Raw genomic sequence first — 288,358 nt, 5'->3', positions numbered from 1 at the left:
TATCCATTTACCTCTTGGCCTTGAACATTCAGTGCAGTGTTGGGTTTGAAACAAGTGCATGAGTGAATAGCACATGGCATTTAGGACAAGGCTCTGACATGACATTTCTGTTCTAAACCCTTAAAGTAGTGAAGGCTTCAAAGTTTAAGTCATACTAGTTAAGTGAGCATACATGGAGGCTCCTATCTATAACTTCTATATCCTAATAGTTTTTTCTTTATAATGGAAGCAAGTGATGGGGAAAAAAAACAGTCAACAAATATTAACTGAAAGTCTCCTGCATGTTCAGCCATGTACATGGTACTGAAGATTAATAATTTTCTTTTTGAGAGGACACATGTGGTTATGGTTTGGGCATAAAATGACCCTCAGGGATTTGTGTGTTGAAAACTGTACCCTAGCCTGTGGTACTATTGAGATATCACCTCATCAGTGGTTTGAAATAAAGCTATTACATGAGTCCTGGTTGGAGGAAGTTTGTCACTGAGCTCTTGCTTTTAAAGGATCTAGCTTGTTGCTAGTCCCTCCCCATCTGTTTTCACTCGTGGCTGCCCCAGGGTGAGCAGTTTTGCTTTTCTATGTCACTCCACCCTGATATTGTGTCATTGCACTAGACTTCAGACGATCAAGCTAAATAATTTTGGACAGAAATCTCTGAAAATGTGGCAAAAAATACCTTTCTTCCCTTAGGCTGTTTTCTCATGGAATTGAAAGCTAACACAGTAACTCTCGTTAAAGACATGAAATTGGTCACTTTGTTTTCATGGGTACCATCATTAGAAACTCTAAGAAGAAAAGAAAAGGATGAGATGAGCCAGTGGAATAGGACACCTCAACATAAAGGGTATGAAATTCTCAAGAGAAAGACAGACAGAGCAAAGGGAAAAGCTTGAGGAAAACAGTGTGTTCTAGGGATATGTTCCTGCTGCTTCTTGAACAGAATTGTAGGACATCAGGTACAGCTATGCAGGATTTTACTTCTCTGTAACACACAAGAGATTATACTAACTGTTAGTGTTAAGGTTGTAGGCTGAGATGTGTTCTCATAATCCCATGACTCAGAGACTAAAGCAGGAGATAGAGAATTAGGAGAAAAGTTGGGCTACACAAGTTGAACCTGACCAAGCAGAACTAAGATTATCAATTACTTACCAGTATGACTTGGCAAATATCCAGTTCACAGTCCTCCTTCCTACCCAATCACAGGCTTACTTAACATGTATAAAAGCAGTGACTATGCCTGGGGGATGTTTATAGAAAGTAGACAGGAAAAGTTCAAGTGTGTACAGTATAAATTGACACCTGCAGAGGATCTGCCTTGTTTTTCCCTTTCACTTGATTAACCTTGTGAGGCTTTACTTATTCTTGGTCACTAGAAAAAGGTTACAAAAGTTCAACATTAAATCTGTATTGTGTTAGTTATTTTAAAGTCTCTAATAGCTGGCATTTTTTATGGGACTATGTCAACAACAGTAGTTCAGCACTAAACATGCTCTACAGTGAACTCTGTCCATTGTTTCAGCAGAGCCCCCACAGTTACCAACACAAATTTCAGTCTTTGACTAAACTAGGCAATTACTATACCCTATTGCACATTAAGTACCTCACATCTAAGCACATTACCCTCATCAAAATGATCAGTTGTTTTCTCTTCTGTAAGACCTTGTTCAGTCTTCATGAGGTCTCTCCCCAACCCTACCAGAACTTTGTTTCTTCCCTATTTCCAGCAAAGAGAAGGTGCTCTTTGCTCCATCTACTGTGATAATGAAGATCATTCTGGACAATCAGACTGTTGGCATTCCAGATAATGTTGCCATTGCTCTGTGGGGCACACAGTTTTTGTGAAGAGCCAAAGAGTAAAAATGCCACAGATCTTCAGTCACATCAATGTAGAGAGTGTCCTTGGATGTAAAAACAAAAGGTTCCTCATTGACAAACCCTGGGGAAACAGAAAGAAAATGCCTACTTTATAAAATATCAGTAGTCATGTTCAGAACACTAATAGTGGTGCCACACTGGGCTTTCTTGGGTCTGTGTATGCTCGTTTACCCATCAATATGGTTATTCAGGAGAAGGGCTCTTTGGTTAAACTCTAAAATTCCTTTGATGAAAATTACATCCTTAGATTTCCTATGAGGACTGGTGTTATTTGTCTGTTGAATTAATTCTTGGAAGAAAACGTTATTGAACTTGGATCAAAATTCAGCAACTTTGATTTAACCAAGCTACAGTATTTAAAAAGCAAGGATACTCAGGAGGCAGAAGCAGGTGGATTTCTGTGAGTTTGAGGCCAGTCTGGTCTACAGAACAAGTGCCTGGATGGGGTCCAAACCAATATAGAGAAACTCTGTCTTGAGAACCACCCCCCCAAAAAAAAAAGGATATTGGGAAGACTTTGGATGGTTCTATGTGTCTGAAAAAAGTATTTATTCAACATGCTGATGAGTAAGATCTCAGTTTCACAGCTCCAGAAGTAAGATCCTGGATTATAAGTTCACTTTATGATGCCTTGGGGACAAATGAAATGCTTCTATTGTAAAATAATTATGCAAGTTCTTCAAAGTCATTCCATACTCTTGGATGCCTCTTACATGAGTAAAACTTACTTTGTTCACCCTCATTGTGCCAATATTTAAAATATACAACATATTTTTGTTATGTAGGTAAGTTTCTCTTACAGGGTACACCCATATCCTTTGTAGTTTTAGCCATTTTACATTTCAATTTTCTGCCTAGTCTTTACATTCTTAAGTACTTTTTTCATAGTCAGTGCTGCGTGAATTCATGCTGCTGGGCTGCTGAAAGACAGCAGCAACAGAAGTGTTGTATCATCACTAAGAAATTTTAGGATGCCTGTGTTAATATGGAGTGGCCATTGTTTCATAGCAGATTAGTTGCTTCCAATCGTGAAGAAGTTAAAATACTCTCAGAATGTAGAGCTATACTTGAATAACAATGAAGTTCTTCTTTTAATTCAGAGCCAAGTCCAAGGATTGAGTGTTCCCTATTGCTTAGCTGACCTTATTTATTTAGTGATAATCATTTATTAAGACTGTGTAGAACATTGAATTGGATGGATACATTTCCATCCTACAGTATATATTGTGGAATTAGTTATAAGCAGGGTAACGATAAAGTAGAGGGAAAGTGGCTTATCAGAAAAACATAGGTCAATTCAATTTTTGTAGTGGAGGGCATTAAATTATAATGCATATATAAACATAACTCATACAACTGAGAGACTACATATATATTTATCAATATAGAGATATATAAATGTCACTAATATGTATTATATGAACAAAGCAAGCTTCAGATAAATGAGTGATATGCCACTATCTATAAGTTAAAAGAGAATATAGAGGCTCCAGTATATGCGCAGATGATGTGGTGGGAAGTTTATGGTTAGGTTGGCTGTGTTTGGGGGATGAAAGCAAAAAAAAGTAAGATGGAAACTTCACAGAACTCACTTTCTAGGCACTCTTTCTTCTAAACTCTGAAAAGAGGGACTGTAGTAACTTCATGACTATTTTCAAAAATAGAGGAACTAAGAGAACTAAGTTTATATTTGCTTGATTTAGCCAATGGAAGTTTTTATTTATTTGTTCTGAAAGCAATAATAGGCCTATCAAGGCTTTTTAAGCCTAACTGCTAAAACATCTTGAAAGTTCTTCTTATTGATATTGTTGATGCAAATTTGTCAATTCTAGCCTATAGAAGTGTGACTAGAAGCTCCCATGAAATAGAAAATGGAATAAAATACAATTCTCTATGGAAAGGCAGGAGAGTAAAATGTATAAAGCTGATCAAATTGTTCATGAGATATTTGGTCCATGTAAACTTTGAACATTGTTGAAGAAAACTGAACATTGGGAAATTACCTAGAGGTCATCAATAACCCTTTCTGCACCTGCCCTGATGTACCCATCTCAAAGAAGAATTGTCTTTCCATATGACTATCATGCTTAAAGAACTTATTCTTATATTCTTACCTGATAAATTGCACAAGAAACTAAAACAGGAAATAAGATTCTGGGACACAATACAGGCTGATTGAGGTTTATTTGGGGGAGAATTCACTTACATAAGAAACAGATGACCACCACGGTTTCTGCTCTAAGGATGGCCTCTGATCTTTTCTCATCTCCGACAAAGTAAGAGAGAGCATGTAGGTGGGGACCCAAAACTAGACTCCACTGGCCATGCCCACACCTGTTCCCACACACCCAATGGGCGTGGTCAGTATAACAGCTGTGGGCAGCGTGGATATCTCACTAAAAGAAAGCTCTCCATGGTTCCTAGTATCAGTCTCATTTATGAAGGCTCCACACTCATATAGTAAAGCGTACAGAGGCCAACCAACCATGAATGTGTGCACTTACACCAAAGTTAGGATGGAAACACTTCAGTAGAGCACAACCACATAGTCCACAATTACAGAATTAAATTTTAATCAAAATGCCCCCCTCCTTTTTTTAGACATGGTCTTCACTACTGTTTTCTCATCCTTGGATAATAAAGTTGTTCACTATAGAAGACCTACCTTATTAAAGCTCAGCATATTCCCAGTTTGGAAATGAATGATATACACAAAAACATATTCTAAAGCAGCATTAATTGTCTATTATGAATACATACTTTATAAATGTTTGAAAGATAGCATATGTATTTTTTAATTATATAAAGAAATAAAATATTTATAAGAATTTAGCCATTGCATTTTTATGCAATAAGTACATCAGAATAAATTCATTTATTTCAAGTTCATCAAAATAAATTCAAAGTCAAATTAGTATAAAATGCATCTGTGAAGACTGACAGTGATATATTTGCATAGGAAATTAATTAGCCTATCTCATTCTCTCCCTGGTAGTTTAAACAAAAAAATGGATTACAGGCTTACTGGTAACCTTCTATTCTCAGAAAAGGATGACATTTGGGACTTTTACTATAAAAAGTGAAAGAATGGATGTCAATTAACTGACTTGGGGATAGTGATGGGACAGCAGCATCTTCGGAGGAAAAGCTTAAGATACAACTTAAGATACAATTTTAACACTCAGATGCAGAGAGTTCTTACAAATCAAATCAATACAAAAACATCAGCATTTTGAAAGAAATATGAACTGTAGTTCATATTAATTTTAATTTTAAACTAACCATGCAAACCCCAAGCTCTCAACTAAAGGGAAATAAGAGTTTGCTCTGGATCCAAATATGAGTGACTATGCCTTAGGAATGTGGCTTTGGGCTACTTAAAACACAGTGTTCCACTGTAATAACCAATTTACATTTTTTTTTAAAGTACAGAACAAAAGGAAGTCACAAAGCAAGGCATTTTCAAATACAGTGGTGGAAACAACATCAGGTAGGCAGGTTATAGGTGAGCAGAGACATCTCTGCTGGAGGTTACTGTCTAATGACATTCTGAGTCTTTGAATTCCTGGACTCTATTGGTCTGTTAGGTTAGTTCATCCCATAATGTTTCAGATGGGAATCACAAGGATGTCAATTTAGATGCAGAAGTGAACAATGGATGGCTATTAAGAAGGCATTTTGAGTTGTGTTTTTCTAAAATGGTCTCTGTTACAAAGATAAGTTTTCTTCATGAGGGGTAAGGACTACATTTATCAGTGAGTATAATGACAAATATGTATAATGTAGTTAGGGATTATGCTTGTTTAGTAAAAAGTAGTTATACTTCTCTAATATCTGTGATGTCAGTATCACTAACCAATTGGCTAGGTTTCCAATACCATGTATGATTTTTCCTCTTATTGGGCAGGTAATAAACAGTGACAATTACTATGGGAAACAAAAGCAGGGAAGATGGATAGGAAATACTGATGTTAGATATGTACCAACAGAATATAATCTTCTATTTAGATCCCCAATGGAGACCTTTCCAAAGGTAAAAAATAACACAACAATAAATTAAACCTTTGGAAATGAGACAGCAGAAATGTCATGGAGAAAGCCAGCTAGAAGCATCAGCAAGTGCAAATATTTTTATATGAACCTCTGACCGGCCTATGAACAAGACATCCAGTGTGGCTTTAACAGTATATTTTGAGGTAGAGGAATAGAGAATGACATCAGAAAAGCTAAATGGTGAAGCAATTACAAGTCACATAGTCTTTGCAAATAAGAAAAAAAAAAAAAAAAAAAAGAACATGAACTCAGAAATGTGAGTAAGAATTGGATTGTTTAGAATGAGAAAGGGTTCTTCTATATAAAAACTTCTACATAAAGTATAGAATGAATAAGGTCAAGTATAAAATAAAGCTATCACCTGAGAGATTAAGATAGAGACATCAGTTGGTAGTAGCTTGGGAAGAGGATGTGAGGATGTATTGGAAGGTAGATCTAAGATGTCCTTACCCTCAGACATGGAAAGTGAGAGGAAATAATGTCAGACTGACTACCTATCAACATCTACTCAAGATAAACTCTTGTTCCTGCCCTGTTTGTTTTCCAGTAAAGAACCTGTCCAAGCACCAGCGAGACGTAAGAGAAGCAGTATTTCCTTCAATGCTGTCTGCACTGCTCTTTAGAACATGCTCTTTGCATGTGTAAGCACAGGCTCTAATTTGAATTCACACAAACCCAAATGAAACATTGCTTTCATAGAAGTCATTTCAATTATGAAGTATCGTCTTTATCTGATTATGTAACTTCAGATATCTTTCCCATGGAACTGTGCCTTATAACGTAGGTAGTCTAGATAGACTTGACACATCCCACTGAAATCACTCTGTAGTGTATCACTCCTATCAGTAAATACCATTTACTCCACTGGGAATTTCAGTGAGGTGTTTCCACGGGGATCTAACTGTGTTACCTCTTCCCAGAATGATTGAAGGACTATATTTTATCCTTGTTGATAATCCTTAGCTTCCAAGACAATCAAATGTGACTTTCAAAAGTCTCCCCTAAGACAGAGAATGATAAAGTAGTCGTTAACCACGATGAGGCATTAGTCATGTGGACAGTTCCTGCTCAGGGAAAGGACAGAAGCTCAGTTTGCGCAATCACATTTGAAGCAAAGATTATGTATTGGGGTAGAGACATCAGTTCAGTAATTGCTGTGGGACACAAGAATTCAAGGAGTTATCTGGAACCTTGCTATAAATTTGGGAATCATTAGCATATAAATAGTATTTAAAATCATGAGATAGGAAGTGATCATCAGGAGATTGAAAAGAGATTGAAAAAAGTGAAACTTAAAATAGCAACTCCAGAATAAATAAATGGAAGAGGTAAAGTATTAATCATGTGAATATTAAATATATTTGGGATTTAACTGGAAATTGTATACATCATCCTTGAAGTAATGAATAAAAGTATTTTAATAGTATTTCCTATACATAATAAAACATTCAAAAGAATCAAATGGTAGAATATAGTTGATCTTGTGAACAAAAACATAGGAATCTAGTAAAATAGATTCAAAATTCACTTAATTTTATAAATACCAAAAGCACAATTTTTTGCATATATATTTTGTTTTAATTGGGAGAATTATCCAAATGTTAGTAAAGAAGTATCCATATATGGCAAGCTTTCAGGGATTAAATATATTGTACATCAGAAATTAGTAAAGAAGAATAAAATATGAGAATAAGTCAACTTTTGTTGAAAGTTTTAAAATATTTCAACATTTTTAAAAGCATGAATGAAGTTTCATAATTAAATATATGCAATCATGGTTTACTTTAAACTAAGGACATCTGCAAAACTAACAAGTATTTTATGAGCAACTTTTAGACATTTAAACCCACAAATTTGCAAGCAATCATTGTAAAAGAAAAAAAAATGTTTAGAGGCCAATAAAGACAGCTTTGCGGTTTATAAAATTATTTTAACCTATAATTATTTATCGGGTGTTTTCTGATTATCTTTTTAAATTTTCTTTTTTAAATTTAAATTTGAAACAAGCTTGTTTTACATGTCAATCCCAGCTCCCTCATCCTCCCCTCTTCCCCTGAACCCCACCATCCCCATCCCAGCTCCTTTCTGCTCCCCAGGGAGAGTGAGGCCTTCTATGGGGAAATCTCCAAAGTCTGTCATATCATTAGGAGCAGAGGCTAGACCCTCCCCCATTTGTCTAGGCTGAGAGAGTATCTCTCTATGTGGAATGGGCTCCTAAAGTCCATTTCTATATTAGGGATAAATACTGATCTACTACCAGAGACCCCATAGACTGCCCATTCAGGGGTTCTGTGTTGATCCTGTGGTGGTTTCCCTTGTTCAGGTTAGCTGTTTCTATGGGTTTCTTCAGCCCGTTCTTGATCCCTTTGGTCATCATTCCTCCCTCTCTACAACTGGATTCCAAGAGTTCTGCTCAGTGTTTAGCTGTGAGTTTCTGCTTCTGCTTACATCGGCTACTAGATGAAGGCTCTAGGATGACATTTAAGGTAGCCATCAATCTCATTATTGGAGAAGGGCATATAAGGTAATATCTCCACTATTGCAAAGATTGTTAGTTGGGGTCATCATTGTAGATCTCTGGACTTTTCCCTAGTGCCAGATTTATCTTTAAACCTATAATGGCCCCCTCTATGATAATATCTGCTTTCTTGCTCTCCTCTATTCTTCCCCTGACTCAATCTTCCTGCTCCCTCATGCCTTTCTCTTCCCCTTCTCCCCTCCTCTTCTCCCCTTCTCTTTCTTCTAACTCTCTCTCCTCTTGATAAAATGTTATTTTAATTTTCCTTTTTTATCTTACAAAGTTTCACTAGATAACCCAGATTTTCTCAGACTCATGGTGATCCTCATGCTTCATTCTTCTGCATATGGGGATTGTAGGCATGGATTACTATGTCCAGCTATGTGGTGTTTACTTTTGGTCATTCCTTATAAAGAAATAGATTGTCCTCACCCATCCATCTTAAAAATCTCTTTAAATGTTCCCTTGTCCCCAATCAAAATAATTCCACTTGAAGCCAAGTAGCAGCTGAGAAATAAAGGTCACTACCACTTACCATAATTAACAGAACTAGCTGCAAACAAGTACATTTGGAATTGAGATTTAATAACAAGCAAGTTGAAAATCTCATACCGTTTAATCCTGTATTATAATTAAACAATGTAAAACATATAAAGGAATAGCAATGTTGCTTGATTCTAAAATCAACATTGCTTCTCCTTCATGTGTCTTGGTGATTTAGCCATATATCCATACTAAACCACCGAAGTGCTCTAAACTACAGTTTTTAAAACTATAGTGTGTGACTAATAATTAGATCTACTTAAGGTTACAAAGAAATGAGTAGCATCAACTTAGCATAACTGTAAAGTACTATTGTGTTTCCTATACTAATTATCTCACTATTAGAATCATCATGATGACTTACTTATTTTACTATAAACCAACAAATGTTTAGTATAAAATATGAATATTAGTGTTTTGATAATTAGAAAACTGATTTGACTGTTTTACTAGAATCATTTATTTATTCATTTTTATGAGTATCAGCTTTGTTTGATACTACTTGCTTTCATCAAAATAATACTGACAGAAAAAATTTATAATGTCTTCCCCAGGAACTCACATATAATACAGGCTGCAATGCTCTGGGAAACATAACACTTTTTTATGTCAAGGAAGCAAATAGATTTCAGCTAGATACTTCTAGAAATGAAGTATGCTCTGACTTCAAATGTTATTATTGAGGCCAATCAAGCGTTCTTGAAAAACCAAATACTTGAAATGGGAGGTATTTGCTTCAAATTGTTATCATATTTATGTTGGAGATTACAAAAGAATTCTAACAACAATCCATTTCATAGCGTTAGTTAACAGCTCTGCTGATTAAACTTTGAGTCATAAGTCATAAACTTAGAGTGAAACATAAATCAGAATGCAGGGAGTGCCTCTGCCAACTGATTGCACCTCAAGGTTGAAGAGACTCTACTTATTGTTTGGTTTTTACACTGAGAATAAAGCTACCTCCAATGCTGTTTAGCAGTATGGAATATTTAGGTTAGCTGTGCTTTGACCTCATATTTACCCCAATTCCCTTAGTTTCCTAAGGAAATTCAATGCATCGTAAAGCACTTCTAACATGCATACTAAAATGTCTTAACTTTTGGATTCTCCTTCATGATCATTCTTAACTAGTAAATCTCTCCAGTTTTATTGGACCATCAAAATACTTTATTATAAAATAACATTTATGGTATGTGATTAAGTATTATCCCAATAAAACAATAGTTTCAAAAAAAAATATACATCCACACTAAGTCTGAAGATTTTCAAGATCCGCTATCTAAACATTCTGATGATATTATCTCAAAGCAAAGATGGGAAAATGGATTTTGTTCTTACCATCACTTCAGTTCATATGTGTCCATTTACAAAATTTTAAGTTTCCTACTAGTTCCTTTCTAGATCTTTTACTTCCTTACCAGCGATAAATTGTTTACAGCTAGGGATTCTATCATGTGTGCTAAAAGATTATACAATGATTTGCAGTTTACTCAGAGGGACTTTTTCTTTAATCAGGCAATTGTTCCTTCTTGTCTGATGGAAGAGCTTCTATTTGATTGCTCTGCCTAACATCTTTCCATGCCATGCTTGACACTTCTACCAGAGAGAGGCCTCTAAAGCATATATTGGGACTCTGGCTTTGTTTTTGATGAAAAAATTTTGGTGGATCTAAATCACATTTTGATATAGGCAACCCTATCCACCCTCCTGACTGCCAACTCTGCCCCATTGTGGTCCAGCACCTTTGCCACATCAAATGCCTAAATCAGTGTCTGACACAGAGTAGAAATTATTTAAAGTTAGCACTGTTATCTTGTTATTGCTGTTACAGTCAGGTTTTGTGATACTCCCATTCCTGTGTATGTACCCCTATAAACAAACATGTGGTATTGCAGCCATGATAATGTTATCCTACCCATTGAGTGAACCTTTCCTTGAGTGTCTGGTCACTGAGATTCATGATTATTCTTCATTCAATTCTGTATCTGTGTCTGATTATCCTTGATGATATATAAATATATAATATATACATATCACTATTCTTAAATATATACACTATATAAATGTACATAAAGGCAAGTATTTGATTTCTTTATTTAAATGCTGCAATTGCAACAGAAAGATCTGCCATTCATTGGGTGCTTGCTACATATTTGAATAATGGCTCTGTTGACATGGAAGTAAGGTTGCAAACTCTCTTCTATTAAAACAGCAAGGCACTTCTCATTTCTTTCTTTGGCATGACATTATTGGTGTGATTTCTTAGGCAGCTAGAAAGAAACCCAATGCTCGTGTCTCCCTTTCTCTAGATGGTTAACACAATAGCAGCAGCAAATCCCACTTAGTCCTCCACAGAGCAAGATTTCCTATTATCTGGTAGAGATATTGCTGGCTTGTAGAAATTACAAGAAAACCTTCTCAAAGTAAAGTAGCTTTTCATTAGGAAATAGTTAAATAATATAGCAAGTAACTACAGTGAATGGATTTATCTTACCAACTAATCCTAGTCAGTTTGTAAACTGCCTATGTAACTAAGAGCTAGTTTTCTGAAAATTTATATGCACTTTTTAGTTCCTATTTTTATAAGTAAGCCTCTTACCCTTTCATTGATTTCCAATTCACTGAGAAGAGCAGTGGTCCAGAAATAAGCCATGAATTACATTATCTAATTTAATTAAGGTAAACTTGGAGTTTCTGTAAAGATTCAACAGCCAGCAGACAACTAAAAGTGAAACTTTAAACTATCTTTGTAGTGGCGTAAGTTTCTGCCACCTCCTGAGATTGCACGAGCTTTTGTTCCAGAACAGAGGTTAGGAATAATTCCAAACACAATTCTGGATTTCATGAGCAAAACTGATGTTTCTGTCGATCAATGTATTGCTCAGCCCTTCACAATTCTAAACTAAACATCCTGTCTTGGATAAGCAGAGCCAGTCCTCTGCTTGAGTGGCCCTCAAGTCAAGAAAAACAGCCCTTGTATTATAACAATAGAAGCATACTTGATTTCAATATCTGAATTCTTCTCTCCATGGGTAGGCAGAGGATACTGTGTGCTTGCAGTACTAGACCTTTGATCATAAGCCTTTGAGGGAAAAGATAAGATCCAGGTGTAAAGAAAAAGGTTAAGATTAAGAAGATTTGAAAAATCAGACATTAAGGAAGGAAGGCAGTGGTGGCACAGGCCTTTAATCCCAGCACTCAGGAAGCAGAATCAGGCAGATGTCTGTGAGTTCAAAGCCAGCCGGTCAACAAAACCAGTGCAAGGACAGGCTCCACAGCTACACAGAGAAATTCTGTCTTTAAAAAAAAATCCAGACATTGACAAGGTTTCTTCAAGTACATCAGGACAGACCTTGAATAGCCTAACAGATAGGGCAGGAAAAGCTTATGAACAAATTGCAAAGGACTACTAGGCTGTGTTCTGATTTTCATCTGAATAAAGCAGACACCCATCTTTCAAAGAGACAACGAAAACTGACTAAAGAGTTCCCGAGGTGATGTCCTCAGTGGGAGCATGCTGAAATTTACTAGGTATGTTCCCATCTTTTGCTTTCTTTGTTTTCTATTTTCTGTCTTTCTTTCTTTCTCCCTTCCTTCCTCCCTTCTTTTCTTGCTCACTTGATTGCCTGATTTCTGTCCTTTTCTTTCTTTTTCTATTCCTTAAAAAATTTCCCTTTTATTGAAAATAGATTCTTTTCACATACAGATTTCCTTTCCAATACTCCTCCCTGTTCAACCCCATTAGATACACTCTCTTTCTGTCTCTCTTTTGAAAAAGAACAGGCTTTTAAGGGTTAACAACAAAACATAACAAAATAAAATATAATATAAAACAAAAGCCATTACATAAATTTGTACAAAGTAAACCAATGGCAGGAAAAGAGCCCAAGAGAAGGCAGAGGACACACTCAGGATTCCCATAGAAATACTAAACTGAAAACTATGATATATATGCAGAGGACCTAATGCAGACACATTTGGGCCCTAAGCTTGTGGCTTCACTCTCTTTGAGGTCATGAGGTTTACTCAGTTGATTTAGAGGGACTTGTTCTGGTGAGCTTCTTCCCCTCTGACTCTCACACTGCTTGTGCCTCTTATTTCGTGAGGGCCCCTGAGTTTTGTTTAATTGAGAAATCCTATTTAGAGCTGAGCAATATGTTCAAAAATCTCATTCTCTCCTTGTCTTGTTTAACTGTGAGTCTCTGTCTTTGCTCCCATGTGCTTCAAGAGGAAGCCTCTATAATTATGGCTGAATAAGGCACTGATCTAGGAGTTGTTTGACTTGCTCACAGTTTAGTTTAACATCTCAAAAAGTTACTCTTTAAGTTCACTTTACATTGATTCTTCTAAGACTCCAAATTAGTCCTGTAAAGGTCTAATAAGTATATCTTTCATTACTGTAAACATTTTGCTGTAAACAATAAAATGAATAAAATTTACATTAAGCTTAAAGAAATAATTTTGCATTCATTGATTTTTGAATAAGCAAGTAAGAATCAACTAAATTGGCTAACTATGATACTAATAATATTAAAATTGTGAGTTTTATTCCCATATATGGAAGTCATATTTGAAAGAAAACTCTTCAAAGGCCATATTGTGGATTCCCAATGAAATTCTTAGGAAATAAGATGCCTATCAGTTGTGAAGAATGTAAGGAAAACCAAGTTTCACTTTTAGCTAAGAGACACATTTATACTTTAAAAAAATTAAAATATGTGGCTCATCAGTTGACTGATAACAACATCATCTCCTATGAAAAGGCTCATCATCATTTAAATAGGCACTTAAGAGAGCATGGAGCTGGCTCACTTTTTAGCTCCACACCACTGGAAATCACTTAAAATCCCTGGGATCAAGAGCTGCCAGATACAAAGTATAATTGAAAAATGGCCTCCTGCTAGAACAATTATTAAGAGTTATTCTCTAATTACTGTAAATGTTCTATCAAACTGAATAATACAACTTGAAAAATATTTATATCTATATAAGCTATGTATAAACAGATAAATAATGAAATTTAATGTAGCCTTACCCTTTCCCTTTCTAATCTGAAAAAAAAATCTGTATTATACTTATATGTCATATTTTTCTACTTATTAATGAGTTGTTAGTACATTAAAATTAAAACTTTAAAAAGTATAACTTCATTTTAGAATTATTAAAAATACTGTTTTTCCATTTGGTTTTTCAAACTTTAAACAAGTTATGTAGATTTTTAAACAATACACAGTGTCATTGTGAACAATTTGAAAAATGTTTAAGAGAACACATTAAATGAATATATGAAATATTCATTATCCCTACCATTAAAGGAAACCTGATCATTTTACTTCCTTTTTGTTTTTTTAATAGAAGCCAATTTGTTAAAATAAACTAGAATGAACATAACATAGAAAGAGATTATAGTCTACATGTTCCCCTTCTATACTTGTTTTGTAATAGTTGTTATGTTATACAGAGTATCACTTTAATGACTGTGTAATGTTTTGACTTGTTTCCACTATTAGAAGTAATGCTGCTGTGGATGTTTGGTCACAAATCTGCTCACATTTTTATCTGTTCTTTAATTAGGATGGGAGTGTTAGTTTAAAAGTTTTAAATAAAGCCTTTTTATCACAGAGTGCCAAATTTCTTCTCCTTTTTTGTGAAAACTTCCACTCTCATCACACAGTCCTTAATTCTCATTTGAAATCTTCAGTACCACAAGTTAATTCATTGCCTAGAACTTGTTTTATGCAAACATGCAGATTTCTATAAAATGCAGCTTTTTCCATATTTTATTTCCATAAGACAAAAGTCAGGCAGCATTACTTTCAAAGATTCATTTCAGTAATTACAGAGTAATATAATCTAGTAAATTAATAAATACAGATATATACAAATTAAAGTGCTTATTTTGTGTCATTCAAAATGTAAAATTATTTAAATGCTGCCTAAACTATATTAAAACTTAAATAGGTATGGCAATAAACACACCACTTTTCACATATGACATATCCTCATTGAAAGGTTTTGACATGAATGGACAATCAGCCTAATACAAGTGTTTTGTTAATTCTTGACTTTGGTTCCATGGAATAGTAGTAGTACATATTCTATTTTGTTGGAAATAAAAGAATAGATATTAGAACGTTTTGTTTTGTTTTGTTGTTTTCTAAGCAGGAATCTTTCCTTCTCAGGATTCCTAGAGATCCTTCTGTTTCTCAGTGCTGTATTTGTCTGTGATCTGCTTCACACCTCTCTGTCCTCTTAGTAGCAAAACTGTTCTAAGGGTTGTCTACATCTTGTCTACAATACCTACCTCTCAACACCTTGTCTATACTCCCTGCCATCACTCTTTGTCTTTTATATCATTGCTTTCTTCCTACTATTACACTGACTCAGAGTTTCTGGTAGCCTCTGACCTTTGGGAACATGTGTCATTTATTAGTTTTGATTAGTTTTCATCTTACTTGACCTAACATCTACTGTCTTCCACACACTGATCACATGATCATCACTGAAGCCATTCTTCATTTGCTTCCCACGCATGTGCTCCCTGCTCTTTCTTCTGTGTCTCCAACCAAATCTTCTCCAGTATTTTATCACTAACTAACCCCCATAGTCATGCTACTATATCTCATGACTAAAGCTTGAACTCTACAGTTACATTGTCTTTCTAGCTAATTTCTTTTTTATTATCTTAAAATACTAACTATACAATGGCAACCTCCAAGTTATTATTTCCACCTCCAAACTCATAATCCAGTCACATCCTTCATAATTACTCCCTGTAATATCCAATGGGGCTCTGTGTATCTCCCCAGATACACATTGATGGCATTGATACACATTTATCACATTGATGGCAAATTTATCTTTCTAATGATTCAAACTAAAGCTCTCGGAAACTTCCCTTTCTCTTCACTTCTTTATAATGAATCAAGTCCTATTGGTTAAATCTTAAAAGATATCATGGAACCCAGCCACTTCTCAGTACTGTTTGTAGTGTCTACTCCCAGCACTCCATACTGTCATTCCACTTCAAGCCACCACCATCTCTTACCTGGGTTCTTTCTGTAGCTTACAATATGCCTTCTGTGCCTTTCCCTTTGACTCCAGCCTTTCTTTCATATAACAACCAAAGCAAATTGAGTAGCAGCATAGTTCTATGTTATCAGCTTCCTAGCTGAACAATCTCACACTATCATTAGTCAAGCCCATGACACTTTCTTGATTAACCCTCTGTTTACTTCTCTGTATCGATCTCCATGTGATAACATTTTGCTGTAACATGAAAAATAATCTGATCTTTGGGTCATTGACCTTAACTTGAACTGTCTTCCCTCGGGTATTTGTAGAATTTCTCCCTCAGTCTATGTAAGATTTTGCTCAAATGTTTCCTAACTTGCTATGACTAACAGGCACTAACTAAAGCAGGTCCTTCTGTTTCTTACCAAAGTTTCTTTTTTTTTACTACACCTGTGTTCCTTGTCACTGTGATGATAAAATTTCCAAAGACAGCAATGAAGGGAGAAGGGTTTATTTTAGCTCAAGGGTTGTGAGTAACTTGAATGAGATTTCCCACATAAGAATTCAGGCATTTGAATACTTGCTTCCTGATGGGAGGCTGTTTGGGAAAGCTGAAGAGGTTTAACCTTGGTGGAGGAAGTGTATGGGGAGGGGGCAGGTGCAGGTTTGAGCTTTGAGACTCATGTTGAGTTCCCTTTCTCTGTTGCCTGCTTTGATTTGAGATGTGAACTCTTAACCTAAGCTTCAGTCACCATATCTTACTTGCCTGTTGCTTCACTTATCCACTGTTACAATGATGGACTCATATCCCACCAAAACACCAGATCCATAAACTCCAAAGAAAGCCTTTCTTCCATGAGTCACTTTGGCCATGACATTTTATCGCAGCAACAGAAAAGTTACTAATACACGGTTCTAAATGCAGTCCACCTTAGTGAAGAAGTGATGGTACCTACCAGGATCTTGAAGCATCCAGTCACATTACTCCCGCCATTAGAAGGGAGCAATGAATGCATGTTGCAACTCAGAACCCTTTCTGGGCTAATATAGTAAACAGGATACCAGCCAGGAATAACCTCACCCACAATAGGTGTGTCTTTCCATCTCAAATAATGCCAGCAAGATAACCCTCCACGAGTATGTCCAAAGCCCCATCTGCATAGGTTTTGTCAAATTGGCAATAGTAATTATCAGACTTCTTTTCTACACCCCAAAAACAATATAATGTAATTTCATGAAAGCAAATTCCTTACATAATAGTTCCCAGCTCTAGATTTGAATACCTAATGGAGAGTAAACAACTCCTTTACAAATGTTGTATACACATGGTACTATAATTATTGCTCAAATAAAGCCTTTGAAACAGATTGATTCATGTTCCATGAGTTTGGTATTTGTTCTAGCAAGGCCATGAAATAGCTATTAAAAATGTAAGAGTTAAGCACAATATCTTGTCTCAGCCAGCTATTACTCTTGACTGTGTTTCACTCTGGCAGCCATCTGTCTTTATTAAATGTTTGTCTGGCCTTTATTACGCTTTCTGCCTTTCACACGCTTTATGGAAAACTTGCTCCAATTATTAACTATTATTGCAATTGAACATATTAAAGAAGGGTTAAATCAGATTTGGCCACAAGATTTTAAACTCTCTTCTTTTGTCTATTTTGGAAAATAATTCTGCATGCAGGCTGTAATTCTGCATGTTGAGTGTAGGCATGAGTGACAAGAGCACTAATCCTAATTAACTATTATAGAATGAATTACATGTAGACAAGAAAGGAAATTCTTTCAGCCATCTCAAGCATTGGATGGCTTTAATCAAGAGAAGTTTTGAAATCAATTTAATTAATCTCGTTTAGTTTTAAGTGCTGTTTCATTTTCTAGAAAAACACAGACACCACAGCTCACAGAGCCCATGAGCAGAGCCAGCTCTGAAATTTGATCTTATGATCTTGAATATCACTGCATTAACAAGCCCAACTCAATAAGAAGTTTTAAATATTGTTCTTCATTGTATTACTGTAGATATTCAACATAAATCTGAGAGTTGGGTTGGGAAGGTCTGGAAGAAAAAGCAGAGAACACCCAAACAGAAGTCAAGATCATGTCTGGAAATTGTCTGTGTTCAAAAAAGATCACATTTGTAGCAGTCTTGTTTCATAAGTTACTCCAGAGTAACTAAGGTGTTCAACAATCTGGTATGAAAAGGGGCCTGTGGGGGTCATGGAATGACTCTGTGGTGACAACATTATTAAAGTTAATGAAGGGAGTCCTCACCCTTTCAGAGGAGTGGAGGGGAAGGTTGGGGAGAGGAAGATAAAGGCAAGGAGGGGAAACTATAATTGGTATGTAAAATTAATAATAATAAAAACACATTAAAAAGCTTGTCAAAAAGGTATACCTTCTTTTTGAAACTATAAAACTATAAATTTTAGAATAGTATGATCTTTAATTCAAATCACAAAAGTATTATATTTCAATATAAAAACATAAAATCATGAGTTTTAAGAAGCAAGTTATCATTATTATGACTATTTAAACTGAATGATTATTTACATTTTGCACTTCATACTTATCCTCTATGCCTATTTTTATATGCTTATGAAAATATAGTGTCAGCAAAACTCTATTAATTAGTTAATTAATTAATATGACAGTGAATGCTCATTCTTTACAGAAAGCTTTTTAAATCAGATAACTAATTTTGTGTTAGGAATCATTGTGTCTGTATTGATAAAGAATATTGGTGTACAACCTATTCTGCGATCTCTCCCTGGTCAAACCTCAATGGCACAGTGCTGGGTATTTTGCAGTCACTGAAATCAGACCTCAGTATTAGCACATTCATTGATCATTGTTTAGACCCCCTTACAGCTTCAATAGTTTCTTGGGTGCTTTTTCTTACATCTTGTGCTTATATTCATTTTCCTTCTTCCTGGAGCACTCCCTTGCAAATTTCTCACAGCGTGTTCTTTTGCTGTTGGTCTCCTTTATTTTCATTTTTCTTGGAAATGTCTCTCCTTTCCTGGTCGTGTAGATATGTGTATGATGAAAAATTGAAAATTAACATTTTCTTCTTGCTATTTTTAAGTTGATACACCACCATCTTCTAAATTCTACTTTTCTCTCATTTCTTGGTTATTCACATTTTTATGACTGATACTATTATCTATTTTTGTCTGAGACTTTGTTGCCATGCTTTTAGTTGTGTGTTTTATTTTCTATACATTATGTTCAAGGTTTCCAGCTCTAAGAGAACATGACTTTTATCACTATTTTTTATCCCTCATCTTGGAGGAATCTTTCTTTTTTCCTTTCTCTTACCTTCTGAGGGAAATGTCCAGAGAGCTGCAAAGAAGACCCCAACTAAGAATCTAAGCAATAGTGGATAGTCTACCTCAAATGCCCTTCCCTGCTAATGAGATTAATGACTATCTTTGCCATCCTAGAGACTTCATCCAGTAGCTGATGTAAGCAGAAGCAGACACCCACAGCTAAACACTGAGTTGAACTCCTCGAATTCAGTTGCCAAGAGGGAGGAGTTATGAGCAAAAGGGTCAAGAACAGGCTGGAGAAACCCACAAAAACAGCTGACCTGAACAAGGGAGAGCTCATGGACTCCAGTCTGATAGCTGGGAAACCAGCATAGGACCGACCCAGATTCCTTGAATGTGGTGTTAGATGGAAGTACTGGGCCATCTATGGGGCCTCTGGTAGTGGATCAGTATTTCTCACTAGTATAATGGACTTTGGGAGCCCATCCCAAATAGAGGGATACTCTTTGAGCCTAGACACATGAGGGAGGTCCTAGGCTCTGCCCCAAATGATGTGACAGACTTTGAGGACCCCCCCCATGGAAGGCCTCACCCTCCCTGGGGAGCAGAAAAGGATGGGCTGAAGTTTGATGGGGGTGATAGGGAAGGATGGGTGGGAGAGGGAACTGGGATTGATATGTAAAATAAGATTGTTTCTAATTTAAAGAAAAAGGAATAATAGATCATAATGTTTCATGTTTCATATAAAGGTAAAACAGCAGACATGAGCACTTTCCACAAAGTAGACAAAGCAACTGGAACCAAGAGTTAATGTTTACATTTTGCTCCTGTAATATTTGAAAATTCTTCTTGTGTTTGGGTTAATTTGAATAAAATATACACATTTAAAAAAGAGAAGTAGGTTAGACATCCACATTTTGTCCTCCACACCACATATCTTAATTTCGTCTTCATATTCTGCTTTTTCTCTTTTCTGAGTACCAATAATTGCTATAGATTCGTCTTTAGTTCAATTACTGCTTTAAAAATTAGGTTGTGTTTGTGGGAAAGACACAAAGGAAAAATCAACAAAACTTTGTGTAATTTGTTTTTCCATGTCCCACCATGAGGATAATGAACTAAACCTCTGAAACTGTAAAACATCCCAATTAAAAGTATTTTTTATAAGAGTTGCTACAGCCATAGAGTCATTTTAAAACAATAGAAATCCTAAGACAGAAATACAGGTGTGAGTGAGGATTTTAATGAACAACAACAACCAAGAAATGGTAACTATTAAAACATTATATACAACAATTTAGAAATAACAAATAGCAACCAGAAGGTTATACATTTCATGTTATACAAATGACTCAAACAATCTAGATAGGAACGGACACAGCTATGAACCGGTGGAAGAATCTTTAGTTTTTCTTTAAAGTAGCCAAAGAACACAACCACACAGAGAAAATATAGTATGCATCTCATGGTGAAGGATGTTAGGTTGCCACTAAATTGGATAATTCTAGGTAAGTTTGTAAAGAATTGGTAGGGGTTACTGTGCCTACAATTATAGTAATCAAGTGTGGACTGGTAAATAGAATGGAGAAGGAAATGACTACTTATTAACTATTTGTGATATCATGCCTAATGATAGGCTTTAGATGTGGAGATGCTGAATATCAAGGAAAATCAAGTTCTGTCCCCTGACAGAAATAGTGCAGTGCTTTGATTCCTTACTGTCAAGAAAGCACATTTTACACTGGAAGCAGCAGCATAGTCTCCAAAATTTGTTGAATTGGAAAAGAAGGCAAACAAGCAATAAAAAGTAGATAGAAAATGCAGTGATGTTAGCAGAGGTATTTGAGGTCATGCCTGGAGTTTGCTACAGCACTCCTAATAAGAATAAAAGATTGGCATTAATTGTGTCTGCATGGTAATTAGGGTCTAGTGTTTCTCTTTCAAATAAAAAGCAAGCTCCAGATTCTGCCTGTATTATTTCTGTTAAACAACTCGTACTATACTGTACATGATAATAAGAGCCATTACTAGTCAAATGGTATTTTACATGTAATTAGTGGTATGCAAGGTCAAAAGGTCTGCTTTCAAAATTGGCTTACTCTTAAAAAAATATATTCAGTACAATAAGATATTAAAGTCATATTAGAAATCCAATCTCCTAAATGTTAGTTGAACCAAAGAAAAAACAAAGGAAATTGTAAATGGGGATGAATAGGAAATAGGCAGTGGGGAAGAGAAGGAAGTATGGCAGTAATAATTTAAATTCTTTTATGTATATTTTGATTGGCTATATTTATTATGCATATGTTATGTTATAAAAGGACCATCTCACAAAGGATTTATTTTCCCAACAACCTTCTACCTTTTGTCTTCTCCAACGTAGTGATATATTATTTATGATTTATTAAAGCTTGACTGAGGATTCAGAAAAGCAAAGTCAGTCACTAGCCTTAGAAGCCAGGCACACACCTTTAATCCCAGAAGCCAGAAACTAGGAGGTGGTGGTACACACCTTTAATCCTAGGACTTGGTATTAAAAGATAGACAGATCTCTGTGAGTCCAAGGCCACACAGGTCTACACAAGAGTGAATCAGTCTTTAATCCCAACGTGAGGGAAGCATATAAGGCAGAAGCCAGGTCTCAGAGAGGCATTCTTTCTCCAGCCACACTGAGTAGAGGCAGCAGTTTGAGACATGAAGAGCTTGTAAATGGATCCGCCCTTTCAGCCAGAGCTAGAGGTGAGAGCTACTGGCCCATTGCTTTGCTTTACTGATATTCAGCTTGAAGTTTGAATCCCAATATCAGTCTCTGGGTCTTTTATTTATTCGTGTTACATGTTAATATCCTTTCACATGTGCTTACATGTCATATGTACAAATGTGACTTCAAGTATTTATACTGACACTTGTCATTGTCATTGAAATGGCATGGTTTTGTTTTGTTTTTCAAGACAGGGTTTCTAAGTAGCTTTGGAAGCTATACTGGAACTCTCTCTGTAGATCAGGTTGACCTTGAACTCACAGAGATTCGCCTGCCTATCTCTCAAGAATGCTGTGACTAAAGGTGTGTGTCACCACCGCCTAGCTTACATATCTTTTTATAATGTAGGTAGTTAAAAAAAAAATTGTCCTTAAGTAGTAAATGTATAGTCCCACTTATCACAACTTCACCCTGGATGGTTCTTGATGTGTCTTACTGCTGTCCCCTTGTCTTTCTCCTTATGGCATGGAATCTTAATTAAAGCAACTCTTGTGTTAGAGATTCAAATATATTTTTATTTTGAAAGGAGACAGAAGAGAATGAAAAAAAAATTTGCAAAAGAAATAGAAAAGATATCTGGTCCATTTTACACAGGATATATGCTTCAAACAATTCCAGGTGATAAAATCATCTATAGGTCAGATAAATATGGGTCTTTCTACTTTGTGGCTGCACTTATGGAGAAGGGAAGAATCTCTTGTCACATGAAGGCACAACTAGTAGTAATTGACCCAGGAAAATTAGAAAAAAATTGCAAATTTTATTTTCTTCTCACTTCAAAATCCTGAAAACTGTATTTCAGAGAGTAGATAATAGATCTGCCTATTTCTTGGCCGACTTGAGTTTCTAATAGTGTCTTTGATTGTCAGTGGCCTCGATGTCCCAGAATCCTGACCCAGGTGATTCTGATGCCTGGGATGCTGATTAAGATGGCAACCAAGAATGTTGCACATGCAGTGTACTTCAGAAAGGATAAATGGATGGCTGTTCTATGAATGATCAATAGAGAAAGATTTAAAACCTAAACAGAGGATAGTTAAGTACACTTCCTTCAATTCCTACTTCCCGAGTTCTCTAATGGAACAATTATCTTCCTAAAGCTGAGGCTTACTCCTGTTCTCTCTTACAAAGTCTCTGTTCCACAAATTCTATCAACTCTGTCTTAGAACTTTTCTGACTTTTTCTCTCCAGTCATCTGTATTGTGACCTGAGTTAATAAGAAATATCTTTGCTCACAAAAATAATATTTATCGATCTTCCTCGAAAAATTTGGGTGTTGCTCTGAAGTTACCTATAGACCTCTGCAGGTTATCACTGTGAATTTTTCTCTGATCACTTTATTTATTTGGATAAAACAAGGTATATACTGTACTTTATACAAAAAATAAAAAATCTAAAGGAAAGATTTAAAAGTTATTCTATAAAAAGTTTCAATTCATTGGATCTACCCTGAAAACCTCCTTCTTGCAGACTATCTTTTATAGTACTAGAAATATATGAAAAAGCAATTTCAATGACCAACGTGGCAAGATAGCCTTTAATCACCAGCTGTCTATTAGGAAGTAAGGGGCATTAATATTTGGATCTAAATCATGCCTTTTACTAAAAACTTACATAACTACAAGGGGCTAGTAGCTTAAAACAAAACCTGCTACTGTCACTTACCTAGACTAACATAATGTCTAACTGTATTCTAGAACATATCCTTATACCCACAGATAAGTATAGCTTTCATTCCTCCTCAAAAAAGTGTATCTTTACTGCAAGCTGAGACCATCACCACAAACCACAACTGGTCCTGATACAGAGATTAATGCATCAGGTGGGCCTCAGCTCCAACAGATACATCTACAAAACAACTTTTGTATCTAAGGTTCAAGGTACATGGAAATGGAGTGAGGCAAAAATATTTTAAAAGCCAGAAGACTAGAGTGTCTGCTGTGAGACGATGGAGTAACTACTGCCATAATACCTTAATCCTTAATAACATAGCTACCTAAACAAAGATAATATCAATATATACACTACTGTGGAAAGGAGGAAGTCTTACAGGGTTTCAACTCTAGATAAAGAACTACAAGCAACTAATGCCTGCTAAGATAGAGAAAAAAACCTATCTCAGGGATGGGCCCTGTAATTAGTTATCCTATACAAAGTGGTCAACCCTGAAATAATATACACACAGCCATACTTAATGGACTCAGCTGGTTTATTTATATATTTACACACACACACACACACACACACACACACACACACACACACACACACACACCAAAAAGTGGCCATTACTTTGAGAGAAAGATGTAAGTGGAGTTTCTGTCCCTCCTGGTCCCACAGCTGCTTAGCCCCAAATAAACACACAGAGACTTACATTAAATATAAACTGTTTGGCCAATGGCTTAGTCTTCTTATTGGCTAGCTCTCTCTTAATTATTAACTCATTTCCCTTAAACTATATATTGACACGAGGCTATGGAATACCTGTAATGTGGCATATTACTACTTCGGCAGCATAGACAAATGCAATACATCTTTGCCCAGTTAAAATAATATTCCACAATAGACAACTTTGGTTAACCCTGGTGTAAACCTTAGTAGTACAGATGACTTAAATTGAAAAATCACAGGAACTGATGGGTCTGACATAAATGGAACACAAAATTTAGTAGGAACTTCTTTGAGATACTTAAGTTTCTTTGTGTGTATTTTGACCACACACACACACACACACACACACACACACACACACACACACACACACACACGAGAGAGAGAGAGAGAGAGAGAGAGAGAGAGAAAGAGACCCCAAAGCCCTGCTTCCAGAGTGCTAACTAGCCAAACAGCTTGTGTTAGACTAAAACGTATAAAGGAAATGATAAACCACTAAAAAGATTTGAATCCTAGAGAGATGGATTGTTAGCATTTATCCCTCCTCCCTAGTTCTAGAAACTGAACAATAATCTACTCCTTCACTGAGGCCACAGCATAACTTTAAAAGTATAGTTAATATGTTGAGTATGTTTGTACTTCAACATCTATGTAAAACATACTCCCTGAGTCACTAATTATTGTTCTGTCACTTGCTTCAAAATGCAAAGGAAACACATCTGATTATACTTGCTTTGCAATAATCAATGCACCAATGTTATAAATGAAAACAATTAGTATACTGTTTGTGAATTGATAAGAATGCTGGGTGAAAAATTACTGATGTATGAACGCATCTAAAGGAAAGCAAGAAAAGTAGGCTAAGGTTTCTGAACTATTGTGTGAACTGTGGCAGCTACACCATTGTTTCCCTAATGGCAGGAGCATGAATCAAAGCCTCAAGATGTGTTCTGGTGATCCATGGTCATTTACTTTTCCATGTAAATGTTTAAACTAGAGCAGATGTATTGTTATCAAACAAATTGACAATACAATTCAGTACAAAACAGACAAATAAGACCTCCAAGGACAAAAGCATTTAAAAACACAAACATTTATCACTTCCTAGAGAGTTAAAATATACATATCTGTATAAAAAGGTTAGACAAAAAAATTAATCATGAACAAACTCAGAACAATGTATTATTTCACAAGGCATGGTTGCCTCTTGCTAATAAAATGATAAATATTTTGATTCTTATACTGATATGATATATGGCTCTAATATGTTCTGGAGAAGGCAGAATACTGCTGATTATTCTTTGACATTACAATCTAAGCTGTAGGTCACACTTGGAATAGAATTACTGTAAAATTACTTATACAGCTACACCTGTTGCCCTTTCCATGTCACTCTGCTTATAATTAACAAAATCTATAGCTTTCACTCAAGTTATATAGCCTTCTTTTGAGATTTCTAGAAGATAAATGAAGTAAATATTTGGTTTATACAAAACATTAATGAGAACAGGTCATAAACATGTATGATTTTAATTTGAATTAAATTTAATTGAACCAGCTTCCTTGAACGTCGGTAATCATTTTCAGTTTTCTAAGCCTAAGGTAATAAATCTATAATAAATTTCTTTTTCTCCAACAATTAAAAAGCATTGCTGTTCTCTACAGGAGAAAGAGCATGTTGTATATGATTCTGATTGTATTTATTAAGAATACATTCCATTAACCAAATTAGCCTGAAGTGATTAATACATGATCACTTCCCAGTCTTGTGCTTGAGAAGTAATCATCTTTTCTGTTCACAACGGAACTCTGCTGTCCCATGACTCCACCTCTGAGTGACTCAGTCACCTGAGAATGGTGTCCGTAGAGAGAGTTCTGCCTGGGACTGAAGGTACCCAGGTTTTCTTAATTCATCCAACCCATGAACCCCCTACAGAAGAATCACATCTTCTGTTTGTACTTGAAACAAGTAGCAGCCTTGTCCTTTGGGAGCTTGTTGGAGACACAAAGATCCCAGGCCCTAATGCAGAGCTACTCAATCAAAACTTTTATTCTCCTGAGGTTAGAAGATGATCCATAGGCCAGTAAATTTGTGACAAATTTTCCTCTGCACGGCTGCTTGTAAACTCTGTCTGGTAATCCTCGTGCTTGTTGATTTTCCTTGTAAATATTAAAAACCATGTATCATGCTTCCTCAATCCAGGGTTACTTTCTGTTATCCTAAGAAATGTCAGCAGGTATGGAATGGCCTTGTCTGTTTGTTTGGGTTTTTTTTCCTGCTGTTTTTGTTGACCTTGTGTCATTGGCTCTATCAGGTATGTAAAAATGTTTTGCCTCTCATGGGCTTTTTAAAATGTACCATTGAGTCTAATGTTATATATTATCTCACTCCCTGAAATTAAAATCTAGAGAATTAAATTATTTTCTCTATTAAGTCTTGACAAAGAGGAACTAGGGATACTGAGAATGTTAAGATGACCTCATTCAAACTAGACTACCAACCAAACTGCAATATTGACGTCAATATTACCTCTAATTACTCTACAGCCTTGGCACACAGAATCATCAAAGTAATCCAAAATAAAAGCGGGGTTTGTATTATGAAATTCTGAAATAGCTTTGAAACAATTATTTTTTCCTAGCCAACTGCTGGTGTTTTTGTTTGTTTGTTTAGGTCTTTTAAGACAGAGTTTCTCTGTATTACTTTGGAGCCTGTCCTGGAACTAGCTCTTGTAGACCAGGCTGGCCTTGAACAGATATCCACCTGCCTCTACCTCCCAAGTGCTGGGCATAAAGGTGTGCACCACCAACACCCGGCCATTGCTGGTGTTTTCAAACTAGAAGTCCTACCTTTCTATACTGCATGTACTCTCTATATGCATGGCACTGTTCCTGGGCTTATGGTGTGAACAGGCTCTGTGTTTTGCCTTCTTGCTGTTGCATGCTTCCCCACATGGCAAAAAACTATTTATTTCCTTTCTGGTTTTGCTCTGATTATAAGATCAAGAAGATAAAAAGACAAGTTTAGCTTTTCTGACTCACTGTGATTAACGATGCTGCTTTTTGCCCAGCACATGTTTCTTTCATTTCTATTCTCCACAACACCAAAAACTAATTCATTTTGTAGCAGCTCACATATAAATGAAATCAGCTGAAAATTTAAAATCCTTTTAGATAAAACTGAAGCTGAAATATTTTGGCAAGAGGCTTTTTCCCTGTTCCACGTTATTCTTACTGATATTTAAAGATGTCTCACCAAGCTATTTGCTACCCACACAGCCAGGAAGAGGATGAAGTCTTGAAGCTGTTGAAGCCTTTCTAGAGTAGCCTTGATAGTTCATTTCTCACTTAGAAAAATCTGAAACTTCAGAAATTCACTTCATTTCTCTGCTTCATTCTTATCTATCCTGGCAGGAATTCCTGGCATTGTCATGCTAATTCCCGTAGCCCATTGACTGGAGACCAAATTAGATCTTTATATAAAGTGATTGTCAGCCCCCATGCTTGACTCTCTGTTCAGCACAGATTTCCAACTGTTGTTGCATAGGCTGCAATTGTTTTGCTTATTATTTCTCATTGATATTTTTTTCATTTTTCAATGTCATTAACCTCTTTAATAAGAATCATTCCTATAAAAAGATAAAGCCCAATAGAAAGCACAGAATGAGAGTCTCAGTCATTCACACACTCGGGAGTCCCATAAGAATACTAGCCAAATAGCTGTAATATATAAACAGAGGACCTGGTACAGACCCATATAGGCCCCGTACTTACTGCTTCAGTCTCTGTGAGCTCATATGTGCCTTGCTTAGTTGATTCAGAGGGCCATGATGTTCTGGTGTCCTGCATCTGCTCTGATTCCCACAATCTCTTTCTACCTCCTGTTCCAGAAGATTCCCTAAACTCTGAGGGGAAGGATTTGATAGAGACATACCTTCCATTTAGACTCTTTCTCCACATAGGTTCTGGCTGTTGGTCTCTGAATTTGTTCCCATCTGCTTCTGGAGGAAGCTTCTCTGATGACGACTGGGTAAGCCACTGAGTATAGCAGTGAATATGAGTATAACAATATACCATAGGAACCAATTCATTCAATTTTTAGATCACTCATGTTTGTTTTTTTACTGTAAGTCTCTGGGCTATATTGTTAATGGTTCTTGGTTACCCAAGCAGTGTCACTTATGGGTTCCTACTCATGGATTGGGCCTTAAATCAAATCAGATATTGGTTGGCCACTCAAAGTTCTGTTCCACCATTGCCCCACCATATTTTTAACATTGTAGATAAAAGGTTTTGTGGGTAGGTTGGTGTCCACATTTCTCTTTTGGTAGCCTGCAGAGTACCTTCCTATACCAAAGAGACTAGAATGTAGTGGTGAAGGCCACCCTCAGGAAGGCACCAGACTGAATGTTTCATGTTCAATAGATTGTTTGGGGATTTCCATTTGCCCCCCTTAACCAATAACTCAATTGAATCAACCCAGTTCCTCCACTGGAAGTCTTCCGTGGCTAATGGAGATGACAAATTAAGACTCCATATCCCCATTACTAAGAGGCTTTTTTAAGATCACCTTCATAGATTCCATGAAGTTTCCACTAAACTAGGTTTCCATATGTCCCCCCCCAAAAAAAATACCTCCTAATTTCAGCAATCTCTCCCAGAACTTTCTACCTTAACCCCATCCCCCACCTGATCCTTTTTACTCCAGACCCCACCCTTCCCCATTTCACCACAAAATCTATTTACCTCCCCTTCCCAGGAAGATCCACATCTCACCTAGCCCCCACTTCTTTGCCTAACCTTTCTGTGTCCAAAGATTGAAGTGTGGTTGCCATTTTCTTAACTGTAGTTCATCTTGTATCAAGCTACTTCACTGAAAATATTTATCTGCTGTCAGAGTTCCCTGGTAGAATTTTAAAGGATCACTTATGTATATTATCATATAAATTGCAAATAATGATACTTTGAATTCTTTCTTTCCAATTTGTATCCCCTTAATCTCCTTCAGTTGTGTTATTGTTCTAGCTAAAACTTCAAGTAAAATATTCAATAGATATGGAGAGCAGATAACCTTGTCTGTAGTGAATTGCTTTGAGTTTCTTTCCATTTAATTTGATGTTGACTATAGACTTTCTGTAAATTGTCTTTATTATATTTATCTATATCTATAGAACTATCATATCTATATCTATAGAATTATCATGAAGGGTATTTGATTTTGTCAAAGGACTTTCCTGCACCTAGTGAAGTCATCCTTTTTTCTTTCAGTTTGTTTATATGGTGAATTACATTTATTGATTTTCATGTATTGAACCATCCCTGCCACAGGGTTCTCAACTTTCCTATGGTTGTGATCCTTTGATACAGTTCTTCATGATAACTCCCATTACATGCTACATCATACCTGTAATTTAGACACTGTTATAAATCATAATGTAAACATTTTTGGAGATAGAGGTTTGTTAAAGGGATCATGATACACAAATTGAGAACAAGTCTGAGTTGAGACCTACTTGACTATGGTGGATGATCTTTTACATGGATTCTTGAATTTAATTTGAAGGTATCTTAATGAGATTTTTTTTCCTCTGTGGTCATAAAGAGAATGGCCTGTAATCCTCTATTTGTTGAGTTTTTATGTGGTTTGCATAGAAGGGTAATTCTGACCTCATAAAATGAATTGAGCAATGTTCCTTCTGTTAATATTTTGTGGAATATCTTGAGAAGTATTGGTGTTAAATTTTCTTTCAAAATCAAGTAGAATTATGTGCTAAAACCATCTAGCTCTGGACTATTTTTTTCCCTTTGGTTGAAAGACTTTTAATGACAGCTTCTATTTCACCAGAGTTATAGTTTTATTTAATTTGTTTATGCAATCAAGATTTAACTGATTTAACTTTGGCAAGTGGGACCTAGAAAGAAAATTACCCATTTCTTTAAGGTTTTCCAATTTGGTAGTGTACAAGTTTTTAGAGCATATCATATGATTCTGTGGATTTCTTTGGTAGTTGTTGTTATTGCGTCCCCTCCTCTTCCCCCCCCCCCCGTTTTCATTTCTTATTTAGTTAATTTGGATAGTCTCTGTCTGTCTTTTAGTTAGCTTGGATAAGGGCTTGTCTATCTTGTTGATTTTCTCAGAGAAGCATACCTGGTTTTTCTGGCAGCTCTGTTTGGTTTTAAATATTTCACTTGTTATCTTCAGTGAATTATAGAACAATGGTTCTTTCTGCTTCATGGAAAAAGAAAGCACCTACCTTTTGGTAACTTGTAGTAACTTTGTGTTTACATAAAGTTTTCCCAGTTGTGTTTACTCTTATAAGATGTTTCAAGTCTTAAAAAGGCTTGGGAAGTCGATGGGGGCCCTGGTAACAGAACAGCAGTGTGCAAATGGATATAAGGAGCCCACTGCCCATAGAGAGAGGTACTATCTCAGCCTAGATACACACACACACACACACACACACGGGAGGGGTAAGGCCCTGCCCCAAATTATGTGACAGACTTTGGTGATCCCTGATAGAAGGCCTCATCCTTTCTTTGGAGCAGAAGAAGGATGGGATGGGGGATTGGGGGGACATGGGAGAATGGGAGGGGTAGGGAATTGGGACTGATATGTAAAATAAGATTGTTTCTAATTTAAGTAAATAAAATAACCTTTTTAATAAAGGGCTTAGGAAGTGATTGTGAAATGAGGTATTTCACAAACCATATAATTGTTCAGTTGAGTACTAGGTTGAGGTTAAGCTGTGATGGGATTTAGAGTGTGTTCAAGGCAAGCTTGCATCATTCTCTCTATAAATGTACCCTCTCTGGAAGAGAAATCCAGGTAGACTTGCAGCCTGTTTACACACAAAGTATTTCTATTTATGTGTAAAATATAATAAGGTATAAACTGAGAAGAATGTTTTTACAAAGAAGAGTGTCTGAAATGGCATTCACTGATCTTGAATAAAACATCCATTATTCTAGTGGAAGGGAACCTAGTAGGTAAAATGGAATTCTGTTCCCCCCATATGTTTTCTGAAATGTACAGGTCACATAGGATGAACAGAATCTTCTCAGTATTATAATATTATGTATATCTGCTTGTTATACATTATATAACTTCCATATATATATGTACTGTCTCATATTTTAATGCTTCCAACAGCATTCTAGAGTAGAACATGTATGTATAAGCTTAGTGATCTTCATGTGAAAAATAGCTGTAATCTCATATATTGTTTTCTAATTAAACATAAATAATTAATTGGAGTATAATGATCAATTTATAAATTTGTAGATACATGTATATATCAGAATGGCAGAGCAAGGGAGGGAGGCAGAGAGACTTTTCTTTTGAGACAGGGATTCTTGCCTAGGCTGACCTTGAAGTAGCCAATATGAGCCATGTGCCCTTGATCCTCCTGGCCCACTTCAACCTTGGGATTACATATGTGTATTTTATTGCTTACTGCCAATTGTGAGCACAGTTCTCATACAAATTAGCAAAGAAACAGTCGCTGAGATGTGGTTCCAGTCTCCAGACTTTACAGGATAAAGGAATGACTAGTATTCAGTGAATTCTTCAAAAAAGGCGATACTGATTTTTAATATATCATGAGCTATATGTAATAACCACATATGTAATATGTGGTTAAGTAGTTCTTGAAAATAAAATGACATCTGTATGTGGTAGTACATGTTTATAATCCCAGAAGTAAATAGACTGAAAGAGGAGGATCAAAAGTTCAAAGCCAGTGTGGTCTATGTCAAAAGACACCACCTCTAAAATATATAAACAAATAAAAGTCAACCGAAAAGAAATTCATTTTGAGCAAATACTACATAGACATTTCCAGGGAAGAGCAATCAGATTATCAATTATTTCTTTTTATTTCCTTGAAGAATTAATCTTGTGATTTATGGAATAACATTTTTTTTTATTCTGTGTATGACATGGTTATACACCATGTTTGAATATGCTCAGTATGATGGATTAGAGTTGATGCATACTAACAGAGAAAAAAATATCATATAACTTTAAGGGAACTGGCCAAGTTATGTTACTTCTGTGTGCTAGTAGTAGAACAGTGATCTTCACATAAATTTAATATGAAGTTTCTATAACTGAACAATTGTTACAATAACCTTAAACAACAGTATATAAGCCATTGTACCTTTTATCTTTCATAAGATAAAAGATAAAAATTGTGGAAACAAAATTATTGGGGCAAGTATTGGAATGGGAGTCAAGTGATTGACACTATCTTCACGCACCCCATAACCTTGAATATGGTGCTTTCTTTATTCATTGCTGAGGGCATATATCTGTTATATTTAGTTGCAAACAATGGTAAACAGGTGTTGGCAGGTTTATTTTTCCCACACAATGAGAAGTCTAGAAATATGAAGCCCCAGGCTAGGACAGTGGCTCAACACTCTAGCTAGCACCCTCTAGCATTTTGCTAATAGTCTGACAGTTTGCTCTCCAACCATCATGGCCTCTTCAAGACAAAGAAAAACTTCATGCATCTTCTCAGGAAGGTAGATGTTTCCCCTCTAGAGAACTTATCTGTCAGTCTACTTACTGTTTGTTGGCCAGAATTAGATCAAATGACTCACCCAATAAAAAGGGAGAGCACAAAGTGAAGTGCTATGATTATCTTGAACAAACCTGTACTGGTCCAATGTAGTCAAAAGAAAGCAAAATGTGCTTTTGAAATGATTACCTGAGAGAATCTATTGTAAGGAGAATGGAGATTTTGGGATGGGGAGGGTCCTCAGAGTCAAGATAAAGGGCAGAGTCTGCCAACTGTTTCTGACATCACTTGCACTCAGTTTGCTGAGGAGAAATTGTGAGGGCACCCAGATTAACCATACTGCAGTTTTTCAGGCAAAAGGGCAACTATCATTCCAGACTGGTTGTTACAGTGTCACTTCTGTAAAATCCATTTGCTTCAGCAACTTGATTAATACAGTAAATGGAAATAAGTTAGGACCAGCCAAAGAAAAGCATGTCTAGAGTAAAGTCAAGGAAGGGCTCCAATACAATTATGGTTTCCTCCTCGAGTTCTGGGTGCCATTGCTCCTTTATGTATGGAACAGTTTTGAACATCACTAACCAGGGTTGATGGCCTTAGCCTTAATGCCCAGACCTTTTAGGGACTTAGTCACATTCTGCTTATTTGCTTGTTTTTTGGGTTTTTTTTGGGGGGGTGTTTGTTTATTTTTTGTTTTTGTTTTTTGTTTGTTTGTTTGTTTTTTGTTTTGTCTGGATTGATTGACTTTTTGGTACCTCCCTAGGTCAAAGCTGATGAGGTCTGTTTCTAAGCCTTAATAGTATATTACATAGGCTATCATGACTGAAGTTCCAAGGCAAAAAAAAAGGACATTACAGAGGTTTATATATGACATTCAACCCCCCCCCCGTCATTAGCTCTTTTTTTTTTTTTTTTTTTTTTTTTTTTTTTGCAGTAAAGCTAATTATTTACTGCACAAAGCAGACTGCAAAGACTTGATGCAATGCTCCTATAATACAGCCAGATACCACCCTGCTCCAATTCACATTGTGCAGTGTCTGCTTAATGTTGAAGAATCCCCCTTTTCATGTCTTTCTAGTACCTCTATTATGGTGATTTGAACTTTGTGTCCCCATAACTTACCTATGTCTTCCAATCAAGCCACAAGCTTGGAAGATTAGGAAAGCACCTTAATCTTGAAGAAAAAGAAAAATAATATTATCTCACATTTCAGCACTGAGTTAAACTCCTCAAGGTCAAGCTGCAACCTCATCCTTCACTGACTTTTCTCCACTGTGTCATCAGCAATTCAACACTGCACCCTGGGCTGTGTTACTCAGTTCCCATGAGCTGGGCACACAGGCTGCTTGCTGGGACTACTCTATCACTGGCTCAGGAGGCTGAGCTGTCTGTCACCTGTGCTAGGTCAGTTCCAACCAGCAATGCACATCTATTCTCTTAGCACCACACAGTTGCTCAGTAGTAATGCAGAACCGCAGCCACTGCTCTTGGAACCCTCTACCTTAGGGAACACATTTTATTTTACCTGTATTTTGGTCAGCCTTTGTGAAATCTCTTAGTGTGAGTGGAGAGACAAGTTACATTATTTTATTGGTACGCCTACAGAAATTTTACAGATAATGAGACTGAGACTAAACTGTTGTCGTTTGGTAAAATTTAAAGAGGCACTTGTCATGCCAGGCCAGAATGCTTGTCTTCTTTCTAGGTCTCCTACCAAAAGAACTGGATCCAGCAAATCTTGATGGTGAAATTTGCTCTTTGCAGAAACTCGTGGACAATGTCAAAGTGACAATTTACATTGACCATTGATCAGTCATCCCCTTCTGTAACTCTCGAGCTCTAACCTTCCCCTAGCTCGATGACCTGGTCATTTATCAATCTAGTCCCTAAAATGTTAAACTCTTGGACCTTTTCTAGTTCCATTCCATAAACTCACCAGTTTGTCTTTATTCCTGAGACAATCATTGAATTTCAGATTGCTTGAAGAATGTGTCCTCATTTTACCAAGGGCAATCTAGCTATCTAGCTATGAAAATAAATAAACAAACAAACAAGCATAATGAGAAGAGAGAGCTGGTATGGATTTTAGTTTGCTCTCTTCAGAAGGAAAGAGACAAACAAAAAGCCAAACACCCACAAACCAAGTTGCTCAGATGATTTATGCCCAGTCCCACCTCCAGCCAGTATCCATTTTCCATCAACTCTAATCATATTTAAAGACTTCCTTCCAGAGGCATTGACTTGTACAGTCCAACGACTAAGCTCTGGTTATGGGATATAAGGAAAAAGTTACCTATTTGGGGGGATGTCTTAAAAGTGGTAGCTACATACTGCCCATTGGGTGGGGTGCAGAAACATTGTTCCATAATGATAACAATAGAAACAGCATCAAGATAGAAAGAAGGTGTGCTCTAGTGTCTGAAATTGGGATGTCAATCTAGTCCTGGATTACCTATCCAGAGGTATGTGGGGAACATGTTTTTGTGTATGTATGAAAAATTTTGGATTAAATCTAAATGGAGATTGTACTTACTTGGATTTCCATGAAGCCAGCCATACTGCCCATTTAAATACCTAAAAGTAGAATCAATCTAAAAGAAATGAATTTAAGCAATCTCTGTTTTAAAGTTTTTGATCATTATTTTAATAGTTCCTGTACATGAATATATTCAATTTGCTTCAAATTCTTGCCTCTTTTTCTGTACTGTTCATCATCTACTGTTCATCCCATTCTTGCTAACATTTAATTTTATGTTAATATCTACTATTGTTTTCCCAATATTCCTTGCTTCTCCAAATACTTCCATGTGTGGCTTACCAGTGGGGACATTCTTAAGTGGATTTCATCTGGTGATTTAATCATGTGGGACTATCATAGAATGTATTTGTGTAAACTAAGATTACACTAAGATGACTGTAATGTCACTGGCTGATAAGCAACCACTGTATGTGTGCTTATAGGTTGTCAAAGCATTGATTTGGGACAAAGTTCCAACCAGTTCTCAGAATCTTTTCTAATGTCTAGGTCATTATCAAGAGCACACAAACCACTCAGCAAGTCCTCAGAGATTTGTATCAAATGAATTATTGAGGTTTTATCTTAATATAAGTTATGTTAAATAGCTTAAAGTAATACAGAGACTGAGAATGGAAAAGAGAGATCAGGTGAGAGACAGACAGACAAGAGAATGTCTGTGATTCACAAAAATATAAAATAAACATCTCCCTGTTTTTCTAAAGAAAGCAAAGTTTAGATGTTTCATCACCTGTGTTCCAACCATCCAAGGATACTTACCTTGGAAAAGAGAGACAAATAAATTCAACCTTCAGAATCCATACAGACTGGCTATCTCCTGTCTTAATTTTTATCTTTAAAATTATATGTATTAGTATTTTTCATAGAATGTATTTTGATTATATTGTTTCCTCTCCCTGATTTCTTCCCATATCCTCATATCAGCCCTACCCACCCAAAGGCATGATCTTTTGTCTCTCAGGAAAGAACATTAAACAAACAAACAAGCAAACAAATTAAAAAACAAAGATGAAAATTAAAGCAGACAAACTAAGAAAAACAATAAGTCCTTCAATACCAAAACAAAACAATCCCACAAATACCAGAGAGTCCTTTTGTGTTGGTCAACTACTCCTGGACATGGGACCTGCCTTAGGGGAGGGGGAACCTATTACTATCATGCTGCTCAAGGACATAACACTAAAATGACTTCTAATGATATACTCCTATACTCAGAGATCAGTGCCTTAGTCATTGTCATTGCAAAAGCTTCCTGAAGTAGGTAGTAATTAACAAAGAATTCTACAACTGGACAATGTGCAGAGAGTGAAAAATTTTGGAGCACTCATGCCCAAACGGGATGTCTTTACCTAACCCCTCCCCTCAGGGCTTAGGGATCTATGAAGAGGAGGAGGCAGAAAGATTTTAATGGCCAAAAGTATTGGAAGACTCCAGGGAAACAATGTGTTCTAGGCACTACAACAGGTTTGGTGCACATGAGAACTCACAGAGACTATGACAGCACACGCAAGACCTGCATGGGATCAGAACAGGTAAAATCCCAGCATTGAAGAGGGGAAATGGACATAAAGTCCTATCCCTAGCCAAGAAGCTATTCATCACTGATACCCTCTAGGGAAAATTTGTTTTATTTGGTGGAGTATTGCTGCTATGATTTTAACACATGCTCTTTATTTTTTGTGAATTTTATACATGCATTCAATGAAATACAACCATGTCTGTCCTCCAACTCCCCTTTTATTCTCCCACATACCCACCAACTCCCAACCTAATGTCTTTTTTAAAATTCTTAGATTTTATTTTGTATTTCATGTTTTGATTATCCCCTGGTCTCTTAAAGTCATAGACACTACTCTTTTCTTCTTTGGGTAGGATGTCTTAGATGGTGTCCCTGACCCTTAGTAATGGATCATTGAAAAGTATTAATGTGATGATAGTCCCATCATATTAGCACAAAAAAAAAAAAAAAAGAAAAAAAAAAAACCAAAACATCACATTCCCTTAATGCATCCACTCTTTGCCATGTCCTCCCTGAGAACAGAGGAAGGAGTGGCTTAGCTACTCACAGTCAGCCTGCTTCCTTTCCTAGAGTGAGCCACTGCAAGGTGTGAGCCAGCTTTGCTACCTGCTGAGGTGTCTTCAACTCATCAAGTGTTGTCCATTTGCTTCCATGGGTGTCACAGCAACAGAACTGGGGGTCATGCACTAGCGCTTTAGATAATCAGAGATCCTGAGTCCCTATAACATAAAAACTACAGAAAGTTTCACTTTTTCCAATATAATCTTAGAATCAATATTATTGCCATTGGAATTACTTAATTTCATTTTCTCTTTTAGTGTTTGTATTAGCTCAAACAGAAGTGCTTCCAAGGGAACAGCAAACCTTGAAAATGTTCTTTATTCCTGATATACCAAATCTGTCCCTCAATTTGATATTCTCCACAGTGTCCATTTTTTTTTTACAGGTGTTGGTTTTCAGTTCCCAGTTTTTATTGCTAGTCTTTGATGATCTCTAATCATATTTCCTTTCATTTTCTACTGTATTGTGAAACTTTTTATTTTATTACCAACTCAAAAGGAATCATAACAGGTTGTTTTACGTTTGGAAGTAAATACCCTTCCCATGTCTTTACAGTACTATTTACTGAGTGAGTGGGAGGAAACAGATGGAATATGCAAGTCCATCTCAGATAGTGAAGTAATTTTTGTATACTGTGTTCTTCCTAAAAAATTAATTGTATTTAGTATCCTTCGTATGAAAATTTGCAAAGCAAGCAGTGACATTTGATCCACACTCATATAAGGTGCAGCAACTTCTTGAAACTAATTTTTCTCTTAGGAGGATCCTATAACAGCATAAGAAAAAAAGGAACAAACTCCATGTATCATTTCCCACTGTTTAGAAATATCCCAAGCCAGGTACCAGAAGTGAAAGAGGTTGACATCATATGACAGTATGCACATCAATTTATTTTTGTGAACTCATGCTGCTTTTCACTTTCCTGCATATCTTGGTTGTCTGAACATCTGGTGTCACATCAGGAATCTCAGGCTCAAGTGATTAACACCTTACAGGAGGTTTGATGACAGCTTTTTAAAGGTTTGTCTGAGATAAACAGATAAACATAGAGAGCTGCGACAGAGTGGTGGCCTCTGGGGAGGGGGGTGAGGAGTGGTTGAGGCAATGCACACCCAAATGGGCTTTGTTTTAGAATACAGTAGGTTTGAGCATGTGGGCCGAGCCACTTCATTTTCTGGACATTCTCATTGATATTACATAACAGTGACACCAACTGCACACACTCAGAAACCAAAATTTCCTCTGTCCAGTGGTCTGTTGTCTCAAAGAGCCGACAAATGGCTACGGGATCTTTTGTCCTGAAAAGAGAATCCAGTAGGAGGCTGGGCAAGCAGTTGTATGGGTGCTCAGACAGGCATGTCTACGTCCTGTCCTCCATATCTTAGTGGCAAATCACATCTAATTATAAGGGAACCTGGGAAACATGAACTACCTGTGTGCACAAGGGAAATAAGTGAGCATGGGACAAGCCTCAGCCTTGTGTGAAGATAGTTAGAATAGTCTGTATAAAGAAAACATTGAGATGCACGAGGAAAGACATAACTCACTGGTGGACATGTCACTGTTGGGAAAGTGGTTGAGAAATGGCTTATCTGACACTGACAGTGATGTATGTGCCCACAGGCATTTGAGGACTCCTGAGTCAAACAGCAAGTTCTAAAGCAAGATGGTTGCCTAGAAGAGAGTACCTTGTGTAGTAAGGACATTGCCCTGCCTGGACATCAAGAGGGGATAGAAAGGAGTCATGAGGCTCTCCAAGAGGCACTCTCTAGGACGTTTAAGTCATCTCCTTTCTGAGAAACTGAGAGTCATCCAAGTGAGCTTCATATTTTTATTTACTTATTTTTTTTTTTTTTTTTTACTTCAGCCACCCAGAGGGGAATCACATCAGCAATTACCACAGAAGACCATATGGCACAGCATTAGCATGTCAGATTAGGGGTGACCTGGAGGGGCCTAAAACAGATACCTGGGAAGTGATGCTATGCGAGCAGGACAGGGGCCTAGGGAACTACTTGAAGAACTTTTAGAGAAAGGTTCTAAACCCTACAGCTGTGGCTCTACATTTTTACTTTACTATTTTATTGAAAATGACCTTTCTGTCCAGCATGGAATATTCTGTCTTGCTCTAGGTTTTAAGAATATACTAGTAGATTGCTCTGTCCTCTTTGAGCCTTGTCTTCACTGCGGGTTACAGGGAAGAATCTGCAGCTGCTAGAAATTTTCTTGCAGTAGGAAATACCCAGGACTGGGAAAAGGGGAAGTGATTTATCCTCACCCCTAACTAGCTGCATCGGCCTGAGTGGCTTTCTCATCTTCAGCTCTACATTGTGTCAGCCATGCAATGCCCTCACTCAGTTCATACTGATGTGCATGAGAATGGTTTCCTGTTCAGCTCTGATATTTCTAGATTCCAGAATATGTAACAATTACAGTGTTTTGACCAGCATATTCTTAGATAAAAAATTGAAGACTTTTATATCTGGCAATGTGCAGCCTTCTGCCTTCTGTAATGAAGTGATTTCTTTGTTTTTTGTTTTTGTTTTTGTTTTTTTTTTTTGTTTTTTTTTTTTTTTTTTTGTTTTATTTGGTTTTTGTTTTTTTTTTTTTTTTTTGTTTTTTGTTTTGGTTTTTTTGTTTTTTTTTTTTGTTTTTTTTGTTTTTGTTTTTTTTTTTTTTTTTTTTGCTTTGCTCTGTTTTAAGACAGGGTCTTGCTATGTTGTAGCCTGATTAACACAAAACATACATACATACATGCATATAAGTGTGTGTGTATGTATGTGTGTGTGTGTGAGAGAGAGAGAGAGAGAGAGAGAGAGATCAGGCTGACCTTGATCCACCTACCCCTACCTCCTGAATCTTAGGATTGAAGGCATGACCTGCTACCACTCCCAGTTTATATCAAGATTTATGAAAATGCACAAAATATTTACAGTAAAAAAATAAAATATATTTTTAAACTTGTACAAAGTACTTCATAGTAGTAACACATAGCAGGAAAATAAAAACCAAAATTTATAGCACAAATGTTAATATGTGTTTATTGATTTTGAAAATAATGTTGTTCTATAGCAAATACAACTTGTGTATACTATTATTAGTATTAATGTCTATGTAGAATAATCTTTCCTCTCTGGGGACAATACTATAAAGTTAACATGCCAATGGAGTAGAAACACCTCAGAGACAAAGTTACATTTTAGCAGAGACTGGAATGTGTTTCAAGGTCCCCTTATTCTGATGTAGCTCTGACCTTCTCCAAGGATACAATGACTATTTACTGAAACATAACCCCCCCTTGAGCATAACAGTGGGAATGACTACAAATACGGAAGTGGTATTATCTATTTCCAAGCAATGCTTTACAGTTATTTTAATTCTACAGCATATCACATTTTGTTGCTTTGTGCAACTTATTTTTGGTCCCTGAACTTTATCGTTGCTCATGTTTATTTCTTAATGTCTTACTCCTTAATAATAGACCTCATCAAGGATTCTGTATTTGAACGTGTTGTTGAACATCCTCAGGAAGTTACTATTTTATTCTTGATTATATGACAGCATCAAATATTAATTATATCATCATTACTAAGATACTTAATTCCTATGCAGAAAAGAGTATTTAGTGACCTTAGTTTCCCATAATAATGTCATATTATTCAAAAGCTTTCAAGGATAACCGAATCCCAAATAACCCTTAAGTTTTACCATAAAAGTTGTTCATATCAGAAATCCAAGTGAAGCCAATATCTTGAGTGAGATGGATAGTTTTAAACATTAGTGAGTAATAACAATGTCTATCTGATGTTACTGAATTGGCCATGACATAATGAAAATTAGGATAATAAAATATCAGAAATAGCACTAAACTAAAAGACCATACAGTAAGAGAGTTGTTTCGTGGGGGGGGGGGGGTTCTTGTGTCTTGTTTACTTGTTTTTTGTTTTTTTTTTTTTCACAAGAAGAAATCTAACAAGAAGACTTGGTGACTACTCAAGCACAGCCTTTCAGTAGCATCCTTCAGTGTGTAAGCTCCTTGACTGTTGCTCAACTTCTTTCTGTTTTACACATCTCCAAGACATCACATAGAATCTCATGGCTGAATTCATACCCAGCTTCAGCCAATGGTGTACACTCAACAAAACCAAGCATATCCTCTAGGCTTTTCAGACAATTTGTAAATGATACAACTAGAGCCCACAAGGGTTTATGACTTTTGTAGACATTAATTGTTCTGATTCCATACAATGATTGTTCACTTTTATGAATATAAGGCTCTTAGTCTTCAAGGCATTTTTTTCCTAGACACTTAGGCTGATGCAATATTCTGAAATTTAGAAAACAAATTTTGCAATCACTTTTCTTCATGATTGAAAAGAAGGTATAAGGAAAGATAAAAAAAAAGGCATAATTGTGTGGTACATTTCATCAACAACTGTACACATAGAATGGCAAAAACCATGCATTTCAAGTACTACAAGATAGATTATGATGTGGATTTGCCTTGAGAGAATTCAAATGTATCAGGAGAGTGACAGCATGGCCTACTTCAATTTAATCTCTTGTCCCTAGCCTAGATTCCAACTCTGTTTGTCCACCTACAAACTGTATGATTTTGAGCGAGTAGTTTCTCTAGACTTCATAAGAGCATCACTTATGTGAGGTTAAGATATATTTAGGCATATCTATTATCCTTAACATATAACACTTTAGAAATATATTTTATGGATAGTTCATTCCTCACTTTACAATAAGTTAAATAATTTGATTATTGAATTTTATGTAAAATGAAGAATTATTGGAAGGAAAATGACATCACCAAGTAGAGAACCATCACAGTTAGTGCTAGCTCACACAGAGAGCATTCATGAAGCACTCTGGTTGGACTAGTGTTTTTACATGGCCAGTTAACAAGTCAGTATCACTTAGGATTGTTTTAAAACCAGCATACCTTTCAGCCTATTGCATCCTAATTTTGTCCTTTTATCATCCTTTTTATTACAGGGATAGTAAGAAGAAAATATGAATGCATAATGAAAATAAATAATAACATAACAGTTTTGACCACACACACTATTCTCATTGCTAACCCATAAAACTCAGCAATTACCCTGCAAACTTTGTGCTTCTTTGTCTGACAATTACATTAATCTTTGACTTTATGTTATTTGTGTATTATTTTACTTGGTTGCTTGCCAAGTTAGTGAAAATCATCTTTTGAGTGAGTTCCAAGTCACTTATTCTACTGTAATTCTGTGTAATCCTTTATGTTCTTTCATAGCATTTGTTTGTGTGTCTTTATATCTAGTCACCATAGGAAGCTTGTATGTCTATTATGCAAATATTATTTAATCATGTGTGTGATCTGGGCAATAAAATCTAGTGTGAGAAGCATTATCCTCTACTATCTGTGTTTTCCAAAATCAAAGTGATGGCACAGAACTAAGATGATGTAGCAAGTAATGCAGAATTCCTAATCACATGGATAGACTTGTACTTAAGCTTAGTAATATGGACTGTAGTTATCCCTGTTTGTTTGTTCCCCATGTTGAATGATAATCTGTGGGAACCCATCTTTGGGGGACTTCAGTTGGATCCAGCCAACTTGCCTGGTTCACACCTGAGAGGGGGAGTGTGAATTGAAAAACCAACAGGTAAAGATACTAAGGAAAAGATAGAGACATAGAATAAAGTCAGGAGGAAAATCCAGTGAATACTGAACACCCCAAGTTTATTCTTCAACATTATTATATATTCCAACCAAAAGGGGGAAAATGGCAAAAGACTTCTTTACCATGATACAAGGAGCAAACACACTTACTTCCTTAATTTTCCAAACATTCAGTGGAGTAAATCTCTTGTTATCTAATCTCAAAGGTAGGAGTAACCACACATTAAACTACTTATCTTGTTATTTAGATAAGACATCCACACCTAAGACCAAACATCCTACAGTAGCTACATCTTAGACACTTGAGTCTTATGCCTTTAACCTTGGAAGAGTAACAATAGTTTTGAACTCTCTGACCTCTACTCCTTTAGATAAATCTAGGGGACATTTTGAGGATGGAGAAGTATGGTACCAGACCCTTATTAAGCACACTGCATGCTAATTCTATGAGTGGCTACAGGCTTTAGGAACACAACACATATTACCATTACAAAAGTTCATCACAGCCTTAAAAATGTTCTTGTCTCTCTATGTTCAGAAAGCTATCTCCCCACAGCTGGCATTATGAGTCACTATCTGAGATAGAACTACAATGACCAGGTGGGTGAAGTGGATCAGTAGGGAAACAGACTTGCTGTCAAACCTAATGACATGAGTCTGCCTCTGGAGGTGACACATGAGTACACACACAAGCTCTCTCTCTCTCATACACACACACACACACACACACACACACACACACACACACACACATGCACACACACACACACACCACAAATAAATAAATCAAATGTGATATTATTTTAATGTAAAAAACAACTGTCAAGTCTGAGGTCATCCACTATGCTATGGTTTTAGAATGAAGTGGGTTTCTATCTTTTATGGGTATTTTCCTTTTCCCAGCATGTAGCTCTACTTCTTGTTGATGAATTACCACATCTGGAACTATTTCAGCTTTTTGCTTACATTTTGCTTTTATACACTGTTATAAAAGCTGCATTCCAGGAAGAAACATAGGCTTTTATTCAGACATAAAAATAGGCTAATGGCAATGACAAGGATAGGCTGTGACAGGGCAAGAAAAGCAATTGGTATTGCCAAGTATATATTAGGAGTTACAGTCTTCATTAGAAAAGAACTCAAGCATGTCATTTTGTGAAATAGCATATGATAGAAGATACAATGTACTGCTCCAATGGAGTCCATTTACCATATGGTATGTTAATACAGCCAGTTTCCTTGGGAAACGCAGGAATGCACTAAGGATGAAAGAGGAGTCCTTCAAAAATTATTGAGACAATCATCTCATTCTGAATAGATTTTGGTTATAACAACATGACAATGACTCAACAAGGATAATGAGATAGCAGACTCTTGAGTGCATGTTGCACTACCCACTAGCCATGCCACCAGTCAAATAGTAACTATTTCCACCACATAGAATCATAAAGGATTATTCTATGACTTTCAGGAACAACGTGGAAGGCGCAAAAGCTAAATGCTTGTGAAATACTGTTTATTAAACAATTATAAATAAATAAAGCTTCCATTTTAATTTGTAATCAGAGAGATGAATATTGGAAAGAAAAATCTCTATAGAAAATTCAGCAACTCTATCTGGAATACATTGAATATAATAATTTGGGCATAATAGGGCATCCACCCACCTAGTGTTTAGATAAAAAGAATAGCAATTTATTCATGATCCCGCAGCAGTAGAAATGAGGAGGGAGTAGAGGAAGATAACCACTCTTTTAAGAACTGAACAACACACTAAATGCTTTACTGTAGAGAAGGTCTACTTATCTGCCTGTCTGTGGCATATAGTAATGAGGAAGCAATGATTATCAAGCACATAAGCTTGAGTATTTACTTTAAGGACACCATGAAGAAATTAGAGTAACATCGGTGTCTCTAGCAATTCCCATTTTATAATGTCACTTTAATTTCAATATTCACATGGTTTATTTCTATCAAGTTATTTGAATTCAGGATTGTACCACTTTCTTACAGACTACAGCTGAGACACTGGAGGGATATTTACCAAGCATTGCAAAACCAATAGTGAGAAAAAGTTTATCTTTCATCTTTCCTACTCAATGAAACCCTTAGTTGAGAAACTTTTTAACCAATAACTTTGTGGAGCAACAAACATTACGGCCATTCTACTTAGTGCAGAGTACCACGAGTACCACTGAGAAATGCCTGTCCCCTTATGGAAAGCCTGCTGTCTTCTTGTGGTGGTGTACGCAGGTAGGATTTGCTGAAGGAGGCAGACGCAGGAGGATCACCAGTTTCCTACAATAATCTATTGCTTCCATTTGATGATCATAATGACACTAGAAAGTAGGCAATGTGATGTATGTCATGCAGGTAGAATTGAAGTGGGGGAGATGATTGGAGAGAGAAAAAATGGTGCCCCTGAGTCCAGTTAGGGATTAGTTCATGAACTCTGTAATTCTGGAATATGTGAAAAAATATTGTAGGTCACTCTACATTTTACAGTACAATGATTTACCTAGTACCAGAATAACTTTTCTAGGCAAGTATTCTGCAGTAGCCAACAACCATTTTTTAAAAAAGACATTATGTTTATAGCTTCAAAGTAATTTGTAAAGACTATTTGGGCTTGGTCCACATAACCATTGTCACTTTCTCTTAATCTCCTTATTTTATATGTGTTTATGAGCTGCAAACATGATAGTGGGTACCCTTTGTTGCTAGGAATGTCACCTGTCCAAAAAAAAAAATTTAAGGATTGTTTTATATTGTTTTGTTGTTGTTGTTGTTTTGTTATGATTTTACTTTCCTAAATAAAGCCATATCACTGTAATTCAATATAATAAAATATATGACCATAGTTTATATGCTACTCTATCTCACTATGATTTTTTTTGTTATATATTATTTAATACCTAGAATGTTTGACTCCAAAATGTTCAGTAGAGAAGAGAATTAAAGTGTCTTAAATTTCAAAACAAGCCATTACTTGGTAGGATACAGAGAAGCCCTTGTTCCTTCTGATCTTAAAAGTGAGGAATCTAAGGGCTTTGTACTGACCTCCAGCTCTACCTATTTTCAAGGTGACCATAGGCTGCACATCACACACACACACCCTCCAGTGTTTGTTCTTACTTACTAGCTGAACTGAAGGCATACTGGGGCTTCTTTAACTCACCGAAAATGAATAAACATTATGTATTTTCTGTTCCACATAAACAATTCACATTGTTCACATTGCCTTGACACTGAGAAGACTTTTCACTGAAATTTCATCCTGGGAAGGAAGACTCAATTTTTTTTTTCTGGCCTAATGTTTCCAGGAGATTATCATTGATTGGAATCCATTGCCAGTTACAAAATTGCACCTACCTTCCAACTGCTTTCCCTGCTTTCAAAAAACATGAGAGGAAAAAGCCCACCATAAATTTTATCACATTTTTCAGTGCACATTTTTTCCTTCTTCTTGACTGGAGGACTTCCTAAGTCATTCATAAATCTAAGTGCAGTTAAAGGTCATAATTGCTAGCTCTGGTTAAAGTGATAGTCTCTGGTTTATTTTACAAAATGTCCTATATCTGAAATTCCATGGATCTGACCTGTACTCCTGTAAAAAAGACAAGTCTTGGGTTATCAGAAAAATGTCCTTTAAAACTCTTTTTTTAAAATACATGTTTAGGCTAAAATAACATTGTAGGGGAGATATGAGAAGAAAAATAATATTTGCCAGGTGGGCAGAATTGTGGAAGCAATTTTAAAACTAAGATTCTACATGTGATGTAATCTCCTTAACTGGATAAGATGGGGTATTCGGAATATCATTTCCAAAACCATGCCAGTGGATCTGCTCTCTTGGGGTGGGAGGAAAAGTAAATTTAAATAAAACAAAATCTGTTTTCTCTTTCTCACATAATCTTCAGCACTTTTTGAATACTGGAATCATGAGTCACTTAGTCACCTTCACTAAGTGGAGATTCTTGTAGCTCTTGTAATTTCTGAATAAAACAATCTATGGGAAATATCTGCGTTTTTAGCATCTCTTTGGTGATTCATGGGTTCACATGCTTCAGGATGTGCTTCTGAAGAAGCTGCCTTTTAAAAAGGGTGTTGACCTTTCCCTTGCAAAGTTTGAAAGTACATCTTATATTTTTAGACAGAAGAAACTGTGCCTCCATTACATTGATATTATAACAGCGTCTTTGGTTATAAAAATGCCAGTGTCTTTTGATTAGAAAACTGTATTTTAAAAAATAAGGAACATAATTAATCTGCAAAACTATGGATAGTAACCCGTGATTATCTTTCAAACTGTACTCAGTTAAATGTAATCCTTTGTTTACATAGTCCAAGGCCATCTCAAGGATATGATAAGCTCTCTGAACCATTTTAACAAAGGCATAACTCTTCAAGTTTTGAATTTTAAGTAATCTGAAATGATAGTGACAGTGATAAATTGAGTTTTAAAAAATATCTGTCAATATTGTGATGTTCTGCTTGAGGCTTTATTATGATTTTATCTTCTTTTTCAATTAATACATTCACTGTTTGAAGCAGGTTTATATTTTTGTCACAGCTGAAAGTTCAGTGATTTCTCCTGGATGTTCAACTCCTATAGGCACATCCTCTCTCATTATCAGTAACTTCACCAGAGTGGTGACTCAATAAATCACATTGTCCTATGGTCCTTAGTTTGCTCTTAAATTTAGTACTGGAGTTTTGCATCTATAGGTATGAATAAATATAAAATGACAATCCATCACTAAAATACATTGCAGTTTAATGTTCCCATCTTTAAAATATTCTGAGCTATATCTCTTTGTGTTGACACCCCCAAACTAAATGCTTATCTTTGATCCTTTAAATGCAGCCATAAAGTATTATATAGTCTAAAATATTTTCAGATTGATTTTACTTAGTGATATTCATTTAAATTTCTTATAAATATATCATGGCTTGGATCTCATTTACCTTAGCATTGAATAATAATTTATTACCTAGATTTTCACCTTCTGAGACTTTCTTGGTTGCCTTAAAGTTCTAATAATTGTGAGTAATTCTATTATAAACATTCATGTTTTGTGTGAACATAACATTTCTATTTCCTATATGAACATGATAGTGTTAGAAGATCAAAAGGAAGATTCCTGTGGCATTCCTGATCAGATAGGAAAACATTGAGTCTCTCACCATTCAGTATCAGGGCAAGAGTCTGGTTCTTATAGTCACACCCTAGTGTCTTAGGGTTTCCATCGCTGTGAAGAAACACCATGGTTATGGCAATTCTTGTGAAGGAAAACATTTAATTTGGTGGCTTATAGTTTCAGAGGTTAAGTCCATTATCATCATGGCAGGACATGACAGCATGCAGTAGACACATTGCTGGAGAGAGTTCTAAGAGTAGAGAAGGAGTTGTATCTTATTCCCACAGGAAACAGGAAGTGGTATGAGACATTGGATATGGCTTGAGAATATGAGACCTCAAAGCCTGTATCCACAGTGACAAACCTCCTCCAACAAAGCCACACCTCCTAATAGTACCACTCTCTTTAGGCTTATGGGAGCCAATTACATTCTGTTTGCATGCTTGCTTATTTGTTTTTATGGGTAGATATTAAATCTTATTATGTGTTATTGTTGTTGTTGGGTTTTCTCCCTGTGTGTATTTTAGGAGTGTGTAGTTGTTGGTTTTCTGTTTGTTTGTCTTTTTTTATTCTGACAATTTCCTACATTGCACTAATTGATTTGAGAGTTTTAAATAGGCTTACATCCCTAGGATAAATCCCTTTTGGTTTCATTACTATTAATTTAGTGTATCATTGGCAAGCATGAGAAACAATGGTCTGTGGAGTTATTTTCTTAGCTAGTCTTCATACAAAGTGATACTAACCCTCAAAATAATCATTGTTGTCTCTGATTCCTTATGGAGAAAGAGATTGTAAATGTTGAAATATTTTTTCTTAAATACTTGATAGACCTTCTTAATGAGCTCAGCTAGCTATGGTGTTCTCCGATTTTCAAGAGTATTAATTATTGATCTGATTCTTTAAATAGGTAAATGTGAGTTTTGACCAATTGTGTCTTTTAAGGAATTGGTTCATTGCATAAAGATTAGAATGTTTATGGAATAGATCTTCATAGTATTAGAATTTTTTAATAAATCTGTGACAAGTTGTTTAGGCACATGGGTTTGTATGTTATTTGTTCTGAGACATTGTATTGGATAAATAAAATGCCTTATAATTTCAATGCAATAGAAGTTATATTAAGAAAAGAGGTATTTTGAATATGTTCATCATTATATTTAGAACTGTGCTCCTTAGAAGACATAAAAATGAGTACAAAAATGTATATACTAGTATTCAAACCATAAAGATTTTAATCTCTCTTGTGAAAACAAAAACAACTTATGTTATATTATATAGTGAGCAGATTAAATGTGTCTGTGAGCTTCCTAGAAATGCTCAATTTGTATTATCTTATCAGAGTCTTAAGAATATCCTGCAGTTAAAAAGAATCTTGGTTTCATTGTTGAACAAATTTAGTTTCTTAGGCATAAAATTTTGTCACTTTTCATCTCTCACAGCAACTTTCTTTTAAAACTGTTTTACAACTGTGAAGTTGCATAATTCAAATCCCAGTAAAGGAAAACATTGTATCTTCTGTGCATTTCCCCCAAACATCATAGGTAAAAGAAATCTACCATGTGGATGAATGGGACTTCTGTATGGGCAATGAACAATTTAGTAAGACTTCAATAGCAAACATAAAGTTCCTTGTATCAACTTGTCTCAAATCTGCCCTTAATGAATGTTACTACATTCATGGTAAAAGGCCATTCTGTGTAGGTTATTATGTCATTGAAGACTCTCCTGTAAGTCACATACAAGCCTCTCTAGTCATGTAACTTGACACATGACAGGACACAAACTTTCTAAAAGGCCATTTTATTTCTATTAAATATCACAATGACAGCCAGATGTTTTCAAGGTCTGCAGAAAGCAAGAGGAACACTATGTGTAGTCTGAATTTCTAATTCAAAGGCAATGGGAGAAGGCAGGCCTGGTATTTAACTATAGAGAACAAGACGAGTCTCTTCTGGAACTTACCAAGAGCCCCTCAGAGCCATGCTACAGAGCTCAATCTGGAAGCATCTCTTCAGATGCCTGAATTATATATCAAGGAATGAACTAAATTTCAAACTATACATGATTTTTTTTAAACCTGAAGTCTTCAAAGACCAGTAGTAACTACATGTCCAAATCAACCAGAATAACTGTAATTCTTGTTCTTGTGCTGAATTTTTAAAAAATGCATATTAACTATTCGTTGCCAGAATTGTTTAGCCATAACATATAACTCCAGAGAATTGATAGCAATTAACCCACTGCCCTTAGTGATTTAGACACTTGAAATTATATGATAGTGTAAAATAGGGAGGAAAATAGAGAAAGAAGTATATAGAATCAGAGTAGAAAGCACACAACAAAAATATTTCATAATTCCATTGTAGTAAAACCATTAACAACAGAGAAAAAGTGTCTTTTATATTAAGGTAATTTAAAAACATGATGGAAGAGATATCATGACCATTACCTACTTCAGCTTTGAGGAATCAATAATGGGCATAGGTATAGTTATTACAAATAGAAGTAAAGGAAAGGAACAATAATTGAAATGAGGGTCATTCCACTCGCATTACTAATAACTATAGTATGTAATATACAAATACTTATAAAAAGCTAAATAAGTAGCTTTGCTATGACTATTCTAATATTTAACTATCAGACATAAACCCTTGCTTTCTAAGTGATTGAAATTTTCAGCTATATGAGAAGAATCACTCAGAATTTTCTTTTTCAGGTGTGGGGAATTGGAGGAAGCAGATGCTGCCCTTTTCTTAGTTTATTAAACATGCACTGTTCAGTTTTTAACCTTGCCACAGTCTATCTATAATCATATAAAATGGAATGACTGTCTTTTCAACCATATTTCTCCCACCAAACAACACTTGGAACTCCTGAATATTCAAGTGAAGGACATGAATATGTTTTTACATCTAGTGGAAATCAGCCTAGTAAGGTCACTATCTATACTTTACATTGTTTATTCCTCCAGGTTTAGACCTGGTGTTGTTGGGTTAGCAGGCTTGGTGTTTTTTTTTTTTTTTTTTTGTTTTTGTTTTTGTTTTTGTTTTTTTTGACAAATACAGTTAATTATTTCATTCTAAGGTCACTTTGTAGTTGTCAAAATACCTCATAATGATTTTTCATGGGACCCTGTGGCTCAGGCAAAGATCCTGGAACTGAAGTAACAGGAAAAGAAAAATGTCAGTTGCTCAGTTAATAAGAGAAGCTAAATTAAATTCTACTGTTTCCTCACTGCAATTCAAAGAGACAATGATGAATTGAGGTATCTCAAAGTTTCCTCTCATATTATCCCAAGCCCCTGTCCCCAGGGTGTCTTCCTTTCTTGTCTTGCAAGCTATGTAGGAAAGTGATCTATGAGTCAGATGGATACTCACTAAGGGAAAGCAGGTATGAAATATGGTGGGGAGATTCTTCTCATCTGCACAGAGACACAGTCGTCCCGGATGTAATTTCAACAGAAAATTAAAAGTCCCTTCAACTAAGAAAATGCAATACACATATTTACTGAATTATTATTTGAGTATTACTTAAGTGTGGCAGGAAACTACTTTCTGTTTCTACAAATTAATGGAAACATGAAAATGTATAAACTTTTAAAAAATTCTTTAAAAGATTACTGAATTTTGTTTGACACTAGAGATGACAGGCATGTGATTAATTGCCACTCATAATTGCAGTTTCATTCCAGTGGTTATTGCTTGTCAGTATCAATTAATAGCTCAACAAAAACCTCATTCATTCCAGAATATTAAAGAATGATGGCTTATGGGAATTGTGCTAAACTAGCACTTTCAATTAGATTTTGAGTTTTAAAGGGTACTGAATAATAGTTTATGAGTTTATAATAGTAAGTACCAATAAGTTATTGTTAAATTGTAATTACTATAATTATGCATGTTTATCTAGAGAATTGTAATTGGTATTGTCTTCATGTTTAAAAATAATCTATTGTACTTAATTGTTCACATAATATATTAGTTCTGAAGTTCATTATAACAGGGATTAGGTACAAAATAACATAGAGTAATCAATCAGAAGAGTACAGAATGTAACTATTGGCTTATGGCACTGGGCACTATGGGAATTTTATAAGTAGACAACCTGGGGAAATTTGGTTCAATTTCAAACACAATCCCCTTTGCCTACTCTGAAATCCATGTTCTTTTTCTATTGTATAAATAATTCACTGTATGAATTTGTAAAAGCAGCACTATATAAAACAAAATGGAATATGATACAACTTCCTAGGTGAGGAGTTTGAAATTTAAATTTTAATATGATTCCAGAGTAATTGCATTTGTTTCCAGAATAACTTTTTGCTTATATAATTTACTTTCTGTCAATCCAAAAGATATAAAGGTATGTATTTTTCAAGTTAAATTCCATAAAACCTAAGCTTTGCAATTATTAATAGTTCATAAAGAGAGCAATCTGCAAGGTCATTTTAGCATTTAAATAATGCCTTCAAAAAAACTAGTCAAGAGTCCATTAATCCAAAATTTAAAATTCAAAGAGAAATCTGATTAAAATTATTAATCCTAAATGATCAGAATAAATTGAAGCCTACTAAATCACAGCCCAATTCAGACTTATTAGTGTTGTGGCAGCAGCATTTAACTTATAAGAAGAAAAATACGAACACTTTGATAAAATTAAATGAGGGTTGAAAGAAGTTCTGATTACTTGGAAAACTTGAAGGTCATCCAGTAGATTATGAGGTAGTTGAATAACAGATTTGGAAAAGGAAGATAAATCCAGTAAGTCACAAGCTACAACTTTCCTTTATATGGTTTGTTTCTCTCATCTACTACTTAAATTTTCTCATAATTTAGCACACTGGGTTCAAATTTTACCATGTCTTACTTTATATTATTTTTCTTCACAAATGAATTAAGAACATTTATCAGTGTGAGAGAAGTGTTAGATGGTATGAGATGAAAACATAGAAACAGTAGAATGTTAGCTTTCTTTCTATTAATTAATTAATTAAATTTTCCCAATCCAATCATTGTTTCTCCTTCCTCCATCCCTAACTCCTCCTTTCCCAGTCCCTCCCTCCCTGCTTCCTCTCTGTTGCCCCATCCACTTCCTCTCCCTTCTCTTCAGAAAAGGGTAGGCTCCCCCCATGTGTATCATCCTGCCATGACATATAAAGTTGCAGCAAGACTAGGCAACTCCTTTACTAATAAGGCTGGAAGAATTAACCCAGCAGGAGGATAGGATCCCAAGAGGAGAAACAGAGTCAGACACAGCCCCTCCCCATCACACCCCACCTCATCCCACACCCTTTCTTGGCTAGGAGTCCCACAAGAAGACAAAGCCACACAACTGCAACACATGAGTATAGGGCCCATGTCAGTCCCATGCAAATTCTCAGAGAGCCCCATCCGCCCAGGTCAGTTGACTCTGTGCTTTTCCCTGGTGTCTACCCTTCTCCACATTCTGACTCCCATAATCCTTCCTCCTCCTATTCCATAGATTTCCCCATGGTTAGCCTAATGTGTGGCTGTAAACCTCTGCATGTTTCCATCAGTTGCTGGGTGAAGCATTTCTGATGACAGTTGGGCAAGGCAATGATGTTTGAGTATAGAAGAATATCATTACAAATCATTTTCATTAGAAAGCATTTCATTGATTCATTAATTTTTTTTCCAGTCATGGTTGGTTCTATTTTAGGTCTCTGACCTACCTAGCCTCTTATCCTAGATGAATTTCTTCCATAAATGATGTTTGAGATTCCATTAATTCTTGTAACTTACTTAATGCTTCATGTATGAAATATGCAAACAAGTATGTGAACCCCAGTATGACTAAATCAAAACTTACTATTGATTTCATGATCATTATATAAGAGATTAGACTGTCAAAATCTTGCTTCACTGTCTTGGTAGAAGCATGGACATAGACTTTCACTGACCACAGATGCATGAGTGCTGTTGGTTTCTGTCCATCAATCCAGCCTCTCAGTTGACTTCATGACCATCATGGCATTTTTACATTGCTCTGTGATACCTAAACATAAGACAAAAATGTCTTCTACATCTTCATCAAAGTCATTCATAATAATGTTTATCAGTACATGACTGAGTGCAGAGCTAGTGGCATCCCAGCGGGGTCTCCTGGCCAGAAAGAAGCTTATCCAGTAATCTCACACTCTATATAAAGTGGCTCAACCAAATTATCACACAGCTCACACATCTCTATCTTGTATGTGAGCATATCTTGGCTGATATTGTATAATGGCTTTCTGAAATCCTTACAAACTCACAGGGTCTGGCTCCAAACAACCACCTACTTAGGCTTTAAAATATGCAATCTGAAGGCTTACTCAGTTATCTCATCCACTAGGAAATACCTATCTCTAGAGGGTGAACCAGTAGGAAACACAATATTACTATCATTCTTACATCTGGAATCCTAGAGATTTTCCTTTTTTTAAATTTTATAAACTGTGTTATTTAAACAAAGAAACATTTGCAAATAAATCAAAACATTACACACCAAAACTAAGCAGAGCCAAACCTATACAACCTACTGAACTTGGAAACACATACATACAGATATAATAGTCATTGGAAATAGAAGATGTGAAGCTTCACCTTAAATTTTACACTTTTAAGTATCCACTATATTTCAGTAAAATAGTAAGTTATTTATAAAACACAATTTACAGTTTTAACATAAGATGTACTCTAAACCAGAGATATCTCTTGGCTTTGAATGTTTTTTCTATCATGGATTATTATCTCTAAATAATCCTGTATCACTAATACATTCTATAAATAAAAGTCTGTACATCCCACAAAAGAAGTTAGGGCTAACATTTAATAGGTTCTGTTAGGGTCTAGGAATCTAGCTTTATGTCAGGTGACTTTGAACATTGCCAACGAGGGTTTTTAATGAAATATTGTCAGTAAAATGATTGTCTTTCCAAAACCACTCATTATAGGTTTTGAAACAAACATACCTTTTTCCATCTTATTTTAAGAACTAATTTAAGAATTTTAAGAATTAATATGTCTAAAATTTACCCTGTAAACAATTTCTTGATCACATAAATATTGTATATGGAGAAATAAGCCTCTACAATTAAAACAGTACATTTTGAAACTTTAATTAGAGTGCTCTGATTGACTAAACTAGATAATTGCTGATCTCAATTATAAACTGAAAAGACACAAACTAAGAAGAAATTTGGGGAAGGCAGGTTTAGTAGACTTATTGGAATATCATTACCTCCCCCGCCCCCCACCCCCGGTTCTTTGAGTGATTTTTTTTTTAATAAAATTCAGGAAAGAGGCACTAGCAGGAAGTTTCATATCCAATCAACGGCTTGAAAAAGACATTCCTCTACTAGCTATCAGCAGTATGAGTGATTGGAGACTTGGAGACGGCACTGCTATTGAGGAACAGAGCCTATTTGCACTTGTTCATCTGTCCTGGCTCAATTTCCCTTCTCTCTGTCTAAGGTTGTGTGATCATCTCAGCAGCAATGCCACTTGCTCTAAGACTGTCTGTACAGTATGCATTAGGAGTGAAGGGTAAAGGAAATGATGCCGCCATCACTACAGTCACACTCTTGGTGCTCTGTCACCTTTCATGATGTATCTATCATTACACTTATTACACGGCTTGAGGAAGAAGTGTTAGGGAGAACAGATGCATCCTGACATTGAGTTCTACCACCTCCCATTCTTCTTTGTTTTCAATAATATTGGTCTTAACAAACTCTAGATCCATCACATGCCAATATCTCCTGTCATTCTCTTGTCCCCATACACTGGGCATTCTTTTTTAAGATATGTGGTGCTTGGTTGTATAAACAGCTTTGTGAAAATGATTTCATGGTGTAACTTAATATGAAATATTAATAACCTTAAGAAGTAACAATGAAACTTCTATATCTGCATTAGGTTACGTGGTATTTCTGATATGTCCTGTACCTTATCCATAGAACCAAAATATTTAAGAGATGAATTATATGAAGGGAAAAACTATTAAATTACAAGCACCCAGCTTGACCTCTAATGTTTATAATTATGCTGAAGATTATCTTCTTTGTATCTAAAGAAATCTATTTGTTGAACAAAGATGATAACAGATTACTAATGACATAAACATTAGCTAAAACCAAACACCCTTATATTTATTTTGGCAATGACCATGTGGAAATAGTGATAGAACAATATGTCTAAATATGGAGGAGCTGATGCCTAGAGGCCTCTGGATCCTGAATCGGAAGTACATGTTGTTTCAACAATAGGGGCTTGCCTTCAACATCTGGATGAAGCTAAATACAATAGCAATTGTTTAAGTTATTTTAGGAGTCTTTTGGACAATCCAGACCAACAACTCAAAAAGAAAAAAATGGCTTCTCATGCTTGGTGTTAAGATACCTTTTTTAGATGGTCTTTGAATTTAGAAACAGTGTTGTCAGTACAGATGGGAAATTTTTATTTAAGATATATATTTGTATTTGTATACCAACCTAACTTATAGGTATTTTAAATATATAGTTAATAATTTGATTCCTTATGATATTATCAGATAAATTTACTTTATGTGTGTGTTAACCCGCTTTCTGTATTTATCTCCCTCTCTTCCTAACTTTTTATGATTAAAACATGTCATGCTGTTGATGGTAGTTTCTGTCCTGCCTGGTAACACAGCTATTTAATCCCAAATAAACACACGGAGGCTTATATTAATTATAAACTGTTTAGCCAAAGGCTCTGGCTTCTTATTGGCAAGCTCTCTTTTAATTATTAACCCATTTCTATTAGTCTATGTATCGCCACATGGTCTTGGTTTACAGGGGAATGCCCAGGCATCCTACCTTCCTGGTAGCTACGTGGAGTCTCTCTCATGACTCACTCTCTTCTTTCTGTTCCTCTCCCCAGAATTGTTCTAGTCTGGTAGCCCCACCTATTCTTCATGCTTGGCTGTGTACTGCCTGGTCATTGGCCAAAACAGCTTTTATTCATCAACCAATAAAAGAATCATGTATTCACAGCATTCCGAAGGACATCCCCCATCACTATGCAAACTTCCAGAAGAAAACAAGAAACTACACAACTATGGCTCCTGTGAACAACAAAACCCAGCATGGCATGTAACCCTAAATAGTGCACTAGTCAGACACATACATTTTGGTGGTAACCAATAGCTTTATAATTGGAATTAAGACTCACTCCACAACAAAGTATCCATACCTTGTTGTAAAAACCTAGTCTACTACCAAGGGTTAGTGAAGTCATAAATCTTGGAAAACTTACAAATGCTATGTTACTAAACCAGTATAATCCTTAGCTACATTCTAAATATTTGTTCTTTTACCCAAAAAGAAGTGTAATTCTCATTGATCATTAAAGAACCTTTAATTTACAACAGATGAAGACCATCACAGGAAATGACAGCCAATCAAGTTGCAGTTGTTGTATATCATTCCCCCAACTGATATATCTACATTATGATTCCTAAGGTTAGAGGGTCTTACAGAAAAGGGTACAGAAAGATTGTAAGAGCTAAAGGAACAGGGAGTTTACTGTGGTTCTATCTCCTAGAAATGACAGAATCTATACCCATGACTCACAAACATAGTTCTCTAGACATAAAGTAAGTGAGGAGGACTTCAATAGATACGCTAATGTTCACAGGAGAAAGCCCAGGAGGCTACAACCCTACACAAAGAATTTCAGGCAACTAAGGAATGCTAAGAGTATGATAATAGTCTTCCTTGTGGAGAAACACACCAATTAGTTGTTCAGTACCAAGCAGTCAGCCCTGAAAACATTAAGTATGTAACATTATGCAGACTAAGCAGGTTGTACTTATTTAGGAGTGTGTGTGTGTGCAAATCTCACACAATAACCTGTGCATACTGGTTTCTTCTTATAATCCCAACCAGTGATGAGAGGAAGAGGCAGATAGAGTCCTCAGGCTCATTGGCTTCTTAACCTCACTTAATCTGAGAGTGCCAGATCCCATTTAGGGACCTTCTCTCAGAAAAAAAAAGGCAGACAACTCCTGAGGAATCACACCTACAGTTAACTAGTTAATCCCTGACCTCTAAATACATGTGTGTAGATGTGAACCTATGCCCTGCACACACACACACACACACACACACACCACAAAGAATATGCTTTCAGAAGATATAAATTAATCAATACATATGCAATGATTGATCATTTAAGCCACCCTGCATGTTTACTTATATATGCACACCTCTTCCTGATTTACATCCCTCCGTAAAGCTCAATCATGTTTATGTTTTCTCTCTAGCATATTGGTAGTGTGTGTGTGTGTGTGTGTGTGTGTGTGTGTGTGTGAGAGAGAGAGAGAGAGAGAGAGAGAGAGAGAGGGTGTGTGTGTGTGTGTGTGTGTGTGTGTGCACAGAATGTGACTTTGGGGGATTACAAACATTCAAATTAATTTCCCACAGGTCAGGCAATGTTTTCGAAGAGATATCAAGTAGTGTGCTAAGGTTACTTCATTTAAGAACATTCTTAATTAGTGAAATTAACTGAGCTTCCCCATAGTAATTTATTGAAAAATGTTAAGAGAAGTCAAGCAAGATGTTTCTTGGTGAACACACAGAAACTTTGCCCCTCTAACCCTATTATACACTTAACTAGTCAAATTGTCCTTCAAAAATTATTATATTAAAACCCTGAATAAATGAAATGATGAAAATTGTTCTTCTTTGGATGGTTCTATTTAGATAGGCATTACTCTCTTCTATAAATGATGAGTAGTGGGCATGACTATTTTTTCCATTATTAATGTTTAGCTTTAAAATAAACATGAACATCACCACTGTATGCTTCTAAAAATCACACAGTGATTTTTAGACCACTCAGTTTCACCTTTGCTAAATCCTCTGCATCTAGAACAATCCCAAGATATTTCATTGAAATAGAAAAATTATTTCAAAGTCACAGCTGTTAAAACTGAATCAAAACTTCTAACACTTCCCAAGTATAACCCAAAATGCAATGGTGCTAGTGGACTGTCTGTCTTGAGGCTGTAGATCCCTCAGATCCATATATCAGACATTAGCACAGTTTACCTAGTAAAAAGTTGAACCTTAAATTGCCCCAAAGACCATGATTAAAACAGCAAAAACAAAGGGAACAAATAGAAGAAACAAACAAAAACACATCAGGTCAAGATTTTTCCCATTGGCATCGTTACGTTCTAACCAAATTTCTTGGAGATTTTTCTCTCTGTGTGTGCATGTATGTACTCTTGTGTTTGCACAGATAGGTGTACACGTGTGTGGAATTTTCTTTTATTGCTCTTCAGCTTATGGTTTTTGTGAGTGTCTCTCACTAGACTTGGAACTCCCTTATTCAGCTAGAGTAGCTAGTAAGTGCATGCCAGGCACCTTCAGGTTCTGTGTTCCCAGCTCTGATATTACAGGTGTGCACTCACTGTGTACAGTAATGCTGTTTACCTGGGCTCTAGGCATTTAACTGATTCCTTTACCTACTGAGAATCCATGTAGACACACACCTTGATGCTTTTTCACAGGAAAATAAATCCACCTTTGGAAATCAAATACCAGCCTCTGATATAAATTATTTTCTCCAGAGAGCAAAGTGACCGAAAACAGATACTGTAATAGTGGTTCTCTTAAAAATTCTTGCCGTTGCCTAATGGATGTGAAGAAATAAGAACAGGCTGGCTGGGGCGGGGGGGTGCAAGTGTACTCTTGAGCCTTGGCATTATCATTTCTCTTATTTAAACATATTCCAGGGGAAACTCAGATGTTGAAAGTTACTTGTGCCCCATATGGGATGTTAACTACTGAGTGTGGCAGGGACATTCAGAGGGCAAATATTCTGCTTTTTCCTTGCAAAATTCTGGCATTCAATTCAGAGATGGATGTGTATAATAGAAAACCTAATAATATAGTAGGAAGCATTTCCTTTCAACCACAAAAAGAGGATGTTACAAAGAGAACAGATGGTGTTGCACTTGCAGTAACAGGCTGAAACACTGGAGAGTCTTTGACAGATCTTGCCCACAGATAAAATGGCAGTGGAGTGGCTCAAATCTGTTTTTATGTTGCTCAGTTGCTCACTGACTAACTCTGCCTACTCATAGGTATTCAGAGACTAAACTCGGTTTCCCTTTCTCTGCCAATGCTACATGTCCTATACTGAATTTGTTTAACCATACCACCTCAAATTTGGCTTCTGCATAGCTTCACAATACTTTTTACAAGAAGTTTGATAAAGAGGACATATTATCCCCAACAATTATTATGTTCTTGGTCAGTTTTTTTTTTTTCTAACAACCAGAGCAGCAGGAGAAGGAAATGCTTCTCAGTCCAAATTGGAGTGTGTGTATGAGCCATAAACGAAGCTGGGTTTCCCTCCCTCAGAAACCGTTAACTGTAATAACTTTTCAGGTAGAAAATGAGGTTGTTGTCCCTTTCCATCTCCTTGCTGCAGTGCTGATTGGTGTGAACTTGTGCAGGCGTGCCAACAGCCACAATCGCTGTGAGCTCATGAGTGCATCAGTGTTGTCATGTCAAGGAGGCCCTATTTCACTTTTGTTCTCTTAGTCCTCTGGACATTAGAATTTTTACACTTTCCTTGAACTTCAGTTTGTGAGAGTGTGATACAGATATCCTATTTGTGGCTCAGCCCTCTACTGACGCTTAATTTCTATATTTTGAACAGTTGTGAGTTTATACATTGACCAACATACACTGCTTAAAGAAACTTCTCTGATGAGGTCTGAGAACTGCACTAATCAATAGGCAGTTTGATACCATGTTCATTTGGTGGAATAATCATAGCAGGTTCACTCCTAGGGCCTGTGAGCTCCCAGACAATGGATTTCTGGCCTGATTTTCAGTACCAGATGTGTGTTTCCTCCTGAGGAGCAGGCCTTAAGTACAACCAGAAAGTAGTTGGTTACCCCATAGAATTCATACCACTGTTGCACGCATGGGTATGTCTTTCATGGTTGATCAATATTGTAGTTTTTAGGGTTCACGGCTGGGTTAAACTCTTAGTGACTTATTTTCCCCAAGAATCCTATGTTAACACCCAACAATACTACAAAACTAAACAGCAAAAACACAGAAAATCAAGTTGGTGATATCAAGAAAGCTATAACCTTGCTGGCTACCTTTTATGTAAAACCTGTGGATTCTTGGATGAATAGAAACACCCATTTCAATTCTATATTGAAATAAGTCTGATTAAACTCATTCTCATTAAGTTCTGTTGGCCTTTGGGAAACATATGCTTATAAAATATTATGTTTCCATAATAACATTTTCAAGCATCTTATGCCTCTCCCAATCCTTTCCCCTTCCTTCCTACTCCTCTCCCCACTTAAAACTTGCTCTCCATTATTCACTGCTTCACATTCCTGGAAATCACCTGTCTTTGGTACAACTGAAATAACTTATTTTCTCTTCTATATTGTCTGTTGCTTTAAAGCATTTCATCAAAAATGCATCTGTACACAGCTAAATCTCAAGTAATTCTTATGAATGGGGCATTGTCTGATTCAAGCCAAGGCAAACATCCTGTGGTTTTCATTTGATTATATCGACTAGTGAACAATGGCAGGGAACTGCATTGCACACCCAACACAATCTCCATTAAACCAGGACATTAATTTCTAGAACACAGAGACTTTTGAAAAGACAAAGAATGGCAATGTGGGTTGTAAATCCCTTAAAGAACTAAAACATTCTAACCATTTCCGTAGAGTTTTCCTATTTGTGCATTCGTCATTTGGAATTTACATGTACCTGAATATTGGAATGTTCAAAAGTTCTTTATTAGGTCTGCATACTGTTTGTGTTTTGCTAATAGCAGTCTGATTAGATGGGCACTTTCCTATATACATGTGTATCTCACTGACAGCCATAATACTCATTGCCTGACACAGCAGCCTGCAGAGTGACAGTATTGGAATAGAGGATTGCTTTCTGATGGACTGATTTACAATAAAATCAATACCAAGCCCATGGATTTTGGTCTATCTCCCAGATTACAGAACCTGACTATCTCGTTAATGATTAAAATGCCAGCTGTTAATGTCTTAGAGTCAGTTGACCAGTTTCATTAGCGTAGAATCTGGCCAGATTCCTTGTCTTATACCCAGAACAAGAATTTCATTCCCTCCAAACTTACCCTCAAGTTAAAATAAATAAATAAATAAATAAATAAATAAATAAATAAATAAATAATGGTGAAAAGGGAGTATTGTTTCCTGACATGGATTTCCAGATGCATCATGCTGTTCTCTTAGGTCTAGTAATAGGCTTCATGCAACAGGCTTTGTGGTTAGTGCCACAGTGGCATAAGTAATTCATTCACATTATGTTTAGGTGAGCCAAGAAAGCAGTGTCCTTACTCTAACACCATGCTGAAAGCTCTGATTTGCTTCTACACGACAGGTAGAACAGAATGAAGATGGACGACAATAATTTTGTCTCTCAAGAATAAGAGTTCATTTGGATCAACTGTTTGGCTTTGTGTTTTTTGTTTGTTCATTTCCTTATTTTTTATATTTCCTAAGATACCATTTGGGTTCTGGCTCAGAACACATGGTTCACTCTTAAGCATACAAAAGATTTTAAGAGATAGATGTATGACAAGAAATGGAGATAAAACAAATAAACATGCATTTTTTCAGAATCAAATTAAGCTAACTGCAGATGTCTTAACACAGTCATGGTTCTATGAAAACAGAAGCAGAGTTCAAGTCCATATTCAGAACTGACAAAGAATTCGCTTTATTAACTGAACAAGTAATTTGACCAGGCACTTTCACCAAGGTGGCTTTCCAAATGCCCTTGAGGGAAGATGCTCATTATTTTAGCTTCCACTAGTGTTCAGAGATATTTTTTTCTAATTAAATACAAGTATAATAGTTACATACACTGTGTAATGGCTAGCATTCATTTGTACACTTTGAAAAACTGTCTGACCAGGTCTACCTTCTACAAATAAACACATGTGATCCAAAAGAGATTTCTAAGTTTTCACCCATGTATACACTAAAAATTCAAAAACTTCTAATAGTCATTTATTGTACAGTAACTAAACTTTAGAATCATACTCAGAAGATTTTTATATAAATATTAAAGAATATATAGTAATAAAAATACAAGATCATATTACAAATATGGTGTTATGTAAGCTAAGAAGTTATAATGAGTGCCAAAGAATACATATAGTGTTTGTCTGTTTTTGTGGATCTCAGAAAACATGATTTTATAGTGGTCACACTAGGATATAAGTTCAGGGCCAGTGTGCTATTCCTTGGAATGGCTTGTGTTCAGATACAGACATTCTCACTTGGTAAATACCAATAAAGCTATGTACTTTTCTTCTGTGCTGTTATTATATTTCAACTCTTTAAAGATTACTCTTGTGAGAGCTTTCCAATTTCTATGAGACACTTTGCTTTGAACAAAATCCTTTAATCCTTTCTTATTCCAGTAAGCCATGAGGAACAAAACTCAGAAGGTCTTTTGAGGGCATTCAGTACAAAACAAAAAAAGTTCAGTAATCACAAATGTCCTCAACTACCCATTTAGACTTGATCAAAACAAAGAACTAGGTAATAGCAGTAACATGATAATCAAGACATCACACAGTAATCATGCCAGGATATTAGTAAGTATTTTCAAGATGAGTAAGGAGCATGGAGTCCTTTGCATGTTATTCTATTGCATATTTAGTATTTAGCACAGCATATCATTATATAATTTAATTATATAATTTAATGACTAAAATTTAAAACAGTGACAACAATAAAGCTGTGTCACAAATGGACTCATCTTCCCATAAGAACTCATAGAAAGACTACTACACCAACTTTTGATGAGAAATTTGGTTTTGCATTGCCTAAATTATAGATAAGGATCTTGTACTCTTATCTTCTCTTTTTTGTAATGTACATTTGGAGAAGTCCCTATGTGTGCATGAATGTGTGTACATACGTGTGTATGTGCATGTGCAGACACTGTGTGTGTGTGTGTGTGTGTGTGTGTGTGTGTGTGTGTGTGTGTGTGTGTGTATTTATGTGCTTGTGACAGCAAGGACAAAAATTGATGTGTCGTTTTCCAGATGTTTCCCATCTTGTTTTTTAAAAAGGGTTCTGATAGCTGAAGCTCACAACTCATTATGGCTGCCTGGCCAGCAAAATGCAATGATCCTCCTATCTCCATCTCCCCAGAGCAGAGATTATGAACAATGGTCATCTTTTTAGCCTGGAATCTTGGATTTAAGTGTTAATGTTTGCTATGCAAGCACTTTGCCATCTCCTAGGTCTCCCACCTTCTTTCAAGGAAATTGAATGGGTAGTTGTATCCCACAGGGACTTATTTTCAACCTTCTTTTCCTAAGATACCTTAATTACTACTGTTGTCTCCGAACTCCAATTGTTCTATTATTTGTCACTTAAGTGATCTTCATTATCTTGTGTGTGTACTGCTATACTAGTTATGTTTCTATAAAACAAGCTATTATTCTCTAAAATGGCTTACTGCATGAATTGAAACCTTGCCATGTCCAGGAAATATTCACCATACTTAAATTTCAATCTGAGGGAATCTCCTCCCTCCATTTGTTGAAAAATAGATTCTTTTCTCAAACAATATATCCTGATTATAGTTTCCTCTTTCAATACTCCCTATATTTCTCCCCACCTCCTTTCCCATACAGATCCACTCCCTTTGTGTCTCTTATTAGAAGAGAAGCAGTTTCTAAAACATAAAAACAAAACATAGCATAATAAACAAAATAGGAGAAAACAAAACAGTCATATCTAAGATGGACAAGGCAAATGAACAGAAGGCAAATGACTCCAATATAAGGCACAAGAATCCAATTGTTCTCACATTCAGGAGTCCCATGAAAAAAAATACTAAGCTGGAAAACATATATATACACAGAGGACCTGATGCAGACCCATGCAGGCCCTGTGCTTGCAGCTTCAGTGTCTGTGTGTTCATGTGAACTTTTCTCAGTGGATTTTCTGGGCCTCGCTCCCCTGGTGTCCCTCATCTCCTCTGGCTCTTGGACTCTTTCTTCCTCTTTTTCCATGGGTTCTGAGTTCTGAAGGAACAGATTTGGGGATTTAACAGGGACATCACATTTAGGGCTGAGTGTTCCTAGGTATGTCTCTATGTAATGCCTAGCTGTGGATCTCTATTTATTTCCATCCCTTACATCAAGAAACTTCTCTGATGATGGCTGAATAAAGCACTGATCTATCAGTACAGTAGAATATCCTTAGGAATAATTTTATCACTACTTTGTGTTTTTGTTAATTTGTTGTTTCCAGTAGTATTTGGTTTTACCCTAGATCTCTGGGATATCTAGTATCTGGTACAAGATACTGGTGACCCAAGCAGTTTGGGGTATGGGTTCTGTCTCCTGGAGTGGGTATTAAGTCAAATCAAACACTGGTTGGCTGTTCCCATAAGCTTCGTGCCACTGAAGTCAGGACATCATAGTAGAACAAGGGGTCTGTGTCTGGGTTATTGTTTACATTTCTCTTTTGATAGCCTACAAAGTATCTTCCCATACAAATACACTAAAAAATAGGGGCAAAGGTTCTGTGTGGGCACCAGCTGACCATGTTCAAAGAGTTGTGGGAGTTGTCTTCAGCAATGAGGCCTTGCTGTAATTTTGTGGAGAACAACATATCATCTTAGCAACAGCCTTGGTTGTTTCTAATGGACCCCTTTAGCCAACAACTCTGTTGGATATAACTGAGTCCCAAAATTATAAAGTTTGTCTTGTGACAAGCAATGTCCAGTTAGCATTTTGTGTTTGCCATTATTTGGAGACTTATTTAGGATCACCTACATATATTTTAAGGATGTTTCCACTGCACTAGGTTTCCCCTCAAATGCCCTTTAATCTGACTGGCTTCTGCCTCATTACCTCTTTCAACCTATCTCCTCTCCCCCATCCACCTAATTCTGTTGCTGACCCCCCCCAGTCCATTCATAAATTCCATTCTATGTATTTAGCAACCTCATTTAATTATCAAACCATTATTTATCAACACCTTTTAAAACATGGTATTTTCTTTTCAGATGTCACAAATTATCTTATTTATTTAATATTTTTCTTATTTTACATATCGATCCCAATTTCCCCTCCCTCCCATCCTCACAGCCCCCCAACAGAGCCCCCATTCCATCTACAGTCCACTCCCCAGGGAGGTTGAGTCTCTCCATGAGGGATCACCAAAATGTGCCAAGTTATTTGGGATGGGGCCTAGGCCCTCCCCTGTGTCTCTAAGCTAATGGAGTATCCCTGCATGGGAAATGGGCTCCCCAAGTTCTATTGTCAGAGGTCCCATAGACTGCCCAGGACTCCTAACAAAGACCCACAATCAGGGGGTCTGGGTCAGGCCTATGCTGGTTTTTCCAGCTACCAGACTGGGGTCCATCAGCTCCCCCTTGTTCAGGTCAGCTGTGTGTGTGTGGATTTCTCCAGCCTGTTCTTGATCCCTTTGCTCATCACTTCTTCCTCTCTGCAACTGGATTCCAGGAATTTGGCTTAGTGTTTAGCTGTGGGTTTCTTCTGTTAGCTACTTCTTCTGTTAGCTACTGAATGAAGGCTCTAGTATGGCAAACACTACCTCATTAATGTTATAAAACACATACAAACTTACTATTATCCTTATTTTAGGAATAACTTGTACACAAAAAAAAATGAGGAAATCACATATGTGCAGCTCTAGACATGAATTCTTTTTTGTGTTGCTTTTTTTGAATGGTATGTGTGTGTGTGTGTGTGTGTGTGTGTGTGTGTGTGTGTGTGTGTGTGTGTGTGTGGTGTGTAGGTTTCGGTGGAGGCAATATGTGGTTATTGATGCCTTGAAGTTAGAGTTACACGCAGTTGTGAACTGTGTAGATTGGGTGCTAGGAACCAAATCTGGGCTATTTACAAGAGTAGTAACAACCAAGCTGTCTCTCTAGCCCTGATAGATTTTTAGTCCTAGCAGAGCAAATCATGCAAGATGCCTCAAGAATCCTGGATTTTTTCTTACTTTCACAATGATAGCTTTGTTTGAGTTTGTCCAGTTTTCTTTACGTGAGAAATTCCAGGATATAATATCTCTTTTGAGTGAACTCTGAGTTTGAATTTCTTCATGAAACCATTTGTATTACATTACCAAAATTTCTGTTTTTACATCTAATGTTCACTGTTTATCATTTTTATTTGCAGTGTCTCTGTTTTAGTATTCTATTATACCAATAGAGAAAGTATATACCTACAAATCTACAAATCGTGTGGTATAACTGAAGAAGGAGTTTTAATGCATCATGTTACTATCTTAGGTAGAAACAGAATTCCAGTTTCTAGAGTCCAGAAATTGCTGCCGTATCATATCAGAGAGATTCTTTAGACTAAATCTAGGAGCACTGTGATTTATTACTCAGTTAGCACTTAAAGGAAGTAATCAGAATTTATTTACTGACCCTACTGAAGTCATTGTACTTACCAAAATCTTCTTTATTCTTCTTAGCTATAATATTCTTAATCCATTCATGAAGCACATTGTGATTCAAAAGCACCCATCAGAGTACAATGTCCAACCACAGCTTTTGATCAAGATATGTGCACACTAATAGATTTTATTTAAATCACTTGTGATGTCAGGCACCCATAATTACTGATGACAATCAGTTGTCCTCATCTCTATTTCCTAAGCAAATTAAATTTTTAATTAGTTCAAGCAGAAGAAAAAATGGATGTCATAGATTGCACCTGTGTTTACATAATAGATAAATTGTGTCTATAAAATAAAAACTTGCTCAAATTGATGCACGTTTTCAGACCTTTTGTATGTAATGTTAATTTATGTTAAATCAATTTTATGAAATTTTGAATAATAAATACCATGACAGTATATGACAAGAATTTCTCACTTTCTTAGCAAAATGACTATCATTTTTCTTCCTTATATTTTAATATTTAATTCTGATTTTACTTAATAGTGAGATATCACTATTAAGTTTCTTTCTATAACTTCATACTATTCATATTTTCATTGATTTGTAATGTTTCTTTAGAATTGTAATAGTATTTCTCTTTATATATGTATATAACCATTTAATAGATACTTTGTGGATTTTATTCTATTTTCTATCTTGTTTTTGTGTTTTGACATATAGACCCTGAGTAACTAAGGAATCAGTGCCGCTTATATTTCCTTGAATAGTCTTAGTCTTCAATGCTTTACCTAGGAGATCCCTCCATGTTACAAGTTTTAATAAAATATGCATGCTACTTCTGTTATATGATTTTGCTTTAACTTTAAAAACATAACTTGGTGAAATCTAATTTTGTTAGTAGATATGATATAGGAACCAAAAACATTTTGTTTGGCAATAATTTCCCATTGATTCTAGTAATTGTTAATTTAGCTTCAATTTGCCTAGATAAAGTTAATATCCTAATTCATCATATTTTTAATATAACCAGGTCTCCTTTTGAAATTTTATTTTTTTTTACAACAATCTGCCTTCCTATACTGACAATAGTACTACTTTATGTTTTTGTTAGGCTTCAATAAAATTACATTTTAGTTTTATAAAAAATGTTACTGTAACATGTTTAATGATTTAACTACATGTTTAATGTTATAACTACAGTAAAATGGCAGCAGAATTTTTAGAAAAACACATAAAGAATTTTAATTGTTCTAATTTCATTAATATTGATTGCTATAATGCCCTGGGTGATCAGAAGCCTACCAATTGAACTTGGGTCCATTCCAAATAATTCTACAGTGCTTTCAGGTTAACATTTTTATATTAACCTTATCATTTACCACATCACTCTTCCCTGTCTTTTCTCAGACTCTGCTAACTAATTTGTTTACTTATAAACTTTTTAGTACTATATTTTCATCTGCAAAACACTTTCCATCATATTCTGATATGACATGAAAGTATGCACAAAAGCTTTCAACAGATTGTCCATGGGCTCGTGACCATAAAGATTAAGAGCCACAGTTCTAGACAACTTAAATTATTTCATTTATGGCCAAAACTAAATATAATTTTACAAATTACAAATCTACTTACAAACCCCACATTTCAGATGGCTTTGACATTGAGAAAATTTATCCATAATTAAACGTTAATGTCTAAATATTTGATGCAAAAATAAAGACCCAACCGGAATATCTATACAATATTTCCTATTTTCTGAATATTAGTAATAAGAAACTCCATTTGAGAGATGTCTCAGATGTTAAGAGCACTGACTGCTCTTCCATAGTACCTGGGTTCAATTCCCAGCACCTACAGGGTGGCTCACAACAGTCTGTAACTCCTGTCCCAAGCTCTGTAGTACCAAACATGCACATTGTATGTACACAGACAGACATGCAAACAAAATACCCATACGCATGCATTAAAAAAATCTAAAAATAAAAGTTACACAACAGAAGTTATTACAACTAGAGTACAGTGGTGAGACAGGAAGGGAGAGGATCTGGAGAGAAGGAGATGTGGGTGGAACCGGGAGGGGTAGACGGAGGAGGATATATTGTATGAGAAAAGAATCAATTTTCAATCAATGGGGGAAAAATGAAAAACATTCTTTTTTAAAAAATTCCATGTGAAAACAATGAAAATATAAAATAATAAATGATGTCTGGCTTATATCTCATACCATAATGGGAATTACAAAAATTCATTCATTTATTTGTTCATTTATCCATCCATTAATTCATAATTTTCACAAATTTTATTCAACACCCTAATTGTCAGACAGTATGATTAGCCCTAGATGTGTCAGTGAGAAAAACAAACAAAAATTGTTTCCCCTTAGTGTCTACATTCTTTAAGAGGGAAATAAACAATTTAAAAGCTTAAAATGAGACAAGTTAAATATTATAAAGTGTAGTGGGGAATAGGGATATTGATAAGGTACATATGTAAGAAGGTGGGTATTTGAGGTGGGTTAGCAGAACAGACATTTCATTGTGACCATAGTATGTAATTAAGTCTTGCTTTTGTGAAGCCCTATGTCAGGAGCATGCCACCAAGGAGGTAATATAGCTGAAGATAAGTGATGTAAGGAGAGAAAAAGTGGGTAGTTCAGTTACACAGACAATGTGGGAATCTCAGGGTTCCTTGTACACCTTTTCTCTCTTATAGACACTTTGCAAGCTATGTAGGGAGAGGACTACCTTTATCTAGCCCATGTTCTTTTTGGCTCATTGTAGATGCTGCATTGGGAGTAAGGAGAGAAGACAAGAATGTAGCAGCCAGGATAGAGGCTGCTTCAGTGAGACAAAAGAGAGAAGACAGTGTTCCTACAGAGTGATAGAGAGTAAAAGGCATAGCAAGAACTGATCAGATTCTAAAATTTGTTGTGGATAGGTCGAACAATGGGTAAGCTATAGTTTTTCAGCAAAAGAGATGAACTACTAATAGAAAAAGTAGTGACAAGATTTTGGCCTGAGCTAGAAATGTCCTCATAAGGTAATTCTAAAGGAGGTACAGGTTGGAAGGGGAAGGAACATTAATGCCAAATGTAGATGACAATGCAGTTGAGTACTTGTGATTAGTATTCGGTCTGAGATGAAGAAACCAATTCAGAGTCTTTTTTTATCCTTGGACCAGTTTAATCCATAAGGTCAATGTCATTACTGACTCCCTGCCTTTGCAGTTAGTGAGTTCAAAATTCATTCAGTACGTGGTCCCTGATGAAAAAGAAACTTCCTTACCCATTGCCTTTCATCTGACAAGCATTCCAGAAGATGCTCCCCGGAATAGCAGGGAAGGGCAGCATATGGCAGCATATACCTGTCTGCTTCCTTTCTATTGTACTTTGGGAATGAGGAAATGCCACTAAGTATGTAATGGAAAACTCAAGGGGTTTAATAGACCTGGTGATTTTCTGCAATCACAGCTCTCAATTGCTTAATCTTTCAATCTCTTTCCATTCCATGAGTTCTATGGGATGGTGACCAAACCCAGAGACATTGCACAGTGCTAACTTGGAAGTGTAGAATCCTTTCTATGAATTTCTGCCTCAAATAGAAAAGCCCTTTATTCCAAGTCCTCTAGCCATCTCTTTAATCATCTCTATCTTGGCATTTACTTCTACCCAATTTCTAACTCCATGTAGGTTACAGCTACAGCAGTGACCTTGAGTGGAGAGGTTTAGCTAGTTTCTACCTAGAAAACGCTGTAGCGTGAATAATATGAACCCAGAGACAGATATCAGGGTTCATGCTGAAGTTCAGAAAATCAAAGCAGCCAAGCTACCAGAGATCTCTTACCTCCACCAAGGCTGGGTAGATCCTGTCCTAAAATGTGCCTGAAGATTAATTACCCACTCTGAGATCCTGCTCCTGTCTGATATACCTCTCTAGAGCTGGCATTAAAAGCGTGTGCCACCACCACTGGATGACTAGTGTGGTTGCTGGGATTAAAGGTGTGAACCACCACTGCCTGTCCTCTATGGCTGTGGCTACTTTTGCATTCTGATCTCCACTCAAGGTTTATTAGATCATAAACAATGTATTACCACAGAAGGCTTTTGCAGCACATGGTACAGGAAAAGAGATGATAATTTCCTTACCGGATGTAACAGATGTGGCAAAGTAGGAAATATACAAAACAACAGAAACAAAAGAAGGTGGTCAATGTTGAACCTAGTAAGAAAAATAAAAGTAATCACAATGGCATACCATTCTCCAATCAGACTCACAAATGTGTGAGTAAGGGTAGAAATAGGGAGTAACAGACAGAGATCTTGAGGAAACATATGAAATTCTATGAAAATGCTCAAAAATATAGATTATTAGCATAGGTTTTGTATAAGCAATGTGGAAACTAAACATATCCATAACATCCAACCCATAATTAAGTCTTAAGATGACAAAATACTAGGCAGAATAATATTTATACAAGGATATTGATGTTATTGTAGTTAAAAAAAGAGCAAACCTAAATAGAAAATATGTATAAACAAAAGAAAGGAGCTGATTTTCATTGGAAATATGCAAGCATGGAAACCCTAGCAATGCCAGCATCTTCAATGAGGACTCTATGGCAGGGACAAGTGGAAAGCTTAAATTATTCAGATTAGAAAAATAATTTGCTACATCAGCCCCACCATAATACTTGTGTGATTTAAAATATAAGTTTTTGTATGCTGATACAATACAAATTAAAGTTGTTTTTCTGTTTATATTGCAAAGCCCCAAGCAAGGGAGAGATTTAAATGATTGTTTTTTTCTTCTTTAGTGCCAGCATATACATATGATTATCCTCATTCACTCCAGCAAGATTTGGGCTTTTCAATTCTTCCAACTTTCTTCTTACCTTAAATACTGCTGTTTTCTAAGAGGAAAGAAGCAGTCCTGTGAGCCTTCTTGGAAGATATAATTGTGCGTGACTCCCTCGTCTCCTCCTTCAGCTGCTAATGGTTAATTAGTTTGTGCACTTGCAGTTTGGTCTCCTGAGGAGAGAAATTAAATGTCTTCCTTTTAGCCTAGAAGAACATGGACATATTTCTAATGTTTTTATTTTGCTAAGACTGCAATGCAATGCCTTGAGCATCAGATGAGAGGGTGGCTATGAGAACAACTTAAATTCAGAGACAAATATGACATTTTTTTTGAGCATGCCAATTATAAGAGGAAGTACCTTAGTTGTCAGGTGTCTTATTGAACATACCTGCTGGTCCTACTACTGATTTGAATACACACTTGTCTATTTGATTAAAAGGAATAACAGTTATATTTTAGAGAATATTAGTTTTGGAATCATTTCTAAGTTCTAAACATGATTCTGTAACATGCTAATCATTCCCAGATACACAGAGGCCTAGGCTCTCCCACAAATGATGTGTCAGACTTTGATGATCATCCATGGAAGGCCTTACCCTCCATAGGGAGTGGATGAGGGAAGGCCTTACCCTCCATGGGGACTTAGTGGGGGACATAGAACAATGGGAAGGAGGGGGGAACTGGGATGGATTGATATGTAAAATAAGTTTGTTTCTAAATTAAATAAATAAATAAATTCTTGTTTTTCACATTAACAGTAAAGGTGGCATTTGTAGCAGTTGAAGGCTATTTGAATTACAATATGCTACTCTTAAGGTGGCGTGTAACCTAGTAAATACTAAATCACTTATACATTTTTCTTGTTGAGATCCACATAGTTTCTCTGCCTTTAGTTATAAAATAAACAAAAATATTTTGTTATACTTTGACTCACTTAAATACTAAAATTAATGTTAGTATGGCCACAGTAGAGTCCATAAGCAGTTGAATAATTGGGAAGGAACCTAAACCACATGTTTTTTTACATGATTATCATGGAGAAGGCTTCAGTGTAATTATTTGTTAAATAAGAAGTGCATAAGTTGTGTGACCTAATAGCATGATTAACAATATCTTTTAAGTTACAAAAGTTAGGCAAATATAAAACTGATTACTGTCTGAGGTCCCTTAGCTTGCCCAGGCCTTCTAGCTGACCCCCATGTTCAGGGGGTCTGAGTCAGTCCCATGCTGGATTTCCAGCTATCAGTCTGGGGGGGGGGCATTAGCTCTTCCTTATTCAGGTCAGCTGTCTCTATGTGTTTCTGTAGCCTGGTTTTGTCCTCCCTCTCTGCATCTGGATTCCTGTTCAGCTCAGTGTTTAGTTGTTGGTGTCTGCTTCTGTTTCCATCAGCTACTAGATGAGGGCTCCATGATGGTGGATAAGTTAGTCGTCAATATCATTATCAGGGAAGGGCATTTATGGTAGCCTTTCCACTGTTGCTCAAATTGTTAGTTGTGGTCAGTCTTGTACTCTGGACATTTCTCTAGGTTCAGTTTTCTGTTCAAACCTATAATGGCCCCCTCTTTTATGGTCTCTCTCTCTCTCTCTCTCTCTCTCTCTCTCTCTCTCTCTCTCTCTCTCTTTCCTCTTGTCTATTCCTCCATGACTCAATCTTCCTAGTCCCACATACTTTCCTCTCCCCTCCCCTTCTCTTTCTCCTAGTTCCATCTCCACTCACTGCCCCCCCCACACCCCCATACGGTCAGGAGATCTTGTCCCTTTCCCCTTCTGTAAGGGACCTTATATGAATCTCTTAGGTTCCTCCTTGTTTCCTAGTTTCTCTGGTGATGTGAATTATAGGCTGGTGAACCTTTGCTCTATGTATCCCTGGTGCACAAAAGGACCTGGGGAGCACATTCCCGGTGGAGGGATACTCCCTTAACCTAGAGACAGGAGAGAATGCCTAGTCCCTACTCCAAATGACTTGACAGATTTAGATGACCCCTCCTGGAAGGCATCACCCTACATGTAGAGGGGGGGAGAGGAGGGGAGGGGGAGGGGGCATGAAAGAGTGGGAGAGAGGGAAAGAGGCAGGGAGGGAGAGGGAACTGGGATTGATGTGTAAAATAAAAAGAAAACAAGAAAAAAAATGACCTTGGAACACAGTTTCAGGTTCACACAATTTTTTATGTTAAAGATGAGAAAAGCAGCCTAGGGATTATGACATTGTCAGTAGCCACAGTGAGCAGTTGAGTACCAGTGTTCCATACTACCATCCACCAATATATTGGCTGCCAGTATACTAATGGTTGCATATTAGTAGGTCACTTCATAACATTCTAGCTTGCTAATACACCATTGCCATAGCTGTCTTTCAGGGAACCATGGGTAAAATCATGATGAAGCAATGTGGCCATCAGAGAGGATCTGGTTCTGGCTTAGAGAAATAACAGAGTTATAGGACTTACACATTCTGACTGACACTTAGCGTCCTTGAGCCAGCTCCAATTTAGCTAGCCATTACAAAAGTTGCCCAGATCACACATGGAATCAGGAAAATTGAAGCAAGAGTTTATATGTTTCCATTAAGGAGAAAAAAAAAAGGAATTCAAATATAGGTAGCAATTTCATAGGTATTGTTTTAAGGTCACATTTTCAGCTCCTGGGTCAAATATATAAAATGAAATCTCTGTAATGCCATCTCTGAATACAATAAATAACTTGGCCTTTCCCCCAACAGCAAGACATTCCAATACGATAAGAAGAAACTGAAATAGCACTGGAAATTGTGGTATGTAAAGAGTAAATAGTACTGAGAGATAAAAGTCATAGGCTTGTCTACTGAGAGAGCTTGTAAAATTTAAAGAATGGAAATTCATTCTTGTATTTAACACCCAGTCTAAAGAGAGCTCAGGCCTCAGTATTTAATTAGTCTGCATGTGTCTAGAACCTAGTTCAGGGTAGAACATTCCCATGTATTTGTTGAACTCTTTAGATCTATACTCACAGATGAAGCTAAGTGTATTCGATTATTGAAGCCATAACCTGACTAGCCAATTAGACAATTTGAGCCACCTATATGTTTAGACTTTTGAATCTGTTTTTCTACATGATATATATCACATTATATAGCTGATGTATGTTTGAATGTCTTGAGTAATTCTCTAAATCTATAAGCTCGTAAAAATCAAGGAACTACAGTGTGAGCAGCACAAACACTGGGTGTGAGTCAGCTACATATCATGTGTTACTGTTGGGTTTTTGTCTCTACAGAGGAGTAATTATACAATGAAAATAGGAAAAAAATCCTTCCCTAATGCTGAAAAGAGGTATTTAAGAAATGTTCATATCACAGACTTGAATGTATGCTTGAAACACAAAAGTAAACTAGTTTTCTCTAGCCCACTCCCAAGTGATATGCAGAAGTAATGCCATTGATATACAGTTTTTCTTTATTAGATACAGATGTGCATTACATATATAGCAGGTATCTTTGCAATGATAACTGAAATGACTTCAGTTATTCCATTCTATAGGTTTGACAACATTATACTTAACACTCTTAGTAGGTAAACTTGATTATAAAAGGAACTTAATTAACATGTGATAGAGATGTGTACTTTCTTGTCTTCATTGGTTTACAAGCCATCCAGTGCAGTATCAAAGAATTATAGACTTCTAGATCTTAAAAATAGAGTTACAGAGATGAGACTAGCAGAGAAAAGCTCCCTGATGTTCATGAAACTTCTTGGGTAGTGGCTCGCTCACCATGAGATAATAACGAATTTGGTTCTCTCCCTTCTGCACTTACTTTAGTGCTAGAGTTAGCTACAGAATAAGCAGTTCTCTGTGATTCAGAAATTACCATAACTAATATTTTATGAAAGAACATTATTTCATTTCTTTTCCTTGTGGTTTCCCTGACTTTTAAGATGTGGAGAATAATTCATCATAATGGAAGATAAGACAACCTAGGAAGTGATACGCAATATGATTCCTCTTTATGAAGATAACAAATCCCAAGCCAGATACATCCTGTTTCTTGTTTTGTTTTCTGTTATCAGCTTCCTTACAGATTAGACTCCACATGGCATAGGTGTCCAAGAAAGGCAAGTTTTCATTATTCATGCATTGCAGAAAGCAGTGATTTTTGTGGTCTGTTCTACCCACATGTCATAAAAATATCTCCAACTGAAATATTTGTATTGTATGTCACCAAACTCTGTGTCAGCTTGTGGTAAAACATTTCATTTTGTATCTTATACATAATCAACATTAAATAAACATAAATTAAACTCAGATTCCTTTCACAGTATATCCTCCTTACTGCCAAAATTGTTTTTGTTAAAACATTGAATAATTTGGATACACCACCAACTGTGCCTGTGTGTCCTTTCCCCATTTCTAACTGGTTATTTTTGTAGTAAAGTTAGCTATCTCCTGGGTATTAAATCTTTCACTATTTATCATTACTTATAATGATGGGGGAAATTAGAAGTGACATTTATATTCATTTTTTTGTTCTGTAGTACAAATGTATCTTTCATATACAGTGTATCTTTGTAAGCATTTGATATTACACATTACCAAATTATTCTTGTGTTATTTGATGAACTATTTATTTCTGTCATAGAGAGTCAATTAAAGATAACAACAATTCTTAAGAGGGTAAGTATTCCTCAAATACAAATAAGGGAGAAATAATAGGGGAAATATTCATCAGAAAATTAACAAATAACTATAGTGTTGTCTGCCTGGCATCAGCCTTCCCCCTCTAATACCAAGGCCATTATACTCTCTAGAGAGGTGAACAATCCAGGATGATGTTAATGTCCCAAGGCTTTTGTAGCCTTTTCCTATATTTAATTCCTATTGTGTTTAATTTTATGAAGGTAAATTCATATGCTATAGGATTAACTAATTTAAAGCATGATCCAATGGCCTATAATCCACTCAGAGGGTTGTATACTACCATCAAATCAATTTTCGACAACATCGCACAAAAGAGCCCTGCTCAATTTTGTTATCCTTCATCAATATTGCCCCATCTTTTCTAAGCAAATGTTAATCTATAGCCACACACGCTGGTCATTTTATAAAACAGAGCCAGAGAATATGTGTGCCTTTTCATGCTGGCTCTTTAACTTGATATAAAAATTACAAAGTTCATCAAATGAATTAAAATAAAATGTAGTTTTATACCAGCTGATTTCCCTTGTTTTCAGATTTTGTTATTTGACCTCTGCAGGGGTCAATTACATCTTTCTTCATGGCTGCTTCTTAAGTCATAGAGGAGATCACAGTATTTCCTTGCTTCAGTTCCAGACTATGCATTTCCAATTACCTAAGTAGCTCATGTTTTAAAAAGTATTTTTATTTATTTTTGAGATTTTATATACTATTTTTAACTTTTTTCCCTACACAAACATCTCCCAGACACTCCCCTATATTTCTACAACTACATACTCTTTCTCTTAAAAAAAGGGGGGGGCAAGGTTCTGGTAGTAGAACAGCATTTATCCCTACTGTACAAATGGACATTGGGAGCCCTTTCCCCATGAAGAGATACTTTCTCAGCCTAAAAGCATTGGGGATGGCCGAGGCCCTGCCCCAAATGATGTGACACACTTTGCTGATCCCTCATGGAAGACCTCACCCTTTCTATGGAGCAGAAGAAGGATGGAGGGATGGGATGGGGGTGGTTGAGGCATGGGGGTGGGGCGTAGAAGGGAGAGGGAAATGGGATTGATATATAAAAATAAGATTATTTCTGATATACATTTTAAAAAAGAAAAAAAAGTAAAACAAAAAAGAGTCACCCAAAAATGGAGTCTGATTTATGAAAAAAAAACCATAAAAAAAAAAAACAAACAGTAATCATCAATGTCCCCCTATTGACTTATAAGCCACAATAGCCAGCCACCTGTCTGCAAGATATGTTCACTGGTTCAATAGTGGTTTAGATGTCACTGAAGCAACTAACAACTGTATAATTATCTAAATTTTTAAAATGAATTACTCTGTTCATATGTGATTCAGTTAAATCCTGCTTTAATATCTCTGTTTCTTGCTTCTATATTACTGGTAAACCCACTTTCTACAATGGAGATTTAATCACAGATAGTGATCAATTTCTAAATTCAGTTACTATATTAAGTGTTCTACATGCATTTCCCTAACCATAACACAACCATATAGAATAACTAGCAGTATCACAGGTGAAGGAACTGAGGTTCAACGATTTGGGTAACTACGTGGGTAATTTGCACAAAGCCAGTTAAAGACAAAGTGGAAACAGAATTTAAAAAAACCCATTACTTAACTCCTATTGCTGTGATAAACACCATGACCAAAAACAACTTGAGAAGGAAAATTTTATTTCCATTTACAGGTAACAGTTCCTTTTCAAGTAAAGTCAAGGCAAGAAATGAAAAAGAGGCATAGAGGAACACTGCTTCCTGGCATACTTCCCTGGCTCACAGTCAGCTACCTCTAGTACACAGTTGCCTGCTCAGGGATGGAACCACCCACAGTGGGCTGGACTCTCCTACATCAATTAGCAACCAAGAAAATGTGCCACAGACATCCCCACATACCAATTTGTAGAAGGCAGCTCTTCCAGTCTACGTTCCGTATTTCTTGATATGTCAAGTTAAAAACAAGATTATCTTTTACAAGTTCACCCCTTGACAACATAATATTTAGACCATAACCTTTCCTAGTCCCGAAAATCTCTTTTGAATACACAGTCCAATTTTAAAGTTCTACCATCTTTTTAAAAAAGTTCAGTACTTTAAAAGCCCAGGCTCTTTTTTTTTTTTTAATTCAAACTCTCTTAATTGTGGTCACCAATAAAATAAAAGGTAAGTTACTATTTGTTTACTTGAAAGTTGAATAATCAGGACACAGTTACAATCAAATCAAAGCAAATCCCAAAGTTAAAGAATCCCTCAAATATTCTCCATGGGGCATTCACGGGAGGAGAAGACTCTTTTGAATTGTCTGTGAGATATTTTCAGTTAAGTATCTGTAGAAGAAAAAGATTCTATATGTTTCTAAGTAACTGAATGCTAGTTAGTTAGCAGGAATTGAAAATCAGCTGTGATTAATAAAATACTAGCATTATAGAGGCAAAGTCTTTTGAAAAATATGTCCTCATGGTTGACATAAAGATACGGTGATCCAGAGGGGCCAAGGCTGAATCCCAAGTTGGCAGCCAAACTTGGTTATGTGTAAGATTCTTCCATAAGGTTCTGTTTCTGAAAGCTGTACCCTGATAATTCACCTTTAAATTATGTGATGTTCAAAAGAGATCTTGGGGACTAGGAAAGGTCATGGTTTAAGTGTTATGTTGTGCATCCGGTTGACAAGGAGCTAATCTTATTTTCAACTTGACAAATCAAGGAAGAGAAAACATAGATCGGAAGAACTGCCTTCTTCAAATTGGCATGTGGGGATCAGGAGATAGGGCTGAAGTTCATGGATAGGCTAGGAAAGACCATTAGTGAGAGTAATGCATCACTTGCAGTGCAGTCCCCAGCACAATTAGAAACACCAGGGCCGTGGAATGACTTTAAGTGCATTGTCAGGTGTGAGTAACCTGAGCCTATGAGATAAATTGTATGTGCTGCAGTTCATAGAGCTGGAGAAGTAGAGCTGCCCAAGCCCTTTGGAAAGGGTAAAGATTGTGAGTAAGTCCCACATGCTGGACATAAAGCTACACAATTTGCTTTATACTGCTAGATATTCTGTTTGATCTCTTTCATAATAGCAACAGCAAGCAAATCAGAAAAGAAGCCATATATATCTAGTTCCAAGAATGAGTTAGGCTCTTGTGCTAAACTATTGCTTAAAAGAAGTAGGTTAACCTAAGTAGGTTAATAACACATGCATAGTCTCTTCCAAACCCTTCATGGTTGCTCAGTTCTTAATTCTAACATAGACTTAGATGAAAGTGGGCATGGAAATATTAAAGGTAACCCTGTGGCATGCTTCTGAAAAGCCTTAGAATTGTATATTAAATTTGTAACTTTCAAATTATTTTTATCACAAATCAAAATGAGAAATGTCTTTTACATCATTAATCCAAAACAGCAATTACAAGTTTCAATCATGACTAAAACTTCTATGCATATTCAGGAAGGAACCACATTCTTGAACCACAGTCTAAAAACATTGGCGAAGAGCATCTGCCATCAAAACAGACTGTTACTTCTCTTTATAGTTTGTTTCCTACTGATATAAAAGTTACTTTTTATGAAAACAGCCAGGGACTGTGAAAACCATTCCCATTTCCAGGAGGGTGTGAAGGAGCTAAGTAAAAGATGGAAGGCAGATTGGATCAACAGCAGTGTACTGAGAGTTACAGCTACACTTTCCAGAACTAAATGAGCTCCCAGTAAAGCAGGGATGTTGAGAGAAAGAAAGCTACAGTATCAACAGATGGAGAGCTCCAGAAGATTCAACTGATGGTGGGCAATGTATGGAGGGAATAAGGCTGGTATATACATAGGCCTACAGTTCTAATTTTAATCAACTGCAGACTTGGAAACAAAACACAAGTATATTTTAAAAGCTTTCTTCACAGTGAAGCCAAAGCAAGGAAAAGTAGGCCAGTGAGTAATATTGAAGTCCTGAAATTCATACTAGTTTCAGTAAGAAAGCATGTCTGCCAACCAGGTTTACTTAGAGATGTTTATTAACAATTGTTTATTCATCAGAATCTTCCAATTGCCTTAACAAAAGTTCCAAGCTGGAGAAAAAAATTCCCAGTATGTTGATATATACATATACCCTACCATTCTGGAGACTGAAGCAAGAAGATCATGAATTATAGATCACCTTGATATATCTTGAGACTCTATCAAAACAAAATATTTCTGTTACTCTGGAAGGGTATCTTGATGCTTTTGTTAAAAAAAAAAAAAAACCTTCTAAAAAGCATTGCCAATAAGATAGACAGCACCCTTTGAACAGTCCTTTAGCAAGAATTATTCTATTTGTGGTGCAGTATATCCATGACTGGGTACACAGCATTACTCACTGGCTAGCATAATAAATAAACTAACATTATTTTACGTATCCTATTTAGTGACTTGCCTTGGCCCTCATGACAAGAAACAGGAGCTACACACAAATGTAGTTTTCAGCACATATGGCATCCAGATTTTAATGAAGAAATGTTTAATGAAGCATACCTTCAATTAGGATATCCAATTCTAGTTATTTGTTGGCAATGAGAAGATGTTCATTTCCCTGCCTGTCTTTTGGGGGTGGTATTTCCTCACCTCTGTCCATGTACTTATCCTTTCTGTATTTTCAATTTAGATATACCTTAAGGATGATACACCACACCCCATCAAGAAGGTCAGAAACCCAGCTGGCAGAAGATACAAAATACTAGATCTTTCCTATTAATCATGCTTTAAATTGTCTGTTAGTGAAAGGAGTAATATTAGGAAAGCCAGGGAAGTTTTTGAGTCTTCATTTCCTCAGAGATAAGAAGGGAAAACCTTGCAATCCTGGCCTCCATGAAGGGAATCTGAAGAGAACTATGTAAAACAAAGAGCACAAATGATGCTTGTAAGTTTAACTTTACAAAAGTAATGTAAAAATGAGGGGATAGTTTTCATGCAGCCTCTTTTTTCTACACCTGCAATCTTTACAATTTGTCCATCTATATGTCAACTACCAGGATCATAAGAAGCAATTAGAACTATAGCCATGGATCCTTATTCAAGTTTATTCAGTAAAGCCATTTCTTTATGTATGTTTGGTGTTCTGACTCAGAACCATGTCTCCTTTCCCTTGAAATTTACATAGTCTTCACTGGAAGATGTTGCTATAATTAAAATTAAAATTGATTGCTATCAGCCATGTGTAAACATTGCACCTATAACTAAGCAATAAGGACATCAACAGAATGTATGATGGCTAAAGCAGGAAGACTGTCTAAGGAAGCACAAAACCCTGTCTTGTCTTCATAAAATGTCCCAGACAAGCCTAGGCTACAATATAAGACCTTTCCCTCCAAAAATTTCAAATACACACAAAGCAAAGCTACAACAATGTTGACTAACTCAAATTTTCTATTTGTCATTGAATTACCCCAATCAATCCACAGAACTTAAAAATTTTCTAAGGAAAAACTGTCTCCCCCCAAAAAAATAACTACTATGTATATGTATGAGAAAAATTCTTGAAGCAAAGGTTTTCATGCTGAATGTTAAATTATTTTAACTCATGATAATCTTTTTTTCCACATTGAAAATGTGTAGTTAGTGCTCTATTCCTAAACTGATTTAGAGAAAAGAAAGCAGAGAAACTTTAAAGTGCTGGTGCCAAGTGTGCTGTGATAATTGCTTGGCTCCTTCTTTGTTAAAATGATCTATTGTATACATTGAACATGACAAGGAATTGCCCCCCCCACTAGAGGCAGGAAATTTCACAGTATTCAAAGCCTAGCTAAATATCATAGATTAGTTATTGAATATGCAATTTTATATTTTGTTACTATCATCTCTGTGAGAAAATTTGCATAGAATCACCTAACCATTTTGTTTTGTAGATAACTGTAATCTTCATTCATTTTCCCTGTTGAAAAGTTACATGTGCTTATCTATCTGAAATAAAAATAATACTGCTTCTAGTGCCACTCTCACATAGCAATTGTGATTCAGATTAGAGACATAAAGGCACCAAAAGGATATCTAAAAGGCATCTGTGAAATGTCATGTACGTAAGGGGTAACCCATCAAAGGCAATATTGGGGAGGAAAATCGTAGCATAAGGAAGTTAAAAATATATACCACCATATATACCATCTGAAAGTTACAGGAAACCTATGAAGGTTAGGAAATTGTGGCAAATATTCATGTTTGGTGCATGGTATATGATAACCATAATAATAGGTAGAAAAAGTGTCAGGGAAGAATTAATTAAATCTGGCAAATTCAGCTGCAGGAAGAGTGAGAAAACCTTTGAGAACTACATCATCCATACAGCTTGTTCATTATTTTAGATCTAGAAACCAGGCCTGTTCTCTATCATGATGCATGTGCTTATGCAATGACTCACCAGTAAGATAAGAGGACAGCTCAATAGAGTGAAGACTACAAAGGATAGATAGCACTTGCCATTCTACATGTCTTCACCTTCTTTCCTCCTTATTTTTCTCCCTGGCTCCAAACCACCAAATTTACTCTGGGAATTTCCCCCAATCCTAGCATTTTCCAATGATTAAATAGCACAAATTTTCTGCCCTATGGCTTTGCCTCTTTTGGTGTTTCTCCACAGTTGGGTATATTGAGTTCTCATTTGTCAAGTTGCAGATAGAGGATAGGACAGATCATTTGCTGCAAGTTTTTCAAACATGTCGACTTCTGGATTGATCAAATATTCTTAATTGAAAGAAATCCATAGGGAAGTTGCCTAACTGAATTGAAAATTACTATTGTTTTAAGTAATTAAATTCAAACAAACTATACTATAAAATTTCATAGCCAGCCAACACCTTAAAGCCTGTGAAACATGCTATTCCTATAAAATCCTTCATTAGAATTTCCTCAAGTACTCCATTCTAAATTTTGTTCTTAAAAAAGCTATGAAAGTGGTCCTTACTTGCAGGAAACTAAGTACCTGGGAGCAACTGGGATGGAGATGATATCCTCTTGCATTCTCCCTGAAGACAGTTTGGAGCTGTCCATGGTGGTGGATGCTGGCACTGGAAACCCTGTCCTCTGCAAGAGCACTAGTAATAACCAGAGTGGTATATATAGGAGATGAACTACATTCACTCAGGAACAAGTGAATACAATGAACAAGGCATTTGTAAAAATCCCATATCCAAACTCCAGTATCAAGAAAGAAATGGCCTTAGAAATGAACTTGGATTCCACAGTCCTGCAGGTTTGGTTCAAGAACCAATGAGCAAAACACACATGAGTCATTCTGTGACATTCAGCAGGAACAAGTACACCAGCAGTCATCCCAAGATCAAGAGCAACACCAGCAGTCACCCAAAGACCAAGAGCAATACCAGCAGTTAACCCAAGTCCAAGAGCAACACCAGCAGTTACCCAAAGACCAAGAGCAATACCAGCAGTTATCCCAAGTCCAAGAGCAACAACAACAGTTATCCCAAGTTCAAGCAGTTACCCAAAGACAAAGAGCAATACCAGCAGTCATCCCAAGTCCAAGAGCAACACCAGCAGTTACATCATTTGCAACTTCAGGAGTTACTTCAATTCCAATTTCAACAATCACCTCAAGCCTGATGTCAGCATTCACCTCTACTCCAACACTTGCCATCACCTCGAGTTCAATACCAGGAGTTATCTCAACTCCAACACCAGCCATCACCTCTAGTCCCACTGCAGTTACCTCAAGTCCAACACCAGCTGTCACCTCTAGTCCCACTTCAGTTATCTCAAGAGCAACACCAACAGTTACCTCAAGTCCAAAATCAGCAGTCAATTCAGATCCAACACCAGCTGTCATCTCTAGTCGTGCTTAATTTACCTCAAGTCCAACACCAGCAGTCACCTCAAGTCCAACACCAGCTGTTACCTCAAGTCCAACACCAGCTGTCACCTCAAGTCCCACTTGAGTCACCTCAAGTCCAGCACTAGTCACCTCTGGTTCAATGCCAGCAGTCACTTCATGGTGGAGTCAATACCAGTCCATCCCCGAATAAGGAGAATAGACCACCAGAAAGCCCTACCTACCTGAGGCCCAAATTTCTACCAACAATCTGATGCCCTCATTCCAACTCTGCCTCTTCCCTGACCTTAAAGACTCCAAGTATTCCCATGAGGGCCATAATATGATCCATTTTGGTTGTTGCCAGGATACTGCCATATACTGGCTCTGACCCATCTCAGGGTGTCAAAAACACCTCTCAGACTTCCTTACCCACAAGAAAGAAAAGAAAGCTAGAAACAATGATGACTCATAGTTGACATTTTGGGTTTTGTTTGTTTGTTTGTTTGTTTTGTTTTGGGGACTGGTCTTCCTATATAGTCTGATTGGCCTGATACAATGTACTCCAAGATGACCTGGAATTCATTGCTTCCTACTCCCACAGGCTGGGATACATCCTTTTAGAACTTATTTATTATCAACAGACATTTGTATTGAGCCCAGGGCCTTACCATGCTAATCATATAATTGGGCTCTAAGCTACATCATGGTGCTAAGCATCTCTGCCACTGAACCATATACCCAAGTGTGGCACATAGCCAAGAGTGAGCTTGACCACATAGCTAAGGAGAACCCTTGTACACCTTGGGATTATGGATGTATGACACCATGCATTGGGAATTGAAACTAGGCTTCTATAGTAAGATATTCACTTTGTCTGCCTCTGTCGCCCTGACCATGCCCATCGGGGGGGTGGAGATGGAGCGGAAGTGACCTGGGGAACTAGGTCTGAGGAGGTTGGAGGGCTCTCTGGTAGAACGCGGATAGGAGAGCATCCGGTGGAACCTACTGGTGTTCATCTGTCTATGTTGTAAGTTATTGCTCCCTGAATAAACATCTATTCAGCTTATTTATTTATTTAATCCTGATCCTTATTAAACCATTAAACCACAATATCTGGTGTAAAAAAAAAAAAAAAAAAAAAAAAAAACCTATGAAAGCTAAGAAAGTAGCATCCCATTAAATGTAGGGTTTTGGTTTTTTTTTTTTTTTTTTTTTCTCTAAATAAACAGATGGTTGAAGGGCTATATCTTCTACTTTAGTTTTAGTTTATTTTTCCACCAAATAGATCAAGTATATCACTATGTCTTGGGAGAGACACAATGAAATCGAAACTGTTCGAAGTTTTCCAGTTCACTAATTAAGAAAGATTAAAAACACTGTTGTGATTTGGTTTATCCTGTAAAAGGGATTGGGGAAAACTTCGAGTATTTGAAGAACTGATTTCTGTTGTAGGGAGAACAAATTGGAAGCGTAGAAGTGGCAATTACACAGTTAGTAGAACTCCTTGGAGGCAAATATTGCAAAAAAAAAAATTATAAGCTATGCATTTGAGTTTTAAAGGTATAGAATCTTGCTCCACCATCTCCTGTAAAATGAACAAGGTTCTCAGGTAATCTAAGGTGTGTAAAGTGGCATATTACACATGAAGGCATGTACATGGAGAAGTAGCCTTACAGCAGGTTCAAGAGGTCATGATTTCATAAAATGTATGGGTATGAATTCTTAGATGATTGGTAATGGGCACATTGATAGAATTTATTGGATATTAGCTAATTAATTATTGGTGAGTTTGAAACAATGATAGCATTAAATCAGACTGTCTAAAATACTGTAAGATCACCTTCATATCTTTTTGTTATTTGTTTCCCTTACTGCTAGTAAATATAACATTCATGGACCAGAAAGTGTGTGTCTATCTCCATGTGTATTTTTCTGTATGTGTGTGGTTCTCTCTCTCTCTTTCTCTCTCTCTCTCTCTCTCTCTTTCTCTCTCTCTCTCTCTCTCACACACACACACACACACACACACATCTCTTTCTTCCATCTCTCCCCACCTCTCTATCTTACTGTGTATGTGTGTGTGTGTGTGTGTGTGTGTGTGTGTGTGTGTAGAAGAGAAATGGTAGCAAAACTGAGATAAAATCAGAATTGGCATTACTTTCATGAACTGTGACATTACTGCTACAATACTAGAATGCATTAGTGCCTCAGGCATAAGAACAGTTTCAATCCTTTAAAAACATATTTTGAGAACAAATGTGGAATTTTTTAAGTATGGACTTCTACTACAATTTCATTTCAAAAATCACACTTGCTGTGCAATTCTCATGGCTGAGCAATGAAATAGTGTAATTTTTAGCAAGTGCCAACAATTTCCATGTGACTGGTGCCTTTATTGAACATATTTTAACACTCCTGTGGATTAATAATGTGTTAGCAGAAAAAGGCATGTTGAGCCTGGTGCAATTATCCTTCCATCCCAATTATACTGTGACATTAAATCTTGTGACATTTAATAAGAAAGGCCATTTCACCCATGGCTACCTCTAGTGCAGACGATTTATGCAGTAGTGTTCCCATAGACAAAATTATGAAAAGAAGGCCTTCCAACATGCTGATATGTCTAACTGCCCATGTAAATTAAATAAGCTGTTACCAAAATATGTAAATTGTTAATAGTATTATTACCTGTAACCTGAGACAAAAGAAATATGAATTAACCACCCTGACTTTTATCTGCTACAAAATAAAACAAATGGAGAAGGATGACTAATGGGATGGAGACTTGCTATGAGAATCAGGACATTATCTTTCTGCCCACAGGAGTCCTTTAAGCTTGGTTCATAATGTCTATTTGGTCTATACCATAATATATAGCAAGACAAATAAGTTTGACATGAATTATAAAATTTTGTGAGAGTTTGAAATTGAAATGCTAGCATTTGAGGTTAAACTAATGATATAAGTTAGGGTAACTTTAAGTATGTGTTTGTGTACTTAATATCTCAGAAGATGTATTACATAGTTATACCCAAAGTGACAGTCTGATGCTGATTCTGAATTAATTGGCATTTTAATTTGAAGCTATTTGTTTGGCATCAAGCTATAGCAAAGAAAGTATACCACACTGATGGAATGCTTATGGAACTTAATATTTAGTCTTCTTTTCAGCCATTTTATACTTGACATAATATGAAGAAATAAAATGTGACAGAAAATAAACAATTGAACCATACATTTGAAGACTATATTAATCCTTGAAAATAAAAGTATTGGCTCAAGATCCCCCGAGACCAAGTAAGTTCTCAGCACGAAAGAGATTTATTTGCCAGAGGGACAATGTCTGGGGAATAAGAGGCAAAGACAGGAGGTAGGGAAGGAGAGATAAGGGAAATAAAACCAGGGAGAAGGGATATATATACCAGAGGGACAAGGAAATGCCTCTGGATCTAAAGGTAGACAGAAAATAGGAAAATGGCAGTTTATAAAGGTAAAAGGAGAAACTTCATATTAGGGTAAGGTGTTTCATTTTAAGTGGGCTTTTTAATTAGGTAAGCCAAAGGAGCCTGTTTTATTGCTGGACTTCAATACTTTGATTCCTGGACCTTTGTAGTAAGCCTCAGAAGGAGGGATTGGACAAATAAAAGAATAGACCTGTGTGGCCAACTTAGGGAATGTAATATCATGGCTATTAGCAAGGCAGAAGGAATTGGCAAGAAAGGAATGGCTACCAGAGCCATTTTTGCTAGATATGGACAGACTAGAGTCCCTTCAGTTATTACATGGCCAAGAGGAATTTTTTATTTAAAGAGTTCGTCATGGATCTCTTGGCTTAAAATTTAAAAGAAAAGGAGTAGAAAGAAAAAGAAGAGGAAGAAGTATTCAAGAGAAATAGTTATATTTAACAAAAAATCTAGATTTTTACTATACTAAAGGATTCATGTCATAACAGTGTCCTCTAAATTGCTTTGGTACCATGTTACAGGTGAAATTCCCTCATTGGGTTGGGGATAGCAGTTTAGGATTCGAGACTTGTTCATCATTTGTAAAGCAGTTGTCATACTGGTGGATCTATTTATTGCTCATTACCATCCTACAATTTTTCTTCATGAAAGTAGGACCTAGGACTTACTTATCTCTATCAAAACATGGCTTCTGTCTGGTATATTGCTATAAAGATAGCCATAGACTAACCTCTATATAATTTCAATATCCACAGTGTTTAGAGACAGAGACCAATAATAATATACTCCCTTCTGAATTCCCATGACTAACATTTCAAGATTGACCACAGAGATGTAAAATCATACCATTACAGATCATTTTCAACAATATGAGGACTTTTGCTCTTCTAACCATGAATAATGGGAAGGAAATCATATCTTTGGGGATCTCTTAGGTACAAACCATAATAGAAGAACACTTTAAAGTTATTTAAACAATAAGGAAGCATAAGAGAGGCAGAAGGTGCACTGCTTCCACATTTCAAGAGTCCTGAGGCCTAAGTCACTGTTTATATCTGTAATATTTACTCCAGTGTCCTCAGATGTAGGAAATGAGAATCATATCCCAAAATGCCCATCATTCCAAAATGCTAGTTTTTTTAACAAATTTAATCCTGAGCTGATCTCAGATCTCAAAAATTGCAACAAAGGGGACATGAGTTAGGAACATGGGTCTATGTCTAGTGGAAAATCACACAGAGTCTGCAAGGAAAACTCTGCATCACAAGCTAACTTGTCACATACTCGATGGCACTGTCAAACTTAGGGAAACATTTTCAGAAAATTCTCTTCCTGGTTTATTTATAGGGAAAGGAAAAGAAGACCAGCTAGTTGGGACCCAGTGGTGTGGTTAATTTTTGTACCAGGTGAATTTGCTATAAGTTTCCCATTATATTACTGATGTATAATAATCATAGGCATAGTCATACTTTCTCAAAGCAGGCTTGATTTTAATTAAGTCATCTCTTTAAAATAGAACATTTTATGCCTATTAAGTATATGTCTTACTGGCTTTCTGGAGATTACCTGGGACCATTCATCATTTTCTTAGAATTCACTTTCTGCCAACATTTAACTTTTATGATTTAGTTTCACTTACAAAAGTGTTGAAAAGGCAAAAAAAAAAAAAAAAAAAAAACATTTTTTTCAAGTACCAGGTAAGATAGTTGCTTTATAAAAATGCACATATATCGATTATGGATGGTGTGGTCAAACTTTGCCCAGGAGAGGAAGTTAACAAATGGCCTGCCTGCACGTGCCAAGCAGAGAAGTGATGGACATGTTAAGGAATGCCAACCACAGAGTTAAGGTGCACCACCAGGCCACACAGGCCTACACTGTTTGAATAAGCAGAAGCTGTGTAGTATTGAAGGGACAATAGAGTTACAGAACGTCAGTGAGTTAGTGCACCTTCAACATCAATTAAGGATAACCTTGCCCTGTAAAAGGCTCCCCCCCCCCTTCTTATTAAATAAAAGTAGAAATATTCAAACACAGATACTTGGAACTAAGAAATAAATGCATCTTATTTTTTCTTTGATGAAAAAAGAACATGTAACAGATTTTGTAATTTGATAAAGAGAACAAGTGGCCTGTTGATAAATCTCTTTAGTTCCCAACATTACTGGGAGAGAGCTGATAAAAATGCCTTCATATGTAGTCATTAATAGTAGGGCTTTTTAGGATGCTGGTCATATTTGTGGGTAAACAAGAATGAACTTACTTCATTGCACAACAGAATGCAAATCCATCTTCCACTGTTAAAGGGCAGTTAAGAAAATTGCCAGTTTCTAGGAATGATCTAGTTTGTGGTTTTATCACTAGATGGTAATGTATGAATAGTGGGCCTCAAAATCCAATATTTTTTCCCCTGCAGTAATATGTTTGCAGTAAATGTGACATTAACCTTTTAAAAGCTTGCCTGAGACCAAGAGTCAAATGGTTTTAGTAGGTTATTATGCCTTTTTTTATTATTTTCATTTTCTTTCTGTAGTGGTAAAACATGCTTCTGAGTACAGCTCAATCACTGTGCTTTTGTGTGATAAATCAGTATAAAATTCTATAACACAAACTAATCAGGCTTCTGAAAATCCTGTTATCTTTTGTAGAAACATATTGTAATCTGTGTTCTTCATTTGCTTTGCATAGATTAGATAGTCAAGATTTCTTTATGTCCTACACTTGGATTCTGTTATCTTTTCCTTTCATTTTTGAAAGGCATTTAATACATTTTATAATTACTCAGATATTTCCTAAAACTAATGCTTAGGTTTTACAATAGCAATGTTCTCATTTTTTTAGGTACAATGACAACTCATAACTATAAAACATGGGTAAATGTATAAAGATTTAATAATTAAGAGTTCTTTACCTCTACTTGCATTCTGTAATAACTTCTGTCATCTAATTTAGGCTAGATTTAAATGTTCTGTCCAATTTGGGATGTCAAAATTTATTTATATTACTGGGCTGTGTCATTATCTCATAATATCTTTCTTATATAGAGAAAATTAATGTCTTTTTATATAGGTATCCTATTCTTTTTCTATATCATAAAGTGGTAACCATTTAGAGAACCTTGGAAAACAAGATTCTTAAGTCCTGGACTAAACGGTCTCAACTCCCATCACAACTCTTGGAGTGGAAAATGTGGGATTATTAACAAGCATCAAGAGACTCATAAAAAAATACAATAATTATGTGTGAAGAAATAGAGAATTGGTCATCTGGCATTTTCTGAAAAGGTAGTAGAGATAATAGAGAAAGATAAAAAAAATAAGGAGATTTATTCCCCAGGAGAAAAAGGGGGTGGTTAGCATTCTGTACAAAGGTTAAAAATGTATACACCTCAGAACTGTTCATCACCCAGAATTTTATGATGCATAGAAATTTAGAAAATGTTGATACTAAGAAATTGTTTTAATGGGTTTTCCAATATAGGAATTTGTAAAAAACAAAAATATTCTATTATAGATAGATGATCATATGAAGTATCTATAGAGACTTCATCTATCTATAGAGTATAATAATAAGACATGGCTGTGGAATTACAATGAAATATGATATAGAAGACTGTTTATAGCACATATTAAGCAAAGAAGACAGTTATAAACATTTCTGTATATCAAAATTATACACATGTGTCAGAAAGTGGAAAAAATATGAAACAAATACTCACCATACTAGTTACCTCAGAGTTTGTGTTTTTTATCATTTTTTAAAATTACAACATATAATATTGTATATGAAATATGCTTTTGTTTGACAGATCAGGTGGATACCTTCATACATAAAGAGCTCAATAACCTTTTAAAGAATTTTTTCTTTACTGAAGATCATATGTGTATGTATATATTTGCAATCGTATGTGATATGCTATATATATCATATATTTACTTTGTATTATATATTGTGCATATATGTTTGTATTATATAATGTATTTTATGCATAATAATATAATTACATATACTTTATACATATATAAAATCACATGCACAATGTTTATAATGTGCGATATATAATAAATTATACAAAATTTCTATCACATTATTTATCATGTTGTTGTATGTTATAAATATGTCCTAGTTAGGGTTTCTGTTGCTGTAGCAAAATACTATGACCAAACAAAAAATTGAGGAGGAAAGAGCAGGTTTATTTGACTTACACTCCAGTATTGCTATTCATCACTGAAGGAAGTCAGAACAGGACCTCAAACAGGGCAGGATTCAGGAGATAGGAGCTGATGCAGACAAAAGTCATGGGAGGAGCTGCTTACTGGCTTGTTCTACCTACCTTCTTCTAGCACCCAGGACCAGCATCCCAGCGGTGACACCACACACCACGGGTTGGACTCTCCCGCATTGATCATTAAATGAGAACATACCTTACAGCTAGATCTCAAGGAGATTATTTCCTCAGCTGAGACTCCTTCCTCTTATGACTCTAGCTTGTGTCAAGTTGACACACAAAACCACCTAGTACAAAATGTAATATACAATGCACAGTCATACATAATTATATATGATGCATGATATATGATATGTTATATAATTACATATAATCATATAATATGTATACCATTATATATGTAATACATTATGATGCAATACAATATATAATATTATATATGTGTGTACATATATACATATATATATATGTATACATACATACATATAAAATCTTCACTAAAGAAAAAAAGGCTTTAAATCCTGGCTGTAGTCTGTAAGGCTGCTTTGTCCAGCTGTTTTGAACGTAGGATCACCTGGTACTCTGTTTCAGGTGGTCTGGCTTGACCAAACCACATTAGTATGGAAGGAATCCATATCTTTTCATTTTCTGTGGAAACAAAAATGGAAATCCTTTTCCCCAGTAACTTGTCCTTGAACTTAAATTTTGGAGTCAAAGCATTTTTTTATTTAATTTATTATTTTACATGTTGATCCCAGTTCCCTCTCCCTCCCTCCCTCCCTTTTACCCTCTCTGCCCTCTCACATGCAACCTAACCACCCTCCCCTACCATTCTCCCACCCCAATTCCATGGATTTCTGAATCTTCTTAGAATCCCCCATGATAGCACCCCTTACCAGCAGGAAGTAGTTTGGAAAGAACGACGCCCAAATTCCCAAATATTGTCTATAAATGTTTGTTTTAATTTAAATGTACTTGGTTATATAAAATAAATAAATGAAAGAAGAAAAAAGAAAACATTCAGAGCAATCTCAAAAAACCTAATGATATTAAAAAAAAGAAAAGGAAAAGAAAAAAGCTTTAAAACATTCTCTAGCTCTTTCCATATGAAGGTATCTTTCTGAATCTATCAAAAAAAATTCAGAGCATATTTCACAATTGGTAGTTACTTATTTCTTTCATTTTTTAATCTTGTATAAACCAAGCTAAAAGAAAGATAAGATTTTGCAAAAAGACTATGCTCTGGGTGTTTTATTTTTGGAAACATTTATTCTATATAAAATTCTTGGCGATGTGGATTCAGAGTGCATCCTGAACTTACAGGGACCAGAAATTTTGTTCCCTTACCCACTTTAGGTGGTTTGGAACCACCTGTGTGTCCAGCGCTAGACAACTTTGGCCCCTGTAGTAGCCTGCAGTCATATCTATAAACTCACACAGAAACACTTATGAGCATATAATTACAAGCAAAAATAAAATATCTTTTAATTTATTCCAAAAAATATGGTTTGCTCTAAGAAAATAACCTTTTCTATATAAAGAAATTTTTAGTGAATGTTAGTTAAAACTCAGCAGTTTTCTAGCAAACTAGAACAAAAACTTTTTTCTTAACATTATAATCTATCAGAAGCTAGGAACCCAAGAAATATGAATGCCATATTTGTAATTAAATCTGCATTTGAAGTCCCACAAAATAAAATGAAATAAATGTGAATATATCACAAGTAAGAAGTAAATTTATAAAATTATTAACCTTTGTGTATTACACATAAGTCTATTGAGAAAAAGCAAGTAAATTAGTAAACACATATTTTACTTTAAAATTAATTTGCCTATAACTGGTTGTTAAAATATTGAGTAGCTATGAAATGTGTTCTTCATAATCATTAGCAAAGGCTTTGTTTAGCAGGAAGAAATCCCTATTAATTAAATTAATTCTTGGACAGAGAAAAAAAATTAAGAAGATACTTAAATCAAAATCACTCTGAAATGGTGAAATATTGGAGTTCAATGTTGAAAAGCAAAGGTATTTAAAATTGTTAATTCTCCAGAAAACCATTTATAAATGTATAGAAATCCTCATGGAATTCTAGGGAAGTAAGAGTTCTTCCTGATTCATCTAGTTACTGATGAAAGCACATGCATAGATCCACAGCCAAGCACTCAGCCAAAGAGTGGAAAGAGGGATAGTATAAGCAAAGGGGTCACAACCATGATGGGGAAACACAGAGACAGCTGACTTAAGCTAGTGGAAACTCACTGACTCTAGACCTACATCTGGGACCAACATCTGAGGAACCTGCATAAGATCCAACTAGGCCTTCTGAATTTGGGTGATATTTCTGTGGCTTGGGCAGTCTGTGGGGCCACGGGCAGAGGGACCATACCCCTAGTGCAGGAACTGAAATTCTGGAGCCCATTCCCTGTGGTAAGATTCATTGCTCAGCATTGATAAAGTTGGGAGGGGCTTGGTCGTGCCTCAACTTAGGTACATTATTTTATCATTTGTTATTTGGGAGGTACAGTATCAGAAACTTAGAATAACCATGTCAGCTACTCCATCTAACAGGCATAATATAAATCTAGAGGCAGATATTGGGGTTCAAGCTGATGATCAGAGAAGCAAGACCGCCATCCACTAGTTCTTACCTCTGCCATGCCTGGGGAGATCCTGTCCTCACCATGGCTGGAGACAAATTTGCCAGAATACCAGACCATGCTCTTATCTTATATAACTCTGTAGTGTTGGAATAAAAGGTGTGGCTCTGTTTATCTTTCAGACTGATAAACTCTCATGTAGCCCTGAGTAGCCTTGAACTCACAGAGATCCACCTGCCTCAGTCTCCTCAGTCCTGGGATAAAAGGTGTATGCCACCACTGCCTGTCCTCTATGGCTGTCTAGTGTCTTTATTAGATCATAATCAACATACCACCACAACTCCAAACCACATGGATGTAACAAAAGAATCAAGTATACTTTCCTGGTTTCAAATTCAAGGTTTCCCAGGAAAATTTTAAACTAGCATAATTGAATTTAGAATATTGAAAGTAATATTATGATAGGGTTCTACTCACATTATCTTTAATTAATTAATTAATTAATTTTTGTTTGTTTTTTTTTTCAAGACAGGGTTTCTCTGTGGCTTTGGAAGCTGTCCTGGAACTAGCTCTTGTAGACCAGGCTGGTCTCGAACTCACAGACATCTGCCTGCCTCTGCCTCCTGAGTGCTGGGATTAAAGGTGTGAACCACCACATTATCATATAACACAGTTTTGATGCTGGATTAAGATCTTTTTTAGGCTTTCTTTTATTTTAGTACTTATTATACCAAAAACTTGTTCACATTTACTATGGTATTTTTCTCCAAAGTAAAAGAAATATGGATCTTGTTTACTAATACAGTCAGCTAGTCTGTGTCTTTCTACTGGTAAACTGGGACCAAGTGTATTCAGAGATATCATTAAAAGATATATACTTACTCTTGTGGCTTTTCTTTTTGGTTTTCATGGTGATTTCACACACCTCTTTCAATTATTCTGGTATTGTTTGTGTTTCCCTGTGGCTCTTGGGCTTGTTTAACCTTCTCTTCAGTCCCAAATATTCCTTCCAGTATTCGCTGTGGAGTTAGCTTAGTGGTCATACATTATTTTAATATGTCTCATAGGGGAAATTTTTTTTATGTCTACTTCAATTTTATGGGTAGTTTTGCTCGATGTAACAGTCTGTATTGGTAGTTATAATCCTATAGAAACTAGAAAAAATATTTCCATGTAATAATCAGATCTTATTCTAATGGATCAGGCTTTATATGAGATTTGGCTGATTTTGGTACTCTTCTTTAGTCATTATTTTCACTGTTTTAATTATAATAGGTTACAAGAAATTTCTTTTCTGTGCCTATTTAGTGTACTATGGCTTCTTTCTCTAGAGTATTTCTCTTTGTCTGCATTTTTGGAATTCTTCTTTATTTGGGGTATTAACTATACCTTTGTCCTGAAATTATCTGCTTCATATATCCACTATTCAACATTTTAGTACTTTGATGGTGACCAAAGTTCTAGCATATTCTGTTACTCTGTCATTTTCTTTTATTGGGTTATGTCTAGTTTCTTCATGTCCCTAAACCCTGATATTATGCCCTCTCTATAATCCATTATGAGGCCAAAGAGCCCTTATTAAGACTTAGTGAGCTTATAATTCCCTGGTTCTACTGTGTTTGGGTTTTGTTAGTATTTCTATCTTTATAATGAATTTTCATATTCTGAATTGTTCTTATTGTTTCAATCAGTTGTTTGCCTTTCATTTTCTAACTTCATTTTTTTCTCCTGTCCATTTTTTCATTCAGTTGTTTATATTCTATTTGAATGCCTGAACTCTCTGACCATGTTTATAATTTTTCTTTAAAAAGGTGTGTGTGTGTGTGTGTGTGTGTGTGTGTGTGTATGTGTGTGTGTGTGTGTTTCTCACTATATGACATTACTATAGTGATTTTTGGAGATGATGCATTCTTTTCTAACTTTCATATTGTTTGTTGTTTTATGAACATAACTTGGCATCTGCAGTCCGTATGTTAGTTTTTTTTTTTTTTAAGGAGTTTTTAACATACCATGCCTCCAGACAGAATGGCTGCAGACAGCGTAAAGCGGCTGGGTAGTGCAGGTCTAAAGGTGAGGCATGGCAGCCATAATCAGTGACATTTCCTAGGACCATGGCTGGAGGGACCACATACAGTGGCTAAAGAGGCTGTGCCGCACAACTCTATTGTGGAACTAGGCTAAAGTGACATTAGAGATGCAGCTGATATAGCAAGGGAAATCAGAGGTGGGGTGGGTCAGGATATTGTGGAGACAAGGTCACATAACCAGTGCTTAAGTCTCACATGGAGCAGTTACAGCAAGTAAGAACAGAGGTAGGACAGGCAAGGATGCTAGTCTGACAACAGCTTTCTTAAAAATCGCAAAATACAAAACAAAACTGAGAAAATAACTGGTTTGAAGTTGTATCTCAGAAGCAGAATACAAGTAGACTTGATCCCAAAGCACCTAAAACAAAAAAAGGAAGAGGATTTCACTTTATTGTCTAATCTTCAAATCTTTTTCAAATTTCAATGGTATCCATTAAACAATAATATTTTTCTGGTGTAGACCAATCCAATGGCATATGTTGTATTTTGTTTCATGGGTCTTTCATTGTGATTTGTTAGTTTTGTTGCTGCTTTCTCCTGTTTTCCAGAACATTTTTTAGTTGGTTTTCAGTTTAGTACACAATTATACTTTTCTCAGTGCATGAGAAAGCAAAGGATAGCACTTTGTGGTTTAAATAATGATGTTAATGTTGAAGATTTGATTCAAAATGGGTATCAATACATTTCTGCTGCTACTTATTTTTATGAATCTTAGGAAATACTTTGACACAATATTAGTACTCTGCTACTCATGGACTGTACCCACTACTTTTGCCTAAATTATTAGCAAGATGGTAACCAATATTTTCCTACCTGCATCTTGCTCATGTATTAATTGGCATCCTACTGTAACAGACAGATTTCCTTGTGTCCTCTTGATTTCTTTATTTTGTAATGAGGTATTCCTGAATAATTTTTTATTCTCTAAAATGCACTTTAATTGTTATTTCAACATTCAAATTGTTCAGGATTTTACTAATTGATACTCGTTCATGCTTTAAGAAGGCATGTGTGTTCCCTTTCCAACATGGTCTTCATGGACATATCCCCAAAGCAAATGACATAGGCACTATCAATTCCAGACACGTCGACCAAATGGAAAAGTGCAATGTTTACAACACTTAACACTCTCTCAAAATCTCAAAGCCTAGTGGTACGACCACATGCTAATACTCCTGAATCCCTAAAAATATTCAAAAGTGCACACTAATCATTATTTTTGACAAAGATATTTCTATAGAAATGAGAATGTGATGATGCATGACATTTTTGTTGACGTGGGCAGGCTGGTTTCTTCTCCCTTCTAATTGTGTTGTATGCATTCATGGAATTTAGAATGTGATAATGTTGAATGCTATAACAAGTTGTAAACGACTAGTGGCAGTTCCCTGAAGTATATGTGAGAAGTTTCTGTTTTGTGTCTCCCATTTTAAGTGTGCTTATTCAGAATCAACACTCTCCTATGGCTTTAAATTAAACCTGGCTCTGGTGATACTTACAAATATAGCTCCAAACGGAAATGTATTTCCTTTTCCATGTCCCACCCTCACTGAATGCCCTCTTAGCACCTTTATCTTATTTTCTAGTGCATATCACAATTTGCAATTAGATAATTATGTGTAATTATGTGTAATCATGTATAATCACCTCACACTACAGGGCACTGGATACTAAGTGCATGAGGGCAGGGACCAGGTCTCCCTTTCATTCAACACACAGTGGAGCGCCTACATAATAACTACTTTTGAGAGAAAACTTGTGTATCGAAAAGGTATTTATAAGGACATAAACCTGCATAGGCATTGCACTGTATTCTCCCTAGCCCCTGGAATTGTCACTGAAGGGGGGAAATTAGCCAGATTGACGAAGATAACAAATTAAAAAGTAATTTGCAGTTTGAACAGTTTCTGTGATTACAAAAAGAGATACCTTCCATAGTTTCTGGCATGCTTTTGTGTGCTGCCTCCAACATGTAGGAATACTGTTGTTTCCCAGAGGGTTACAATGTGATATTATTGGATTATGCATCATTGTCATTGTCTACTTTAGCATCTAGCAATATGTTCAATAACTAAGTTGCATGCAATACTATAAAACTTGGATGTGAAATCAAGTAAATTCTATCATTTTCTCTTAGAAAATCTTAACCTTAGCTACTTAGCAGGGGCGATACTTATTAGTTATGAGAAACGGCCAATACAAGCTGACACCCACAGTATTTGTGTCACACTACATTTTGAAGAGGACTATCACCAGTTTATCCACAGAGGCTGTGCAAAGGATTGATGGTTTATCTTAAGTCAGCTTTTTCAGGCATTAATTATCTACTGCAAGTAGTTTTTATGTTGTTAAAAAATAGTTAATCCTTTAAAACATTCATTCATTCATACCATTGGGGGGCTAATATAATTTTAGAGTCTTCAGCTACCAGGCACAAAGGAAAGGGCAAACACACAATTTGTGATTAAAAAAAAAAAAAAAAAAAAAAGTGAATGGTTCCTCCTGCACAAAGCTTGAAATCCACTGACAGTGATAGATACGTAAAATAATTTATTCCTGGATATTAATCAGATTCAGTGATAGAAAAAAGAGTGTTCTGAGAGATGTTAGCAGGAGGGCCCTGTTTTGGCTTGGGAGTGCATAAAGAATCATGTCTGAAATGAAGTACTTTGAGTGAAAACTAGTTGGTTTATGTTTGGTTTGTTTGTCTTTCTGATTAGGTTGACACAGCAGGTATTTGTCTCTTGGAGTTTTAAAGGCTGGGATGTTGAAACTCAAGGAGCTGGCAGATTCAGTTATTGATGATTCTTTTCCTAGATTTGAAGAAAACCAGCACTCTCGCTGCATACAGAGGATGAAAGAGAATTAGTCTCTCATAGATGTGAGCCCCATTATTGGTTGACAATGCAGAGTGCACTGGAACCATATACACACCACTAGTAAAAATGGACTCAGCATACTTTATTTCCCAATATTTGTAATACACATGTGTTTATAATAATGATCAGATAAAAATAGTCTATCAACTCGAAAGAGGGAGGGATGGGGGGTGCTTGGGAGAAAGTATCTGGAAGGGCTTGGTAGGGAGAAAGTGATGTAATTCTAGCTCAGTTGAAATAATATAGAAATAATCATACTAAAAAGAAACAAATTAAGGGAGAAAGGACTTGTTTGGAATCATGGTTTGAGAGCACATAGTACATCATGGCAAGAAGGGTATCATGGTTTATGGTTGTGTCACCAGAAGCAAGAGAATGCATGCATATATCTCTGTTGGTCATGAAGCAGAGGGAGACTGAATTACAGTAAAGTACACATTAGAGCTTTTAAGTACCCCCAGTCTAATTATACACTTCTTACTGCAAAGACCCCACTTCCAGAAGTCTTCACTACCTCTCAAAACACACTGCCTAAAGATTTAATGTTCAGTCCCAAGAGCCTGTTGAACATATTTCAGACATAAACCATAGCAACACAGAAAGAGAGGTGTCTGCTCCTAGAATGAGTTTTTTTTTCCAGAAGACAGAGACTAAAATTTCATTATGGAGGCTACAATATAAAAAATAAGTCTGCAATACTTGACATATACACTTGGCACCAAGTTTTGCCAGACGTGCATTACATTCTGATAACCATGACCTCGCCATTAATAAACTAACTGTATATTAAATAAGGTAACTTATAAGCAAGGTTTAGTAGATTTTTTTAAACTAGTTAACATTAAGCTACTGAATAACAAAGACCATTTTACTTTATCACAGAACAGACTAGAAAAATAGAGATATAGCAGAAATGTAAGTGAACATAGAACATAAATGGTGGTTACCTTCTGAAATTGATGTCCTTTCTGGTTAGCAGCAATTCAGTGTTGTGGAGATATTTCTGGGAAAGACACCCTATCTCCACCCCAGTGGTTTGGAATTTGAACCACTATATCTAACAAGATGTTTTATCTCTTCTACCCAGGATTGACTTGGAATAGTTATGTGGACCAACTCTGGCCAAAGAAGCATGAAGACTAGTCAACTAGGGTAAGTGTTAAGATAGATTTTTCCCACTGATAAATAGAAATGAAAAATCCATGTCTCTCATTGTAGGATATTGTGAGCCAGTGTTGCCTGTAGATATGAATGCAATATAGAGCTACATCTTTGAAAGTATGGGGACAAAAGCTAATACCCCCAAAAGTGTGTTAAATGACCAAGATACTAATGATTCTGAATCACTCAGTTAAGCAAACACACAGATGAAAAATTACAGCTATTAGTGTTTAATTCATTCTTATTTGAGCCTCCTATGACTTGCCAACTAAAGCATCCTCTGTGAGTCACCATTTAGGATTTGTCTTTTTCATATTATTTTAGTTGCAAAATATATACATTTGTACACTCAACTGACACATAAGAAAAGATGTTGCATCTTACAACTGAGAGCATCTTTGACTCAGAAAATTTAAGAATATTTTAGCAAAAGTAAAACTAATTAATTGGCTACAAATAATTGAATTCCATCCATGAACACTTTCTAGAAGGAAAGGTTCATTGGACATGAGGGACACACTATATTAACTCATAACTTTTAGGGAAGATAAAGCATGAAGATAAGTAAGTATAATGCTCAGCAGAATTTAAATAATGATAGTTACTATTAACTGCTATCAGACCACCAGTGAAGCAATGTAGGCTCTTTTTTCAGGAAGTATGCAAGGGGAAGATTCATTTGAAACAGGTTTTAAGGACCTACTAGTTAAATGGCTTAGGCTAAGCAAATAACTTCTCCAACAAAGTCATGGGACCTACAGTGACCTCAGTGTCTTTCAGGGACAATGGGGATCCAAAAATAAGATAGGAGATGGGTTGGTTGGGAGAGATGTTTCTTCTCCCAGGTTTTCCAAAGTGTGTGTGTGTGTGTGTGTGTGTGTGTGTGTGTGTGTGTGTTCATGCATGCGTGTTTACAGTTAGAGTCTAGGCAAACATATGTGACATAGAATATGCACAGAAGGCAGCAACAACCTCACATGTCTGTCTTCACTTTCTACTTTGTTGTTCCACACACTGCATACCCCGGGAGAGCTGACTTTCTTTTTTTCTTTTTTCTTTCTTTTTTTTTTTTTTTTTTTTTTGATGGAAGATAAATTTGTATTTTATGTACAGAAAACTTAGCAGTGAGTGTACATTTAACCCAGTTTAGTGGCGAGTTCTTTGGCCTTTGCCTTTTCCAGTTTGGCAATTCGAGCCACCGATTTAGGAGCTTCTGGGGATTCTGTTACCTCAGCTCCTTCCATACAATAGTAGAGTGGGAGAGCAGACTTGCAAAGCTGAATCCAGAACTCATTGTGTGAGTCTGGGGTGTGGCCTTGGGTCTTCTTGTTTTCACGGGAAGGGCTTTGCCCATTTCCTCAGTCCTTCCATTCTAATTCCTTTAAATTGTCACCTTTCTCTTGACATTTACATTGGAATGTATCAAAAGCAGACCTTGATCTATCAAATGTCTTTAATTTGCCCCATAACAGCTCTTCCAAGGAACTTAAGACAACACACAGGACATCACTGAAAACTGCAACTGGACATTCATCGTCAAAATAATTAAAAGGAAAGTCAAAACGATTCCATTATTTTACATGCCACTTCAGTACAGTTATGTGACTTCATCTGGCATTCAAAACAACCTCTTGGACTAGTGAGGGTTATTTGAATTATGTTGTAAATGAGTGCATGTATTCCTTGACTAAGGTCAGCTAGAAATCATAAACTAGATTTTCCTCTAGGTCTGGCTCATTCCCAACCCAAGTTTATATCCTGCGTAAAATATTGCCTCCCAACTTGATTGAAGCTGAGTCCATGTTTGGCCATGCTGAAATGGGATTAGAGACAGTTTCATCTTTCTTTTGATTTGTTCTTTTGCAACACTTTATTTGCTTTAGTGTGCTATTTGCATTATATCATATGAAGACTGCTAATGAGAAATAGATAATATTTATTATTGGAAAATAACCTATAAATCCCATTTATTTTTTAATTACTGAGTAACTGAATAAAGTTTCTTCAATCCCAACTGATCAACCAGTTACAGTACATCAGTATTTACTGTTCTCTGGGCCAAATTTAACCCTGTAGAGAACAGAGTGCTGAGCCTAATTAGGAATACATTCCACAAATGCACTATGAAGGGCATAAATTTTATTTTATTCTTTACAAGTAACTTGTCACAGAGGCACCCTGGATTTCAGAAAGGTTTGTATAGCTATACACATTAAAAGTACAAGTAAAACGGAAATATGTGAACCCATCTATCTTCTCCTTTCAAATAATTTAAAACCCAAGTCATGCACTAAAGAGCTTTTTGAAGTGTAGACCAGTCTGGAACACCAAAGGCCACAAAATGCCATAGAAGTGAGAGCGTGGCTGGCTGACCTTTGAGTCAGTCTTGTCTGGCCATACTTACTCTGACCTGTATGGTTCAGCCCTTTTTACAGCAGCTTTAGAATTCCTTTACGTGAAATGCTTTTAAGTAACTACCCAAATGGCTGAAACAGCGCCCCTAACCAATCAGTACTTACTGCAGTGAAAAACACAATGGTACACACATAGCATGACTGTTTAAAAGGCAAACCGAAAACATAAAACAGATAAACACCTGAAGAAGAATTCAGTATTAAACAGTAAATCAAAGCAAACTTCGCAGTGATATGTATTTTACATTTAGAAGAAATTCACTAACAACATTTTCCTTGTCAAAAGAGGCCTTCAGATCAATGCTGTGATTAAACACATGATATGATATCTTCCAAACTATAGCTCATCCATTTGTTTGTCATTAATTTTCTTCTTTGTAATCTCCGGATACTGACTCTTCTTTCTGACTCCCATTTAAATTCTGTAATGCTTGGCCATTGACTTAAAAAATTATCTTGGATGTATGATAGAGGTACATTGAGAAAATCAATGAGTGTAGTTGTAACTATAGTACTATTTGATTTTTGCTTGAAAGGGGATCATGTAAATATGACATCACACTGGGTAATAGAAAACATCAAGGCATCTGTGTCTCAATATGTCTGCAGGTGTGTGTGTGTGTGTGTGTGTTTGTACTTATGCGTACACACCTATGTGTCTGTGTATGTGTCCTCACTACAGGGATTTAAAAGTTGAAATGGTGGCAATATTTGTGGAAAACTCCAAAGCAATTTCATTTTGAAAGGAACAATTTTCAGCTCAAGTGAAACTAAAGTAAAGGGGTTAGGAAAAAGACAAAATTCGAAAGGAAACAGACAGTTGGTCATGATGAGAATAAAAAACTATATTTTAGTAAGTACTATAACTTTTTCTTTTGCTGTTATAATGAAGTGCATTCTAGGCATATCAAGATATTTTTTAGAATTAAATAATAAATACATAAAAATAGATTAAGAACAATTGTCCTTGTTCTAAACTAAGCCCTCCATGGATCATTCCTGTTGCTCCCCCAATTAATCTGCTCCTCCCCTCCATCCCACAAGAACCTTTGCATTCAACAGTACCAGTGTATTTACCCACCTGCTCTATCCTGCTGATATCACAATACACCTGGTATTAGGAGTCAAGGTTTCTCTATCATTTCACAACAAGAACTTTAAGGTAGGATAACATGTTTTCAGCAATATCATTACATTGAGATAAAACTATTGCCAAGTAGGAAATGTTTATTAGGGATGAGTTCGAAGAGAACACATTCCTCTTCTTCAGGGACCAAACAGCAAGGACATATATATCAAGAAAAACACAGTTGTCCCTTTCTTCCTTCTATGACTGCTAATAACATATTAGTGAGGGAAGTTAAAACAACTGAACACACATGGTAAGAATTAGCCCTGTGTCTCTTTACAAAACGATTCTGTGAGATGATAATAGTAAAATTATTTCATAGCCAAATACAATGACTTTTAATCACTATGGAAGAATCTTGAAGTCCTTATTTTGTAACATATTAGCACATATCAGCATGCTAATGGTGGGGTAAGGAAGCAGGAAACATTATGTTCAAGCTCTCCAATACCATGGTAGATCATGGAACACTACCTATACACTTTTTCTTCAATACAAATAAAAGGACAATTATCAAAATGCATTATTGTATAATTCAGTCACTATGGTAGCAGTGACAAGATTCTCAGACTGTGAATGAATTCAGTAAGTGGACTGAGATAGAAAGATTATTTACTGGGTATACTGCAGGAATGCAATGGGATAGGCATTGCCTAAAGCTCGACTTGCAATGGATGACAATGGTTGCCTCCCACGTGATGGATTGTCTTCATTTGGGAGAAATATTTCTTTAGTTGGGGCGAGTTTCTTTGTGTGTGGTTCTCTGGGATTCAGTTCCCATCATTCAAAGGAGGTCATTCAGGATTGACCCATGGACACTTCTGGGAAGTTAGTGAGTCACTGTGTAATTTCTAGTTGCAGAACAAATAAGGACATCACTGATTGATCAAAGTTCAGCCCTGACCAAAAGCTCAGAACACAGGGTTCTTGTGCCCAGTTTTGTGCTATCATATTTTAGCATTTCACAACTGGAAGTCTGAGATTCCCGTACCAAATTTATAAAAATTTTCTAAGGACTGGGTCTCTTTTCTAGTCTCTCATTTATGGCCTTCCCTGGACACATACAGTTTCAGGCTCATCCCATGATTTAATTCATAGCCCCAGTAGAGGGAAGCTCCAGGAAGATGATGTGTTCATCTACTATTTCAACTCATTTTATTTTCAGGCCATTGGAGTGAGGGCACATAGATGCTGGTAACTTAATTACTGTGAGTTCAGTGTAGCTCATGAATCAATAGTGCAGGTATATTTAAGTATGTTTGTATAAGTGGGCTTTGTTTTAGCATTTATATTCTGTATTTTGCCCTTTTAATGTACACCATTATAGAAACTTTGGTAAACCTATCTATATAGTTGCATAGCTTCACTACAACCAATGTTTTTTTCCTGCTCCTGTATAGGAAGTCGTCTCTACCATCCATTTTCTCTTACACATAGTGATAAAAATTAATATCTGTCATAATTTGTCTTTCCAAAATAATATATAAACTTAACTGTATGGGCATGTGGTCTTTTGAGTCAGGCTTCTTTGTTCTAGTATGGTGTACCTAAGATGGATCTTTGTTCCTACACACACTAGGAGTTTATTCTTTGTCACTTGTTCGGTAATACACCATTATATGAATGGACAATAATTTCTCTGAATTGAAAATTGTTAGGTTTTTATTTTTTTTTTAGTTAAGTGTATGTGTCTGGATGTGAGTACAGTACTTACAGAGGACAGAGGTATTAGAATCCCTGGAGCTGGAGTTACAGGTTGTTGTGAACCCATGTGGGTGCTGAGACTCAGCTCAGATCCTCTGGAAGATCAGTACATTCTTTTAACTACTGAGCCATATCTTCAGCCCATGCTGGTGGTCTTTTGAATGACATTTTAACCTACGTAAGCTAAAACATAATATAGTGTAGAGCACTGGGTATCTTGGAAACTTCTTCAGGGGTTATAGCCAAAGCTAGACCACCAGGAGTTGAAACAGATTCTCCTACATAATCTATGTCCTGTTCTAATGCCTAAGTAACTGCTTGGCGAAGAGAGGCTGAGACTACATGAAGTGACTGGCAAGTGTAGTTCTGAAGGTGGGGCAGGACAGGCACCATCATTTGCCAGGGGCAGGGCTGGAGGCTATTAAAGGAGTAATGTGGTGGTTTCAATTCAGGGATTTCATACATTCCATGTCATTATATGTGCAAAATTTTATCTGTTCTGAGAGTCTGAGAGAGAACAAACAGCTAAGTGGTATGGAAGAAACTGTGTACAATGAACAAAAGGACAGAAATTCAGGCAAATTCCCTAGCAGCCAAGACTGCCATTATTTGGAGCCTACCATGAATTAGACATAGGAGTAGTGAAAGTAACTGAGTTACATTCTATATCCGTTACATAAAGGCTTGGAGAAAATATAGCTAATAGTTCTTTAAAGGGCAGAATATCTGGTCAGATGTGACTTTACAATATTGAATGTGAGCAGGAGTAGTCAAGCAGAAGAGTGAATTGGTCTTGTAAAGTTTAAGTAATATGAAAGCTTGGATAGCAGTACTTCACTATAAAGATCCCATTGAGTGTCAAGGCTAGCACTGCTCTGAAGATGGATGAACTTCATGTGCTTTGCCTGAAGTTATTAAACCTTGGAATCATTTAAATGGCTTTCGTTGTTTTAATTTCAAGGTCTGCCTACAGGCAGATAACTCACTCATCACATAGATGAGAGCACCATGGCTCTTATTTCAACCCAGAATTAATGAATTTGTACTTAAGTTATACTCATTATTATGAATCTATACAGTTTGTTTCATGCATGAGTTATATTGACATGAATTAACACTAAGACAGCTTCTATGGACAATCCTTCCCTTCCATCCCCCTGGTTTTTCCCCTTCTTTCCCAATTTAATACTGTATATCATTATTTTGTAGTGTTTTCCTATAAATTGTTTTTTAAATGAACTAATCTATGTTTTAATTAAAATAAACAATGTTATCAAAGGTTATATTGCATTAATCAAGATACATAAAAATGGGTAACTATGAAAAAGAAAATTGTCATGGACCTTAAGTTGTCATGTAGACCACCCTTTATAAATACTGTTAAAAATGTGCTTTTAATGTGTAGAAATTATGTGCTAAGTAACTACATAATTAGGCATGTCACATAACTGATATCTCTGGGACTTTATTTCTCACATTTAAAATCAAATACCTTCCAAGTTTGACTCTATAGTACTTGACAAGAAATTGTTTCGGTGTAGATAAAGGGAAAAATACAGACAGCATGTGACCTCACTGAGTAAACTCCTCTCATCTATATTTCTTACTAAAATGGTGTTGTTAATATCTCTGTATTGTCTTAAGAATTGAGTGATACTGGTTTCATGACATCTGTTTTTCATAATTCATACAATGTGGGCAATATTGGTGAGTCCTTTATAACATGTGCCAGAAGATAAAGCTAAAAATAAATGACAACATGAAGAAACTATCAAGCTATGCTTCTTCAGAAAGGCAATGTAATTTTTTAAGTATGGAAAGAAACATTGTTCTAGATTATGATATTCAAATTTAGTATGTAGTGTATAATTAAGTAGACATTCCAGAACAATTAATAGCAACTGGAAAACACTTGAAGATGTTTTAGTAGTCAGTGGATATTAGTATGTGTTTGAAAAATGTTGCTAAATTCATCAGGAATGACAAGGGCTATAGAGGATCATGTTGGAAAGATATATAGGTACTGATGAATAAGCAGCCATTCCAGGACACCTGCAGTACACTTTGAAGTGACTCAGCAAGAGTGAGAGGAAGAAGGGGAGAGAGGAAATAAGAATAGAATAAACAATTAAGGCAGAAAAAACAGTAATTTCACATATATTATTTTATTATGAGTGGTTATTATGCGAAGCTTTATATTTCTTGTGAATGTGAAAATTCTTACACAGTTTTTAAATGGTGCATCTGAATTGACAAGAAACAGAGAAAAATAAAACAAGAGGCCAAGGAGATAGATATACAGGACAGTCTCATTGTGTGTATTTCCCTCTCTACCATTCTAGTTGCCTTCGTAAGTTTGGAATAATAAAAAGGAAACTCTAAGTTCTGGCTTATTCTTTTTCCAGAGAATCTAGTAGGATTAGGGGAAATAAACAAAAGCTTATTTTTCATGATTTGTTCAACATTAATTTGTGAGGATGCTTATATAGCTTCAGTTTTATCTTTAATGTCTATATTACAGTCTTATTTGAAGTCTTTGAGTAAATAATGATTATCTTTTTACCTCCAAATTATTAGTGTGTCTCTGAAGTAAAAGCTACTGTGAAATATGATAAGACACACACTCTGAAAGAAATGACTCCATACAAAATGCCATCTGGCCATGGTGAATTGGCCATGAAGAAAACACAGGTCAACCAGGACACAAAGTTGAGGATGAGGCATTAAGCTGAAGATTTGCCACGTATCAAAATAGAAAACCTCCAATCTAACACTCACATTCACACACACACTCACACAAACACCCATGTGCACACAAATACATCACACACACATACAACACACCCACTTTCACATGCACATACATTTGATTCAATTGTCTCCTTCACTGTTGTGGTCTTAAATTTTTCTGTTGGGGTATACGTTTCTCGGATTAACTAGCGTGCAGTTTTTTTTTGTTTGTTTGTTTGTTTGTTTTGAGAAGAAAACTGAATCTATTTTCCAGGCTTTTAATCCTTCTTGTTCTTACCTAGCTCCCTTTTCCTGAAGAGATTAAAGAATAAATTGTCCGGAACTAGGAAGTAATGGGCAAGCTAAAAGCAACAGTGTCAATAGGTAAAGAGATTACAACTCTGAAGACACTGTTAACTTTCCAACCTCTCCCAGGCCTGCTCTGGTGAGAGCAAATGAAAGCAGGGCATGCTTGGAGTCAGGGAGATAGATGCTAAGGTCACTTCTGAAAGGGCTTCTGTGACAATTCTTCCACAATGTGTTCCAATAGTTGATGTTACTAATTGTTATTGTCCATGCAATCACAGTTTGTTGCTGTTTGTCCCTTCATGGCTGGCTGTATCTGTAGGCTGCACACTCACATATTAAATTAAGTTATTTTCTTGCTTCCAATTTTTTCATGTGACATCTATGTTATTCTCTAAAACATAAAGCATTATGAAGGGGATCTGCTGTCACTGATGTCCCACTGCCCAGCAATACTGTCATACGGGTGCCCTGAGTAGCCAGATGTGTTATTTTTGGTCCCTTGGAGACCAATTCTCTATCAAATCCCTTCCCACAGTCACTGAACCAATAACAGAAGTTAGGTGATGACTAGGTAACATTGGCAATGATTAACAAAGCCAGAAGTATTAAGCAAGCAGCTTCCTCTGTGGACTTGTGATAAATACTTATCAAGCAAATAACACTCTATAGTGCTCCTTGGATTAATAAAAATTAGCATAATGTCTATAAATTGCAGACATTCAGGTGTGCTGGTGAGATGATTTAATGTCTGTACTAATGCATTGAGCTTTGTCTAATCAATGTCAAAATTAAACCCAGAGAGTCATTACTTTATATTCTCAAACATATCTGTGGTACTGCATTATGCATATTTCACATTGTTTTTCTAAAATATAACAGCATCAGAACAACAGTTGTAAATGGAAACACAGTTTAACTAAATGACATTTTGTGAATTTAAACAGAGCCACCCTGCTTACACTAATTTGCCTGGGTTCTTATCTCCTTGTAGTAAGCAAGCCATCTTCTTCACATGTCACTATATCAGCAGTGAGGTTTGTGTTTGCAGCAATACAAGCCAGAGGCAAGGAGAGAAAAGAAGACAAATACCCATGGGATTTACTAGCATAATGATAATTGAGGCTCAGGGTAGGACAAGTGGACTCATTATCCAATGACAGCAATGCCAGAATTTCAACAGCCTTTTAGTTAAAAAAACAAAAAACACAAATAGTTCGAAAGTAACATAGGATTTATGACATTCTTTGATTTCATTGTCTATTTTCTTTCCTTCATTGAGGAAAAGGACAGAGTAGTATTTTAAGCTGATGAAGGGAATATCAAAGTCTTACTTGCAGTTCTTGACTATTTCCTGGATATCGTTTGTGAGAGTCTATTATAGATCTGAAAGTCTATTAATACAGTAAAAAGCAAGTAACACCAATGAAGGATTCTAGTTGCAGCCTTGCCATCGATTCACTGTGCAAACTTAGACAAATTACTTTTCTGGCCTCTGATTTCCTGGTCAAATAATTCAGTTTCAATATGCTTTGTCTGGTCATTCCCTTTTTAGTACCATTGACCTGTCTTTGGTAAAAAGAAGGAAGATACACGAAGCTGATAGTTCCACCAATGTAAACTTCGCATTGAGACATAACTGATGAGGACTGAGCACATGGTTCAGTGGTTAAAATTACACTGGCTGCCCTCCCAGGATAGGGTCTGATTCCCTGCAACCACATGACTGCTCACAATTGTCTGTAGCTCCAGCAGCAGGGAAGTCTGATGTCCTCTTAGGCTTCCACAGGTACTGCCCAGATATAATGTACAGATAAGCACACAGGCAAAGCATGCATATACATAAAAACATTTTAAAAGACGTAAACAATGAGGTTTGGAATACCCAGAGGAATTGCAATCTCTTATATATAATATTATACATACATGTGTGTGTGTGTGTGTGTGTGTGTGTGTGTGTGTGTGTGTGTGTGTGTGAAAGAGAGACATTATAAACCATGATGGGTCTTTGAGATATAGAAATGGATGGTCTAAATTATATGGGTCTTTGTGTATGGCATTAGGACTAAGAACGATTATTTTGCAAACTGAATATTTCTGTGGCACAATTAACACAGTACTAGCTGTCAAATACCTGATTTGTCTATGATTATAGGATTAATCTACATTTTATTAATGAGCTTATGCTCTTATTAAAATTATTTGCATGTGAATGTTAAGTAACAAGACTAAAAAATCACCTATTCAAAACAGGTACAGATCAAGAAATTATTCATTTGGGTAATGTTAAAATTATTCACTCATAGTAAATTTTTAATTAATTGAAATTCTATCACTTTTTCTTATATTGTTATAACTTCATTTAATCTAGAAGCTATGTATTAAGTATTCATTGTGGACTTATGTTGATAGACAAACAAGGGGCTGATGAATGATACCATCTCAGATTAGCCTAGCTCCTATTTAAAAGCATGAAGATAAATAACCTTGGAGTACCAGTACACTAAAATATCTTTGCTGTCTTTTTGGCAAGTTTTTGAAGGACACACAAGCTTTCTCTGGCCCATCTGTGTATAAATGATGTCTCATTACCCAGATACAGACACAAAAGGAGCTTGCTGCCATTGTTGATCAAAAGAAATAATTTAACTGACATTCAAATCATTGAAGAATTAGCTGGTCCCTGCATGTGGCTAATACCTCTATTCCACACGTCCTTGATGTCAAACACCAAAGACCTTTCCAGGAGAAATATGCACTATATAAATTTAGATGAAAGAGGCATTTATTTGAGCTTGTCTGTCATACCAAAGTAAATGATAGATTATAACATTATTTTTCAGAACCTCAACTGCCAAGAGTCTATATAAAATGATGTTCCAAATAACATCTCTTAGGATAGGTTCTTTTTAACTAGGCAATATGCTGTGAGATGAGCCAAGGAGTAATAAAATATTTACCTGATTCTGGAAGATTCTCTTTCCCTTAGAATAAGCTGACCTCACTTCCTCCCACTTCAGTGGATGCCGCTCAAGGCTATCCCCTCAGCTGTTGCCTCAGATTGGGAGCAGGTGTCTTAACTTCAGAACAGTGCTTCATCCTCACTGCACCCCATGTACCAGGGTTTTTCTTACAATGAACATTTTTCCATACTGCCCTGGATCCACTACTAGCAACAGCAGATTACCTGTGCCTTTCATTTCTGTTCTCACTGAAGTTCTTGAAATACAAGCATTTTGTTCTCCAATGAATTTTATTTTTTTACTATCAACTTCTGTTCACATTTCTGATAAACTATGTCAAGGACTTTTGTTTGTTTCACTCCTAGCTTGATTTTTCCCCAAGAACCCATTGTTTTTCTAGTTATGATGCCATTATGCAAAGTAGGAGTCAAAAATTAATGGCTTCGGACCAAACATGTAACAAATGTTCTTTTTACATTAGAAAATATCATCAAAATAGTTGTATTAATTTTAATTAATTACCTTAAATGCTATCATTTAAAGTGGCAGATTTCCCATAAAAACATCTCAGATCCCTGCTTTTTGCTAAGATGTACTAGTCCTCTCATAAAATATCTTTTAAACAAACTTGTTTTCCCTCATTTCTATTGCATACAGCCTGGTCTATGTAGGGCTTTGTACCTCGTTTTAAACAGATAGAAGCAACATACCATAAATGAAAAATTTTAAATATTTTGTGTGTTTAACATATGTATATGTTCCCATGTTGGTATACAGGTGTCCATGTGTGTGTACGGAGGCCACTAATTTTCTTCACCTAACCTTTACGGATGGGATCCCACACATACCCATAACTCACCACTTGACTGGACTGGTTGTCCAATGATTATTGGACATATTGCTGTCTCTGCTTTCCATGTACCAAGGTCATAAGTATGTGTGATCATACTCATCTTTTACTTGGATGCCAAGAATCTAAACTTGGCTACTCATGCTTGTGCTACAACCAATCAACTGACTGAGCCATCACCCCAGCCCCCAAAAATGAGTATTTTTAACAAGTTTCAGAGCTAGCATTTCATATGGATATATATATATATATATACATACATACATACATACATATATATATATATATATATCTTGAGCAATGTCTGAGCATACTTGAAATTTGACATAAATATCTAAACCTTATTTGAAAAGTTAGCCTAATTTCCTAATCTGGTCCCTAATACACACTAACTTCCTGAAAATACAAATATGCTTTAGAGCGTCTATAAATCAGTAGGAAAGACAGTCACCTGAATAACTTTTGGCAATGAACTACCAATGCTATTTTAATAACACAAGTCATCTAGCAAATATCTATATTTAGACATTGTAGTTTTATGTGGGCATGCCCCATATAGCTAAATGTTCTCACTTTCTCCTTTCAATTCATGGTAACTCCATCCCACAATGGACTACTGAACTAGTTCTGATTAAGCCTTCAGTTCTCTCCATCTTTAATAGTTGGACAGCATATAGAGCATATATTAAAAATATTCTCTTCTACAATTCCATCTTGTGTAATATGTTGACAATAACAATATCTACCAAAGTATGAATCCTGTCAGAATTAAACAGAATAATTCAAGGATATCTTCAAAATAATGCCTGCCAGATGATCTTGATAAACATGTTAGCTTTTATTACTACTGCATTTCTTCTTCACTCTCACTGACAGCATTGTTGGCACCATTGGGCATTCCCTACTTGAAACCTTGTCCTTTGGGTTGACTTTTTGACAACACACTATTGATTAGCAAAACTTTCCTTTGCTGGCTCCTTCTCTTGTTAGATTTGCAAATGCTGGGATGTTGCAGGGTTCAGTATTTGGCTTTCTATTCTCTTTCTACTCCCTCACCATGGTAATTATATTTCATCCATGGCATTGAAAGCTTGTGGTGATATATTATTTATGATTTATTAAAGCTTAGCTGGGAATTCAGAAAGCAAAGTAAGCCATAAACCATAGAAGCCATGCACACATCTAATCCCAGCAGCCAGAAGTTACGAGGTGGTGGTTCACACCTTTAATCCTAGGATGCAGGATAAAGAGGTAGAAGGATCTCTCTGAGTTCAAAGCCACCCAGGGATACATGAGATTGAATCAGTGTAAAAGAGTAACAGATCACATGCCTTTAATCCCAGCACTATATGGGTATAAAAGATAGAAGTAGGATCTTCAGTATTATCAACATTCATTCTCCAGTCACACTGAGAATTAAGCATTCATTCTCCAGCCACACTGAGGAGAGGAAGCAGTTTGAGGATTGGTGAAGAGCTTGTGGATCAGCCCTTTCAACCTGAGCTAGAGAGTAGAGTCTGGCTTCTTTGATTTACTGATCTTCAACTTGAACCCCAATATCAGCATGACTACTATGCTTATATCCCCTTTCATAGCCCCAAACTTGTATAGCTACATGCCTTCTCGCTGCATCTAGCAAGCATCTGCAGTTCAATTCCTGATTCCCTGTACACATTAATACCTCCCATTTTAATTTGTTCTTTTGAAAATGGTTTTTCAACAAAATAGCAGTACGGCTTTCTCTTAAGCTTCACATCATCCAATACTTCTCTGCTGTTTGACTGATTGTCGGGGGCATCACATAGTAATAGTATGTGACAAATAGCTTCACTGCAGAGTACAGGAGAGAAAACTTCAACAATCACCACTTTCCACCAACTCCCTGGTGTTATAGCTTGCTATTGAAATTGTAGAAAAGGAATGGCAGTGGTGGCTAAGACTTTTCACCAGAAGTTTCAAGCAGGGATTTTACACCACTCAAAAGTCTAGTGACTCTAAAACTATATCTTAATTTGTATTCAAGCACCATGGGACAATACTGTGTAAAGAGTGCAAGAGATATTGGTTTAATCCCCAATGCCAATACCAAGCAAAACACGGACAGAGTGCAAGAAGCCCTTGTTCAAAACCCATTGCTGCTAATAAGCAAACCACAAGCAAATGTCTGTAAAAATGAGGAATGAAAGCCACTTGTTGTGTCCACCATCTTTAGAGAGATTCATATATGTTTCAGATTGTACTTTTTGACTAAAGACAGTCCAATGGAAGATTGATCTTTTAGTGAGCCTCGCAGTTTTCCACCTGGCACCCAGAATTTATTGTCTGGTCTAATGTCATGCTATCAGAGAGACCAAGGGACTGATCTCAACTGGTGCTCCAATGGTTGGAGATCACCTAATACATTGGGGGGAGGGGGCATGAGAGCCCAACCCCAAACCTAGCTTAGTCTTCTAAGATACTGAATTTTTCACTTGAATGGTTCATACCTGCAGATGTGGTTTTGGTTGCTATTGTCCCAATCTTTCTTGTCAAGAATTCAACATCTTCAGGAAAACTGGGTTCCTAGTTTGTGTTTCCATTGTGTTCCCACCACCTACAAAGCTTGCTATAATTATACATCTGGTAATAATGTGGGAAATGCAAGAGTGAATTAATGCTTACATGTAAAATGTTGTACATTGTTTCAGCACTCAAGTCCAAGACCATGATTACATATAAGGATGAAAATGCTGAGAAATAAATTAGGCATAGAAGTATTCATTAATTTAATTCTTCATATAAGTAAGCTTTGCAAAATTTTTAGGAAGAAAATATAAATAAAACTAAGCTACATTAAATGTTTCTTGGAGTTTTAAAGGTAAAATCATGAAGCTACATTAACAGTGAGGAATTCAAATATCTTCTAATCCTAGTTGATTATTCAAATATTGTGAAGATTTTATGTTCTAATTTTAACAAGTATTAATTGAACATATTAATTTGGTACACTATGCTATTTTAACACATTCATACAGTGTGCAGCAATTTAATCAAGGTGATTAACATTTTCCATTCCCCCCTCCTTATCTTTGTCATTTCTTTTTATCTGTTTTGGTAAGGTCTTTCTGTGTCTGCCAGGCATATGAATACTGATCTTTCTGTCACAGCTTTCCAGTTTGGGGGATTGTAGATGTAGGTCATCACACCTAACTTCCTCCTCATTCCCTGATGGTTGGAACCTTTGCACTCCTCTCTTCTAGGTCTTTGTAAAATGATACACTTATACCTAACTGGGTTTAGGTATAAAATAGCCAATGTTCTTTAAATCAGTATTCCCTAGCTAACTTCCCAACATCTAATAATCACCATTGAACATTCAGCGTAACATGTTTTGTAGCTTCCACACATGTAGAGGAGATGACAGAAGTTTGTATTCTGTGATAGGTTTATTTCTTTTCTGTTCCCTACAGTTATATTTGTGTTGCCACAACTGACAGAATTTCATTTTTCTTTGAGCTAAATAATACTCTTTGAAAATACACATTTTATTTTTTTCATCACTAGCTGGTGGACACGTACTTTGACCTTATACTACATTTTTACTAAGTACTAGAAGATTTTCTACTTTCATATTTAATAATATTTATTGTAACTATTTATCACAATGATAGCTATTCTGATCATAGTGAGAAGTCTCATTGTAGTTTTGGTTTATACTTCTCTGATGACAAAATACATTGAGAGAGTTTAACACGCATTTATTATTGCTTTGTTTTCCTTCTATTGGGACATGTCTATTCAGATAATTTATTTATCCATTTTAATTGGATTACTGAATGTTATTTTGAAATTAATGAATAATATTAATAGATATAATACATCATATCAACACAATAAGGGATAAAGTCATTTGATCTTTTAAATAGCAACAGAAAAAGTATACTGTAGACTCCAACATGTCTTCATTATAAAATTCTTAAATGTGCAATAGTGCCATAGGCCTTTAATCCCAGCACTCAGGAGGTGGAGGCAGGTGGATTTCTGTGAGTTCAAGGCCAGCCTGGTCTGCAGACCTCATTCCAGGACATCCAGAGTTGTTACACAGAGAAACTCTGTCTCAAAAAATAAATAAAATAAAAAATAAATAAGATAAAATCCTTAACTATAATGTCTATAGAAAAGTAACATCTTGACAAAAAGACACCATATAACAATCTTACAGGACCATCATCCTGAATAAGGAAAACATGAATGCATTACTCTAAAATAGCGTGCACACATACATTGATCTTTTTCAGTATAATTCAGGAAACTTTATCAAAGCCATTTAAGAAAAAAAGAGGAATAAGTCTTGTAAAAAGCAAATGCTGAATTATTCCTTTTAGAAGATGGTGTTACTTATACATAGAGAAAAAAATCTAAAGACTACAAAAGACTATTAGAACTAATTAAAGAATTGCATAAAATGAATGCAACGCACAAAAGTCGATGGCCTTTTAATCTATGAGCAATTTTGTTGGAAAAGAATTACAAAAACAATCCCTTTATTTATAGCTATAAAATAAAATAATTACCTAACAATCATATTGAAATGGCTCCAAATCCAGAAGACACATGCTTCATCCCCTCCATAAATGGGCCTTTATTGTAGTATAGCTAAAGTGTCATCACCTGGGCTTCTTGGATTAATTAGTAGAATCAAGACAGGAAAACTGAAAACCAAGTAGTCCGTGAAGACTCTTCACAATCATACTGAAACCTGAATTTAGGATGCTGCCCAATGCTACTCAAGACAGAGAAATAGAAGGGAAGGAGAAGTCAGGGATGATTCATTTCTCCAGACCAAGGCATCCCATAGCCTTTTCCTCATAGCTATCATACTGACTCGGAAAGGCAGACACACATATCTACTATTCTCTACAGAATAGCTCTTCCAAAAATGTTCACTTTGATGAGGTTCATTGAAATGGAGCATCTTGTATGTTCAAATTTTGGAGGCACAGGTGAGCTGGCATTATTATTTAGGAGGGTCTGGGAAAATCAGAGCAGGCCTTGTCTTTAAGGAGGTTATCCTCCTAGCTATGAGCATACTGGCAGTCTGTGTGTGTGGTTCTATCTCTTATGGTGAACTAGATGCCAAAGCTGTTGTTTCGAACTAAATCACCTACAATCTCTCTTGTGGATGTAGACATGGTAGATGTTTGTAATTAACTGTGAGTAGCAAAATCACTTAAAATTAGGAAGTAAAGTAAGGTCAAACAAAACAGAATGATTGGGAGTCTGGTGTACATGGTTCTGATGACAGTGTTTAAAATCATTAGCAGTAATTATTGTTACTACAATTATTATACTGAAGCAGTGTTGGTATTTTTGATACTGGAAATAATTGAAATATGCAAATTCTTAAAATCATAAAGCATAGTGTTGTGCTTTAAAGCAATGCTATATTTGCTCATATAACATCTTGTATGTTATATGATGAAAGAGACGTTTTCACTGGCAGAAAATCAGCAAAAGTCATTATGATGTGGCTAGAAACTATTGGAAGGTGCCACTCTCTGTAAAATTGAAAAATAAGTGTGCTCAATGATTTGACTTATATCTTCTTCTCTTAGAAAGTCTAGAAAACCCTGAGCCTGGAGACAGTGACTGAGATATCTTTCAGGCTCACCTACTGAACTGATTTTCAAAACATTTTACCAGCTTTTATTCTGATTGATAGATCCCTAGTAAATTTTCTTTTGCTTTCCCAAGGTGCAACCTTCTCTGCCAGAATTTTCTATACTGGGTTTGTTATCTAAGCTTAGTATTCATTAATCTGAAAGCCCTGTTTACTACTCAACTTAATTGCAACTAAACATGTATTAACTAGAGGAACACAAAAAGTTCATTTTAGGGATTTTTTTCTGTGCTGCCATTCCTTCAAGATACACCAGTGTGAACATGCTTTCACAGGGGCTGTCTTTGTTTCTTGCTGAATTCTGATACTCCTTTTCCTTTAAGCAAAAATCCAAGGTTTGCAGGGGACTACTTGTGAAATGAACTCAACCAGCCACTAAGTCTCAAGAAGGGATACCTGCTTGGCTGGCCACCATGTTCTCAGCACCCTGATTCATTTCTCAGAACTCTTCCAGAATTTTTGTAGCAATATCAAAAGAAACAAAAGTGAATTACAGTAAAAAGAATAAAATGCTTACCATTCTTAACAATATGTGGTTCTTCTCTGAACTTTTTTTTTTTTTTCAGGCAAAACAAGATTATGCAGACAAGAGTTCAGGGATAGAAAGCCATGGGTGTTGTGGTGCCTTAAGCACTGGTGATTGAGAACTGGGTCAACAATATGGCTGACCATCTTCAGTGGCTACACATGCATCATAACTCTTCTACTCTTAGACACTTCCAATAAATATTATAATTAGTGTGTGGACTATTGAGAGATGTCTACTTACTGCCAGGAGGATGACTGAATAACAAAGGGAAAAGTAACAGTGGCATTTGCATAAACTTCTTCCTCCTGAATGGCATTTATGAGTGACCAGTTTTTCATCCCTTCCATTTCTGAAATCTCAAGATGATAAGCAGGCAGAGAGCTCAAAGTTTATTTCTTTTGACCTTTCCTTTCACCCAATAGCATCTGAGGCATGGCGAGAAGGAACAACTTTGTAGAAATGGTGAATCAGATCTCCTGTCTAGATGCTTGAGAGGCTGCCATGAGCATTCCAACGATCCTTGTTACCATCTAAGAGCCTTTCCCAGAGAGCCAGGCTCCCTGGGTGCAGAAACAGAAGGTCTCCTTGTTTTAGACCTCTCATTGCTTGTGGGTAAGATTTGGGATTTCTGCCAGACGGGCTCCATTCAGTTGTCTTGGTTAGAAGCAGCTATTTTCTGGCCAAAGAGGACAGTTATTTTATTATGACCCTGTGCCTCTCCACCCCATTTCCTAAGCCACTAATAGTCTCTTTGTTTAATGCAACAATATAGTTAACTTATAAAGGCAAAGCTAACTTTATCAGTCTTTCTAGTAGCTGTTTGTTGTGTTCCTTTGTTTCCCTGCCTACCCTCAGCAACCATCACATGATCCAATTAGACTATTAGCCACAATGGTGGAAAATCAGATGCTTGTGAAAAATCGACCTAGTTCTGAAGCCTTTCAATCACTGGCATGCATGAGGACCTCCTCAGTCATTTGAGAAACAAAGGAGGATAAGATGTTAGCCAAAGAAAATAATAGCATTGGCTAGTTATCACCAAATGTAATGTTTCTCTGACAGTCTATTTCAAAAGAGAAGACCATTAACATCATTTTTTTGCTTAGTTTGTAGCAGTTGGGAGATCTTAAATTGGAAGAATAGTTTCTTTTTCTGCTCATAAATAAGCATATTACCTCACTACACAGTGTGTTCTAACCACTTTACATGAAAGAGCTACCCCCAGCCATTAAAACTGAACCCAGTGTGAATAAGTGTGGGGTGGCAGACGGTGTGAGTACTGCTCGCCTTACAAATCTTGGAATCACTGAATTTTCACTTCTTTTTTTTTCATTCTTTTAAATTTCATTTTATATTCCAATCACAGTTTTCCTTCCAACCCCTCATCTTGCCCCCCTCCCACCTCCCTGCCTCAGCCTACCCCCAGTCCACTCCTCCTCACAGGTTAGGACTCCCATGAGAAGTCAACAAAGTCTGTCACATAGGTAGGGACAGGACCAAGTCCCTCTGCCATGCATGAAGGTTGTGCCCATAGGGAGTAGGTTCCCACCAAGCTAGCTCATGTACCAGGTTTGTATCATGGTCCTACAGTCAGGGGCCCTCAGATATTCCAAGCTTTGCAATTGTCTCCCACATACAAAGGGCCTAGTTTGGTCCCCTGGAGTCTCCACGGCTGTCCATCTAGAGTTCATGAGTTTCCAGGAGCTCAGTTCAGCTGGGTCTATAGATTTCTCCATCTTGATCTTGACCTCCCTTGCTAATATATTCATTCCCTCCTGCTTTTCTTCTACTGGATTTCCTGGAGCTTACTTGTGGATCTCTGTATCTGGTTCCTTGAGTTACTGGATAAAGGCTCTATTGTGATAGTTGGGGCATTTACCAATCTGATTACATGGGCAGGCAAGTTCAGGCATCCTCTCCACTATTGCTAGGAGTCTTAGCTAGGGTCATTCTTATGAATTCTTGGAAATTACCCTAGTACCAGGTTTCTCCCTAACCACATAGTGGCACTCTCTATCAAGATAACCCCCCCTTTTTTATTGTATATAACCAAGTCCATTTAAATAAAAACAAACATTTATAGACAATATTTGGGAATTTGGGCGTTGTTCTTTCCAAACTACTTCCTGCTGGTAAGGGGCGCTGTCATGGGGGATTCTAAGAAGATGCAGAAATCCTGGCTGTAGTCTGTAAGGCTGTTTGTCCAGCTGTTTTGAATGTAGGATCACCTGGTACTCTATTTCAGGCAGTCTGGCTTGATCAAACCACATTAGTCTGGAAGGGATCCACTGCATTTCATTTTCTGTGGAAACAAAAATAGAAATCCTTTTCCCCAGTAACTTGTCCTTGAACTTAAATTTGGAGTCAAAGCATTTTTTTATTTAATTTATTATTTCACATGTGGATCCAATTTCCCTCTCCCTCTCTCCCTCCTTCCTTCCCTCCCTTTTACCCTCTCTGCCCTCTCACATGCACTCTAACCACCCTCTCCTCCCATCCCCCCACCCCAATTCCATATGTAGGGGAATGCCATCCACTTGGGGTCATGTAGATCTGACAGATCATGTGAAGTAGGGACTAGGGCTTCTCTCCTGTCTCTAGGTTAAGGCAGTTATCCCTCCATGGGGAATGTGTTAGCAAGGTCCTTTTTGAGCACCAGGGATACATCCTGGCTCCACTGTCTGAAGTCCCTTAGACTGCTCAGTTCTTCTGGCTGAGACCCATATTCAGTGAGGCCTGAGTCAGTCCCATGTTGGCTTCCCAGCTATCAGTCTAGTGGCCGTTAGCTCCTCCTTGTTCAGGTAAGCTGTCTCTATGTGTTTCTGCAGCCTGGTCTTGTCCTCTCCATCTGTATCTGGCTTCTAGTTCGACTCAGTGTTTATGTATGGGTGTTTGCTCCTGTTTCCAACAGGAAGTAAATGAGGGCTCCATGGATAAGTTAGTTGTTGATCTCACTATACAGGAAGGGCATTTATGGTAGCCTTACCACAGAAGCTCAAATTGTTAGTTGGCAGCAGTCTTGTATTTCTCTAGACCTTTCTTTATGTTCAATTTTGTCTTCAAACCAACATTGGCCCCCTCTTTTATGTTCTCTCTCTGTCTTTGTCTCTCTATATATATATATATCTGTCTCTCTCCTGTCTTCTATTCCTAACCAGGCTCAATCTTCCTGGTCGCATGTGTTTTTCTTTCCTCCCCCTCGCTTTCTCCTACTTTTCTCTCCATTCACTCCCCCCCCATTTCCCCTGAGCTCTGGGGGGGGACTTGTCCCTTCCTGGTTCTGTGAGGGACTTTCTTTATATGAATCTCTTAGAATACACCTTGTATCCTAGTTCCTCTGGTGGTGTGAATAATAGGCTGATGATCCTTTGATCTAAGTCTAAAATCCACATATGAGTACATACTATGTTCCTCTTTTTGTGACTGGGTTACAAAATTCAGGATGGTTTCTTCAAGTGCCATCCACTTGCCTGCGAATTTCAAGATACCATTATTTTTTTCTGCAGAGTAGTATTCCATTGTGTAGATGTGCCACATTTTCATTAACCATTCTTCTAATGAGGGGCATCTAGGTTGTTTCCAGGTTCTTGCTATTACAAATAGTGCTGCTATGAACATAGTTGAACAGATGTCTTTGCTGCATGGATGTGAATCCTTTGGGTATATGCCTAAGAGGGGGATTGCCGGGTCCTGTGGTAAACTAATTCCCATTTTCCTGAGGAACCGCCATACTGATCTCCAAAATGGCTGTATGAGTTTGAACTCCCACCAACATTGGAGGAGTGTTCCAATTTCTCCACATCCTCTCCAACATAAATCATCATTGGTGTTTCTAATTTTAGCCATTCTGGCAGGAGTAAGATGGTATCTCAAAGTATTTTGATTTGCATTTCCCTGATAGCTAAGGATGAGGAGCACTTTCTTAAGTGTCTTTCAGCCTTTTTGATTTCCTCTATTGAGAATTCTTTCTTCAGTTCTGTACCCCATTTTTAAATAGGGTTATTTGGTGTTTTGTTGACTAGTTTCCTGAGTTATTTTTATATTTTGGAGATCAGCCCTTTGTCAGATATAGGATTGGTGAAAATCTTTTCTCAGTCTGTGGGCTGCCATTTGGTCTTGTCCACTGTGTCCTTTGCCTTACAGAAGCTTCTAAGTTTGAAGAGGTCCCATTTATTAATTGTTGCTCTCAGTGTCTGTGCCCCTGGAGTTATGTTCAGGAAGCAGTCTCCTATACAAATTTTTTCAAGGGTATCTCCTACTTACTTTCTAAGAGGTTCAATGTGGCTGGATTGATGTTGAGGTCTTTGATTCATTTGGACTTAAGTTTTGTGCATGGCGACAGAAATGGGTGTATCTCCAGTCTTCACACACCCTCATCCAATTGTGCCAGCACCATTTGTTGAAGATTGTATAATTTTAGCTGTTTTGTCGAAAATCAGGTATTCATAGGTGAGTGGGTTAATATCAGGGTTTTCAATTCCATTCCATTGGTATACCTGTGTATTTTTGTGCCAATACCAGGCTGTTTTCAGAACTATAGCTCTGTAGTAGAGCTTAAAGTCAGGAATGGTGATGCCTCCTGAAGTTCTTTTATTATATAGGGTAGTTTTGGCTATCCTGGGTCTTTTGTTTTTCCATATAAAGTTGATTATTATCCTTTCAAGGTCAGTGAAGAATTTTGGTGGGATTTTAATGGGGATTGCATTGAATCTGTAGATTGCTTTTGGCAAGATTGCCATTTTTAATATGTTTATCCTACCTATCTAAGAGGATGGAAGATCTTTGCATTTTATGGTATCTTCGTTTATTTCTTTCTTTAGGGCCACAAAGTTCTTATTATATAGATCTTTTACTTGTTAGGTAAGCGATACTCCAAGATACTGTATGTTGTTTGTGGCTATTATAAAGGGTGATGTTTCTCTGATTTCTTTCTCTGCCTCTTTGTTGTCTGAAAAATGTAGGGCTACTGATTTTTTTGAGTTTATCTTGTATCCTGCTAGTTTCCTGAAGGTGATTATCACGTGAAGGAGTTCCCTGGTAGAGTTTATTGGGTCATTTATGTAAACTATCATGTCATCTGCAAATAGAGAGTTTGACTTCTTCCTTTCCAATTTGGATCCACTTGATCTCCTTTTGTTGTCTTATAGCATTAGCTAGAACTTCCAGTACAATATTGAAGAGATACATAGAGAGAGGAAATCCTTGTCTTGTTCCTGATATTAGAGGAATTGGCTTAAGTTTCTCTCCATTTAATTTGTTGTTAGCAGTTAGTTTGCTGAATTTTGCTCTTATTATGCTTAGGTATGTTCCTGTTATCCCTGATGTCTCCAAGACCTTTATCATGAAAGTGTGTTGAATTTTGTCAAAGGCTTTTTCAGCATCTAGGGAGATAATCATATGGTTTTTCTTTTTCAGTTTATTTATATGGTGGATCAAGTTGATAGATTTTCTTATGTTAAACCATCCCTGCAAGTAGGGATGATGCCTACTTGGTCATGGTAGATGATATCTCTAATTTATTCTTGAATTCTGTTTTCCAGTATTTTATTGAGTATTTTTCCATCGATGTTCATGAGGGATATTGGTCTGTAGTTTTCTTTCTTAGTTGTCTTTGTGAGGCTTGGGTTATATAATAACCAAGGTTATTGTGGCTTCATGAAAAGTGTTTGACAATGAACCTTCTGTTTCTATTTTGTGGAACAGTTTGAGGATTAGTGGTATTAGTTCTTCCTTGAATGTCTGGTAGAATTCTGCACTGAATCCTTCTGGCTCTGGACTTTTTTTGTTTGGAGGGCTTTCGATGACTGCTTCTATTCATTGCAGGTTATAGGTCTATTTAAGTTGTTTGTCTGTTCTTGATTTAATTTTGGTAAGTGATAGTTATCCAGAAACTTGTCCATTTCCTTTGAATTTTCAATTTTTGTGGAATACAGATTTTCAATGTATGACTTGAAAATTGTCTGGATTTCCTCTGTGTCCGTTGTTATATTCCCATTTTCATTTCTGATTTTGTTAATTTGCATATTCTGTCTCTGCTTTTTCGTTAATTTGGATAAAGGTTTGTCTATCTTGTCGATTTTCTCAAAAAACAAACTCTTTGTTGCATTGATTTTTTGTATTGTTTTCCTGGTTTCTATTTTGTTGATTTCAACCCTCAGGTTGATTATTTCCTGGCATCTACTCCTACGGGTGAGTTCACTTCTCTCTTTTCTAAGGCTTTCAGTTGCGCTGTTAATTCTCTTATGTGACTATCCTCTGTTTTCTTCATATGGGCACTTAATGCAATGAACTTCCCTCATTGCACTGCTTTCAAGGTGTCCCATAAGTTCGTGTATGCTGTGTCCTCATTCTTGTTGAATATTAGAAAGGCCTTAATTTCTTTCTTTATTTCTTGTTTGACCCAGGTGTGGTGCAATTTCACAGTGTTCAGTTTCCATGAGTTTACAGGTTTTCTGCTATTTGTGTTGTTGAATTCCAATTTTAAAGCATGGTGGTCCGATAAGTTACAGGGGACTATTCCTGTTCTCTTGTATCTGTTGAAGGTTGTTATGCCACCTAGTATGTGCTCTTTTAGAGAAGTTTCCATGTGGATCAGAGAAGAAGATATATTCTTTTGTGTTTGGATGGAATGTTCTATAGATGTCTGTTAAACCCATTTGAGAAGTAACTTCTGTTAGTTGTTTCCTTTCTTTGTTGAGTTTCTGATTTGTGGTCCTGTCTAGTGTTGAGAGTGGTGTTGATTTCTCCTGCAATGAATATGAATTGACAGTCTTCATCTCTTTTGATTAATTTTGGTATGATGTCTAACTTGTTAGATAGTAGGATAGCCACACCTGCTTACTTCTTGGTTCCATTGATTGGAAAATCTTTTCCCAACCCTTTACCCTGAGGTAATGTCTATCTTTGAAGCTTAGATGTGTTTTTTGTATGCAGCAGAAGGATGGATTCTGTCTTCGTATCCATTCTATTAGCCTGTGTCTTTTTTTTTTTTTTTTTTTTTTTTTTCCAAGGTACCCTACCACTGAACTATGTCCCTATGCAAAAAAAAAAAAAAAAAAAAAAAAAGTGAATACTCATTTGTGGAAATTTTATTTGAGTTTTGCAATGATGTATTTAATGGGTGTATTGTTTTGGAGTATAGCTGCTGGTAAGGGGCACTGTCGTGGGGGATTCGAAGAAGATTCAGATATCCTGGCTGTAGTCTGTACAGCTGTTTTGTCCAGCTGTTTTGAATGTAGGATCAGCTTGTACTCTGTTTCAGGCGGTCTGGCGTGATCAAACCACATTAGTCTGGAAGGAATCCACATCTTTTCATTTTCTGTGGAAACAAAAATAGAAATCCTTTTCCCCAGTAACTTGTCCTTCAACTTAAATTTTGGAGTCAAAGCATTTTTTTTTTAATTTAATTTATTATTTTACATGTCAATCACAGTTCCCTCTCCCTCCCACCCTCCCTCCCTCCTTCCTTCCCTTTTACCCTCTCTGCCCTCTCACATGCACTCTAAACACCCTCCCCTCCCATCCCCCCACCCCAATTCCATATGTAGGGGAATGCCATCTAGTTGAGGTAATGTAGATCTGAAAGGTCCTGTGAAGTAGGGACTAGGGCTTCTCTCCTGTCTCTAGATTAAGGCAGTTATCCCAAGAAAGAATTCTCAATGGAGGAAATCAAAAAGGCTGAAAGACACTTAAGAAAATGCTCCACATCCTTAGCTATCAGGGAAATGCAAATCAAAACAACTTTGAGATACCATCTTACCCCTGCCAGAATGGCTAAAATTAGAAACACCAGTGATGATTTATGTTGGAGAGGATGTGGAGAAAGTGGAACACTCCTCCACTGCTGGTGGGAGTTCAAACTCATACAGCCATTTTGGAGATCAGTATGGCGGTTCCTCAGGAAAATGGGAATTAGTTTACCACAGGACCCGGCAATCCCCCTCTTAGGCATATACCCAAAGGATTCACATCCATGCAACAAAGACGTCTGTTCAACTATGTTCATAGCAGCACTATTTGTAATAGCAAGAACCTGGAAACAACCTAGATGCCCCTCAATTGAAGAATGGTTAATGAAGATGTGGCACATCTACACAATGGAATACTACTCTGCAGAAAAAAATAATGGTATCTTGAAATTCGCAGGCAAGTGGATGGCACTTGAAAAAAACCATCCTGAATGAGGTAACCCAGTCACAAAAAGAGGAACACAGTATGTACTCACTCATGTATGGATTTTAGACCTAGATCAAATGATCACCAGCCTATAATTCGCATCACCAGACCAACTACGATACAAGGTGTATTCTAAGAGATACATATAAAGTCCCTCACAGAACTGGGAAGGGACAAGTCCCCCACAGCTCATGTGAAGTGGGGGAGGACAGTGAATGGAGAGAGAAGTAGGAGAAAATGAGGGGGAGGAAAGGAAAACCTGTGCGACCAGGAAGATTGAGCCTGGTTAGGAATAGAAGATAGGAAAGAGAGAGAGACAGAGACACAGAGAAAGAACATAAAAGAGGGAGCCAATATTGGTTTGAAGATAAAATTGAACACAAAGAAAGGTCGAGAGAACTACAAGACTGTTCCCAACTAACAATCTCAGCTTCCGTGGAAAGGCTATCATAAATGCCCTTCCCGGAGAGTGAGATCAACAACTAACTTCTCCATGGAGCCCTCAACTAATGCCTTTTGAAAATAGTAGCAAACACCCATACATAAACACTGAGTTGAACTAGAACCCAGAAGCAGATGGAGAGGACAAGACCATGTGGCAGAAGCATGTAGAGACAGCTTACCTGAACAAGGAGGAGCTAATGGCCACTAGACTGATAGCTGGGAAGCCAACAGGGGACTGACTGTATACAGGGAAACCCCCCTGTATATGGGTTTCAGCCAGAAGGACTGAGCAGTCTAAGAGACCTCAGACAGTGGAGCCAGGATGTATCCCTGGTGCACAAAAGGACTTAGCCTGTGTCTTTTTATAGGTGCGTTAAGACCATTAATGTTGAGGGTGAGTAAGGACCCTTGATTGTTGATGCTTGTTTGTTTTAGGTTTGTTGTTGGCAGTGGTATTGTGAATATATTTGATTCTGCTTTACGCTTGGTTTCTGGTGTAGTTGGATTATCTTTTGTCTACATTTTTTTGTAGGTGCAGTTACCTTCCTTGGTTTGGAGTTTTCCTTCCAATACTTTCTGTAGGGCTGGATTTGAAGATACGTATTGAGAAAATCTGGTTTTGTCATTAAATATCTTGTTTTCTCCATTTATAGTGATTGAGAGTGTTGCTGGATGTAGTAGCCTAGGCTGGCATCCGTATTCTCTTAATACTTGTAGAACATCTACCCAGGCCTTGAGGGTTTTCATGGAAAAGTTAGGTGTAATTTTGATAGTTCTGCTTTTATATGTTACCTGTCCTTTTCCTTCACTGCTCTTAATATTCGTTCTTTATTCTGTATGCTAGGTGTTTTGATTATTATATGTCGAAGGGTCTTTTTTCTTTGGTCCAGCCTATTTGGGGTTCGGTATGCATCGTGTACTTTCATGGGCATGTCCTTCTTCAGATTGGAAAAGCTTTCCTCGATGATTTTGTTGAATGTTTTTGGCACCTGTGAGCTGGGCTTCCTCACCTTACTCTATGCCTATTATTCTTAGGTTTGGCCTTTTCATGGTGTCCCACATTTCCTGGATGTTTTGTGTTTAGGATTTGTTGGATTTATGATTTTCTTTGGTGGATGAATCTTCTAGTTTATCTGCTGTGCCTGAGATTCTCTCTTCCATCTCTTGACTTCTGTTGGTTATGCTTGCATCTGTAGTTGCTGATTTTTTGCCCAGTTTTTCTATTTCCAGCATTCCTTCAGTTTGTGTTGCCTTTATTTTCTCTATTTCAGTTTTCAAGTCTTGAACCATTTCTTTCACCTGCTTTCTTGGCTTTCTGTACTTTCTTACTTTCCTTAAGGAATTTGTTCATTTCTTCCACTTTTTTGTTTGTTTTTTCCTCCATTTCTTTAAGAGATTTTCTCACATCTTCTTTGACGGCCTATATCATTTTTATGACGGTAATTTTTAAGTTGTTCCCTTATGCTTCCTCTGCTTTGTTGTTGTGTTCCATTCTAGTTGGTGTAGATTCCCTAGATTCTGGTGGTGTCATGCTTGTCTTTCTGTTGTTAGGTGTTTTCTTGTATTGCCATCTTCTAGTAGGTGTTGGTGCGGTCTCCTCCTCTCTCTATGGTGTGGGCTTATGTAGGTCAGAGATTCAATATCTGTAGTCTGGGTGGTCCAAGCTCTATAGGAGGTCTCTCTGCAGACAGGGACCCATGGATGGGGTCAGGGATGAAGTTCCAGTAGAAGATGCCTCTAGCCAATGGCTCTAGCCAATGGCTGGCAGAAAAGGACAAAGGCTGAGCTGAAACTCTAGCCAATGGCTGGCGGAAGAGGACAAAGGCTGACCTGAAATTTGGGAAGTTTCTGCAGGATAGTCTGATCTCACTGGAAACTGACACTTTCCAGCTGAGGCCTCTTTCTTTAGCAGAGGCCCTGCTTTGGGGGTTAAGGATCTTACTGGCAGGAACTCAGAGTGGACCCGCAGAGATAGGCCCAAGATATCCCTTTCATTGTTCCTCCACTAACCACTCCCCTTTCTCCTCCACCCTCCTGTTCTCTCATGTTCTCATACCTCCTCTTGAGTAAACTGTGGACTGATGTGGGTGGAGAGGGGGGATGATGAATTTTCATTTTGTAACTCATCTTTTACAGTTGATTTAACATTATATCCACATCAACTTAGTTTATCTTCAATTAAATACATAAATGTGTGTGTGTGTGTGTGTGTGTGTGTGTGTGTGTGTGTGTGCGCGCGCAGTGTGTGTAAGTACTGGTGCCATGCTACGGATGTCAGAGAACAACATATGAGGGTCAGTTCTCTTCCTCTTCCAGTATTTGGGTCCCAGAACCAAACTCACATTGTCAGGTTTAATAGCAATCATTTTCACCCTCTGAGGCCCCTCATTGATGCTATTTTCTTGGAACCATCCTAATCTAGTGATAATTTTAGTTGGATTATATCAAAACACCCTACTCCTCTATTATAAACTCTCATAGTTTGAATTTATCCTAAATACTATTCAATAGCTCTACAAAACTGCTGCTTGTATTATGTAGTAACATTGCTCTAAACTCTCTGATGTAATTGTGTCTGCTGTCTAATCACTGATATTCAGCACTTTATTCTTCTGTTCTTAGTTTGCATATCCAAATTCCTGTACTACAGGGAGATATTATACCAACACAACTTCAGGGCCCATGATCATTCTGCCCTTTAGTAATACTGTACTTGTCCTATCTAGTACTAATCCCTGAGTTTTCTCATCCACTTGTGAATTGTGTGAACTAATTTACACATTTCTGTGTATTTGAATGTTACACACAATGTAACAGTGTTGCCTATTCTTTTAAAGTCCAGCAGTGTTGTTTTTTCCCTTATTGTATCTTTCTTTAGCTATTAAAGACTATACAAATGCTCCATAATTATTTTCAAATACCCTTTCTACTTACTTCAATAAGTTGCCAATTCATCCTTCTTTTTGAACATTTTGCATTTCATGAGATTGCCCCCAAACTAATGGCTTTACACAATACTTGTGCCTGGTCTTCTTTAGTTGAGGTTGTGTTGCCACTGAATTTTGATCTATACCTCCCTTTTAGTAGTCTTCTCAGATCCCCAGACCACAGAACCTTGGCTGGGACCAACACAGAATACTCATCCTTGGTCAACCACAGTAATGTATGTCTGTCTAGAAGAGACTTCAGGCATAATGTTGATTAGAACCAAACTAAATATGGCAGAATAAGTGACAGGAGATTTTTTTTTTCTAGTATTTCCGTTGCTCAAACAACTTGGTGCCATGCTATGGACATTGTAGGGACAAGCATGTCTTCCAGTTCACTTCCGAGGTCAGTAGTCTGTGAACTATTCCTGTGAGCCAAACCTCACCTCCGTAGTCTGTCCATTGACAAAGACAGTCACTTGCTCTCCTTTTTCACTGTATTTGACTGATTTTTAATATTTGTCAAAATATCAAAGATAAAAGCATATAGTTGTGTACTATTATAACCTACAAGTAGTCAAAGCATTAAGAATTTATTGAGGGAAAAGCCAATACAACATAAAATTAAGAATAGTACAGTGTATAATTTAGTGGTATCTTAACACATTTAAAATATGTAATCTTCATTGTTTTCAAGTTCCAAATTTTTGTCACTTTCAAGACAAGCTATGTAGCTTTTTTTTCTTGATGGGTATATTAAATTTCAATATTTAGCTGTGAAACATTAAAATAATTTTCTCAACTTATTTTTTGTATCTTTCATTGATCTTGTATAGAAGCACAGTCCAACTTATTTATTTGCATATGTATTTTTTGATCAATCATTTTGTTTGTTTTATGTATATTATATTATTAATTCACAAATAATTTTTCTTCTGCATTGCAAATTTGGACTCTTCTTTTTTTCATTATTCTTTTATTTTCCTTTGCCATCAGTCTTGCTAAAATTTATACTACAGTGATTAACAGGCATGATGAACATGGATGCCTCTGTCTTGTTCCTACTCTTCATTTTCAATATTTTACCTGAGTATGACATTACTTCTACAGTTTTCAAAAATGGCTTTAGTCAAGTTGGGAATTACTTTTATGTGAATTCTCTGTTGAGTATTTTCTTATTATGAATCAGTGTTGGATTTTCTCATGTTTTTAAACAGCATCTGTATTCAAATTAATACTGGTCAGTAGTTTTTCCTTCCTGTGGTGAGTTTATCTAGATTTAGACGCAGGCAATCCTAACACATAGGGTAAGAGAGAAAGTTTTCCCTGTTTTTCAGAAGAATTTGAAGAATACATCACTTTTTGATATTCAGCAAAGCTCAGCAGTGAAAATAACTGATCGGAGCTTTTCATTGTTGGAGGGTTTTGATCATTCATTCAATCTCTTGTTGTAAGTCTGTTCAGATTTTCTATTTCCTCTTAAGAAAATGTGGTAGCATCTACATTTCTAAGATTTCTCTTCTTTCTGATCACATGAAATCTTCCCTGCCATCATCAAGGTTTAAATAATTCTGGAGAACTGAATAAAGATGCTAGACTTTTGAAAAAAAGTCAGAATGGAAATATGTTAACAAAGCTAAGCTACAGAAAATAAATATCACATTCAGTTTCCCCCTAAAGGAGATTTTTCTGATTCCTCCAGATGAAAAGAGCACACAGAATTTATGAAAATAAATGTTTGCTGTGGAATTTATTAACTTAATTTCTCATTTTCGTTTCATGATCCTATACATAGAAATTGCTTAGCACCTTTGTATGCATATTCAAAACTGGAAGATTGTATTAGAAAGGGCATAAGGGACACAGTAGATTCTTTCTAAATATTATTATCTTAAGTAGTTTATAGTAATGTAGAAATAAGTTTCAAGTGCTAGAAATTTGTACTACATTGTTAAATGAGGTACATAGGTACAATACCTTAGACAAGAGTAGAAAGATATATATAGTATATGCTAACAAAAATAGCCTTAAATTGTATCAATATACAAAAATCCATACCAATGTAAAATATTTGAGACTAGTAGTTGTTTAAAAGTAGAGTCAACAATCAACCCTCATCATCCCTCCTTTCTCTGGATCTAATCTTCTTTGTTCATGGTTTTTTGTTTTGTTTTGTTTGTGTTTTTGTTTATTATATGACCAAAAGCAATTTGTAATCAACACCCCTAAACAACAACAAACACCCATAACCCACCCAATGACCATAATCTGTCTACCCCATCTCTTTGGAATGTGGACTTTGTTGTCTGGAGGCACTGGCAGCTTTGGGGGACACTGAGAAAATTAGGATAATGGTCAAGCCCTGACTATAATAGTATGTGAGGCTGGACCAAATCAGCCAGCAGCCTTGAAGCTGTTCTGGATGCAAACTCTGAGGAAACTGCAGCAGAAACACTCTGAGAGGCCAGATCACCTGGGTCACCTGTTTTCATTGGTGTCAGATTGATTTCTTCTGAAAACACACAAACTTTCAAAGGTAACATACATATCTGCATTAACATAAGCATGAAATATGCAGTGTACACAAGTCAGTTAAAGATGAATTTTGGTTTTATGTTTGAATAGGTAAAATATATGTCACCCATCTTGTAGGTGTTTTAGTTTAGTTTAGTTTAGTTTTGTCTGTAGCCAAGATTTTCAATAAGTCTGTTATGATTAAATGTGATCTCTAATCTCTATCAATCTTGAGTACATCCACAGACTTTTGTCTTCTGTAGAAACAAAAACATAACCTCTTCTCAATGAAACATTTTTACTTCCATTTTGAAGTTAGGACTTTTAAAAATATATATGCTGGTTTAATTTAGTAGTGTCCATAATTCAGTGTCTCTCAGCAGCTATCATTTGTTCATCAGTGATCAAACAATTCAAAGAAAACACAGTGACATAAAGGACCCAGACTCCCTGTGTATTACTCGTCTCTATGTGGCTTATATATTTTTATTACTTTAGTCTTTCTTTAAAGACTTTATTATTTTTAAATCATTTATTTATTTTTATGGCTGTCTATACCCTTTTTCTTTTGTTCTTAAGTCTATGCACATTGTCAAATATACTGTTACCTGTTTAGAGGATTTTTTCCATCTGGATCTGCTTTACTGCATATCTGTAAACTTTTCTATCTGTGTGAGCAAAACTTAAACTGCTGCATGGCTTATCACATGGAAGGCTGGCAGCTGGCTCCATCCCCTTGGTTCCCTGAGAACCTAGTCCCATGGTTGAGATACTGGAGGGAGCCACATTTATCACAGCTCTGTAAAGTTTCTGGGCCCATGCTGCTGTAGGCCTTTCTACACACACTCATGCCAACCTGTTGCTCAATTCCAGATCCTCATAAAACCCATTCAAGTACCCAGTAGCAGGGCCTCTTTAAAGAGCTGAGCCTCTGTATGCCTCAGAGACTACCCAAGAAAAAAACATCACTAGGAAGACACATTTGGTTGTGTTTTGGGAACCTTTTTAAAAACTTTCTCATGTCTTATGTGAAAATGTATGACCCCAATTCGATACCATTTGTTGGTGGACTTTTCTTTTGGACTGAGGGCTCCACAGTAATGACACAGAGACTTATTATAAATTATTAAAGCTCAGCCAATAGTTTAAGCTTGTTTCTAACTAGCACTTATAACTTAAATTAACCCGTTTCTATTAATCTACATGTTGCCAAGTGATTTGTGGCTTTTACCTCTTCTCCTGCAAGCCCTGTTTGTTCTGTGTCTGGCTAGCGATTCTGCCTTATTCTTTGCAGCATTCTCTGTACCCCAAAATCCTATATATTAGCCATTTAGCTTTTAATTAAACCAACCACAGTGTCATATCTTTACACAGTGTAAAGGAATATTTCCCCATCAGAAATAGACTTGTTTTGTCACAGGTTCAGCTCATATTGCTTTTATCAAAGATTGGTTCATGGGATTCTGTTGTTCATATTGTCCAGAGTTCAGCAATAAAGTTTGCTAAAACAGTTGGAGGCTCACATAGAGTGAAAGCTAAAGTACAATGTAGTTATGACTCTGTCTATGCTTGTCCTGTCTTGGAAACAGTTAATAGTTGTATACAGGAAGTATCATGAACAGCACAAAAGGGCATGTGTTTGCAACTTGCACACTGACAAAGAAGTAATTCTTCCTGCTAAAGAGGGTAGAATAAATCTTCCCTTTGCCCTAGCACACCCGGAGCTGCTGATCCAGCAGAGAACACTGAATGCTCACATCTACTGAAGGCTGCAGGGTCAACCAAAGCAACAAGAGCCATTCCAGGGGTTAACCAGGAAGGCACAAAACCAACATTTTGCTGAACATATTGGGGAAAACAACGTCTTTGAAGCCATTGAGAAATCTGTGTCCAGGAGAATCTCAACAGCCAAGAGCTAAAGAGTCCAACTGTAGCTAAGAGAGAGTAAGGAGCAGCTAACCCCAGAAGGGACAGCCTGGGACTAGAGTGGCTCAACAGAGAATGCTGCGCTGAACCCAGGCCAGATGCCCTTGTATCTGTGGCATAGAATTGTTGATAGTCGGAGACTGAAGGCCAGCTCCACTATTACCCTGATGTGACATTGTCTGGGTCATTGAACCTCTCAAAAGCTTAGATGTTTCATCTATAAAACAAGCTTAGAGACTGTAAGAAAGGGAGAAAGTATATGCAAAATAGGCATTAGTTAAAGAGCAGTTGCTTTTTATTCTGAAAGGGTATTCTTCAGTGTTTTTTTTCAAAGTTGCAACCTGTCTTCTGCTGTTCCATGTCAGGGGTCAAAGCCAGATGACTGTTGCAGCTAGATTTTAAATGTGCTTATTCTCTTTCTGTGAGGTACACCTTTTGATGAGTTTCTTATATGTTTCTCATATGTTTACCTATTCCCTTCCTAACCCTCAATGCTGGGTGTTTCTTATGGACAGACATGCTCTGTAATCTTCATTCCCACTGATTGTGATACTCTTGCACATGGTGGGTACTTAATAAATAGTTAATATTTTGTATGCCTTTCTTTACTTAATTCATGCCAAATGTTTACATTTTGTTATAATAGATCTTGTATCTAAAAAGGAACCTTGTAGGGTTTTATACATGTACACACACACACACACACACACACACACACACACACACACACACACACACACACATATATATATATATATATATATATATATATATATATATATATGGGAGGACCTCACCAGACTGGTAGACAATACCATCCCTGTTCATAAAAAGAATATCTACAAACGGCATGTCTAAAGTATTCATGTGAGTTAAATTCTAGAAATATTACAGGGATATCAGATGAGAAGTACTCATTCAGTTTCAAGGCAAATTGTCTACTTGTTACATAAAAAGTACTTACTGTCAAAATATCTGAGGATACTGAGTCTTAAAGCAATAGTGTAGTCAATGTGGACTCTCACCACAGTGCCTCTTTTCCTGTTTGTTGTTGCTAATTTTAGCTCACAAATCATGGTTTTAAGATCCAGAAAAATTCCATGAGCTCATTTATTGAAAACCAGCCTTGACCATGATGATCTTGCTGTTAATGATTTTTTTTAATATGTAGCCTCTCTCCAAGCATTGCACAATCTGTTTGAGATGTCATCATTAAAGATGGGAAAGGCAGAGCAGAAAGGACAGTAAGCATTTACTGTGATCACAGAATTATCACACCTACAGAGCAAGGGCCCTTCACAAGTCAAAAGGCTCACACCGCCATATTCCCTGCTTCATCCTCCTCACCACTAATACTTCCATAGCTTCTATGGAAGGCCTACATCCAGGGTGAGCGACAGTACCTGAGTCTCCTTGAAGGCACAAGAATAAAAAAAAATCTCGAGACTACTTAACTACCTGTGTGGTATTTGTGCCGCCACTGCCATCATCCCAGTGAGAGATTACCAGCTGATTTATCTAGATTCTGTTTGCTCAGTTTGTGAGCACCAGCTGTCCAATGGCTCACTGTTCAGTTTTGGGGCAGGTGATTGTACTAAGTTATTGGTCTGAGGGGGTGGTGAACAAAGTCATGGGCATTAGTCTTTTTAAACAAGAGACTGATGAGACAAGGTTGGCTGTTGAATAGGTCGTTCTGAAATGGGGTGGGGGGGAAGTGTTTGTTCACAGTGTTGCCTCTGTGGTCAAGATAGGTGGCTAGTGCCATTCAAGCATAAACACTTACTGGTTATAGTGTGACCGTGTGCATCTTAGTTTCCATGTCTCTATTTACTGTCCATAAAAATAAAAATAATTATATGGGAAATAGGATCTTGGTGAGGAGGAAATAATACTTACAATGTACTTAGATTGTTTGGGATTTAGGACCTATTCAATAACAATAGTAGCAACTTTAAGCTTCACATAGAACAAACCACAGGGCTTCTACCTCTCTGCTCTGTTGACAGGCTCTGCAGCTAAAGGTTAAGGCTGAGTCCTGAGACTCAATCCTGTGCATCTCTGTCTGTAACCCCTTCCAGACTGAATGAGAAGGAGGGTTAAGGTCCACAAATCTGCATACAAAATTCCATTCTTCTCCCCAAACCAATACTCTCATTTGTTTTGTTCAGCATTACACTCTCCTCTTTCAGCTATTGAGTTCTCCAACAATACTCTCTTCCATATTCCCTCTAGTGTGAGAAACTAACCACCAGATCAGTAATATCTAATGAGTGCTTCTATCTAATTGCCCAGAGAACAGAGGAAGGCCCCAGGAGTAAAATTAATCAACAAATTCTATCAGTAAAGAGAAGCAAGGGAATTGATTGATATTCTATAAAACAGTATTTTGTCATATAAATTTGGAAGCACACTTAAAAAGAGATTTATATTAATATCTTTTTCAAGTCTAGTTAATTCCAAGAAGAGAAAGTACTATAGGAAGATATACAAACACCATTTGATGAATATTATTGGCTGTATATGTTTTTACATGGAATCTTAACACAAGTAAGAAGATTTAAATGATACTCTTTAGCTTTATTATCTAGAATATTAACCAAATTCAAGCCAGGCACAGACTAATTCTTGTTGGAATTCCATAATATATCCCAGAAGTCTATCTTTTACCTCAATAGAAAGACAAGCACTGAAGAGCTCAGAATGAAAATTCGTTAAAAAATAACCCAAGCATTTCGTCAAATATGGCTCACTGTTCTTCATTCCTTAGCCACAGAATCACTGACTACATTTAATTACAATTTAATCCTGACAGTTAAAGTGATACACACATATAAATTATAGAAACACATGGAAATGAAGCACTATCCCTCCCAAGAAAGCTCATAAAATATAATTTGGGCAGTGAAAACTTATTTTGAGATGAGAACATGAAAATCTGTTAGAGTTGTTTATTGATGGTTGATAAATGTTTTTCCCCATTTTTCTCTGTGTGGTACAGATGGAAATAACATCTTCCAAATCCACTTATCAGTTATACATATGTGTAAATTAGTCTGTGAAAATTACAGGTTTTCTTGTGTGCCTTATTAAATTCTGCCAAATCTGTTATTAGAACTGATTTTATACTGTTGAGCATTTGTGAAAATTGACAATACAAGCCTGTGAGATAATCCCTCCAAAAGACTTTTTAAAAAATGTTTGATCAAATGTCAACAAACTAATGAGATGTCCAGATATATAAATATCCAGTCTCACTCACAAATAATTTCACTTGCATGACTATTAGATTCAGTTCAGAAACTGCTAGAGCAGTGGTTCTCAACCTGTGAGTCATAACCTTCAGAGGGTCAAATATCAGATATTTATATTATGATCCATAACCGCAGGAAAAATTAAAGTTAGGAAGTAACAAAAAAAAATAATTTTATGGTTGGACATCACAACATGAGAAACTATTAAAGGGTCACTACATTAGGAAGGTTGAGAATCACTGTACTACAGTACTCCAGGCCAGCTCTTTTGACTGCTTCTCCTGCTGGTGACCCACAGTGTTTAATTGTCAGCTTGGTCATTTGGAGGTCTAATAGATGAAGATAGTAATACTGTCCCTCTTCCTCTCCAATGGACATCTACCACACGAATGTGCCTGTAGAACCTTAGGATTTCTGCACTGGAAGAAGAATTCAGACAGAAAGCTACTTATTATTTGTCCTCCTGATCAAAAGTCCCCCTATTCATATCATGCAGTCCCACCTGGCCCAAGTTCTGGGACAGATTAGTTTCTCTTTAGAGAAATTAGTCACTTTTAGGCCTTACTCATTCTCAATATTTTCATCTCATCACATGGATCCATAAAGGTAAAAGGAAAAATTATAAATAAGCTGTGGTGATATTTTTGTTTATGATCTAACAAATAAAGCTTGCCTGGAGATCAGAAAGGCAAAGCAGCCACCCATTTAGAAAGTTTTCCCCTCTACTAAGGCTGGGGTGATGCTGTCCTCAGTGTGACTACAGACTGAATACACTGCACTCCTGTCTCCACATACCTCTCTAATGCTGAGATTAAAAGTGTGCACCACTACCGCCCAGTTTCTATGACTAAATAGTGAGGCTTCTGGGATTAAAGGTGTGAGCCACCACTGCCTGCCCTCTATGGCTAACTAATGGGGCTAGCTTTGCACTCTGATTTTCAGGCAAGCTTTATTGGATCATAAACAAAATGTCACAACAATAAGCAAAGCAATTACAAAAAAAATGTAAGTATAAAATTGACTGTTGGAAATTCTCACTCTGACTTTTTACAGTGTAGAATTATACTGGATAGACTTGATTTTTCTAGCAAACTGTTAATTTTTTCAATCCCCTTCTATATGAACTTCAGTTAAAACTCTAAGGAACCTAATTTGAAGCCACTATGCTATTAAGGAAGAAGAATTGTACTTGAGTGTCTTGTACTTCAAGCATGTAATTGGAAAGAAAAAGGCATCAAAAATGAGAATAATGACAAGGCAGTCAGGCACTGAGCTGGCATATTTGAAAGTTGTGACTTATCCTGCATTAGCCATCCAAAGCTTATTGTTGATGCAGCAAAGGGAAAACTGATTACAGTGTATAATCTGTGCTGAATTTAACTATGTTCGCTTAATAAATACTCAATTTTGGCACCTCCCTAATAGATGTACTGTCTAAATTTTGGAAAGGAACAGTGTGGTGGCATGAATGAGAAATGGGCCGCCATCAACTCATGTATTTGAACACTTGATTCCCTAGTAGGTGGTGTTGTTGGGGAAGGCAATGGGACTTTTGGGAACAAGATGCCTTGCTGAAGGAAGTACATCATGTAGAGACAGAGTTTGAAATATCATACTTCTAGCTCACTGTCTCTGTTTCAGTGTGTGGACAGAGTCAATATCTCTCAGCTTCCTGCTCCAGCTGCCTGCTGCTATGCCTCTCTCATCATTATGTCCTCTTCTTTTGAATCCATACAATCAAATAAAGCTTTCTTTTTGCATGTTGTCTTTGGTCATTCTAGAAACAAAAGGGATGCACCAACCATTTCTGCAGTACCTTAAAGCCCAGTGCTCAGAGAATCTCAAGAACAGCCATTTGTTATGAACAGTGCTACATGAGAAAATTTCCACTGAGGGTGTCTCAACTGGATGGAGGATAGCACTATTCTTTGAGATAGGCAAAACTGAGAAATAGTAATGTAACCAATGTAGAACCAGAAAAGGAATAGTGACTTTGTATATGTCCTTTGAAATGGAGTCATGTGGTGACTAGTTTAGTTTGAATTTCTTTTCTTCTTCTTTTTCTTTTCTTTTTTTTTTTTTTTTTTTTTTTGAATTGTAAAATAGATATTTGAGCAGGAGAATGAGATCTGAAGTCATGTCAGCTACTGGTCACTGAATCCGCAAGACAGGCCTAGATAAAGAAAGGAGATTATACAATATGATAAAAGTAGAGTTATAAAGAAATCTTACCCTTCGTTTGTGGCTAAGGATGGACATGGTCAGGGAATACTGTATAACAGCCTGAAAGTGGATAACATCAGTGCTGAAGATATATACTAGCAAGAAGAAAGAAAGGATCACCTGGGTGAGGGATTCAAACATCTATTCACAGCATTTTAAATATATGCACTTTCAGAGTGTAAAAAACCGTACAGGTTAAATTTATAGGCATGTGCATGTGCAAATTGGTGACTTACTAAATTTAAATAAATACCTGATAAATCATTTACCAGAAGTTACAAAGAATGAACAGGAATCTGTTAGAGGATTATTTTAAACCTGGTGGATCACTAATAATTAAGACATTCACCTATCATTAACCAGAGATTTAACTAAATGTTAAATTAAAACATTGAACCCTACACTATGTTAGTTACTTCTCTCATTACTTTAACAGACATTCCTAAAACAGGTTTGAGGAAATGGCTCAGCAGGTAAGAGGTCCTATTTCCTCTGAACGGTGGCTTGCAACCATCTGTAACCCAAGTGCCAGGGCATCTGATGTTCTCTTCTGACCTCCACAGGCACAAGGCACATCCATGGAGGGCAAATAAATGTGCACACAAAACATCCATACATGCAAGAGAAAATAAATCAACTGCCAGAGACAGCATAAGGGAAAGGGAGTATATTTTGGCTCATAGCATGGAGGGCTCAGCTCACCATGGTTGCTAAGTATAGCAGCAAGAAAGCACAGCTCAATCAGTAGAGCTGGAGTCTACAAATGCTGGCATTTCTTTATTAGCCCATGTTGAGTCAGAGTGTCATGGACAGAACCAGAAACACATTATCAGCTACAGAGCCTGAACCCAGTAACCAACTGTGTATATCATCACTTTCAAGACCCTGTGACCCATTTCTTTTCACTTAAAATAATAATAATAATAATAATAATAATAATAATAATAATAATAACATTATCATACTGTGATCATATTTACCTCCAACTAAACTTTCTTGCTAGGACACATTGTATTCAATGTCTGAGCATTTCTTTATTACTCTTCTAAATTTTTTTCCAAAGATTCATTTGTCTTGTTTTATGTGTATGAGTACCTTGCAAGCATGTATGAATGTGCACAACATATGTGCCTAGTGCCCATGGAGGTCAAAAGAAGGTGTTGGATCTTCTGAAACTGGAGTTACAGATGGTTGTAAACTGCCATTTTGTGCTGGGAATTGAACCCAAATCCTCTGCAATAACAAATGTTCTTAATCAGTGAGCTATCTTCAGCCCCTATTTGTCTATTTGTTACTCTTATTCTTTCCAATTGTTTTGTTTTTGTATTTTGTTTTCCTAAACCCAGACTTTCAGAACCCATAGAAGCTCTCTATGGGGTCAACCTACATCATTTGACTATCTGTTCCCATAAGTTTTCTTTGGCTTCCTTTATCATCTTGAACAAAAGATTAAAATATTCTGAAACTTCCTCTTCTTCTTCTTCCTCCTCCTCTTCCTCCTCCTCCTTCTTGATGCATTTTTTTTTCTTCAGAGAAATATGTTCACATTTGTGTTGCAAGACATGTAAAGTAACAAGACTCTGCATCTTAGGTGTTTTGGTCCTGGGTTTTTAACTTTTTTTTTTTTTTTTTTTTTTTTTTTTGTCTAAGGGTTTTCTGAAAACATATTGGCTTCTATCATCTTCTTTAGAAAGACTGAAAAGTGTGCAGTTTCAGCAAGTTCTTTGGTATCCCCACCACTGAAGCAGTGATATCTGTCAGCTTCTCTCCTTATTTACAACTAAATTAAGAACACTCAGATTGACGTCTTCACACAGACTTGCTTTTCCTTGTTCCAGCTCTCCTTGCTCTATAACAAGAATGCCCCTTACTCAACAGCAAGTATACTCTACCATGAGTCAAAACAATTTGCTTCATGGGAAGACCTGGTTTCTTATTCCTGCTACAGGTTCATAGAGTATAGCCCTTTCCCTCTTTACCCCTCTTTACCCAGAGCAACAGCAGCAACTTCTGTGACCATGGACTCCTTATGGAAAGCACAAAATTTACCTTTATTGCCGTCTGAAATTAGTTTATGATAGCTGGTAGCTCAGAAGGAGATGCTTACTTTCATGTTGATGCAACTAAGCACCCTCAAAAAGACAAACAAATAAACAAACAAAAAATGCTGCCACATACCTTAAATGTTGTACATAGAATGATCAGTGATACCAGAAAATACTGGTAGAAAATCCTTCCAGACTGGAGAAATTGATGATTAAGGATGGGAAAATTTAATTGTAGCAGATCTAGAGATTGTCCATGACTGAATAGCCTCATTACAGTAACAAAAGCAAAGGACTGTTTGAGAAATGGGAACAAATTAGATACAGCTTTAACCATATCCCTTTCAGAGACTTCACTGTGTTAGCTGAAGTTGCTATCTGTGACATGAGAATTGTAAAATGGCACAAATCAGAGGTTTACCTTTTTTTTTTTTTTTTTTTTTTTTTTTTGTAAAAAGCAACACATCCCTGAACAAGAGGAAGAATATGTTGACACATTTGAATTCTAGGAAACAGAACCTTTTTGTTTGTTTTTGTTTTTTCACTCTCTCTCTCTTTTTTGGGGGGGGCTGGTCTTATCTATTTCTGTCTATGAGGGATAAAGTAAAGTAGTGGCAGGGTAATGTAGGTGATTGGAGCAGATGAGGAACATCTAGATGGCTGTTGACATTGATGTTGTATAGCACCACGCATCAAGCAGAAGTTTGAAATACAAGGTCCCAGTCATTTTAGCTCACTTAAAAATATATTATTTTACTATAAAAGGGAATGGTAAGAAACAGCAAACTCTCAGAGCGGAAGAGAAGGCCCAACAGTTAAGAGCACTGCTTGCTCTTCCACAAGGACACAAGGACCCAGTCTCAGATCTCAGCACACATGGTGGCTCACGACCATCTGTATCTTCAGCTCCAGAGGGTCCAAGACCTTCTGCACTCTACAGGCATTTCATGAATGTAATGCATAGGCAAACATGAAGGCAAAACATCATAATGTATAATAAAATATGTAAATAAACAACCAACAAATTCTATCTCACTTCTCAAGTATCAAATCATTTCTAATTTCCTTTCTGTGCTTATTACTGCTTCCCAATTATTCATTAAGTTCTAATCAAAAAGCCTATAGTTCTATGATTTAAAACTGTACTGCTATTTTATAAAACAGAAAACACAGAATAAAAGAAAGTAGGTATTTCAAAAGTTGAAGTCATAAAACTTGTATAAAAGCTTCAGTTAGAAAAAAAAAAGAGGCCAGTTTAGTGTACTTTTTAAATTTGTAATTTCTCATTTTATTTAGAAAATTAATTGCTGGTCTTTGCCAGCAGCTATCCTGTTCTGTTTATTTGGCTCCAAGTGTCAGTGTGAGTACTACAAGGTAGTTCAATATGTATAATTAGACAGAAGTCCTGGGAAAGGAAGTGATCAGAGGAAGCCTCAATGCTGAGTTCTTCATAGATGAAAGTATTGAAATTGTATTAAAGTCAAATGTCAGAGGAACTTCAACACTTGATAGTATACAAATTAGAAGTTTTCTTCTACTTTTTATGGAATATCAATTTTGCTCAGTAGTTCTTCAATAAACAACATTCATTCCTCTTGTCTGTCCACACAAACTGTACAGAGCAGGTGAAAATTATGTGTAGCAGCAGCCCATTCCATGCACTCTCTCTTGCTCCATGGTAAAGGCAAAGAACAATCTGTAAAAAGACCATTTCAGCCACTCCACATGTGCGGTGCATCTGTAGTCCAACACTGGCTGGTGTAGGGTTCTGTGGAGTCTCACTGAGGCTGTTCTGATGCCTGCCAATCAGATAATACTGAGTTTCACGGCATTTCAGAAGGAGATGAATATCCCCTTTTTGTAGAGTGAAGAGAAACCTGTCTGTTCCTGCTAGTGAACAAGGATCAGTAGTAATAGTTAAACCAATATTGGGGCTGACTGCTTCCTGAATGCAATATTTACCCCAGTCTCAGAAGCTTTTATCCTAAATCTGATCTGATCTCAGCAGCAGGCTTTCTTTTGGGCCACCAACCAGCTCCCAAATCATGACACATAGACTTATTATTAGTTATGAATGCTAAGCCTTAGCATAGGTGTCTTTCTTGCTAGCTCTTATAACTTAGCCCATTTCTCTCCATCTACATTTCATCTTGAGGCTTTGTACCTTTCCTTCTGTATATCTCACTTTCACTGCTTCTCATGTCTGGCTAGAAACTGCCTGACTTCTGGCCGTGGGCATGTCCTTCTCTTCCTCCCTCGTTTTCTCCTACTTGTTCTCTCTAGAGCCTGGATTTCCCCTCCTATGTATTCTATCTGCCTTCCAGCTCCACCTATCGCTCCCTTGCCCAGCTACTAACCACTCAGCTTTTCATTAGACCAGTCAGGTGCCTTAGACAGGCAAGTGAAGCAAGTGCAACACATCTTTACATAATTAAGCAAATGCAGTACAAAAAATTTAACATACCTTCACATAAAGTAATATTCTGCTGCATAAACAAATGTAATACATCTATGTCCAGTTAAATATTCCACAACAGATCTTCACTCAATTATTTCCTGCAATGGTCCTATGGCATGCAATCGTCCTCCATCACTTCAGTATGTGCCTTCTTGTAACTAAGCAGAATTTTGAAGGTGGAAGTCCCTGGCAGGGAAATGTGATGTTTCTGCACATTCCAGATGTAGAGTTTACCACTTGAGTATTTAGAGTGCTCCCTTATTACAGGTTTTCCTACAAAGACACAAACCTTGGAAGTTATTACAGAAAGCTGTCTCTATTTGCAAATTGCCCTTCCTTGCCTATTATTTTCCAGTTTGTAGAAATGGGAAGGATGATGGATACTGCACTGTGTACCTGCCCCATGTTTGAAGAGCCTACAAATAGTAGGATACACCAGAGTAGAACTTTAGTGAAGTTACTTTCAATAGAAGTCCAGTAGAGAGAACAAGCTTGCAGTTCTCTAACGCAGGTGTGTCTAGAGAGATTCTATTGCTGTGATTTGCCTTTTCAGGTCTCAGAAGCAGGGGCACTTTCCATATCCTTATTGTTTGCATACTATTTCTAGAATGATTCATAAGGGATGGTGTAGAGTACTAAATGTGAAGAATCTATCAAAATATAAACAGAGAGTTAAGGGCTTTGGCCTTTCTTTCATTGTGTATGCGAGTCTCACCGTGTCCAGAAAATGTCACTAATACCCCTGTGAGCTTGTCTGCTAAGTAATTAGCCTACTGACTGTAAGATCCACTGACACCATTTTCTTTAGTTACAGAACACGTGAGTTTCACATAAAACACCATGGCTCCTACCTGGCTTAATTATCCTATGAGCACATTGCATTGTAAGATAAACATTTTAGAAAGGCTAAAAATGTCAAAATATGTGTGGCTGAAAAAATATTAAAAAGGAAACTATGCCTCATCACATTTACAAATCTGATAAAGAGCCTTTGAAGAATTATTCCTGATAGTTTGTCGTTGCTAATACAATCCGTAGTCATGTATTTGATCAAGTGGAATGAAAAGGAAAAATATATATTATATACTATAATTTCTGTTTTCTTCATAGTTCAATGAAACTCAAATTTACAGTGAGGATGGACAGTTGTCATCATCACTCACCCTACAAAAGAAGTTAATTTAATAGGTGGAGAATATTATTTTACATCTAGAAAGCAATATTGTCACCCTCTTTTCCTTCAATTACAATGTGTGAAATCTTGTTAGATTTTTATTGAAGATGCTTTTATAGCTCTTTGTGTTTCATTACCTCCCAAAGCAATTTCTATAATATACTATGGCTAGAACTGAACTCTACAAAAAATTCTATTCTCCAGCCACATTAGCACATGCCCCAGGAAGATCAATCTGTATAGACTAATTGTGTCAAGCTGGTGAATGTTCTGGCTGCTGGGATGGCCACATGCACCATTTCAGTGATTCTAAACTGTGTCTCTAGTGTCAGGCTTCATAGTCACTCCTGCTGACTCTTGGAACAAGTGTCTATTTATGAGACCTGCCTAGTGTAGTAATTTAGCATAATTCTTAGTTCTGAGTACCAGAAACAACTCACTTCAAAAATGTGTTCATCAAAAATGTCTTCATGCTAGGCCTGAGCACATCCCTGTAACCACATGAGGCAGAATAAAACAATTAAAATGTTAAGGCCCACATAAGCTACAGAACAAGTCCTACCCATCCTGGGCACATTTCAAAATAAAGGTAAAATCAAAGCAAGTTATGGATGCCCCTTAATGATGAAGTGCTCGCCTACCATGCATGTACATGGCTCAAAGAATAATCCCTAGTAATCCCAAACCAACCCTGATTAAGTGTCTTTGTCAAAGTGGAAAAAGGCTCTGGGAGAATCCAGGTCACCCATGTGATGGACATCAGATAAGATGCCTGAGATAGATAAAAAAAAATCCCTAGATTCAGGATGATAGGAGATTTCCAGTTTTATGCTCCATTGTTAAAGCATGAACACGGATACCAGCCTAGGTTACTATATCCAGCAAAACTCTCAATCACTGTAGATGGAGAAAACAAGACATTTAATGACAAAACCAGATTTTCCCAATACGTATCTACAAATCCAGCTCTACAGAAAGTATTGGAAGGAACACTCCAACCCAAGGAAGGAAACTACGTTCACAAAAATGTAGGCAACAGATAATCCAACTACACCAGAAACCAAGGATAAAGCAGAGCAAATATATTCACAATACCACTGCCAACAGCAAACCTAAATCAAACAAGCATCAACAATCAATGGTTCTTACTCAGGAGGCCAGGAAATAATCAACTCACCTATAAAAAGACACAGGCTAACAGAATGGATACAAAGACAGAATCCATCCTTCTGCTGCATACAAGAAACACATCTAAGCTTCAAAGATAGACATTACCTCAGGGTAAAGGGTTGGGAAAAGATTTTCCAATCAAATGGAACCAAGAAGCAAGAAGGTGTGGCTATCCTACTATCTAACAAGTTAGACTTCAAACCAAAATTAATCAAAAGAGATGAATACGGTCATTTCATATTCATCGCAGGAGAATTCCATCAACACCAAGTCTCAGTTCTGAACATCTATGCCCCTAATACAAAGTCACCCACATTCGTAAAAGCAACACTACTAAAACTCAAAGCTCATATAAAACATCACACACTTATAGTGGGATACTTCAATACACCACTCTCAACACTAGCCAGGACCACAAATCAGAAACTCAACAAAGAAACAAAAGAACTAACAGAAGTTATGTCTCAATTGGGGTTAACAGACATCTATAGAACATTCCATCCAAAGACAAAAGGATATACCTTCTTCTCTGCTCCACATGGAAACTTCTCCAAAATCGAGCACATACTAGGTGGCATAACAACCCTCAACAGATACAAGAGAACAGGAATAGTCCCCTGTATCTTATCGGGCCACCATGCTTTAAAATTGGAATTCAACAACACAAATTGCAGAAAACCTGTAAACTCATGGAAACTGAACAATGTGCAATTGCACCACACCTGGGTCAAACAAGAAATAAAGAAAGAAATTAAGGATTTTCTAATATTCAACAAGAATTAGGACACAGCATACCCGAACTTATGGGACACCTTGAAAGCAGTGCTACGAGGGAAGTTCATTGCACTAAGTGCCCATATGAAGAAAAAAAAAAAGGAAAGTCACATAAGAGAATTAACAGTATAACTGAAAGCCTTAGAACAGAGAGAAGCGAACTCTCTCTGGAGGAGTAGAAGCCAGGAAATAATCAACTTGAGGGCTGAAATCAACAAAATAGAAACCAGGAAAACAATACAAAAAAATCAATGCAACAAAGAGTTTGTTTTTTGAGAAAATCGACAAGATAGACAAACCTTTATCCAAATTAATGAAAAAAGCAGAGAAAGAACATGCAAATTAACAAAATCAGAAATGAAAAGGGGAACATAACAATGGACATAGAGGAAATACAGACAATTTTCAAGTCATACTTTGATCTGTATTCCACAAAAATTGAAAATTCAAAGGAAATGGACAAATTTCTGGATAACTTTCACTTACCAAAATTAAATCAAGAACAGACAAACAAATAGACCTATAACCCACAATGAAATAGAAGCAGTCATCAAAAGCCTTCCAACCAAAAAAAGTCCAGGGCCAGATGGATTCAGTACAGAATTCTACCAGACATTCAAGGAAGAACTAATACCACTACTCCTCAAACTTTTCCACAAAATAGAAACAGAAGATTTATTGCCAAACTCTTTTTTATGAGGCCACAATAACTTTGGTACCCAAGCCTCACAAAGACACAACTAAGAAAGAAAACTACAGACTAATACCCCTGATGAACATTGATACAAAAATACTCAATAAAATACTGGCAAACTGAATTCAAGAATACATCACAGAAATCATCCACCATGACCAAGCAGGCTTCATCCCTGGAATGCAGGGATGGTTTAACATATGAAAATCTATCAACTTGATCAACCATATAGACAAACTGAAAAAGAAAACCCATATGATTATCTCCCTAGATGCTGAAAAAGCCTTTGACAAAATTCAATACCCTTTCATGATAAAGGTCTTGGAGAGGTAAGGGATAACAGGAACATACCTAAACATAATAAGAGCAATATACAGCAAACCAACTGCCAACATCAAACTGAATGGATATAAACTTAAGCCAATTCCTCTAAAATCAGGAACAAGACAAGGCTGTCCTCTCTCTCCATATCTCTTCAATATTGTACTGGAAATTCTAGGTAATGCTATAAGACAACGAAAGGAGATCAAGTGGATCCAAATTGGAAGGAAGAAGTCATTTGTGCGGTCTTAAGTGTTCTAAAGAGGTGCTTTGAGGGGTGTGATAGATTTATAATAATGTTGGCTTTGTTAACAAGTTATATTGGAAACAGCCATGTTACTTTATTTAAAATGTTTTAGAAATCTTGTTATTCCCCTTCATGAAAACTGCCATTCCCTCTTTGATGATCAACCTCCCAAGGACACTCAACCAACCACTCTTGAAAAGCTGAGTCATATTAGCTCTATGGACCATAGAACCAACTGCCCATTGGCAAAACTGAAGGACCCAATATACAAAAACAATTATAATAATTTTACATTTTTAAATGAAAAAGCACAGAGAAAGTAATATACCAATAATATCAAATTCTACCTTGAAATAAAACATGCATTGCAAAATACTTTGGGTTTGCACACAGTCAAGTCTAGCCATTGACTAGAGGAAATTCATAGCCTCTCTGGAAAGTGTTCACTTTATTTCTACTTAACTCCACAGCACACTCTGGAGATCTATGACAAGAACAAGCCTACAGGTTTTAAAAGAGACAGCAATAACATAATTAAATGCTAGACTCCAGGTGTGAAATCAACTCTACTGTGCATTTGTGCAAAAGGCGAAGTCCTTGGTGCCTAGCTTTCTCCACCTGTAAAAAAGGAGAATGATAATCCCTTGAGCTATGCATATGGTAACTATTATATTAAGATTATTTATTAAAAAATCATTGTAGAAATTTGATTTTACGAAATCAGGAATTATACGAAACACTAAAGGTCCCTAGTCTATGAAAAATAGAATCAGATTATCTAAATTGAGTGATGTTTAACTATTTTATTTGCAAATCTATTATTTTCATTTAGCTAATTCTTCAGATTTTGTGGAAGGGCTATAAGACACCAATATATTCTACTGAGAATGTATCAAGACAATTGTTTGTGTGTGTGTGTGTGTGTGTGTGTGTGTGTGTGTGTGTATGTGTGTGTGTGTGTGTGTGTGTGTGTGTGTGTGTGTGTGTGTTGGAATGTGTGTAAATACATTTATGGTAAAAGTATTTAATAAGACAGCATACTCCCCAGAAAACAAAATGCACTAGGAACTCGATGACCTGTAAAGATAAGGAACCTGAATGCTAGATACAATGGGATGCTATAGGAAGGCAAGGGAGAACATCATGGGTTTATAAGCAAAGAATCCCTTAATACTGGCAGACCTAGGAGAAGGCACTGTGGAGAAGGCAATGGCAGAGGGTATGAGGCTGATGAGAAAAAGGAGTAGGTAAACAATTTCCAACTGTTTATAATGAGCCATAAAAGGGAATGTAAGTCATTGCCTTTTTTCATTGGAAATATAAAAACAATTGATAGGCAAAAGATGTTCTCTCCTTTCAGAAAAGACCAAGTCAGCCCTCACTACTGGACACTGACTTAGGAAATAGTAATCTTGGCTAATTAGTTGAAATCCCCTTATTCTATCCCTTTATGACCAATAAACCAGGCACTGAGAGAACACACTGGAACAAGCTGGCACTGTGCATTAGGCATTGCCCTTATTGAATAGTTATTAAGTAGATACTTAGAAAATTAACACCAATATTTTTATATCAAATACCCAATGAGTAGTCATAAGAGTTATAAAAAGTATCCACTTCAGAACTGTCTAGATATGTAAAGTTCAAAATATAAATATTGTTGTCTAAAAAAATGTTTGTGAGTGAACTATTTGTAACTATCACTCAATAATCATAAAATGCCCCCAGGATACTTCTAAATGGTGATAAAAAGTAATTATTTATCAGAATAACATCAGCTATGCAGGACTAACTCTAATAGAAAAATTATAAGTTATATATTAACTAGTACTGAATTAAACTTTTCTATTTTTCCACATGAAGTTATTGTTTTAATTAAACAGCTTCATTGATTAGCAGTAAGTGGTCTAAGGATTATATGAGCCACCAGTTACCAGGATTTAAAAACTGGTACCTCTAATATTGGAGTTAAGGAGTAAGGAAATTTGCATTCATATTTAGGACTCCAAGAGTATGAATCAAGTAGTTTTGCTGGTTATTCAGAATGTACCTGCCAACAATCTGTCCAAAATGTCCACTAGAGTTCTAAAGTAAGAATTTATCTAAGTTTATTAGTGGGAAGCTAATCAGACAAAGGCATAATCTCTGACTGTCACTATGTGTTTCCTAGCTCATCACAGATACACATATCTTTCACTTACCCAGGAAAATGTTGTTTAATAAATGTCTCAATGTATTTTCTGAAGTCCAAAGAATAACACTTACAAAAGCATTAGCAATACAAGATGGCCAGTTAGTGGGCACAGGGCCATGTCTGAGCTGATAAATGTTTTGATACAGTCTGTTTAGAAGGCTTTAACAAGTAGCAAATATTTGAATTAGCCAAGTAGTCCATCAGGAGTGTATCTGTTCAGTGCTGTAGAGAGCCATGTTGACTAGAAGGAGTATGCAATAGTCTGCTGTGAACATATGTAAACGATATGCTAGGACATGTATTATAGCTATACTGAACATAACAGTAAAAAATATTAGGGCCAGAAAATGAAGAACTGAAGAAGAAAACTAAGATTCATCTCACTTTTATAAATTCTTTATAAATAAAGAATTAGGACATTTAGCTGTTTTGACATCCTGAAGAGTGTGGCATTTACAGATTACATATAAAATATTTACCAAATTATTTTATAAAACCTTGCCTTTAATCTAGGAGTGAAAGCTGTTATGCATCACTTCCTGAAATTGCCTTTGACTGGGTTTCAAGATAAGCAGCTGCCGTGGGGCCTGACGCTGAAAGTGTATTTTCAAAAATTACAGACACAAGACTGCCTCAAGCATCTTGTCCAGGACTATGGTCTGGACCTGCCAGAGGAAAGCTTGTGCAACTTCAAGTCCTTGTGCAATGTAGACACAAGGGTCTTCTTGCTCCTGGCATGTTTCATCATCTTCCATTTTTTATGGTAATGTGAACTAAAATGGTTTCTGCTTGGAAACATTAAAGTCACATCAAAAAAATGAAGCTGATTCCCAGTTCACCACAGTGTAAGGCACTGAATAGTTTGAGGACAGTTTTATGTTACTTTGACTCATTGTTGTATTCTAAGCCCAATTAGTATAGCAGATAGTTTATGAGACATCTTTATTCTCCTTTAAAAAATGCACAGATAAATCAGCTGCACTGACTATTTCAATGAAGTGAATATAATGCCATATATGTGATATAAAGAAGTGTGTAAGCTGTCTGGAGATGGAATGCACTCAAGGTATAATGAAGTCATCAGATATGGCATTATGCCGTATATGGTCCAGATAGGATCTTGTCGTTTCAGCAGGCTCAAATATATAGATTGAGTCCAGTCACAAATTCTATCAGTGGTATCATTGTCTGAGATGTTACTTTCAAAAACAGTGAAAAATGCCTTGTTTTGTAGATGTGATATATATATATATATATATATATATATATATATATATATATATCCTTTACATAGAGAGATATAGATCTATCCCTGAACAAAATGTCTCCCCTTGCACATATTGGCTCCATTCTTTAGGAACAGAGGATTTGTTAAAGCCATGCCAGTCCCCCTCAAAGATCCTAGGAAACTATGTGTACTCATGAATGAAGAGTACTGTCCGCTCTGCACACATCTTTCCTATTCTCATCTCTTCTTTTGACAAATCATTAGTTAGATATCTAACATTCTAGATAGTGTAAAAAAATTTTATCACCAAAGATCTTTTGTAAAAAATTGTTCTCAAAGACATACGATGGGAATTGCCAAGTCTCAGAGAAGCAGAAAGTCCAGAGAGTTCTTTTTTCTAAGTGAGTATATAAAGGCTTTCAGAACCACAGATGCATCATTGAGTGGGGAAATCTCTATTTTATTTATCATCCCCACTCATCCAGATTCTGTTTATTAATATTCATGAAATGTTTATAACTCTTTCTGGCATGCTGTAAGTTTGCTAAATAATTAAATAAGTACTCAAAGTTATTCTGAAATCAAACTCTAACAATATTTCTTCTTTGATTAAAAGCTTTGCTGGATTTTTATTATGAATTTAAATATTTTCAAGGAACCCAAATATAAAGTTAAAGGATAAGTAGTGGTTGCTAGAGTAACAATGTGGAAGTTAGTTGGAGTGAAGGGACACAAAATAGCAGTTTTTTAGATTAATCAAGCAGAAAGATCTCCTATAAACCCAAGGGTACAAAGGCAACAATATTGTATTTGGATCCAAGATTTTGTTAATGTTCCAATGAGTGTGTGAGGTGAATTTCAGGAGAATAGGGGTTATGCCAAGTTAACAATTAAGGCTAACTAGGATACACCTATATAATGGTAGTCCATTAAACTTGCAACTGAGCTGAAATTTTAGTTTCCCTTCCCCATGTCCATATATGTTTAAGTGCACATATACTACTGTGTTCCAATTGTGCTCCAGTATTCAGTACAGTAACAAGCAGTTCAGATTTGTAGCAATGAGCAAAAGGCTATGCCACAGAGCCTAGGCACCCAGTAAGCTAGATGACTAAGGTTTCTCAGGAGATGTCTCAGATGATCACACAGGAAACAAAAGAGGCCAATAAGACATGTCTTAGTATGTACCCTCACAAATAAACAATGTTTGGCTGTGAATCAAAAACATCTCTGCCTAGGGTGAGTCCTGTGCCATCCTTGCTCAAATCTCTGTAGTGTTGCCTGCAGCAATTCTTCAGAACCTTCTACCACAAGAAGGCATTGCCCCTGGCCCTCATAACATGCTCGTGGCATAATTTATAGCACACAGACTCTGATTCTAGAATCTCTCCATCAAGAGGACTCACACTGCAGTGTCCAACCATCCCTTGTTGGGAACATTCACTGAGTGTCTTAAATGTCTCTGGCCTCTGTTCTTGTGTTTCCATGACTACCTTCTATGACCCCTTTTATCACAAGTAAGTAATCTACTTTGTAGAACATTCTTCTCAACCCTACATAGTCAGTCTCTTTATCTCCCATCTCACTCTACTCTGACAGAATCTGACATAGGTTTCACCATGTCAATCTGCATTGATTAAAAATTTTCAAGTTTCCAGGGACAGTTCTAAACTGCCCTGTTTTATCATGTGTCTTCTGCATAGTAATTCTGTGAGATGAACATTAATAATCCCTTCATTTTGTAGATTCTATTGACCAGAAGGTTGTAGTACTTGAATTTAGATGCCCAAACAGATCACTTTGCATTTTAAAAATTAAATTTTAACACTATCTAGATATATTTATAGTACAATCTGCTTGAAACATGTGTCCTTTCTTACCTAACTGCCCCTACCACAATACCCAACAAACACAAGGAGTATGTCGAAATAGTCAAAATTAGTTCTTTTTCATTAGGTCAATGAATAGGACTAATGGCTTTCCTATTAGAATTTATCTTTTTCTTTCCAGTTCTCACAACCTTCTATTAATTGATAAAACTAAGAATGATGGATCCCAATACAGCAGCTTGCAAATCCGGTGATAACAGAAATTGAAAATATTTAAAAGTAAACTCAAGTAACCTACTTACAATTATTTTCTGAATAAACTTTGCAAAAATTACTTGATAGAGATCTATTCATTCCATATATACATTTATATTTGAGTTATTATTTTAAGTGGGCCTTCTCCCCTGTAAAACAACATTTAAAAAATAAGACAGATTCTCAAGTGTTTGACCCAGACTCACCTCAAATTTGATATTCTTCTGTCTGTGTATTGGGATTTCAAGTACATACTACCACACCAAGCTTGTATAAAACATCCTAAAATGTAAAGATGACTGTATATCTACTTCTTTTCTAAAGACATATTTAAGCATTAAATCTGAATTAAATATATTTTTTTAGTCTTTTCTGCCTATTCTTCTCATCCACCAGTTCATGGCATTCGTTACCTCTTCTTCTCTCTTCCCAAAAGATGGATAGCTAAGAATGTGGGCACTTGAATCCTTCAACCTCTGCCTTATACTAGGTGAGCAGCACTGAATGAAGTCAGTCATTACTTCTGAGCATCAGTTTTCTGGCCTTTAGAAGTCAATTTTCATGATTTCGCTATTTGTAAGACTCTTGAGTTAATGTCCCCCTTTAGCGTATTTTAGGGTCAAAGACTGCTTTCAGAATGAATGTCACAACTGTCTGATAGACGTGGAAACGAATGTATATATCGTGTCACTTCCACTGTAGCCAGAGGCTCTTTTTCTTTTTAAACTTTCACTTTTTTAATTGAATGTAATATCTGATGCTGGTCTTTCTAATTCATGAATGTGAGTTCTTTCTACTTAATAAACCATTTCAATGTCTAAATGGTTTTTGTTTTTCATTGTTCCTCGGTGAAACCTTGGAACTTGGAATTTTTTTAAAAGCTAATTGCTTTCTTTCCTCACTTGGGTAACTCATTCCAAGCACATACTTTTGATATAGAATTAGTTCTGCATAAATACTTTGGTGAATAGAAATTATCACACAAAAAGTTAAACCACTATTTTTGATGCAGAGAAAAGATTAACTGATAGGTACCATAGCTTCTAGGTAAATCTCATTAGAGAACCTCTTTATAGGATTAGTAGGTGTGATGGGAAACATGCTATCTTGGCCATTCTTAATTTGGGTTTTGTTTTTGTGATGTGTTTTTTTAGAATTATTTAAAAATTATAAGGATAATTAAGTTTTCTTATACTAATAATCACTATCAAAATTTAACTAGAAAGCATAGCACATATATAGAACAAATCCTGAAACAGGGTCCCACTTTAATCAGAGAGCAGGCTAGAAGGAGGATTGAAGATGCAGAAGAGAGATGTGGCAAGCTCACATCTGAGAAAGGGCCATGAGATAAATATTTATCTGTATAAATCCTGTTTTGTTATTTTTAAAAAAAAATGTGAAGTTGTAGCCATTAACTATAGTTTTCCATCAGTCCCTCAAAGAAGGATTTTGCACTGGATAATGTAGGAAAGTTGAATCAAATCAGTTTTTCTCTATCTCTTATTTTTAATGAGCCTCTGAAGTCTAGGGAACCATCTGCATTGTAATTGTGTTAGTTACTTTTATGTTGCTGTGGTTTAAAAAATGCCATTACCAAGATAACTCAGAAAGGGAAGAATTTATTATGGCTTATAGTTCCAGAGGGATGAGCGTCCATTGTAGCAGAGAAGCATGGCAGCCAACAGCAGGAACATGATGTTGAGAATTCACATCCTTTATTGCAAGCATAGAACAGACAGAGCAAACTGAAAGTGCTATAAGCCTTTGAACTCCCAAAGCATAATTCCAGTAGCATACTTCCTCCTACCTAAACCTTCCCAAGCAATGCAATCAACTGGGAAAGAAGCATCCAAATGCTTAAGATAATAGGGAACATTTTTCATCTAAACTACCACAGTGAGTGATCTTATTTTCTCTACCACAATGAGTCCTATGAGCCCTCAGAAAGATGAGTTCTTGGCAGCCCATGAGACTTTAAAAGGGGCCTCATGCTGTTCCTCCTTGAGATGAATGTTGACACAGTAGGTGTTGATGAGCTGTGGGTCACATAGATCCAGGTTTTCAGGGCAAACTCTAAGCTCTAACTTTTTTTGGTTGCTTGATTTTCAGCAAGTTATGTGATATTTCTGAACCTCCGTTTGTTAAATTTTAAATCTGGAAAGTTGTACCTCATATATTAACCATGAGGGGTTTCAAGGCTTGGCATCCAGGCTGGGAATGTAGCTCAGCTGTAGAGTGCTTCCTTGGAATGTGCAAGGCCCTGGGTTCCATTCCAGAATTACTTAGAGGGGGAAACTGGCAGGTGTGGCCTCAGCACTGGTGCTTAAACAAACACTATGTACAAATGTTTGTTGTTTGTTTTCACTAAGCCAAGCTCATTTGCAGTTACTTTCATTTGACAATAGAGGGTTTTTTTTTCTCAACTGCACCTTGTAATAACTGGTTTGCATAACAAATAATTGTCTTTCGTAGAAATGGACTTGCTCACTAAATAACCAATAATGGGGTTTGGCGGTGGTTTATATTAAAGTTACCCCCCCCCCCCAAGAAAACTTTATTAATCTCAACTGGTCAATAAAAAAATAAAACCAGTAATGAACATCAAAGAAGTTGAAGAAAATGAATATTTTAATTGAATGAGCAGGTGTAAGGCGAGAGTAGCATGAACACAAATGCAAAACAAAGCTGTCAGAGTTCTCAGACACTCGCTACACTCTCCCTGGGTCCAGACTGTAGACCTGGCCCTAGCCCTTGACCCAGGGACTGCAGAGATCACAAAACTTTCATGAGTCCACACAAGTTGTGATTAAAATCATCCATTCAGACTCACTCAATTCTGATGTTTGAAAACTGACTTTAACTTGAAGACTCTTAGTCATTAAAATCTTAAAAGTAAATCCCAAGCCTTAAACCTTCCTATCTTTACTTTAAAATCCCATTTAGCAAGTATAGCTGCTAAATATATCATTTATTCCCCTCTGTTTGTGGAAAGGTTTTGTAGAACTGAGTCTCTGAGACCGCAGGCATACCCAGGTCATTTCTCCAAAGTCAGATTGACAGCTGCTGTTAACCACTAAAAACATCTGGAAAGCCATCTGCCACAATTCATGCTAGAGCTCTTATATTCAGTCTCTTCCCTGCATGACATACAGTGTCCTAAATAATAGTGTGACAGAGAGGAGCACCTGGCTTGGGGGAAGAACACGTCCAGAGGACAACTGATCTCACAGTAGGGGCTTTAGGTATGACCTTGCTTCAAACCAGAAGCATTCGTGAACAGGTTCTCGGGACATTGTTTTAAACCAGAGAGTGACATTTCCGATCAGAATAAGCATTAATGAATCTTTTTGTGAATTGTAATATCATGCCTGAAAGGTTTGCCATGTGCACATCACTGTGACTTCTGCCCGACAAACACATATCCTGAAGCTGAGGTGCTTGTGGCATAGGACAAGAGTCTACAAAGAAGCCTAAAATTTCAACACAGTGTGGTGAGAGCCAATGTAAAGAACAGGCATTACAGCTAAATGTGATGTGCAAACTGTCGGTAACACTGGTTCTTTTTAGAACAGTGAAAATTTTTTTCTTAGTTCTACCTTTTAAATTTGGGTGGGGACATTGAGGCAGAGTTTCTCTGTGTAACAGTCCTGGCTGTCCTGAAATTCACTTTGTAGACCAGGCTGGCTTTGAACTCACTGAGATCTGCCTGCCTCTGCCTACCAAGTACTGGGATTAAAGGAGTGTGCCACCACTGCCCCACTATTTTTTTTTTTTTAAACTGGACTTGCTATGAGCCATTTTTATGAAGTGATCTTATTAACGTTAAACCACATTAAGCCAGTTTCATCTCCCAAACCAATGGCTTTATTTTTGCCTAAAAATGTTGCCACCGATGTTTTCACTGCTCACCTTTTTCTGTTTAATTGAAAGACACATCATCTCATTGTACCTTGGTATTGGAATCCTCTCTCTCATTCTTTTACTTTTGCTTTAATTTCTTTCCTCTTTATGTCTCATTTAGGCAACTACAGAGCAGAGTTTTTGTCACTCTTCTTGTCTAGATGTGCTCAATAATTCTTTTATTACCTGATATTTTAAGTATATGTTATGATATAACTGAATGAACTTTTACTCAAAAATAAGCAAAATGTTGACCGTCAAACTAAAATTTGAAATTTTAGTATTATTTTATTCCTTCAAGTCTTGTGATATTCCGTTCTGTACCCGAGACGACCACCTCACAATGTTTCAGTTTGCGCCATGGAATGAAAGCACCCTAACTCTCTCCACAGTTAGCAGAGCACCCCTAAAGCACTTGCCCCCTCATCCTACATTCTTGCTTCAAATTCTATAACAGCTTTTGGTTGTCAAAGCAAAGGTTCTCTAAGTCAAACGAGTACAAGAATAACGCTAGCCTTGTAAAATTTAATTCTCAAGGCTGGGGCTGTAGTTCAGAAATAATTACTCATCTATCAGGTTTGAAGTCCTGGGTTTGATCCCTGTGCAGTTGTGCCATGAATACGTGTACACTCTCACGCACACACAGCCATGGTAAATTCTCAAACCAAAACTTCCTGGGAGACTCCAGCTGATTAGAGGTTCAAGGATGCATAGCTCAACAAGGCTGAGGCTTTTTGGGTCTTGGAAACTACTCCAGTCCTACCTTCCTTCTTCCTGTTTCCCTCCCTCTCCTCCAGGTAACAATTCCTTTCAGATCATTTATGCCCCTGACATCTAGCAATCCACTTAGGAAATGGATGGCAACCTGTAATTATTTTTAAATGAAGAAAGAAAGCACTGCTTAACATTATTGTGTCCATTTTAATAAAACTGGAAACTTGTAACATTTTAACAACTAACTTGAATGAATATACTGGTTGTACTAAAACTTTTTTAAAAAATGCAACAGGAAGAATATTCAGCTTTCGTTCTGAATCACATTTGTTTCCATTTCTCCTGTTGGGAAGAAATTCTAATTTATGAATATGATTATTGTGAAGATGATTCATAAACATGTAGATATCTAGAAAAAATTTGCTTGCTTTTCATTTCAGAACTGTTCATTTACAGAGGTGCAGATTCCCTGGCTGCTTTCAGTAGTTAGCACACAAGAGTGCTTTTCCCTGTTCAAAACAGTATATTGGTATTGTTGGGCATAGCTCTATTTAAAATGACATGGAGGCCTTAGGCACCAAAGACCCTCCAAGGAAGTTATGGAATGATTACATTGAATGTGAAACTGGCTTTTTCAATTCCATAAAACACTGTTTCTCTCCAGTTCTACCCATGGGGACCTCATAATCCCCTCTTCCAGGGGATAGGAATTGTTATCAAATGAGAGTCCAGCAGATCTCGTATCTCCGTTTGGGCTTTAGTAACCAGCAAATCTCTTATCTCCACTTGGGCTCTAGTAGCCAAAAGCACTAATGCATCCATATTGACTCAGAGTTTTTCGCTCTACCCAGTGGATGAATGCACTAATACATTCATATTGGCAGAGTTCTTAGCTCTGTCCAGAACACTTTCCTCCCTTATCCAACTCTCTCATGTTCCTCCTTTAGATCTCAGCCTTGCAGCTGCATTTCACCACAAGCGTAATGCTCTCGGGCCTAACTGCCACCTCTCTGTACTCCCTGCTGCTATTGTTGGAGCATAACATGTACGCAGCCCACCAAGCATGGTGGTGCATGCATGTAGCCCCAGAACCAGAGAAGTTAAAGCAGCAAGATCACAAGTTTGAGGCCAGCATGGACTTCATAAGCAAGATTTAGGCTAACCTTCGTTAGCCTAAACAAGACTTTGTCTCAAAAAAATGATTAAAATAAGAAAAATTTTACTGAATTCTTGGAAGGAAAGATGCCATGATGTTTCACATTTATTTCTAAGGTCTACAGTATAACCTTCAACAAAATAGGCAAGTGACTAGCATTTGGCAACAGCTTATTTGTGTTTATTTAATACAGAACGCTTGCTATAACCACAGTGTACATGTTATCAAAATGTTACCTGCTAGTTTTTTATGCCTTCAAGCCCTGAGACTCTACCCTGTGTATTCTTTCATTTCAACCCAGAAATAAATTATGCAGGGTGAAAGATGGGGAAGGGTAGAAATCTCTGTGATCAGTTCTAACTCTCTTCTACCTGGCTAAGTCCTCATGTTAGATATGATGATTTTCTAAAGCCATTTTCCTAACCTGAAAGAGCTAATTTCAACAAGTTCAAAAACAAGGTCTTCATATTTCAGACAAAATACCAGCTTTGATGTTAAGAATAAGTATCTATTTTTATCTCCAAGGCTTTAATAGAAGTATTATGATAGTAACTGTATAAAATAAAAAATACAGTGCTTGAACCACAAAGCATCATCACTGTATTCTAGGTGAAGGTAAAATAGATGAAGGAAATACAGGGCCTGTGCCCTGTGGTTATGGCCGTAGCTTGGTAGTCAGATCAACTGGTATTCATGCCAAGTGCTGAAGGATAGGCTCAGAGTCCACACAGTCATCTGCACTCCATATGTTACAGTTTATCCATTAATCATAGCCATATGGGTCTCAGAAAAATGGACAAATTACCTTGAAGGCCATCAATATATAATCAAGCACAGTTCCTAGAATTTGGGTATATGTCATTGCAAGGTGACTTCTGCACTTCTGACTCTAAGCTATGAAAATAAGCACCATATCCCTTAGCTTACAAGATCCTGTACATGAAGATGATGCAGTGTTAGTTCTTAATCAAATTCAGATGGACGGACGTGGCGTTCCCCCATCAAATAACTGGGCAGTTGGTCCATCTATATTTCAGAAGCATGTGTCAGAGTTTTAAAATTAGCCCAGCCATATTCCAAGATGTCTGCTTAATAGAAGAAGTTCAGAAAAGATCTACAATTAAGCTTGAGAGCTTTGAGGATACATGCTGAACATGTGTGCTGGATAGATTTACATCAACTTGACACAAGGTAAAGTCATCTGAGAGGAGGGAACCCCAATTAAAATATAAAATCAGGCTGTCGCAAACCTATAGGATGTTGTCTTAATTAGTGATTGATGTGAAAGGGCACAACCTATTGTGGGTGTTGCCATCCCTGGGCTGATGATTCTGGGTTATATAAGAAGACAGGCTGAGCAAGCCAGTAAGCAGTACCTCACCATTGCCTCTGTACCAGATCCTGCCTCCAGGTTCCTGCCCTGCTTGAGTACCTGCCCTTACTGTTTTTGATAGTTAGCTATTTATTATATAAAACTGTGAATACAATAAACCTTCTCCTCCCCAAGTTGCTCTGGTCATGGTGTTTCATCACAGCAATAGTAACCCTAAGGCACCTTGGGATTAGAGTATACTTGATGCATTTATGAACTGGAAATAGGCTGAGGATATAGAGAGGAGAGAGGGATGCCCATAGGTGAAATAGAAACCATAGACAGAGGCTTTATAGACCAAAGTGAATTGCTTTCAATTTTAAAACAGGCATGGCAGCAAACCTTTGTAATCCCAGCTCTCTGGGCGGTGAGGTTAGATTAAAAACCCACTTCAAGGCCAGCCTACACGACAAAACAAGTCCAAAGCTAATAATAATAATTATAGTGATAAAGAGTTCCTATTTCCTGGTACTGTTTGATGGAATACAACTGAGGAGTTCTAAAGATGGGTGTCTCACTGTGTGGCTCAGGCTAGCCTTGAGCTTGTGAAGTCCCTATTTTAGCCTCCCTAATGCCAGGATTACAGGATTATAGGTGAGTGCAGCAGAACTGGCTCTGACCTACAGCTCCTTAAGCTTCTTTTTCCTGAAGGACTATGCAGGTAACCTGGAAAAGCATCTCTCAGAAAAAAATTTAAAAAACTAAGGACACTTGCTGTCTTGTTTGCTTTCTTTCTTACACTTGTTAAATATTTTATTCCCCAGCTTGCTTAGATGCAAAGGTCAATTTTAATTTATTTATTATTGGTTTGCTTTTCTAAAGACTGAAATAAGATCAGGGGTCATTTGCAATAAGCCATGACTGCCACTCTATGATCCTGGAATGCAAAGTAAAAGATTATTAGAATTTTCCCTGCCTGGGCTTGTTAATAATGATTAGTGTTCTGTTTTGGAAAAGCTGGATGTAGGGGCATTAGATAGTGCATTAGGGTTTGTGAACAGCTGATTTTTTAATAGATTTTTTTTTCAGGTTTTGTGTGAAATTAAGTTTAATGATGAAATCATGTCTTACATGTCATTGCAATACCCCCACCAAATGAACATCCATGGTTATTTACTGAACATTGCAATTTCATATGTATTTGGTATCTGATCTCATAATTTTGTCTATGAAGATTTTTAAATAAGGATTAAAGCATGGTTTTAGAAAATTCAGTAGAACTTAATACATTTATATATGTTTGTACATGTGTAGATGTTAGAAGAATATGGATATACTTACTATGTTTTCCAGTTCCATAATGTTAAAGTCATTACATTTAAAGTTCAAGGTAAGTTATCAAAAAGTTAAGAGTTATCAAAACAGTGACATTACTTCTTACTTAAAGGCTTTTGTGTATGTTTTCCATTGGCAGTATTTGAGGATGATTTTCTTCTACTTCAAAGCCAGTAAAGTTTTTGTAGAGAGAATTTAAGTAACACGAAGTGTGAAAAATCACCATCATTGTACTATTTGATGCTAATTCCAACATGTCTGCATACATACATATACATAGTCATTGGGAACTCCTAACCAAAGGAAGTCTCCAGACAGAGATGACCCAGTGTGTGCTTCAGAATCACCATCCTGTTTCTGTAGAACCACTGTACACCCCTTCCATGCTAAACACCCCAGAATTGCAATACAGCTAGCTACCTTCTGCTACCTCCCAAAAAGGTGACACAGTCTAGGAAGGAGGAATGGAGGAAAGACCCACAGATACAGACACAGACACACAGACACACAGAGAGATAGAGAGATGGGGAGGGAAGCAGAGAGAGAGAGAGAGAGAGAGTCCTAATAAAGAAAAACCCTTTTATAATCTAGGTGTTTTCGTATTCTAGTGTGGATATGAGTGTGTTTTTAAAAGGACTGAGTGCTAGAATTTAAGTAGAAAAATAATGCCTCCTGAGCCAGTGAGACAAATACCTACACACATGTAAGAAATTCTCTTAGACAAGTGTTACCTTTAAAAAACAAACTTGATTTTCAGTGGTTATGTATGTTGAGGTTCTCCACAGCTAAGAAGTTTCTTGCTTATTCTCCTTGAAAGAAGGAACTTGAGACTTAATGTATAAATGCTATTTTAAACAAAAAATTACAGAGCATTTCAAATTGCTTAAGTCACATTTCTGTTTAATACTGAGAATATTTAAATGAAGATGAGCTAAAAGGTTTGGTAGCTATGGCAACATGATGTGAAAATATACCATGTCATTCAAGTCTATTAGGAAAAAGAAATTATCATTCCTTTTAATACTGACTTCAGGGGAGGAAAATTAGAAAGAAAAAGAGACTTGAAGGATATGGAATATATTTAATGTTTATTAGGAAATACTGGCTTGAAAATAATGTCATCTAAATTCTAAATCTATTTAACTAAAACCAAAATTGATGTTATGATAAAGAATATGAGAAAAAAACAGAAAACAAATTGCTTTCTTACAAAATTGTGTTGAATTCCTGTATGAGTCTTTATCATTTAAATGGGTTGCTTTTAAAGCATGTAATTTGTGATATTGATCAAAAAACAAAATTCCTAAATCTCAACTTTACACAACTAAGTTACTTAGGGAACATAAAATCAAAATTGAAACCATCCAAATTATATTCATTAAAATCCAGGCTAATATTGTGAAGTCTATTCTTAACTTCTTTCTTTTCCAGCAACCCATATATAGCTGTATATTTTTCTTATAAAAATAGAATACATATTTGGCTGTGAATTGAGTGTTTAAAAGCCTTACTTTGTTTTTGTTGGGGGAGGGAGTTAAGAGTTGAACTATTTTATTATTCCTTAAGAGTTCTCTCTCTCTCTCTCTCTCTCTCTCTCTCTCTCTCTCTCTGTGTGTGTGTGTGTGTGTGTGTGATGTGATCTTTTTAAATTGTTTTAAATTAAAAAAATTATTTTTCACTTTACATACCAACCCCAGTTCTCACTCCTTCCCCTTCTCCAATACCCCCACTTCCCCCTTCCAGTTACCCATCCACTCCTCAGAAAGGGTAAGGACTTTCTTGTAAATTAACAAAGTCCGGCATACCAAGTTGAGAAGATCCTCACTTTGATCATAGGCGCTTGATCATAGTATTAGTTCCCAACCTCTTTTCCAAAGATGTGTTTTGTGATTCATCAAAGTCCAAGTCTCCTATGTGAAGCAAACAAACAAACACAACATAAGGCATAAAAGCCTTTATAGCAAACTGTATACTTAGACAAGGAAGATACCATATTGCTAGGAAAGGTACCCAGTATACCTTGCAGACAAAATTTTAGAGTTCTCAGGCAAAGGTGGTAAAAGAGATGAGGTTAAAGTGTTTCCACAACAGTTATGTGCAACTTAATGCAAATGAAAGCAATAGAATCATGGTCTCAACAGAGAACAGAAAATAAAAAGAGCAAAAATTTGGGATTTGAAGATATATATTAAGATTGTAAATCAACAATAACCAAAAGGATGGAGGAGACAGAGTGAGGAAATTGATCAGGTTAAAATGGAAATTTTAAATTAAGAAATTGCTTAATGAGAACAAAAAAGAAGCTATAGGGAAGAAAGAGAAAGAAAAGAAAAGGGAGTAACTTGGGAGAGGAGAGAGAGAGTGGAGACAGAGAGATACAGAGAGAGAGAAATTGAGGAGTTAGCTGGAGGATCTCTGAGATTAACAGAAAACAGGTAGCACTCATTGTTACAAGTAAGTTTTCTTCCTGCTGGCCTGGAGCCACCAGTATGCCAGCCCCAAATAACACACAGAGACTCTGTATTTGATAGTATGCTGTTGGCCAGTTACTTGTTTCTTGTCGGCTAACTCTATCTTAATTATTGACCCATTTCTATTAATCTAAGTATTTTCACGTGGTCTCATCTTACTGGAGAGTGAAGCTTGGGTCTGCTCTCCCCAGTCTCTACATGCTGACTCCTCCTTACTACTTCCTCGAATCCTCCTTGTCTCTTAGTCCTGCCTATCTTGCTTTACTATTGGCCAACAGTGCTTTATTCATTAACCAGTATGAGAAACATATTTACAGAATGTCATCTCCCTTCAACTCATCATCAGATTCATGGAAGGAAAGAATAAGGAAAATGGACCTTAAGAAATATTAGAAAAAATAATGGCTGAAATGTCCCACATTTGAAAAAAATGTCACAAACACATAAATTCTAAAATGCATAACAAAATATTAAATAAGATAAGCCCAAGGAAAGCTTCACAAAAGGCTCTTTAGTCAAACTTCTACTCTAGAAACACACAAAGATTATTGGAAGCAACAAGAGAAAAATATAATATTGAAAAAGTAATGTGAATGGCATGAAAATTTTCATTTAAAACCCAGAGAATCTAACTCTCTCTACCACCTTCATTGAAAGGACCCTTCTGCCCTTTGGTTCCTTACTAGTTACCTAAACTCCATGGGTATTCTAAATGAAAAACACATGTAAATTCTAAAAGTTAGCATTCTGGGTTACCTCTCTGAGGAGGACCAAAACACATATATGTACACACAAATACATTCACTCACATATACATTTCATGAAGAGAATATTAAAACATCCTCAGATGAAGAAAAATTAAGTTTCATTCATCAGTATTTACCCTAAAAGAATTGCTATGGTAACATTTCTAAGTAGTAATGCTAATAAAACAAATGGAAGACCTGTATAACAAGAATTTTGAGTCTTTAAAGAAATAAATTAAAGAAGATACCAGAAAATGGGAAGATTTCCCATGCTCTTGGATAGATAGGATCAATGTAGTAAAAATGGCAATATTGCCAAAAGCAATGTACAGATTCAGTGCAATACCCATGAAAATCCAAGCACAACTTTATATGGAAAAACAAAAGACGCAGGATAGCCAATACAATGCTATACAATAAAGGAACTTCTGGAGGTATCATCATCCCTGACTTCAAACTCTATTATAGAGCTATAGTCCTGAAAACAGCTTGTTATTGACACAAAATTAGACAGGTAGAACAATTGAATTGAATTGAAGAGCCTGATATTAAGTTACACACCTACAAACACCTGAGTTTTGACAAAGAAGCTAAAATTATACAATGGAATAACGAAAGCATCTTCAACTAATGGATAATGACTGGATGTTGGCATGTAGAAGACTACATATTGATCCATATCTATTGCCATGCACACAACTTATGCCCCAATGGAACAAAGACCTCAACATAAATCCAGCCACACTGAACCTCTTAGAAGAGAAAATGGGAGGTACCCTTGAACTAATTGCTACAGGAGATCACTTCCTGAACATAATACCAGTAACACAGACACTGAGATCAATAATTAATAAATGGGACCTTCTGAAACTAAGGAGCTTCAGTAAGGCAAAGGACACAGTCAACAAGACAAAATGGCATCCCACAGAATGGGAAAATATATTCACCAACATCACATCTGACAGATGGCTGATTTCCAAAATATACAAAAAAAAAACTCAAGAAGCTAGTTACCAAAATGCCAAATAATCCAATTAAAATGTGGCATACAGAACTAAATGGGGAATTTGCAATAGAGGAATCTAAAATGGCTGAAAGACACTTAAGAAAATACTCAACAACCTTAGCCATCAGAAATGAAAATCAAAACAACTCTAAGAAACCATGTTGCTACTGTCAGAATGGCTAAAATCAAAAACACCAATGACAGTTTATGCTGGAGAGAATGTGAAGAAAGGGAACATGCCTCCACTGCTGGTGGGAATGCAAACTTCTACAGCCTCTTTGGAAAACAGTATGGCAGTTCCTAAGGAAACAGTCTACCTCAAGGTCCAGCAATTCTACTCTTAGGCATATATCCAAAAAGTGCCATACATACAACAAGGACATCTGTTCAACTCTGTCCACAGCAACATTATTTGTAATAGCCAGAACCTGGAAGAAACCTAGGTACCCCTCAACTGAAGAATGAATAAAGAAAATGTGGTCCATTTACTCGATGGAGTACTACTCAGCGGGGGGGGGGGGGGAGTGGGATGGAGCAATGGAATCTTGAAATTCTCAAACGAATAGATAGAACCAGAAGAAACCATCCTGACTGAGGTAAGCCAGTAACAGTCACAAAAAGACAAACATGGTATGTACTCACTCATATATGGATATTAGACATAGAGCAAAGGGTTACCAGCCTATAATCCATGCCCCTGGAGAAGCTAGGAAACAAGGAAGACCCTAAGAGAGACAAACATGGTCCCCCAGAGAAAGTGAAAGGGACAAGATCTCCTGAGAAAATTGGGAGCATTGGGGGCATGGGGTTTAGGAGAAAGAGAAGGGAAGAAGAGTAGAGGAGTACATGAAGGAGCAGGAAGATTGAGTCAGGGAAACAATAGAGGAGAGCAAGAAAAGAGATACCATAATAGAGAGAGCCATTATAGGTTTAAAGAGAAATCTGTCACTAGGGAAATGTCCAGAGATCTACAAGGATCACTCCAACTAACAATCTAAGAAATAGTGGAGAGGCTACCCTAAATGCCATTCTTCTATAATGAGACTGATGACTACTTTGTATACCATCCTTGAGCCTTCATCCAGTAGCTGATGGAAGCAGAAGCAGACATCCACAGCTAAGCACTGAGACAAATGCCTGGAATCCAGTTGCAAAGAGGTCAAAAACAGTCTGGAGAAACCCACAGAAACAGCTGACCTGAACAAGGGGCAGATCGTAGACCCCAGACAGATAGCTGGGAAACCAGCATAGGACTGACCCAGACCCTTGACTGTGGGTGTCAATTAGGAGGTCTGGGCAGTCTATGGGGCCTCTGGTTGTGGAACAGTATTTATCCCTAGTGTACAAATGAATTGTGGGAGCCCATTCTACATAGAGGGATACTCTCTTAGCCTAGACATGTGGGGGAGGGCCTAGGCCCTGCTCCAAATGATGTGATAGACTTTGAAGTTCCCTATGGAAGGCCTCACCCTCCCTGGGGAGCAGAAAGAGGATGGGATAGGGTGGGGTGCAGAGAAAGAGGGTAAGGAGTTGGAACTGGAATTGACATGTGAAACAATATTGTTACTCATTTAAATTTAAAAAAGTAAAGATGGAAAAAATAAATAAACTAAAAAATAACCGGGGGGGGGGGAGAAGATAACAATAGTAGGATGTTGGAGTATCAGCAAGGGAGAAAGAACATAGCAAAAAATATATACACTTCGGCCTTCTTGAATCTCCAACAATATATACATATATGGTTGTTTACTTTGTACCTGTAGGCTCTGAAAGATTTGAAGAGGCATTTGGAAGGGCTGGAGAAGAGAAGTAAGTTTATCTGGTCTGAAATTTGTGAGGGTCATCCTAGTAGCTCTAGAAATTCAGAAACAAAGAGTTTGGGGTATAACTCAGAGTAAGAAGATAGCACCTAGACCATGGCATCTGCAGAGAAAGTATAAGGAATGTTTATTTTCTGGATATTCTTTGATGACACTATGGAAAGGATTCACTATTGAACTGATCAGACAAAAAGAGTTTGGTAAGAGATTTCATGAATCCACTGAAACTCTGGTTAGAACAGAAATGGAGAGGAAGGCATGAGTTTAGTAAGAAGTCAATAAGAACTAATATTTTAAAATGTGTGTCATGTCATTGTCTTCATCTTATGTAGACACCCACAAAGCCATATTTATGTGTTTACATAGTAATGTAGTTTTGAAAATTACAAAGCCATTATATATGTTTTGAGATATATATACATCATCTTTCAATACTAGGGAAAAGAGCAATTTTAAACAATATCTAGAAATCATATTTAATATTTGACAATAATTATTTTAAAATATAGGCATTAAATTCAATTAGGAAGATGTTGGTTACCACCAAGGTATATGTGTCACTACTACAACCTTAGGCTCATCATACCATGCTGGTTTTGTTGTGGTTCATAGGCATCATTGCTGGATAGGACTGCTGGTAGCTTTTCTCCTTGGAAGCTTGAATGTTACCTTCTGGTGCCATGGGAACTACTCCTCTTTGAGAAGATTTTCAGGTCATGTCCAGCTGAAGGACTTCTATTCAATCTTTCTGAAGTGTGTGATATTTTAGCTATGAGAGAGAGAGAGAGAGAGAAAGAGAGAGAGAGAGAGAAGGAACATAAAATAGGAAGCCATTATTGATTTGAAGAGAAAACTGAACCTAAAGAAAGGTCTAGAGACCTACAAGACTGCTATCAACTAACAATTTGAGAAACCATGGAAAGGCTACCATATATACCCTTCCTAAATAGTGAGATCAACAACTAACTTGCCACCATCATGGAGCCCTCATCTAGTACCTGTTGGAAACAGAAGCAAATACCCATAACTAAAATCTGAGTCAAACTAGAATCCAGATGCAGAGGGAGAGGACAAGACCAGGTTGCAGAAACACATAGAGACAGCTGACCTGAACAAGGAGTAGCTAAGGGGCCCCCAGACTGATAGCTGTGAATCCAGCATGGGATTCAGGCCCCCCTGAATATGGGTCTCAGCTAGAAGGACTGAGCAGTCTAATGGAACTCAGACAGTGGAACCAGGATGTATTCCTTGTACACAAAAGGACCTTGTGGACACATCACCAATGGAGGGATAACTGCCTTAATCTAGAAACAGGAGAGAAGTCCTAAGTCGTTCAAATGACTTGACAGATTTAGATGGCCCCACCTGGATGGCATTGCCCTACATATCGAATTGGGGTGTGGAGATGGGAGGAGAAGGTGGTCAGGGTGCATGTGAGGGGACAGAGAGGGTAAGAGAGAGGAAGGGAGGGAGGGAGAGAGAACTGGGATCGGCATGTAAAATAATGAATAAATAAATAAATAAAACAAAAAAATTACAAAATTTCTGAATAATACAATATTTTACTTATCCTTTGACATTGGCTAATTACCAAACCGTAGCTTTGTTGGTAAATATGAGATGGTCAGAATGTTGTGTAATGTCTATTAATAAAGAAATACTGCCATAAGACCAAAAAAACAAAAACAAAAACAAAAAAAAATTGGTAATGGAAACCTAACCAGATACCCAGGACTAGTGTGATCCTGAATCATGCAAGAAATTCTACAATGGCCACTTGCTAAACCAGTATTAATGCTAACTATATTTTAACTATTTGAGAGTGTAAGACATTAGACAAATGTATTCCCTATCCCTCATCAAGGAAACTTCTCTTAGCAACAGATGGATACCATTACAGAAAATGACAGCCAATCAAAATACAGAGCTGTGGAGTCCAGTCACAACAGATATAGTTGCAAAAAACTTCCAAGCTGAGGCTCAGCTCACATTGCATGACAAGAGGCAGAAAGAGTATAAGAGCCAGAGGATCAGGGAGTTTTCTGTGAGACTGTGATTTCTACTGATGTCAGAAGCTGTAGCCATAAAGTCTCACCGGCCTAAACATGTTTGACAAGGGCACCAGCAATCGACATGTTCAAGTGAACTGGGAAGAGCCCCCAAGCCTCAACCCTACACAAAGAACTACAGGCAACTATGGAAATATAGTGAGAGAAATATCTTCCTCAGGGGAGAGCACATCAACTGGGCATCCAATGCCAAATAGTCAGCACTGAAAACACACACACATACACACAAGTAGCATTATATAGACTGAACATGTTGTGTTTGATGATATATATGTATATAACAATGAAAAAGTACCTATGCAAGTGAGTAAGGAGGGTTATATGGGAGGGTTTGGAGGCTGTCAGGAAAGGGAGAGATGATACCTTATAAAAATAAATAAATAAATAAATAAGAAGTTTAAAAACAGGCATTACAAAATTAAGCATAAACAACTATAGAATATGCATGAAAAGCATAACCAAGTTTTCAAGGGGAACACTCAAAAATAATTACAATATCTACCCAACATTTGAAACATTGTTTACACACTAAAACATTTCTTAAAAACCACTGAAAAATATAGGAAAACTGATGAGTAATTTGTATGTTTCAGGAAAGGGAAATCTTATAAGCCAAGGCTGTTGAATTTTGAGTTTATTGTAGAGATATTTTTCTAGTTCTTACCAAAAACTGTCTTTCTCAATGTAAAGGGATTCGGTGATGAGTGAGGAAATTCTGTAAACCTCTTCTAAACTTGCTCCTGTCCTCCCTTATTGTTCAGTAATTCTAACTTACTGGCATGTTTGAAGGTCATTTGTTAGCAAGGTTTTGCTGGAGGGTTTTTGAGTGAAAATTGAAATGTGTGCTTCAGCAAATACCCTCCGAATTTAATCTTAATTTTGTTTTATCACCGACAGATGGCAAACTTACTTTTCAGAGTCATTGAACTAAAACAGGGGTTAATTGTTCTCTTCCTTCTATAGATTTTCATCCAGAAGAATGCAGTCTACGGCAGACATGCCTTCTCCATATGAAGTCTTAACAAGTTTCAAACTGTGGCCAAATCATAATATACAAATGACTAAAAATCATAGTTTAATCTAAAGTAAGAGTAAGAAAATAAATTAAGGGTCAAGGGTATAACTCAGTAGTAGAGGACTTGACTGGTGACTCCTGCCTGTAAATTCCAGCATTTCAGAGGCTGATGCAGGAGGATTGCATGAGTTTAAGACCAGTCAGGACTACATAGTAAGTTCCTGGCCAGCCTGGGCTACATGCTGATTCCTAGTCTCAAAGTAAACAAAAAGAGAAGAGATATACAGCTGAAAGTGCCAGGAGTCTACTTCTTTAGAATAGTGTAAAATATCATAACATTATGCACAGAAATGAAATACTTATAGTGATAATTATCTTTTAATTCTAATATTTTAGGTAGCTATAACTTTAAGAACTGAACATCTTACAAGTAGTTATAGTTTTCTTTTCTGATTCCTCCATTGATGGGAGATGTCATTCTGTAAATGTTTCTCTTGCTGGTTAATGAATAAAGCACTGTTGGTCAATAGGAAAGGAAGATAGGAGGGACTGGGAGACAAGGAGGAAAGAGGAAGTAGTAAGGAGGAGTCAAGATGGAGAGTCTGGAGAAGGAAGAACCGCCAGCCGCCTCTCCCTGGTAAGACCACGTGAAAATACAAAGATCAGCAGAAATGGGTTAATACTTAAGACAGAGCTAGCCGATAAGAAACTAGTACCTGACCAATAGCATTGTACCTAATACAGAGTCTCTGTGTGTTATTTGGGGCTGGCGCGGTGGCGGGACAAGACTGGCGGCAGGAGGAAAAACCATACTCCTTACACTCCATCTCTTCTCTACCTCTCCCTCTGACCTTTCCCCTCCTACCTCTCATTTTCCCGCTTCTGCTTCCTCTGAGATAGCCAGTTCTCACTCTCCTTTGTGTGTACTCAGTGTGACAACCTTTAACTTTCCGCACTGTGGAACATTCCCTTGACAGTCATTGCATTTACTCTACCTTCCACGGATAGAAAAAGGGGCAACATATTGTCACCATGCCATCACTTTGCTTCCATTTTGACAATGAACTAAAATATGACTACACTGTCTCCTAAGTCTTTTCTCTTTTATATCAAAGATTAATATCAAAAACATAAACATGACTTGACTATACAAAACATTTTTAAAATGATATGAAAACTTCACCATAAATTTTATTACTCAAATCCAGTGGGTCAGATGTTTATCTTTTCTCCTGCCATGTCCTCAGCACTTGGATTTTTTCCACTGGGTAGAAGAAGTTAATGTATATTTAATAAAAAATGTGGTGATTATTTTGCTGTATCTCAGCATATTTAACTCTGTTATAGAATACAAGAAATAGAATGAATATGTCAAGCATATAATGAATAATTTACCACTTGATAATGCATGGAAAAAATTCATGGGCTGTGTTATGTAAAGACAAAGAATAAATAAGGAGCTTTTGAAACAGGCAGAACTTATATGTCCTTTTTTTGATGTGTCTATCAGGGTTCTCCAGAAACAGACCAATGTAACATGAGTTTTCTGGCCCAGCAGGCCTCACCGCTGCTTCAGCCCCAAATGAGCACACAGACGCTGTGTTATTTATAAAGCTGTTGGTCATGAGTAGTGTTTCTTATTGGCTAGTTCTGTCTTAATTATTAACCCATTTCTATTAATCCATTTATTTCCAAGTGGTCTTATCTTACCCGGGAATGCCAGACCTGCAACTCCTTTGCCTGCTACATGATAACTGTTCAGCATTTCTACAGAGAAGAGACCAGTTTTGTGTTTATCCTTGCTTATATTCTCACTCTGCCCATCTATTTCACTTCCTGTCTGGCCAATCAGCCAATCAGTGTTTTATTCATTAACCAATAAAAGAAACATATATACAGAAGAACATTCCCCATCAGATCAATATGACAGATGTGGACATAGATCCAGATGTGAAAAGAAATTTATTAAGGAAATGAGCTCACAGGATGATAGAGGCTGAGAAGTTTCATGAAGGCCATTTGTAAGCTGGATAGCCTTGGATGCCAGGGGCATGGGACAGTACAATTCCAAAAGCCTTAGACACAGAGCATCCAGTAGTATAATTTCTAGCCTAAGATCCAAGGCTTATGAATCAGGGAACTAGAGGAGAAATGTTCCAGATTTAAGGAAGAAAATAAAATAATCTTAATTGGTTTCTTTGTCTCTCTGACAACACCTATCCACAATGAGAGTAGATTGTCTCTTTTCACTATATTAATTCACACATCAAAAATATCTGGAGATGCCCATACAGACATACCCCAAAAGAACAACATTTTATCCTTTCTCTAGACACCCCTTAATTCTGTCAAGTTGATTCCAAAATGAACTCACTCTGTAGACCAGGCTGGCCTTGAACTCATAGAGATCTGCCTGACTCTGCTGCCACTGATGCCCAGCCAAAATGAACTATCTTATTAAGGTATTAACAACCTGCACAAAGGAGAGCATTAGCTCTAAGTATCTAGCATGCATCATCAGCTAAATTACACAGAGGCTGCTAGGGTACTTAACATGTTTTGAGCTATCCACCCTTTAGTGACAAACATTCCAGCAAATGAATCTCCTCCTGTCTTGCTGCTTACCTTTATCCAGGCACACGTCCCTCTTTTTAAAAGTGTGTATTCATCCACTACCATGCACCTGCAAATTTGCTTTGTTGATACCTTAGCTCTGGTTCTCATGATCAGACCACCATGTGGAGAGAGAAATAAATCATGAAACACTGTATAAGCCAGAATTCCAGTAGTAGACTCCTGCTTTGCTGGTACTTTCCCTACCCTGTTTCTTCCCTCTTTCTTCTCATTATGTGCTTAAATTGATTTAATGAACCAAGTGATTTAAAGTATTTTAATTTAGTCTGTGTACCTTTCAGTTCCCTGGCCTTAGGGGTAATTTGCTTAATCATGTACATAAAGTATACCTAGCATCATATCCCAGGAGTCATAATTTTCATCATATCATTGTATATGCAAATATATATTACTTTATAATAAAAAGAACATGCTTGCTCATTTTATGATATTCTATGGCTCAGCAGAACTTCCTTTTCTGATTTCCCAATGAGTTGGTGTGAGAACCAAAGCACAGTCCTTATTAACTTTCTGCAAGCTTGTAAGTGCCTGGTAGTTTAAATTTTATGCCCTTCTTTGCACTTAAACTGATATTTTAACTTCAATGGGTTCAGATTTTTTTTCTGATTAAAAGTAACTTAGAAATAATAGAACTATTCAAGAGTTCTTAAATTACCCTAAATCATAAAAAAAAAAATCAAATGCCAAGTGTCATCTACTTGATAACATAATGATACATGACTCTAAAGGAAAATAATAATATCTTAATATTTTAATCATTTGGGGCTATGCTTTCCTTTTTATCTCAGTGAATTCATCATGGCCTATGGGTAATCCAGGAGAAAACTAATGAGATGGGCTCTTCTTTCAAGTTCCCAGATTTGCAGTTCAGGCCAATTTCCAACAATTTTGATGAGCCAGGGAAAGGAAGGAGGACAGGCAGTGCTCAGACTGGCAGCATGATCAGTCAAATTACAGCCCTTAAGGAAATGAACAACATAAGGGGTAGCTGAATTTGTGATTGAATCTGCTAAGGCTCTCAGTGGGAGCATTGAGATGTTGGTCCCAAATGAGAATTCACAACACTAGCATGCCCAGGGTCCTGGGGCAATGCCCTGCACAGAGTATGCGTAAGTGCTTACTTAATTTCAGTCATTTTGAAGGGCCTTGTATAAAGAAAAAAAGGAATCAAACTTTCAATTGAATGGCAACTTGAAAATCAGTAGGACATTAAAACAAAAAGGGATAGTAGATGTTGCAACAGATGTTAATGAGCACAGCAAGACACTTATAAAGAAAAAAGCAAATCCAGGAAGTAAGAAGCAGACATAAAAGGCACATACACTTTATGTTGAATTTATTTAATCACCTCAATGGAAGACTGAAGGGGGTGTTTGTCCACTTTAGCTCTTATGGCAGACTACCTGGAGCTGAGAAATGTAATCTAGAAAAGGGAGTTATTTAGCTCAAGTTTCATAGGCTAATAGTCTAAACAATGTGGCATTGGCTGGTGAAATGCTCCCTAGCTGCACTGCAACATGGTGGATAGCATCATGGCAGGACAATATGCACCAAGTGGAGATCACATGGTGTGGGAAGAAGCCAGAGAGTAAATGAGGTTCTTCGGGAACCTGCATTATTCCCTTCTGAGGGCATGCCTCCAATGACTAAAGATATCCCACCACCACACACTTCGTACTCCTGCCACCTGTAACATCACCAGCTAGAAACCAAAACTCAAAACCTTGAGGCACAGTTAATTCACATCCATACCACACAGTGAGCGTGGATGAGGTTCAATGAACAGACAGTCAAGGGAACCTTAGCTTATTCCAACCTGGTGATTTGTGGTGAACAAAGACAAATGCTCAGTTGCTCAATGTACAGTTTCCTTTGTGAATATAATTGCATTGCAAGGGAGAAAAATCCTATTACAGCACTTTTACTGTATAGTAAAAAAAAAAAAAAAAAAAAAAAAAGGAAAATGTCCTTTTTTGCAAACTAAGACACTTAACAAGTTGGCATATTTACTTTGTTGACTGGCAATGCTCATACTAAGCCTGATATGCTATCATATCTTTTTATAACATCTGCTGATGTATTGTTCTCTACTTACAATGTTCTTCCATCACACTGCATGACTCTGATTACTCTCCGGCCCATTCACATGCATGCCTCTTCCATTCTACCAATTAGTTGTCATTGCACAAGCAACCACCTAGACATGTGAAACCTTGAAATCACAATTCTTTACTACTATAAGCTCCACAGTATATCAGCTGGACTTCCCATGAAGCTATAGCTAGAGAGCTCATCTCAAACTGAGCATTCAGGACAGCCACATTCATTTGTTCCAGCTTTGCAGAATTTACCTCCCACATGTTCTCCCTTAGTTTTCACTGGACATATAGGATTCTCAGGTATGGTCTACTTATGGTTCCCTCAGTGAATGTATAGTCCACAGGACAAGCAGAGTCACCTATGTTCTACTCAAATACAGGTTCACAAGTTCAGGGGGGTCCAGATATGATTTCAACAGAGACATTAGCAACTCAGAGGACAGTGCTCAGCCACACAGCTCTGAAGGGCTCAACTCACACCCATGGGTTTCTCAAAGCTGGAACCTTGGTTCTGTAAAGAGGAGTCCTCTCTCTGTTCATACCTGGTGTCCCCTTTTGAGTTAGCCCCACACCAGTCAAGATGGGAGAGAATATTTTGATAAAAGCATGTCTAAGAATTCAAGGGACACCTCAGAGTCACACCTATTTCTCAATGAGAACAGTGTTGAAGAGTTTACAGCCTTCTTTATGTAATAAGTCTATCTAGTCCTCTTCAGTTTCCCAGACAGCAACCATTTCTATTGCTGAGGAAATGGGATTTAACTTTTGCTTCTCCTTCTTAATTGTTGTGCTTAGAAAACTTCATCTGACCACTATTTAATTATCCATCCACATTTCAAAATCTAGCTATTCTGGATTGCTTTTTTACTTAGACTGAGCCATACTTTCTTATTTAGGCTCTGCCCACTAAATTCCCTAACATAGACTACTTTCTCCTTATCTTGTCTGCTTCTAATCAATCTCTTGACATGCCATAACTTGGACAACACTTCTAGAACCTGGAATATGCTGAGTGTATTCTGTTACTTCACTCTCTAAGTGTTTATTCTGGTGCCTCACTCTCAGCCTTTAATGACTTATTCTTTAATTCAATCCACCCTGATGTTAAAGTTTCTAATTTGTATGTTAACAATTGCAGATATATATATATATATGTGTGTGTGTGTGTGTGTGTGTGTGTGTGTGTGTGTGTGTGTGTGATTGAATAATCTAACTTTCATATTCATGTCCTGGCTTTTTCTTACAGACATGCTTCCAAATGACTAGTTAGTTATTTTAAATTGGGGCTTAATACTGAAGAACAGAATTTTCAATCACACAACTCCGGCTATGTAATCAATACATTTGATGCTCGAGCAACCTAATAAACTAGTATACAAACTTGTGTTCACCACCCCGATTCTCTTATTTATTAAAACTCAAATCTATACTACTAAATGTTATGAGAGTCTATGGAATCTATGTCTTGTTCATTTGCACTAATTTACAAAAAAAAAAAAAACTGGTCACAGGAAATATTTTATATTTTGTTGTTGCTTTAACATTTGGCCAAACATGGGAAAGGAAATTTCTCAGCTACTCCCTGCATTGCCACAGTTTATAGAAAAGATAAAACAAAAGCCAGGAGATATACTTTTTTGAGATTTTTCTGTTAGTTAGTTATCAGACCAAGGGTATACATATTTTTTTCTGGGGAGACAAGGCCCTCACTTGGCACCAGGGTCCTCTGGATGCCTTTCTTCACCTCTGTATGGAATTCCCAGAAAAAGTCTAATCCTAAGGGCTTCATTATATAAACCAAAGAAATCTTTCACAGTTGGATACCTGTTCATTTGAGGGGCAATATTCCCTGCTTTTCTTTATTCTCTAACATAATTATTTTATGACTGCTTCTGCCTCTTTGGCTCTGCTGTTTCACTTAATGAGTTTGTTGAGATACAGGAAATCTCTAATATGAAATTTAAAATGGTAGTGGCTTAAGCAAGAGCAAGATATGTTCAAAGCACATTAACTCCAAGCTCAATATCACTACCCCACAGTAGAAAATTCATGTCCTCCTACAAGTCTCAGCATAGCTTTCCTATCAAGACCTAAGCTAGCTATGTCCTAATTCACAGTAGCATGCTTACATTCCAACCGTAATAAGAGCTAAGGTGGCCAATTGAAGGTGGTGGGCTGTCTCTTATAAGAAGAATGATCCCTTATGTCTCATTCACTTGCTAGGATGCAGAAAGAGGACAGCATAGAAAAATTGGTTTATAACTGTCATTCATGGCACTAACTGCATATTATGTCTATCATATTTATATTTCAAGGTCTATTTTGTATTCACAAGTTGTTTATAGTAACATTCAAATCCTAGTTCTGACTCTTTAATATCTCAATCTTATTAGCAAAGTGGGACTAATATATATATATAGAACACATAGTACTATAGCTGGCAAGTAGTAGATGGTAAATAAATGGCAAGTGATGTGGTGATTATGTTGCATTACTTCTTTCATTAAAACATCCATGACTACCTTAAATGCCATCATAGATTCTTCATCCAGTAACTGATAGAAGCAGAAGCAGAGATTCATAGCCAAGCACTAAGGTGAACTCCTGGAATCCAGTTGTAGAGAGGGAGGAGTGATGAGCAAAGGGGTCAAGACCATACTGGAAAAACCCTCAGAAACAGCTGATCTGGGCAAGTAGAAGCTCACAGACATTAGACTGACAGCTGAGGAACCATTATAGGACTGAACCAGGACCCCTGAATGTGGGTGTCAGTTAAGAGGCCTGGGCAGTCTATGGGGCCTCTGGCAGGGCATCAGTACACAAATGGGCTTTGGGAGCCCATTGCCTATGGAAGGATATTCTCTCAGCCTAAGTTCATGGGGAAAGACCTGAGTCCTGCCCCAAATGATATGACAAACTTTGATGATCCCTCATGAGAGGCTTCACCCTTCCTGAAGAGTGGATATGGGAGTTGGATGGGGGATTGGTGAGGGCCATGGGAGGATGCGAAGGAGAGGGAAGTGGGGTTGGTATGTAAAATATGATTGTTTTTTATTTAAATTAAAATTTATTTAAAAAAAAAAGAAAATGGAAAATCCTCCAAGAAGCCAAAAGACCATGGACTTGGCTAAGTTCCATCCAGCCTCTCCATCTTGCTAGACCTTTGAAATAACAAAGCATGCATATTTAAATTTGAAAGGTTTTATGATTATTTAATAAAATGAAGATGAAGTAAGCAAAAGAAACTGTCTGGCTATATTATCATTCAGGGAATTCTTATCTTTATGTGCAATATCAAAAAATTAAAAACAAACAATTCAATGTTATCAAATGTCTTCCCTTGTTTCCTAGTAGTGGTTTTTTTGTATCTAGAGCTATGAAGAGAAAATGTAAGTTGTTTGTTCTGTAAAATTTCTACACTCTAGAGTTCCACAGACAATGAATGATGTCATAGTTGATGTTGCTGCTAGTACCTACAGAAAAGAATATCACACACAGTAAATGTTGTTCAGGTCATCTGTGAAACATCATGCTACACCTGGAAATATAAATAAGAGGAATCTTGTGTTCCCTCCCTTTTACCCTCTCTGCCCTCTAACATGCACTCTAAACACCCTCACCTCCCATCCCCCCACCACAATTCCATATGTAGGGGAATGCCATCCAGTTGGGGTCATGTAGATCTGACAGGTCTTGTGAAGTAGGGACTAGGGCTTCTCTCCTGTCTCTAGAATAAGGCAGTTTCCCTCCATGGGGGATATGTTTGCAAAGTCCTTTTGTGCACCAGGGATACATCCTGGCTCCACTGTCTGCAGTCTCTCAGACTGCTCAGTCCTTCTGGCTGAGACCCATAATCAGGGGGGGCCTGAGTCAGTCCCCTGCTGGCTTCCCAGCTATCAGTCTAGTGGCCCTTAGCTCCTCCTTGTTCAGGTAAGCTGTTTCTATGTGCTTCTGCCGCATGGTCTTATCCTCTCCATCTGGTTCTGGGTTCTAGTTCAACTCAGTGTTTATGTATGGGTGTTTGCTCCTATTTTCAACAGGCATTAGTTGAAGGATCCATGGAGAAGGTAGTTGTTGATCTCAATCTCCGGGAAGGGCATTTATGATAGCCTTTCCACGGAAGCTGAGATTGTTAGTTGGGAGCAGTCTTGTAGTTCTCTCGACCTTTCTTTGTGTTCAACTTTATCTTCAAACCAATATTGGCTCCCTCTTTTATGTTCTCTCTCTCTCTCTGTCTCTCTCTCTCTCTCTCTTTCCTATCTTCCATTCCTAACCAGGCTCAATCCTCCTGGTCGCACATGCCTTCCTCTCCTCCCCTTCATTTTCTCCTACTTCTCTCTCCATTCGCTGTCCTTCCCCACTTCACCTGAGCTCTGGGGGACTTGTCCCTTCCCAGTTCTATCCCAGGGACTATATATGAATCTCTTAGAATACACCTTATATCCTAGTTCCTATGGCGATGTGAATTATAGGCTGGTGATCATTTGATCTAGTTCTAAAATCCATATATGAGTGAGTACATACTGTCTTACTCTTTTTGTGACTGGGTTACCTCATTCAGGATGGTTTTTTCAAGTGCCATCCACTTGCCTGCGAATTTCAAGATACCATTATTTTTTTCTGCAGAGTAGTATTCCATTGTGTAGATGTGCCACATTTTCATTAACCATTCTTCAATTGAGGGGCATCTAGGTTGCTTCCAGGTTCTTGCTATTACAAATAGTGCTGCTATGAACATAGTTGAACAGATGTCTTTGTTGCAAGGATGTGAATCCTTTGGGTATATGCCTAAGAGGGGGATTGCCGGGTCCTGTGGTAAACTAATTCCCATTTTCCTGAGGAACCGCCATACTGATCTCCAAAATGGCTGTATGAGTTTGCACTCCCACCAGCAGTGGAGGAGTGTTCCCCTTTCTCCACATCCTCTCCAACATAAGCCATCACTGGTGTTTCTAATTTTAGCCATTCTGGCAGGGATAAGATGGTATCTCAAAGTTGTTTTGATTTGCATTTCCCTGATAGCTAAGGATGTGGAACATTTTCTTAAGTGTCTTTCAGCCTTTTTGATTTCCTCCATTGAGAATTCTTTCTTCAGTTCTGTACCCCATTTTTTAATAGGGTTATTTGGTGTTTTGTTGACTAGTTTCCCGAGTTCTTTGTGTATTTTGGAGATCAGCCCTTTGTCAAATATAGGATTGGTGAAAATCTTTTCCCAGTCAGTGGGCTGCCGTTTGGTCTTGTCAACTGTGTCCTTTGCCTTACAGAAGCTTCTAAGTTTGAAGAGGTCCCATTTATTAATTGTTTCTTTCAGTGTCTGTGCCCCTGGAGTTATGTTCAAGAAGCGGTCTCCTATACCAATTTGTTCAAGGGTACCTCCTACTTTCTCTTCTAAGAGGTTCAATGTGGCTGGATTGATGTTGAGGTCTTTGATCCATTTGGACTTGAGTTTTGTGCATGGCAACAGACATGGGTCTATCTGCAGTCTTCTACACACACTCATCCAATTGTGCCAGCACCATTTGTTGAAGATGCTGTCCTTGCCCCATTGTATAATTTTAGCTGTTTTGTTGAAAATCAGGTGTTCATAGGTGTGTGGATTAATATCAGGATTTTCAATTCGATTCCATTGGTCTACCTGTCTATTTTTATGCCAATACCAGGCTGTTTTCAGAACTATAGCTCTGTAGTAGAGCTTAAAGTCAGGAATGGTGATGCCTCCTGACGTTCTTTTATTGTATAGGGTTGTTTTGGCTATCCTGGGTCTTTTGTTTTTCCATATAAAGTTGATTATTATCCTTTCAAGGTCAGTGAAGAATTGTGGTGGGATTTTAATGGGGATTGCATTGAATCTGTAGATTGCTTTTGGTAAGATTGCCATTTTTACTATGTTTATCCTACCTAACCAAGAGCATGGGAGATCTTTCCATTTTCTGGTATCTTCTTTAATTTCTTTCTTTAGAGTCACAAAGTTCTTATTATATAGGTCTTTTACTTGTTTGGTAAGCGTTACACCAAGATACTTTATGTTGCTTGTGGCTATTGTAAAGGGTGATGTTTCTCTGATTTCTTTCTCTGCCTCTTTGTCGTCTGAAAAAAATAGGGCTACTGATTTTTTTGAGTTTATCTTGTATCCTGCTAGTTTGCTGAAGGTGTTTATCAGATGTAGGAGTTCCCTGGTAGAGTTTATTGGGTCGCTTATGTAAACTATCATATCATCTGCAAATAGAGACAGTTTGACTTCTGCCTTTCCAATTTGGATGCCCTTGATCTCCTTTTGTTGTCTTATAGCATTAGCTAGAACTTCTAGTACGATATTGAAGAGATATGGAGAGAGAGGACAGCCTTGTCTTGTTCCTGATTTTAGAGGAATTGGCTTAAGTTTCTCTCCATTCAGTTTGATGTTGGCAGTTGGTTTGCTGTATATTGCTCTTATTATGTTTAGGTATGTTCCTGTTATCCCTGACCTCTCTAATATCTTTATCATGAAAGGGTGTTGAATTTTGACGAAGGCTTTTTCCTCATCTAGGGAGATAATCATATGGTTTTTCTTTTTCAATTTGTTTATATGGTGGATCACGTTGATAGATTTTCGTATGTTAAACCATCCCTGCAATCCAGGTATGAAGCCTACTTGATCATGGTGGATGATTTCTCTGATGTATTCTTGAATTCGGTTTGCCAGTATTTTATTGAGTATTTTTGCATCGATGTTCATCAGGGATATTGGTCTGTAGTTTTCTTTCTTAGTTGTGTCTTTGTGAGGTTTGGGTACCAAAGTTATTGTGGCCTCATAAAAAGAGTTTGGCAATAAACCTTCTGTTTCTATCTTGTGGAACAGTTTGAGGAGTAGTGGTATTAGTTCTTCCTTGAATGTCTGGTAGAATTCTGTACTGAATCCATCCGGCCCTGGACTTCTTTTGGTTGGAAGGCTTTTGATGACTGCTTCTATTTCATTGTGGGTTATAGGTCTATTTAAGTTGTTTGTCTGTTCTTGATTTAATTTTGGTAAGTGATAGTTATCCAGAAACTTGTCCATTTCCTTTGAATTTTCAATTTTTGTGGAATACAGATTTTCAAAGTATGACCTGAAAATTGTCTGGATTTCCTCTTTGTCTATTGTATGTTCCCCATTTCGTTTCTGATTTTGTTAATTTGCATGTTCTGTCTCTGCTTTTTCGTTAATTTGGATAAAGGTTTGTCTATCTTGTTGATTTTCTCAAAAAACCAACTCTTTGTTGCATTGATTTTTTGTATTGTTTTCCTGGTTTCTATTTTGTTGATTTGAGCCCTCAAGTTGATTAATTCCTGGCTTCTACTCCTCCAGAGAGAGTTCGCTTCTCTCTGTTCTAAGGTTTTCAGTTGGGCTGTTAATTCTTTTATGTGACTATCCTCTGTTTTCTTCATATGGGCACTTAGTGCAATGAACTTCCCTCGTAGCACTGCTTTCAAGGTGTCCCATAAGTTCGGGTATGTTGTATCCTCATTCTCGTTGAATATTAGAAAGTCTTTAATTTCTTTCTTTATTTCTTCTTTGACCCAGGAGTGGTGCAATTGCATATTGTTAAGTTTCCATGAGTTTGCAGGTTTTCTGCTATTTGTGTTGTTGTTGAATTCCAATTTTAAAGCATGGTGGTCCGATAAGATACAGGGGACTATTCCTATTCTCTTGTATCTGTTGAGGTTTGTTTTGTCTCCTAGTATGTGGTCGATTTTAGAGAAGGTTCCATGTGGAGCAGAGAGGAAGATATATTCTTTTGTCTTTGGATGGAATGTTCTATAGATGTTTGTTAACCCCAGTTGAGACATAACTTCGTTAATTCTTTTGTTTCTTTGTTGAGTTTCTGATTTGTGGTCCTGGCTAGTGTTGAGAGTGGTGTATTGAAGTCTCCCACTATAAGTATGTGAGGTTTTATATGAGCTTTGAGTTTTAGTAGTGTTTCTTTTACAAATGTGGATGACTTTGTATTAGGGGCATAGATGTTCAGAATTGAGACTTTGTGTTGATGGATTTCTCCTCAGATGAATATGAAATGACCGTCTTCATCTCTTTTGATTAATTTTGGTTTGAAGTCTAACTTGTTAGATATTAGGATAGCTACGCCTGCTTGCTTCTTATTTCCATTTGATTGGAAAATCTTTTCCCAACCCTTTACCCTGAGGTAATGTCTATCTTTGGAGCTAAGATGTGTTTCTTGTATGCAGCAGAAGGATGGATTCTGTCTTTGTATCCATTGTGTTAGCCTGTGTCTTTTTATAGATGAGTTAAGACCATTAATGTTGAGGGTAAGGTCCATTGATTGTTGATGCTTGTTTGATTTAGGTTTGTTGTTGGCAGTGGTATTGTGAATATATTTGTTCTGCTTCACCCTAGGTTTCTGCTGTAGTTGGATTATCTGTTGCCTATATTTTTGTGGGCATAGTTACCTTCCTTGGGTTGGAGTTTTCCTTGCAATACTTTCTGTAGGGCTGGATTTGTAGATACATATTGGGAAAATCTGGTTTTGTCATTAAATATCTTGTTCTCTCCATCTATATTGATTGAGAGTTTTGCTGGATATAGTAGCCTAGGCTGGCATCCGTGTTCTCTTAATATTTTTAGAACATCTATCCAGGACCTCCTGGCCTTGAGGGTTTCCATGGAGAAGTCAGGTGTAATTTTGATAGGTCTGCCTTTATATGTTACCTGTCCTTTTTCCTTTGCTGCTCTTAATATTCTTTCTTTATTCTGTATGCTAGGTGTTTTGATTATTATATGTCGAGGGGTCTTTTTTCTTTGTTCCAGCCTATTTGGGGTTCGGTATGCTTTTTGTACTTTCATGGGCATGTCCTTCTTCAGATTTGGAAAGTTTTCCTCGATGATTTTGTTGAATATGTTTTCAGCATCTTTTAGCTGGGCTTCCTCACCTTCGTCTATGCCTATTATTCTTAGGTTTGGCCTTTTCATGGTGTCCCACATTTCCTGGATGTTTTGTGTTAAGGATTTGTTGGATTTATGATTTTCTTTGGTCGATGAATCTATTTCTTCTAGTTTATCTTCTGTGCCTGAGATTCTCTCTTCCATCTCTTGAATTCTATTGGTTATGATTGTGTCCGTGGTTTCCGATTTTTTGCCCAGCTTTTCAATTTCCAGCCTTCCTTCCATTTGTGTTGCCTTTATTTTCTCAATTTCAGTTTTCAAGTCTTGAACCATTTCCTTCACCTGGTTAATTGTTTTTTTCTTGGCTTTCTGTACTTTCCTTAAGGAATTTGTTCATTTCTTCCACTTTTTTGTTTTTTTTTGTCCTCCATTTCTTTAAGGGATTTTCTCACATCTTCTTTGAGGGCCTCTATCATTTTTATGATGGTGATTTTCAAGTCGTACCCTTCTGCTTCCTTTGCTTTGTTGTGTTCCATTCTAGTTGGTGTAGATTCCCTAGATTCTGGTGGTGTCATGTTTGTCTTTCTGTTGTTAAGTGTTCTCTTGTATTGCCTTCTTCCCATAGTTTCTTCCAGTAGGTGTTGGTGGTGTCTCTTCCCTCTCTCTATGGTACTTCCCCGATAGGCTTATGTGGATCTGAGATTCAATATCTGTAGCTCTGTGTGGTCCAAGCACTCTAGGAGGTTTCTCCGCAGAAAGGGATCCAGGGATGGGGTCAAGGATGAGGATCCAGAAGAAGATGCCAGCAGGTACTCACAGTGGTCCTCTGGCCAATAGCTCTGGCCAATAGCTCTGGCCAATAGCCGGCAGAAGAGGATGAGGGCTGAGCTTGAACTTGAGAAGGTTTTGCAGGGTAGTGGGATCTCACTGGAAACTGGCGCTCTCCCGCTGAAGTCTTTGGCAGGGGCCTGGATTTGGGGGTCAAGGATCTTGCCTGCAGGAACTCTGAGTGGACCCGCAGAGATAGGCGGATCTCTGGGAGGGGCCAGGGACTCCAGAGGACTGGAGGCGGGGTCAGAGACCAAGCTGATGGAAATTACAGGTGGTCCCATGTGGATAGTCAGGTCTCCTTTGTTTGGAGTTGCTCCGAGAAGTCTCCGAAGTAGGGTGGACTGTTGGCTCCACCCTCTGTCCCAGAGCTCAACCAGAGCGGCAGGACAGTAGGTGGGGTAGGGCACAGGGTGGGGGGGGTAGGCTGGAGGTGGGGATGGGTGGGGGTGTATCAGAGCTCCAAGGGTGCTCTCGATGGGGACTGGAGACAGGAGCAGCAGGATCAGGGGCCAATCCAGGGAGTTCAGGTGGGGGAGGGCAGAACTTTTATTTTTCTAATCTTAGTTTATTACAGCTACTGTGTGGAACTTTGGAGACTTATTTAATCCTTAGGCTTCTGGTTTTCTAATTTTAAAAATAGCTTTTGGAGAACTTCATATAAGAGCACACTGTATTTACACAATTTTAAGGCCCCCCTCTCTCACCTGCAATTAACAAGTTCCCTCTGGGATGTCTGACCTCTTCTGGCCTTGTTATTATATATACATACCCCCCCCCCCACACACAAACATACACATGTTTATGTACACCTGCAGAGTTCATTTAGAGGTGGTTATGTATACATGTGTTTACAGCTCAGGCTCAATGCTTGGGATTGGGTAATTTATCAGGAGGCTCTAGCCTGCTGAAAACTGATCACTCTCCCCCAGCAGACATTGACTGTCCTTAGTTCTTCATTTAGGGTGGAGCCCTGTGACTTTTCATTTTTTGTTATTTATATGTTGACTGGTATGGTCACCATTCAGATCTGATTTAGGCAAATAGATTGTTGAGATTTCATGGGTTTAGCATCTCTGTGATGTATAAAAGACACCATCTTAGAATAGGAATCCTGGCCTCTGCTCCTTGCAATCATTCTGAATACTATTCCACAATGTTCCCTTGAGCTGTAGATATAGGGATGGTTTTGCTGATGTAGGGGCTCAGTCTTTCACCCCAGTCACGCATTGTCTGCATGCTCTATAGTGGCAGAAAGGCGTGTCATTTGATGAGGGGTGAGAACTACACTAATCTTTGGGTATAATGATTTATGTTTAGAATACTTTTAGAAACTATGTTTATTTAGGAAAATGGCAGGAGCATGATCTCCTCTAAGGTCTATGTATTCTTCGGCCTTGAGCAATTGGCTAGTTTCTCAGTACCAGGCTGGACTCCCTCCTTTCACCCAATTAGACAGCTTTTGGTTATATCTAAGGTATCATTACCACTACTGCACCATTGAGGAGATCTTGCCAACCTGATCATTTTGTGGTACAGGTTCAGATTGGTGGGACTATTGATTCCTTTTCTCCTGTGGTAATTCATCAGAGAGGAAGTTTCCAGATTCAGTTTAATTCTACCTGGTCCTGAATCCAAAAATTAGTGTGCTTTTAGCACTGGGGTCTTACCTTTGAGTTCAGAGAAGTAAGCAAAGGGAATGTCTCTCGTTTTGAATTTCTCTTGGAACCTTCTTACCAGCAACTTGAAGAGAAAGTAGTTCCCTTGTCTGTCACTGGGATATTTGTTAGTATATTGCTCTTGGGGGAGCATTATCATATTGTGTGCCATAATTTCATTTTAATAGATACTTTATATCCCATTTTATACATAACACATTTTATGTAAGCTTATAAAATACATTCCCGTTTGCCTTGTTCAAGAATCATTGCTTTTAATTCTGCCCTTTTCCTACCTATTTGTGGTACTCCTCTTCTTGGCTCCTGTTAAACTGCTCTCATAGCTTCCTTTCCCCCATCTATAGCATCTGGGCCCTACTATCCCCCTCCCTGTAGCTCCTTATGCCTCTGCTTTTTAATCTACAAAAAACAGTGGTTCCCAGTACATAACTGTATTGTGCAGATTAAATGAGAAAGCACATATAGCTTTGTACAATTGCTTAAATATAATAAGGACTTAATGATGTTGAGCAGCTCTTGTTGAAGCTGTTGTTTTTTTCTTCTTCTACTGCTCTCAACACAAATACTACCTTGATTGAGTGATTCGGTGTCTGTGGTACATTGCAGAATTTTGAAGAATTGCTTTGAATTAAATAAAATTGAATATATTACAAGAAATGACTGTCATGGAATTTAATGGTTTTTGCAATTACATGCACATTTTCAAAGTTTAAATATGATCGCTGAAGTTGCTTATGATCGGAGGGTAGACGTAGATGAATGAACAAGAAGTAAGTACGCAGAGGAAAGTACAGTGTGCCACATATGCTGTGCAATCTGAAAAACTACCCTCTTCTGTATGAATCCCAAACTTAACACCCTATGTTAGTTTATTTGTTTGCTTGTTCAACTCTGTGTTGTATTACAACATGATAATTGTGCAGGGCAACTCCTGGGCTTTTATTAGGTGGACTTTTCTTTCCTACCAGCTAGTTCCCAAATAATCACACAGAGACCTACTATTAATTATAAATGCTTGATCAATACTTTAGGCTTCTTACTAGCTAACTCTTAAATTTAAATTAACCCGTATTTCTTATCTACAGTCTGCCATATGGCAAGTTCATGTCCTTCTCTCCACATCTCCTCACTATGCTGAGACTCCTCCTCCTCCTTCTCCTCCTCCTTCTCCTCCTCCTTCTCCTCCTTCACTCCTCCTCCTCCTCCTTCTTCTCTGTTTGGCAGTTCTACCTAACCTCTAACTGTCCAGCTATTGACCATCTAACTTCTTTATTAAACCAATCACAATGACATACATGCATACATACACACATACATACAGTGTAAAGTAATATTCCACATTTCCTTTTTTGTCTAATTAAAGGAAGGTTTTGTCTTTAATGTAGTAAAATTGTATGCAACAGAAATAGTTATCAAGTAAGAATTAGAGTTACAATATCCAGTCCATTTGTATTTGTTAATTTAGAGAAAATACTATCTATCTTTTCAGCTAATGGCCTGTTGGGCATAGAATTGCCCCCACCTTGACCACTGATTTGGACATGCAGTCCTATGTGCTTGCAGGAGACAAATATAGAAGACTGCTTGACCTTGCCAAGTCAGGGTAAGATAGCCATTCTATTTCCCTGCTGTTGTTGTGGTCTGTCAAGTTCTCTTGGCCTTAGCCAAATCTGGGTGTACCAACGTCGCTGTGAGACCTAGGGTGACTGTTCAGGTGGCTTGCTGTTTCTGTCCTTGCTGCACCGTTTGGAAGTTGTCCATCCGCATTTCCTGTCTACTCTAGTATTGTTATTTTCCTTCTCAGGTCTTGATGAGGTTGAAGATTAAACTATCACAACTATTATTCTCTCTTCCTAGTTAGATATATTAGGTACTAGACTTACATTTTCCAGCTTAGGACAACTCTATTGTAAACTCCATTATGCCCTCACCCTAGGACTAGATATGTAGGTCATTTTGTTCTCGATTTTCCTTTTCTTAGAGCACACTTGTTATTCACTGTTTTGTATATAGTTTTGTATTAAGCCTAAATCTTTTCTTTAGACTAAAAGGGGAATTGTAGTGAGGTAGTCCTTCTGTAGCACTGACCACGCCCATTGGGGGGTGGAGCGATGGGCGGAGGTGACCTGAGGAAGGAGGTCGGAGGGGGCCAGGAAGGCGCTCTCTTTCTGGCGTGACTCGGACAGGACAGGATCGGGTTGAATTTCCTGGTGTTCATCTGTCTAGGTTGTAAGTTATTTCTCCCTGAATAAACATCTATTCGGCCTATTTGTTTATCCTGATCCTTATTTACCGCAATAGTGAGTCTGATGCTTTATATTTCATTTATCTTTTTGTCATAAAAAGAAAAACTTTAAGTCTAATTATTTAGTCATTAACTCCATAAAAGACCCCAGAAGGGTGTAATGTTACCTAACAAGAGTGGCATATGTCTGCCTGGACAGTCACCCAAAGTTCTTCTGTAACATTGGGCATCCAACTTTGCCCTACAGGTCTAGTATTTCTGACAGACATTTTTCAGAACCAGGGAATCTTGAATGACTGTCCTGCCTTGTATTGGAAAAGTTGAAGAGTTGCATTTTTTCCATCCTGCTGGTCTAGTTGGGAGAGTATAATGTCACAATTGACACATGGGGAGTTTTTTGCCCAAAGGGCTTGCCTTTGCCATAAAGAAAGCATATAGAGGTTCTCCAATGCACATCTTCTTCCTTGGAAATAAATTGGTGCTTTCAGGAAAAGATGAGTCTCTTTGTGAGAAGTGCCTTAGATTATTAAACATATTAAATAAACACATTCTTTAGATCTTTGAAGTGTTTGAAGACCATCTATCCATCTAAATACATTTGTTTAATCTTGAAAACATACCTAATATGACTAAGAGTTTGATTACTATAGATGAATAACTATTAACCTGTATTTTTAATTATACATTATATTACATTATACATTATAAGCACAACACCCCAAACAAAAGTAAAAACATACATATAGTATTGCAAAGTAAGTTTAAACTTATATCAGTAAACCAAACTTCATAAAAATATAAAACATTTCGAGATTAATGGGACTTTTTTGGATGAAAGTATATTCAATAGTCTATCCTTTTCCCTATCATTCTTACCTTTTTCTTTTTCCTTTAGAAAGAAATATTTGATTTTAACTATTTTTTTTAGCCTTTTCTCTTACTATGATGTTAGCATCTGACCTATCTGAGAAAAATCACTTATCAAGAAGCCTTATTTGAGTCTGGTTTTGTGTGTTGAGAATGGTTTTTATTTAAGTTTTCTCAGGTTTTTTGTGGATCTACATTGCCTGACAATGGGCGCCATATGTAGGTGGAATTTTCCTTCCCAACAGCCAGTTCCCAAATAACCACACAGAAACTTATTGTTAATTATAAATGCTTGGTCAATAGCTGAGGTTTATTACTATCTAACTCTTACATTTTCAATTAACCCCTATTTCTTACCTATAATCTGCCATGTGGATCAGTGACATATATTCACACGGTCCAAGGAATATTACATATGTTGCAATGACAACCCACTACTTTTCTACCTGTCAATTTGACAAATGTGCTGTCTTCTGTACTGATGGACTCTTCCAAACAATTTGCTATCTTTATACTAGATTCTTCAGTATTCTTCAGTGGATTCTGACTGATCCAAAAGTCTTGATAACACAGTTTATTTTTGCTACGGTGTCCAGAAGACACAGGAAAAAGAAAGAGCAAAACCAGAAAATCAATTAAGTGTTAATTAATACAAGATTGTAACCTAAGTGCCCCATGAAGTAGGTTCTGATCCTTTGAAGAGAGAAAAGATGACCAGAGGCAAGCCACACATTTTCCACAGAGCAGTAGAGCTAAATGTTTGAAGGCATTCATTAGGGTGATCCTTGAAAACAGAGTACAAGTTGGCTGGTTAGGAAGATGCTCTATTTTTCCAATTGAACTGGTCTTTCAGCCACCAGTGCATCCTCTTCCAAACAAATTAAGTTTTGGTTTTCTTGATCTCCAAAGGGGATTGACAACACTTTAATTTGCTAGGTACTGTTATAGTTGCACCGTATAAGAATGTGTTAGTTCAGGACCAAGTTTATGCCTTCATCCTGTTGCTTGCCTAGTCTCAGAAACCCTGACTGTTTGCTATATAGAATGTTATAAACTTTATATGACTAATCTGTGCAAAAATAGAGAAAAGGATGTGCTTCAGATTGGGTTTATCAGCAATTAAAATTTTTATTGATTTGAATTTTACTTATGGTTCTATAAGCCCTTCATTCAGGTTCAAACACAGTCTGAGAAATAATGATTAAAAACTAGAAAATTATTTTTAAAGCACTTACTTTAAGGTCATCTGCTTCCCATTCTGCCATCTATTAGTGTTTAAATGGATTTAGATATAAAAAAAGATATTTAAAATGGGGTATTAGAAATTATCTCTGTGAAGTCCCTTATATTATACATTGTCACAGCAATTCAAGGTCAAGAATCCTACCATGTACATGCAAAGGCTGAAATAGAATTCCTTCTCTGGGATTTTTTCTACACCAAGTCAGTGTTCCTGAAAAGTAAAATGGACTAACTGACTTACTGTCTTTGTTATTTAGAACTGCAAAAAGTTACATAAACTACAGTATTTTGACAAGTTCATTCAAGGATAAATGCTGCCAAGAAAATCTTACTGAAACAAAAATATTGGAGCATAAATGTTTATAATAAACTAACAAACACTCACTGCTGGCCAAGGACTCTGGCTTTTGGATGTTCAGCATTTGCAGTTTTGACCCTGAAGGCCCAGGCTTTGCTCTAAGCCTGGAATTTGAAGCTTGCTGAACAGCTGTATTTTAATCCCCTTGCTTTGAATACACAGTAGTATTCAGAAGACATTGCTTGTGAATTTGCTATTCCCAAAGGGAGTTTATCTTCGTTGTTTGGAATAGAAATGGAAAGAGGTAGAGACATACCAAGACTGGTTTTTCTCATTGTAAAATAACTTCTAGAGTATTTAAGGAATCTCTGGGCACCAAAAGGACACCTCTCCCTTTTGCCATTATGAGGAAAATCATATTCCATGGGTTCATTATGACTTTGCAAGGGTCTGAGATTTTTCTCTCCTTTGAGACAGAGCATTCACTGTCTTTTGTATGGTGCTATAAAAATAAGTAAAAGTCTTGTTTTCATACAATTATAAATTACAAACAGGCACAATTATATATGGAGTGATGTGTAAACATCATTTATGAAACATCAGCTTACTGATGTTGCCGGGATATATATGATACACAATTTGGAGTTGCTTGGCCATTATACCCAATTTAAAATCTATCCAATAAAGCAGAAAATCATAAAAAAAGTTTACTTAGACTTTAACTGAAAGAGCAAAGGATCAAAAAGTATGAATACAACTTCCTATAAATACTTCCTATGATACAACAGTGCAAATTCAGATTCAATCTGCTTTTTAAATTATTATGTGTATGAGTGTTTTGCCTGCATGTATGTATAGTACTGCATGTGTGCTTGAAATTTCTGTAGATGAAAAGAAAATGTTGGATCCCCTGTAAGTGGAGATACAATTGCTTGTGAACAACATATGCGTGCGAAGAATCAAACCCTGACCGTCTGTGACAGCATCCAGTACTCCTAAATGCTGAGTCATTTCTCCATCCCCCTGTTCAATATTCTATAATACCTATCACCAAACACTTAAATATGATTTTAACTTTATGGAAAAAATACTTATAATCATCATAACATCTTAATCATAACTAAAATATCTCAAATCTTAGAATATACTTAAATTATGAAATTATGATCATGGAAATATATACTTTACACAAATTTAAATCAAAATTTAATGGAATGTTTGCTGTATAATACATCAAGAACAATTTCCTGTATAGCAACCAACTTAGGAAAGGTTAAGGGTGTTTGTTTTCCCAGGTATTTATCTCTAGGGAAATAATCTACAAAATAACTCAAAAGAAAAACTGTTTTGTCACCAATGATAAGGTATTATCTTTTTAGGTGTGCCTTTTTGTTTTGTGGTTCTAGAGACTGAGTCCAGGCTCTCCCACACTCCAGGCAAATTTGAACCTCTGCCTGAGCAGATCTTTTGAACTATCACTCTGGGAGCTGGTCTGTATAGGAAAATGCATTTCCCCCACTGAGGTTTAAAGCCTAATTCCCAATGGATGCGTTTCTAATGTTTACTAGTATCATAAACACTTATCTATTCAAAGAAAAGCTAAGGGCATAAATTAACAACACTTCTCTATTATCCCAACTCACATTGTTCCAAAGAGTGTCCTTGCTTCTCAATTTTGAGAGAAAGGACAATGAAAGCTGACAGGGCATGTGGGGTTGAGGGGAAGGCTTCTGAAACACTAACCAGATTGTGAAATACCTTGGTGGCTCAAAGGCTAAACAGCAATCCAACCCTAGAATCAAGCTGGCCTGGCTCTGAGTCTCAGAGGTTCACCTGGAAGTGCAGGAGGGTAGTCTTGAAGGACATAAATCTCCAAGGAAGTAGAATTTTTGGTCACACATCATGAGACAATGATTTGGGAGACTGTCCTTTCCCAGAACCAAGGTCCCAACTGCTACTTTCATTATAATAAATTTTTATGTTTACCAGGAGAACTTTTGTATTTGTTTTTGTTTGTTTCTATGTTTCACAAACAACAACAAGCCATGATGAAGTCCTACCTCATAAAAGACCTTAGGACAATGATTTCTACCAGGACTAAGGCTCCAGAATGTGTGGGCTTGAAGATGGTGCAGGTGGACAATGCTAACTCCCTGGTTCCTAGCCTTGCTGGCAGAGGATAAAGGTTTGGCCATCAGCTGTGATCAGAAGACAGGGAGAGTTGCCCAGAAAAAGGCTTGGCACTCAGTGTGGTAAGACAACTAGCTGAAGGTTTCCAACATAACAAGCTATCACAAAGAGACCAAGGACCCTGATGGTTACAGTAGCCATCACCATTTACATATAAGAAAAACAAAATTCCTATAAAGACACCTATGCTGGCCATGAAGTTTCCTTTCTAAGTGTGTGGAAATAGTAATGAAACATGGGTTTGGGAACAATAAAAATAAGGTAAGTCTTGACCCTGATTTCTTCCTACAAGTGTTGTCAAATGAGAGAAAAGTGTTAGAGACAATGACTTCTTTATGTCCCTTTGTTTTTGCTGAAACAGATGGCCTTGATCTATCATATTTAGTTATGATAAAAAAAAATCCATGGGGGCTTTTTGATAATAGCAAATAACATTCACTCAGTCTACTAGGCTATATTTTTCTTTGACTAAAATTCAGATAAGGATTCAAATTTGGCATGAAGCTTCCCAGACAGGCATTGTGAAGGCAGATGCTGTTTGGCAGGCACCAACATACTCCATTAAACCTCTTTTGAGTCTCTTGTGAGACTTTTAGTTCTTTACTGCTACCTATGCTACATTCGGACCTCTTAACATATGTGATAATTTTCAGCCATTTTTAATTATGCCTGCCAAACTCCAGCTTGTCAGTTACCAGTCTGAGTCATGATTGAATTTTTAGGAAGGTGAGGCTTTTTTGAAATAATTTGAAAAACAAAGCTTGTGTATTCACAATGTTGAGATCTATAGTTCTTTTGCTAAATTGCAAAGTCATAGCTTGTAAAATTATGTAAATTTGATCCATTCCTGCCTTTACTTCCTAGCAATGTAAGAAACTCTCACCTCACCTGAATTCCAGCATGACAGCAATATAGAATTCTCACTGGGTTGCTCCTGAACAACATTTATCAACCAGAATAGAAGAAAAACAACCTCATACTCTAGTCAAGACTGAGTCAGTCATTCCTGTACCTGACAAGTATTGTATATTGTCCCCAAATTACATGGTATTTTTAAGAATTTTCAGGGAAGCAATATTCTTCCATCTCAAATTTCCAGGAGAGTGGGATTAAAATATCATGCATCAGTATTGAAGGGCAAAGGGTGGCATTGCACAATACAGATGGAATAGTCATTGGTTTGTTTTATATGCTATGCATTTTTAATAAGCAAATTCCCATTTACATGAATTAAATGTTCCAGATATTTATTTCAGAGGAGTTATATATAATATGAAAATAAAATTGGTAACATTGGGTGGCAATATGTAATACAATATAGCTAGAACCCTGGAAAGTGAATAATAAGGCTATTCCTGTTGAAATACTTCAGAAAATCAAATTCATTCCCTGAAGTGCAATGCAATAAAATTGAAACAATTTTACATGATTTACGGTACTCTAATTCAGACTTTTAAAGTGATTTGATGTCAGAAACACGGGATTCTTTCTCCCATGCTGTCAAATACTATAATATTCTGTAATGGCATCAGAAAGGCTGCAAAAGAGGTATCGTGAAGCAGATGTGTTCCTGTGTTTGTTGTAGTGAAAGCCTGCCTTTTAAATAACAAAATAGTCGTATGTTATATAAGCTAATCTGGCTTAAAGCTTAGAGACTTGTGGATTTTCTCACAAAATAAAGCAATGTCTTTTATTTCTGGAAATTATAGAATATCCTACTATATTCACAATGACTTCCCAGAACATTAAAGGAGAAGTTCCTGATACATTGAGTTCCCTGCATGTCAAATACTCACCTAGATGCTCTCATATCCCCTCTTCATACCTCAGGACTCAAGGAAATAGGCATCTTTTGTTTTTTATTCCTAGTTGAAAAGAAACAAAAAAATGAGACTCAATAGAGGTTATTAAGTTGGTGAATGCCATGTAATGCAGTTAAAGAGACATCAAAATGTGTTTTTTTTAAATAAATATCGTGTGTGTGTGTGTGTGTGTGTGTGTGTGTGTGTGTGTGTGCATGTGTATGTATGTATACCAGAGTATATCAGGGCAAGCATGTAAATGTCAGAGGACAACTTATAGAAATTGCTTTTCTCCTTCCACTCTGGTGGTCCCAGGGATGGAATTCACATCCAAACTGGTAGGTCTGTTGTTTTCACACACTGAGCCATAGTACCCACCTTTAAAACTCAGCAATCAAAATCAATGTCCTGATCTTTGTGTTAGACATCAATAAAATAGACTAACAGCTGAAGTAGGAAAACTGACTTCCATGGTTGTCCATGGAAGTTACCCTTGGAAACTTAGTTTGTAGTTTTTCTCATTGACAGTTGGTACTGATAGATTAGGTTATCTTGAGGTAAAATCAGGAAGATTTGAACACTGCTCAAAGACCTGTTTGCTATTCAAATAGATGATATCTGCTGCCTAGCTCCAGGTCATTTTTAGGATGACAGGAAATTGTGCTACAAAGTCCATGAAGCTTTAGTAAGATGGCATAGCCATTTTTTTCCTCTAAGTGACATCCTTTACTGTAAACTGAGCTAATGCTAGAATGATTATATCAGATTACAGGGGTAGATCATTTTAGAGCGTGAAATGAATAGAAATGAACCAAGAAAACAACTGAAACTTGAGAAATAGAAAAAAACACAAAACTATTGAGCTCTAAAATATTCCCACAGACCCCTCTCCAAGAGTACCCTCATGTCTTTCTTTTCTTACTTTGCAATGGGAATCACAACTAGAAACTAGTAGGTGGTGGAGATATGATGTTTCTTTCTATCCAGCCAACTGTGACAGCCTGTCAAAATATTTGAAGTATAGTTATTAGTGGGCTTTTATTTTAACAAGTATAATTATGAAAATAATGATGCATTCTCAAAAAGGATGAAATGAAGAGAACACACAACCACTGCTTCCTAGAGATGAAGCATCCTTCTTCCTCCCCTGGAAAGATACAACCATAATCATTTATATGTATAAACAGAGTCATGGCTCATGCACACACCATTCTCTAAACTACTTTTCAAAAAAGAAAAAGAAAAGAAAAAGAAAGTGTGCACCATTTATTTAAAGATTTTGCATCTAAGAATTTTGAATAATGACACTACACTGAAATGACTTTAGACAGATAATGCTGAACTCTAAATAGGATAAGTCTAGAGAAATTGATGTGAAATTAGTGTGTTTCTAAGTAAATGAACATGAAAGGTTTTAAGGGAAAGAGAAAAGATAACAAAATTGATGCATTTAGACTAATTCTTCCATTTCAGCTTTAGAATATCAAGTAAGCTATTAAAGATCAAAATTAGTAATATCATTTCTAGTTAACCACAGAAGCTGATTCATTTGCCATTACAAAATATGATTAACAAACGGTTTCTCTTCTGACACTAGGGAAATGTCCGGAAATCTACAAGGATGACCTCAACTAACAATCTAAGCAATAGTGGTGAGGCTACCTTAAATGCCCTTCCCTGATAATGAGATTGATGACTACCATAAAAGCCATCCTAGATCCTCCATCCAGTAGTTAACTGAAGCAGAAGCAGATACCCACAGATAAACACTGAGCCAAACTCCTGGAATCCAGTTGTAGAGAGGGAGAAGTGGTTAGCAAATAGGTCAAAGACAGGCTGGAGAAATACACAGAAACAGCTGACCTGGACAAGGGGAACTCATTGACCACAGACTGATAGCTAGGAAACCAGCATAGGATTGGTCCAGAACCCCTGAAAGTGGGTCTCAGTTAAGAAGCCTTGGCAGTCTATGGTACCTTTGACAGTGGAATCAGGATTATCCTTAGTGTATGATCAGACTTTGGGAGCCCATTCCCCATGGAGGGATACTAGAGACACAGCAGAGCGCTTAGGCCCTAGCCCAAATGAATTGGCAGATTTTGATAATCCCTCATGGAAGGCCTCACCCTTCCTAGAGAGTAGATGGTGGATGAGATAGTGGAATTCGTGGGGGGCCATGGGAGGATGGGAGAGAGAAGGAACTTGGATTGATATGTAAAATAAGAAAAAAAATAGTAAATAAATTTAAAAAAAAAAGAGAAACAGTCTCTCAAAGATAGAAGTAAAAAGAGAGAGATGTCAAGCCGTTAAGTACCATCTTTCCAGGGATAGAAAATGTTGTTGCTTTCTTTCTTTGTTTTTGTCTTAAAACATCGGTTCCATTATCATTATCAGAAAAGAAAATGAAAAGTATACAGACATGGTTGAAAGGAATGATGAGAAATATGGACACACACACACACACACAGAGAGAGAGAGAGAGAGAGAGAGAGAGAGAGAGAGAGAGAGAGAGAGAGAGGTGGGAGAAACAGACAGATAGAATGGGTTCTACTACTGGTCATAGCTCTTCACTCTCCTGAAGTGAAGATACATGACATCCTATTTTGTACATAACTGATAGTATTTTAACATTTCCCTCTAGGCTTAACTATGTGAGTTACTTGAGCATCTGACATCCCTATTAAAACTCACCCAAGGCATAGGACTTAGGCAGATCTGAACCTGAAATGTAGAGACAAATTCAGTTGTAGTCAGTCAAGATGAGCTGAACCCAGACAACTGATAATTGTTTGACTTGTGAGCCACTGAGTTTTATAATGATTTGTCACACAGAGTTAGTGTTGAAATAGCTGATTTACAGGAATGATACAGGCTTTTGTAAACATGTGGCAAGACCTGAGGCTTGTAAAAATCAAGATGCCAAAGTATTTTCCATGATGAAGTCACTAGTATAGCCATGTTTTTAGTGAATGACGCAAACCTTATAAAACTAAATGGTTCCCAGTTAAAGCCAGTGTCCTGTTAAACTGCCCATGCCCTTTCCAAACTCTAATGGTTTCAAACTTTGATCCTTGGCAGTGAGGCACTTTTCATAATAGAATTATGGACAAGGAAGTCAGGCTAAGATTCCAAGCTACTGTCACAATGCTACTAAATGTTGGGACTATTTAACTCTCACTTCAATGAAATGAATTAAACATTACTCTCATAATCACAGCAGTCATATTCCAAAGGCTTGGTAACCACGTGAGCAGGTAGACTCACTGCACTTCATAGACAGAGAACTCTTTCACCACCGAAGAAGTTTCCATTGATGGCAGTGAGGAGAGGTCAGGTGCATCACCTCCTAAATTTAGGAGACTGGAGGTCTTCTGAAGTTAAAGACCTATGTTTGAGATGGGAAAACATCTCAAAAGATGCAATTATCAACTATGAGATAAACATACAGAAACTACTTTAACTGATATAAAAGGTATCAAGTATAGAGCATTGAACTTTTGCTATTTTATTAATCATTCTGGTTTAACCTTTCATCCAATACAGACAAAGATAAAGATAATAAGTAAAGAAGGCTAAAGGACAAAGGGAACTTTAATCTTTAACTGATGGGAAGGTATGACTATACCAACTCATGTAGCTGAACAATTAAAATACCAAAATTTATAGAAATCTGAATTCTGTTATCATTGAATCTGAGCTGAATTTAATACTTGACTTCAGGTAAGACTTGTCTTGCAGGATCCTATTGCAAAAGAGACCAAAGAACTTCCTGAAGAAATAACATTCTATTTACTATTTCTCTACAATAAAACAACAAGAGAAGAGAGATCAGGAGTAGCCCTTTTTCCTTTGTTTCAACCTAACAGAGATTTGATTATTCCTTAATGGAGAAGGGACAGTGGAAATAACCAATTTAGGGAACGAAAGTTCCTAAAACAAAGTTGTGCAGAGACAAGAGGCAGAAATAGAACAAGGATGGAAACATCATGTACCATGTGCCAAGCACAAAGCTGATTTTAAGTGCAATTAGAGAGTCCTTATCATCTCTGTAATGATTAGTTTTGACTGTCATCTTGATGGGATTTAAAGTCACTTTGGCAATAAACCTCTGTGAATGATTATCTAGATTATGTTAATTGAGTTTGGAAGACCCATCCTGTGTGTGGGTGTTATCCTTGCACAGTTAGGGTTCTGGAGTAGATTATAAGTAGAAAGCTAATGAAGCACAGGCATTTATCACTCTCTGCTGTGGACACAATGTGACCAGATACCTCTTTTTCTTGTTGCCATAATGGACTGTGCCCCCTTGAATCATAAGCAAAACAAACTCATCCTTTGTTAAGTTGCTTTTTGTCATGACAAATCAATGAGACAAGTAACTAATGCAGTTTCCGAGAAGTATACTGAATGACACTATGCAAAGAGGGGCAACTTTTACATAAATGAGTGTTGCAAAATGCACCTTCTGAAGATGCTCTCATTCATTCACCCAGCCTCACAAGCATTACCAAAGCCTGCCATCTTCTATCACAAAGAAGAATCTATGTTTGCTTCCCTGGAACATGAGAAGATTAACAGGGATGGAATTTTCCTGACTTGGGAGAAACCTCCCACACTAATTTCCCACCTTCATCATCCTTAATTGCTCTTGATTTCATGTCCAGGTCAATCATTTGATATGGTCTCTTACTGGAAAGATTAGCAGTGGGTATTTTATACTTACAGTCCATGATGAAAATAAAGTGCAAGGGAAAATGATGCAATCAGGAGACAGAATAATGATGAAATGTATGAGGCTGCTGCCAGAATGACAGCGCAGTATTTAACATACACTAAGTAGAAGGCTCTTACTCTAAAATGATAAAATATCATACATTCATGCTTAAACCAATGAATCGTTTTTTGTAGATGATTCCATATGCCACAGATACTTTGATACTGTCACATAACTGAGCGATAGGAAATTCTTAATTCCATTGTAATTCTAAGGAATTACCACTGGATATGTGATCTGTTATCGGATAGACGACAAATTCTGTAGCAGAATGTGACTGTGCTTCTTAAACTACATCATAACAAGATCATGCACTTCTGCCTTGTTGTTTCCTTTTGTTCCCTTGGCTTCCTGGGTCTCACTATTAGTTTGTAGTATCATGAACGATGTATGGAAAGGGATTAAGTTTCTGGGCCAACAAATCAGCTGAGTGCTAAATGTCACACAAGACACATAATGTATACTTCTCAGGCATGGGAACAGTATCTCTTGAAAGTAGACTCCCCATGCCCCAAAGAAACACCTAAGTTGTTGGTACATGGAACTTAGACAAAGTGTTCGTTTCTTTTTCTTTCTTTTTTTTTTAAGCTACATAACTTTTTTATTTAGTTAGTTTAGAAAAAAATCTTATTTTACATATCAATCCCCTTTCTCTCCCATCTTCCCATGCCCCCCCAACAATTCCCCCATTCACTCCCCGCTGGGGTTGAGGCTTTCCATGGGGGAATCATCGAAGTCTGTCATATCCTTTGGGGCAAGGCTTAGGACCTCCCCTGTGTATCTGATCTGAGAGAGTATCCCTCCATGGAGAACGGGTTCCCAAAGTCCATTTGTGTATTAGGGATAAATACTGGTTCCACTGGCAGAGGTCCCATTGACTGCCCAGGCCTGCTCCTTTCAACCCTGCCAAATTCTAGATTCACAAACAGGACAACGAGTGTTGATGTTTAGACATTAAATTTTGAGGTGCTTAAGAATGTAGCAGTAGGTAATTGATCCAAGATACTTTTGCTCCCATTAGTGGCCAGTTGATTTCAATATTTTACAGTTTTATTGTACGAAAGTTTACAAACCCAGCCTGAGTCTCACTGGGCAAAAATCATGATGACTAGAACTAATTATAGTACCAATTACATCTGCATTATAGTTGTAAAGTTAAAAATGGTTGATGACCTGTACATATTCGCCAGAACATCTGATCCCCTGAACTACCAGTGAAAATGGTACAAATATCAGCTATATGGTGGGTTTCTCATTCTTTGTAGTTGTTTCAGGCATTACTTTGGGAGACAGGATAGTTCTGATTGTACCCAGTCTCTATTTTTACACTTTCACATCTTCACAATTTGGTACATTTATGAATTTTCTCACCATCCCACACACTGTCCCTGCTCTACCCTACACCTCACTAAAATATATCTGCCTCCTTTCCCTCAATTGCCACATAATAGCTAATCCGATCAAACCAAATATAATAAAAGATATAGCCTACAACCATCTTTTATGAAATTTGTGAGGAGTCAGAAGGAATATACACTTAATTAGAGCAACAGAAAGCCACCATTAACCACTCCCCATGATTGACAGTACTGTTAACTCGGGTAAGCCTCCCTCCACAGCTCTGGAGAAAATCTAGAGGAAGTAAAGGATCCTTGCTTCTGGTAGAAGGAGGCTGTACCTTGTAGCCCCTAACCCCAGGTTAACTGCAGCCCTAGCCTTACAGACAGAAAGCTCATTGCTGTTCCCAGCTTCTTTCACTAGTGTCTGAGAGGAAAAGGGGGAAAGGAGAGGAGAGAGATTTAGCCTCAGAGCAGTATGAAAAATGCCAACATCTTCTGCTATCTTCCCAAGAAGGAAGAAAAACGTTACTGTCTTTTTTGAGCTAAAATATAGTTTGCCCTTCAGTTATATGAACATAAAGAAATTTGTTTATGTCAGGGGCCTGGGGCCTTGAAAAAATATTTTTTTCTTCTGAGTATTTTTTTTCTTCATAGTACCTATTTTTTTTTTCTCCTGCCCCTACTACCCCACGCCTTTTTGAAATCATAGTCCAAAAAATAGAGGCTGCTGCTAATCAACAGGGCAAAATACCTGGCAATGTGTATTTAAGAAAGGAAGGGGGAGGCATCGATGCCAGGAGCTGGCCTCAGCCCAGAGTAGTGTGTTGCCAAAGGCAGGGAGTATACCAAACCAGGTGTCATCCAGAGTCTACAGGAGAGCTTCAGCTTTTCCAAGGAAAATTAAAACCGAGTAACCAGATTACACATTCTGAGCTCTGAGCCCTGTGGACTTCTGCTGAATTCTGGATGAGGTGAGAAAGAGGGAGGAGGAAGGGGGCCCAGACAATAGACAAACACCACAGGTGTGGTATTAGCCTTGTTTCTAACAGAGCCTGAGGCTCCGGGAGTCGTGTTGACTTTGAGCATGCTGAAACTGTGTTAATATTTGTATAGTAGAATATATTCAGTTGGGATAGAAAATTTGAGTTGGGCAGAGATATGAATAATTTTCAAATTTAGAAAAAGTCACAGCTTCAAATAGCACCAAAGGTACAGGGATCTCTGATATCAGGATGCTTCACACAACAGCCAGGGGGCCACGCACTATGTGGTGATAAGTGATTTTCACATATCATATCAACTTAGTTATGTCTCCCAGCAAGAAACGAGCATAGTTCCTTCACTTCCTAGCATACAAGGCTGGCTCAGGAATCCAGCAGGGTTCAGCTGTAGTCCTTGTCCTTGCTCTGTCATAAGCCTACATCTGGCTAGCTGACTTGGGCAAGGAGATTAATATGTCCACCATTTCTCAGATTAAATAAAGTGACATGCAGAAGTTCTCATCTCCATATAAGGTATCACCATAGAACATGTTCAGTATTGATAAATAAATGCTTGTATGAATACATGATAGATAAATAGATAGATAGATAGATAGATATAGATGATTGATAGATAGATGAGAGATAGATAGACAGACAGACAGACAGACAGACAGACAGATAGATAGATAGATAGATAGATAGATGAGAAATAAATAGATAGTAGATTGATGATAGAGTATTTTCTGTGGAGAAGAGTTGACTCTGAAAGATATGGCAGAAAAAATCTTTATTAGAATAAAGAGTAACATGTTAATTGGGGTTTATATACTTCTAAAGGAAATTGTTTACCCCTCAGGTACAAAGAGTAAACTTGATGATCAAACCAAACCAGCATTACTTGCTAGCACTCCAGAAGGACTGTAGATGCTAAACTAATTTCAGGAATGAAACAGGAAAACAACTCACCTTCATTGAGTCATTGAATGAGTATAACTTGCTTAAGGTTTATGGTGTTGATACCCTGAGCCCTGGAATAGTCCCATTGGGGTATTAAGACATTGAAATTTCTAATTAGAAAGAGTTCAAGAGAGAATTGAATTCAAAATTCTTTATTTATTAAGATGAGGAATATAAGGCTTTTTAGGAGTGAAGTCCCTGGCTATGTTCTTGTGTGCCCAGTAAAATAGTAAAGGGGCTGGGGAGATTTCTGTAAATACATAGTTCTGTTTGCTTTTTTATGACAGGCTGTGCTCCTCAAAGTCTTACCTGGATGGGGTCCCTCTTCATGGGCAAAAGTCTGACCACTTGGCTGCAGGCATACAAATGAAATAACATACATTCAAAATAATGCAGTGACCACTGTAGTTGCAAGCACATCTCTGTTTTCCACCTGTTTAAAGATTAAAGAGTATTTTTGTTGAGATTTTAAGTCTGTTTTACTTGATCATTCTTGCTTCTTCTCTTTCTCTTTTCTTCCACACTCTATCAAATCAGCCCCTGATGAATATGATTTTTGAATCTTCCATTCTGGTTCAAGATACCATCATCTTTACATTTGAATTAAGTCAATATCCTGACACCTGGTCTCCTCTCTGTCATCTTGTCTCTCTTGATAATGATCTATTTAATGGACCTTTGCAAAGCATCCCAATGTTTTCCTCTATATTTAGAATAATATCCAGGTGATTTTCCCTACGTAGAGTGTCCTGTGTAATGGGGTTTCTGTGTCCCTCAGCAAACTCATCTTTTACTCATCTTCACTGTGATCCTCTTCTTGCCTTTATTTTGTCCCTCCTATGCTTCCAGTTCATTTCCATCCTAGAGCCTTATCTGGTAATTCTATTTGTAATATTTTTCTATCACCCCTTCTGAAATCTCATTACATCTTCTTAGTAATCACTCCATTTACATGTCATCTCCTCGATGATACTTTCCCAAACCCCCCAGTTTATGCAAGACCCACAATCAAATACAGTTATATCACTGTCTTAGTTTCATTTTAGCATCTAATACCTCCAAGATTTATTTCTTTTGACATATTACAAAAATTCCAACCATGTATCAATGCAAGATACACTAGCAAATGTTGAATATATATATATATATATATATATATATATATATATTCAAAGAGTTAGTTGGAGTTTGGGTGGCAAAGGTGTTACATGAATGTCCCTGACCTGCAGAAAAGATGTAGATACTGACATAAGTACATGAGAAACATACCTGATACACCAAAGAGGATTCTGATTGAAGGGCTGAATTTATATCACTCAGTATTTTTCCCAAAGCAGAAGTTACTATTGTAATTTCCAAAAAGTAGTATATTCCTAAGTCTCATTAGTTCAAATAGTAAAAAATAGCTTTCTCCTTTTTGGAGGGTATGAAATATAAAATGTATTAGACTTACTGTGTTTGGTTTGTTTATATGTTTATAATTTCCATCCCTCATTCTTTAAGCCTTCCAGAAACATTCTTTCTAAATAGCTGAGCTTTTCCAAAGCCTTGTGAGTTTCCCAAATTCATTGTGGACTCATCTCCAAATCTCAACCTGAGGTTTTTTAAAAGGTCACATTAGAAAAATAGACAGCAACTAAAAGAATATGGTTCCCAAAGTTAAATTTGCCTCCTCCATATAACCCGTATTTTTATTTGTCTCCAAAAGTCTCCAAAGCTGAAGGATGAATAACCACAGTGGCTGCCCAGTAGTTTCCAGAGTGCAAATGCATATGTAATAAGTACTGGAAGAAGAAGGAGCATCAAACACCTGGAGCTTCCCAGTAGACAGGCATACCTCCGACACAGTCAGCTAACAGCCTTGGAAGAGCAAAGTCAGCATCACCTCAGAGAAGCCCAATCCCTAGATGCCCCATGCTTGAAATACATATTGCTTCTTCAATATTACATCCTCTCCCTCCTCCCTTCATTACCTCACTGTATTGAACTAAATTTCTAGCAAATTGGATTACCTTGTGCTTACTTCTGAGCATTTGGACACAGGACAAAGCTCTTTTCTTTGTCTTCCAAATAGCAACATGATTTCCATTGCCCGTGAACCTCTTTGAGCCAATAAGAAGGCTGCCGGCAGTGAGGGAAGGGGCTATCTCCAGTCAACCAAGGAAAAAGTATTCCCTCCTCTCTAATAGCAGAAATTAGGAATCAGTGTGTTCAAAGTTAGTTTTGCCTTAATAGGTGTATTACTTTCTCTGCTGTCAAACGAAAAGCTCAGAGGGTAAAGTCAATGCCACTTCTGAGTAGAAATGACATGTGAAAATGTTTGATAATTAATCTTTGAAGGAGTTCATACAGACTTTTGAGACAAAAGTGTGACAATTGCTGTTGTTTATTAGGAAGAAAGAAAAGTCTGTATTTGTTCTCAAAATATTAATCACAACCCAGAATCCATTACACTTAGTGCTGATTCCTAAAGTCTTGGGCCAAATCATTTCACAGCTTATTAACTTACCACAAATTCAATAATAACTTTGATGCAAGAACACATGCAAATTTCAGAATGGATATGTGAATAAAAACCATGTTAAAGTTTTCTCACAGAAGGAAATAGGAAAGATTTAAAAATATATTTGAAATTAGAGATTAAAAAAATGCATTACAAAATGGTAATTATTCTACAAAATACATAAAATATCATATGTTTTGAAAATATGTGCAGAAACCCCATCATCCTAACAAACTATTATTGTTTATATTTTAAGCATGTCTCAACATGTTTATACATTATGCAGTTAGACATATTGATATGTAAAACTTCCTTATTGACCTTTCTAACTAAACTAGTGAAAGCGTTCTCATCAACCTAGCCACAAAATTTTGACCTACAATCTGTTCTGCCTGCAGAATGTCCCTGGCTAATGTGGCACAGAACTTGTGGGAGTGGCCAGCCAATTACTGGTCCAACTTGAGGCTAACTCCACTGGAAGAAGCGGGTCCTGGACACTGCCTTGATAGCCAGGAACAGTGCCTAGCCCAGTTGTGATCAGATGGGCATTATCCATCAAGGGAAGCAAATGCAGAGACCCACAGCCAAATGGTAGGAGGAACCAGTGGAACCATGCCAAAGATAGAGGAAGAATTGTAGGAAGCAGAAGGGTCAAGGTCATCATGGGAACATACCCCACAGAATCAACAAAGCAGGGCTCATAGGGGCTCACAAACACTGAACCAACAGTGTATGGTTCTGAGTTTGATCCTATGCATATATGTTATGATTTCCTTGCTCATTGTTCTTGTAGAAACCCCAAGTAGTGGGAGTGGGGGTGTCGTTGACTCTTTGCCTGTGCTTAGAATCCTTTTCCTCCTACTAGGTTGCCTCAGGCATCCTTGATATGAGGGTTTGTGTCTATTCTTATTGTAACTTGTTAGACCATGTTTAGTGGCTAGCCCAGACACCCCCCCCTCCCATCTTTCTCTCAAGAAAAATGAAGGAGGAGTAGATCTGGGGAAGAAAGGAAGTACAGGAGAGACTTGGGGGATTGGAGGGAGAAAAACTGCCAAAAGGACTAATTACGAGAGAAAAATACATGGAAAAAGAAATTGTTCTCCCTTATTGTCACACTTACCCTCATAATCTACCCATTTTACATTACAACAAAGTGCTCTTTCAGTTTGCCGTATGATAAATTTTGAGAAGTGAATAATCTTGCTGTATTGTCCAAGCTAGTGTAAAACTTCTTGCCTCAGTTTCCCTACTTGCATGTCAACCAATTAGCATCATTTTGTTACTATCTCCACTAGTGAGTGACATTTAAGTTTCTTTCAATACTAAAATCAATATTTGAGGGTGGAGGAAGTGAGGAAAAGGGGGGCAGTGGAGGGAGGGGAATTATGGTTGGTAAGCAAAATGGATTAAAAGATAAAAATTTAAAAATAAATAAATAGAACTATAAAAAATAAATATCTGAAAGGGACATTTTATAGGACATAAATGAGCATAATTAGGATTCCCCCCGAGTCTTTTGATATCTAAATTTAAGACAACTATTAGGTATTCTTAAGTCTATGCCTGAATATTTTCATAATTCTTGGAATTCTTTAGCCAATTTATTATTCAAAGACCATAATTAATTCTTTTTCCAGTCATATGTGAAGATATTAGATTCACTTAAATTTCACCAGCAGTGTATCTATCTTCTCTACAATATGAAGGTTAAAAAAAAATCTTTTCCTCCTGTGTTTCTGTTTATTTCTGTGATTATTTGTGCAATTGTCCTAACATGTTCAGGAATGACCATGCGTCTCCTTTTTATGCTCTGATACAGTCTTTCCAATGAGTTTTCCTGTCTTAGAAAGGCCTTTTCAACATAAACTTGGGTGGGAGTAAGTGCATGGGAATAAATGCAGAGGACATCAGTTTGTTTGGATTGTGGGCAAAGCAAAATATAGAAACACAAAGAACATAGAACAAATTGCAAAAGTAACAGGAGCTTCCACAACCACACACAAGGACCTTTCTTTGTGAATGCTGGCTTAGATGTAGAATATCAGTTCTTAGATAGAATTTATCCGAGTTGGTTCACAAGCAAGCAGCAGTAAATTCCATTACTTTTCTTCCCCCTGACTCATGCAATCTGTCCTTATCTTCCAGGATAGACCTCTGACATAAAAACAAGTTAGTCTTTCTACATATGTTGAATGTGTTCTTAATAAGTACTGCCTTAAAACCTCAATGCTAGTTTTTTGCAGACATCTGAATTTTAGTGTAAGAGGAAAAAGTAAAATCTTTCATAGCCTTTGTTAGGCTCATGGCTGAGATCCTTGTAACAAGACAGATGAGCCAAAGACTGGCAGGTAGATGCTCTCCCTGTAAATTTTGGGTAACATGGGAGCCTTCAGAGAAGAGAGCCTGAGGAAATGGCTCCAGTGCTGTTCTGTGGACAATGTATGGTTAGAGAACAGGGTACAATCTATTGGTAACAGGTTGGGGTAGCTTGTAAACATATTTGCTTAGATGCTTTTGATCTTCCTTCTGGATAACAGAGCAGACACCATCACTTAAGAATTTCTAGCAAAGAAGAGAAGAGCAGTCAGAGAGGTCCTCCAAGATTCTGTGGCTAGTTGCAAGAGAGAACAAGGTTGGGAGAAACAGACTCACACTCATGACCAGTGTGTCATTTGTGGGTAACATGTTCTGAACTCCATCAGTAGCACACGAAGAACTCTAGTTTACAATTGAAGAATGTCACATTAGCAGGTAAAAATTTGGTTAGCATGTTTTCTTCATTTGTAGCTAAATGTCAAATTGGTTTTTGTTTTCTCAGTTTTATAGTTTGATGTTAACTGCTATTATCTGATTAGTATTTTCTGGTAAAGGGTATTGTTACAAGCAGGTTTTCCCGCCAGCCTAGTTCCACAGCTGCGCCAGCCCCAAATAACATACAGAAATGCTGTATTAGATATAAAGCTGTTCCTTATTGGCTAGCTCTGTCTTAAATATTAACCCATTTTTATTAATCTAAGTATTTCCATCTTACTAGAGAGAGGGTCCGGAGTTCTCTCTCGGTCCTACATGTTGAATCTTCTACTACATCTTCCTGAATCCTCCTTGTCTCCTATATTGCTTTCCTATTGGCCAACAGGGCTTTATTAATTAACCAATAAGAGAAACATATTTACAAAATGACATCTCCCATCAGGGTATGTTATGGAAACACCAGCTGACACATAAGTCATCTAAATGCCTCACCTACATTGTAGCAAAAATCTGAACAGAAGGAATCACCTATTATTTGTAGTTGGATGACTGGACATGGTATCAAACTCAGTGACTGCCAGTATACACTTACTTTAGAATAACACTTGCCATCAGTTCCAGAACTCAGGAGGCAGAGACAGATAGAGCTTTGTGAGTTTAAAGCCAGTCTGATCTACATAGCAGATTCCAGGACAACCAGAGTTAGATATGGAGACCCTGCCTCAATAACGCAAGGAAAGAAGGAAGGAAGGAAGGAAAAACTAACAATAACAGAGACATAGAGCTTGCATGACATTTGTGAAAATGGATTTCAGTTCAAGCATTCACCAGAAAGAAGGTGGCTAAATAGTTGTGTAGCCACCAAGGAAGGGTTCTGGGGAAAGAGCATAGTAGCCCTGTTAATTCACTGCTTCCCTCTTCCCCAGTGAGTCATGAAATTACACATGCAATGCTCCTGAAGCAGGATTTTGGATTTTAAAAATAATGCATTGTGCTATGGCATTATTCAGATTTTTTTCAAAGAGAAAGTTTGGCATAAAATGTTGAGTAAAGTATTGCCTAGAGTTTACTGAAAATTGATTTCCTCTCCTTTCTGCCTGAAAATGTGGTATATTAGTCTGTGCCATGTTGTTCATTTGTTTTGTTCTGTTGGAGAACAAACTCAGAACTCCAGCAGACCAGGCAGGTTTTCTAGCACTGAGCTACATTCTTGGCTCTAGGATACTGTTCTAGAAGGTGTCTTAAATAAGAAAGTATCACCCACCTGAAAGATATACTTAAATCCTCAGCATGAATATCCTATAGAATTAATGTTCCATGATATATTCTTATCTCTTCTATGTCTCCCTATATATCTCTCCTTTCTGTCTCTCTCTGTGTGCCTCTCTTCTCTGTCTCTTTCTGTCTCTGTCTCTCTGCCAGAAAATGTCATGGGGATGTTATTCATCATTGAAAGTAATCCCTGCTACAGACAATTTAGTTTATGGACCGCAGCAAATACATAGTTACAGACAATTTGTTTAATGCATCCAGGAAGTTCTGATACCTAAGCACAATTTGTACTTGTAGCAAGAGGAGCTGAGGATAGCGGAGTAGAACTTAGCAGTCTGTATGCAGAGATGGGAGACTTTGTAACGCATATTCCTTTCGTTTTTGATCATGTTCTTTATGGAAAGCTCTCGTCATACATAAACAAGGAAAGGAGCAGACAATAGTAGTGTCACTCATTAGTCTTTCCTTGTCAGAGAAAATCATGTATACTTTAAGAAAGGCAGAACATGGTTTCTGGATGCTCAGCCTGGAGGAACAAGAACCCAAGCCTAAAGTGAAGAAGGGAAATGTGTGCGAAGTCTCTCAGCTGAAGTGGTGGTTTCCAAAGAAGGAAGATCCTACTCTGGCTAGAAAAGAGCCCTGTAGATCTCGGCAGTCTCACTGTGGCTGACACATCTCAGACAGAGAGTTCTCCATCAGGCCCCCAACACACACTGGCCAGTAAGCAGCAGTGGGTCTCTACCTAGGCAGGATTGGTCCTACAGTAGATAAAACCCAGTCCAGTAGGAAAGTTAGAGGCAGGGACAGGCATCTCCCTGTTGGAGAAATCATTTTCTCATCTACTTCAGGGAAAGCTCGTTTTCCACCAGTCTTCTCCTAATGATCAGTCTTATGTTTGAATTCTTTTCTGTTGTTTTATTTCCAAAAACCTTCCCCTTGGCTGTAGTGTTGCTTCTTATTGCTTTTGTTCTCAGAGAGATCTGTTTTATGTAAAGAGGATAAAGGAGTCAACTAATTAGTTTTTTAAAGTGATAATTGTAGAACCCATTTCTATTTACTTAGAATCTGTATATAATGATCAGAGCCTTCCATCCGGGCTGTCTCAATGCACTGAAATGTAAATATAAATTGCATTTGTAGTTGAGCATTTCCTGCATAGATCTTGTAGAATTAATGAATCTAGGCATTCATTATAGACTGACTGATCATAACTTCTCTTGACGCAATGTCAGAAGACAGTAAGTTTTATAAACAACTGATTCCTCAAACAAAACCAAAAGGCTAAAACAGCCCCAGGAGACACTCTTAATATCTTTGACCTGGCATTGACCATAGTTTTCAGCTTTCCAGATGGTCTTAATAAGTAGAGACTATCAGAGATTCAAAAATCCTCATCCTTTTAATTATCTTTTAATTAATTTTCTGTGCCCTTTAATGAAGATTCCAGTTTTAATAACCATGCAGAGTTCATGACTCTTGCAAGACCTTGGTATCATGGAGCTAAAATTTTACGTAATAATTGATTACTTAAAAGGCAAATAGTGTGGTAGACAGGCTATAAGCTGATGGGTCTGATTTAGCATGGTCTTTGAAAGGTGTTTGTTCTGCTGCCCTGGACTGAGATCATTTAGGGCAGAGTTGTTTAGAGTTTCACCAAACCTAGTAGTAAATGCTGAAGCGCCTTAATCAAGTGGTATGGATTTTACTGAAAGAGAGAAACTGTAAAGTTGGTTTTATGTCAGAAGTATGGCTGTCTCCAATCTACCTCAACTCTTTCCAAGGTAGTCTGAGAAAGGGGATTTTATTATTATTATTATTATTATTATTATTATTATTATTATTATTATTTAAGGAGATGGAACTGTTAAATCTCTTGACTTGGTAATTGTATAAAATCATCATAACCCACAAATATGTACAATCAAAATAGTAATTAACTTTTAAGAGTAAAGGAAAAACAACATAGTGATAATGAGTCAAGATTATCAAGAATTTAGAAAAATCTAAATTCTTTAATGGTAAATATTTTCCACTTGCTTGAAATATAGTAATTCTCATTGAAGATGGCCCTGAAGTCCTTCACAGAATGTCACTTACCTGATACCAGAATTCATTGTTCTGTGATGATCTGCTCTACCATAGTGAATTACTTTTAAACTTCAAAGTAAATATAGTTTCCAATGTACCCCCAATTAGGTGTATCACAGAAAGAAACATGTTAGTCAAAAAATAAAAACAGAAAGAAAGAAAAAGCAAAGGACAAGACATTTCCAAACTTCATCAGGAAAACCTGCATATTCTGTCTTACGGAACACAGAAACTTAGAGCTACTGATTGTGTTGACAACCACATCATTTAGTTTAATGTGAAAATTGAACGGGAAACTGTATCGCTTGCTCAGGATTTCAAATAATGTGTCTTTTCTCACTTAAGTAAACCCAATAGTACTTGGACTTTTAAATTTTTTCTGTTACTTAAAACTTTAAAAAGACGTTAACTGCAAATCAACATTTTATTTGTTTTAATATTTCATCTGAAAGTATTACCACTCTGGATTAATTTGCATAGGTTTGGAGTTTGTCTCAATTAGTCTGGTTTGCTGAGGTTGGTCTACGCTCATAAATATGTTTGTGCTGAAGATGGAGCTTAGCAGTGCTTTTTACTGTTTCCGGTAAATCACTCCCCAATGAAATACTGAGAGATAGTTTCACACTTTATACATCTAACTGATGAGATTTCAACTAGCAACCTAGAGATAATATTTCAAGCTGTAATATTTCACACCACTATCAATAGAGGATTTTCTTTGTATTAGTCTCAATTTTTGTTCGCTCAATTCAATAATGTGTATGTGCAGTGCAGTTTCTGTGGTCCTTGGATTACTGTAAAGGCTAAAATGAAGGTGAATAGTGTGGCGCCTATTGGTATTGATTGCCTGTCAAGGCTTACTCAAAGCTAAAATCCAGTATAAGGTGGTGAGATTTAGAACTCTGAAAAGTAGACATTGCATTCCTGTTTGGTCAGCCCATTCTACACCAAATAAATAACCTGGAGAGTAGCCACTATATCTCCAAGACAGTACAACACCTATGAAATCAGAAAGCAATACATTGTTTGATTTTACTGTTACTAAATGTCTGAAATAGTTTTTTTATTTTATTTTACATATCGATCCCAGTTCCCTCTCCTTCCCTCCCTCCTACCCTCTTTCCCAACCTCCCATGCCTCCCCTGACCACCCTCCTATCCAACTCCCCCACACTCCACAGGGAGGGTAATGCCTTCCATGAGGGGGTCATCTAAATCTGTCAAGTCATTTGGAGTAGAGACTAGGCCTTCTCTCCTTTCTCTAGGTTAACGGAGTATCTGAGTCAGTCCCATGCTGGATTCCCAGCTATCAGTCTGGGGGCCCATTAGCTCCTCCTTGTTCAGGTCAGCTGTCTCTATGTGTTTCTGTAGCCTGGTCTTGTCCTCCTTCTCTGCATCTGGATTACAGTTTGGCTCAGTGAGTAGTGTTGGTGTGTGCTTCTGTTTCTATCAGCTATTAGATGAGGACTCTATGATGGTGATTAAGTTAGTCGTCCATCTCATTATCAGGGGAGGGCATTTATCGGAGCCTTTCCACTGTTGCTCAAATTGTTAGTTGGGGTCAGTCTTGTAGGTCTCTGGACATTTCTCTAGAGTCAATTTTCTCTTCAAACCTATAATGGCTCCCTCTTTTATGCTCTCTCTCTCTCTCTCTCTCTCTCTCTTCTCTCTCTTCTCTCTCTTACTTCTTCTTTCTTCTTCTCTAGTCTATTCCTCCCCTGACTCAATCTTCCTAGTCCCACATGTTCTCCTCTCCTCCCCTTCTCTTTCTCCTAGTTCTCTCTCCACTCACTGACCCCCCACTCCCAATATGCTCTTAGAATCCTTGTATCCTAGTTTCTCTGGCGGTGAGAATTATATAGGCTGGTGATCCATAAATGAGTGATTACATATCAAGTTCCTCTTTTTGTGACTGGGTTACTTCATTCAGGATAGTTTCTTCAAATTCCATTCATTTGCCTGCATGGAATAGTATTTTTAAAGTCTCAACCCTTTACACTCTATTTGAAAGCCTCGGGAACTATTTTTTAGTATGCAAGCTATGTTTTCATTACTATTTAACACATTAGAAAATAAATATGAGAAAGTTAATACCATTAGTTTAAAATAATTTTAAGAATCAATTAACTGACTTATTTGCAAACCAATGGTGTCTTTTTAAAGGAAAACTAACTTACTTCATTGGCCAATACAAAATAGTAAGAAGATGACTTTCTTACATTTTTGCAAATATCTAACTAGATAGAACACAACTGAACTCTCATAACTTGCTTTTGAAGTTTGTTGTGATCTGTTATTTTGGTTGAAGCAAAAAACGAAATGCAAATGGTGGGTGGCTATGTAGCCAGACTTATGGGTTCCACAGGGACCCAGCAACTGCAATTTGAAAAAGTGTTTCTTCAAACACAAAACCCTATTCCAACCACTTACTGAAGACCATGAGCACTGTACAGTCCCAATTTAATTATTCAAAAATAATAATGAGAATCTTTTGGCCTGAAGAATGTGAAAGCTCCTCAGGGAAGCACTAATTTTTTTCAGAATGATTTCTCTAGTTCAATGCCTGTTTGTGTAAGAAAAGGTATTTTGACCCATAATACTGTTGTATGGGATTATGCCCTGCCCCTTAGATATTCTAGATTTCATAAAACACTGCATTATGTCTTATAGAAGTCTGAAAACTTGGAGAGTAGCTGCCAATTGGAAGTTTATTCTTCTGTCAGTTCCTAGGCTAGGTAAACAGACAGGTTCTTTACTCCTTCCCTGATACACAAGCACATATATATGGTGGTAGTGTTTAGATGAATTCTAATTATATACTTCTGCAATTCTTTTTCTTCAATGATAAATTTTCCCTCCTTATTTTATAGCAAATATTCTATATTATTTTCTCCACTATAGTAAAATATCCCCTCAGATTTTTATCTCAGACTTTTTATTTTTCAGATGAAAAGACACAAAGAGATAAGTAATGACCCAACACCATGCATAAAATTATAGAAAAATTTAAAACCACCTCTTTATGGACACTTAACACTGTGGTTAGAAAATATAGTAATGGCAGGGGAGATGGCTCAGCCATTAAAGGCTAGGCTCACATCCAAAAATATAAGAAAGTACAGTAAACTACATCAGTGGAAATCTAGAAAAAATGTACCTCGGAGGCTTTTCAAAGTCATGGTTTTACTTTCAAAGTACCACACTTGACCTAGGCATTCTTAATTCCAACAGCACAGTGGAATAGAGAGATGGAGACCTTGCCAAGAAAGTCATTCATAAGTTCTGGATCCCACACCCAAATCAAACCAAGATAGCAGTGGGTTTTGTTCTGTGCAAAGGAACCTATTCAGAGCAGTTTTGTCCAAATATGTCATTCCTGATCTATAACTGGAATTACTAAATGGATAAAAGCCTTACCCTGGTATTGAAGGTCAAATATATATTAACAGATTTTAGTTCTGTAAGTCACCATAAAAATAAGTTGGATAATCTTCCATTGCCTTCTTTCCAGGGAGGAAGAAACGAGTTTCCATTGAGCTGTGGATGGTGTTCATCTCAGGTAATAACTTTTAAACTATCCAGGCCAGCTTAGTCTGTCCTGCTTTCAAGTACTTGGACAATGCCAGGCATCTTGGTGTGTCTTGCCAAAATCATTTCTCAAACCTTTGCCTATCTTTTGTGCCCATAGATAATACATTGTGGGATAATAGCACCACTGTTACCTACAACCTGATCGTCTCCCTCTCTGAAGTAGCTTTGTTTTTGCCAAAAATCTACTCATGTATTTCAATTGCTGGATTGGCTTCCACTGATCCCAGATTGAGACAGCAATACCCATGACTGATTTAAAGATACCTGGACAAACATGCGCTGTTTCAAATTACCTTCTTTTTTGTAGCGGTACAATGCAACCAATTCCCATTTGGAACTGTATCATTAAAGAATAACTATGGCTAAATTTATATAGGTGACTGGTGAGGACACTGTGTGTATGTTATTGCTTAATTAAGAGTTAAAATATCTTTATAAGATATATATTATTATCACTGATTTATAGTTGACAGAACAAAAGCTCAAAGACTTCACTAACTTGTTGAATTTAACACAAATTAAATATAGTACAAATAGTCTCCTATTTAGTCTGTCTGAATTTACTATACCCAGGGCACTCTTCCCAGCGGAATAGAGTTAGAAGAGCCTCTGGCATCCTTAAGTTCATTGTAGTTTACAGGTGAGTACAATTTGGCATTTTTCCCTTAATGTCTCTTATTTAAGCACCTTTTCACTTCTCAGTTGTGTGTTCATTCATCCTGGCCAAGGGTATAACAGATGCATGTTCTTTACAGGCTGCTTGATCGAGTGCAGGGGTAAAACTCTGTCATGAGCAACCTCTAACCCTTTTGTCCTTGCCAGGTAATAGGCAATTAAATCACTGTGATTTGCTCCAGGCCAGAAGAAGTTCATTGCCCAGGACAAGGTCCTTTTACTTATTGTTTTTTAGCTTAAAGATACCGTTAACACTACAATGCCCTATAACCAGAACAAAGGAAGATTTTCAAGTGATAGATATAAGGTTTGTCCTTAGAGAGTGAGATATATGTTATATCCATCAGCTTTTATTTACACTTTCAGATCTCATTTTCTAGTTTGACATAATCTTCAATGTTTTCTAATTTAAATCTCTAATGCTTAGGGAACCAACCCTGAGATAAATACTCCCTTGACCAGTCAGCTGGTTAATAACATAGGATAATCACTTCCTGTCAAGAGCTTCAGTTAAATAATATTGTTTGACATATTAGGTAACGGGGAATACTTACAGAAATTATAAAGAAAATAGACCTTAGAGTGGAACATATTTTCAACCTATCATACCCTCTGCTCATTGCAGATTTATGTCAAAGTATGAAGAAAACTCATTCACCCCATTCTGGCATCTCCCAAATCTCAACCTGCCTCAACATCAACTTAGAGCCCATGTAGGCCTCACCTGAAGCCCATCTATCATTGTCTCCACAGTTTAAGATAATTTAGATTTATCATCTCAACCACCCATACCAGGCATGTGTGAGATGCTAAGTAGACTCCACTCCATCCTGTGGCAAGATTCCTTTCTTGTCACTTTTCATGACATATATATCTGAACCTTCAGGGAAATCAGAGAGCCTCAAAAGTCTGTCTGGCTTTTAAAATTTTTAACTTGGGTTCAGGTTTGCTTTTTCATTAATTTTAATACAAATTATTGAAAGCTAAGCATCTCTAGAAAATCAGCCTAAATGGTTCAGTATGTTGGTGTCTGGAAGAAAAGTCACAGCTTATGACTCAATCATACTACCTTCTGGCTTTGACAATTCCATATACACCATTCATGAACAGTTTTGAAATTCTTGGGTCTTTATAACATTTTCTGAGTAATGACAGACAAAATATTCTTGATACACTACTTTTTTCTGGGTCAAAGTTACCTGAAAGAATATTTTAAGACAACTACATTGAGCAATAAAATGACAGTGGAGTGCATAAATTTAAATGAAAATTCAAGATATCATTGTGACATTTCAAACAATTAGAGGGAAAAGAGATAATTATAAAGCTTTCTTTCTGTACACAACTACATTTTCTCACTCAGGCAAAATATTCTCATCTGCTTAGTGGCTGATGAATTGTTTAGAGGTTGGTTGAAAGGTCGTTCCTTATTCCAGAGTCCTTAAAAACACAGCAGGGGGGGTCTATCTAGATGATCCAGTAAGTAAGGTACTTGCTGTAAGCCTGAGGTCCTGGGTTCAATTCCTGGATTCCTTTTGGTGAAAGAAGAGAATTGGCTCCCTCAGGTGATTATACTCTGACTCCCAATATGTACCATGGCATACATATGTACATACATACATTCAGACAGACAGACAGAGACACACACACATAAAAAAACAAATCATCTGGCTTGAATATGTATTTGGCTTGAATATGTATCATTTCCTTTTGAGCACCTTTTCTTTTATAATGCCATTTTAATGTCTGCACACTATTTTCTTCTGTTGTACATCACTGGTGCCTTTTCTACTTCTGTGATAAAACTCCATAGATACCATGGCTGGAGTACCAAGCTACACACTCACATCTCAAATCCCAAGCATGAAACATAGTAGGAACAGGCAATGGCACGTGGCTGTGAAATTTCAAGGCCTGCTCCACCGATAAATTTTCTCCAGCAAAGTCACACCTCCTGAGTCTCCCCAAATAGCTACCAGCTTGGAACCAGGGATTCAAATACCAGAGCATATGGAGGGAGTCTCATTCTTATCATCATACTACTGAACACCAAAATGATTTCCAGTGTTTGTGTAATTGGAGTTTGCATTACAGACCCTTATACTGAAATAGAGTCAGACATTTTAACATTTATTCTATAAATTATTCTAATGATACTTAAAACATTATCTTTTGTTTAGTCTCTACCCAATACCAAGAGGCTAGCTCTGAAGTTTTATATATATATATATATATATATATATATATATATAATTTTAGATTAATAGATGAACACAAAATGCCATTTTAAAATTCCTGGTTTATGCGTTGCTTCCATCTTAGCCCTTATTATAACTTTTACATTTATAAGCATTGATGGGGCTGCTTATAGATGACTTATTTTTATAGCTGATTATTGGGTGCATCCCAATGTGTCAGAATGATCTGAGGAAGAATATTTTACCCAAGTGGTTTGTGGAGCAAGAGAAACTAGGGAGAAATCCCAGACCATTAGATAGGATGACAGCCTACCCACACCTAGGAGCATCTCAACATCATGATGGGACCAGCCAATTGAATGGACAGTTAGGACCAGGTTCTAGAAAGATTGTGATGGAAGACAGGCATTGTTTGATTCTAATTCACTCTCTGATACAGCTAATCAATATACAGAAAGAATCTCGTGTTTTCCCACTTCCCTCCTCCATTGTGCAAGGGCAGGTGCAGATCCACTAAGAGATATCCCAGAAAGAGTCAAAGGAACAGGAAAGAAGCCAATATCTCTGCTCCTACACTAAGTGCTCCTTGGTATGGGAGGAAGGGCACAGTCTAGAAGTATATCCAGAATATGGGGTTGGACATACTGCTGAGAAAATCAATTCTTCCCAGTCCTGCTACATAAGGTACCTATTTAAATCTTCAATAGATGAAATCTTGCTTTATTCCTTAACAAATTGTCCTGTCAAATTTTGTCTTTTGCCACATGTAATGGTGCATGCCTATACTCTCAGCACTGGGGAGGGTGAGGCAATTTTGATCCTAGCCTAAGCTAGTGATGGTAATTCAACCTCAAAGTAAATAAATAAATAAATAGCAAGTATTTTCTAATTAAGTTGCTTTTCTTCATCACTACATTCTTCCAGATTTTCTTCTCTATTGACTGCTATGATATCATCTCTGCTTCCCTTCTGTGCATGTGGACACAGAAGTAAACAATGTGCAGAGGCAGCATATCACAAATCCCAAGACACAGTGACAAAAATAGCTTAGGGACATTTTGTTGACCCACAAAGCTGCAATGTGACACTGTGCTGGCATTCTTCCCCATCATTACACTCATTTCTGCTTCATAAGTAGAATCTGATTTGTGTAATGCAGGGATGTGGTGTGTGTGCTTGCGCGCGCGCGTGTGTGTGTGTGTGTGTGTGTGTGTGTGTGTGTGTGTGCTAGATAAAGTATCGTGGTCCCCTTGCTGACCTGCAGTGCCTGGAAGGGTACTCCACAGGCATTGTTCCAAAAGGAACAAAGGAGCAATTGTCTCTTTATACAAGCTCAAAATAGAAGTGCCCTTTTCAATACTGCTTGACATTGTAAAACTCCTATCTTTTTTTCTGACTGACTGTAACCACTGGGTCACTCATCCACAGCATAGCTCTCTAGGTTCCTCTCAGTCCTTTGCTCACACATAGCCAGCTACCTTTTTAAAGGTTGAATCACATTTCATTTTCTCATTTGTTTTAAACTAAATTTAGTATTGTGTGTCTCAATTCTTAATGGTGTCTGTAACAACTCCCAAATTAGAAAGCCCTTCAAACTTCTCCAGCAATATGTTGTTCCTTTACTTTTGCAAATCTTCTCACAGTGTTAACATAATAACTAATATTTGTACAGTGCCTTACAGTTTACAAAATACTTTCAAACCTATCATCTCTAAAAAGGAGACACTAGGAACTCTCTTCCAATGCTAATACAGCCTTGAAAATACCAACTGGCTTAGGATGAGCATATATGTAAGTGGTCCAGTGCTTTCCTGGCACCTCCAAAGGCCCTGGGTTCAATTCTTAGTATCACTTTCTTCCACAAAAAATATTATGTAGATTATGTTTGTCAAAGATATTACTGATGTAGACTTTAGATTATAGCTGGTCACCTATCTCTAGACACCTCAAAGATCATCATGCAATACATCATCCTCTCTTGTCTCTCCTGTCTGGTGATGGTAAACATAAAAGTTATTGTTAAACAAGACATAAAGCAAACTTCCTATTTAAAAATATGTTTCAAAAGCATAATGTATGTTTTTGTCAACATGAACTCAGGATATAAAATCAGAGCTATGATCTTTTATTTTTATTTAAATTAGAAACAACCTTATTTTATATATCAATCCCAGTTCCCTCTCCCTCCCAACCTCTTATGCCCCCCCACTGGCCCCCGCCATCCCATTCCCCTTCTGCTCCCCAAGGAGGATTCGGCCTTCTATGGGGGATCATCAAAGTCTATCACATCATTTGGGGCAGGGCCTAGGCTCTCCCCCATGTGTTTAGGCCAAGAGAGTATTCCTCTATGAGGAGTGGGCTTCTAAAGTTCATTTGTACACTAGGGATAAATACTGATCCATTATCAGAGGCACTATAGACTGCCCAGGCCTCCTAACTAGCACCCACACTCAGCGGGCCTGGTTTAGTCCTATGTTGGTTTCCCAGTTATCAGTCTGGGGTCCATGAGCTCCTCCTTATTTAGGTCAGCAGTTTCTGTAGATTTCTCCAGCCTGGTTTTGACCCCTTTAGAGTCATGCCCTTTTACAGATACTAATAAAAAACATTTATTAATTATAATGCATCACATTCCACAAAAAATGATTTCTAAAATTTCTATTACAGATAGCATAATGATGAATCTCTTAGAGTAGTACCAAATCCTCTTTTCTAAGATAGAAACTCATTATAAAGAAGCCATGCAACTCACTTAAGCTAGAAAGTAGTCTGGTGGGTACTTGAACCCAGTACACACTAGTCCATTGAGCATGCCCTTAACTCCTAGGCCATTGAGATAAAAAAAAAAAGGTGGCTCTATAATCAACTTTCAATTATAACGTCAGATGTCTATTTACCGATACCATTAATGGAAAATATTTTCGTTCTAATTTAGGTGGGTTTTTTTATGTAAAATGATAAAACATGTTCCAAAATTCAGTGCCCAGTCACTAGTTATTAGATGTCTACATCTACTGATACTAATGTGATGAGCATACTCTATGTGTGCCATACTCGGTTTCATTTAGTTTATAGAAGCTCCCAAGGCCACCCACCCAGCCATACTTCCTTCTTCCCTGTATTTAAACAAATGTTTCTGTATATAGAATAGGAATTGTTCTTTTGTCTTGGCCTTTTTGCTGTTGTTTCAAATGAAGCATAAGCACTCTATCTTGTTCAGATTTCTTTTTTTTTTTTTCATTCAAAATGCCTGAAGTTGTGTGATTATTTCCTAATTCTCTTTCAGTGTGCTGTTATTACATGTATAAAAGAAATCAATCCACACTGCAGTTCAATCCTACACCACATTATTTTAAGTCAGAGGTTTCCTGCAGAGGACACCTCTTTTTCTGATCGACCTTCTTTCCTGCAGATACACTGGATCAAGGACAAAACTCTCCAGCTCAGGGCAATGGTAGTGGATGGTTCTCTACATGTAGAAGGATTAGTTTTCAAATACCTGCCATTGTCTTTCTCTAAGATTTTAACTTTCTCTTTTTGTCAGCCCTTAAATTTAAGTGGACAAAATTTCTCTTTGCTCTTTATCTACAGTGACTTGGTAAAACACTTCTCTGAAACCTCACTTAGAAAAGGCAGCATTTTATATACAATATTATGACTTAAATTGCATTTCTCTATGAATATGGCCAAGAACCAAAGCTCTGAGCTCAGTGTCAACCCTGACACCATTGTGATAAAACAAATTTTAAATTCTTTTAATTGGAACAGATGTTTTATGATGTTAATATTTCTGTAAACTCAGTCCATACAACCAATGTAGCCAAGATTAGAATACATTAACAGGCATAAAAGTATAAATTTGACATGTGGATGGGCTTTATTGGTATTGTACATTTTCTCATTTTGAGACATCACGTTAAAAAATATATTAACAGTTGAGTGGTGCCAACAACTTAGGAGTTGAACCTATTTGGATTCATTTAGATGATGGTGAGAACTAAGACTGAACTTTTCAGAGGTGATGGAGCCAAGACACAGTATGACAGACCATTGACAAAGATTTCATTTTACCCGGAAATATGCTTGTGGATGAAAACTCTTTCTGAGAGGGGTATTGCTATAACATTAGCACAGCTGAATCCTGATAGTCTCTGAACAGAACTAAAGGCTTGGATAATTAGGTGCTAAGCCTATTACTGAGTAAGGGAAGAGCACAGTAATAGAGGTATGTGAAACTGCCAAATGGATTACTTTGTGTAGGAAAACAAAACCTTCATAGGAGAATTGACCTATAGGTGTAGTACTGGTAATGTGTTGGCATGTTAGAATAATCTATCATACACTTAAATTGATGATAATTGTTTTATAGTGTTCATCATTGTCATTAAATAACTGAGAGAAACAAGTTAAATAAGGAAGGATTTGGGGTTTAGGAATTTCATTGCAGGGTCAACTGACTCTGCTCTTTCTGGATCATGGTAATGCAGACCATCACATAAAAAGGGCAAGTCAGAGCAAACATGTTATGCCATGGTATCCAGGGAGAAGAGTGAAGGAGAAGGAAGGGGCCAAGCAAGATATCCCCTTCAAAATTACACACACACACACACACACACACACACACACACACACACACACACGGGAGGGGGGTTACTTCTACTACCCACCATCTACACAGTGTTTACTCCTATCATAGTCTAGCCCAGGTCTGACCATATCCATGCATTGCACCATTGATTAAGTAAAGCTGTCCTGATCTGATAATCTCTGGAACAGGCTCACAGACACGTTCAGAGATGTGCTCCATTAATCTCCTAGGCATTCCTCTATCCCATCCAATTTGTCATCAAGAATAACTATCAAAATAATGAAGCAGAAAGCAAAAGAACAAGAACTATGCTTTTTCAGGCTTATGAAATTAGACTGCAACAATGAACACCTTTCAGATGTGTATCTGTCAGGATGGTGCACAGGTCTTTAATTATGACTGTTTTAATCCTCACATTTTGTGTGATAGACACTGTTTGTATTTGAATTTCGCACCCAAGTGAAGTGAGGTAAAGAAAATTTTCACAGCTAGTCTGAAAAGAATATGCTGGATCTAACATAGGGGATGTAGTTGTGACCCTAAGAGGAAAGCTTGAGGAGATATGGTGAACATAGAATGCCTGTGGAGAGCTACACTTCATCATCCCCATCAAACATTTTAAGAGTTCTCCTCAATGGCTTCCTGTCTAAGCTGTTACTTTGGGGTGGGGAGGGGGTTGGGGTTAGAGTTGTCACAGAAGCCTTCCATGTCAGTTCCTCTCAACTGTTCATCTAGAGTCATTGATTGATAGCACAGCAAAATTAGGCTCATTGCTCTTCACAGTCAGCAGGAACAGTGTTGATGTCCATGACTCATACTCCCACAGAAAGTCATGTGATTGCCTGTGTTCTATGCTGCCATCTAAAGCCATGTTGATGTCTGGGACATAATACCACTGAGGACTCTGTCTGAGTTCCTGATCCTACTGTATCTGGGATCTGTGTTGATATCCATGACTGAGCCCATGGTCCTACTGCAGCTGGAGACCTGTTTGTGGCCTATGGTGTTGCCAGAAACCTTCTGGTGGCCCAGTGTTTTCTTAAAGTCACCTCTTCTACATTTCTTATTCAAGTGGTTATGGCTTTTGTTTGTTTGCTTACTTTTTCAAGTCAGGGTTTCTCTATATAGCTTTGGAGCCTGTCCTAGAACAAGATCTTGTAGACCAGGCTGGTCTTGAACTCATAGAGATCTGCCTGCCTCTGACTTCCAAGTGCTGTGATTAAAGATGTGTGCTACCACTGCCTGGCTCAAGTGGTTTCTTACTTTTTAAAAACAAACAAACAAAAAAAGAATACAGTTTGATTGCTCAACAAATATACCAGGCATATCATCTTCATTTCTCAGACTAGCTGGAGAGGTACAGATAGGACTCAGATGAGTTAGTGAATGTACAAAGGTGCTGGTAACATTCCTGGGAGAGCTCAAGCCATCATTCTACCTTTGCCATGAAACTAATGCTCCAAAGACATCAATATTTTGCTCAGGTTTCCACAAATGAGCTAGTGGGATGCTTCATCATACCTCTACTGGTCTAAAAAGATCTTCTGTGGTAGAAGACATGATGTGTAACATATCTGTGGATGATGGCTCAGAACATGGTGGTGTTACTGAACTAAAATCAGCTGTGTGTAACAGGCATTCTGCCATGCTTTGACTTTGACTACTATTATTTAGCTTCTAAGTTCAAGCAACTAAAAATTGGTCAGTGTAAATGGAAGGACACAGTGTGTATCAGAAAAAAAAGTTCCAAGACTGTTCAAGCTCTAAGTAACGTGTCACCCTCCCCGACTACAAATGTAGGACATTGAACTAAAGGGTTCCTTGGCATCTGAGAGTCATGTTTATAGTTCTATCAACTGTCAGTCACTACATAGGTTCAGAAAAGCCAGTCTAGGGTGAGTTCTAGAAGATTTTTCATGGTCAGATTTTTAAAGCAAATCAATAAGAAAGTAAGCAAATGTTGGTCCAGTAGTATTCATCCTAACCAATAATTTAAAGTTTCTTAAAAAGCAGTGGTAGTCTTTGATCTTGTTTTCTTCCAGTTTATAAGTTTGTTCCTTGTGGCTGCTACTGTAACATGAAGTTAAAGTAATTTCTTTCCAGTTTCCAGCCCATGATTGCTGTAAGGCAAGAACAAATTTTCAGATGCTGTGAACATGGCCTGAATGCCTGGGAACATTTCCTAGACAACTCAGACAGCAAAGTATGAGTGAGGAAGAAGTTGACACACCACGTGACTCTTTAGCCAAGAAAACTGGGGGAGCATAATCCATTTTACCTGTGGCATACAAAGATGTAAAGAACATCACAGTAGCTATGTAGTAATGTTTTTAAAGTTCTCAGATGTGGATCAGAAAGAACAGAGAATAAACTACTAGCAATTCTCCTTTAAAATAACTTTGTAACAATCCAAAAATCTATTTCCCCAAGATCATTCCTGGAATGCATGTCTGATAAATCAAATAGATGATGTAAAGTGGCAGAAAAAAGACACGCTCAAAGTCAGCTGGCTTTTTTTAAAAAAAAAAAATCACTTCTCTGAATCTCTCATTCCTCTGGCTTTTCTCATATATATAGATATAGGTATGTAGATATATGTTATCCATCTTTGTTTGATTTCCAGTTTTCTTCAAATACCCCATTCACGATAGTCATTTTTCTGCCTCTCTCTCTCATTTTTAACACATTCAGTATTTTATTTCCCTTTCCACTTTGCTTGGGCTGCCAGCATCTCACTCCATTCAAGTAACTGGATTTGTGCATGGTTTTATGTTTTTAAACAATCCCTCTAACAATATCCCAACTGTCTCTGGAGGAAGGAATACAATCTTAAATATAAATCAGCCTGAGCCAAGTGAAAGCATGCTCCAGTACGGCATTCAGTCCCCCTTCCGATTTCCAAAACCATGCTGAGAAATAGCTAGGACCAGCTACAGAGAATATGGCAAAGGTGAGAAATGACACTGTAAAAAGCCCTGGTTGTATCAAATTTTGCTTTTTATTACTTTGGACTTTCCAATAAATCTCAGAGGCATGCCTTTTTAATATGTTTCCTGGGTCTCTGATAACTCCAGCATTTGGCAAGATGGAATTCCAGTAGACTGTTTAAAGTCCTCTTGCTCCTACAGCAGCTGAACATCTCAATGGGCCAGCTACGGAGGAAGAACAAGGAGAGTGGCAAACTCCAATGTGCTTGCTTCCTTCCTAGCTGTTGCATCAGAGACTGCTGATGTGTGATGTGCAGCATATATTTGAGAAACATTTCCAAGAGGCTCACAGTATGTTGTACAAAAATAGGCAAGCATATCTTTCATGTGTATTATGTATGTGTATGTATGAATATATATTTACACACATATAGACAGGAATTGGTATATACATCCAGAGATGTATAGATATATACATATATACCAATAAGGAATGCAAACTCCCCAATCTGTTCAAAGTCTCTTAGTCATATTATCATATTTATTCTTATAATTATCCTTTTTTGAATGATAAAATAGAGAATGAAGGGATAATTCAGTGGGTAAGTGGGTAAATATGCTTGCTGTAAGGGGAAAAGGTGGAGGGTTATAAAGCAGGACACAAGGTGTCCTCTTCTGCACATACACACTCTGCTCACACTCACACACACACACACACACACACACACACACACGGAGGGGGGAGGGACATGGTTATTAAATGACTTACTAATAGTCCCCTAGTAAAACTATACAAAAACAAAGAAGAATGGGAGAAAGAAGAAGACAGAGAACTAGAAGGTATTGACTCAAAGCCCATACTCAGTGTCTCATGTGTTATCACACTTGCACACATGTGAGTCTCTTTAATTTACTAATTAAAGATCAAAGGATGGCAAAGGTAATATGTATCTCAGTCAAAAAGCTACTGGATTGCAAACTGGAGAATTTTGGACTATAGCCAACTGCATATCCTACAGTGCCAACCCTCAATTCACATTTTTGACTATGTAAATATGTCTCTTGATGTTTTCAGAAAGGAAACTAAGCACACATTAAAAAATGTTAACATTTAATTTAAGAAACTGGCATTTGTGTTTACAAATAACGAAATGTCTGGGTCATTCAATATACAAATAACATTCCAATAGGATCCAAGGCACGTGGCTATGTGAAAAGACAACTTAAGATGCCTGCCTAGTTCCTCAACATCTTGTCTTCACTGCAACACACATAGAAACATCTCAGTAAATTAGGGTACAAGATAGTAATGGGTTGGAGAAGAGTGTGGCCTGAAAATTGCAAGGGCAGCAATGTAATAAGCTCCATCACTCGTGCAGAATTAGACTGCTGTTGAGCTAGATTCATAAATTCAAAAGATTGCAGAAACTCAGCTAGAATAAACTCAAAATGTTAGGACTCCATAGAATTCAATCAGTGAACTCATTGTAATAAATTCCTTTTCTAGAGGCAATTAATGATGACTGTTTTTTCCTTTGTTGAGACTGCTCCCAGAGAACACAGATGAAACTTCTCTCCCAAAAGTTATTTTTTCTTTAACTCTTTCTGTTTAATTATCTTCACAAAGTAGTTTTTAAAACTTCAAGTTAGGTGAGTATGAGGTCAAAGGTCTTTACCTTCACTGTATATGTACCCTGTGTCAACCATTCTGCCAGGTTTTTTACCAGAAGAATAGGCTGGCACTATCAAATATGTATTAAATAGTTAGGGAAACTGGCAAAATAACATCAGTTATATTTCCTGAGTTGTATCAGTAAAAATGAACTCCCCATCAAATTCAGACTTTCATCTTGAGCTCTGAAATGGTGCTTGGTGAATTCATAGCTGTTCAAATGAGTCTATTCAGAGGAAGAAGAATACAAGACAGTGCCAGCAAGGAAAGGTTATGCACCATTTCAGTTCTGGATCTTACAGTGTACAAAAGACAGATAAACTGGAATATGCTTAGAAAAAGAGCAACCTAAGTGGTGGAGGGCTCTCAACCACCTCAGTTGTAGAAGATCTTGGTGGCTAGCAATACTCAACCTGGAAAGAAAAAGCTCACTACTGGGCTGTCTTAAGATATGTGTAGAGATGTGCTGTGGGGAGGATAAGGAGCCAGGGAAAGTAGACTCCATAAGAGATTGTCTCCGAGGTTCTTTAACAGACTATTTCTATGATATATTCTTCAAAACTCCAAGGAAGTGGAGTCATTAGAGAAGGACTGGTGAGATGAGCTAGAGGCTGAATTTTCTGTTAGTGCAATCTCTCTCTGTCTGTCTGTCTTTTCCCCTCCTTTTCTCCCTCCCTCCCTTTCTCCCTCCCTCCCATTCTCCCTCCCTTTCTTCGTTCCTCCTTCCTGCCCTCCCTTCCTCCTTTTCTTCTTCCCTTTGGATCCAGACATAAGCTTTCAATTACTGTTCCAGTGTCCTGCCTGCCTACCTACTACCATGCTTCCTATTATGATGAGCATGAACTCTAACCCTCTTGAACTGTGAGCACCAGTGAATTGTTTTCTTTTATTAGTTGCCTTGCTTATAGTGTCCTATCATAGCAATAGAAAAGTAACTAAGACAACCGCTTCGGAAAAGAGAGATGACTGTGTGAGTCCAACAACATCAGCCTTTCGGTTCTATAATTGGGTTCTAAAATGTAGGGCTGTGGGGAAATACATGAAAGAAATAATAAAATAGCTGATAAAATGTTTTTAATAGAAAAATCTGTTGAAGTTATAGGGTGTATCACAAGTTTGAGAGGAAACAGTTCAATCTAGCTAATACAGACAGACCCTTGGCTAAATGTCATTGTACATTGATATCTGTGGAGTGGATGGATGACTTGAGTATTTGACTTAATTAATTGAAAGAGCAAGTTCATCTTTAAAATGCAGTGATATCATCTTAATGACAAACACAAAGAGAAGGTATAACCAAAACAAAGACCCAGGAGGCAAAATCAGTTACAACATCAGCTTTTATGGAAGTGATCTTCCCCCAATGAATAGCGCACATAGTTTTCACATTATTGTTATGTGTGTTCCTCTTTTGATCTCAAATGCTACTAATATCTACTGTATGAACCACATCCACAAGGCAGCACAAACACAAGAGTTGCTGAGTATGCAACTAAGACCACAGCACACCTCCGTCTGAAATGTCAAATAGCTCCCTGAATTTCTACACCTTTCCAAAGAACTACACAGTTTTCACTGGTTTGGTTATGTAATTTCCATTGTAGGACTAATTATGATCTATATTTGAAAGCAAGTAACAACTGAATTTTAAAGTTCATATATCCTTGAAATCTTCTGTTTGCTGACACTCAGTATCTCTCCAAGTTCCCCTGATAGTTCTGGATTGAAATGTACAACCACAAAGACAGCAGCCTAAAAAGTCATTCCCTTATGAACAGACTTGAAATGTTTCATCTCCCTATTCTATTCTACTGTACTTTTTAATTTCACAGAGATTAACTTCAGTCTAGATTCCAACCCCACACTTTTATTGCTCAAGATGAGATTTATCCTTTCAACTTCCTAAACCAGTAACAACACACAATACATAGAAAATGATAAATTTGCCATGTTTCTAATCCATCATGCTCTGTGAAACAGGAAGATGTTTTTTATTGAATTGTTGATCTCAACTTTCTCCAAGTAATAGCTCTCAAACTTTCAGGATTAATCTCTAGCATGAAGATCCCAAACATACCTATAAAATGTAGTTACTTATTGGATCAAAGGAAAGATGGAGCATGGTGAGTGCAGATAGGAATCATGAGACATCTGTCCACAGTTCTAAGATCAAAGACTTTTCTTAAGAATGATATGTAAAGAACTATGGTTCAATGTCCCTGTTTCTTGTGTTTTGAAAATTATAGGAAATTACTTAAAAACTCTAGGAAATAATTCTCATCAACTACTTCTTTTCTATATAGTTAGAATTTAGCTTGCTCCCTTTTGAAGGTTAGACTAATTTATCTTTTCATAGGGCTCCCTCTTCTCTAACATATATTAAGTTCATTTATCACCCTCTATATCACTAGACTACAGACTTCTCATATTCTGAAGATTAGCCCATAGTAAATCAATAAGTACAGATATTTTCAACTTGCAGTTGGGTTCAAACTAAATAACTTCACCATAAGTTGAACCCATCATTTCAAAGCTATTCATTATTGTCATGTAATCACGGCATTTTACTTGTTACATTTGATTTGATTACAAGAAAGTTTAGAAAGTTGGGTTATTCCCACAGAGACCGTTGACCTGAGCTTGTGGGAGCTCACAGACACTGCATGGATGGCTAGGGAGCAGGCATGGGACTGACCTAGCCCCTCTATATTTGGTATCCAATACACATGTAACCATGCATCCTCACAGCTTATAATGGAGTCCAGTATAGGGCAGCAGTTGTCCACCATCTTGACCATCTGACTAACTGAAAGCCACGGGTCTATTTCTCTGCATTATGAGAGACTCTTCAACCATATATTTTATCCCAGAAAATATCAAAATTCAAAAATATAGTTTCTATTAAGTGAATATAAATTGAGGGTCAGTTGGATTCTATCTGTGTTTGTAGAATCAAGAATTAATGAATAGTGAGGCAGTCGATTTTACTAATGCCCACTTCACTCTACAGCAGTCCTGCTGGTGGAACTTAGAAAGCTACACATCGGGTCCTACTCAGATTGAGAGAAATGGAAAACAGTGTCTCTAGAAAGAAGTTCACTTTTGCCAGTGAGGCTAGACAATGCCTACAGCCTCTTCAATCTCAGGCAGAAAGTCAAGCATATGCTATAGAATGTAAGCCCGGATTTTCAGAGCTCATTGGCCTATTTCTCTGCAGGAATATTAATACAGACTACCTCCCGTCACCAATGAAGCCACCATTTTATATAATGTGCTTGGACAGAGTGTTATTATTGACTTAAATTCAAAATTATAACTGAAAAAGAAAACCCAACTCCTTTTCAATCATTATTTATTTTACATACCAGCCATAGTTCCCCTTTCCTCCTCCCCTCCCATCCCATCCCCCCTACCTCCCTTCTACCTGCTCCACCATCACCCACTCCTCGTCAGTCTCTATTCCGATGGGGTAAGGCCTCCCATGGGAATCAACAAAGCATGGCACATCAAGTTGAAGCAGGAATAAGCTCCTCCCTGCTACATCAAGGCTGAACGAAGCATCCCACCATAAGTAATAGGTTCCAAAGAGCCAGCCATACATCAGGGACAGGTACTAGTCCCACTGCTAGGGGCCTCACAAAAGATCAAGTTACACAACTGTCACCCAAATGTAGAGGGCCTAGGACAGTCCAATGCCTGCTCCCTAGCCATCAATGCAGTGTCTGTGAGCTCCCACAAGCTCAGGTCAACTGTCTCTGTGGGAATAACCCAACTTTCTAAACTTTCTTATAATCAAATCAAATGTAACAAGTAAAATGCTGTGATTACTTGATGATAATGAATAGCTTTGTAAATGCATTGCAGAAATGGCCTCATGAATAAATTTCATTAAAGTTAAGGGTTCAAATATCTTTCTTAAATAGTTCTTTGGATATTAGCAAGGGAAAAATAAAAATCATCTTTATATAAATGCTTAAACATTAAATATTATTAATATAAATTAGCAAATAATACAATTTCTACAATTATGTCATAGACACTGGAGCATGTTTTAGCTTTTGCTCATGAGATCATCATGGTCTGACTTCAAAGTGGGAAACTTATCCTTGTTTCACAAATAGTCACACCTATTCTCAGGGTATACAGTGTCATAGAATCTCAACATTCATTATTACCCTGCCCTCCTGCCCTTGTTCCAAGTGCTTTTGATTTTGAGAGAAGCCCTAGGCATGGCCCAGGCAAGGTATTGAGAAGTTGTGGGGAGGGGGGAAGCTTCTCTGATTCCTTGAGAATGAATCTGGGATTGTGTTTGGTTAGCTTTCACTGTCTTAGACAATGACCTCTACCATCCCTTAGTTGTTAGCATTCAGATTGTTCACACAATGAGATGATACTGCAAAGGTGGAACAGAGCCAAAAAGGAAAAAAAGACAATGTGGATGCTCAAATATACAGTAAGGTAGCAGAATCAAGCCTCCATGCTGAATCAATACATCTATTTCATTAGTAGTATCAACGTAAGTCAGGTGTTGGATAACTTGCAGTCATGCATACTCAAATAAACTAGGTTCATTTCTGCAACAAACATGCAATATGGATCTGTTAAATGCTAGGTTTTGGATCCACACATGGTTAAGACAATCATGTATGCCCTCAAACAAATCTGGTAGGAAAAGCAAAAATGTAAATCCCAAAGTGGGTGGTAAGGTACTGAGAAGGATCTGGGGGAGCATTGATTACCGTGCTTTGCAGAAAGAATACAAACTGACTAACATGCTGTGAAGCCCTGCTATTCTGGGTAGCAGTGGTGAAGACTTCTGCCTCCTTAGATATTCCATACTACAACTTCTAGACTCCAAATTTGGTAAATCAAGATTAAATACTTTTTTGTGAATCAAACTAAAATACCATTAGTTAGTCAGAAATAATTAACTAAGAACAGGATCTTTTTTGGAGGAGTGTTTGGGGAGTTCTAGTCCATGGCTGGCTGGCAAATTTGAGCTTGAACTATATAGAGACAACATGTCATGGTAGGTGAATGACTGCTGTAAACCACTCATGTAGTCACCCAGGAGGCAAAGGTAAAGGTTGAAAACCCCAGCCTCCATTGAGGCCATGTTCTTAATGACCTAAAGAGCTTCTCTAGGCTCTACTTCCCAAAGGCTCCATCACCTTTCATTAACACAGCCTGGAGACCAAGAATTTAGGGGAAACTCATCTAAAACCATAGCAAGAACATTGTGCCTTGAAGCTTATCTGTTGCAGAAATAACCCTTCCAAAGAATCTTTCTTTTTGATCAAATGAGAAGTCAAAAATTTGATTACAATGATGGAGTAGTACTACCTTACTATTATAATGGTGGCAGTGGATATATCTAGCTGATTACTGTATTAAAGCTACTTAGGAACTTATTGGGACTAGATGAAGGCACATAATAGGATCAGGGAAATGATATGACACAAAAAATTAATGGTGTAAAGCAAGAGCATTCATTTGTCTTTACTAAGGTAGGGATGATATCTCTCTACGAAGAACATCTTTTTAAAAAAAACTAATGAATGTGAATGACTCTAGAATATTTTACTACAGCAGCTTAATTTACCAAAGTTCTCCTGCACATCTGCCTTCAGCCTTCAATCTAAGACTTAGAGGAAGCTTGCTTTATTATAGCAGTAGAGAGAGTTTTTTAGTTTTTACATTTACCTATTTTTTGTTCTTTGCTGGTTTTGCAATCATTTATAATAAAGTTTCATCCTCACCAGTGACTGTTCCTCTTTTTCAACTCCTTTTACTTTCTTTTGAAACTTTTCTCCCCAACCAGTAATCTTCCCACTTCGTGTGTGTGTGTGTGTGTTACATAGGGATCTCTGCATGAGCATGTGTGGAAGGCTATTTACTCACTGCAGCTGAAGTTACCCACACATGACCTACACAAGATTCTATCCAGCAATATCTCATCGTGGAAGGGGAAAGAACTCATGAGACCCCATGCCTTCTTGAAGGACAAGAGATGTCACTTCTCACTGTATAACTAGGATAAAGTACCTGTGCTCCATTAATGGATGATTTTAAGTTCTTGTTTTCTAATGAAGTACTTGTACCTGCCAATATTTATTTTAATGGTATTCATTAGCTACTGTGAAGTGAAAATCTGTTGATTCACCCTTACGGATTAGATATTTCCAACCAGTGAGTATGGAGTAAATTGTAATATAGCTACAAGTTGCATAACATGAGGAACAAAGCTAGAGAAGTATGTCCTCATCTGGGAAAGAAAACAAACGGAAGCCTACCAGATATAGAGTGTTATTAGGGGGCACCCTTTAAGAAAATGAAAAATGTGAAAGCTGAAGAAACAGGTTAGGAAAAGCCACAATCAAACACATACATTCATTAAAAGACAGTAAGGCATGGTCAACAGTGAGTGTGAGTCACACCATGAGGTAAGGCAACCTGTTATGACTTTGCAGAATGATGTCCTGTCATAGCAGAGAGAAACTTGCCCTAGAGCTCCATGCTACTTACGTAGGTTATCTGATAATAATTTTGAAAATTGTCATCACATCAAATACATAATCCTGTTCCACAGTTGTCTTAATTAAGGTTCCTGTTGTGATGAAAATCTTTGTCCCAAAGTATCTTGAGAAGGAAAGAGTTTCCTTTCTTCCTTATTACAGTTCAGGCAGTGAGAGCAGAAACACAAACAGGGCAGGAACCTGGAGGCAGGAGCTGATGCAGAGGCCATGGAGGAGGAATGCTTATATACTTGCTCCTCATGGCTTCCACAACTTACTTCCTTATAGAACCCAGGACCACCTGTCAGCCCTGGACTGGCCCCATCCTCAGTAAGACCATTTAAGAAATTGCCATTAGGCTTTCCTACAGTCTCATCTTTTGGAAACATTTTCTTAGTTGGTGTTTATTCCTCTCAGGTGACTAGTTTATGCTAAATTGGCATGAAACTAGCCAGCACATCACTCTTGTGATTTAGAATAAATGACTGTACAAAAGTATATTTCAGGCAACTATGTCAACTATGAATACATTACCATCCTAGAAATGGCTGCCCAACTTAAACGACTATATCAATTCTTATACTATCATATATGTACTTTGCTTCTTCTCCTCAGCTCCACTTCTTCGTGCTCTGATTGGTCCACCTGCGATAAGAAGGGTGTTTCAGAATTTATTTGCTATTTATTTTAAAAAGATATCATATGGATACCCTTGAGCAATGTGTGCCTGGGTTGCTGTTTTGGTTTTGGTTTGATACTTCGTACTAACGATGTCATTCTATGTGGTTATAATGATTTGGCTTTTTTTATTTTTAGAAGACTTATTCATGTACATGATAGCCATGCTTCACTCATTTCTACTACCTAAGGTTCTAGTGTGAATATAAACTCTGTTCATCTAAATTCCCGCTGATGAACATTATATGTGTCACACGTTCTGGGGAAATGAAGAATTTACTAGGTATACCTAGCAGAGGAACTGATGGGAGTTCAGGTATAAAAGTTTAATTTTATAGAATAGTAAATTATGTTTCTTATATCATCTGCATTTAGTGTTAATCAGGTTTTTATTCTTACCAAACATGAAAACAGTAAGTAATACCAATTTGAATGTCCCTGATGAATAAAACTTTCTATCTACATAGTATTTCTTCCCTTTTAAGATATGAAGGTTTTTGTTTCCTTCTTAATATTCAGCTGAAATGCCTTCACAGTTATGACACTATTTCACTTTTCTATATTTTAAATATATTTTGGTAAGAGTATGTTGTCCAATTTGTCAAATATTTAGATTATTGCCTATTATCTTTTATTTGAATACCTTTCCATGAATATTTGAGTCTCACACATGTACACACACACACTTCTGTTCTTCATTATATTTCTAATTGAAATTCTTTTTCTGTTGATTCAAGCACACTTATATATATCTTAGTAGGAAAAAAAATGTTTCTTCTAAGAAGACAGAACTGCTATTGTCTCTGATGACGATGCAGGAGAGTTTTATAATAAGCTGAGGAGAGTTTTATAAAACTCTTTTTTATTGTGCTTTTTATAAAACTCTCCTCAGCTTAAGATGTTGAGATGAAACTGTTTTTTTCTCAGCAAATTGACATCATCACTAACAGACCAGTGGCAGCCATTGGTATTTTTGAAAACTTAGCAGTCAAGTTTTCATTCTCTAGTTTTCTACGTTTTCTATCCAGGTATTTTCAGGGGTATTAAGTATTTTGATATTTTTCAATGTTGATGGCTATGTCTAGGTTTGGATTTCTGAACATTTATTCTGTTGCCATATATTATGGCTCCCTATCTGTGGACCCATGCTTTTCATTAATTCAGGAATATGTTGAGCTTTCACATTGCACCTCCTATATTATCTCTAGTCTACCTTAATGTTACTGCAACTGCACAAATATGATCAATACTCTTTTTTTATTCTTCTCTCATATATTAAATCCCAACCACAGTTTCCCTTCCATGATCAATACTCATATTTTTCTCTACATCTTCTCTTTCTAGTTATTTTTACCTCCTTTTATGTATGTCATTTTATTAAGTCTAAGTGTTATTTGTGTCCTATTTTCTGAGCTTGATATGTTGATTGGGGGTAGAAATGGGTAATAAGAGCAATTATGAAACAGGTAATTATTTCAAAGCTAGAAGAGACATCTACTCCTTTCCAGGTGACTTACATGCACAAAAAGTCCATACAATTTCTTAGAGGATAGCCATAAAACTCATTCTCTACAATAATTTTTCACTTTAACAAAATTACAGTTCTTATATTTTCCAAGTATGATAGAAAACCATTTTTATTCTGTAAACTATGAGATCTTTATTTAATCTCAAAAATCAGTTTAGAACTTAAAAGTCAATGCAGTTGATGCATTTGCAGCATGCTGCATTGATTTACATGGTGTGTAGTCATCTCACAAGCCTTTTCTGTCTTTGCCTGACCTCTGTAGCATACGTGGCATGTATGACTGAGTCAAAGGCCAACACTATGTTCTGTAAGGTGGTAATTTATTGTCCTCAAAAAACAAAAGACAAAAGAAAATGCTGAACTCATTATATGTTTTTTAATTGTCCTGCTGTAGAACAAATTAACTTATTAACTTCCTATAGAAAATATGTAACCACAGATTCCCTATTCTACTATTCTTAGCAATAGAAATATAGACACATACTTTAATAAATAATATGGTTTAAATCCCACAGGTATGTTTGGAAAAGAATATTCTTGGTTGTAATCATACTTAAGCTACAATTTTACCTTTATAGAATTCAATTTTAACTTTTATTTTCATCTAAACTACAGCCTTTAAGTTGTATGTTTGTTGCCCCATTGCCTAAATATTTTACAGATCAAGTAAATGAGTATGTATAATATGATGTCAGAAGAGGTTACTGAATACATATACTCTCTATATATCTAGTAATATATATAGTGTTATTAAGGGTAAACAGATGATTGCTTGTTTTCTGTTTCTGCTGCTGTCCCTGACATCTTGATCCACTTCCCATGTCCCACTTCCCCCACACAGATACAGGAATAACTTGGAACTTTGAAACTCTGTCTTGACATCTTTCTCTTTTTGTATGAGTACAGCATTTGTTAATGTCAGCATGTGGGGTTTATGTCTAAATGATATCTGGTTTGTTCATACTGGTAAGAGGACAGCATTGTGCAAGTGCCAGATTTTAATGCTCTTAAGAGTCAATAATGTGGTGTTAGAAGGCTTTTTGACTCTTGACGCCATTCCTGAAGACTTAAAGCCTACCAATAGAAATTTCTTCCTTTGGGTCAGGGTATTGTCTCTTACTAAAATGCAAATCCCTCTTGGTTAGGAGACACCTTTGCCTGTGATATTATTGTTGTTGTTTTTGTTGTTTTTAAAGGTGGGCTTTCTCTTTGGCTTTGGATACTGTCCTAAAACTAGTTCTGTAGAGCAAGCCATTCATGTTGATCATGTTGAGGTATTTTTCAAAAGACCTGGACTTTTGAAATTCACTTGAATTTGGGGGGTCCAGAGAGATCCAGCACTGAATGAGGCCACTAACCATCTGGAGAACAGTAGGAAGCCATTGCTTGCAGAGAAGGGGAGAGCAAGAACAATTGAGGCCAGGAGGCTGATAATAAACTCATCTAATTCCTACTTCCCCTTGTCTTTAATCCTGAGTGACTTTTTTTAATGAACAAAACAAACCCACATAAATATGATTCTAACCCAGAGGACACAGTGGTCTGAACATTTTCATTTTAGATCTCATTATACAAGAGTTACATACAATAGAGAGAACCCATAGAAATTAACTTACAGAAAATCAAAACCATGGAAGTGTCAAGAGTAGACAACATCTTGCTCATTGTATTTGTAGAGTTTTAGAATGCATTTGTAATTCTGATTATGACTATTAAGTGTGAGCACAAAAGTTGTCAGTAATCATACTTCAATATGCCAATTAAGTGTTTCTTTTTACCAAACTGGAATTGGGTATATCCATATACACTCACATTCTCTCTGCTTACATTTTTCCAGGTTCACTGTCAGCTTTCTGGGAATACAATGAATAAAAAAAAATACAAAAGAGCAATTCCTGTGTATATCCTAAACACACGTTAGAGGAAAATAAAACAATAAATGCAACGCCTGTCAAGAGTTTGATGTGGGCACTCTGGAAAGTATAAATGAAACACCTGAGTATAGTATGTTGAGTACTAAGTAATATTGAATCCTTTAGGTGTGAATAACCTTTCAACCATCAACATAAAGCCTGGCAATTAGGGAAGGCAGGTACTCTTATGTCAATGACCTAAAATAAAATGTTAATATCCACTCAGATGGCATACACACACACACACACAGAGAGAGAGAGAGAGAGAGAGAGAGAGAGAGAGAGAGAGAGAGATGAAGAGTCTGTTTCCATATCTACTGGGAATTCTCAAGGTTAACAAAGTCTCAAAACCAAAATTTGACTATCCTTGAAGCTTTCTCTTAGATCAGGACCCCTCCTTATTGTAGTAGAATTGCCAAACTGCTAAAGGGTAGAGCTCTGGCCTGAGCTGATGTTCATCTTACAAATCATCATGACTAACATTTTCATAGAACTCATAGGATTAATCATAAAAGCTCTTTAGTTCACAACCTTTTCAGTGACAGATGTTTTATAATTATCTAGCATTGAGCACTCATATCTTGAAGGACAGTAGAGCAAAACATCACTAAGCTCTTTCAGGTAACATTTAGGGAACTTTGGGATTGCCACATCTGTTCTCTAGCCCATAAATGCCCAGCCATCTGTTCCTTTCACTCAAGATGGCAGAATCCTATTCCATGAGCTGGATTTTCACTTCTCAATATAGAACCATGTATCTTACATCATCGTCCAACTGACTTCTTGATAATAAATCACTGACTTTGGATTCGTAAGAGACAACAAACATTGATTTTGTTGTTAACATGGATAAAGCTTCGTCCATTCAATGCACTATATATTTTAATCATCAATGAGTGTCCTAAGATTACAAATGATAATATCTTGAACGATCATCTTTTAATCCATTAGTGCCTACAGTTTGAGAAGCCTGCTGTCATGGTAAGTGAATCTTCTCTTGAAGTCTGAATGGTGTTTTAAATGAGTAAATGAAGCTTTTCTAACGTTTGGAAGCTTGTGACATTTTGTCCTAGTTTTGCAGTGTAAAGGATTCCTTAGCAATGTGTTGAGAAGCAGTGTGAGTTCACCTGAGTCTTTGATTATGTTTAATTGCTTCTCTGTCAGACGGTGAGTCATGATCTTTCACTTCTGTTTAACAGTTTGTATTTACACCTCCTTGCATTTGATAAAAGCAGTGATGGGCTCTGCTCATTGTCAATGATGACTCCTGTATTTTAATCAGTTCAGAGGAAAAAATAAAATAGCTTGATAGGGTGTAAAATCCCTTCCTCCCACTACTTTAAATTGCACCCATGTAGAAAGACTGTGGCAATAGCCACAGTCAGCCAATCCATCATTTGATTTTCATGAGAAGTTTTCCTTTCATTCCATGAGCCTCAGTTTAGCAAATGAGGTTGAGAAAAAAATGTATTTTCTATTGCAAACCTAGCTGACACAAACATTCATGAGCACAGCTTTGTAATTGTTTCCTAATGGGATGAAGTCAAGCCAATCAGATTCTTTCCCAATGCATTAAAGCTGGATTTAGCAGCAGGGTGTGGTCAGAGCACAGGGGCTCTAAGGTCTTGATGTTCCTGAATAGATATCAGACAACACTAACTATTAAAATTTTATCTCAAGTTTATCCCTCAATAAGCTGCTTTTAAAAAGTATCTTCTGGAAATTCTAAAGCTTAGCTATGTGCTCACTTACTTTGTGAACACTAATATCCTCATCCAAGCAATACTGATCTGAAAAGATATTTCATCTTTTGAAGGTGAAAGTAAATTGGAGTTGGTACCTGACTACTTGGTCCTAACCTGTTAAGCTGGATTCTGTTTAGGATCCAGCAGAGAGATGAAGTAGTCAGGCTTTTTGTGTAAAGGGCCAGATGTAAGTATTGTCATCTTTGTGAGAAATGCTGTTAAAATATGAATGTGAAGCATCCCTGTCTGCTTGTGTTTGGTCACTGGTGCCCAGATAGTGCTGCTTCTGCTGTTGTTGTTCTGGGGAGATCTGCCCAGCCTTCAAGGGAAGGTTTTAACTAATTGAAGTGGGTATATAGGGGCAGTCTTATGCCTGCTTGTCTTGATGAACTGTCAATCAAAATAAATCCCACCTCTCTTGACTTACTTCTTTTCTGGTATTTGGTTAGACAAAGGAGAAAAATAACTAATACAACCCTGCCACACCTACTCAACTCTTCTGTTGTATCATGAAAACAGGCATAAGCAACTTAAATGAATGATCATGGCTATGCTCAAATAAAACTTTATAAAAATAGTGGTAGAATATATCTGGCTTGTGAACCATAGTTTGCTGACTCCTAGTAAAAGATATCATCTCCCTAGGGAAATATTTTGGGCACTGAAAAAAAAAAGTGACTGTATTTATAGTCTTGGCATTTCCATACAGAGAAAATGGCAGTTTCCTTAGATTTGAGTGTACATGAAATTTGCCATAACACCAACAAGCCCTTTTTCAAGGCTGGAAGTACCCTAAGAATCAAGATAGGATAATGGTACAGATATCAAACCACTATATTCCACTGTGTTTTACCAAGTGTTGCTAGTATAGGGTGAAGCATATTGAAGCAGATGAAAAAAGGGCTGTCTGGCTATGGGAAAAGACTAGAACAGGGGATATTGTTTTCAATAATTCCATTCAAAAGAAGAATTCATTCAAGCACTAACTGATACAGGAATTGTGGTGACTGGGCTCTAGCCTCAGAGAGAGTTTGGAGAAGAGACTCAACCAGTAGGGATAGCTACTGCTCAGATGATTCTGTGAAAACTGACAGCAAATATATGTATGTATGTATGTATGTATGTATGTATGTATGTATGTATGTATGGGGGTGGGGGTGAAGGACACTTGAAGAACCACAGGAAGTGAAAACTTAAGAAAAAGCAAGACAAGGTCCAGGAGCCCTGCAGGAACATAGAAACTTGTGCTACAGGCAGCTTGCTTAGTCACTCAAGTTTGTCCCCAAACTCCTAATTGCCAGAATATTGCAACATTTAATGAAGGTGCCTCTAGAGTGTGTAGGCAAGTTTCTGAGGAGCAGGTCAGGTAGAAGTCAGCTGATACCACTGCAGAGCCAAGGAAGGAAGATAATGACAACCCAAGAGGCAGGCAGGGGTTGACTGACTTAGAGCTGAAGGCATTGTACTCATGTGACAAAGCTGTAACACCCTAAAATGAACTCTCGTTATAAAGTCTCATTTATATCTCTGTATGAAAATCAGAAAACATGCCTAATGCAGCACTGTTCTGTGAATGTTACCTTCTGGAAGTCATATTGCCAGCCCCTTTTAACACATAAGAACTTTTTTTTAAAGAGTTTGAGATGCACTGAGAATGTAACTTGGAAACTAAAGTGTTTTCAAGATGAAAAGAGGAAACAAAGGAGAGCACAGTAGGTATGAAATATGGTAGATATCTCAAGCTGACATGGCTTGTTTTACTATAGAATGATTTTAAGTGAGGAGAATACTTTTAACCATATATGTGTACACACACACACACACACACACACACACACACACACACACACACACATATGTATACACATATATTCCATATGGAAATATATATTCAAATACCAAAGGCATTTCTACATTTTATGACAAATAAATGTAAAAGGGAATACTTGATGAGCCTTCTAAGGTCTGTAAGTGTAAAGCATATTGCCTTTATACTCATGAGGAGACCCATGGGTGTGACTTTGTATAGCATTTATATATGTTCATTGTACCCATTCCAAAAGAGATCTTTCTGTTTTTTGAAATGAGGTGCAGGCTCTACCATAAGTGGAGAATAACGGTTCCCATTTCACATCACAGTTAGTTGTTTCTCTGGATAAGATTTGCCTGGGAGGAGAAGTGCACCAGAGTTCCAAGAAATGAACAACTGCCAGGTGAAAGAATGTTCAGAAGACAGAGAAAGGAAAGCTTTTTGTCTTGGAATTTCACAATACTTGGACACAACAGGACAGAACATCCTGTGTATCTTTGGCTACTACATTTGGGCAGCTGTAAATGCAAAGAAACTGAATTTGAGCAAATTTAGCTGAGAGAGCCAGTGCGACAATGAATGCACATAGTGCTGAGTTCACCTGGCAGCCAGAACAATGACAAATCCAAATGGGTGTGTCTAAGATCCATGTTAGGCCATGTGCCTGCAGTTCCAAGAAGATTCTGAAAAAAAAAAAAATGTAGCCATACAAATACCTGTACAAACTTGCTTCTGCGTGCACATCGCTTGATATAAAACCTAAGAAAACAAATACAACAACATAACTGAATTTGAAACATAACAGATGTACTCAGCATTTACTTTGCATAAAGAAAAATACAGGAAAACTAGGACAATAGCACAATCCTCCACCCTTGTCCAGGTTAAATACCTAGAATTATACCCCTAATAGACACTTAAATGTGAGCTGACTATTGGAGATTAATAATGCTAGGCAAAGATGACCTCTGAGCACCCTTACTGAGAGATGAAATCAGGCACCAAAGCATGCAAGTCTCTGCTGAGACAGGGTCCTATTCCCCCACCATCTTATCTTTTTGTGGAAATGTGAATTCTCTTCCCAAATGCTTTGTCTTGGTATCAGATAAAGCACTGGTTTTCATTGGAACAAAGTAGCTAATTTTGCAAGCTTTATTCTCTAATGCAGTGTTTATTCAAACTGCCTCATCACTGACCTCATATATATGGCCTCTTATATATAAGGCACTTGCAGAAGAGTTCCTTGCTGCTAATCTGAGGCAGATTCCTCCAGATGTCACTCACTTATCTTCTTCACTCACTTTGCACTGTGACAAACTAGACTTTGCGAGTTTTATGACTGCTTTACATAATAGGAGCTTGGAAATGAAATGAATACTTGAGAACAAAGGCAATAAAGTGTTATTATAGCTGATGAAGGAATTATTTGTTTGAAATGCCAATTGCTCAGTGCAAGGATTTAGTGAAAATCAAATAATAATGGCTACCGTATTGGCAATGTATTCTCTTATTGATCTTCTATGGAAATCAGATTTCAGACAAGAAAAAAGCCTACCATTCTTAAGGCCAGATCCGAGAGCAAGGGTCTGTGATGAATTGGTACCAAGTTTCCAACTGCTTACAGTACATTTTCAGAAATGCCCTGATACTTAGGCTCATAACTTTTAATGGTACTTGATTTCTAGATTCTATAGGTCAATAAAATTGAAAAGTGAAGGTTTTATGACCCAGAATAAGGTTCTACTGCAGCGAAATTCTCTGACATCGGCATTAGTCTTACCTGAGGAGTCTATTTAAAGGAGATACCCAGAACTTCACCCTCCAACAGTTGCTACACGGAGGCTAAGGAGAGTCTGTGATTCTGTATTTGTACTCCATAGCCCATGTACCAGGAGGCTTAATGATGGGAGCTTGAGAAAAACGACAATAGGTGCATCCTGCCTTTGAGTCTAAGAAAGAGGACAGGAGAGCTAAGAGGCTTAAAATAGCTGAAATCAGAACTGATATCAAGCCTGAGGTTCAGATTGCCAAAACCCTTTCAAAAGAGAGGGAAGGGATAAAAGAGCTGAACCACTAACCTTTTCTCCCCACTTCACCTGATTCATGCCAAGTCCACAGCATAGACACCAACCCTGTCAGTCTCTGATACAGTCACTGGGTTCAGCACCCTGCTTTTTGCAAATCAAGGGAGGTTTAAGAAAGAAGCACTAACGTTAGAAATGCAAGAGCTTCTCCACACCTGACAACGATAACAAAATTACTAGTCACATAAATATGCCCCCTGTCCACAGCTCACTTTGAAACATCTGGATGTCGTAGTTTGTCTGCCTTCATCCAGATGTTGCAGCTTTGTGTGCAAACTTCCATGCATTCAAGTCTTCTGTTTCAATGTGCATTTCCATGCTTGAAAGGTAGGTATCTTGTTGGGGTGATGGTGTACTTAGAACCATGCAGTCCTCTTTCCAAATAGATTCAGAGCCAATAGGTGATTTGTAACTCAAATATTCACATTCAGAAGGAAGTTTCCTCTAGAATTTTGTTACATATGGTGTGCAGTGTTCAGGCCAGTCTGCAGAAGGCTTCTTAACATAACATCGCTGACATGGGGTAAAGGCTAAAATACCCAGTGAGATCTCAAAGCCCATTACTTCTCTGAATTCTCTGAAACTTGGAAGAAGCAGATGTGCAGAGGAGTTTTTTCTTTCCTCCTTTCTTTCTTTCTTTCTTTCTTTCTTTACTGTATCAAGCATGACAAGGGCAGCATCTTTTTTTATTTTTTTTACTTGTTTAACATATCAACCCCAGTTCCCTCTCCTTCCCATACCCTCCCCACCCTACCCCCTGTCCCATTCCCCATCCACTTCCCAGGGAGGGTGATGCCTTCCAAGAGGGATCATTAAAATCTGTCAAGTCATTTGGGGTAGGGCCTAGGACCTCCCTCCTGTCTCTAGGCTAAGGGAGTATCCCTCCATGGGGAGTGTGCTCCTGAAGTCCTTTCATGCACCAGGGATTCATCCTGGTTCCACTGTCAGAGGTCCCATAGACTGCCTAGGCCTTCTAACTGAGAACCACATTTAGGGGTTCTGGGTCAGTCCTATGTTGGTTTCCCAGCTATCAGTCTGGGGATCCATGAGCTCCCCCTTGTTTTAGGTCAGCTGTCTCTGTGGGTTTCTGCAGCCTGATCTTGACCCATTTGCTCATTACTCCTCCCTCTCTGCAACTGGATTCCAGGAGTTAGACTCAGTGTTTAGCTGTGGGTGTCTGCTTCTGTTTCTATCAGCTACTAGATAAAGGCTCTAGGATGGCATATAAGGTAGTTATCAATATCATTATCAGGGAAGGACATTTAACGTAGCCTCTCCACTATTGCTCATATTGTTAAGTGGAGTCATCCTTGTAGATCTTTGAATATTTCCCTAGTGCCAGTTTTCTCTTCAAACCTATAATGGCTCCCTCTATTATGGTATCTCTTTTCTTGCTCTCCTCTATTCCTCCCCTGATTCGATCTTCCTGCTCCCTCATGTTCTCCTCTTCCCTACTCTTCTCCCCTTCTCTTTCTCCTAACTCCTTCTCCACTCACTGCCCCCCTCCCAATATGCTCAGGAGATCTTGCCCTTTCCCTTCTCTGGAGAACTATGTATGTCTCTTTTAGGGTCCTCCTTATATCCTAGCTTCTCTGGCAGTGTGAATTATAGGTTGCTTGCTCTATGTCTAAAAATACATATATGAGTGAGTACACACCATGTTCCTCTTTTTGTGACTGGGTTCCATCCATTTGCCTGTGAATTTCAAGATCCCATTTTTTTTTTTCAGCTGAGTAGTACTCCATTGTGTAAATGTGCCACATTTTCTTTATCCATTCTTCAATTGGGGGCATCTAGGTTGTTTCCAGGTTCTAGTTATTACAAATAATGCTGCTGTGAACATAGTTGAACAGATGTCTTTATTGAATGTATGTGCATCTTTTGAGTATTTGCCTAAGAGTGGAATTGCTGGATCTTGTGATAGACTGATTCCCATTTTTCTGAGGAACCGTCATACTGATCTCCAAAATGGCTGAGCAAGGTTTGCACTCCCACCAGCAATGGAGAAGTGTTTCCCTCTCTCCAGATCCTCTCCAGCATAAACTGTCATTGGTGTTTCCAATTTTAGCCATTCTGACAGGAGTAAGATGGTGTCTCAGAGTTGCAAGGGCAGCATCTTAAGAACAAGATTGCATCATTATCCATTGTGTTGTTTATTTCACTGCTGTCTCCTTGGGCTTCCTTTTCTGACACCCCCACCCCTGGAGAATCCTGGGTCCCCATGTTATCAAGACTCACATTCATAAATGTAATGGTCTGAGATACTTATTAAAGACAGAAGTCTACACAGATGTGACCCTAACATTTTAAGAAATATTTGTATTTTGGGAGAGACTGATCGTCTTTCAAAAGTGAATCTCACCTGTTGCAGCAGCACTCCCTGTGACAAAGTGCATGAACCTAAATATTCTTGTCAGTCCTGGAAAAAGGAGATTATCCACAGGCTAGGCTGGACTTAGGAATGTCCTCCAATGCTCACTGAGGGTACCCTGTTTAAATTCATACCAAGCCCCTTCTATGATTTCATGTCTAAGTTTTAGGTTTTGCACAGCTCCTAGGTTTTTCTTTGAAGCAGCCAATAGGAAGTCAGTAAAATCACAGATATCACTGCCATGGGCAGGGCCTTGAAAGACACAAAAAGGACAAGCATTGAGTCCATGAAGCATTTCCAAGGTGAGTTCTGCTACCACTAACAAATATACTTTCCCAGGTAGACAAATATTCATGTTGAGCATGCATGGCATGTCCCAAGTTCTGGTAATGAGCCGCGTTAGTTAAAACAGAAGAGCATTTCTCAGTGATGGGCTGGGATCATTATGTTCCATGTGGTATTGGTTTCCAGTCCATATTGGTGCAGCTAACTAAAGAAGCAGCCTTCAGCTGCACAGAGAAAGCATTTAAAATGTGCATTGTTTTGCTATAGACTCAACTAGTGAATGACTCACCTATCTTTGGGGGGGGGGTAGAAGAAATCATTTCACATCTGTTGATGTATTCAAGCAGAGAATGTCTGCAGAGAGGAAACGACATAATCACTGTAGAATTTAGGAGTCCATAAGGAAAGAAACTGTGTGGATGCCCAAGGAAATCTTGAGCAGAATTCATCCAGAAGGAAGGGCCAATTTCCTTTATTTATTTATTTATTTATTTATTTATTTATTTATTTATTTCCTGAAAAAGCTCATACTCACGGGCTCCATTCTGTTTTCTTTGTCAGGGTAGAAAATGTCTTTTTCTAATGTCAGAGCATAGTGGGTGAGAGCAATAAAAAGAGGGGCTTCTCAGACCTAAATAAGTAGGTTCAAATCTCATCTTTTCCCCACCCCTCAGCCATCTTGCTTAGGACAAAGTCCTTGTTCTCTTGAGCATCCTTCACATCTGTAACACAGACTAACAATAGTTATTACCATCCACTTCCTCAGAGGAAGTGGCGATGAAGACTTGCTGAAGGAGCCTGGCACACCATAAGCAATCACCAAGTGGACCTGTTAATAGCTTGAAGGAAATAAGTTGGTGGCCTGCTCAGTTGAGTGTAATAACTGGCAGCGTGAATAGCATTTCAGTCCAGCCACTCAGACAGTATCATTACATTCTAAGGCAGCTCCGCTGTCCCCATGATCACAGGTCCAGAGTAGCAAGATGCATTGCTTCTCAAAGCTTCCAGTCAGTGGTGTCAGGTTTCTTGCAGTTTCAGTAGATTAGTCACATGCTAGGAAAAGATGAGTGATTAGTCATCTGGAAGGTTATGACCATCTCCATCATAATCTTAGCACAAGACTGATTGCAATCTGAAAGATAGAAGTGCCCTTTTCCAGTGAGGCCATGTATATCCAGAGGTCAGCCTGTGGTTGATTTGACTTGATTTTCTATTTGCCTTTCCACCATAGACTGAAGCTGGCTGTGAACTCCCCGTATATGCCTTACAAAGTCAGCCTTAACTCAGGCCATAATTCTGGCTCCCCCAGGGAGGAAGATATTCCCAGAATCCTTCTTTGACCTAGATTCTGGTACAGAGATATTCTGAGGTGATTTCAGTGGCAGGACATAAGTAGGAACATAAAGGAAGTGATGATATTCAAGGTGTATGCCCAGGATCTTGCAACTTGGTGTGTCTTAAAGAACAGTCACACTGAGGGCCCTCCAACACTTTTGCAGGCTAACTATGACTCGATGTCCTCTGAGGTTTTGTTATCTCTGCTCTTATCCCACTATTGCTTCCTTTCTGCTCCCAAATCCCATTCCTTCATGTCTTCCATGGCCTTGTCTTCAGTGCAATGTTCAGTGGTCTTTTTAGTGTTTTCCTTGATTCCCATGTTTCTCTCTATTTCTGGATATAGTTCAGTGGAACTGGACCAACACAGGTCCTCTTACTTGGGCACAGTGTACTTCCAGAAGTCCTCTGTCAAAGAGGCAGGTTTGCGTATGTCAGGCACTCAGCTTCTTAGCTCCTTTCCTCCAGTGAAGGACAGTGAGCCCTCTGTTTTTGGGATGGCTACCAAGCTGTGGGGACAGGGCCTCTGCCTTGGGCATGACCAGTATAGGTCAAGCACTTTTCAAGGTCATGGGTTTTCTACTCACTGCTGAGTAGTCTTATTTACTCAGGTCTCCCATCTGTTAAGTAGGGTTTGGTCCATGGCAGAAAGAGGGAAGGAATACACGAAGCCTAGTAATTTATGAAGGAAAGAAACTTATTTAGGCACATAGTTCAGGCAACTAGAAAACAACAAAATCAGGCTGCAAAATCTTGTAAGGCTTTTGCACTTTATGCCATGGAAGCCATATGGAGAGAAAGGGCAGGTGAGAATGTGGACCAAACTGAACCCTTCAAGGAAAACCTCAATTCATTTATAAGGGCTCCTCACTCTCAGTGTGTGTGTGTGTGTGTGTGTGTGTGTGTGTGTGTGTGTGCGCGCACACACACACACACACACACACAAATTCCACCAGGCTCCACCTCCCAAGAATGCCCAATAACTGAAAGGTTCAAATATATAAATTTGGGAACAACCTGTAGAAAATGCTATAATCCACAGATTTGTACATACGTCATTCAGCACCGTGCCTGGCACACAGAAAACAGCCATGTATTTCCTAGGGAATCTACACCCCCAACTGTTAAAATGGAAGAGGTCATAAAGTCAGGAAGGAACCAAGAAGAAACTGAGTGAGTCTCTACTCAGAACATGTTCTTAGGGAGAAGCCAGCATTCAGCAGGCTAGAAACTGAAACCATGGACTCCGTATTTTTGCGCCAGTGCCCTCCTGAGCTATTGCTGCTCCTCTCTCCACTCTGCCGGGAATCTAGAGGCAATCAACTGCAGGGGAAACTGAGCATGTGCGTGCACTAAAGGGCAATACAGTTCTGTCTGCAGTAAGTGGCTGTTTTCCTGCAAAGTGCATATTCTGTGATAATGGGAGAACTCGGAGCTTCTATAGATTTGCATTGATTTTTTTTGTGCTCATCTAAGCTTTTTAGGGTGTTTATAGCTGAGCAACTGTTTGGAGGGTTTGTTTGCTTAAGTTTAACTGCTCTTAGACAAAGCACAGCATGAAAAATACATGACTAGTCTCAGACTTATTTAACTCCATTTTCCTATTGTCACTGGGGACTAGAACCATGGTATTTGTTTAAAAGTCTAAGTAACAGCCAAGAAGGTGATTAGTCCAGAAAGTTCATGTAAGGAGAGAGCTACACTTAGTGGTAGTAACAGAAAAAAACAGAAAAAAATTAAACAGAAAACACATAGTCACAAAGATTGGGTTTTGTTGTGTGATTTTCTTTTAGAACAATTGGGGGTAACTTATACTTCTTTAAAATTCCAATTAAACTAAAAAGACCTGTTTCATGATACACTAATGAAATGGAACTGATTTTTGACTAGGAGGCACAACTCATAACACTAAATGACACGTGTGTGAATTGTGGACATTGTAAGAACTGTGGGTGTGGGGAAATGAATTATTTTGATGAATGAGGGAGCTAGATGTCACAGCAGCAATTGTCCTCTATAATAATCAGGTCAACCTACTACCTGCAACATGCTGAGCAAGGAGGTGATCAGGGACAGAGCGATGCATTAAAGTGACAAGGAGGCTGAGCTACAAGCCAGACTCAGAGCATCACATCACCATTTTTTGTAACATGAAGTAAAATGCTGAGTTGTGTGAGGTCCCTTTTTCTTTTATGCACAAACAGTTATCCTTTATTGGATCAGATCAGTGTTACCCTATAGATTTTGTAAGACATTTGCTAGCATAGAGAATATCAGTTGACTATTGCAGGAATTGGAATTCTCCATTTCTTTCTTAAGCTGCCTAATAAGTATAAATATCATTTTATAATATTTGCACCAGGGTGCTTCATAAGTATAATGACACACTATCATAAAGTTCTACAAAATGAAAGAATAAAAGGATAGATATGTTACCGATATAATTGGCGTTCGTGTTGTAAAGGGTCTATAATGTTTTGACTATTGACAACATTGCATGAACAAAAGATGGAATTTGATACAGCACATTTTAACAGAGTGCAGAAGATACCTTATAATTCAATGCTGTGTATTCCTGTTTGACCTTACCCTGAGAACTTAAGACACATGCATTATCAGCATAATTCCAAGGCTGCATAATGCTTTACCATCAATGAAGAGAATATAAAATCATATGATAGTTACCTATTATACCATATTTTTCAATAATAAGAAATTAATGTTGGTAGCAGGTTTTTTTCTAGATCAAAGGAGAGATATTCAAAGTATGACACTAGCTGACACAAAGATTGAATTTTCTCTGGATTGCTGTTGCAATTATCTGATCCTGTTTTTCTGGAGAAATAACATACATGGAAAGGGACTTTATTCATAAATAGAAGAAATAAAACTGCAGGCTGGACATGTATTCTGAGAAAAAATGAGTTTCAGTCAGGAGATTTACCACATTGTCCCTATCTCTCATGCATTTATTTAGTTTTATCTCTTCTTAGTGGTGTTTAGTTATGATAAGGCAAAATGAGGTATTGTTTTTTTTTTTCATTTTTCCACTAGACATTTAAAGGAAAGAAGAGAAATTGTTTGAAAGAGCTGGTATCTGGCAACCCAGAACACTGAACATGTACGTCACAGATTTGTAAATAACCAGTGCCACATAAGCCCTGATATTTCATAGATATCCTCCTGGCATTTTGTTCCAACCCATTCCAGAGGAGATCAGTTCACCATATGGGAATGAAGATAAGAAGTCCATTCTTCCACCTGAAACCTCTCCACAGGATAAAAACGTTTCTGAATCCTATAGATATATTCCACCATGGAATTTAATCTATATACGGCAAGGGCCAATATCATAGACTCTTGCGTATGTTACACATGAGACAACCTGTCTCTTGTACATTGTTGATCCTCTACCACAGGGCCCAGAATGTAACACAGGGAGTAAATACTAATTGATTAGACCTGAAAGTTTGAGGGGATGAATAATCCTATATTTGAAAAAGAAAGTATCCAGGCATAATGTCTTCTATTTCCTCCACTAACTAAAAAATAAAAAGTTCCCATTAGGAACCATATTACATACAGAATGATACATGTGTGCTGAACTTTTTTTTTAAATATGTAACATGGAACAGACAACTTAAAAGTGAATGTCTGTCAGCTATCACCCATTGACTTTCATCTTTAGTTTACTTTTATGTCATAATGATGTGTCACTCAACATATGATTGAGGTATTAAGACTATCTTCATGCAAATCCATGGAAAACCACATCAACACATGAAGTTAAGGTTCCTGTCTCAAGAACACAGCATTTTCAATGAGCACTGTTCTTTCCTCCACTGTGGTTCTTTTGTAGTTGAAAGTATCATTTCTGGGAAAATTGACCATCCTCTTAGCAATGCTATGAATATAAATCCTGCTTTTCCTAGAAAATACAAATGAGTCTTCTCCGAGCAAGCCCCCGGCTTAGCTGCTCAGGTCAGACAAATGTGCTGGCAATTCTGAGAGCTCTTTGAGGAAAGAGGTTTCTGTGCAAGTAGGAGGAAGAGAACCACCCCCTCCCCAAACTGAAAAGGTGCAACTTAAGAAAGCACCTACTGATCCCCTACTTAGCAATTGTCTCAACTGGTGGGAATGGAACTTCAGTCTTTGGGGTCTTTTACTTTTCTTCTCTTTGTGAAAGCACCTCACTGTGTTGCCCAGGCTGACCCACCTCCTAAGTTCTGGTGGTCACCCAGATGTAGACTCCTGAACAGCTGAGGTGAAAAACATGGGCCACCATTCCTGGCCTGAGGCTTCCTTCTGCAGAAAGAAGGACAAATTTATTTATTTTTTTTTCCTCTTGAGGGACTGGATAAGAACTTTGGTTAAATATCTTATACAAAGCATTTCAGGATGACTCCATTTAACTAGTTTAAGTTTGAAACAGTAGGGAGGCTGGGAACAATAAAACCCCAAAGGCAAAGCTCTTATATAGAAGTAACCTTTTACAAAAAAAAAGAAAGAAAGAAAGAAAGGAAGGAAGGAAGAAAAGAAAGAAAAGAAAAGAAAGAAAAGAAAAGAAAATACCTCACTTTAAAGGCATAATAAGGACTCCTTAGAATTCAGATTGTGATTTTTAAAATTTGTTATAATTTTTGCCCAGAGGCTGATTAGACATGAAACCCATCAGCCATGCATGAAATTTGCATGTATTTGGTAATAAAAATTGGTTTTAAACCCTTCATAAAAAAAGCTGCTCTGTTTTTCATAGTGATTGCATTTATTCCCTATCAAGTTGTACTTAACGACTGACATAGCTTTAAACAACAAAAGTTCATTAGGTACACAGATTGTACACAGAGAATACTGAGTATTCTGATGATTTACAAATGAGTAACTAAGAAGACTTTAGCTTTAATTATAAATTAAATGTTGAACATTGTTATGGAAATAAAACCTTGGGAAATTAATATTGTATTATAATCTTCAGTTTGCTTATGAGTGATCAGAAGGACATAAAGGAACAAGTTCAGATTTATAAATTTAATGAATTTATATCTTGTACATAAACATTTTGGAATAAACATAGTATCTGTATGTGTTAATCCAAATATACACTAGATAGTATCTGTGGAAACAACCAAGGGAACCAATTATATTATGGTTTTCCTTCTCTGTACCCTACTTTATTCCCAACATAGTCAAGTTAAGATCACTAATAAACTACTCAAGTATGAAAGTACAAACTGATCACTGTATGCATGTCTAGATCATAAAGTACTAACTGTCCTCAAGAAGAAAAAGTAAAACATGTGTGATAAACACATCCTGAAGACAAAAGACCATTGTCTGTATGAGTGCCTATGTAGCGCCAGTGCTATGAGCTAAACTATAGTCAAGAGGCTTTTTCATGGAACTGTATGAGAGGTTTTCAGAAATGAAATCATTCTAATCACATAAAAATTTGTCAACATATGGGTTGGGTCTCAGTTTTTAAGTGAGAAAGAGTAGTCTGCAATCACATATACAATTACCTCCACTTTCAACAAACAGTAAAGTTTTGGTGTAATACAACTATTTAGGCCTTTTTTTTTTTTTTTCATGTTTAATGGCTCCAAATACCATTGAAACATACATTATACATCAAGTGTCTTTTCAAAAATGTTTTCCAATCTATTCACTGATTCCAAGTAGTTCCCACTAGAGATACCAATATTAGTCCCCATCATTTGCTGAAATTATTCTAGCATATTTATGATCCTTTCATTTGTATGGGGTATGTATGTGCTTCACTAGCATAGTTGATAATACAGGGTGTAGGGTAGCCACTGTCCACCCAGTGAAGGATGAGTGTGTACCCCGGCATAGCTATATTTAAGTACAAATCTAGGGCTGAAGAAATTAATTAATTAATTGCTCCCAGAAATAGTCTTACACACTTACATTGCTCTATAAAGCCTTAAATTAAGAGTATGTAAACACAAAGAGCCTTCCTATTTTTGTTCATGCATTTTGAATGCACTTTTATTGATATGTAAAATGAATACTTTTTGAGAGCTTAATAATTCTATCCCTAGGTAAACACACTTTTGATAAGAAAAACCATTATATCCTACTTTATTCCAAATGGGCCATGGGGCCTAAAACATAACACAGAATATATATATGAAAACATTTTCCTTCAGCCCCTGATTTATTAGACTGTGTGGATATAAAAATAAAGGTATTCCACACTGGCATTCTTCAACTACTATAGCCTGATTGACTGGGTCTGAACCGAAGATGCCTGGGTGGTCGTTGCTTTATAACAGTTAGGAAAAGATATTTAGAGACAGTATTGTGCACTCTTTCTTTAGGAATTAATGTCATGCCCTATTTTTGAGAAACTCATCACCAGTTAATGTCAAGATAGAACTGTGTGGTCAAACTTCTCATAGATACGAAAAAAATCTGTGTAAGAATTTACAGTATGTGTTTATATATTTAGTATACATGTGTGAGTGCCCAGGCATGTGGCATGGTGGGCATGTGGAGGTTAGAGGACATCTGCAAAGTCAGTCCTCTCCTCACTGTGTGGGTACTGGATATGGAATCTCAATCATCAGGCTTGGCAGCAAGAACTTTAGCCAGATGAGGCAATTTATCGACACCTACATAGCAAGTTAAAGGGAGAAATTATTTATTGTGCTTTGTGGTTTCAGAAGCTTCAGTCCATAGTCCTTGGATCTGTTGCCTCTGGAGATGTAATAAGGAAGGATATCAAAGTAGCAGAAGCATGGGACAGAGGGTACTCATGCGGCAGATAGGAAGCAGATAGCAAGAAGGGGATCTTGAAACAGACATAAGAGCTACCTCCAGTGATTCACTCCCTCAAGGCAGGCTCCAGACTCAAAGTCCATCACCTCCTAAAAAAGCACCAACACCTGGGTGCCAAGTGTCCACACAATATCCGTGGAGGACACTTCACATTTGTGCTGCAACAGAAGCCTTTCTCTATCTCAGAAAACACTCCCTGGTGTTATTTGGGAATAAACAGTCAGAACTGTTATGAGGCCATTACCTGAATCCCTGGGCAAAGTGGCTTAACTAAACACAGCCTGGGGTGCCAGCAGGGTATATGCTTATGCGGGGCTGATGCCAGGTCTTGCCATGCATCATGGTTTCTGGTCACCAGGGAATTATTAGCTGGCTAGTTGCATGTCATTTGTGTTTGTGTGTGTGGAGGATGTGCAGTCAGGCTAGAGGGAAACAGGCCATGTAGAAAGTGTAGCAAGAACCCTCTTATTGCACCTGTAGCTACCCCTAGTGGGAGTCTGAAAGGAAGTAAGAGTCATCATCCAGGTATAACTCCATCAAAGCTGGCTGAAATAAGTGGTGTGCTTCTTACGAGGAAATAGAACAATCAACAAATCTCTAGCTTTTGATCCAAGATCGTTCATAAGAGGCATGTTTCTAAGTAATCAGATTTATAAATATCTTATTGGTTATAACTAACTATTGGTAAAAGAACTTTTTTTCTTATTTCTTATTTTGTTTACTCATTTGATCATATAAAAAAATCATAAAGGTAAGGAAGAACACACATTTTCACTGCAGAGTAGCATCGATAGAAAACACTACACAGAGCAAGGATTTGTTGGGGCTCGTGGTTTCAGCAGACTTGGAGCATGGTGCATACATAATGGTTTGTGGAGTATGAGTCAAGGGACAGCTATGAATTTTATGGGCGAGAGGAAGCAAGCACTAAGAGCACAAAATGCTAAGGAAGAGGAAGGCCAGGAAGAAGCCTGGAAGAAGATACAGCCTTCAAAGATACCCCCGATGACCTGCTTTCCTCAGCTAGGTCCCTCCTAATGTTCCCAGAACCTCATAAAATAGTAGCAACATTGGGGTCCAAGCTACTGAAAACTATGTTCTTTGGGGTGACACTTCATATCAAAGCTATAACACACCTCAAGGTAAAACTCTGGTACAACATCTTAGAAGATGGTTTTCTTCCTCAGGTGAAGGTAGAACTAATCAACCTGGGCCTGAACCATGTGGTCTGAGACACAGTGTTTACTGCAACACCCACTCATGATCACTTTCATAATCTAGCTAAGGATCACTCATAAACACCCAACTGGCTGCTGTCTTTTGGTACAGTATTTAAGAAGTCAATGGCACACTTCTGACCTGTGAAAACATACAGCCTTGAACCTGTGAAAGCATACATCCTTGATCAGGCAGCCAGCAAGATTACAAGACTCTTCTATCCAATGAGGACAGGAATAGATTGTGTGGCATGATTTTTTAAGTATTCCAGAGTTTTGAAATGAACTCTTCCCATTACCCCTGGAAGGCAGGGTGTGAGGCCACTGGGCTCCCTTCAATTATCCATAGCTATAAGGATCTTTCTAGCTGTGTGATTTCAATATACAAAGAAGGAACATATATAGGACCTGTTTTGACAGCCCTAGCAACAGGAAATCAGAGTGGAAACCTGTGTCAAAGAAGAAATTTATGAATGGCAGGGGAATCATGTAAAATTCAGTGATCTGAACTTGCCGATGACCTGAGTCTCCTAGCATCATTTGTATTCATTACTCCTAGGAAATGACACATAACTCAAAGAAAAAAACCTTTTGGGGGAAACTACAGCCATGTAGAAAAATTCACATATATTTGCTAACTTGCCATGATGAGATGAAACCTAGCTATTTATTTGAATTAAGCCTCTACCAGAAACACCTGCAAAATAAACATGACCTGCTATCTGCATCCCTAGTCCAGACTGACAGAAAATTAACCATGTCGATGGTATCTGTCAAATATTTGAATAAACTTAACACTGTGGCAATGTATTCACTCCATGTTCCTAACTAGCCAATATTTTTCTCTGAATTCAACAGGAAAACTGAGTTTATTAGCAACTTAGCTCCTTTGGTTTCTGTTTATAGCCTTTGTTTTTTGTTTGGGGATTTTTCTTAAAATGAAATAAAATCAACTTTCTGAAAGATGCTAGATTTAAAAAAAAAAAAAATCTTCCCTCTTATTGCCTCCTGATGATAGTCTGCTAAATTCTGTGATATATTGCTTCCTGGTTCAGAAGATATGGAATGATGATGTAATTATAAATCCCCCTGATAATCAAGTCAATTACTTTGATAGCAGGTGGATTTATTCTTGAAGATATTGGAACATAAATTAAAACGTTAGGCACTCAAACTGACATCCAGGAAAACAAATCCCAATGTGCCAGATGGATATTTTTGCCTGTGACAAATTCATAAAGTTCACCTTTCCCTAAGTTTTGTCACCAGTAAGTCACCCAGACACCTGAAATTTGCTACCTTTAAAATGCACTTAAAGTATATGACAGACATTTGAAGATGGCAAAGTTTGACTGAGCATAATAGCAAATATGTGAATAATCCAACAATAGCCAAGGTGCCTTTGGACCCTGCTTCCACTAAAGCTTTTTATCATAACTGAGAGTCTTGTTACTTCTGCTGTATCATATAGAAAAGCATTGCTTAACAAGACTTTAGTCCTTCCAGAAAGGTAATATACCCTCGAAATTACCTCATTTTCTCACCTAATTCTCTTGTAATCGAATCAACTTTTAAAATTTTTTCTATTTAATCTATCTTTAGGGGGTTAGATGGAGCAGACACAAAATATATTTGGGACTGTATTACATAATTGGATTCTCTTGTAGCACATGACGTTTCAGGCCAGGCACCCCTGTGGCTCTGGGATCCCAAGTCAGTCTCAGCAGGAATACTTACAGAAGTCTCTGAGAGCTGAGTCCTTTTTGCCACAACTTCCAGCTGCACAAATACCACCCTTTATAGGTGTGGGGGTGCTGTGGGACATGTTAGCCTTCACTCTCGAGTGTTTTCCCTTCTTCATCAAGGCTAAGCAAGGAAGAGTCAAATCTGAATCCCATAATCTTGGGGTCCTCTTTGTGGTGGCTTTGAGCTTTCATTTACATCATCATAAAGTTTATGTACAGTAAAAATGACTTTCTGGTGTAGGTTTTTATGACAAGGGACAAATGCATAGGCCTACATACTGACTGCCACTATTAATACACAAAGTAATTCTATCACCCTAGCCCTCCATACCATCATGCAACCCCGTTTAGTCAAAGCCCAAATCATTGATGAATAGATCTATTCTCTTCCTCTGTAGTTTTGTCCTTTCAAGAATATCATTGCTACAGTGTGGATCCCAGACGTGTTCCGAAGGCCTACTTACTGGAAGAGGTTTCTAGCCTGTGGTGCTACTGGGTGGTAGCAGAACTTTACCAAGTGGGGCCAAGTAGAAAGGAACTAGGTCATTAGGGTCATGCCCTTGGAGGTGATATTGAGACTCCAATCCTTCTTCATCAATCCTCTGTCTTCATGGGTCACTTAAGTGACTAAGCCTCCCACACCCCTCTGACAGGATTAATCGGGCTTCTACAGGCTGAAAACAGCAGGACAACATAGCTATATATTGAAACCACTGAAAACACAAACCAAAGTAGCTTCCTTCTTAGAAGTGAATTAACTCAGACATTTTTCCATAGAAACAGAAAGACAACTGGAAGTTCTCTGGGCTGAGTTTCTTGGCTCAAAACTAAGGACTAGTGAAAATATGTAAATAAAGTCATGTAGTATATGCTTTGGCTTCCTTTTTCTTAGCATAATACATGTGACATTTTTTTCATAGTATTCCATTACATGGATGGATGTGCCACCCTTGCTTACAGTAGCTCGGTAAATTCCAGAATTGGATACATTTGAAAAGTGCTCAATGTTTTATTTAAACGTGGATTTCCATTTCATTTTAATTATCTGTGAGTAAAATTTCGGTTTCTCATGGTAAGCTTTTGTTTAACTTCATAAGGAAATGTCAAGCTACTTTCACAGATGAAACTACACATCTGGCACTTGTACCAGCAATATATGAAATTTCTCATTGTTCAGTGACTTCCTTAGTCTGGAGTTGTGCTCATTCTGTCCGTTTGGTTGGTTTGGGTTTGAGTTAGCCATTGTACTTAATAGATATTGACATTTTGTTTTGGTTTTCATTTGCATCACCCTAAGGACCAGTGGGGTTGCAAACTGTTTCTTGGACCTACTTGCCATTTCTCTACCCCCTTTGCTAATGCATCTGCTCAAATCTTTTGTCTGTTTTTAAGTGAAGTTTTGAGGAATTCTGTAGATATTTAGGAAATAAATAATCTCACTTAAATGATTTGGAAATAGTTTACAAGTACATGAAAAGACTTTTCATTATGTTAACAGTGTCTTGGTGTGAAAAGAAAAAAAAATCTTAATGAGATCGAATTTATCAAGTTTTCCCTAATGAAAATCTAAGAAGTCTTTACTGAGTACAAAGCCACAAAGATTTTTCTTTTATGTTTTCCTCTAAATAGTTTACAGTTTCTCATGCCACCAAATCCTCCTAATAGGGGTCATTAAATGTTTTGCATATTCTGAGTATTAGAAAGGAAAGGTTAAGAATTACAGTACCAGGGAAGACCTTTTGATTCTTAGCTTGATTTTTAGTTCCTTGGAGACAATAGCTTCATCTCACAGTGACATCACTGTGACCTTTCTTGATCCCCTCCTTGCCAATGCTAGATTATTAACTGTTAGTCTTTACTGGTGTGCTAGCTTCATATTTCAACATTGTACAGTAAAACAAGGATGGATTTACAGATAGCTGCCTGTCTTGTTTGGCCATTCATTTTATTCAAGTTCTTTGTAGGTCCTAGACTAAGAACTATGGACAATTATGCATTCTGAGATAGCTACGTAAGTATTTTGTGGCTACATATGAAGATATCTTCATACTGTTTCATATATGCTGGAATTTTAAAAAGAGTTGTCTTCTTCTTGTGCCCTTTTCCATCTCAGTTTTGTGTATATTGTTCTAGTGGACAAGTAGCTATGGTTATAAACAACTGACATTCACATAATGCTGTGAACCAGTATCCTTTGTAATTACTCTTTCAAGATCTTCTTTGGTGTATCCATGAATTTTAGCAAAGAGGACTAAAAGGACTCAATGTGATCATTTTCAGTGAGTTATTATCTTATAATACATACACACACACACACACACAAATATATAATATACAAATGTTGAAGAGATGAAGAGGTTCTATTTAAAACATAGAAGAGGCAAGAAAAACCTGGAGGGTAGCATTTGTGAGAGGACTCCTCATAAATATTGACATTTAGCAAAGGAAGTCTTCCTCAGAATCTGGCAAACAAAAACCTCCAATAATTAAATACAAACTGAGAGGGGATAATCAGACCCATGGTTTCTATACCAAATCATCCCCATAATGCTATGTTATAATTGCTTTTTTAAAATCCTAGAATATTCTGTCCTGAAATAAGGAGGACTCATCACTTTAGAGGGCTTACTAATGAACAATGAAAGGCATCAAGAAGAGTAGAAGAGAAAAAAGAATCAAAATCAAACCACCATGTTGCGTCATTGACAAGCTGTAAGATTATCCTCAGAATAAAGTAGCTAGAAGAGGGGCCAAGTTGATGTCCTGTGGTCCCCTTAAAAGTGATTCTTTTGAGGAATGATCTGAATGGATTCCACGGTGGTATCTTTCATTTCCTTGGACACTCAATAGCTGCTATGCAGTGTTGTTGAGGCTCTGTGCACATTTTCTAATTCAGTTCTCATAACACCCCTGCAAAGTGAGTATTACTCTGCTTATCTTTTGAGCATGAGAAGTTCAGGCTTAACTTAAATATCTGCATCAAGGTCACACTGCTAAAATGTTTCTAATGTAGAATTTGAATTCAAGTTTTAGAGTGGAAAGTTCCTTTCTTGAAGAATTATCATTTATCATCTTACCCTGAATGCTTGACAGCTTTTGGAAATGCTCTCTGAGCCATGCAGCCTACACTTAGAATTGAAGTCAGCTGGTGATGTTTCCAACTTTTAGATATGCGGCACAAGGCCTTTGATTAGGTGCATATGTATTTCATTTGCAATTACAAGATTAAAGGTCACTCTAGTTTTATGATTCCTTATTAACCTCCAAAACATTTTAGCAGTCTCAAATACATGACTTGCAAAGTATGTTACTCTTATCAAACCTTTCTAAATATATACGGTGAAACTGATTATGCATTATTGATATCTGTCAAAAGGTAATTATCACTTAATAGAGATGCCCAATATTCCCTAATTCCCTCAATGAGAAATTTCTCCAGCCATAAGAAAACCTTGGCTTAACAAGTCATGCAAAGAGGACCTGGAGTCTTCTATATCGTTGCTATTTTTAAAGAGTCTGTGAGCTTCTTCAAGAAGGAACAGAACTCTGTTTGTTGTAGCCTAGCACATGACTCTGAGGAGATAACCAGTAAATATCTGGGATATGCATAGATGAACTAATGAATAAATGAATGAATGCAATAGTCTGTCAAAATTGCAAATACATGATTATGGGTGGATGAGCTAAAAAATTCTTTATTCTTAATTCCTAGAACTTAGTTGTTTTTCTTTAGTTTACAGAGCAATGGTTTCACCTACATCATTGGTACTGTGTTTTATTATTTAAATGTAAGGTCCTAGAGAGCTGTTTCAGTAGTCAGGAGCATGGGCTGATCTTCCAGAGGACACAGGTTCAATTTTAGGCAACCCCATAGTGGCCCATAACCCTAAATTTGGCTTCTATTGGCACCAGTTACACATGTGCTACAGAAACACAGACATACATGCAATCAAAACACTGAAACACATAAAATAAATGATTTTTAAAAATTATATTTTAAGGTAAAATTACAAAGATATACATATATTAAGCAAAACACATATATCAAGCATAATTTACCTTAATATGCTAGGTATCTTTATGCCACACTCATAACTCATGACTACATCTTCAAGATTGACATTTTTAGATGCTTTCCTATAAACTAGATCACCTCCACAAAAGATTTCTGTAAAAGACTCATGAAATAGTATGTCACTAGCAAAATATATGTATTAGTTTTTAGAGTTCACATAGATACTAATAATTAATATATAAATTAACTGAAGAAAAGCAAGGCTTGCACATACAGTAGTATGAAGATCCTTCAATCTTACAAAATCTTCTGCAGCTGGCATTGTCAGTTACCATACAATTCTGGCCTCTTATTATGTGGCAGACATCTCACTCCATAGAAGCTACTCATACTCATTGGCAACCCACTGTCTTTCCCAAAGGCGATGTGAGCCACAAACAGCATAGTGTGATCATGTCTGTTTATTTACTTGTTAGATGGCTTCACAGTAAGACTGCCAGGAAGCTATCATAACCAAGTTATACTTTCCAAACTGCTTATCTGTACAAGACCAGAGATAGCTCATCCTTAGGTCTGGGCGTATGGTTAGTGCACTGATGGACTAGTTAAGCTGATAGCTGATGATTATGAGGGCTCACTTCAAGAACCAATAGCTCATACTTCTCTATCTTGATGCATTTGAAAGAGCTGTTTCTGCCTAAATGAACAGTTCCCTTTTCATAATCTGATGTTCACTTGTTTGTGTATTGAGCCATCATGTGGGTGTTTAGCAGGTGATAATGAAATCGCTGAGAAAAAAAAATCTATTAGGTTCAAGAATCCCACAGAACAATAAACCAACCATGTGAAAATCATGCTCAAGTCTATAATGATTCTCATTTGAATATCACCTCATTGTTAGAGTGTATTTCAGAGCAAAAGGCCCTGACGTTTCTCATAGACTACCCTGATAAGCATCTATAAGTCACATTAAAATAGGAATGTTACTTATAATATGAAAGATTCAAAACTCATTTTGATTGCCATTATCATTCCAGGAATTTTCTCTCTCTCTCTCTCTGTACTTGAGAAATCACAAGCCAATGGATACTTGCATTTTAACTCCTCTGATTTTATTCTTAATCTTGAACTTAAGCTAATGAACTGGGTTTTCTTAATTACCTTAATAAACTTTTAAAAATCAAGCCCACTAACAATCAAAGGAATGCAAATTAGAGGAGCGATGGGATATTATTATTTACCAATTAGAGCAGAAGTTCTTGTATTTAAATGATAATATTAAATGGCGATGAGGCTACCTATTTAGGTAATCACTCCCAAGTGCAGCTTGAAATAATTTAAGTCTTTTGGAAAGACTTAAAATGTTTCCACCTTTTGATCCAGTAATCTGATTTTTAGAATCTGTGAGATGGAAGTCAAATGGAGATGGAGATGATGGAGACAGAGATTTTCAAATAATGAAATGCACTGTTATTTGAGACTAAAATGTTTAGCTACTTAAATAATCATAATATGAAAATAGTTGAGTTGAGGTACATATACATGGCAGGACATATTTCTCACAGTGAAAGCTGTGTTGAGAAGTAAACATTCAGGGACTCAGAATATGATTCAGCAGGAGAGCCATTTCTGATCTTGGAGAGGACCTACCTGACTTTGCCACTCTGCACTACCTATTGCCCCAGTTGCCCTAGATAAGATGCCCTCTTCTGGCCTAATTGCCAGCTGCATATACATAGTGCATATATACACATGCAGATGCACAAAAATAAAAAAAAAGTAAGTCTTTAAAATGAAGAATTTATAATGCTATTATATTAAAGTATAAGCTATAGAAAATATAATTTTATTTTTTCTAGGTTTTGTTTGTTTCCATTTCTTCATGTACCTGTCCATATGAATTTTTGCATGCATGTGTGTGGATATGTGTGAACATGGGTGCAGGTACACAGGTACATGTGTATGTGCACTTGTGGAGTCCTGAGATTGATGCTGGTAACCATCTTTTATCAAATGATCCCTCTTCTACCTTTGTCATAAAGAAGGGCCTCTCCATCAAACCCATAGCTTGCTTAGCCTGCTTGTTCTATGTAACCTCTGTCCTTGCCCTGCATGGCTGGAATTGCAGGCAAGCAGTTATGCTCAAAAGATTTTACCACTAAGAAATCTCCCCAACTTCCATGTTAACTATTTTAAAACAGTGTCACGTAGCACAGGGTGGCATTAATTTTGCTATATAACCTAGGATGACTGTGAACTCCTGATAGTCCTGCCTGCATATTCCAAGTACTAGGATTACAGGCTTGGGCCACGTACCATGTTCTTGTGTATATTTGAAAGTACATGGACATGCAGAAAAACTTACATATAAATCTCCATACTCAAATTAATGAAGAAGTAAGATCACATATGTTAACTATGCACTACTGACAACATGGCCATCAGGTTTTTTATTTAAATCAAAGGATAATAGGTTCTACTATACTAACTGCCAGAAGAACCAAAAGAGATAACAGTCATGATGTTCCATGGGTCTGTTTCTCAGAGCAGAGAATAGAATACACAAAGAGCATCAGAGCGATTACTGTATAAGTAACGACATGAATGGGTTGTTATGAATACATACCAGCATTTAGAATGTTCTATCACCTTCACTGAGACCTTTCTGACAACTATGTTCAACTGTGTTCACCACCACCACCTCCAGGCTTCCACACAGTCTGTCTTTGAGTATGTATGTAATTCATACGCTTTGACATTCATGGATGAATGGGGAGGTAGAAACCATGTATGGCAGAGAACTTACACACCATGTTATCCCAAACATCTGTCTGTAATGATTAATAAGAAATAGAGGGTCAAAAGACTCTTTTCCACATCTGAATCCTACCCTTCACCGAGTTCGTTAAATTATGTTACTGAGCCTGCCACCTCTTCTCTAAAGGACGAATGAAAGAATGACACTCTGGGGTTTCCCTGACAGCAAATCAGAGAAGATGAATGAATGGGACCGAGTGTAGTATTGGCCCAGAACTGACACTTGAAAAGTTTACTTGAAATTGGGTTCAAAGTCAAGCCATGGATGGACCAGAAGTTGACAGGATGTGAACTCTTCTATGACATGCTCTCTGACATAAGTGTCACAAGAAGTTATTTTCATCTGCACCCTGGCTTAGGTTCCTGGTCTCTGAAATGAGATACTATGTAATTGTAATTTCTTCATTTAAATGTCTGAGGAACTATGGTGGCAGATATGACTTAAATAATAAGAGAACTGGAAATGACATTTAGAAAGTTTTCTAAGTAGATTTTAGAGCTATTCACTCTGAGTTTTGTGCTATTGTGTTTTTGGTGGGGGGAAGAGTCACATAAAACACCACCGTTTGGTGTTATTTTGCACTCATGTGAATTATTCCTCCCACTTGTTTGTATACTAACTCGAGCTTGATTTCATAAAAGCAGAATAGGCAAAAATCCTCCAAATCCTAGGCTAGTCATAATCTATATCAGATACCTTACCAGGGACTGTTAAAAAAAAAAACAGAATATGAAACAACATCGCTATTCAACTTGTCTGAGAATCAAGAAGCTACCTAAGCTGGTGTAAGGCTGAGCAATAAAACATTTGCTCAGAAGAGTTCCATTATTTAACAGAGTTTGAGAAGTGCAGGACTTCTTTCTTTCTTCCTTCCTTCCTTCTTTCCTTCTTTCCTTCCTTCCTTTCTTTCTTTTTTATTTCTTTCTTATTCTATGTGTCTTTTACATCATACATCTTGATCCCATTCATCTCCCTATCCCCTTGCATCAGCCCTCTGCCCCCAACACTCTCCAAATAAAAGAAAATTAAAGGGAAAAAAAAGGAAAAGAAAATACTTTTAAAAATCTCTTCATGGAAGCTGCAGGGTGACACAGTGAGTCACACCATGAACCCCTTTGTCCATCTAACTTTATTTGCAGGTGCTCATTGTGAAGTCATTGGTCTGGGTTGAGGCCTTTGGATTCTACTACCCTACTGATGCTGGGCCCTCACCAGGGCTCCTTCTAGATACCCTGTTGTTACCCTGTGCAGTGGAGACCCTGCGGCACTGGCTCTGCAGGTCACATGCTCCAGCAGATTATTGATGGGGTAGATGATGGAGGAGGTCAATCATATCCTTGGGTCTATATCTGGGACGCTGTAATGTTGGTCCCCCAGATGTGAAATGGAAACAACTCTCGCATGCTTACAACTTCAGGGTTGACTTACCCACACCTGCACTAACAGGGTTGATTCTATTATATTGCCCTGGTGAGGTACAGGGCCTGAGAGGAACAAAATTTCTAAGGAACTTTGATAGTAACAAAATCATAAAATGAGCATATAACTGTATAAGTAATTTTTACATGGAAAAGTATAGCAATTTTCCATATCCAAGTTATGAGTGATCATTATAAAGACAGTAAACCAATAAATAATATTTGATTGCAAAATATGTCTTTTATTGTGATAGCATTCTTACAAAATAGGACATTGACAGGAAAACCAATCATTCCTCAACTATAAAACAATGCACCATTTCTTTATCATTATGTCTAAACAGCTTAATGCCACTAATTGCTAAGTACAGTTCATGGCTGCAAGTAGCTGGTTCCAGTGCAGATCTAAGACAGTGGTTCTCAAACAGGTCCTCCAGGGATGGATGCCATATCCTCACATGTAGTAAATACCCAGGGGAGTTGCCACTGAAGTCACACTGACTCTCTGTGGATGGAAAGTTTCACCTGTGTGGTAATAAATGATGCAAAGGCTTCCCTCCTCAAGTCTGGATTGGTTGGCTCCTTTCCTTGCTTCGATTTTATGTTCTACCCTCTATGGTCTAATCTGTATGCCATTTTCTCCTTTCTCTTCATCTGCTTCTTTCCATGAATGCCCCATGCTGGTTTTCTTTTGTTTCCCTGCAGCTTGCCTTATCCTTCCTCACCCCTCACACATGCTTCACCTTTCTGACATATTAAAATATGTCTGACTTTGGAGTTTCTGCTTTTGGATTAGTTTTAATCATGTAAATTCAAAGTAAGCCAGGAGGTGGTGGCGCACACTTGGGAAGCAGAGGCAGGCAGATCTCTGTGAGCTTGAGGTCAGCCTGGTCTACAGAGCAAGTTCCAGGTCAGCCAGGGATACACACAGAGAAACCTGATCTCATAAAACAAAAAATAAATAAATAAAAGTCTTCCTTATCAATAAATAAACAATGTGGAGGCACAGAACTCTGTATTATGTGTCCCAGACTCAGGGAGGAGGAATCATAGAGGCTTCTATTAGCACTTATTAGAAGAGAAAGAGATATAATATGTATTTGCAGCTATTTTACCCTGTTGGAGAAAACAGGATGCATGAGCAACTTATGTCCTTTGAAGGAGCCAAGTCTTATGGTGTTTTTTTAAGCCACATTTCACATGGGGGGGGGGGTGAGGATGGGAAGAAAACTGATTTATGCATAGCAGCCTGAGCAAGTAAGTGCATGTAGGTGGCAAATGCTTCAGCATAAGATTCTGCACAGGCTCACAAAAATATTTAAGCAATGCATTTTTCTTAACTTACCAAGCGATGTGTGGTTGATGAAGAGTCTGAAGAGAAAGGTAGTGTCTGTCAGGCTACCCTTCTCACTCCCATCTCCTCTTTATGTCCTGATGAAGATGTGACAGGCTTTCCTATGACATCCAGCAGTTCCTACAATTCACAATAGAATCGTGTGCAAGGTCTTTGGCCACAGAATTGGAAGGGATCTCAGTCTCCATGGAAAGAACAGAACAAAGAACTCAAGAAAGCATTGAGAAAGAATTACCAAACAGAAAGACACCTTTGCATCCTCAATTCTTTTTTACCCACACATTGAATGAATAAAATACCAGAAATGAGTAAAGTATTTAGAAGGTGTGGCCATGGCTTTTGGAGGCTTTTAAAATAGAACACGTAGCAAAAAAAGAGAGAGTTGGAGCTACTTAGAATTACTTGCATGTAGATATAATCTGAATGTAATGAACTGCATGATTGGGGAGAATGACAGGCTCATCAGGACGCGGGTGAAAATGTTCAGTGTGGTAAATATTTTTAAGGCCAATGGATTTCTTTAGATACCTGCTACAACAGATGACATTTATTCCAGTTTTGGAATGGCTCTGTGTTTCATGAAATATATCCACAAGTAATTTCTCAGTTTTCTGATGCAGTTAGCCATGATCAATAACTTTTCTTTCATTGTTTCATATTTATTGATTATAGATCTTAACTGAGAATGAGAAATGCAAACCAAGACATGCTTTCTGATGGAGCATTAATGAGAGCATCTAGTCATTTGTGGACCCTGGTCATTACATATGCCCAAGGTTTCTGCAGCTCAGTGCTTAGCAGACAGAGCCAGCTCCTTATGTCTGCTTGTGAAAGCCACTACACAAAAGAGAAGTAAGAACTAAAGCAACACATGCTGTATTGTTCTCTCTGTGCTGCTGACACTACAACTGTTATTAATCTTAGAGTAATCATTGGATGACAGTGTAGTAACCATTTGTGGAAAACTAGTAAAAGATTGGCCACATTTATAGTCCCTTGGACTTACATATCCTAAGGCAGTCAACATATTTTAAAGTATATCTCAAAATAGCAATTTGTATATTAGGAAAATTATTTGATTGCTAACTGTCAAGATTTTATTGTATATATCAAGAACTGCAGGCAATTTTCAAGCAGATTTAAGAAAACATAAATCAAGAGGGATTTTTTTTTCTTTTGCTGTGTGACTTCTGTAATATTGTAGAAAGTACCCCAGGTAGCTAATTAAGAGTTCAAAGAAGGTTTTACAGACAGACTTTTTTGTCTAAAGAATACCTGAATGACTTAAACATATAGAGGATAATGCATAGCACATGGCGTTTTAGATCAGAGCTTCCACAGTGGAGAGATACTGAACTCTGAGCCTGAGAGTGGTCAGATCCCATAGGCTATCCATTTCTAGGCATGACCAACTTAACCACTGAGCTCAAACACACTCTCTTACCTTGTCCTACAGACAAAAGTTCTGCTTTCAACTATCAACTTGGATGACCATGAGTTTTATGAAAGTATTCATGAAGAGGAAGCAGCCATTGTGGGGACATCTAACTAAGCACAGCTGTCCACTGAAAAGTACTTTCAAATAAGTAGTCAATTGCAGCAACCATATTCCGCCCATAAAGTCTTTAGGTACTCTGACTTCCTTTTTCCTCTATCCTTCCTTTTTTGCATTCTTCCCTCATTCTCTTGCTTCCTTCCTTCTCTTTCTATATGTTTTGGGGACTGAACCACCTGGCAGGCACTATGGGATTGAGCTATATCATCTCCAGATCCCCTTATACACTTCTTTTGAAAATTCAAAACAGACTCTTACCAACTTACCAAGACTAGCTTTGAACTCATTTTGTAGCTCAGGCAGTCCTTTTGAACTTGTTATCCTCCTGCCTCAGTTTCTCATGTAGCTGTGTTTATAGTACAGAACCACCAAGCCAGCCTTGTTGGTGTGTCCCTATGTTCTCATAAATGATTTATACCCTGTTGATAAAATTAGGAGTACAGGAACACTCTGGATTCTTTCCTGACAGAAACTGCTACCTTTCTGAAGCCCAAGGCATCATTTTTCCTAAGGTTTCAGGAATGGACTCTAACTTGATTTAAACTCTGTGGGCACTATTATTTCTGACAGGTAGGTTCAGTCAGTGTGTTAATTGTCACTCTGCAGTCATCGACAGAATACATCAGAGTAACTCACAGAAGTTACTATCCACATATATGAATCACACAGTTGAAGAATAATAGAAAGCAAGTTTTTTTTTTTTTAACAACAACAAAAAGAATCTCAAGGGTGAAAATCTCTAACAGGGTATGGCTCTTTTTTTCCTTTTAACACCATGAGAATTGGCTCAACATTATTAAGCTGTCACATGACAGAAGCAGAGATCCTGTAGCTTTTGGATAAGTATATAAGTTCCACACTCATGTGGTTTTACAGAAAAATCAATTATGACTCCATGATTTTGTTAGTTTTGCATTTATTTTTTCAAATCACATCTGGAGAGAATTAAAGAGTCATGTGCTATTGAAAAACATGAGCAGGCTACCGATGTAGCTAAGGGTAAGGAACTTGCCTAGAACATGTGAAGCCCTGAGATGAACTCCTAGCTCTCCATGAAAATAAAATGAATGTGGAGACTTGGTGTTGAGGCATGCTATAAGATTGCTGAGTCCCCGAGGCATTGTGATAAACTATGCTGAGTTAAAGAAGCCAACACACAAGAATGTACTCACATAAGTACCACAGAAAGAGAAGATCTTTCAGGGATTGAAAGAAGAGCAGACTGGGAACAACAGCTTCATGTGTATAGTGTTTTCTTCAAGGGTGATGGAGATATTCTGCAAGTCAATGATAGTCATGATTGTATATAATTGACATTGTATTGACCCTTTGAATTGTCCAGTTTAAAGGACTTAAGTTTACATCATGTGACTTTTCCTACAAGTTAAATAGTTAAGAGCTTTTCAAATACATTTTAAATTAGAGAAATATGATACTAGACAGAACTTAGAGCTAACATAGTCTAACCCATGCTTGGCAAATAATAATAATAATAATGATGATGATGATGATAATGATGATAATGCTGATCTGTGATAAAGTGATGACTGTATCATATCCCTCCTAAGGATTATGATTGGTTTCATTCTGTCTGTACTGTTTGGTCTGTATAAGGTGTAGGCTTCCTCTTCTCCATGGCTGTGATAAGAGAATTCAGACGTAAAAGACCAGAAACTATTGTTTCGAGTCAAAGCTGAAAGTGCAGATTATAATGGAGAGTCCTATGCTAGCCCAAGTTAAGGACCGCACCAGGACATTAACAGTTTCTGGTTCTGGTGAAGAAGCAGGAATGAGTGCACAACAGCAGAGCTGGCAAGTAAGAAAAGTCACTAGGGAATTCTGATGAGAACTAGGTGGATTTATTGATGACTCTGGTGACTTGATTTAGCATCCCCTCATAGTGTTAGGTAGATGTGAATGGATCTCAAATAGAATAGATTGCAAATTTTGAACATCTCCTAAGTATAGAGCAAGAATTGTCAAACCAGGCATGGCGGCAAATTTCTATAATTCTGACACCTCAGAGGCAGAGACAGGAAGATCTGGGATTCAAAGTCAACCTAGGATATATAGCAAGTTGAGGGTCCTGTCCAGAGAGAGAGAGAGAGAGAGAGAGAGAGAGAGAGAGAGAGAGAGGTGCAGCAAAGGAGGGAGGGAGGGAAGACAGGGAGAGAGAAGAAACAATAAAAGAAACAAAGATGATAGATAGATAGATAGATAGATAGATAGATAGATAGATAGACAGACAGATGAAAGGGAGGAAGAAAAGAAAGAGAGGGGGAAGTGGTGGAGAAAGTGAAATGTCAGTATTCATCAGCTCAGATGAATACTAATTCCCTGGGTCCAGACTTCACGTGCTCTACATGAACCCTATTGTAACTTTTGAAGCAAAATCGTCTTGAGAGTTTTCAGTTCAACAGCAGCACAAAAGTTCTCCTTCACACGGATGTGCTATACTTTTTTTTTTTTTTTTTGCATATAGAGTATTTTTTTATTTAATTTTATATAACAAAGTCCAATTAAATGAAAACAAACATTTATACACAATATTTGGGAATTTGGGCGTCGTTCTTTCCAAACTACTTCCTGCTGGTAAGGGGCGCTGTTTTGGGGGATTCGAAGAAGATTCAGATATCCTAGCTGTAGTCTGTAGGGCTGTTTTGTCCAGCTGTTTGGAATGTAGGATCAGCTTGTACTCTGTTTCAGGCGGTCTGGTGTGATCAAACCACATTAGTCTGGAAGGAATCCACATCTTTTCATTTTCTGTGGAAACAAAAATAGAAATACTTTTCCCCAGTAACTTGTTCTTCAACTTAAATTTTGGAGTCAAAGCGTTTTTTTTTTTTTTTTTTTTTTTTTTTTTTTTTATTATTATTATTTTACATGTCGATCCCAGTTCCCTCTCCCTCCCTCCCTCCCTCCCCCCAAGCCCTCCCTCCCTCCTTCCCTCCCTTTTGCCCTCTCTACCCTCTCCCATGCACTCTAAACACCCTCCCCTCCCAACCCCCCACCACAATACAATATGTAGGGGAATGCCATCCAGTTGGGGTCATGTAGATCTGACAGGTCCTGTGAAGTAGGGACTAGGGCTTCTCTCCTATCTCTAGAATAAGGCAGTTATCCCTCCATGGGGGATATGTTTGCAAAGTCCTTTTGTGCACCAGGGATACATCCTGGCTCCACTGTCTGAGGTCTCTTAGACTGCTCAGACCTTCTGGCTGAGACCCATATTCAGGGGAGTCCGAGTCAGACCTCTGTTGGCTTCCCAGCTATCAGTCTAGTGGCCCTTAGCTCCTCCTTGTTCAGGTAAGCTGTCTCTATGTACTTCTACCGCATGGTCTTGTCCTCTCCATCTGCTTCTGGGTTCTAGTTTGACTCAGTGTTTATGTATGGGTGTTTGCTCCTGTTTTCAACAGGCATTAGTTGAGGACTCCATGGAGAAGTTAGTTGTTGATCTCACTCTCCGGGAAGGGCATTTATGATAGCCTTTCCACGGAAGCTGAGATTGTTAGTTGGGAGCAGTCTTGTAGTTCCCTCGACCTTTCTTTGTGTTCAACTTTATCTTCAAACCAATATTGGCTCCCTCTTTTATGTTCTCTCTCTCTGTCTCTGTCTCTCTCTCTCTTTCCTATTTTCCATTCCTAACCAGGCTCAATCCTCCTAGTCACACATGCCTTCCTCTCCTCCCTCTCATTTTCTCCTACTTCTCTCTCCATTAGCTGTCCTCCCCCACTATACCTGAGGTCTGGGGGACTTGTCCCTTCCCAGTTCTGTGAGGGACTTTATATGAATCTCTTAGAATACAACTTGTATCCTAGTTCCTCTGGTGATGTGAATTATAGGCTGGTGATCATTTGATCTAGGTCTAAAATCCATATATGAGTGAGTACATACTGTGTTCCTCTTTTTGTGACTGGGTTACCTCATTCAGGATGGTTTCTTCAAGTGCCATCCACTTGCCTGCGAATTTCAAGATACCATTATTTTTTTCTGCAGAGTAGTATTCCATTGTGTAGATGTGCCACATCTTCATTAACCATTCTTCAATTGAAGGGCATCTAGGTTGCTTCCAGGTTCTTGCTATTACAAATAGTGCTGCTATGAACATAGTTGAACAGATGTCTTTGTTGCATTGATGTGAATCCTTTGGGTATATGCCTAAGAGGGGGATTGCCGGGTCCTGTGGTAAACTAATTCCCATTTTCCTGAGGAACCGCCATACTGATCTCCAAAGTGGCTGTATGAGTTTGCACTCCCACCAGCAGTGGAGGAGTGTTCCACTTTCTCCACATCCTCTCCAACATAAGTCATCACTGGTGTTTCTAATTTTAGCCATTCTGGCAGGGGTAAGATGGTATCTCAAAGTTGTTTTGATTTGCATTTCCCTGATAGCTAAGGATGTGGAGCATTTTCTTAAGTGTCTTTCAGCCTTTTTGATTTCCTCCATTGAGAATTCTTTCTTCAGTTCTGTACCCCATTTTTTAATAGGGTTATTTGGTGTTTTGTTGACTAGTTTCTTGAGTTCTTTGTATATTTTGGAGATCAGCCCTTTGTCGGATATAGGATTAGTGAAAATCTTTTCCCAGTCAGTGGGCTGCCGTTTGGTCTTGTCAACTGTGTCCTTTGCCTTACAGAAGCTTCTAAGTTTGAAGAGGTCCCATTTATTAATTGTTTCTTTCAGTGTCTGTGCCCCTGGAGTTATGTTCAAGAAGCGGTCTCCTATACCAATTTGTTCAAGGGTACCTCCTACTTTCTCTTCTAAGAGGTTCAATGTGGCTGGATTGATGTTGAGGTCTTTGATCCATTTGGACTTGAGTTTTGTGCATGGCGACAGACATGGGTCTATCTGCAGTCTTCTACACACCCTCATCCAATTGTGCCAGCACCATTTGTTGAAGATGCTGTCTTTGCCCCATTGTATCATTTTAGCTGTTTTGTCGAAAATCAGGTGTTCATAGGTGCATGGATTAATATCAGGATTTTCAATTCGATTCCATTGGTCTACCTGTCTATTTTTATGCCAATACCAGGCTGTTTTCAGAACTATAGCTCTGTAGTAGAGCTTAAAGTCAGGAATGGTGATGCCTCCTGATGTTCTTTTATTGTATAGGGTTGTTTTGGCTATCCTGGGTCTTTTGTTTTTCCATATAAAGTTGATTATTATCCTTTCAAGGTCGGTGAAGAATTGTGGTGGGATTTTAATGGGGATTGCATTGAATCTGTAGATTGCTTTTGGTAAGATTGCCATTTTTACTATGTTTATCCTACCTATCCAAGAGCATGGGAGGTCTTTCCATTTTCTGGTATCTTCTTTAATTTCTTTCTTTAGAGTCACAAAGTTCTTATTATATAGATCTTTTACTTGTTTGGTAAGCGTTACACCAAGATACTTTATGTTGCTTGTGGCTATTGTAAAGGGTGATGTTTCTCTGATTTCTTTCTCTGCCTCTTTGTCGTCTGAAAAAAATAGGGCTACTGATTTTTTTGAGTTTATCTTGTATCCTGCTAGTTTGCTGAAGGTGTTTATCAGCTGTAGGAGTTCCCTGGTAGAGTTTATTGGGTCGCTTATGTAAACTATCATATCATCTGCAAATAGAGACAGTTTGACTTCTTCCTTTCCAATTTGGATGCCCTTGATCTCCTTTTGTTGTCTTATAGCATTAGCTAGAACTTCTAGTACGATATTGAAGAGATATGGAGAGAGAGGACAGCCTTGTCTTAATTGGCTTAAGTTTCTCTCCATTCAGTTTGATGTTGGCAGTTGGTTTGCTGTATATTGCTCTTATTATGTTTAGGTATGTTCCTGTTATCCCTGACCTCTCTAATACCTTTATCATGAAAGGGTGTTGAATTTTATCGAAGGCTTTTTCTGCATCTAGGGAGATAATCATATGGTTTTTCTTTTTCAGTTTGTTTATATGGTGGATCACGTTGATAGATTTTCGTATGTTAAACCATCCCTGCAATCCAGGTATGAAGCCTACTTGATCATGGTGGATGATTTCTCTGATGTATTTTTGAATTCGGTTTGCCATTATTTTATTGAGTATTTTTGCATCGATGTTCATCAGGGATATTGGTCTGTAGTTTTCTTTCTTAGTTGTGTCTTTGTGAGGTTTGGGTACCAAAGTTATTGTGGCCTCATAAAAAAAGATTGGCAATAAACCTTCTGTTTCTATCTTGTGGAACAGTTTGAGGAGTAGTGGTATTAGTTCTTCCTTGAATGTCTGGTAGAATTCTGCACTGAATCCATCTGGCCCTGGACTTTTTTTCGTTGGAAGGCTTTCGATGACTGCTTCTATTTCATTTCGGGTTATAGGTCTATTTAAGTTGTTTGTCTGTTCTTGATTTAATTTTGGTAAGTGATAGTTATCCAGAAACTTGTCCATTTCCTTTGAATTTTCAATTTTTGTGGAATACAGATTTTCGAAGTATGACCTGAAAATTGTCTGGATTTCCTCTGTGTCTGTTGTTATGTTCCCCATTTCATTTCTGATTTTGTTAATTTGCATGTTCTGTCTCTGCTTTTTCGTTAATTTGGATAAAGGTTTATCAATCTTGTTGATTTTCTCAAAAAACCAACTCTTTGTTGCATTGATTTTTTGTATTGTTTTCCTGGTTTCTATTTTGTTGATTTCAGCCCTCAAGTTGATTATTTCCTGGCGTCTGCTCCTGCGGGGTGAATTCGCTTCTCTCTGTTCTAAGGTTTTCAGTTGCGCTGTTAATTCATTTATGTGACTATCCTCTGTTTTCTTCATATGGGCACTTAGTGCAATGAACTTCCCTCGTAGCACTGCTTTCAAGGTGTCCCATAAGTTCGGGTATGTTGTATCCTCATTCTCGTTGAATATTAGAAAGTCTTTAATTTCTTTCTTTATTTCTTCTTTGACCCAGGAGTGGTGCAATTGCACATTGTTCAGTTTCCATGAGTTTGCAGGTTTTCTGCTATTTGTATTGTTGTTGAATTCCAATTTTAAAGCATGGTGGTCCGATAAGATACAGGGGACTATTTCTATTCTCTTGTATCTGTTGAGGTTTGTTATGTCTCCTAGTATGTGGTCGATTTTAGAGAAGGTTCCATGTGGAGCAGAGAAGAAGGTATATTCTTTTGTCTTTGGATGGAATGTTCTATAGATGTCTGTTAGCCCCAGTTGAGACATAACTTCTGTTAATTCTTTTGTTTCTTTGTTGAGTTTCTGATTTGTGGTCCTGTCTAGTGTTGAGAGTGGTGTATTGAAGTCTCCCACTATAAGTGTGTGAGGTTTTATATGAGCTTTGAGTTTTAGTAGTGTTTCTTTTACGAATGTGGGTGGCTTTGTATTAGGGGCATAGATGTTCAGAATTGAGACTTTGTGTTGATGGATTTCTCCTGAGATGAATATGAAATGACCATCTTCATCTCTTTTGACTAGTTTTGGTTTGAAGTCTAGCTTGTTAGATATTAGGATAGCTACGCCTGCTTGCTTCTTATTTCCATTTGATTGGAAAATCTTTTCCCAACCCTTTACCCTGAGGTAATGTCTATCTTTGGAGCTAAGATGTGTTTCTTGTATGCAGCAGAAGGATGGATTCTGTCTTCGTATCCATTCTGTTAATCTGTGTCTTTTTATAGGTGAGTTAAGACCATTAATGTTGAGGGTGAGTAAGGACCATTGATTGTTGATGGTTGTTTGATTTAGGTTTGTTGTTGGCAGTGGTATTGTGAATATATTTGTTCTGCTTCACCCTAGGTTTCTGGTGTAGTTGGATTATCTGTTGCCTACATTTTTGTGGGCGTAGTTACCTTCCTTGGGTTGGAATTTTCCTTCCAATACTTTCTGTAGGGCTGGATTTGTAGATACATATTGGGAAAATCTGGTTTTGTCATTGAATATCTTGTTCTCTCCATCTATATTGACTGAGAGTTTTGCTGGATATAGTAGCCTAGGCTGGCATCCGTGTTCTCTTAATACTTTTAGAACATCTATCCAGGACCTTCTGGCCTTGAGGGTTTCCATGGAGAAGTCAGGTGTAATTTTGATAGGTCTGCCTTTATATGTTACCTGTCCTTTTTCCTTCGCTGCTCTTAATATTTTTTCTCTTTATTCTGTATGCTAGGTGTTTTGATTATTATATGTCGAGGGGTCTTTTTTCTTTGGTCCAGCCTATTTGGGGTTCGGTATGCTTCTTGTACTTTCATGGGCATGTCCTTCTTCAGATTTGGAAAGTTTTCCTCGATGATTTTGTTGAATATGTTTTCAGCACCTTTGAGCTGGGCTTCCTCACCTTCCTCTATGCCTATTATTCTTAGGTTTGGCCTTTTCATGGTGTCCCACATTTCCTGGATATTGTGTGTTAAGGATTTGTTGGATTTATGGTTTTCTTTGGTCGATGAATCTATTTCTTCTAGTTTATCTTCTGCGCCTGAGATTCTCTCTTCCATCTCTTGAATTCTATTGGTTATGCTTGTGTCCGTGGTTTCCGATTTTTTGCCCAGCTTTTCAATTTCCAGCTTTCCTTCCATTTGTGTTGCCTTTATTTTCTCAATTTCGGTTTTCAAATCTTGAACCGTTTCCTTCACCTGGTTAATTGTTTTTTCTTGGCTTTCTGTACTTTCCTTAAGGAATTTGTTCATTTCTTCCACTTTTTTGTTTGTTTTTTCCTCTATTTCTTTAAGGGATTTTCTCATATCTTCTTTGAGGGCCTCTATCATTTTTATGATGGTGATTTTTAAGTCATACCCTTCTGCTTCCTCTGCTTTGTTGTTGTGTTCCATTCTAGTTGGTGTAGATTCCCTAGATTCTGGTGGTGTCATGTTTGTCTTTCTGTTGTTAGGTGTTCTCTTGTATTGCCTTCTTCCCATAGTTTCTTCCTGTAGGTGTTGGTGGTGTCTCTTCCCTCTCTCTATGGTCCTTCCCAGATGGGCTTATGTGGATCAAAGATTCAATGTCTGTATCTCTGTGTGGTCCAAGCTCTCTAGGAGGCTTCTCTCTGGCCAATAGCCGGGAGAAGAGGACGAGGGCTGGACTGGAACTTGAGAAGGTTTTGCAGGGTAGTGGGATCTCACTGGAAACTGGCGCTCTCCAGCTGAGACCTCGTTCTTTGGCAGGGCCCGGATTTGGGGGTCAAGGATCTTGCCTGCAGGAACTCCAAGTGGACCCGCAGAGATAGGCGGATCTCTGGGAGGGGCCTGGGACTCCAGCAGAGGACTGGAGGCGGGGTCAGGGACCAAGCCGGTGGAAATTACAGGTGGTCCCACGTGGATAGTCAGGTCTCCTTTGTTCGGAGTTGCTCCGAGAGGTCTCCGAAGTAGGGTGGACTGTTGGCTCCACCCTCTGTCCCAGTGCTCAACCAGCGCGGCAGGACCGTAGGTGGGGTAGGGCACAGGGTGGGGGGGTAGGCTGGAGGTTGGGATGGGTGGGGGTGTATCAGAGCTCCAAGGGTGCTCTCAAAGGGGACCGGAGACAGGAGCAGCAGGATCAGGGGCCAATCCAGGGAGTTCAGGCGGGGGAGGGGGGTAAAGAGGTTGAAGGGGACAGGCAGCCCCGATTGGGCCCAGACTCACCTCTGGCCAATAGCCGGCAGAAGAGGACGAGGGCTGGGCTGGAACTTGAGAAGGTTTTGCAGGGTAGTGGGATCTCACTGGAAACTGGCCGGATGTGCTATACTTAACTTGATTGTTCCATAAGTAAAACAGATATTGATATGCCCTTCCTTGTGGAAGGAGTTAATGCATGCATGTTAAGATTTTTCGTCAATTGCTTTTCTAAATATAATTTCTAAAGAATAACCGAATTGTTTGTGAACTCCTCCTGAACATGCACAATTGTATTTCCTGTCAATGTTTCTTTGAAAGCTATTTTTAAACACATAAAATTATTTCGGCATTAAAATAGAGATAGCAATAAGACTATATTAAAGAAATACATATTTTAGATTAAATTCTAGACATAGCTTCTGACTCTATGCTTTATTTGATTACCAGGAAGCTATCATTCCCAAATATGTGCCTCAGAGTGGTGGAATGCTTAATTCATGATAGTTTGGCAGAGAAGAAAGCAAGCTGTCTGCTACAAATTCTCTATTCATGGGGGAATAAGGCAGACATTTTTACATTGAACACTCTGCCTTTCCACAATGCTCCTGATTTCACACCAGCCAAGTAAAGTTTGAAACAAAAGCAGAAGTGATTAGGAAGAACGAAGAGCCTATAAAAAAAAGAATGCCTCTTTCAATGAAATTTAATCATGGAACTCAACAGGAGTACACGGAAGGAAAAAATGCCAAATGTTTGTGGCTCACCAGGGGATATTTTTCTACTTATCTTCATGTCAGCTAAAACTGATGATGGTGAGAGAGGAGATGGTAGATGCTGAGGCGCCCTGTAATTATTATTTCCTTGAGCCAAGTGAGGTGCAAGATCCATTATAGTCCCTTCCCACCTCTACCTGACGCCTGACTCTGAGTCACTGTGTAATACTCCCCGCAGAGTGGGAGTTATTTTTCTGGAATCTGAAGTGGGAAAAAGTACAGTCATTTCCCACACATTCTCTTACCCTGAAGCTAGTTGGGAATTTTTTTTTCTTGTCCCCGACAGAGCTGATATCTTTAAGAGTAAATAATAAGAAGGGGCAAGGTAACTACTTAGCACGGAGTAGGAAGGGGAAGGAAATGCTGATCCTGACTATTGATTCCCTGGGGAGAGAGAGAGAGAGAGAGAGAGAGAGAGAGAGAGAGAGAGAGAGAGAGAGAGAGAAGTCAGAGACCATGTGCCCTTTTGACTCTTCTTGGTTTCAAATGCCAAGTTGCCAGGTCTAGGAAACCACCCACCTCATCAGAATTAAAAGCAGTTTTCCAGGCTGGTAACCTCTGGCAGAAGAATCCAGGGCTAATGGCTACACACAGTAGAAATAAAGATAGTCATTTGTAGGGGCAACACTGGCAAGATGTAAGGATGAACCAACAGAGATGACTAAATGATATGAAGCAGATGGTGCTGAGGAATTTGGAGCTGCAGCTACCTGGAGAATTCCAAGCCTTCTTACTTCCAAACCACTGTCCCTTGTCTCTGTCTACTTAATGATCCCCACTGTACCAAATGTCCGCCCATCAGCCCAAATCCTCAAAGAATCAGAGACACTATGAGCAGCATACCCTGATGCCTAGGCTGTCTACTGCCAGGAGACAAATTCTTCTGCATTTCAGTCTTCATGACATGCTTGTCTTTAGACAATGTCTAATAGAAGAGGTGGCCTATTGCTTTTAGAACCATCCAAAGCCATCTCACTTTTCTCCTGACAGTATAACATTCTTAGAGGTTAAAAGAAAGACAAAGAAAGGCAGAGGGAGAGATGCCCAGGTGCCCTCTTCATTAACAGTGACACTGTTAATTAGGATGTTATTTTTAGAGAGCATTCTAGCACTGCAAGAGCTCAATAAGGTGATCATGCCCCTTGAGCTAATCATTCCCACCTTGGGGAATTATCAAAAGCAGCAACATTTAAGCCTACTTGAACAAAGATGTTTATAGCCAGCCTATTTGTAATCACACACAACTGGAAACAACCCGAATGCACAACCATTAGGGAGTGATTAAGCAAACTTTAAAACTTCAATATGAAAAAAAACTCTGTGCCAATAAAAATGATGAACTTTTACATTGTTTAAGTACTATAAAAGTGGAGCTAAGGCAATATTACATTGCAAAGAAGATCATATAATATTCTAAGCACAGTTTAAAGTTGTGTACTTGGTTACAGCAATGCAAGTCTCATTCCTAACAAGAAGAAGGGCCATAATCTGGATGAGGTCATGTATCCCTAATCTGAAGTCCTTAGAACCAGAATGTTTTGGAATTCGGTGATTTGGGATTTTTGCTTATATATAATGAGCTTACATAATGAGCCATTGTTTGGAAGAGGTCCCTAGTCTAAGCATAGAATTCATCTGCTACATGGAAACCTTAGTCACACAAACTGAAAATGATTTTTATGCTGTATTTCCTGCTTTGACTAGGACCAGTCACAAGAGGTCAGACATTTATAGAATCCCACTGGAATCCAAAGGTTTTTGAGTTTAGAATATTTCAAATTTTGTGTATTTGAATAAGGAACATTCCATCAGTATGCAGTGACTTCTCAGAATGAATAGAGATTCCATAATCTTATAGTAGTTTGTGTTTTTCCATATGAACTATAAGCCTGTTTTGAAATACATACTTAAAGGCACTACAGTGGATAAAATGTGCTGAAACTATGTTCACTTAACACTCTGCATGTTCATTTATGGTATATACTTCTGACATATACCACAGGGTCAATAAGTATTAGTGGCTACGGGGAAACCAGGGCTTTAAAACTTTATGTAATTGAACTTAACTAGAAGTAAGTGCAAACTTTGCCTTCAGTAACATTTGCCACTTGCATCAAGATAAACCAAGGTCAAAAATTCTGTACCCAAGTAGTCAAAGGGGGGCTCAGAGCCTGGATCTGAGTAAGAAGTTCAAGGCAGAGGCCAGGAAGGTAATGGCAATCAGAGATGCAAAGTGGAGAGAGGATGCCAGACACACAGCCACAATAGAGAAACTGACAAAGAAGTAGGCCCCTTAAACGGTTCAGTGTGCTGTGCCCTCCGAATGGCAGTTTTTAGTCCTTGTTAAGTTTCCCAAAAGCCTCCTGGAAATGATCCACCTTAGGTTTTCTAGAAGGAGATATATATATATCCTCCAGGCCTCAGTTTACATGTCAATTCTGAGACTCAGAAGAACAGTATCATTTCCAATGGTGGACACCTCATTACATGGGTCTATGTCCATATTAATAAAATTTTATTTGGTGATTTATCATTCGAATGAATCACATAGTTGATTGTAGCAAAACATAGAATCCCTGAATGTCATGCTTCAGTGGGCATTTAACAATAGTGTGAATCTAGAATTATTCATGTAGGGATATCCTTAAGAGTGCAGCAGTCAGGTTAACTCCAGCTCTCTGCTGCTGGGAGGCTTCCGCTTTGGGAAGAAGCATCCATTTATAGTATGATTATTGTTAATGAAGTCAAATGAGAGATGTCTGCAGCCCTTTCTGGAGGCTGGCAATGCTGTGTTTACCATTAGGACTTTTCCACAACTACATTTCCAGTTTTGTATCAGTAAACTTTCAACTGTTCAAACCTGCCAGAGCCATTGATTCCAGGGTGCTGTGTTGAAATCGATCTCCACTGGTCATTTCCGATCACACCCAACAGTCAGCCTTTCGGAATGACTGCAGCTGCTAAAGCAACACAGGTACACAGGACAGGCCTGCTTCCTACCCAAATGCGCAGGAGTTGAAATTACGACAGATCTCTTGAAACCAGATCTTTCCTGTAAGTACAGAGTGGTAGAAAGAGGTCAGTTTTAGGAACTGTGTTTGAGCTCCAACCTTGGGTAGGCTTTTCCCTGCAAAGGATATCTGGTTCTTCACCTTTAACATATGAATAATTCCTCCTACTTATAGAACTGCCATGAGGGGCAAACAAAATGCACACAAGAAGCAGCAGGTCACCTTTTATATGACATCACTTGATTCTCTGTAAGAGAATGGGGCTGTGTTAGCGTGGGTTCAATGTCTATGCTGGCTGCATGCTATTATCCTTATTCAGGGCAGATTTAATGATATGACTTCAGGCCATTGCAAGAAAACCTTCCTTTTAATTTTTTTTATTCTTTCTATTTTATAATAAGTACTTTATTAAGTTAAATGTTAATTTGAAGTAAAGTAAGTGACAGGCACTAATAAATATAACTAAATGCATCTCCATTCCTTTGTCAGGTATATTAGCACATAGGGGTACACTGACTACAATGGTTGTTAGGGAAATATTGGAGTCTTATATTGTGTTACTTCTTCCTCAATGATATGAATATATCTCATGGTGCTTCCTCTTCAAAACCTTCTATCTATTTTCTTAGCAATCACAGTTCTTATAGATAACCCAGGCAAGTATTTAAAATAAGCATAAAATGACCTGTAGCCATGAGTTCAAGTAGAAACACCAAAGAGTTTGGGACACTGTGGACAAAGCTGATTCTCAGGCCCAGAGTCTCTTAGTTTAGCCTAGGGCTCAAGCATGGTGTCTGTGTGTATGCCTGACAGTGTGTGTGTGTGTGTGTGTGTGTGTGTGTGTGTGTGTGTTTGTGTTTAATAACTGGAACAGGATCATTGCTTTAGATTTTGACCAGAAACAAGGGCATCCTTGGTTGGGGAGTGATTGGGCCATGCTATCCTTGCGGGTCATGGAGAAAGTCTTTATCATGTATCAGGAAGTGTGTGTCCTAGAAAGTTGTCAAACAAACAAAAACAACAAAGATATATCTGTTGATGAATAGAGCAACAAACCAGCACATCCAAAATCTTTGTCAGCAGTGGAAAGGCTGAATAGAGAAGATCAGAAAAAATGTCCCTAATAATACTACTGTTAGAGGCCAAGGTCTACCAGACAGATCAAAGAAAAAAATATGTCATCTAATTATATTTCTCTTGAAATAACAAGAGATTCAAAAGACATTTCCTTACTTTCTTAAGTCTCTACTGTAGCCTAAGAGCTGACATATGAGGAACTCAGGTCCCATCATGGACATAGAAGTATCCTTCTGTGCATCAGGACACGTCAGTGTGAGGCAGAGTTAGTTAAGTTACCCATCACCCAGAGCAACACAAGACACATTGCCAAAGGTTGCCAAATTAGAGCCATTTCCAATGGACCATTCTCTTAGAGGCCTCCCTTGAGGACAGCCCATGTGCTAAGAAGGCCCACTGGAGAAAGCACTACATGTGTCAACAAAGAGGACTGTGCAGGGGGATCCTGCTGATGTAGGTGGAATAGTGGCATAGACCCAACAAAACTGCAAACCTACCCTTGAGCCAAAGGTCCAAGAACTAATAATATTGATGCTAGATCGTACTCCATCCACTCAGGTGAGACCTTGCTCTCCCTTGCATCTCTCTGTTCCTTCTCACAAGGCAGAAACAGCACAGAGTGGGTGCAAGGAGAGGGCAGTATCTGGAGTAAGTGAGGGAGTGATGTCAAAGGCACAGCCACCCCTCACCACTGCATCTGCAGCCTGAGCTGGGGTACAGTTTCTTTAAACCTAGTGAGAAGTTGCAATTTATATTTAGATGGGATTTGAATTTTAATAACGTCAAATAAGGCTTTCTAAATGCCTCAAAGCAGGCAGGAAAATCTATGAACTGTACACAAGATAATGACCAAGGGAGAGGAAAAAGAACGTGCAGAACAGATCTGGTGCAAAAATGTGAGAAAAGTGAGTTCTATTTTGTGACTGCCTTACAGTGGGTCCAGCCCACTCTATATGCCTGTGTCTATTTCCTGGGCAGGGAGACAAAGGCTCCCTTGTCACCTCAAAGGGCTCAGACAATTTGAAATGGCATCTGGCCTCTTCAGAAACAAATCTCTAGTTCTGTAAGGACTCCTTCAATTTCCTCTAGGCTGAAGGCTTTTCTGACGTTTTAAAGATTGGGGGAGTCATTGGCTCATGTGTCTGACAATTCACTTAACTCTTAGTCAAGCTGGTAGACCAGGTAACATGTCACTGTACCAATTCTGTGTGTATGTGAGTCTCTCTCTCTCTCTCTCTCTCTCTCTCTCTCTCTCTGTCTGTCTGTGTGTGTGTGTGTGTGTGTGTGTGTGTGTGTCCCTCTCCCTCTCTCTCTTCTCTTTGTACAATCTTGGCAAAAATATATAGCTTTTCCATGTAATCTACTCTGGGTGGTGGTCCTGCCCCTAATAAAAACAAGAATGTAGATAGTTAGGAACAAAGACCCAGGAGTCAGACTTTGTGACTTAATCTGCCTCTGCCACTATCTGAACTCTGTTGTATTTGTTGTACATACCAACCTCTCTGGTCTTGGTTTTCATGTGGGTATACACCTTTAATTTCAGCACTTGAGAAGTAGAGGTAGGAAGATGTCTGTGAGTTTGGGGCCAGCCTGTTCTACAGAGCTAGTTCCAGGGCAGCAAGGGATGTTACACAGAGGAACCCTGTCTCAAAATACAACAAAAATGTTATAATATCTGCCTAATGGGTTTGTTTTAAGAACTAGATTCAGTAGTGCCTTTGACATGTGTCTGGGACTCATATGCTAAATGATTATAGATTGATAGAATCCTACAAAATGATGATAGTGAAGTTTACAATAATAGCAATCCATATTGAAAGGGGACTGCCAAAGCAAGCTAATACATTCACTGTTGAATTGTAAATATTATTACACCAACACAAAAGGACACTTGCCTTTCCTTTGTACACTCTGGGGAAGAGGACTTCTCTACCTGGCTCCTCCCCCACAGCTCTCAGCTCCATCATGGTCAACAATGTCTTTGCACTCTGTGGCCATTAACTATAAAGTATGGACCTAGGACCCTTAAGACAGTGTCATCTGGGTCAAACAAATCGTAACAGGTTGAAGGTGGCAGATGCATTACACTTCCACCAGCTCCCTTTATTTTCTGTATAACGCACAAGGACAGAGAAGAGGCTTAGAGACAGACAAATGCTTGGAAATTCTCCAGGGGAGAGCAGCAAATAAGATGCTAGTGAAGCAGGGAGACTTTGTGAGCTTCGTGTTTTACTTGCTACCCCAATCTGAGAAGATTCTGTGGGATATCTGTCGTCTCACTGGCATGTCCCAGAGTCACACTCTGTTCCTAGTCTTGATCTTAGATCAGCATGGCTATCTCTTATCTTACAGGGAACACCCTCACACCCACTTTCTGAAAACCTCCATTCTCACCCAAGAGGGTCTCAGTAGACTTGCCAGCTTCTTTTCCTGCAGGCAGAGTTTTCAGTCTGGAGACCTCTCTAGTCTC

At 37.4% G+C, this 288,358-nt stretch overlaps 1 long non-coding RNA gene across 1 annotated transcript; it reads left to right on the top strand.

Moving 5' to 3' along the window:
* Nucleotides 1-101,528: 101,528 nt before the first annotated feature.
* On the top strand, nucleotides 101,529-253,922 carry LOC127222101 (uncharacterized). The gene is made up of 3 exons (XR_007834525.1): nucleotides 101,529-101,578; nucleotides 218,187-218,234; nucleotides 253,642-253,922. It is a non-coding gene; the product is annotated as an uncharacterized LOC127222101 (long non-coding RNA).
* The last annotated feature ends 34,436 nt before the right edge of the window (nucleotides 253,923-288,358 follow it).

The sequence above is a fragment of the Phodopus roborovskii genome, unplaced genomic scaffold, assembly GCF_943737965.1.
Source record: "Phodopus roborovskii unplaced genomic scaffold, PHOROB, whole genome shotgun sequence".
NCBI classification, from domain to species: Eukaryota; Metazoa; Chordata; class Mammalia; order Rodentia; family Cricetidae; genus Phodopus; species Phodopus roborovskii.
The sequence above is the reverse complement of the archived record's forward strand: the minus strand, read 5'-3'. Positions and strand labels throughout refer to the sequence as shown.